The sequence below is a fragment of the Convolutriloba macropyga genome, chromosome 2, assembly GCF_964194025.1.
Source record: "Convolutriloba macropyga chromosome 2, txConMacr16.3, whole genome shotgun sequence".
Lineage (NCBI taxonomy): Eukaryota > Metazoa > Xenacoelomorpha > Acoela > Convolutidae > Convolutriloba > Convolutriloba macropyga.
Genome location: NC_134469.1, coordinates 16,595,806 through 16,884,163, shown reverse-complemented (window position 1 = coordinate 16,884,163; position 288,358 = coordinate 16,595,806). Strand labels below are relative to the sequence as shown.

General features: G+C 36.3%; 7 protein-coding genes across 9 annotated transcripts in view; 5 read left to right on the top strand and 2 right to left on the bottom strand.

Moving 5' to 3' along the window:
• The window catches only part of LOC142335160 (uncharacterized), a 31,123-nt gene extending 18,700 nt beyond the window's left edge, over window positions 1-12,423 (bottom strand). Inside the window, exons 1-2 of the mRNA XM_075383525.1 lie at window positions 12,385-12,423; window positions 11,588-12,028 (exon numbers count right to left, since the gene is read on the bottom strand). Of these exons, the coding sequence (XP_075239640.1) occupies window positions 11,588-11,879 (292 nt within the window). The 5' untranslated portion in view covers window positions 11,880-12,028; window positions 12,385-12,423. The remainder of the gene's footprint in view (window positions 1-11,587; window positions 12,029-12,384) is intronic.
• Window positions 12,424-92,123: 79,700 nt separating this feature from the next.
• On the bottom strand, window positions 92,124-114,861 carry LOC142335159 (neo-calmodulin-like). The gene is made up of 4 exons (XM_075383524.1): window positions 114,734-114,861; window positions 94,313-94,526; window positions 92,906-93,088; window positions 92,124-92,512 (listed from the first exon to the last, which is right to left on the bottom strand). The coding sequence occupies exons 1-4, from the start codon at window positions 114,766-114,768 to the stop codon at window positions 92,276-92,278; spliced, it is 669 nt and encodes a 222-aa protein (XP_075239639.1). The 5' UTR covers window positions 114,769-114,861; the 3' UTR covers window positions 92,124-92,275.
• Window positions 114,862-143,551: 28,690 nt separating this feature from the next.
• Window positions 143,552-218,414, top strand: LOC142357285 (mediator of RNA polymerase II transcription subunit 23-like). The gene is made up of 3 exons (XM_075408939.1): window positions 143,552-143,604; window positions 199,049-199,900; window positions 215,011-218,414. The coding sequence occupies exons 2-3, from the start codon at window positions 199,076-199,078 to the stop codon at window positions 218,359-218,361; spliced, it is 4,176 nt and encodes a 1,391-aa protein (XP_075265054.1). The 5' UTR covers window positions 143,552-143,604; window positions 199,049-199,075; the 3' UTR covers window positions 218,362-218,414.
• Window positions 183,198-228,466, top strand: LOC142357298 (la protein homolog). Its single transcript, XM_075408943.1, has 6 exons — window positions 183,198-183,207; window positions 225,420-225,546; window positions 226,012-226,221; window positions 226,658-227,201; window positions 227,512-227,733; window positions 227,906-228,466. Exons 2-6 carry the CDS (start codon window positions 225,433-225,435, stop codon window positions 228,220-228,222), a joined length of 1,407 nt encoding a protein of 468 aa, XP_075265058.1. The 5' UTR covers window positions 183,198-183,207; window positions 225,420-225,432; the 3' UTR covers window positions 228,223-228,466.
• A 3,454-nt stretch (window positions 228,467-231,920) lies between these two features.
• On the top strand, window positions 231,921-244,245 carry LOC142357275 (serine hydroxymethyltransferase-like). Its single transcript, XM_075408930.1, has 5 exons — window positions 231,921-232,868; window positions 240,517-240,928; window positions 242,323-242,567; window positions 242,882-243,086; window positions 243,589-244,245. Exons 1-5 carry the CDS (start codon window positions 232,416-232,418, stop codon window positions 243,981-243,983), a joined length of 1,710 nt encoding a protein of 569 aa, XP_075265045.1. The 5' UTR covers window positions 231,921-232,415; the 3' UTR covers window positions 243,984-244,245.
• A 4,657-nt stretch (window positions 244,246-248,902) lies between these two features.
• On the top strand, window positions 248,903-259,582 carry LOC142335158 (uncharacterized). 2 transcript variants are annotated; one of them, XM_075383523.1, is made up of 3 exons: window positions 248,903-249,168; window positions 252,416-252,819; window positions 259,138-259,582. In XM_075383523.1, exons 1-3 carry the CDS (start codon window positions 249,046-249,048, stop codon window positions 259,370-259,372), a joined length of 762 nt encoding a protein of 253 aa, XP_075239638.1. In that variant the 5' UTR covers window positions 248,903-249,045; the 3' UTR covers window positions 259,373-259,582. The 2 variants fall into 2 exon arrangements, with proteins under 2 accessions (XP_075239638.1, XP_075239637.1); XM_075383522.1 differs by having other exon boundaries at window positions 248,903-249,444.
• Window positions 259,583-276,034: 16,452 nt separating this feature from the next.
• On the top strand, window positions 276,035-287,929 carry LOC142335157 (uncharacterized). 2 transcript variants are annotated; one of them, XM_075383520.1, is made up of 7 exons: window positions 276,035-276,760; window positions 280,684-280,756; window positions 282,144-282,327; window positions 284,388-284,698; window positions 284,951-285,273; window positions 286,552-286,975; window positions 287,297-287,929. In XM_075383520.1, the coding sequence occupies exons 1-7, from the start codon at window positions 276,383-276,385 to the stop codon at window positions 287,692-287,694; spliced, it is 2,091 nt and encodes a 696-aa protein (XP_075239635.1). In that variant the 5' UTR covers window positions 276,035-276,382; the 3' UTR covers window positions 287,695-287,929. The 2 variants fall into 2 exon arrangements, with proteins under 2 accessions (XP_075239635.1, XP_075239636.1); XM_075383521.1 differs by lacking the exon at window positions 276,035-276,760 and adding an exon at window positions 279,854-280,274.
• Window positions 287,930-288,358: the final 429 nt, after the last annotated feature.

Sequence of the window (288,358 nt, the reverse complement as noted above, 5' to 3'; positions counted from 1 at the left end):
GCAGAAAGAGATGTATGTAGGGTTTTAATTTGTTTGAGTAATGCCGCGGTCTTCATAGAAATACAACCACGGACTTCCTTCAAAACCGCATCTTTAGTGGTTTACATTGCCTGCAAAAAATGCTTGGTCAGCAATAATAATATCATTTTTGTCAATGGCCAGTGCCGCCTACCATCATTGTTGTGTTGCCACATCCCATGTTCGTAATTTGACATCTGTTTTCCTGTCCTCACGAATAACTAGAGTGCTAGGAGTTTGTCTGGTGACTGTTTTTCTTGGGGAAAGTACAGCACATAGGTCTTTTAGATTGTTTCTGGATATTCAAATTGCTAACGCTCTGCAATTACTATTGGTCTACCCACTCCTGCCGTTCTGATGGATAGCGATTCAGAATCTTTATTTGCATTGATTCGACTCTTGAGATGCTGTCGTCATTCATTTCTGCAGCTCGTTATCACTTTGCGCTCTTTCTTTACACGCAATTTCCGGAAGAAGTTTTTCACTTAGACTGTATCATTGTTTAATACAAGTGTATATCGTTTTGATAGGAGAACGGGGTTTTCTCCTAACGTTTTCCTCAACGGACAAAATCTTGGTATTACGTTGCTTAGAAAAAAGCAGATATGCTTGACTTTACATTTGTCTTTATTTTTGTATTTTTTCTAAATTTTGTGCAAGCGAGATTTTTTTTACAGTTTAAATCAATCCATCAACAAAGCCAGAAAATTTTTGAGCATTTGTTTGGGCTTCTATAATTTCGATATTTGCTACCCAAATGTTTTTTACCTTTCTGACCTAAGCCTTTTTTGACTGCTTGATCTGATCTTATTAGTCTAGGAACACCACGAGTTTCAATATACTCTTCAGGAATTTTAATTTTTTGTTGGCTTTATCAAAAAAATCCAGCTAATGTATCTTTGGAGAAACGATCAATGCTTGCTAGAAAAAAAAGTCTGTTTTGTTTTTATACAAAAATTCACCAACTCCAAGTTGAAGTTTTTTATTCGTGCAACACAATTGACAAAATCTTTAAAAGTTGAGCGACGCCAGAGGCTCATGTTTAATACTCCTACCAATTGACGTGCAATTGGGTATTCAAGAAAGTGTACAGGGATGTGGCAATGCATATACGGCCATCAGGTTTTGTGTGACAAACACAATTTTCCCTTAATTCCCAAATGAGCACTCTGGATTTTGTCATTGAATGATGCTTCGGATGTCAAGTAGAGGCATTCGTTTGTATAAGCAGAGGCATAGAGTCTTCATATTTAGTTTTCCGCAGAAAGAGATGTATGTAGGGTTTTAATTTGTTTGAGTAATGCCGCGGTCTTCATAGAAATACAACCACGGACTTCCTTCAAAACCGCATCTTTAATGGTTTACATTGCCTACAAAAACTACTTGGTCAACAATAATAATATCATTTCTATCAATGGCCAGTGCCGCCTACTAGCATTGTTGTATTGCAACATCCCACGTTCGTAATTTGACATCTGTTTTCTTGTCCTCACGAATAACTAGAGTGCTAGGAGATTGTCTGGTGACTGTTTTTCATGGAGAAAATACAGCATATAGGTCTTTTAGATTGTTTCTGGATATTCAAATTGCTAACACTCTGCAATTACTATTGGTCTACCCACTCCTGCCGTTCTGATGGATAGCGATTCAGAATCTTTATTTGCATTGATTCGACTCTTGAGATGCTGTCGTCATTCATTTCTGCAGCTCGTTATCACTTTGCGCTCTTTCTTTACACGCAATTTCCGGAAGAAGTTTTTCACTTGGACTGTATCATTGTTTAATACAAGTGTATATCGTTTTGATAGGAGAACGGGGTTTTCTCCTAACTTTTTCCTCAACGGACAAAATGTTGGTATTACGTTGCTTAAAAAAAGCAGATATGCTTGACTTCTCATTTGTCTTTATTTTTGTCTTTTTTCTAAATTTTGTACAAGCGAGATTTTTTTACAGTTTAAATCAATCCATCAACAAAGCCAGAAAATTTATGAGCATTTGTTTGGGCTTCTATAATGTCGATATTTGCTACTCAAAACGTTTTTACCGTTCTGACCTGAGCCTTTTTTGACTGCTTGATCTGATCTTATTAGTCTAGGAACACCACCAGTTTCAATATACTCTTCGGGAAATTTAATTTTTTGTTGGCTTTATCAAAAAAATCCAGCTAAAGTTTTTTTTGGAGAAACGATCAATGCTTTCTAGAAAAAAAACTCTGTTTTGTTTTTGTATACAAAAATTCACCAACACCAAGTTGAAGTTTTTTATTCGTGCAACACAATTGACAAAATCTTTAAAAGTTGAGCGACGCCAGAGGCTCATGTTTAATACTCCTACCAATTGACGTGCAAGTGGGAATTCAAGAAAGTGTACAGTGATGTGGCAATGCATAAACGGCCATCAGGTTTTGTTTGACAAAGACAATTTTCCCCTAATTCCCAAATGAGCGCTCTGGATTTTGTCATGGAATGATGCTTCGGATGTCAAGTAGAGGCATTCGTTTGTATAAGCAGAGGTATAGAGTCTTCATATTGAGTTTTCCGCAGAAAGATGTAGAGTTTTAATTTGTTTGAGTAAGGCTGCGTTCTTCATAGAAATACAACCACGGACTTCCTTCAAAACCGCATCTTTAATGGTTTACACTGCCTGCAGAAAAATGCTTGGTCAACAATAATAATATCATTTTTGTCAATTGCCAGTGCCACCTAGCATCATTGTTGTGTTGCAACATCCCACGTTCGTAATTTGACATCTGTTTTCCTGTCCTTACGAATAACTAGAGTGCTAGAAGATTGTCTGGTGACTGTTTTTCTCGGAGAAAGTTAAGCATATAGGTTTTTTAGATTGTTTCTGGATATTCGAACTGCTAACGCTCTGCAATTACTATTGGTCTAACCACTCCTGCCGTTCTGATGGATAGCGATTCAGAATCTTTATTTGCATTGATTCGACTCTTGAGATGCTGTCGTCATTCATTTCTGCAGCTCGTTATCACTTTGCGCTCTTTCTTTACACGCAATTTCCGGAAGAAGTTTTTCACTTGGACTGTATCATTGTTTAATACAAGTGTATATCGTTTTGATAGGAGAACGGGGTTTTCTCCTAACTTTTTCCTCAACGGACAAAATGTTGGTATTACGTTGCTTAAAAAAAGCAGATATGCTTGACTTCTCATTTGTCTTTATTTTTGTCTTTTTTCTAAATTTTGTACAAGCGAGATTTTTTTACAGTTTAAATCAATCCATCAACAAAGCCAGAAAATTTATGAGCATTTGTTTGGGCTTCTATAATGTCGATATTTGCTACTCAAAATGTTTTTACCTTTCTGACCTGAGCCTTTTTTGACTGCTTGATCTGATCTTGTTAGTCTAGGAACACCACCAGTTTCAATATACTCTTCGGGAAATTTAATTTTTTGTTGGCTTTATCAAAAAAATCCAGCTAAAGTTTTTTTTGGAGAAACGATCAATGCTTTCTAGAAAAAAAACTCTGTTTTGTTTTTTTATACAAAAATTCACCAACACCAAGTTGAAGTTTTTTATTCGTGCAACACAATTGACAAAATCTTTAAAAGTTGAGCGACGCCAGAGGCTCATGTTTAATACTCCTACCAATTGACGTGCAAGTGGGAATTCAAGAAAGTGTACAGGGATGTGGCAATGCATAAACGGCCATCAGGTTTTGTTTGACAAAGACAATTTTCCCCTAATTCCCAAATGAGCGCTCTGGATTTTGTCATGGAATGATGCTTCGGATGTCAAGTAGAGGCATTCGTTTGTATAAGCAGAGGTATAGAGTCTTCATATTGAGTTTTCCGCAGAAAGATGTAGAGTTTTAATTTGTTTGAGTAAGGCTGCGTTCTTCATAGAAATACAACCACGGACTTCCTTCAAAACCGCATCTTTAATGGTTTACACTGCCTGCAGAAAAATGCTTGGTCAACAATAATAATATCATTTTTGTCAATTGCCAGTGCCACCTAGCATCATTGTTGTGTTGCAACATCCCACGTTCGTAATTTGACATCTGTTTTCCTGTCCTTACGAATAACTAGAGTGCTAGAAGATTGTCTGGTGACTGTTTTTCTCGGAGAAAGTTAAGCATATAGGTTTTTTAGATTGTTTCTGGATATTCGAACTGCTAACGCTCTGCAATTACTATTGGTCTAACCACTCCTGCCGTTCTGATGGATAGCGATTCAGAATCTTTATTTGCATTGATTCGACTCTTGAGATGCTGTCGTCATTCATTTCTGCAGCTCGTTATCACTTTGCGCTCTTTCTTTACACGCAATTTCCGGAAGAAGTTTTTCACTTGGACTGTATCATTGTTTAATACAATTGTATATCGTTTTGATAGGAGAATGGGGTTTTCTCCTAACGTTTTCCTCAACGGACAAAATTTTGGTATTACGTTGCTTACAAAAAAAGCAGATATGCTTGACTTTATATTTGTCTTTTTTTTGTCTTTTTTCTAATTTTTGTACAATTGAGTGAGTGTTCTTTACTGTTTAAATCAATCTATCAACGAAGCCAGAAAATATATGAGCATTGTTCGGGCTTCTATATTTTCAGTTTTTGCTACCCAAGTTTTTTTTACTTTTCTGACCTGATCCTTTTTTGACTGCTTGATCTGATCTTATTAGTCTAGGAACACCACGAGTTTCAATAAACTCTTCGGGAAATTTATTTTTTTCGTTGGTTTTATCAAAAAATCCAGCTGAAGTATTTTTGGAGAAACGATAAATGCTTGCTCGAAAAAAAACTCTGTTTCGTTTTTCTTTATACAACAACTAAACAAAACCAAGTTGAAGTTTTTGATTCGTGCAACAAAATTGACAAAATCTTTAAAAATTGAGCGACGCCAGAGGCTCATGTTTAATACTCCTACCAATTGCCGTGCAATTGGGTATTCAAGAAAGTGTACAGTGATGTGGCAATGCATATACGGCCATCAGGTTTAGTGTGACAAACACAATTTTCCCTTAAATCCCAGATGAGCGTTCTGGATTTTGTCATTGAATGATGCTTTCGATTTCAAGTAGAGCCATTCGTTTGTATAGGCAGAGGTATAGAGTCTTCATATTGAGTTTTCCGCACAAAGAATTGTATGTAGGAGTTTAATTTGTTTGTGACATGCCGCGTTCTTCATAGAAACACAATCACGGACTTCCTTCAAAACGGCATCTTTAAAGGTTAACATTGCCTGCGAAAAAATTCTTGGTCAACAATAATAATATCATTTCTATCAACGGCCAGTGCCGCTTACTAGCATTGTTGTATTGCAACATCCCACGTTCGTAAATTGACATCTGTTTTCCTGTCCTCACGGATAACTAAAGTGCTAGGAGATTGTCTGGTGACTGTTTTTCTCGGAGAAAATACAGCATAGAATCTTTTTAGATTGCTTCTTCATATTCGATTTGCTATCGCTCTGCAATTGCTATTGGTCTAACCACTCATGACGTTCTGGTGATAAATGATTCAAAATCTTTTTCTTCTTCTTTGCATTGAATGGACTCTTGTGATGCTTTCGCCATTCATTTCTGCAGCTCGTTATAACTTTGCGCTCTTTCTTTTTGCGCAATTTCCGGAAGAAATTTTCTACTTGGACTGTTTCAGGGTTTAATAAAAAGGTATACCGTTTTAATAGGAGTATGGCGTTTTCTCATAACGTTTTTCTCAACGGAGAAAATCTTGGTATTATGTTGCTTACAAAAAAAAGCAGATATGCTTGACTTTATATTTATCTTTATTTTTGTCTTTTTTCTAATTTTTATACAAGTAAGTGTTCTTTACAGTTTAAATCAATCCATCAACGAAGCTAGAAAATGGATGAGCATTGTTCGGGCTTCTATAACTTCAGTTTTTGCTACCCAAGTTTTTGTTACTTTTCTGACCTGATCCCTTTTGACAGCTTGATCTAATCTTATTAGTCTAGGAACACCACGAGTTTAAATAAACTCTTCGGGAAATTTATTTTTTTCTTTGGTTTTATCAAAAAATCCAGCTGGAGTATTTTTGGAGAAACGATCAATGCTTGCTCGAAAAAAAACTCTGTTTCGTTTTACTTTATACAACAACTAAACAAAACCAAGTTGAAGAGTTTGATTCGAGCAACACAATTGACAAAATCTTTAAAATTTGAGCGACGCCAGAGGCTCATGTTTAATACTCCTACCAATTGCCGTGCAAGGGGGTACTCAGGGAAGTGTACAGTGATGTGGCAATGCATATACGGCCATCAGGTTTATTGTGACAAACACAATTTTCCCCTAATTCCCAGACGAGCGTTCTGGATTTTGTCATTGAATGATGCTTTGGATGTCAAGTAGAGCCATTCGTTTGTATAAGCAGAGGTATAGAGTCTTCATATTGAGTTTTCCGCACAAAGAATTGTATGTAGGAGTTTAATTTGTTTGTGACATGCCGCGTTCTTCATAGAAACACAATTACGGACTTCCTTCAAAACGGCATCTTTAATGGTTAACATTGCCTGCGAAAAAATTCTTGGTCAACAATAATAATATCATTTCTATCAACGGCCAGTGCCGCTTACTAGCATTGTTGTATTGCAACATCCCACGTTCGTAAATTGACATCTGTTTTCCTGTCCTCACGAATAACTAAAGTGCTAGGAGATTGTCTGGTGACTGTTTTTCTCGGAGGAAGTACAGCATAGAATCTTTTTAGATTGTTTCTTCATATTCGATTTGCTATCGCTCTGCAATTGCTATTGGTCTAACCACTCATGACGTTCTGGTGATAAGTGATTCAAAATCTTTATTTTCTGCTTTGCATGGATTCGACTCTTGAGATGCTTTCGTCATTCATTTCTGCAGCTCGTTATAACTTTGCGTTCTTTCTTTATACGAATTTTCCGGAAGAAGTTTTTCGCTCGGACTGTATCATTGTTTAATAAAAGTGTATATCGTTTTGATGGGAGTATGGAGTTTTCTGCTAACGTTTTTCTCAACGGACAAAATATTGGTATTACGTTGCTTACAAATAAAAGCAGGTTCGATTGACTTTTTTACATTTGTCTTTGTTTTTGGCTTTTTTCTGATTTTTATACAAGCGAGTTATCTTTACAGTTTAAATCAATCCACCAACAAAGCCAGAAATAATATGAGCATTTGTTCGGGCTTCTAGGGTTTCAAATTTTGCTACCCAAGTTTTCATTTTTCCGACCTGATCCTTTTCCGACTGCTTGATCTGATCTTATCGTTCTATGAACACCACGAGTTTCAATATACTTTTCATGAAATTTATTTGCATTTCGTCTGTTGGTTTTATCAAAAACTTCACCGGATGCATGTTTCGAGAAACGATCAATGCTTGCTAGAAAGTATACTCTTTCTCGTTTTTCTTTATACGACAACCCACCAAAACCAATTTGAAGTTTTTGATTCGAGCAACACAATTGACAAAAATTTTAAACTTCGATCGACGCTAGAGACTCAAGCTTAAGACTCTTACCAATTGCCGTGCAAGGGGCATTCAAAATTTACAGGGATGTGGCAAAGCATATACGGCCATCAGGTTTAGTGTGACAAACACAATTTCCCTCTAACTCTTAAATGAGTGCTCTGGATTTTGTCATTGAATGATGCGTAGGGTGGCAAGTAGAGCGATTCGTTTGTATAAGCAGAGGTATCCAGTCTTGATATTGAATTCCCTGTAGAAAGATGTATGTAGGGTTTTAATTTGTTTGAGTCATGCCGCGTTCTTCATAGAAACACAATCACGGACGTCCTTAAAAACGGCATCTTTAATGGTCAAAACTGCCTGCGAAAGATTTCTTGGTCAACAATAATAATATCATTTCTATCAACGGCCAGTGCCGCCTACTAGCATTGTTGTGTTGCAACATCCCACGTTCGTAATTTGACATCTGTTTTCCAATAATAATCATTTCCGTCAATGGCCAGTGCTGCCTAGAAGCATTGTTGTGTTGTAGGCGTTGAGAGTGATTAGCCGGACGAAAGCAGTTCGATTGGGGTAGACGTTGTTGTTTCCGTATCCGGATATTCAAATTTAGTGTGGGTAGTATGTGTGGCGCAACTTTTGCATTGAATTTAAAGTTTTTAGTATTAGAATACAAAAGTTTGCGAGGATGTACTTGCGGGAGAGTGCAATTGATTTTCAGAGCTGTTTTGGAGGAAAAGTAAACTGATTATCTAGTCGAGGAATGTCGCGTTGCGATATGCGCCTTCAAATTTGTCAGAATCACATTGCTTAAATTCATTGGAGCATGGAATTAGCATGGTGAGCATAGGCGTAAAATTTCTTCTTGTGTGTGGATGACTACTATTAACTTTAAGGTGGTGGTATTCGGGAAACGTGTTGGTATTCGGGATACGTGTTGACATTGAAATAATTTGAGACTGATTCGAATTATGATGTTTTTATAGCTTTGAAGGATATAGTAAGTGTGGTTGCAGCTTCTTGCTCTCATTAAGAATATGCTTTTGAACAGAATAACACAATTTTGAGAGTGTAGCTACTACAATTCCTTCACCATAAGAAAATATATGCTTCAGTTCTTGATTTTGATGTCCAGAAATAAAATAAAATAAACCAAAAGACGACAAAAGACGGTCGATTCAGCGGATTGGACGACTATTGCAAAACTTCTTGGGACGATGTTCTTTGAAATCAGTGCTCGATGATCCGTCGAAAGTTTTAATAATTATGCGTGATGCTAGTATTCGCCCATACCACACCTATTTATTGAAAACCCTTAATACATGATTGCACTTCTGAATTAAAAAATCGCGACGGGAATTGCTCCTGAACGAATGTGAGGCATCACAATTAACTCGCGTAGCAATTAAAGGCTTAAAATGACAATTTTCTGTTGCGTGTGCAATCTTGGTTTTAATCGCGCTGAGATGAAGTCCGTCCAGACATGATCTTCCGTCCAGACAAATTTAACTTTTTTTCGTTAACAGAGGTCTTAATTGATGACACAATTGTGCAATCTTTGAAATAAGGTTACTTAAACGATGGACAGACCCAAGTGAACGTAGCTTTTGAGCAATTATTATGCAGGAATTGTCAATATTGAAGCTGTTTTAGATTCGAGGGGCAAAATCCAAAATTAAACTCTGTGATTTCTAGCCACTCAAGTTCAGATTTTGCAAAGTGGCATTGAAAGAAAAATATTTAAAAAATACCTTGGTTCAGTTTATTCGGGCAATCGTGCACAATTTTTAGATATTCGTCTACGATATTCTGGCTTACAATCAAGATGTCGTCAAGAAAACAGTTGTTATTTTGAGGACTCATGAGTGCTAAATCCATGGTTTTTGGAACTCCTGCTGGAAATCCATGGTTCCTGCTGTGTTGCCGCAAATAACATTGAAATTACTATGCTGTCTTGGTGTCTAGTTTGAGTTTGCCAGGAGAATACTTATGGTATAGAGTGGTGAAATATACTGTATTTGGTGATGCACAACTTTTTAGGATCTGCGAAATTTAGTCGACGAGGGTTTCTAAATTGCGTATCGGATTTTTTGTCTTTTTGAATGGTTTTGTTCATGAATTTAAAATCTATTGCTAATTTTACTAATTGATTAGGTTTCACCGTTAGTGCAATGACTGGGATAAGTTTATGTCATAGCAGGTTGAAAGTTTTTCAGTATAACCTTCTTGAATTAAACTTTTAATTTCACACTTCACTTTTTCTTGTAAACTTATCGGTACACTTCTTCCTTCTTGATGCTTTGGATCGAAAATTTAAAGAAATGGTAATTTACCACATGCGTCTTGAATTTACCGATACAACTAACAGGTTTAAGGAAATCCTTTATGGCCTGTTTTTTGATAGAGCAAATTGTGATATGGTTTATTGAACTACGTTTCAATGGTAAGAGTTTCTGTTTGATTACCTTTCTGTTTGAGGGAAGGTCCCAGGGCTTGAAACAAATAGGCGATTTTATCCACACAACTTTTGACAGTCATTCGCTACAGCGGAGGTCAATGAATAATTTACAATTGAGAACACGCTACCGGAGTACACCACCATTAAAAATTTTATGTTGCCCGTACAGATTTTCAAATTGTGTGGTCCATCTTCAGCAACTGATGAAACCCAAAATTTAGCGATATAGATGTCTTTTGAACTGGAATAACTGAAGTGGCGTTCTTAATCATAATTGAGTAGCGTATTAACATGCCCTGGCTATTATGATAGACGGTAAAACCGATTAAATTTCTCAAGCATTTGGGAACCCTCTCTTTCGTTTTTTCTCATTGACCTATCCAACTCTTTCCCGAAACTAGAAACGTTTTCATTTGCTGAAGACATCTATCGTGCGAGAACGATAGGCGTTATTTGTAGAAATCTTGTGATATCTCGCAGGATAAGCGTCATTTGCAAGAACCTTGCAAGATAAGCGTCGGGGTTGGATTAGGGTACCTTGCTACAGCCCCATGCGCTGCTCACTTTTTGCGATTAAACTCACCTAATCAGAGGGGAGGTTTTGATTGATATAATTTTGTGCAATGAGAAGGTTAACTAACTGGCGATATTCCATTATGATCTCACTCAATGCGAGGAGCGACCATTCGAGAGATAATCAAAGAGCCGTTTGTACGAGTCGTGAAAATCTCCCCACTTTGTTCTGGCTCCACACGAGAGATGCCTCTCATTTGCCCAAATGCGGGAAGAGTTGTTGTTTGAAAAGATTGAAACTGAGTACATTCGTGTGATTAATCACGGTTATGTTGATAGTTCAAGGAACTTAAATTATCTACCTTTAAAAAGATAATTTTGCGAAACCACACTGTTTTGGCCGTACAGTCTGTAGTTATGATGTATCATACTTGTTTTGTTCTTTTTCGAGAAAGTGGTTTTTCGAATTTGTTACGACTTCGCATTTGCAATTTCAAAGTAAAATGTATGGGTGCTGTGGGTATTGAGTTATGGCTCTAGTTAGGTCAAGTTATATTGGTTCTGCTATGTCTAAAAAATTCCCAAAACGATTATGAGGGTTATGATTATGGTGCTTAGAGTACGAAAGGAAAAAAAGTTGGGGTTGGGGAAACTCGAATCCGTACAAAATTGATGGAGGTCAAATGAGGTGGCAAATGTAAAAATTAGCAAAGTATTCCTCCTCCAAAAAAACGGATGTTTAAATTTTTGGAGAATTGTGCCCTAATTACCCACCTCATCTCCCGTAAAACTTTGACAAGGAAACTTTTTGTCAGTATTTTGAGTCATTTCTGTGCTGAACCAGCGTCAATTTGTCAGTTTTTCATTTGAGCCATATAACACTAGAGTTTCGGGGATACGTGAGTACACTTGGTAACCAGGATGAAGTCCTCGACCCAAGACAGGTATGGGCCAGATGGACCTGGGTCGCGAACAGGGGGGTCCGGTGCGACCGAGCTCATAGTCTGGACAATTTTTTGGTCGCGCCGCTCCGTCTGACCCATACCTAAATTGTGTCTGTTTTGTCTGGCCCATACCCAATGGTCGGTCTGGCCCATACACAATCTTCAGTCTGTTTCTTCTGGCCCATACACAATCGAGATGTAACTTGTTAAAAAATGGCCAAAAATCTTACCTACAACCTCAGACCAATTGATAGCCAGCTGCAGAAAACAGCCTCCCAGGATAGACGCCTCCCCAATCAGCACAAACTCATTGCACACTTCGCGTGAATCAATTTGACTGAAGGACTCATAGATCGTGGATATGCACAATGCGTCAAAAATAACAAAAATTGGCAAATAGTAAACATCAAAATCTTTGGCTCTCTCGCCTTCCATTTTGCTAATAAGAGCGAAAAAGTTTCTCGTACTTCGGTAAAAACAAATTGCGCAGGATACCATGGTTAGGAAAAGAAGAAAAAGCATTTTGAAAATATATGTTGCTTGATTGTGATTCAAAATTGATAGATTTTTATAAATATCTCAGGTTAATTTTTAAATATTACTGATAAACGTAATGCTAAAATAAGTAAATTTGGTGGTAAATATTGTCTCTGGAAATATAACAAATATATCTTTAACGATAAAATAAACAAAAATGTTATAACTGCTTCCTTCCCCTCTCCCGCGTGAAAAAAATTGATTTCATTGACCACTGCCAAACGAAGGATTGTTTTCGCTCGCTTTTTGCACTGATAGCAGTTTATCGTTCACCATATTTTTTGGAGGGGGGGGGGGAGTGGGGAGGAGAGCAAGGAAAACAGTAGTTCTTTGTGAAAAGTATAAAGAATGCATAGCGCAAAAATGCACTTTTATTCTAATTGAATTGCACTATTATAACTACTCAGTAACTTCGTTACAGTTTTTAATTGCAACACTGAAAACGTGAACTGGAATGTTCTTTCAGTTTTGAATACGTTAATGAAAATACCTACGGAATAAATACATCAATAATTACTGAATATGTTTATTTTAACTCACTAACTGAGGAAATAATATTACCTACACTAAAGTGAGAATAGTTTTGTTTACTTTTGAATCGAGTAACAATTTTGCTTCGACTTCCAACTGACGTAATAGCTCCCCTTTTCGCAATTTGAGCCTTTTAAGGAAAAGGGTATAAAAGCTAACACGCAAATTTTGGTCGCTTCCTGAAATTTCATCGGTAACTTAAGTTTAGCGGTAACCAAGCGGGAAAGGAGTAGACCTAAAATTCCTCAGTCAAAAAAGCGGAAACTAGACATATATGCTAACGGCACACTTACGCATGACAAGCATTCTACGTAGAAATTGTGGAGAGAGGCGGGCTTAAACATCGCTAATTTACCAGAAAAAAAACGACAAAATGTTTTCCACAATAACGGCAAATAATAATAAAAATTGATTAAAGTCAAAACATAGATATTAATTGCTTATTTTAGCGTTTTACCTTTGCAGTAGGAGCCATTATCGACTGCGTTTTAGAATTCGAGAATAGCTTAAAAGATTTTTATCCTTGTGCGAAAGTGGTAAATTGAGGCAAAAAGCTCAAGAAGTATGCTCAAATATTTTTTTCTTTGTAAATAACAGTCACTTATACAGCCGCCTCTGTGGTGACAATTTGTGCTTGTCAAATATGTGCTTGATAGAGGCTTTTTATTCATGCTTGTCTTTTCGGTTAGCTGTTTTAGTCTAAATTTCTGAAACTGAAATAATTGTGCTTAGATTTGAGATCCTAGTTCGAATGATACGTTAGAAATGTTTATAAAGTATAATGCATTTTGTAATATAATCAGACAGATATTTATGTCAATTTTAGTCAAATACCTATCTGTAACTACGGATCGGAAGGTTTCTGACTACATCTGACAACATAAAAATTATAACCATGATAGAATGGTTGTCAAATTTAACGAACTATTACAACAAGGAGGACGGTTAATGTGCGTTCGCTCATAAGTTCCGACTCCCTTCAACCACATTTTTGACTTAATTGTCCATCAAATGAGAAAAAGATAGAAACAATTCAAAAATTTCAAAATAATACTCGAAAACAATTTGTTTATCCATTTAAAAAGTCGCTTTTAACTCAAACCACGATTGAAAATCATAACTGCCCTTAAAGAAACTAAGAGAAAAAACAGACAAAAAAATCAAATGAAAACAACTAGTCTGAAATACGACCAAAACCAATGTCTATCTATTTTTTTAAAGCTTAATAACAAAGTCAAATTAGCGTTCGTGATAAACAGAAATTAATAAACGAGCTCATTTAAACCTCCATAGTTAACCATTCAGCCCATTAATTATCCAGATTGTCTTATGAATACAAAAAAAACAAATACAGGCGGAAATTGAAACACCAATTATTGCGAAAAAATGTGGCGAAATGAAAATACCAATTATTGCAAAATCATAATCTTTTGCCTAAAAAATTGAAACAATCGATTGCTCCTTCTATAGACATCAATAATGTGACAAGTGCATTTCATTTATGACTTAGTCAGACAAGACAGCAAAAAGGACCAAAAATTGGAAAAAGTCGAAAGTAGCTTCAAAGTCATGAAACCTTTATTTAAATGATGAATCAAAAATTATCTCACCTGAAAGAGGAAGCGACCTCTCGGTGTGCCGAATAAAAGCTACAAGGTGATAGAAATGAGATTAAAATTGAGAATTTGATAAACATTATATTTTTTTATGCTTTGAACACAAACACAGTAATAGGTCTACTTGTTACTACATATTGGACTCCTCATTACTGAGGCTAGGTCAAAAGACGGAAAAACAATAACGAATACAGGCACAACTAAAAATTTAACATATTCTTTTACGCAAACAGTGTTGAAGACGAGAAAACCATAAGCTTCTTGCTGAAAATTTAAAATAAGCTCTTGGGCTGCATTTGCACGTAAATTTGATTCGACAATATTTTAGCTTAGATTTGAAAAATTTTTGGTCCGTAATGAACATTAAAAAACAAAAAAGCGATAAACTTTTTTATTAAAAACTGCGCATCATTACAGTCCGAATTTTTCTGAACCGTAAAAATCCATAAAACAACCTTAAAAAACTTTTGCTAATGCTGCTCGTTCAACAAAACAAACAATTCTTTCACAGTTAACTGAAAGAGCTAAAAAGAAAAGAAAGACAGTATAAAGAAAAATGTTGATTTTTGGATAATTGTCAAGCTATCGTAGCCGAAAAAATAATGGGTTTCAATTGAAAGCATTAGACAGTAGCTCTACTAAACTTATTAGCTCTATAGCTAGCAATTTTTTTTGAATTTTTAGACACGGTCATAAGACTATAAAAATAACAAATAGAGAAACTCAAGATTTGAACAAAAACTTACGAGAACAATTTTGGCAGCAATAAAAACAACTCAGACAACGCAAAATCTATCCTTTTAACGTCGCTTTAACATTAATGGGACATCCCATTAGTTTACCTTCACTAAATGAAAACACAATTGTCTGTAATTGGTACAAAGAAAGTCTCGAAGAATATAAAACGGACAGAGGCAAAAGACATTCCACTTTTTTTGTTACAAGAGTTGACATTGAAACCAAAACTAGCCATGTTATCACTGTGGGGATGTTAAAAAATTCATTGTTCGTTGAAAAATTGTTTAAAAAATTGCGTATTGAATGCTTTGGTGAAAAAATTCATTTTTCGTTTAAAAAATTGATAAAAATTAGCAACAGGCCGCCAAAATTGTTAGTTCCAGAATACTTTCATAGGAACCAAACGTAAAAATCGCCCTCATCTGTGTATACAATCATCGTTTCAGCAACTTTTAATTCTGCAATACGGGTCAATTTTGACATCGAGGGCTAACGAATTATTTGGTGCGATTTTTCATAAAAAATCTTTTCAGGCAGAATCTTAGCTTAAACAGTTGACTCAAACAATAATGAGACGAATGAAACGAATGAGAACGCTTTTAAAATTTTTATAATATTTTAAGGAAACAGATCAAAATTAAGATCGCAAAAATTACGAAAAATATGAACAAAATTGAAGTGCGCCTAGCGTTTACAAAACATTGAACTTCCATAACTCCTCCTTAAAACGGCAGTTTAATAAAAAAAATCCTTCAATGTGATATTCGACGCTTGAATAACCTTCTCATGTTAACACTCACAGCTTTGCACGATTAATAAATCAACCGCCCAAATTGACTGAAAAAAAAAGCCAGATGCATATATCGTTCCTCTTCCAATAAAGTGGTTTGGAACAAATAGGTTTAGGAAACTTGAACTGTTGATGACTCGAAGCAGGTGTTTATCTAAATTTCAACTTTACCGTGATCAATCTGTTGATTTAATCTGTTTCCGACAAATTACACAAAACAAATAAGTAATTCCATTGTTTGATGTATGTACATTTTTTGGTTGATAAATTTCTTAGTGCAATGTTTATAATTTTTGAAATAAATTGTCACGAGATAACTTATACACTTCGTGGTTAGGTTACTATTAGTTTTTTCAACGAGTAATGTGTTGTTTTGTCAATTCAAACACAATTCTGTTTAAATGAAATAACATCAGTGCACGCATGCCAAAGACGCTGAGGTAGTAGAACAGAACTATGAAACATGTAGTCCAAACTAAAATAATTTATGGCCAGAAAATCAGGGGGAAAATCTGACCATGATTCAAACTAAATAGACAAAGCGCGTTCATGTTTCGACTCTTTAGGACCATGCAAAGATTCCCGATTACCACTGAAAATTGCACAGTCAAATACTGTGCGACTATGACCAAACAGAAGCAGATGAGGTAGTGATTATGAACAATTTCATATCGACAAATAATTGTCGCGATAAGATAGACAGATGCTCAGAAAAGAAATTAATAGCATTCAAAAATGTGCGCTGAAGATCTGAATTTAATATATTCATTGATTTAAGAAAGCAATTTAATTATTGAAATAAAGACGATCATGATTGAGAAAACCATTTAATTTTTGAATTGAAGACTGAAAGATGACGGTCCAGAACCGAGCAACTACAATTCCACGCTGTTCAATGGTTTAATCCCTGCCAGCTAGTGGGGAAGAGCGCGGAACGATGTGCGAGCAAAAACCCAGCCACAGGTGGAATAATGAGGTCCGGCAGTGGGTTTTGCCTAGGCTTCACTGTCGGGCAGTCTTTCACCCACAACAATACATGGGGAATTGCCGACCTCATGTGCAATTCGAGGGCGATTAAACTCTTGTCGAGGGGCGACAGAGTGGGGCTGCTTCTAGCAAAAAGAAGTGTAATTCACGACGTGGAACCCAACCCAGGACCCCAGAAACTCCCATGCACAAAATGCAGTCAACCCATAAGAAGATCCAAGTGGTCAGTGAAATGTAAAGGGTGCATACATGGATCCACTGAGACTGCACAGATCTGGGTGAAAAGGGGAGATGGAATGCGATGTTTTGAGGAAAATTCTGTGAGTCTCCTCCTAATAATGCAAACAGAATAACCACACCGATGTACCCAATGGAGGGTCGACAGGGGGAAGAAACAGCAGTACAACTTCCAAACGCAGACGAGGCAACAACCCCCTCAGATAGGAAGCGAGAGAAGAGGCGACGGCACAAGCGTGAGAGGAAAAGAAAGCGACAACAGCAAAGATACATAGAGCGAAAACATTCGGATCGCATATGCCAGGAGAAAGTCACACCCATATGGCACGTCCAAAGTGCGAGAGCAAGTCTTCCGTGGAAGAATCGGTTCATGGAGATCTTGAAAGTAATCTGGGAAAACCAAGTTGAGGTAGTGATGGTCTCAGAAATGATGGAAGAACAGCCCGGAATCAAGTGGATAAAAGCAAAAGAACTGTTCGGAGCACTAGTACACGGAACAAGAAGTGGAGTTTTCCTCAGAGGAGAGTGGGCCATGAACTGGAAGCAGCAAGGCTCTAAGAGGATCCTCGGCCGCAGAAACAGCTGTCGTTGTCGACGGAAATCGGTTTGTCTCTAACTACAATCCTTTGAGGATGGAGATTGAGGACCTCAATGATAACAAGGAGGAACTACATGACATGCTGAGCTGGAAAAGCAAATTAATAGTCGGGGGCGGCTTTAATCCCAGCGTCGGTAATGCCCAGAAAAGAGGAGTCATCAATGTGGCCGGTGTTTATGGCTTAGCCACAATGAACACAGCTGGTGTTAACCTGATAAACTGTTGCAACGAAACATATCTGTGCTGGGCAAGCTCATTTTTCCGGCACTCGAAACCAGGAACCTGGCGACATCCAAGAACCAGGAAGAGGTATGAGATTGATGGATTCCGTGTAAGACAAGAAGACCGTTGCAGATGGATCAAGAAAGTGACAACAATCCGACAACATAATCGACTGTCGCAGCAGGGCTCTAAGTTTGTGCTGGCAAATTTGTCGCTCTCAATAAAGAGGGAACAAATTAGCAAAAAACCCAACAGAACTATCATAGACTCAAAATTCCTGAGGTTGCCATAAAGTTTAGATAGGAAGTCCACAAAACCACAGACAGTTCCTTGGAGTCACTAGACTGAGCGCAACTCATGAGAACGATAAAAGAGGCCGAGCAAGTCACCGTGTAAAGAAAAAAAACAGCTCTAAACCCATGGCTAGACCTACACCAAGAAGAGAATGAAGCTTTTCAGAGGGAAATGTCCAGACTCACGGAAAAGCCAAAATCTGATGACAACCCGGAAAAAGAACGGGCACAGGATGAGCGACAAAAGCTGCCAAAAGAAAAATTATGTGAAGGCGTTTTGGGAAGAAAAATGGTGGCTAGAGATGGTGGAAGAAGCCAAGACAGCAGCAGTCAAAAGCGATGTCCGTGTACTCTAAGACATTGAGAAGAATCGGAGTGAAGAACTGCATCAGCATCGAGGCGGAGTTCTTCACACCCGAGAAGTTCAGATCACATTTCATGAGGGTATCCGAGGATCGTTTTGAGAGAACTGTATCAGAAATCATGGAAACGGCCACAACAACAACGGAGATTGGACCAAACAGCTATGGATGCGTCAAACCTCCTACGTGTGGATGAAGAAACCCGACGATTAATGGGTAGAGAACACTGTGGAAAATGACCGGGAGCCGTGCTTTTAGACATCACGAAGGCATACCCCCTCGTCAACCGCTGTTATGAAAGCTCCTCCATCGGCTTGTCATGCCAGAAACGACTCTAAGGATACTTAAAAACCTTCATGACAATAAAATGTACAGAGTAAAGAAAAAAAAACTAAGCCAAGAATGGGTCCCCCAAAGAGGACTGAGAGAAGGATGTGCCACCTCTCCCGTTATTTTCAATATCTGTCACGCCGAATCGATGCGCCTTGCCCCATAATCGACGACGAACACCAGCCGAAAGTGCTGACATGGAGTGCGGGCTATCATGATCCTGGTCCGGCAGAGATAGACTGCCACATCTCGAGCACTGAGGATTGCAGATCGTGTTTACCATCACACAGAGCCTCTTCGCAGACTACTCAATCCTTAATGGCTGAAACGACGAGCTCCCGACGGGGAAAGAAGTAAAGAGGGCAATGTCGGAGTGCGAAAAAAATGCCAAGATGCGAAAGAGGAGTTCATTGTTTTTTGTACAGAATCAGCACACAAGACGCAAATGCTGCTGTTAAAGATTGGGAAAAGCAAGATATGGCGGCCAGAATCAGTAGAGGCCACGAAACTTGGACCAAGAACAGGAAAAGGTTCTGGAAGACCAATCTAAGCAAAAGAACGAGAGCAATCATTCCCCAAGCGACATTTGAAGCAACTGTTCTCTTCGACTGCACCGCATCTCCGTGGAGTAAGTCAGAAATCCAGAATTTACAGAAAGTAGCCGACAAAGCATGCCGTTAGATTTGGAACAAAGGACTAAGGCTGAGCACGCTGAGAGAGCAAAAGAAGGGAGTAAACGCTTTTGGAATCCGTGAACAGCTGAAAATCTCCTTCTTGCGGTGCAAAATTGAAACGTTGTCTTTACAAAGGATCTTACTCGTACTCGGGATGCCGGACGAAAGAATTAATAAAAAGGTAATCTTGTGGCAATGGGAGAGCCAGGGACACGGCAAAAAACTGAGAGGCGGAACAATACCCTGCTGGAGAAGGCTTTTGGGCGAAGCAAACATCAACTGGACCCATGCTGGCACCATGGCTCAAGACAGAAAACGTTAGAAGATGACAATAAAGACCCGCATAGATCACCGAGACAATTGGGAGAAGCTTTTTAGTCAGTGGAAGAGAGGCACAGCCCTGCCAAACAACATATCAGAGAAGAGCATGTAGATATCTAACCTTAGGGTTATAGTCTGAGTAATTTACATGTTTCAAAAAAAAAGAGAGGACGGATCAGGTCTCTACATTTTCAGGCGTGAAGGGTGCAACACTCAATACCGAACCAAGACAGTTCTGTCGCAACACGAGCAAATGCACGAAAAGAAAACTCCAACCATGAACTTCAACCGTTGCCACAAAATGTTTGCGCGTCAGTGCAATCTGGCGAACCATGCAAAGTACTGCAATGGAATGGGCATTAACACTTGTCAATTGGAAGAACCATCACTTCGGGAAACATGGCACTTCTTGAGAAAACTGCCCTTTAAAGCGCCAAGGAAACCGTTTAAGAGACTGGACAGCATGTCCGGACTACAGTGCGCTAATCATCAGCAGCAATGTTTCTCGCCACAGAAAGAACCGACACAAAAGATTTTAACCTGTTTCTTTGGGAAAGAGAGGGAGGCGTGAATGTACTCAATAGAGGGTCAACACACTCCAGTCTTTTCAAGTTTTGATGAATCGACAAAACGCGAGCCGGAAAATGAAACAGGTGAGATTCAATCTCCTCGAAACGAGAAGAGACAGACTAACACGAGCTCCGTTTAACAAACGAATGACGAGACACAGCAAGGAACCCGTTCAGAACCATCGTGAGAACGGAGGTACAGCTGAAATACAGTATGGCCGTCCTGGGCGACTCGACTGTGTTAGCATGTTCAAACGCAATGCAGTTGTTATCAGCTGCCCCAGCGCTACCCTTGCAAGAATGTCAGAACCGGAAGTTAGAGGCTACATCAAAGGCCTAGGCGTCAAGAGGATCGCAATCCTAGGCGACACAAACGACCTCGTGGCAAGAGATAGGACTGTCACTCCTGTGGAGCCGATCCAAGAGACGTTGGAAAGGCTCATCGCGGCTCTCAAGGATGACAGGATGAAAATAGCGTAGCGGTCATGCAGGTCCCGGTAAGACGAGGTTGCAAGGCCAAAATCAGGTCACTCCATAAGGCTTTGAAACAGTGCGCCAAGAAGGACAGTGCAATCTTTCACGAAATTACGAAGTTCATATACTTAGTAGTGTGCGGCCACTGAATTCAACCATCACCCAGTCAACTTAAAGATCTCAGGAAAGACGTGTTCTGAGGTCTGGAGAAACTCTGCTGAAGTACCCAATATAGGGTCAGAGTCACCACAAAACCCAAAATGAGTCGCTCGTAACCAAGCAGCAACCACGCATAAACCACATATGAACCAAGCCCCACTAAATAACCAAGCATCCCTAACCTGTCGCAACCCGGTGCAACGATTCCTACTAATCTCACTAGGACTCCTGATTACCTTACTAAATCCGTAATTTCCTGATCGAAAAAAAAATTTTCATCCGCTTTTCCGTAATTTCCGGCTCGGAATAAATTTTTTACCCGCTTTTCCGCAATTTCCTGCCCGGAAAAAAAAACTTTCGCCTGCTTTTCTCGCAAATCCTAGTAGCAAATCTTACAATTTCTTTTTTTCCTGAATTTCCTGCTAGGAAAGTTTTCTCGCTTGTTTTCCTTCATTTTTTAATAGGATATGGGATATTTCCGAGTGGGAATTTTACCTCAACCAAGATAAAACTTGTACCGTTAATAAAAAATTAGTTAAAGTTGAAAAAAGAGTGGGTTGCAAGTACCACGGAAAACAAGTTTCAATATTCTATTGAGACTGATAAAAAACAAAGTTTCAGTAAAAATGTCGATCAAACGTTTTGACTTGCGATAACATAACCTTTCTCACTGATTAAAGCTGTACCTGGCCAAAATCGTAAATGGTCAAATATCTCAACCTTCTAATCCGTTCTAAAGTTAACCTAGATCAGAATGGCACTCCCACGGAAGTTTTCACACAGTTTAAAGACAAAAAAAGGGTTCCAGTATTTTTTGCCTCAAGAAAACTTTTCTCTCAGGCCTTTACGGAAAGTTTCATATGAACTTTGCCGTGGATAACATATTTGAAAAACTCGTTTCCACAAAAATAATTCAATGATCAGTTCAATCGTTTATTGTCTTCACACCAAGCGTGAATGACGTGGTAAGCAATAAAAGGGTTCATACAAAAGCATCCAGTACGTTCCACCGTACTATGTATAATGATTTAATCCAATTTTTTCTCTGTAAATGAGACTTCTCTGTGAGTCCATTCACTTTGAATCATTATTATGTTGCAAGTACCACAAAAAACAATTCGCAGTACTACTTTGAGACTGATAAAACAACAAAGTTCCAGTAAAAGTGTTGATCAAACGTTTTGACTTGCGATAACATAACATTTTTACTGATTCAAGCTGTACCTGGCGAAAATCGTAAATGGTCAGATATCTGAACCTTCTAATCCGTTCTAAAGTCAACTTATAGCAGAACGGCACTCCCACGGAAGTTTTTACACAGTTTATAGACAAAAAAGGTGTTCCAATATTTTTTGCCTGTGGAAAATTTTTCTCTCAGGCCTTTAAGGAAAGTTTCATATGAACTTTGCCGAGGATAACATATTTGAAATACTCGTTTCCACAAAAATGTGTCAATGATACATTCAATGATTTATTCTGCTCACACCAAGAGTGGTGGCACCAAGCGTAAAGGACGTGGTAAGCACTAAAAAGATCATAAAAAAGAATCCACTACGTTCCAGCTTATGATATATAATGAGTTAATCCAATTTTTTCTATGAAAAACCCTAGCTTCTATGGCGACGTAGGAATGTTTTCTCACTTCGCGGTAGAGGTTTCCGGTGTCTAGTGGCTACCAATTGAACTTATATTGCTCCCAAAATTACGTTCGATCTCCAGATTTTAGTAGTTTTCTAAGAATTTGCGAAAAAGTTAGGTATATCAGGAACCCAAAAAATGGTGTATGGCGCAAATGTTTGATCATTTCTTCCAAAGTACTGTACCAAATTGAACAATCAAGAGCGCGTTTGATTGCTGCTGATCCGTTCTTGCTTGCCAAGGGAGTGGTCTTTATTACCGGGACGGTAAAAAATCATTCAAAGTCAACTAAAAAAAGAAACGTCGAAACATGAGGTCATGTTGGTATCACCTAAAATTCGAAACCCAAAATAACAAAGTAACCCTACATATCTGAGTTCCTTAGATTCTTTGGATAGTGGAAAGTGTCCCTATAAATATTTCTGTATAGTTTTATCGCGTTGAAACGGCCTTTTTTGTCCTGTAGGATTCGAACCGCGCGGAAAAACAAAAAATTTCTCAAATTTAATGGCTGAGTGGTGTTTTGCCCAATTGAACAACTTTTCTGGTGTGCTTTTTGTGTTTTCTAGGCACTATTTAAGTTTTTGAAGCTAATTGTATGTTTTAATGGGGTTAACTCAACGATTTTTCTTTTTTCATGATTTCGGCAAATTTCGGTGAGTGTTGTTTTGTGTCAAAACACACAAACTATCATAGCCTTCATGGCGAGGTGGGAAATTTTTTCCCACTTCCCCATGACGGTTTTCTGTGACCCAGAAGGTTGAAGTTGACCAGAATCACACCAACAAATACTCCGGCAACGCTCTTTCACGTTGTTTTACGTCAGTTCCGGAGATTTTGCGCTTCAATTTTGGCCCAAAAAACGGAGTACAGAACAGTATTCTGTTAATATCTGCTAAAGTACTGGACCAAATTAAACGGGAGTGGTTGCATTTTGTTAGCAGCACTGAACCACTCATGCTTGCAATGTTTGGTTGGTTTCCCAAATCGGCCTAATCAAAAAGTTATTAATATTCAAATTTAAAATGGGTCGAACTTTGGGACTATTCTGCGTGACCCAAATTTTCGGTACCACAAAACAGCTGATTTAAGTTATAAAATATAGTTCATTAGCTTCTTCAGAATGAGGGGAATGCTCCCATATATATTTCTCATACCATTTTAGCAAGTGCAGATGCCGAATTTTGGCTCTGCAGCCGGAGTACTCTGCTTTTTTGGTCATTTGGTACGGTACCTTTACTATGGAATAACTCGTTGTAGAGTGAATCAATTCTGATGATTTTTTTGTTAGACCCAGCTTGATCTAAGCGTTGTTTTCATATAGGTCTCGTTCCGTTTCGATCAGCCGTTTTCGAGAAATTGGCCAGGACAGGTTCCCCAATTTTGACACGATGAAGCAGGGTACCTCTACGGTACATGTACAGGGTACAACTTGAAGCTTTGAAGTTTGTTACTAAATTGGTGTTTTGTATTGCTCGTCTAACGTAGATTCAGAATATGCATACTTTATATACCGTTTTGTGATGTTTAGTTGTTCAATTTTAGCTCTGAAGGTGGTGTATCTCTCCTCCAAAGTCATTTGGTACGGTACCTTCATTTTGCCATAACTTCTTGAAGAGTGCACCGATTGGGCTCATTTTTAATATGATGCGTATCTTGAGCAGTGCTACAAACTGTACTAAGGACGTTTGTTTTTGTTCAGCCGTTTTCGAGAAATTGGCCTGGACAGGTACCCCATTTTTAACCTGCTTGATCAGGGTACCAGTACATCAGAGCTCTGTCACATCGCCTATAATGCGATTTAAAGATTGTTTATTGGTGCTTTAGATTTGCCTGATACTGGGGATTGTTCCCATATATATTTTGTATGTCATTTTATGAAGTTCTGAAGGTCAATTTTAGCTCTGAATGTGGTGGATCTCTCCTCTAGGGTCATTTGGTACGGTACATTTATTTTACTATAACTCCTTGAAGAGTGCACTGATTGGGCTCACTTTTTGATATAGTGCGTATCTTGAGCAGTGCTAAAGGCGTTTGTTTTTATTTTGCCGTTTTAGAGAAATTGTCCAGTCAACTTGCTCTCGATTTTAGCCCCAGAAGCGGTTGACACCAGCGGTTTTGACACCGTTGACACCGTTGACACCTTGACAATAACCTGGGCCAGATAACCTGGGCTCTTTTAACTGGTTGCTTTAGTCCATGACGTTGTTATTTTTGTTATTATTGTTATTGTTATAGTTATAATTATATATTACTATTAATTTAAGGTGAGGGCTTCTAGCCCCATGAGGTGCACCCTGGCCCCTTGTCCCGTTGAGACGCCCGTTAGTCGGTTTCCCCACCGCGGGGCTTTGGTGCACCCAATGTTGGGGATGTTGGTGCGCTGAGGGCTTTCTTCGCGTCTTTCTTTGTTTCTGTGTGTTTCTGTGTTTGTTCTTCATGTCCTAAGGCACTGATTTTTCAGAACTTTTCTTTGTTTGCCTGTTGGCTCTTCCGGATCGGGACTTTAGACTTCGCTACTGCCCTTGGTGAGTAACCGTTTACTGCTCTTGATGTGTCTGTAATATAGTTTATAACAATATTCAACAATTGATATTCAATAATAAGACTGTTCAATAATAGACTGTATAAAATATAATAAGCGAAAAAGTCTAAATTTCCAAGTGAAATGAGAACTTTTTTCCGGCAGACTTAGATCAACCAATCATTTTGTGTTACAATCTACATACTACTGGTAGTCTGGGATATCAATATGGTGCATTTTAAACAACTCCGTGACCCGATAAACTCGAGTTTTTTTTTTTTGAGAATACAAAAAGCAAAAAAGCGAAAATTTACTTGTGTCATACATACTTTTTTTCGAGGAACTTTAGTTCAACCAATTCTTTTTTTTTCTGTCTACATACTCGTGGCAGTGTGGGACATCAATTTGGTTCACTTTAAACAACTCTTTGACCCGATAGAATTTCACTACTTTTTAAATTAAAAAAAATAAAAGTCAGTTAAAAAAAATAGTGAAATTCTATCGGGTCAAAGAGTTGTTTAAAGTAAACCAAATTGATGTCCCACACTGCCACAAGTATGTAGACTCTAAAACAAAAAAATTGGTTCAGCTAACGTTCCTCGAAAAAAAGTATGTACGACCCAAGTAAATTTTTGCTTTTCTGCTTTTTGTATTTTCAAAAAAAGTTTGATTTTATCGGGTCACGGAGTTGTTTAAAAAGCACCTTATTGATATACCAGACTACCAGTAGTATGTAGATTGTAAAACAAAAGGATTGGTCGATCTAAGGTTGCTTGAAAAAAAGTTCTCATTTCTTTTGCAAATTTCGACATTTTCGCTTATTTTTTTTTCAAAAACAGTGGAATTTTAGTGGGTTAGGGAGTTGTTCAAATGGCACAATATTGTAATTGTGTAATACCAGGCTCAGGGGCTAAAACTGAGTTTTCATTCGCCCCTCTGATTCAGTTTTTCTTTTTTCGGTGATATCAGATTTAGAAGAGTTTGGTCTACTTTTTCTTCCGAAAAATACGTCCTTTTTTTCAAAATATCTCTTTGAATTCTTTTTTTGGACTTCTGACGGTCAAGATTGGTTAGTAAGCACTAATAGACGTCTCCAATAATAAAAATAATCAGAGTTCTGGTCTAGTCGGGTCCAGTAGGAGATAACTTCTCTTTATGTGTCAAAAAAAATTCTTGCAAAAGTCTTCTTTATTTCTGGGTGTTGTAGATGTGCGATAATTTCGTTTTTTGAGTAATTTTTATACTTTCCTGGAAAGAGCCAACTGTACCATTAACAATTTATCTAAAATTTTTGTCAGAATATGAAAATTGCAAAAAGGTTGTCTTTTTTTGAAGAAATCCTTTATTTGCGAAATTTCAATTTTGTTTTAATTTTTTGACTATCTAACGAGTAATAAGTTGATATCTGAGTTTTCATTGGTATTTCCCATGTGAAAAATGTATATAGACGCGATTATTCTTTGTATAAAAGAATGCTTGCTTCTTTTTCATGATATCATATATAGAAGAGTTAGGTCTACTTTTTCTTCCAAAATATACGTCCTTTTTTTCAAAATATCTCTTTGAATTCTTTTTTTTGGACTTCTGACGGTCAGCATTGGTTAGTTAGCACTAGTAGACGTCTCCAATTGTAAAGAGAACCAGAGTTCTGGTCTAGTCGGGTCCAGGAGGAGATAACTTCTCTTTATGTGTCAAAAGAAATTCTTGCAAAAGTCTTCTTTATTTCTGGGTGTTGTAGATGTGCGATAAATTCGTTTTTTGAGTAATTTTTATACTTTCCTGGAAAATACCAAGTGTACCATTAACAATTTATCTAAAAATTTTGTCAGAATGTGAAAATTGCAAAAAGGTTGTCTTTTTTTGAAGAAATTCTTTATTTGCGAAGTTTCAATTTTGTTTCAGTTTTTTGACTATCTAACGAGAAATAAGTTAATATTTGAGTTTTCATTGGTATTTTCCATGTGAAAAACGTATATAGACGCTATTATTCTTGGTATAAAAGAATGCTTGCTTCTTTTTCATGATATCATATATAGAAGAGTTAGGTCTACTTTTTCTTCCAAAATATACGTCCTTTTCTTCAAAATATATCTTTGAATTTTTTTTGGACTTCTGACGGTCAGCATTGGTTAGTTAGCACTAGTAGACGTCTCCAATAATAAAAATAATCAGAGTTCTGGTTTTATTCGGGTCCAGTAGGAGATAACTTCTCTTTATGTGTCAAAAAAAATTCTTGCAAAAGTCTTCTTTATTTCTGGGTGTTGTAGATGTGCGATAATTTTGTTTTTTGAGTAATTTTTATACTTTCCTGGAAAGTACCAACTGTACCATTAACAATTTATCTAAAAATTTTGTCAGAATGTGAAAATTGCAAAAAGGTTGTCTTTTTTTGAAGAAATCCTTTATTTGCGAAATTTCAATTTTGTTTTAATTTTTTGACTATCTAACGAGTAATAAGTTGATATCTGAGTTTTCATTGGTATTTCCCATGTGAAAAATGTATATAGACGCGATTATTCTTTGTATAAAAGAATGCTTGCTTCTTTTTCATGATATCATATATAGAAGAGTTAGGTCTACTTTTTCTTCCAAAATACACGTCCTTTTTTTTTCAAAATATATCTTTGAATTTTTTTTGGACTTCTGACGGTCAGGATTAGTTAGTTAGCACTAATACACGCCTCCAGTAGTAAAAAGAAGCAGAGTTCTGGTCTAGTCGGGTCCAGGAGGAGATAACTTCTCTTTATGTGTCAAAAAAAGTTCTTGCAAAAGTCTTCTTTATTTCTGGGTGTTGTAGATGTGCGATAATTTCATTTTTTGAGTAATTTTTATACTTTCCTGGAAAGAGCCAACTGTACCATTAACAATTTATCTAAAATTTTTGTCAGAATATGAAAATTGCAAAAAGGTTGTCTTTTTTTGAAGAAATCCTTTATTTGCGAAATTTCAATTTTGTTTTAATTTTTTGACTATCTAACGAGTAATAAGTTGATATCTGAGTTTTCATTGGTATTTCCCATGTGAAAAATGTATATAGACGCGATTGTTCTGGGTATAAAAGAATGCTTGCTTCTTTTTCATGATATCATATATAGAAGAGTTAGGTCTACTTTTTCTTCCAAAATATACGTCCTTTTTTTCAAAATATCTCTTTGAATTCTTTTTGTGGACTTCTGACGGTCAGGATTGGTTAGTTAGCACTAGTAGACGTCTCCAATTGTAAAGAGAACCAGAGTTCTGGTCTAGTCGGGTCCAGGAGGAGATAACTTCTCTTTATGTGTCAAAAAAAATTCTTGCAAAAGTCTTCTTTATTTCTGGGTGTTGTAGATGTGCGATAAATTCGTTTTTTGAGTAATTTTTATATTTTCCTGGAAAGTACCAAGTGTACCATTAACAATTTATCTAAAAATTTTGTCAGAATGTGAAAATTGCAAAAAGGTTGTCTTTTTTTGAAGATATCCTTTATTTGCGAAGTTTCAATTTTGTTTCAATTTTTTGACTATCTAACGAGAAATAAGTTAATATCTAAGTTTTCATTGGTATTTCCCATGTGAAAAATGTATATAGACGCTATTATTCTTGGTATAAAAGAATGCTTGCTTCTTTTTCATGATATCATGTATAGAAGAGTTAGGTCTACTTTTTCTTCCAAAATATACGTCCTTTTTTTTTTCAAAATATATCTTTGAATTTTTTTTGGACTTCTGACGGTCAGGATTAGTTAGTTAGCACTAATACACGCCTCCAGTAGTAAAAAGAAGCAGAGTTCTGGTCTAGTCGGGTCCGGGAGGAGATAACTTCTCTTTATGTGTCAAAAAAAAATTCTTGCAAAAGTCTTCTTTTTTTCTAGGCGTTTAAGATATGCGATAATTTTGTTTTTTGAGTAATTTTCATTGTTTCCCGGAAAGTACCAACTGAACCATTAACAATTTATCTAAAAACTCCGTCAGAATAGGAAAATTGCAAAAAAGTTGTCTATTTTGAGGAAATTCGTTATATGCGAAATTTCAATCTTTGTTTTACTTTTTTTTTGACAATCTAACGAGAAATAGGTTGATATCTGAGTTTTCATTGGTATTTCCCATGTGAAAAATTTGCATAGACGCCAGTGTTCTTGGTATAAAAGAATGCTTGCTTCCTTTTCATGATATCATATATAGAAGAGTTAGGTCTACTTTTTCTTCCAAAATTTACGTCCTTTTTTTTCAAAATATATCTTTGAATTTTTTTTGGACTTCTGACGGTCAGGATTAGTTAGTTAGCACTAATACACGCCTCCAGTAGTAAAAAGAAGCAGAGTTCTGGTCTAGTCGGGTCCGGGAGGAGATAACTTCTCTTTATGTGTCAAAAAAAAAATTCTTGCAAAAGTCTTCTTTTCTTTCTAGGCGTTTAAGATATGCGATAATTTTGTTTTATGAGTAATTTTCATAATTTCCCGGAAAGTAGCAACTGAACCATTAACAATTTATCTAAAAATTCCGTCAGTATGGGAAAATTGCAAAAAAGTTGTCTATTTTGAGGAAATTCGTTATATGCGAAATTTCAATCTTTGTTTTACTTTTTTTTTTGACAATCTAACGAGAAATAGGTTGATATCTGAGTTTTCAATGGTATTTCCCATGTGAAAAATTTGCATAGACGCCAGTGTTCTTGGTATAAAAGAATGCTTGCTTCCTTTTCATGATATCATATATAGAAGAGTTAGGTCTACTTTTTCTTCCAAAATATACTTCATTTTTTTTTCAAAATATCTCTTTGAATTACTTTTTTGGACATCTGACGGTCAAATTTAGTTAGTTAGCACTAGTAGACGTCTCCAATTGTAAAGAGCACCAGAGTTCTGGTCTAGTCGGGTCCAGTAGGAGATAACTTCTCTTTATGTGTCAAAAAAAATTCTTGCAAAAGTCTTCTTTATTTCTGGGTGTTGTAGATGTGCGATAAATTCGTTTTTTGAGTAATTTTTATACTTGCCTGGAAAGTAACAACTTGACCAGTAACAATTTATCTAAAAATTCTGTCAGAATGGGAAAATTGCAAAAAAAGTTGTCTTTTTTTGAAGAAATTCGTTATATGCGAAATTTCAATCTTTTTTTTTTACTTTTGTTCGGCAATCTAACAAGAAATAAGTTGATATTTGAGTTTTCATTGGTGTTTTTACCATGTTAAAAATGTGTGTATACGCAATCACTTTTGGTATGAATGAATGCTTGCTTCCTTGTCGTGATATCACATGTAGAAGTGTTAGGTCTACTTTTTCTTCCAAAACATACGTCCTTTTTTTTCAAAATATCTCTATGAATTATTTTTTTTGGACATCTGACGGTCATGATTAGTTAGTTAGCACTAGTGGACGCTTCCAATAGTAAAAACAACCAGAGTTCTCTTCTAGTTGGGTCCAGGAGGAGATGACTTCTCTTTATGTGTAAAAACAAAATTCTTGCAAAAGCCTTCTTTTTTTCTAGGCGTTGAAGATGTGCGATTATTTCGTTTTTTTGAGTAATTTTCATAATTTCCTGGAAATTACCAACTGTACCATTAACAATTTATCTAAAAATTCCGTCAGAATGGGAAAATTGCAAAAAAGTTGTCTATTTTGAAGAAATTCGTTATATGCGAAATTTCAATCTTTGTTTTACTTTTTTTTGACAATCTAACGAGAAATAGGTTGATATCTGAGTTTTCATTGATATTTCCCATGTGAAAAATGTATATAGACGCTATTATTCTTGGTATAAAAGAATGCTTGCTTCTTTTTCATGATATCATGTATAGAAGGGTTAGGTCTACTTTTTCTTCCAAATTATACGTCCTTTTTTTCAAAATATATCTTTGAATTTTTTTTTTGGACTTCTGACGGTCAGGATTAGTTAGTTAGCACTAATACACGCCTCCAGTAGTAAAAAGAAGCAGAGTTCTGGTCTAGTCGGGTCCGGGAGGAGATAACTTCTCTTTATGAGTCAAAAAAAATTCTTGCAAAAGTCTTCTTTTTTTTCTAGGCGTTTAAGATATGCGATAATTTTGTTTTTTGAGTAATTTTCATAATTTCCCGGAAAGTACCAACTGAACCATTAACAATTTATCTAAAAATTCCGTCAGAATGGGAAAATTGCAAAAAAGTTGTCTATTTTGAGGAAATTCGTTATATGCGAAATTTCAATCTTTGTTTTACTTTTTTTTTGACAATCTAACGAGAAATAGGTTGATATCTGAGTTTTCATTGGTATTTCCCATGTGAAAAATTTGCATAGACGCCAGTGTTCTTGGTATAAAAGAATGCTTGCTTCCTTTTCATAATATCATATATAGAAGAGTTAGGTCTACTTTTTCTTCCAAAATAGACGTCATTTTTTTTTCAAAATATCTCTTTGAATTACTTTTTTGGACATCTGACGGTCAAATTTAGTTAGTTAGCACTAGTAGACGTCTCCAATGGTAAAGAGAACCAGAGTTCTGGTCTAGTCGGGTTCAGGAGGAGATAACTTCTCTTTATGTGTCAAAAAAAAATCTTGCAAAAGTCTTCTTTATTTCTGGGTGTTGTAGATGTGCGATAAATTCGTTTTTTGAGTAATTTTTATACTTGCCTGGAAAGTACCAACTTGACCAGTAACAATTTATCTAAAAATTCCGTCAGAATGGGAAAATTGCAAAGAAAGTTGTCTTTTTTTGAAGAAAGTCGTTATATGCGAAATTTCAATCTTTGTTTTACTTTCTTTTGACAATCTAACGAGAAATAGGTTGATATCTGAGTTTTCATTGATATTTCCCATGTGAAAAAACTATATAGACGCGAGTATTCGTGGTATAAAAGAATGCTTGCTTCTTTTTCATGATATCATATATAGAAGAGTTAGGTCTACTTTTTCTTCCAAAATATACGTCATTTTTTTTTCAAGATATCTCTTTGAATTAATTTTTTGGACTTCTGACGGTCAAGATTAGTTAGTTTGCACTAGTAGACGTCTCCAATAGTAAAAAGAACCAGAGTTTTGGTGTAGTCGGGTCCAGGAGTAGACAACTACTCTTTATGTGTCAAAAAAAATTCTTGCAAAAGTCTTTTTTTTTCTAGGCGTTGAAGATGTGCGATAATTTTTTTGTTTTTTGAGTAATTTTCATAATTTCCTGGAAATTACCAACTGTACCATTAACAATTTATCTAAAAATTCCGTCAGAATGGGAAAATTGCAAAAAAGTTGTCTATTTTAAGGAAATTCGTTATATGCGAAATTTCAATCTTTGTTTTACATTTTTTTGACAATCTAACGAGAAATAGGTTTGATATCTGAGTTTTCATTGGTATTTCCCATGTGAAAAATGTATATAAACGCCAGTGTTCTTCGTATAAAAGAATGGTTGCTTCTTTTTCATAATATCATATATAGAAGAGTTAGGTCTACTTTTTCTTCCAAAATATACGTCATTTTTTTTCAAAATATCTCTTTGAATTATTTTTTTGGATTTCTGACGGTCAGGATTAGTTAGTTAGCACTAGTAGACGATTCCAATAGTAAAAACAACCCGAGTTCTGGTCTAGTCGGGTCCAGGAGGAGATAACTTCTCTTCATGTGTCAAAAAAAATTCTTGCAAAAGTCTTCTTTTTTTCTAGGCGTTGAAGATGTGCAATAATTTTGTTTTTTGAGTAATTTTCATGATTTCTTGGAAATTATCAACTGTACCATTAACAATTTATCTAAAAAATCCGTCAGAATGGGAAAATTGCAAAAAAGTTGTCTATTTTGAGGAAATTCGTTATATGCGAAATTTCAATTTTTTTTTTTACTTTTGTTCGGCAATCTAGCAAGAAATAAGTTGATATTTGAGTTTTCATTGGTGTTTTTACCATGTTAAAAATGTGTATAGACGCGATCACTTTTGGTATGAAAGAATGCTTGCTTCTTTGTCATGATATCATATGTAGAAGAGTTAGGTCTACTTTTTCTTCCAAAATATACGTCCTTTTTTTCAAAATATCTCTCTGAATTATTTTTTTGGACATCCGACGGCCATGATTAGTGAGTTAGATAGTAGACGCTTCCAATAGTAAAAACAACCAGAGTTCTGGTCTAGTCGGGTCCAGGAGGAGATGACTTCTCTTTATGTGTCAAAACGAAAATTCTTGCAAAAGTCTTCTTTTTTTCTAGGCGTTGAAGATGTGCGATAATTTCGTTTTTTGAGTAATTTTCATAATTTCCTGGAACGTACCAACTGTACCATTAACAATTTATCTAAAAATTCCGTCAGAATGGGAAAATTGCAAAAAAGTTGTCTATTTTGAAGAAATTCGTTATATGCGAAATTTCAATCTTTGTTTTACTTTTTTTGACAATCTAACGAGAAATAGGTTGATATCTGAGTTTTCATTGGTATTTCCCATGTAAAAAATGTGTATAGACGCGAGTATTCTTGGTATAAAAGAATGCTTGCTTTTTTTTCATGATATCATATATAGAAGAGTTGGGTCTACTTTTTCTTCCAAAATATACGTCCTTTTTTTTCAAAATATCTCTTTGAATTATTTTTTTTGACTTCTGACGGTCAGGATTAGTTAGTTAGCACTAGTAGACGATTCCAATAGTAAAAACAACCAGAGTTCTGGTCTAGTCGGGTCCAGTAGGAGATAACTTCTCTTCATGTGTCAAAAAAAATTCTTGCAAAAGTCTTCTTTTTTTCTAGGCGTTGAAGATGTGCAATAATTTTGTTTTTTGAGTAATTTTCATGATTTCTTGGAAATTATCAACTGTACCATTAACAATTTATCTAAAAAATCCGTCAAAATGGGAAAATTGCGAAAAAAGTTGTCTATTTTGAGGAAATTCGTTATATGCGAAATTTCAATCTTTTTTTTTACTTTTGTTCGGCAATCTAGCAAGAAATAAGTTGATATTTGAGTTTTCATTGGTGTTTTTACCATGTTAAAAATGTGTATAGACGCGATCACTTTTGGTATGAAATAATGCTTGCTTCTTTGTCATGATATCATATGTAGAAGAGTTAGGTCTACTTTTTCTTCCAAAATATACGTCCTTTTTTTTCAAAATATCTCTCTGAATTATTTTTTTGGACATCTGACGGCCATGATTAGTGATTTAGATAGTAGACGCTTCCAATAGTAAAAACAACCAGAGTTCTGGTCTAGTCGGGTCCAGGAGGAGATGACTTCTCTTTATGTGTCAAAATAAAAATTCTTGCAAAAGTCTTCTTTTTTTCTAGGCGTTGAAGATGTGCGATAATTTCGTTTTTTGAGTAATTTTCATAATTTCCTGGAACGTACCAACTGTACCATTAACAATTTATCTAAAAATTCCGTCAGAATGGGAAAATTGCAAAAAAAGTTGTCTATTTTGAAGAAATTCGTTATATGCAAAATTTCAATCTTTGTTTTACTTTTTTTTGACAATCTAACGAGAAATAGGTTGATATCTGAGTTTTCATTGGCATTTCCCATGTGAAAAATGTATATAGACGCGAGTATTCTTGGTATAAAAGAATGCTTGCTTCTTTTTCATGATATCATATATAGAAGAGTTAGGTCTACTTTTTCTTCCAAAATATACGTCCTTTTTTTTCAAAATATCTCTTTGAATTATATTTTTGGACTTCTGACGGTCAGGATTAGTTAGTTTGCACTAGTAGACGTCTCCAATTGTAAAAAGAACCAGAGTTCTGGTCTAGTCGGGTCAATGAGGAGATAGCTTCTCTTTATGTGTCAAAAAAATTCTTTCAAAAGTCTTCTTTTTTTCTGAGTGTTGCAGATGTGGGATAATTTCGTGTTTCGAGTAATTTTTATACTTTTCTGGAAAGTACCAACTGTACCATTAACAGTTTATCTAAAATTCCGTCAGAATGGGAAAATTGCAAAAAAGTCTGTTTTGAAGAAATTCGTTATATGCGAAATTTCAAACTTGGTTTTACTTTTTTTGACAATCTAACGAGAAATAGGTTGATATCTGAGTTTTCATTGATATTTACCATGTGAAAAATTTATATAGACGTGAGTATTCGTGGTATGAAAGAATGCTTGCTTCTTTTTCATGATATCATATATAGAAGAGTTAGGTCTACTTTTTCTTCCAAATTACACGTCATTTTTTTTCAAAATATCTCTTTGAATTATTTTTTCTGGACTTCTGACGGTCAGGATTAATTAGTTAACACTAACAGACGTCTCCAATAGTAAAAACAACCAGAGTTTTGGTGTAGTCGGGTCCAGGAGTAGATAACTTCTCTTTATGTGTCAAAAAAAATTCTTGCAAAAGTCTTCTTTTTTTCTGAGTGTTGTAGATGTGCGATATTTTCGTGTTTCGAGTAATTTTTAAACTTTCCTGGAAAGTACCAACTGTACCATTAACAAATTATCTAAAATTCCGTCAGAATGGGAAAATTGAAAAAAGTCTATTTAGAAGAAATTCGTTATATGCCAAATTTCAATCTTGGTTTTACTTTTTTTTGACAATCCAAGGAGAAATAGGTTGATATCTGAGTTTTCATTGGAATTTCCCATGTGAAAAATGTATATAGACGCCAGTATTCTTGGTATAAAAGAATGCTTGCGTCTTTTTCATGATATCATATATAGAAGAGTTAGGTCTACTTTTTCTTCCAAAATATACGTCATTTTTTTTCAAAATATCTCTTTGAATTATTTTTTTGGACTTCTGACGATTAGGATTAGTTAGTTAGCACTAGTAGACGTCTCCAATTGTAAAAAGAGCCAGAATTCTGGTCTAGTCGGGTCCAGGAGGAGATAACTCCTCTTTATGTGCCAAAAAAATTTCTTGCAAAAGTCTTCTTTTTTTCTGGGTGTTGTAGATGTGCGATAATTTCGTTTTTTGGGTAATTTTTATACTTGCCTGGAATCTACCAACTTTACCAGTAACAACTTATCTAAAAATTCCGTCAGAATGGGAAAATTGCAAAAAAAGTTGTCTTTTTTTGAAGAAAGTCGTTATATGCGAAATTTCAATCTTTTTTTTTACTTTTGTTCGGCAATCTAACAAGAAATAAGTTGATATTTGAGTTTTCATTGGTGTTTCCCATGTTAAAAATGTGTATAGACGCGATCAATTTTGGTATGAAAGAACGCTTGCTTCTTTGTCATGATATCATATGTAGAAGAGTTAGGTCTACTTTTTCTTCCAAAAAATACGTCCTTTTTTTCAAATTATCTCTTTGAATTATTTTTTTGGACCTCTGACGGTCATGATTAGTTAGCTAGTACTAGTAGACGCTTCCAATAGTAAAAACAACCAGAGTTCTGGTCTAGTCGGGTCCAGAAGGAGATGACTTCTCTTTATGTGTCAAAACAAAAATTCTTGCAAAAGTCTTCTTTTTTTTCTAGGCGTTGAAGATGTGTGATAATTTTGTTTTTTGAGTAATTTTCATAATTTCCTGGAAAGTACCAACTGTACCATTAACAATTTATCTAAAAATTCCGTCAGAATGGGAAAATTGCAAAAAAGTTGTCTATTTTGAAGAAATTCGTTATATGCGAAATTTCAATCTTTGTTTTACTTTTTTTTGACAATCTAACGAGAAATAGGTTGATATCTGAGTTTTCATTGGCATTTCCCATGTGAAAAATGTATATAGACGCCAGTATTCTTGGTATAAAAGGATGCTTGATTCTTTTTCATAATATCATATATAGAAGAGTTAGGTCTACTTTTTCTTCCAAAATATACGTCCTTTTTTTCAAAATATCTCTCTGAATTATTTTTTTGGACATCTGACGGCCATGATTAGTGATTTAGATAGTAGACGCTTCCAATAGTAAAAACAACCAGAGTTCTGGTCTAGTCGGGTCCAGGAGGAGATGACTTCTCTTTATGTGTCAAAACAAAAATTCTTGCAAAAGTCTTCTTTTTTTCTAGGCGTTGAAGATGTGCGATAATTTCGTTTTTTGAGTAATTTTCATAATTTCCTGGAAAGTACCAACTGTACCATTAACAATTTATCTAAAAATTCCGTCAGAATGGGAAAATTGCAAAAAAGTTGTCTATTTTGAAGAAATTCGTTATATGCGAAATTTCAATCTTTGTTTTACTTTTTTTGACAATCTAACGAGAAATAGGTTGATATCTGAGTTTTCATTGGTATTTCCCATGTGAAAAATGTATAAAGACGCGAGTATTCTTGCTATAAAAGAATGCTTGCGTCTTTTTCATGATATCATATATAGAAGAGTTAGGTCTACTTTTTCTTCCAAAATATACGTCATTTTTTTCAAAATATCTCTTTGAATATTTTTTGAACTTCTGACGGTCAGGATTAGTTGGTTAGCACTAGTAGACGTCTCCAATTGTAAAAAGAACCAGAGTTCTGGTCTAGTCGGGTCCAGTAGGAGATAACTTCTCTTTATCTGTCAATAAAAAATTTTTCGAAAAGTCTTCTTTTCTTCTAGATGCTGTAGATGTGCGATACTTCCGTTTTTTGTGTGATTTTTATACTTGCCTGGAAAGTATTATTTTGTTTCAGTAACAATTTATCTAAAAATTTCGTCAGAATGGGAGAATTGCAAAAAAGTTGTCTATTTTGAAGAAATTCGTTATATGCGAAATTTCAATCTTTGTTTTACTTTTTTTTGACAATCTAACGAGAAATAGGTTGATATCTGAGTTTTCATTGGCATTTCCCATGTGAAAAATGTATATAGACGCCAGTATTCTTGGTATAAAAGGATGCTTGATTCTTTTTCATAATATCATATATAGAAGAGTTAGGTCTACTTTTTCTTCCAAAATATACGTCCTTTTTTTCAAAATATCTCTCTGAATTATTTTTTTGGACATCTGACGGCCATGATTAGTGATTTAGATAGTAGACGCTTCCAATAGTAAAAACAACCAGAGTTCTGGTCTAGTCGGGTCCAGGAGGAGATGACTTCTCTTTATGTGTCAAAACAAAAATTCTTGCAAAAGTCTTCTTTTTTTCTAGGCGTTGAAGATGTGCGATAATTTCGTTTTTTGAGTAATTTTCATAATTTCCTGGAAAGTACCAACTGTACCATTAACAATTTATCTAAAAATTCCGTCAGAATGGGAAAATTGCAAAAAAGTTGTCTATTTTGAAGAAATTCGTTATATGCGAAATTTCAATCTTTGTTTTACTTTTTTGACAATCTAACGAGAAATAGGTTGATATCTGAGTTTTCATTGGTATTTCCCATGTGAAAAATGTATAAAGACGCGAGTATTCTTGGTATAAAAGAATGCTTGCGTCTTTTTCATGATATCATATATAGAAGAGTTAGGTCTACTTTTTCTTCCAAAATAAACGTCATTTTTTTCAAAATATCTCTTTGAATATTTTTTGAACTTCTGACAGTCAGGAATAGTTGGTTAGCACTAGTAGACGTCTCCAATTGTAAAAAGAACCAGAGTTCTGGTCTAGTCGGGTCCAGTAGGAGATAACTTCTCTTTATCTGTCAATAAAAAATTTTTCGAAAAGTCTTCTTTTCTTCTAGATGCTGTAGATGTGCGATACTTCCGTTTTTTGTGTGATTTTTATACTTGCCTGGAAAGTATTAACTGTTTCAGTAACAATTTATCTAAAAATTTCGTCAGAATGGGAGAATTGCAAAAAAGTTGTCTTTTTTTGAAGAAATTCGTTATATGCGAAATTTCAAATTTTTTACTTTTGTTTGGCAATCTAACGAGAAATAAGTTGATTTTTGAGTTTTCATTGGTGTTTCCCATGTTTAAAAAATATATTTAGGGGCGATTGTTTTTAGTATGAAAGGAAGCTTGCTTCTTTTTCATGATATCATATATAGAAGAGTTTGGTCAACTTTTTCTTCCAAAATATAGGTTATTTTTTTCAAAATATCTCTTTGAGTTAATTTTTTTGGACTTCTGACGGTCAGGATTAATTAGTTAGCACTAGTAGACGTCTACAATAGTAAAAAGAACCAGAGTTCTGGTCTAGTCGGGTCCAGGAGGAGATAACTTCTCTTTATGTGTCAAAAAAAATTTTTTGCAAAAGTCTTCTTTTATTCCAGGTGTTGTAGATGTGCAATACTTTCGTTTTTTGATTGATTTTTATACTTGCCTGGAAAGTACCAACTGTATTATGAACGATTTATGCAAAAAGTCCGCCAGAATGTAAAAATTGCAAAAAGAAGTTGTCTTTAATTGACGAAATTCATTATTTGCGAAAGTTCAATTTTTTTTTTACATCTTTTTGACAATCTGACGAGAATTAAGTTGATGTTTGAGTTTTCATTGGTGTTTCCCATTTTAAAAATGTATATAGACTCGATTGTTTTTTGTATGAAAGAATGCTTGCTTCTTTTTCATGATATCATATATAGAAGGGTTTGGTCTACTTTTTTCCAAAATATAAATTCTTTTTTTTTCAAAACATCTCTTCGAGTTATTTTTTCTGGACTTCTGACGGTCAGGATCAATTAGTTAGCAATAGTAGACGTCTCCAATAGTAAAAACAACCAGAGTTTTGGTGTAGTCGGGTCCAGGAGTAGATAACTTTTCTTTATGTGTCAAAAAAAATTCTTGCAAAAGTCTTCTTTTTTTTCTGAGTGTTGTAGATGTGCGATAATTTCGTGTTTTGAGTAATTTTTATACTTTCCTGGAATATACCAACTGTACCATTAACAATTTATCTAAAAATTCCGTCAGAATGGGAAAATTGCAAAAAAAAGTTGTCTTTTTTGAAGAAATTTTTTATTTGCGAAATTTCAATCTTTTTAAATTTGTTTGGCAATCTAACGAGAAATAAGTTGATATTTGAGTTTTCATTGGTGTTTCCCATGTTTAAAATATATATAGAGGCGATTGTTTTTAGTATGAAAGAAAGTTTGCTTCTTTTTCATGATATCATATATAGAAGAATTTGGTCAACTTTTTCTTCCAAAATATAGGTTATTTTTTTTCAAAATATCTCTTTGAGTTGATTTTTTGGACTTCTGACGGCCAAGATTAATTAGTTAGCACTAGTAGACGTCTACAATAGTAAAAAGAACCAGAGTTCTGGTCTAGTCGGGTCCAGGAGATAACTTCTCTTTATGTGTCAAAAAAAAATTTTGCAAAAACCTTATTTTCTTCCAGGTGTTGTAGATCTGCAATACTTTCGTTTTTTGATTGATTTTTATACTTGCCTGGAAAGTACCAACTGTATTATGAACGATTTATGCAAAAAGTCCGTCAGAATGTAACTATTGCAAAAAGAAGTTGTCTTTAATTAACGAAATTCATTATTTGCGAAATTTCAATCTTTTTTTACATCTTTTTGACAATCTGACGAGAATTAAGTTGATGTTTGAGTTTTCATTGGTGTTTCCCATGTTAAAAATGTATATAGACGCGATTGTTTTTTGTATGAAAGAATGCTTGCTTCTTTTTCATGATTTCATATATAGAAGAGTTTGGTCTACTTTTTTCCAAAATATACGTTCTTTTTTTTTTCAAAACATCTCTTCGAGTTATTTTTTCTGGACTTCTGACGGTCAGGATTAATTAGTTAGCAATAGTAGACGTCTCCAATAGTAAAAACAACCAGAGTTTTGGTGTAGTCGTGTCCAGGAGTAGATAACTAGTTTGCTTCTTTTTCATGATATCATATATAGAAGAGTTTGGTCAACTTTTTCTTCCAAAATATAGGTTATTTTTTTTTCAAAATATCTCTTTGAGTTGATTCTTTTGGACTTCTGACGGTCAAGATTAATTAGTTAGCACTAGTAGACGTCTCCAATAGTAAAAAGAACCTGAGTTTTGGTGTAGTTGGGTCCAGGAGGAGATAACTTCTCTTTATGTGTCAAAAAAAATTTTTGCAAAAACCTTATTTTCTTCCAGGTGTTGTAGATCTGCAATACTTTCGTTTTTTGATTGATTTTTATACTTGCCTGGAAAGTACCAACTGTATTATGAACGATTTATGCAAAAAGTTCGTCAGAATGTAAATATTGCAAAAAGAAGTTGTCTTTAATTGACGAAATTCATTATTTGAGAAATTTCAATCTTTTTTTACATCTTTTTGACAATCTGACGAGAAATAAATTGATGTTTGAGTTTTCATTGGTGTTTCCCATGTTAAAAATGTATATAGACGCGATTGTTTTTTGTATGAAAGAATGCTTGTTTCTTTTTCTTGATATCATATATAGAAGAGTTTGGTCTACTTTTTTTCCAAAATATACGTTCTTTTTTTTCAAAACATCTCTTCGAGTTATTTTTTCTAAACTTCTGACGGTCAAGATTAATTAGTTAGCACTAGTAGACGTCTCCAATAGTAAAAAGAACCAGAGTTTTGGTGTAGTCGGGTCCAGGAGTAGATAACTAGTTTGCTTCTTTTTCATGATATCATATATAGAAGACTTTGGTCAACTTTTTCTTCCAAAATATAGGTTTTTTTTTTTCAAAATATCTCTTTGAGTTGATTTTTTTGGACTTCTGACGGTCAAGATTAATTAGTTAGCACTAGTAGACGTCTCCAATAGTAAAAAGAACCTGAGTTTTGGTGTAGTCGGGTCCAGGAGGAGATAACTTCTCTTTATGTGTCAAAAAAAATTTTGCAAAAACCTTATTTTCTTCCAGGTGTTGTAGATCTGCAATACTTTCGTTTTTTGATTGATTTTTATACTTGCCTGGAAAGTACCAACTGTATTATGAACGATTTATGCAAAAAGTCCGTCAGAATGTAACTATTGCAAAAAGAAGTTGTCTTTAATTAACGAAATTCATTATTTGCGAAATTTCAATCTTTTTTTACATCTTTTTGACAATCTGACGAGAATTAAGTTGATGTTTGAGTTTTCATTGGTGTTTCCCATGTTAAAAATGTATATAGACGCGATTGTTTTTTGTATGAAAGAATGCTTGCTTCTTTTTCATGATATCATATATAGAAGAGTTTGGTCTACTTTTTTCCAAAATATACGTTCTTTTTTTTCAAAACATCTCTTCGAGTTATTTTTTCTGGACTTCTGACGGTCAGGATTAATTAGTTAGCAATAGTAGACGTCTCCAATAGTAAAAACAACCAGAGTTTTGGTGTAGTCGGGTCCAGGAGTAGATAACTAGTTTGCTTCTTTTTCATGATATCATATATAGAAGAGTTTGGTCAACTTTTTCTTCCAAAATATAGGTTATTTTTTTTCAAAATATCTCTTTGAGTTAATTTTTTTTGGACTTCTGACGGTCAAGATTAATTAGTTAGCACTAGTAGACGTCTCCAATAGTAAAGAGAACCTGAGTTTTGGTGTAGTCGGGTCCAGGAGGAGATAACTTCTCTTTATGTGTCAAAAAAAATTTTTGCAAAAACCTTATTTTCTTCCAGGTGTTGTAGATCTGCAATACTTTCGTTTTTTGATTGATTTTTATACTTGCCTGGAAAGTACCAACTGTATTATGAACGATTTATGCAAAAAGTTTGTCAGAATGTAAATATTGCAAAAAGAAGTTGTCTTTAATTGACGAAATTCATTATTTGCGAAATTTCAATCTTTTTTTTTACATCTTTTTGACAATCTGACGAGAAATAAATTGATGTTTGAGTTTTCATTGGTGTTTCCCATGTTAAAAATGTATATAGACGCGATTGTTTTTTGTATGAAAGAATGCTTGTTTCTTTTTCTTGATATCATATATAGAAGAGTTTGGTCTACTTTTTTTCCAAAATATACGTTCTTTTTTTTCAAAACATCTCTTCGAGTTAATTTTTCTAAACTTCTGACGGTCAGGATTAATTAGTTAGCACTAGTAGACGTCTCCAATAGTAAAAACAACCAGAGTTTTGGTGTAGTCAGGTCCAGGAGTAGACAACTTCTCTTTATGTGTCAAAAAAATATCGCAAAAGTCTTCTTTTCTTCTAGATGTTGTAGATGTGCGATACTTTCGTTTTTTGAGTGATTTTTATACTTGCCTGGAAAGTAACAACTGTACCATGAACGATTTATGCAAAAATTCCATCAAAAGGTAAAAATTGCAAAAAAAAGTTGTCTTTATTTGACGAAATTCGTTATTTGCGAAATTTCAATCTTTTTTTACATTTTTTTGACAATCTGACGAGAAATAAGTTGATGTTTGAGTTTTCATTGGTGTTTCCCATGTTAAAAATGTATATAGACGCGATTGTTTTTTGTATGAAAGAATGCTTGCTTCTTTTTCATGATATCATATATAGAAGAGTTAGGTCTACTTTTTCTTCCAAAATATACGTCCTTTTTTTTCAAAATGTCTCTTTGATTTTTTTTGGACTTCTGACGGTCAGGATTAATTAGTTAGCACTAGTAGACGTCTCCATTAGTAAAAAGAACCAGAGTTTTGGTGTAGTCGGGTCCAGGAGTAGATAGCTTCTCTTTATGTGTCAAAAAAAAATTTGCAAAAGTCTTCTTTTCTTCTAGGTGTTGTAGATGTGCGATACTTTCTTTTTTTGCGTGATTTTTACACTTGCCTGGAAAGTAACAACTGTACCATGAACGGTTTATGCAAAAGTTCCGTCAAAATGTAAAAATTGCAAAAAAAAGTTGTCTTTATTTGACGAAATTCGTTATTTGCGAAATTTCAATCTTTTTTTACATCTTTTTGACAATCTGACGAGAAATAAGTTGATGTTCGAGTTTTCATTGGTGTTTCCCATGTTAAAAATGTATATAGACGCAATTATTCTTGGTATAAAAGAATGCTTGCTTCTTTTTCATGATATCATATATAGAAGAGTTAGGTCTACTTTTTCCAAAATATACGTCCTTTTTTTCAAAATATCTCTTTGAATTATTTTTTTTGGACTTCTGACGGTCAGGATTAATTAGTTAGCAATAGTAGACGTCTCCAATAGTAAAAACAACCAGAGTTTTGGTGTAGTCGGGTCCAGGAGTAGATAACTAGTTTGCTTCTTTTTCATGATATCATATATAGAAGAGTTTGGTCAACTTTTTCTTCCAAAATATAGGTTATTTTTTTTCAAAATATCTCTTTGAGTTAATTTTTTTGGACTTCTGACGGTCAAGATTAATTAGTTAGCACTAGTAGACGTCTCCAATAGTAAAAAGAACCTGAGTTTTGGTGTAGTCGGGTCCAGGAGGAGATAACTTCTCTTTATGTGTCAAAAAAAATTTTGCAAAAACCTTATTTTCTTCCAGGTGTTGTAGATCTGCAATACTTTCGTTTTTTGATTGATTTTTAAACTTGCCTGGAAAGTACCAACTGTATTATGAACGATTTATGCAAAAAGTTTGTCAGAATGTAAATATTGCAAAAAGAAGTTGTCTTTAATTGACGAAATTCATTATTTGCGAAATTTCAATCTTTTTTTTACATCTTTTTGACAATCTGACGAGAAATAAATTGATGTTTGAGTTTTCATTGGTGTTTCCCATGTTAAAAATGTATATAGACGCGATTGTTTTTTGTATGAAAGAATGCTTGTTTCTTTTTCTTGATATCATATATAGAAGAGTTTGGTCTACTTTTTTTCCAAAATATAAGTTCTTTTTTTTCAAAACATCTCTTCGAGTTAATTTTTCTAAACTTCTGACGGTCAGGATTAATTAGTTAGCACTAGTAGACGTCTCCAATAGTAAAAACAACCAGAGTTTTGGTGTAGTCGGGTCCAGGAGTAGACAACTTCTCTTTATGTGTCAAAAAAATATCGCAAAAGTCTTCTTTTTTTTAGGTGTTGTAGATGTGCGATACTTTCGTTTTTGAGTGATTTTTATACTTGCCTGGCAAGTAACAACTGTACCATGAACGGTGTATGCAAAAGTTCCGTCAAAATGTAAAAATTGCAAAAAAAAGTTGTCTTTATTTGACGAAATTCGTTATTTGCGAAATTTCAATCTTTTTTTACATCTTTTTGACAATCTGACGAGAAATAAGTTGATGTTCGAGTTTTCATTGGTGTTTCCCATGTTAAAAATGTATATAGATGCGATTGTTTTTTGTATGAAAGAATGCTTGCTTCTTTTTCATGATATCATATATAGAAGAGTTAGGTCTACTTTTTCTTCCAAAATATACGTCCTTTTTTCAAAATATCTCTTTGAATTATATTTTTGGACTTCTGACGTTGAGGACTAGTTAGTTAGCACTAGTAGACGTCTCCAATAGTTAAAAGAACCAGAGTTTTGGCGTAGTCGGGTTCAGGAGGAGATAATTTCTATTTATGTGTCAATAAAAAATTTTTCGAAAAGTCTTCTTTTCTTCTAGATGTTGTAGATGTGCGATACTTCCGTTTTTTGCGTGATCTTTATTCTTGCCTGGAAAGTATTAACTGTTTCAGTTACAATTTATCTAAAAATTCCGTCAGAATGGGAAAATTGCAAAAAAAGTTGTCTTTTTTTGAAGAAATTCGTTATATGCGAAATTTCAATCTTTTTACTTTTGTTTGGCAATCTAACGAGAAATAAGTTGATGTTTGAGTTTTCATTGGCGTTTCCCATGTTAAAAATATATATAGGGGCAATTGTTTTTAGTATGAAAAAATGCTTGCTTCTTTTTCATGATATCATATATAGAAGAGTTTGGTCTACCTTTTTTTCCAAAGTATACGTTCTTTTTTCTCAAAATATCTCCTTGAGTTATTTTTTTGGACTTCTGACGGTCAGGAATAATTAGTTAGCACTAATAGACGTCTCCAATAGTAAAAAGAGCCAGAGTTTTGGTGTAGTCGGGTCCAGGAGTAGATATCGTCTCTTTATGTGTCAAAAAAAACTTGCAAAAGTCTTCTTTACTTCTAGGTGTGTGTTGTAGATGTGCAATATTTTCGTTTTTTGAGTGATTTTTTATGCTTGCCTGGAATGCACCAACTGTATTATGAACGATTTATGCAAAAATTCCCTCAGAATGTAAAAATTGCAAAAAAAAGTTGTCTTTATTTGTCGAAATTCGTTATTTGCGAAATTTCAATCTTTTTTACATCTTTTTGACAATCTGACGAGAAATAAGTTGATGTTTCAGTTTTCAGTGGTGTTTCCCATTTTAAAAATGTGTATAGACGCGTTTGTTTTTTCTTTGTATGAAAGAATGCTTGCTTCTTTTTCATGATATCATATTAAGAAAGGTTAGGTCTACTTTTTCTTCCAAAATATACGTCCTATTTTTCAAAATATCTCTTTGAATTATTTTTTTGAACTTCTGTCGGTCAGGATTAATTAGTAGCACTAATAGACATCTCCAATAGTAAAAAGAACCAGAGTTTTGGTGTAGTCGGGTCCAGGAGGAGATAACTTCTCTTTATGTGTCAATAAAAAAATTTTTCGAAAAGTCTTCTTTTCTTCTAGATGTTGTAGATGTGCGATACTTTCGTTTTTTATGTGATTTTTATACTTGCCTGGAAAGTATTAACTGTTTCAGTAACAATTTATCTAAAATTCCGTCAGAATGGGAAAAGTGCAAAAAAGTTGTCTTTTTTTGGAGAAATTCGTTATATGCGAAATTTCAATCTTTTTTTTTTTACTTTTGTTTGGCAATATAACGAGAAATAAGTTGATATTTGAGTTTTCATTGGTGTTTCCCATGTTGAAAATGTATTTAGACGCGATTGTTTTTTGTATGAAAGAATGCTTGCTTCTTTTTCATGATATCATATATAGAAGAGTTAGTTCTACTTTTTCTTCCAAAATATACGTCCTTTTTTTTCAAAATATCTCTTTGAATTTTTTTTTGGACTTCTGACGGTCAGGATTGGTTGGTTAGCACTATTAGACGTCTCCAATAGTAAAAAAAAACCCAGAGTTTTGGTGTAGTCGGGTCCAGGAGGAAATAACTTCTCTTTATGTGTCAAAAAAAATTGCAAAAGTCTTCTTTTCTTCTAGGTGTTGTAGATGTGCGATACTTTCGTTTTTTATGTGATTTTTATACTTGCCTGGAAAGTATTAACTGTTTCAGTAACAATTTATCTAAAATTCCGTCAGAATGGGAAAAGTGCAAAAAAGTTGTCTTTTTTTGGAGAAATTCGTTATATGCGAAATTTCAATCTTTTTTTTTTTACTTTTGTTTGGCAATATAACGAGAAATAAGTTGATATTTGAGTTTTCATTGGTGTTTCCCATGTTAAAAATATATATAGGGGCGATTGTTTTTAGTATGAAAGAAAGTTTGTTTCTTTTTCATGATATCATATATAGAAGAGTTTGGTCAACTTTTTCTTCCAAAATATCAGTTTTTTTTTCAAAATATCTCTTTGAGTTAATTTTTTCGGACTTCTGACGTTCAGGATTAGTTAGTTAGCACTAGTAGACGTCTACAATAGTAAAAAGAACCAGAAATTTGGTGTAGTCGGGTCCAGGAGGAGATAACCTCTCTTTATGTGTCAAAAAAAATTGCAAAAGTCTTCTTTTCTCCTAGGTGTTGTAGATGTGCGATACTTCCGTTTTTTGAGTGATTTTTATACTTGCCTGGAAAGTACCAACTGTATTATGAACGATTTAGGCAAAAATTCTGTCAGAAGGTAAAAATTGCAAAAAAGTTGTCTTTATTTGACGAAATTTGTTATTTGCGAAACTTCAATTTTTTTTTACATCTTTTTGACAATCTGACGAGAAATAAGTTGTTGTTTGAGTTTTCATTGGTGTTTCCCATGTTAAAAAGGTGTATAGACGCGATTGTTTTTTGTATGAAAGAATAATTGCTTCTTTTTCATGATATCATATATAGAAGTGTTTGGTCTACTTTTTTTCCAAAATAAACGTTATTTTTTTTTTCAAAAAATCTCTTTGAGTGTTTTTTAGACTTCTGACGGTCAGAATTAATTAGTTAGCACTAGTAGACGTCTCCAATAGTAAAAAGAACTACAGTGTTGGTGTAGTCGGAGTCAGGAATAGATAACTTATCTAAAAATTCCGTCAGATTGTGAAAATTGCAAAAAATTGTCTTTTTCGAAGAAATTCTTTATTTGCGAAATAAAATTTCAATCTTCGTTTTACTTTTTTTTGACAATCTAACGAGAAAAAAGTTGATATCTGAGTTTTCATTGGTATTTCCCATGTGAAAAATGTATATAGACGCATTTATTCTTGGTATAAAAGAATGCTTGCTTCTTTTTCATGATATCATATATAGAAGAGTTAGGTCTACTTTTTCCAAAATATACGTCCATTTTTTTCAAAATATCTCTTTGAATTATTCTTTTGGACTTCTGACGGTCACGATTAGTTAGTTAGCACTAGTAGACGACTCCATTAGTAAAAAGAACCAGAGCTTTGGTGTAGTCGGGTCCAGGAGGAGATAACCTCTCTTTATGTGTCAAAAAAAATTGCAAAAGTCTTCTTTTCTCCTAGGTGTTGTAGATGTGCGATACTTCCGTTTTTTGAGTGATTTTTATACTTGCCTGGAAAGTACCAACTGTATTATGAACGATTTAGGCAAAAATTCCGTCAGAAGGTAAAAATTGCAAAAAAGTTGTCTTTATTTGACGAAATTTGTTATTTGCGAAACTTCAATTCTTTTTACATCTTTTCGACAATCTGACGAGAAATAAGTTGTTGTTTGAGTTTTCATTGGTGTTTCCCATGTTAAAATTGTGTATAGAGGCGATTGTTTTTTGTATGAAAGAATGCTTGCTTCTTTTTCATGATATCATATATAGAAGTGTTTGGTCTACTTTTTTTCCAAAATAAACGTTATTTTTTTTAGACTTCTGACGGTCAGGATTAATTAGTTAGCACTAGTAGACGTCTCCAATAGTAAAAAGAACTACAGTGTTGGTGTAGTCGGAGTCAGGAGTAGATAACTTATCTGAAAATTCCGTCAGATTGTGAAAATTGCAAAAAAATTGTCTTTTTCGAAGAAATTCTTTATATGCTAAATAAAATTTCAATCTTCGTTTTACTTTTTTTGACAATCTAACGAGAATTAAGTTGATATCTGAGTTTTCATTGGTATTTCCCATGCGAAAAATGTATATAGACGCAATTATTCTTGGTATAAAAGAATGCTTGCTTCTTTTTCATGATATCATATATAGAAGAGTTAGGTCTACTTTTTCCAAAATATACGTCCTTTTTTTCAAAATATCTCTTTGAATTATTTTTTTTGGACTTCTGATGGTCAGGATTAATTAGTTGGCACTAGTAGATGTCTCCAATAGTAAAAAGAACCAGAGTTTTGGTGTAGTCGGGTCCAGGAGGAGATAACTTCTCTTTATGTGTCAAAAAAAATGGCAAAAGTCTTCTTTTCTTCTAGGTGTTGAAGATGTGCGATACTTCCGTTTTTTGAGTGATTTTTATCCTTTCCTGGAAAGTATTAACTGTTTCAGTAACAATTTATCTAAAAATTCCGTCAGAATGGGAAAATTGCAAAAAAGTTGTCTTTTGGAGAAATTCGTTATATGCGAAATTTCAATCTTTTTTTTACATTTGTTTGGCAATCTGACGAGAAATAGGTTGATGCTTGAGTTTTCATTGGTGTTTCCCATGTTAAAATTGTATGTTGACGCGATTGTTTTTAGTATGAAAGAATGCTTGCCTCTTTTTCATGGTATTATATATAGAAGTGTTTGGTCTACTTTTTTTCCAAAATAAACGTTATTTTTTTTCCAAAATATCTTTTTGAGTTTTTTTTTTGGACTTCTGACGGTCAGGATTAATTAGTTAGCACTAGTAGACGTCTCCAATAGTAAAAAGAACCCCAGTTTTGGTGTAGTCGGATCCAGGAGTAGATAACTTCTCTTTATGTGTCAAAAAAAAATTTTGCAAAAGTCTTCTTTTCTTCTCGGTGTTGTAGATGTGCGATACTTTTGTTTTTTGAGTGATTTTTATACTTTCCTGGAAAGTATTAACTGTTTCAATAAGAATTTATCTAAAAATTCTGTCAGAATGGGAAAATTGCAAAAAAGTTGTCTTTTGGAGAAATTCGTTATATGCGAAATTTCAATCTTTTTTTTTACTTTTGTTTGGCAATCTGACGAGAAATAAATTGACGTTTGAGTTTTCATTGGTGTTTCCCATGTTAAAAATGTATATAGACGCGATTGTTTTTTGTATGAAAGAATGCTTGCTTCTTTTTCATGATATCATATATAGAAGAGTTTGGTCTACTTTTTCTTCCAAAATATACGTCTTTTTTTTTTCAAAATCTCTTTGAACTATTTTTTTGGACTTCTGACGGCTAGGATTAGTTAGTTAGCACTAGTAGACGTCTCCAATTGCAAAAAGAACCAGAGTTCTAATCTAGTCGGTTCCAGGAGGAGATAACTTCTCTTTATGTGTCAAAAAAAAATTTTTGCAAAAGTCTTCTCTTTTTCAGTGTTGTAGATGTGCGATAATTTCGTTGTTTGAGTAATTTTTATACTTTCCTGGAAAGTACCAACTGTACCATTAACAATTTATCTAAGAATTCCGCCAGAATGTGAAAATTGCAAAAAAAATGTCTTTTTTGAAGAAATTCTTTATTTGCGAAATTTCAATCTTAATTTTACTTTTTTTTGACAATCTAACGAGAAATAAGTTGATATCTGAGTTTTCATTGGTATTTCCCATGTGAAAAATGTATATAGACGCAATTATTCTTGGTGTAAAAGAATGCTTGCTTCTTTTTCTTGATGTCATATATAGAAGAGTTAGGTCTACTTTTTCCAAAATATACGTCCATTTTTTTCAAAATATCTCTTTGAATTATTTTTTTGGACTTCTGACGGTCACGATTAGTTAGTTAGCACTAGTAGACGACTCCATTAGTAAAAAGAACCAGAGCTTTGGTGTAGTCGGGTCCAGGAGGAGATAACTTCTCTTTATGTGTCAAAAAAAATTGCAAAAGTCTTCTTTTCTTCTAGGTGTTGTAGATGTGCGATACTTTCGTTTTTTGAGTGATTTTTATACTTTCCTGGAAAGTATTAACTGTTTCAGTAACAATTTATCTAAAAACTCCGTCAGAATGGGAAAATTGCAAAAAAAATGTCTTTTGGAGAAATTCGTTATATGCGAAATTTCAATTTTTTTTTACTTTTGTTTGGCAATCTGACGAGAAAAAAGTTGACGTTTGAGTTTTCATTGGTGTTTCCCATGTTAAAAATGTATATAGACGCAATTGTTTTTTGTATGAAAGAATGCTTGCTTCTTTTTCATGATATCATATATAGAAGAGTTTGGTCTACTTTTTCTTCCAAAATATACGTCCTTTTTTTCAAAATCTCTTTGAACTATTTTTTTGGACTTCTGACGGCGAGGATTAGTTAGTTAGCACTAGTAGACGTCTCCACTGGTAAAAAGAACCAGAGTTCTAATCTAGTCGGTTCCAGGAGGAGATGACTTCTCTTTATGTGTCAAAAAAAATTTTTGCAAAAGTCTTCTCTTTTTCAGTGTTGTAGATGTGCGATAATTTCGTTGTTTGAGTAATTTTTATACTTTCCTGGAAAGTACCAACTGTACCATTAACAATTTATCGAAGAATTCCGCCAGATTGTGAAAATTGCAAGAAAAAATGTCTTTTTTGAAGAAATTCTTTATTTGCGAAATTTCAATCTTAATTTTACTTTTTTTTTGACAATCTAACGAGAAATAAGTTGATATCTGAGTTTTCATTGGTATTTCCCATGTGAAAAATGTATATAGACGCAATTATTCTTGGTGTAAAAGAATGCTTGCTTTTTTTTCTTGATGTCATATATAGAAGAGTTAGGTCTACTTTTTCCAAAATATACGTCCGTTTTTTTTCAAAATATCTCTTTGAATTATTTTTTTGGACTTCTGACGGTCACGATTAGTTAATTAGCACTAGTAGACGACTCCATTAGTAAAAAGAACCAGAGCTTTGGTGTAGTCGGGTCCAGGAGGAGATAACTTCTCTTTATGTGTCAAAAAAAATTGCAAAAGTCTTCTTTTCTTCTAGGTGTTGTAGATGTGCGATACTTTCGTTTTTTGAGTGAGTTTTATACTTTCCTGGAAAGTATTAACTGTTTCAGTAACAATTTATCTAAAAATTCCGTCAGAATGGGAAAATTGCAAAAAAGTTGTCTTTTGGAGAAATTCGTTATATGCGAAATTTCAATTTTTTTTTTTTTACTTTTGTTTGGCAATCTGACGAGAAATAAGTTGATGCTTGAGTTTTCATTGGTGTTTCCCATGTTACAATTGTATGTAGACGCGATTGTTTTTTGTATGAAAGAATGCTTGCTTCTTTTTCATGATATCATATATAGAAGTGTTTGGTCTACTTTTTTCCAAAATAAACGTTATTTTTTTTCCAAAATATCTCTTTGAGTTTTTTTTTGGACTTCTGACGGTCAAGATTAATTAGTTGGCACTAGTAGACGTCTCCAATAGTAAAAAGAACCCCAGTTTTGGTGTAGTCGGATCCAGGAGTAGATAACTTCTCTTTATGTGTCAAAAAAAAATTTTGCAAAAGTCTTCTTTTCTTCTCTGTGTTGTAAATGTGCGATACTTTCGTTTTTGAGTGATTTTTATACTTTCCTGGAAAGTATTAACTGTTTCAGTAACAATTTATCTAAAAATTCTGTCAGAATTGGAAAATTGCAAAAAAGTTGTCTTTTGGAGAAATTCGTTATATGCGAAATTTCAATCTTTTTTTTACTTTTGTTTGGCAATCTGACGAGAAATAAGTTGACGTTTGAGTTTTCATTGGTGTTTCCCATGTTAGAATGTATATAGACGCGATTGTTTTTTGTATGAAAGAATGCTTGCTTCTTTTTCATGATATCATATATAGAAGAGTTTGGTCTACTTTTTCTTCCAAAATATACGTCCTTTTTTTTCAAAATCTCTTTGAACTATTTTTTCTTGCTTCTTTTTCATGATATCATATATAGAAGAGTTTGGTCTACTTTTTCTTCCAAAATATACGTCCTTTTTTTTCAAAATCTCTTTGAACTATTTTTTAGGACTTCTGACGGCGAGGATTAGTTAGTTAGCACTAGTAGACGTCTCCAATAGTAAAAAGAACCAGAGTTCTGATCTAGTCGGTTCCAAGAGGAGATAACTTCTCTTTATGTGTCAAAAAAAATTTTTGCAAAAGTCTTCTCTTTTTCAGTGTTGTAGATGTGCGATAATTTCGTTGTTTGAGTAATTTTTATACTTTCCTGGAAAGTACCAACTGCACCATTAACAATTTATCTAAGAATTCCGCCAGAATGTGAAAAAAATGTCTTTTTTGAAGAAATTCTTTATTTGCGAAATTTCAATCTTAATTTTACTTTTTTTTGACAATCTAACGAGAAGTAAGTTGATATCTGAGTTTTCATTGGTATTTCTCATGTGAAAATGTATATAGACGCAAATATTCTTGGTGTAAAAGAATGCTTGCTTCTTTTCCTTGATGTCATATATAGAACAGTTAGGTCTACTTTTTCCAAAATATACGTCCGTTTTTTTCAAAATATCTCTTTGAACTATTTTTTTGGACTTCTGACGGTCACGATTAGTTAATTAGCACTAGTAGACGTCTCCATTAGTAAAAAGAACCAGAGTTTTGGTGTAGTCGGGTCCAGGAGGAGATAACTTCTCTTTATGTGTCAAAAAAATTGCCAAAGTCTTCTTTTCTTCTAGGTGTTGTAGATGTGCGATACTTCCGTTTTTTGAGTGATTTTTATACTTGCCTGGAAAGTACCAACTGTATTATGAACGATTTAGGCAAAAATTCCGTCAGAAGGTAAAAATTGCAACAAAGTTGTCTTTATTTGACGAAATTTGTTATTTGCGGAACTTCAATTTTTTTTACATCTTTTTGACAATCTGACGAGAAATAAGTTGTTGTTTGAGTTTTCATTGGTGTTTCTCATGTTAAAATTGTATGTAGACGCGATTGTTTTTTGTATGAAAGAATGCTTGCTTCTTTTTCATGATATCATATTTAGAAGTGTTTGGTCTACTTTTTTTCCAAAATAAACGTTATTTTTTTTCCAAAATATCTCTTTGAGTTTTTTTTTGGACTTCTGACGGTCAAGATTAATTAGTTGGCACTAGTGTACGTCTCCAATAGTAAAAAGAACCACAGTGTTGGTGTAGTTGGAGCCAGGAGTAGATAACTTATCTAAAAATTCCGTCAGAATGTGAAAATTGCAAAAAAATAAACTTTTTTGAAGAAATTCTTTATTTGCGAAATTTCAATATTCGTTTTACTTTTTTGACAATCTAACGAGAAAAAAGTTGATATCTGAGTTTTCATTGCTATTTCGCATGTGAAAAATGTATATAGACGCAATTATTCTTGGTAAAAAAGAATGCTTGCTTCATTTTCGTGATATCATATATAGAAGAGTTAGGTCTACTTTTTCCAAAATATACGTCCTTTTTTTTCAAACTATCTCTTTGAATTATTTTTTTGGACTTCTGACGGTCAGGATTAATTAGTTAGCACTAGTAGACGTCTCCAATAGTAAAAAACCAGAGTTTTGGGGTAGTCGGGTCCAGGAGTAGATAACTTCTCTTTATGTGTCAAAAAAAAATTTACAAAAGTCTTCTTTTCTTCTAGGTGTTGTAGATGTGCTATACTTTCATTTTTTGAGTGATTTTTATACCCGCCTGCAAATTAACAAATTGTACCATTAACAATATATTCAAAAATACCGTCAGAATGTAAAAATTGCAGAAGAAAGTTGTCTTCATTTAACGAAATTCGTTATTTGCGAAATTTCATTTATTTTTAAATCTTTTTGACAATCTGACGAGAAATAAGTTGATGTTTGAGTTTTCATTGGTGTTTCCCGTGTTAAAGATGTATATAGACGCGATTGTTTTTTGTATGAAAGAATGCTTGCTTCTTTTTCATGATATCATACATAGAAGTGTTTGGTCTACTTTTTTTCCAAAATAAACGTTATTTTTTTTTCAAAATATCTCTTTGAGTTTTTTTTGGACTTCTGACGGTCAGGATTAATTAGTTAGCACTAGTAGACGTCTCCAATAGTAAAAAGAACCACAGTGTTGGTGTAGTCGGAGCCAGGAGTAGATAACTTATCTAAAAATTCCGTCAGAATGTGAAAATTGCAAAAAAAATTGTCTTTTTTAAAGAAATTCTTTTTTTGCGAAATTTCAATATTCGTTTTACTTTTTCTGACAATCTAACGAGAAAAAAGTTGGTATCTGAGTTTTCATTGCTATTTCCCATGTGAAAAATGTATATAGACGCAATTATTCTTGGAATAAAAGAATGCTTGCTTCTTTTCCATGATATCATATATAGAAGAGTTAGGTCTTCTTTTTCCAAAATATACGTCCTTTTTTTCAAAATATCTCTTTGAATTATTTTTTGGACTTCTGACGGTCAGGATTAGTTAGTTAGCACTAGTAGACGTCTCCATTAGTAAAAAGAACCAGAGTTTTGGTGTAGTCGGGTCCAGGAGGAGATAACTTCTCTTTATGTGTCAAAAAAAATTGCAAAAGTCTTCTTTTCTTCTAGGTGTTGTAGATGTGCGATACTTCCGTTTTTGAGTGATTTTTATACTTGCCTGGAAAAAACCAACTGTATTATGAACGATTTAGGCAAAAATTCTGTCAGAATGTAAAAATTGCAAAAAAAGTTGTCTTTATTTGACGAAATTCGTTATTTGCGAAGCTTCAATTTTTTTTACATCTTTTTGACAATCTGACGAGAAATAAGTTGTTGTTTGAGTTTTCATTGGTGTTTACCATCTTAAAAATGTGTATAGACGCGATTGTTTTTTGTATGAAAGAATGCTTGCTTCTTTTTCATGATATCACATATAGAAGTGTTTGGTCTACTTTTTTTCCAAAATAAACGTTATTTTTTTTCCAAAATATCTCTTTGAATTATTTTTTGGACTGCTGACGGTCACGATTAGTTAGTTAGCACTAGTAGACGACTCCATTAGTAAAAAGAACCAGAGCTTTGGTGTAGTCGGGTCCAGGAGGAGATAACTTCTCTTTATGTGTCAAAAAAAATTGCAAAAGTCTTTTTTTCTTCTAGGTGTTGTAGATGTGCGATACTTTCGTTTTTTGAGTGATTTTTATACTTTCCTGGAAAGTATTAACTGTTTCAGTAACAATTTATCTAAAAATTCCGTCAGAATGGGAAAATTGCAAAAAAGTTGGCTTTTGGAGAAATTCGTTATATGCGAAGTTTCAATCTTTTTTTTTTACTTTTGTTTGGCAATCTGACGAGAAATAAGTTGATGTTTGAGTTTTCATTGGTGTTTCCCATCTTAAAAATGTATATAGATGCGATTGTTTTTTGTATGAAAGAATGCTTGCTTCTTTTTCATGATATCATATATAGAAGAGTTTGGTCTACTTTTTTTTCCAAAATATACGTCCTTTTTTTCAAAATATCTCTTTGAGTTTTTTTTTGGACTTCTGACGGTCAGGATTAATTAGTTAGCACTAGTAGACGTCTCTAATAGAAAAAACAACCAGAGTTTTGGGGTAGTCGGGTCCAGGAGTAGATAACTTCTCATAATGTGTCAAAAAAAAAATTACAAAAGTCTTCTTTTCTTCTAGGTGTTGTGGATTTGCGATACTTTCATTTTTGAGTGATTTTTATGCCCGCCTGCAAATTAACAAATTGTACCATTAACAATTTATGCAAAAATACCATCAGAATGTAAAAATTGCAAAAGAAAGTTTTCTTCATTTAACGAAATTCGTTATTTGCGAAATTTCAATTTTTTTACATCTTTTTGACAATCTGACGAGAAATAAGTTGTTGTTTGAGTTTTCATTGGTGTTTCCCATCTTAAAAATGTATATAGACGCTATTGTTTTTTGTATAAAAGAATGCTTGCTTCTTTTTCATGATATCATATATAGAAGTAATTGATCTACTTTTTTTCCAAAATATACGTTATTTTTTTTTCAAAATATCTCTTTGAGTTATTTTTTTGGACTTCTGACGGTCAGGATTAATTAGTTAGCAATAGTAGACGTCTCCAATAGTAAAAAGAACCAGAGTTTTGGTGTAGTCGGGTCCAGGAGTAGATAGCTTCTCTTTTTGTGTCAAAAAAAAATTTTGCAAAAGTCTTCTTTTCTTCTAGGTATTGTAGATGTGCGATACTTCCGTTTTTTGAGTGATTTTTATACTTGCCTGGAAAGTATCAACTGTTCCATGAACGATTTATGCAAAACTTCCGTCAGAATGTAAAAATTGCAAAAAAAAATGTCTTTTTTTTGACGAATTTCGTTATTTGCGAAATTTCAATCTTTTTTCTTACATCCTTTTGATAATCTGACGAGAAGTAAGTCGATGTTTGAGTTTTCATTGGTGTTTCCCATGTTAAAAATGTATATAGATGCGATTGTTTTTTGTATGAAAGAATGCTTGCTTCTTTTTCATGATATCATACATAGAAGAGTTTGGTCTACTTTTTTTTTCCAAAATATACGTTCTTTTTTTTTCAAAATATCTCTTTGAGCAATTTTTTTGGACTTCTGACGGTCAGGATTAATTAGTAGCACTAGTAGACATCTCCAATAGTAAAAAGAACCAGAGTTTTGGTGTAGTCGGGTCCAGGAGTAGATAACTTCTCTTTATGTGTCAAAAAAAAATTTACAAAAGTCTTCTTTTCTTCTAGGTGTTGTAGATGTGCGATACTTCCGTTTTTTGAGTGATTTTTATACTTGCCTGGAAAGTACCAACTGTTTCATGAACGATTTGTGCAAAACTTCCGTCAGAATGTGAAAATTCCAAAAAAAAGTTGTCTTTTTTTTGACGAATTTCGTTATTTGCGAAATTTCAATCTTTTTTCTTACATCTTTTTGATAATCTGACGAGAAGTAAGTTGATGTTTGAGTTTTCATTGGTGTTTCCCATGTTAAAAATGTATATAGACGCGATTGTTTTTTGTATGAAAGAATGCTTGCTTCTTTTTCATGATATCATACATAGAAGAGTTTGGTCTACTTTTTTTTCCAAAATTTACGTTATTTTTTTTCAAAATATCTCTTTGAGTTATTTTTTTTGGACTTCTGACGGTCAGGATTAATTAGTTAGCAATAGTAGACGTCTCCAATAGTAAAAAGAACCAGAGTTTTGGTGTAGTCGGGTCCAGGATTAGATAACTTCACTTTATGTGTCAAAAAAAATTTTGCAAAAGTCTTCTTTTCTTCTAGGTGTTGTAGATGTGCTATACTTTCATTTTTTGAGTGATTTTTATACCCGCCTGCAAATTAACAAATTGTACCATTAACAATATATGCAAAAATACCGTCAGAATGTAAAAATTGCAGAAGAAAGTTGTCTTCATTTAACGAAATTCGTTATTTGCGAAATTTCATTTATTTTTACATCTTTTTGACAATCTGACGAGAAATAAGTTGATGTTTGAGTTTTCATTGGTGCTTCCCATGTTAAAAATGTATATAGACGCGATAATTTTTTGGTATGAAAGAATGCTTTTTTTATGATATTGCATATAGAAGAGTTTGGCCTACTTTTTTTCCAAAAAATACGTACTTTTTTTTTCAAATTATCTCTTTAAGTTAATTTTTTGGACTTCTGACGGTCAGGATTAATTAGTAGCACTAGTAGACGTCTCCAATAGTAAAAAGAACCAGAGTTTTGGTGTAGTCGGGTCCAGGAGTAGATAATTTCTCTTTATGTGTCAAAAAAAAATTTTGCAAAAGTCTTCTTTTCTTCTAGGTGTTGTAGATGTGCGATACTTTCATTTTTGAGTGCTTTTTATACCTGCCTGCAAAGTAACAATTGTACCATTAACAATTTAAGCAAAAATTTCGTCAGAATGTAAAAATTGCAAAAGAAAGTTGTCTTCATTTAACGAAATTCGTTATTTGCGAAATTTCAATTTTTTTACATCTTTTTGACAATCTGACGAGAAATAAGTTGATGTTTGAGTTTTCATTGGTGCTTCCCATGTTAAAAATGTATATAGACGCGATAATTTTTTGGTATGAAAGAATGCTTTTTTTATGATATTGCATATAGAAGAGTTTGGCCTACTTTTTTTCCAAAAAATACGTACTTTTTTTTCAAATTATCTCTTTAAGTTAATTTTTTGGACTTCTGACGGTCAGGATTAATTAGTAGCACTAGTAGACGTCTCCAATAGTGAAAAGAACCAGAGTTTTGGTGTAGTCGGGTCCAGGAGTAGATAACTTTTCTTTATGTGTCAAAAAAAATTTTTGCAAAAGTCTTCTTTTCTTCCACGTGTTGTAGATGTGCGATACTTTCGTTTTTTGAGTAATTTTTATACTTGCCTGGAAATTAACTGTAACATTGAAATATTTTTCGTGTGATCGCGTTCAATTTTGGTTTTTTCATACCTAGTACTGAATAAAGCTCGGTATCCACATTGTGAATCGCTTGTTGCGCTTAGTCCGTACCATCGGTAAAGATGGGACCACCCATACCCGGGTATCAGGGGACGCCACCATTTGTGAACTGGGACCACCACCACGGGTCAATGTGGGACCACTCAGCCCCGGGTATCAGGGGTACTAATCTATAGGGGTTAATTTATGCTGTAATTTTTTTAGGGCCGGTCGGTGAGGTTTCTATGTGCCATACCTGTTTTAGTGCATATAAAGTCAAAATTTATGGTACATTAGATCTGTGTTGATCCACTCTATTAATCATGTTTGACTTCCATTAAACCACGCCTAGTCGTGTTTTGTCACTACATGTAGTACTAGTAGTATTTTGTGTCATGTTCACTGTTTTACCAAATTCACTTTGTGCTTCTTTTGTTTCGAGTTGGATATGAACTTGAGTCATTTATCTATCGCTGTATTTGGTGACTCTCATGTTACAAAACTCATCGTACCTTCAAACGTAGTGATTATTGGCAGAGGAGGTGAAAAATTGGCGAATTGGAAGTCTTATGAAAGTGATCTCGTCGGATACGACGTTCTCGGTATTATGATGGGGGAAATGATATCTCGTCAAAGAACCCTCTTGTGACCACCCCGTCTGACCTAAAAGGGCTTATGAAAACCATGGGTGAAGTGGAAGCTAACAATGGACTTTGTCTCATTGCTGACATTATTCCGAGACTGTCAAATGGACATGGAACACATTATGCTAATTCGAGACTCGCCAAAAAGTACAAACAGCGCCATATTCAGCTGGCAGGTAGCATCAAGCAGGACAATTTATGCGATGGAGTTCACCTTAAGTGTTACAAGAATTTAAGCAGGTTGTTCCTTAAGAAAATTTCAACGCTGTCATCGAAAAAAATTTAGACCTTTAACTTGATAGAACTCTTACTGTTAAGTTTATTTCATAACTTCATTTCTTCATTTAGTATCCAGACCATTGCCATTGTTTCTAGATTGGAGTTTTTGCTAGCATTGAACCTACTTGTTATTTTTAAGCTTTGTTAATCTTTGTGATTTGACCGAGGAGCTAAAAAGATTTCCAGTGTTTCCGTCTTTAAGACCCCGCTAAGAGGTACAAGTTATTTTAGGCAGGTATTTTTTCTCTTAGGCTGATTTTTGATCGCCCTCGCCTACGGACGTGCTTTTTATTGGTGCTGTTTTTCTCAAAAAAGTAGGCTTTGCTTCAATCGGGATTTTGAAATTATTGAACAGCCAATTTGAGGCTGAATGAAGAGCCAATTGTGTGGCTCATTGAACAGCCAATTGCGTGGCTGACTGAAATGCTTAGTTTTTTATTGAACAGCCAAGTTGTGGCTGAAATAAGAGCCGCTTGTGTGGCTCATTGAACAGCCAATTGAGTGGCTGACTGAAATGCTTAATATGTTTATTGAACAGCCAAGTTGTGGCTGAAGGAAGAGCCGAATGTTTAATTATTGAACAACCAATTTGAGGCTGAATGAAGAGCCAATGGCGTGGCTCATTGAACAGCCAATTGCGTAGCTGACTGAAATGCTTAGTTTTTTATTGAACAGCCAAGTTGTGGCTGAAGGAAGAGCCGATTGTGTGGCTCACTGAACAGCCAATTGCGTGGCTGACTGAAATGCTTAATATGTTTATTGAACAGCCAAATTGTGGCTGAAGGAAGAGCTGATTGTGTGGCTCCTTGAACAGCCAATTGTGCGGCTGAATGAAATGTCTAATGTTTAATTATTGAACAGCCAATTTGAGGCTGAATGAAGAGCCAATGGCGTGGCTCATTGAACAGCCAATTGCGTGGCTGGCTGAAATGCTTAGTTTTTTATTGAAAAGCCAAGTTGTGGCTGAAGGAAGAGCCGATTGTGTGGCTCAATGAACAGCCAATTGCGTGGCTGACTCAAATGCTTAATATGTTTATTGAACAGCCAAGTTGTGGCTGAAGGAAGAGCCGATTTTGTGGCTTCTTGAACAGCCAATTGTGTGGCTGAATGAAATACTTAATGTGTAATTATTGACCATCCAATTTTTGGCCGAATGAGGAGCCAATAGTGTGGCTCATTGAACAGCCAATTGCGTGGTTGACTGAAATGCTTAATTTGCTTATTAAACAGCCAATTGTGTGGCTGAATAAAATGCCTAATGTGTAATTATTGACCAGCCAATTTGTGGCTGAAGGAAGAGCTGATTGTGTGGCTCATTGAACAGCCAATTGCGTGACTGACTGAAATGCTTAATGTATAATTATTGAACAGCCAATTTGAGGCTGATTGAAGAGACAATTGTGTGGCTCATTGAACAGCCAATTGCGTGGCTGACTGAGATGCTTAATAAGTTTATTGAACAGCCAATTTGAGGCTGAATGAGGAGCCCATTGTGTGGCTAAATGAAATGCATTTTATGTAGTTTATTGAAAATCCGATTTGTGGCTGAATGAAGAGCCAATTGTGCGGCTTATTGAACAGCCAATTGTGTGGCTAAACTGGAAAGCCTAGTTTGTTAACTGAACAGCAAATATTGTGGTTGAAAGAGGAGCTGGATATATTTCGGGTTGAAAACTTTTAGTCGTCCAGGATTTTTCAAGGGTATTCTTTTTTTTGAAAAATTTCTGACAAAACTGCTCTGCAGATGGATATTTTTATGCTATTATACTCTTTTGTCTGTTGCTCCATTTATCTTCCTCTGTACCTTTTTAGTTGTAAAATGTCAAAACTATTCTCAAAAGTTGTTTCTAAACTCCCAGCTGAGGCGAATTTGCAATCGAGAAGAAAAACTGATGAAAAAATTCCAGAGAACAATAAAACGAAGACCTTTCATTTCTACTTCCCTACCACTGGGAAACATCCTTCCATAGGACTGAAGGACAGGTGCTGGCCAGAAGACTTAAGCTATGCAGATCGGTTGAAATTTGCGGCTTCAGGGGGAGTCAAACAAGAAAATGCCTTTGCGATTTGGTGAGGGGACATTTGAAGCTAAATTTAAGCTAAGTTACGGAAAATGAAGATGCAGAAATTAGGGTTCTGAAACTAATTGAGAAGAAAATTGATGCCGCCTCAGGTTCTCAAATTGTGAATTTAACGTTCTCGGAGTTTCAAGTGAGCACTCCTGATAAGTTTAACAGACAAAAATCAATTTCCCAATCAGCGTCAAGTAGACATAAGGATATTGAATCTTTTTTCACATCAAAGAGAAAGCGAACGGCTTCAAGTCAACCGGCGCCAAAAGTGGTGCGGTTGGAGAGTGATGAATCTTTTAATCTATCAGACAACAATGAACCGGGTCTGTCTGAGAAAGAAAAAGAAGATGAACCGCAGGAATATGAACCGCAGGACGATGAACCGAAGGAAGATGAACAGCAGGAAGATGAACTGAATGATAAGGAAAATGAGCCAACTGTTGAATGCCACCAGGGCCAGTCTAGCGCTACGGATAATGACGGTAGTTTAGTGGTGACGCTTCGAAATGTCTGCGAGACTCTAAAGTTAGTTACCGAAGCTTTAAGCATTCACAGGCGGGACTCCAGAAACATTAGAAAGCTCCTCAGTTCGGGAGCTCCAAAAGGGTCGGCCTCTGACACTCCTTGTGCGACTGACTGCGAAAAGATTGTGGTTGATGGTGTGATTCTCAACCCGCTACCTGTTAGTAAATCCGGAAAGTACGGCATAAATTTGTTCAAACATTTGTTCACACTAGATGAGCGAATCAAGGGTATTGCTCAACCCAAAAAAGCCACGAAAGCTGCCCTAGATCCTCAAAAAATGGCACAAATTCAGCAAATGGTGGAAAACAAGTTTCTTGATCAGTGGTCTCTGGCAAGAAAATCTATAAACGATTGCGCCCGCGACTCCAAAAAGGTGAAAAAACGAATATTAGCAAACGAATGAAAAACGAGATTCGCAAACTGCTAATGCTGATCTGACTGCAAATGAAATGGATGAAACTCTCCCTAACCTGGAAGTGTCGGAAGCGACATCTGAGAACAATACGAATGATGATTAAGTATCGGTCATTGTTTCGGAAAGTTGTACTAATAACGTTTTTGTAGCTGAATTGTTCTTTTTTTCCAACGATACTCAGCTTCTTTCCCGGCATAATTGTAAAACAAAAACTTTTGTTCTATATCGATAATTGTTCACGTGTTGCTTTCTGCTCTATCTCTCAACCCTATCTTTAGTTTCTTGATTGTCTATAATATGAAGTAACCTTTCCACAAGACGTTTCAACTGACATTATCATTAATCTGTTTTGTAACTTCTCGCCGACTGTTAAAAATCGTCAAATCTATCCCCCAGTTGAAATGTGTTCTTACGTATTTGCTTTCCATATTTTATGCTGGTATCAATTTGGATAGGTGCCGTAAAATTAATTTAAAACTTTGTTTTGTTGCCAATGAAACAACCTTTAGCTAAAACTTTTGTGCTTTCTTGTTCATTAATATATTTGCATAATGGTGACTTATGTTTTTCGTTTCTTTCTTTATCGCACAACCCTATCTTTAGTTTCCTGGTGGTCTTTTTTCTGCAATCATTATTATTGAATAATCATTCGACGAGATTTCAATTAACAGTAACTTTTGTCTGTTGCATTTTTTCAGCGGAACGTTGAATTTATTATTACTTTCTGGAATTCATTTACTGATCAAGATATGGGAAAGGCATAACTTTTTGCGCTATATTCTAGAGCTGAAAATGAGTCAAAGTCTTGAAAAAGTTTGTAAAGATCTGGAAATTGCATCCAAAGAGCTAAAGCTTTCCCTGCAGAAAACCAGAGCTGAAAGTAAGAGACTCCAAGAAATTGTCAGGAGGTACAACGATAAAGTCGCCCGTGGCAACAATTTAAATGTTGAGAAGCAGGACACCTCAACTCCAGGGAAAGATTTGAAATTGACGGCTAAAGGCGACAATGGGTTAAAGTTTAAAACTGGTTCAACTCCTGGGGCGTACGTAGTCAGGTTGGCGTGCGAATTCTTCACCGAAGAAGAGTTAGGAGACGGTATTATCAGTCCGCAAAAAGTTTCAAATCGAGCGCCGTTTAGCAGCAACAAAGCGATAGTGATCAAAAACTTAGTTGAAGAAAGGTTCAGCGGAAAATGGGAGGAGGCGAGCAGGGCCATTCATCAAAAGGGAAGAGATCTGAAAAAATTACCAAACGTCGAAGGACTACAATGTGTGGAAAACGGAAATACCGAGTAACCGATAGTTCTTTAGTTATTCCGTGTCTCTGATTTTTGGTCCGACAAACAGTTTCGAATCCTCCAATAAAATATGCAGTGCGTATTGATGACATGTAAAAGCTTCGACAGTTTCGGTCATTGCTTTGTTCTATGATAGTTATGAATTTTTGATTCCTTAATTATTTACTCTCTGAGTTTCGTCAATTGAAACATTTTCAAAAGCGTTTTCAGCTCAGGAGCCTGCTTCATTTTTTTGCAATAAACTAATTATTTTTTTAAACTCTTGATATATATATATATATATATATATATATATATATATATATATATATTAAAATTTGATAGTTTCATTTCAAGGATTCTCCATTAGTAGTATCTTGCTTTTTCAGACCTATATCTGCAAAATATATGATTTTTGTATTCAACATTTCTCAGACTCTGATGTTTTATCGTTTTCGATTTTCAGTTGTCTTCAAAAAAATTGTTTTTTGCAGGTTTTTCCTATTTCAACTTTTACAACGTACCTCAAATTTTTCTCTGAGTTTCATGTTCAGCAACTGTTTACTTCATGAATTCATTTTCCTCGTTTTAAGATTCAACATGCCGAAATCCAATATACGAAAGATCACCACCCGTTCATACAATGACAGCGATATTGAGATGGCATTATTCTTAGTCAATAAGGGTGGCTATGGCGCAAGGTGTAGCGCTCGATCTACTGGTGTTCCGCTGAGTACTTTGAAACGGAAATTGAAGAACGATGGTTGTCTGAAGAAGGTGTTCTCCGATGCCCAAGAAAAATCCATGGCTGAAGAAATAAGGGGTTGGTGCTCTCAACGCAAGAGGGCTCTCAAGCAGATTCTGTGATATGCATTTTAAAAAGCCACAATTTCTGAACTGAAGTTTTCGACGTCTTGGGCGAAAAGTCGTGAATTGGGAGTTGAATGGTGGAGAGGCTTCAAAGAGAGAAACTTAAAATCAGAACTTCAAACTTTTGAGCCGTTGAGGTGCTCTGTTTGTAATGTTAGCATCAAGTCATCAAGAGCTGATTGTGTAGAGCGCTTAAAGTGCGGTCAATTTGTTTGTGCTAGCTGCCTTTTGCTTCCAGACAATACTATGTGCAAAAAATGTTAGCGACTTTAAATACTTAGAATGTTTTTCTGGTGTTAATTGTTCATGATACAATTTTCTGGGGAAAATAATATTGCCTCAAACTTTTGAAGATTTTAAAGGCCCTTGAGACCATAGCAGGAGCTCTAAAAAAATTAGTAGTTTTTCTGGAAACGGTTCTCCGATTATCTTCTCTCATCTATACTCATTTTGATTTTTAATTATGATTTTCAGTTCCAAACATGAGTCGTTCAATTTTTTGGCATGACCTAACGCTTGCCGACGCCGAACTAACGTCCAAATATATCGGCTTAGAAGTTCAAATTTTGCATAAATTTACATGAGGCATGCCTCTAAGGAATACAACTATATACGAGGCGTTGAAAAGAGACATGGAGGATGCGTACCTCTTGTCGCTCAAAAATGTAGAGTTCCGACCGCTCATTTCTAAGTATACAAGGGATACCGGTTTCAACAGCTTTGGTGTTTACGCTAGGAAAAGTTTCAAGAAAGGCGATTTCATTTCTGGCTTGGTTGGCTTTCTAGTGCCTATCAAGGAAAAAGAAATTATTGATGGCAAGAATGATGTTTCTGTAATTCGCCATCACACGGGTTCAACAGTTATGTTAGGTGGATTTTTTTGTAAATTCGAGCTGCCGCGAAATTGCTGCCTATGTTGCAAACACAAAGCAAGCACAATTGAGACTTCGGGTAACTTCAAGCATTTCTCCGGCATTTCTACAGGTGAGGAAATAACGGTACTTTATATTTGTTTTGGCTGCTCAAGAATCTCAGCGGAACCGATATATCACAGCCTGGTTCTCTGGTTTTACGCCGGCCTGGTTCTTTACTGGGTTCGATTGACTAACGATCTCGCAGAAATAATTAGTCGCTCGGACGTATTTAAAGGACTGTAACTTTAGTTTTGTTGATTGAATTGAGAAAATCCTTAGTGATAGTCTATGTTCAATCTCGTACTGAAGTTTGTAAGGCTTCAACCAGTGTTAGTAATGTTGCTAACTTCTCGTTAAGTAAGCTCAACTAACTTAGAACTCGCAAGATCTTAAGATCTAGCAAAACTTAGCAAAAAAGACTAAAGTTGTTAAAGAATCAAATTTTAGTCTATCTGAGAGCCAACTGCTCTTGGTAACAGTTTCTAATGGTTCTAAATACAATACGATTTCACTAATCAAACAATTAGGTTAAAGTAAATAATCAAAAATTTATCATTTATAACATCATCGCTATGATTTAGGTCATCGTTCACATAGTAAATGTCAAATTACTGCAATATTTACTTTTGTTGACATAAGCACGGATGATTATTACGTGGCTCTAAATGCCTCAATTGTACGGTATTTCACCTTTAATGATCATCTAAAGTATCATAAAATAAACAACTTGAGAAATTTAACAATAAATAACAAAATATCGAAAAATGCCAATTTTGCACCATATAAGTGCTAATAACCACACTTGTGGGTCTGATGCAAAAACGTTCGTTGGGTCCATAAGTAGCTTAGAGGTAACCCTAACCGTCTGCCATAACCTCGGGTTACTCGGGTTTTGCCTTCCCAAAATCGGGGGGGGGTGTACAGATTTTCGGTGCCAACTTGTAAAATTTTTCATTTTTGACCATTTTTGAGTTTTGACCAATTCTAAGTTCTTTCAGTTTCAAAAGTTATTTCTTGCTGTCTGATGGCTTTTCTAGCTGATCTGAAGTGGCGCCAACATCGCCGGCTCTGTTTTCGATCTCGGAAACACCATCGTAGAATACTGGCGCTAACTTCACGACTGGCCGTTTTAGCTCTCCATGTGCCTTTTTGACTCTCGCTGATCTCACAAGTGCTGCAAGTGAAGATCTCAATGATTCGTCCAAGATTGTAGTCACAGCGTTTCACAGAGTCATCTACTAGCCACACTAACTCGCCTTCTTTCAGGTTTCGCACATGTTCTTTTGACCACTTCGATCTCTGTTTCCATTGTGGAAGATATTCACGGGTCCATCTTTTCCAGATCATGCCGGCATGTGCTTGAGCCGCTTTGAAAGATTTTCTCAGGTCATGGTAGCGTTCACTGGATGGCATGAATGGTGCACTCGCGTTCTCTTGTCCTAGCAAGAAATGATTAGGTGTGAGTGCTGTTAAATCTTCAGGGTCGTCACTTACTGCTGTCAGGGGTCTTGCGTTGAGAGTCTGCTCTACAAGACACATTGTTGTGTTGAGTACCTCGTCGGTGAGGCTTTTGTTGTCCAAGATTGCAATCATGACCTTCTTGCAACTTTGAACCAGTCTTTCCCAGATTCCACCAAAGTGAGGTGCTCCGGGAGGATTGAATTTCCAAACAATCTTTTTCTGTGCTAAGTCACTCTCAATCTTTGCTTTGTCCCACTCGTTTATGAATGATTTCAGCTCATTGGCTGCTCCAACAAAATTTGTTCCGTTGTCACTGATGATGGTACTTGGGTAGCCACGTCTTGCAATGAATCTTGTCACTGCAGCTAGACATGACTCGGTGTCCAATGAAGGTGCGACTTCGATGTGTACTGCTCTGGTTGTCAGGCAAGTGAAAAGGCAGCACCATCTCTTCAAGGTACGTCGTAGGAACTTAATTTCAAAGGGTCCGAAGTAGTCGACTGCGGTATGGGTGAAAGAGAACACATGTTCATCAAGTCGTTCTCGGGATAGATCCGCCATCGGTGGGTGAATTGGGTTGGCGTTCCTGTGTCTGCATTTGATGCATCTCGACTTGATTTTTCTTAATGCAATTCTCAGCCCGATGATCCAGTATTCTTGTTGGAGCATGTTTCTCACGTACTCTATGCCCTCATGTAGGTTGCCTCGATGTGCTTTCTTCAACAGAAGTTGTACAACTCGATGTTTTGCTGTTAACAATAATGGATGTTTTGCATTGTAATCATGGTTTGAATGCTGCAGTCGGCCTTTCACTCTAATTGTTCCATCTTCCTCTATGAAGGGTGACAATTTGGCAATGTTTAAAGTTTTGGAGATTTCTTTGCATTTTGCTATAGACTTCGAAACATTCGGGAAGCTTTCGTTTTGAACAAATCGAAACAGTATTTGCTCTGCTTGATAAATTTTGTCTGCTTTGAGGGTACCCTTCTTCTTTGTCTTGAACCTCATGCAGTAGGCAATGAAGTTTCTAATTCGGTTGAAGGTACTGTATCGTCTCCAGTCAAATAGTAGTTCTAGCTTCCTCGGGTTCCTCGGGTTCCAATGTCGGCAGGGTTTTCGACCCCTTTGACGTGTCTCCATTGATCCATCGATGAGTTTTCCAGTATTTCCGCTGCTCTGTTCGCAACGAACACTTGTTGTTTCTTGTGCGCTGCCTGTAGCCACTGTAGCACTGTTGATGAGTCGGTTCGATGATAGATTTTGTCATTTCTGACATCAACTTCATTGAGTATCTGCTTTCTGAGACGAACTCCGTAGACTGCGGCTTGAAGTTCTAGTTTTGGTATCGTCATATGTCTGATGGGTGCCACACGGCATTTCCCTACCACATAGGTGAGTTTCAACGTTGCTATGTCTTGCAGATATGCCACGATGCACATCGCTTCCTCTGATGCATCTTTAAAGATGGGAAGTCTCAGGTTTGTGCATCCGTTTTCAAAATAAAGTCGATTCATTGACATCGTTCTTATTTCCCTCAACTCAGAGCACCAATCACTGAACAGTTTTGACTGTTCTGCTGACAACTCTTTGTCCCATGCTTGTCCCATTGATGCCCAAATGTTTTTGAGTAGGAACCGCATATCCCAAGTGGGTCGAACACTGCTGAGACAAAGGATAGGACAATTCTCTGAGTTATTTTTGCTTGAACTTCTTGCTCAGTTCCACGACAGACTATGAGACTATCTGTGTTTACATTCCAGTTGAGTCCTAGGATTGAAGATGATTGTGGTTCTGCTTCGAAAGTTTTCACAACTTTCGTTGACCTCTCTGTCTCCGGGATCTGTGAATTGACTTCATCGTCACTTGTTATCCATTTCGTCAATTTAAATCCACATTTGTTAAGGATCTCTCTGACTTTCTGGTAGATTTCAATCGCTTCTTGAGGGGTTCTGACTGACTTGAGGAAGTCGTCCATGTAGAAGTTTCGCTGAACCGCTTTGACAAGATTTTCGTCTTCTTTCGCGTTATCTTTCGCCACTTGGTGCAAAGCGTAATTTGCACAAGTCGGCAAGCTCTTCGCCCAAAAAACGTGTCTTGTGTACTCATAGAGTTCTATTCTCTGCTCTGGATCTTCTCACCAGAGAAATCGTAAACATCGGCTGTCATCGCTCGGGACAGCAACTTGAAGAAACATTGCTTCTATGTCGGCTGATAAAGCTATTTGGTGTTCTATCTGATAAAGCTATTTGGAAGCGAAAAATAATTCCGATCAGACTCTGCAGCAGGTCTGGCCCAATTAGAAGTTTGTCGTTTAGGGCTACACCTTGATACTTTGCTGCTGCGTTGCACACTCTTGACTTTTTCGGGTTTGTGCGGGTTTATGACGGAATGATGTGGTAAATACCATTGCAGTTTGTCTTTGGTTTCATTCAGTTCAGCTTGATCTACTTTCCGAACGTATCCAGCGTTGACGTCCGTGTCAATGGTTTTCTGATACCGCTTTCGTAGCGTCTCGTCTTTCTGTAGGCGTCGCTCTAGGGACTTGAGTTGCCCCATTGCAGAGAAAAAGTTGTTCGGTATTTTCACTTCGTCCTCTCGCCACAGAAGTCCTACTTCATATCTTTTACCATTGAATCGGGCTGTTTGCTCAAATGTCTTGATTGCTCGTTGCTCTTTCTTTGAATGTCCGGTGACATCGCAGTTTGAAGCGTAGGACTCGATATCCCACCACTTACTCAACTGGTTTGCTAGTTTGTCATCTGCAAAAGATGTTGCTGTTGTGGCAAGAGTTGCTGCCTGCTTCGCTGGTAGCGGACCACTTAAGGCCCAGCCAATTTTTGATTTCACTGCCCATGGTGCAGCTTTGTCTTCTGACTTCTTGAATTCAAAAGGGTGATGAATATCGTAACAATCTTGTCCAAGATTCACTTGAACATCGTTTAGATTGTAGCTCTGACTTGGCATGTTCCTCAGATGTGGGTAGCGGTCTTTTAACTCTTGCAGCTCTACAATCTGGTCACCCAATTTCAGTTTTTCGTGAACGTAAAATTGCACTGTTGTCAATGGTCGAGACTTCTCATGCGCTGAAACAGCTATCGGCACTATTTCCGTCTTGACATCTTGTTATCCGTGGATCCCTACTACTGATAAGGACGCTTTTCGGCCTTGAAATTGAAGATCCGACACCACTGATTTGTCCACAAATGAGATTGAGGATCCCGAATCACACATTGCTAGTACATTTAGGCTTAACTCTTTGTTTGTCAGCTTGATTCGTACCACTGGAAGTCCTCCTTGGGTGATGTTAGTTGCTACTGCAGTTGTAGCATCTGAGACATTCTTTGTAGTTTCTTTCTTCGGTAGTTCGCTGTGCAAAAGCCTATTGTGATGCCTTCCACAGCTGGGTACACTGCATGTCCTGCTTCTGCAGTCCATCCACATGTGACCTGGTTTCAAACAATTGAAACACAGTCGGAGCTTCTGGACATGCTCTCGTCGCTCATTTACTTTCATTGATTTGAATTTTTCACATGTCCAAATGGGGTGTTGTCCGTCTTTGAAGGGACATTCGAAATTCTTGGGTTTGCTTGACTCTTCAGCGTTTGAAGCAAAAGTACTCGTCTTCAGTTTATCACGGCTTTGAAATTTGTTTCTGTCAAACGACGAGTTCGTCTGTGCTAACAAGTTCTCATGAATTACAGCTTTGGAGGCAAGTCACTCTTTGAAAACAATCAGGTTGCCTCTCAGTAGTCGACGATCGTGCATATACTGCAACCACTGTTCTCTCAGTTGAGGAGAAAGTTTTCTCGTTGTTGAACTTAGCCCTGCTTCTGCTTCTAGGTCTGATGTGTATCCAAGTTTAGTCAAGGTGTTCACTACATTTGTAACCACATTTGCAAATCTGACGATGCTCGTAGAATCGTCGTGTCGAATTGTAGGATGAGTATAAATTTTCTTGAATTGAGCGTTGACTATGGCATCTGATCTGCCATACTTCTCACAGAGTATATCCCAAGCATGATAGTTTGATTGCGAGCTGAATCCCATTCCCGATATTGCTTCTTTTGCTTGACCCGTGAGACTGGTCTTGAGGTATTGCATCTTTTCTGTATCCCTGATTGGCTTTTGATGAACAACAACATCAAAGAGACCTGATCACTCTGGCCACTCCAGAGGATCTCCTGAAAACTCAGTCAGTTTTAGTTTTGGCAAGCCACTGGCACCACTGCTTGGTACTGGTTGGTAGATGACTTGAGGAGTGGTGTGATTCATTGTGCTCCTGTTTCTGCTCTCGGCAGACATGTTTCGGGAGTTGTTAATGGGACTCTGACTCCTGTTTATAGTTTGAACTGCTGACGTTCCCTGCTGCTGAAACGTCGTCCTTGTCAACGGCGGCTCTGGTGGGTCCGTTACACTAATTGGTTTACGGACTTCTGTTTTCTTGAGAATGCTCGGTTCTGTCAGTTGCGTTGAGAAAAGTCTTTCGTCTGGTTGGAACAGCGGGGTAGTTTTCGGGTAAGTGCTGAAACGTTTGTCAGTTCTGTCCTTGATGACATTCGTTGGAGGGTCGATAACAACATTTGGAGATAGTGGCCGTCTGGGGACAGAATGTTGAGCCACTGATTCTGCCCACCCAGCTGTTCTTTCGTGATTTCGTTTTGATCCAACACTTTCTATCTCATCTGCCTCTGATCCAGATGCTCTTGAGCTTCCTTTGGTCAGCTCAAGTTTCATACGTCTTTCTTCTTCTTCTTCCTCTGCTTTCTTTCTTTCGTTTTCAAGTGTTCGTCCATGCTGTCGAAGACGCAGTTCATCTTCTTGTTGTTGCATCTTTAGACGTAACTCTTGTTCTTGTTGTTGTTGTTGTAAACGTAACTCTTCTTGCTGGCAACGAAGTTCTGTTTCTTCACGCTCCTGCTCTAACTCCAACTGGAGCTCTCGCAGTCGTTTCTCTGTTTCTTTCTTTGCTTTCAGGTTTTTGAGCTCTATTTCTTCGATCTGTCGCCTCTTTGATGATCGCGAGTTGGCGATACTGGGTTGTTTTCGGCTTCCATGTGTAGCAGAATGCTTGGAAGAGACCTCCGCGTTCTCCTCAGCGTTTTCTATTGCTCCATTTCTTGTATTAATTACAGCTTCATCGTTTGGGTCTTTGTCACCAGTCGATGTAGTTGACACTAACGATGTTTGGTTTCCATAATCCTTGTTGTTAAAGTAAATAATCAATTATTTATCATTTATAACATCATCGCTATGATTTAGGTCATCGTTTACATAGTAAATGTCAAATTACTCCAATATTTACTTTTGTCGATATAAGCACAGATGGTTAGTACGTGGCTCTAAGTGCCTCGAATGTGCGGTATTTCACCTTTAATGATCATCTAAAGTATCATAAAATAAAAAAATTGAGAAATTTAACAATAAATAACAAAATATCGAAAAATGCCAATTTTGCACCATATAAGTGCTAATAACCACACTTGTGGGTCTGATGCAAAAACGTTCGTTGGGTCCATAAGTAGCTTAGAGGTAACCCTAACCGTCTGCCATAACCTCGGGTTACTCGGGTTTTGCCTTCCCAAAATCGGGGGGGTGTACAGATTTTCGGTGCCAACTTGTAAAATTTTTCATTTTTGACCATTTTTGAGTTTTGACCAATTCTAAGTTCTTTCAGTTTCAAAAGTTATTTCTTGCTGTCTGATCGCTTTTCTAGCTGATCTGAAGTGGCGCCATTATTAGTGGTGATTATTTTGGCCCTGAGAGGAAGTTCTGTGAGTGCCCGCACAACGAAATGCACGGAAAAAGTCACTGTATTCAAAGTTGGACCCGATCAGGAAGAATTAGAACCTTACGGTTTTCGAACTCACGGTTAGCAAAAAAAGAATCTGAAAAAAAGCCCTTCAAAAACTTCGCAGACGTCATCGTGATATTGGTCTGACTTACCAATCGCGAGTAACCAAATATCACGATACCGAGTAAGATTGCTTTTGTGCTCGGATTCTTCTGCCTCCGGAGCATCATCATCTGATACTTCTGACAACGATATTCCGCACGAATCATCTTTAAATTTTGAAGATTTCATTGAAGAAGTCGCTGTCAATCTGTGCTCTACACCTGTAAAAATTGATTGCCTAACAGATAATGACGGAGAGGAGCCGCAAGTTTGTACGCATATTCCCAACGCGAATAACGATGAAAGTCAACAGTCTGAGTTTCATGGCGGAAGTAGTTCGGCTGCTGAAATGATCTGCACCGGCTCAAAACTTTCCACTCAATCTTTTATGAAATATGAAATTATGGATCTTGCTGATACTCACGCTCTTTCTGAGCGTGCCGTAGCCGGAATTCTGTGCCTCTTTAGTAAAGCCATGCCTTCCGCTAACAATTTACCAACAATGTACTCTCTGAGACAGCAAGAAAATAGTTTGTTGTCAAGTATTGTTGAACAAAAGATTCCTGAGGGCATTATATTTGATCTAAATTTTGAAAGACAACTGAGTCACATGCTAAGCGAAAAAAACGACCTTATTACAGCCGAAAATTTCCAACTGCAAACTGATCTGAGTTTACCAAAGCCAGATAAAAATTGTTTGTTCTTCGCTTTGTGCACGGATGGTGTGTCTCCATTCAATTCCGCAAAATTTAATTTGTATCCCGTCAGGGTCATGCTTTTTAATTTACCATCGAAGAGACGTGTAAGCTACAAAAATTTGCTGCTTTTATCGTTATTCGGCGGAGATAGAAAATCAAAGGTTGATGATCTGATGAACCACACTGTCAAAAATTTCGTGAATTCCAATGCAGTAAGAAGGTTGAACGTAAAAGGCTCAACAATCGAATTTAATGCGAAGATTCACTATGTTATAGTGGACATGGTAATGAAAGCTCCTCTACTGAACCAAACACAGTTTAATGGGCGTTGTGGTTGCAGTAACTGTTTGGCTATCGGACGTAGAGCTCTAACGAAAGATGTTTGGATTTATCCTTTCAACGAAGAAAATGTTTCTGAGAGGACCTCAAAGGATCGCATGGTAGTGCTTGGCTGCCTAAAGCCCGGACAAAAATCCCTATTTGTTCTGCGAGGTAAACAAAAAGTTTCAAAATTTTTAAAGTAAATATTTGGTATTTTTCTCTTATTTAGAATATGTTTCCTTAGGTCCATCAGCTATAGAGGACATTGTAACGCTTCCCGATGACATGCTTATTGATTATATGCATCAAGTACTCCTAGGCGTTGTAAAGACAATTCTGACCAGGATAACCAGCTCAAAGAAGTTCTTGGGTTGCAGAAGTGCCGATGTATCTGCCTATTTGATTAAAAGCAGAGTACCTGAAGCGAGAACAAAAGACAACTGAGACGTCTGGAAACGTAAAAAAATATTGGAAAGCTGCCAATTTTAAGTTGTTTCTTTTTTACGGCTTCACATCCTTATATGGAACTCTCTCTTTTTCTGTGTTTACACATTTTTTAGAGTTCTGCAGTCAGGTATTTAGTTGAGCCGCTTGATAAATCGTTAATAGATTTAGCAGAACGTCTTATAAAGATATTCCGTAAGTTGGTTCCAAGTTTCTACGGTGAGGCAGCGCAAACTTTTAATATCCATTCTCTTGGTCACTTGGCTGATCAGGTGAAGATGTGAGGACCCTAGGCTTTCTTGTCCTGCATGCCTTTCGAAGCTGCACCCTATCATCTGAAACGTGCCATTGGGCCAATTACAAGTGCATCCTTAGCAACAAAATTGGCAGTCAAGAGGAATCAACAACGGTTCTTCAGGCGAAAATTTAGTTGGAATTGTGCTGCAACAGTAATTGGATCTCTAAAGTTGTTCCGTCCCACTGAATGTTTAATCGAAATTGAAGCTGCACAAGAGATCTTTGTCACAAGCAGTACATTTGAAATCGACTCAAAAACGTTTTCTGTCATGGTGGTAAGTGTTCCTGGCATTCAGACAAAACTTGCGTGCATTTTGTTGAGTTTGACAAAAATGGCACCAAACGTTTTGGCCAATTAATGGCTATCTTTGCCGATAGCGAGGCGAAAACTGCTGCCATTCGTATTAAGGAATTTCGGGCTCCGAAATCACTTTCGAGCTTTCTGAGCCAACTTTTTGAGGAGGCAGCTACCCCAATCAACGATTATCGCACGGCTCTAGATTTAGAGGAAGGCTTAGAGTTGATCGACGGCTGTTACGACCACAATTATTTAATCCAGCGGATGAATTCAGATGTTACTTTAGTTGACGTAAAAAACCTGACCTGGCCTTGTATTGGTCGAGATGTAGCTGGAAACATGATTTTGTCCAAAGTCTCTGGAGCCTTTGAGCGTGATTAAATTGCAACATGAATTCTTTTATAACCGCTCTTGTTTCGATTGTCAGACAAAAACCCTGAAGAGTAAACAAGTAATTTCCATTAGTTTGTCATTTGTTCATGTTCAGAAATAATTTGTTCTACAATGTTCTCTTCCCTCAAACTCTTCATTTTTTTATAATTGCGGAATATGTAGCAATAAATCATTGGGATTATACTTTTGGTATCAAGATCATTTGCTTTTGACATCAATCTTTTATTTTTTTTGAAAAGCTGCATCATACTACCTTCGTTTCAATTTGCTGCTCTTGGGCAGCTTTCGTTATTAATTTAATGAAGTCAAGACAACAGGTGCGTGTTCAGGATGTGTTGACAGCTTTGACTTGTTTAAACTATAGTTTTTGGGGCGAACTGGACCCAAAAATTTTTTTCTGAAAAGAAATCTCAGTTCTCATTGCTTGAAAATGGCCGAACTCATAGCACGTAGACAAATTAGGCATTTTTGGTAGCAAGTAAATTTAGTTGGCGTCATTTTCACTTTTTGATCTCGAGATTTGGTTTTCTGAGACTTATATTTAACAATCTTTATTTTTCGAAAAGCTACATCATACACCCCTCCTTTTTTTGCTGCCCTTGGTCTGCTTTTGGTTACAGCTCTACTAAAATCAAGACATCAGGTGCTGGTTCAGGCTTATATTTGAACCACTGTTGACACTTTTGACTTGTCCAAACTTTAGTTTTTAGGGTGAAATGAACCCAAAAATTTTCTTTTTCTCTGTTTCAGTAAAGTTCTGAAATGAAATCTCAGTTCTCATCCCTTGAGATCCGCTGAGACAAATTAAGCAATTTTGGTAGCAAGAGAGTTTATTCGGCGTCAAATTCACATTTTGATCTCAAGATTTGGTTTTCTGAGATCAAGATTTGACAATCTTTATTTTTCGAAAAGCTACATCATACATACCTCCTTTCTTTTTGCTGCCCTTGGTCTGCTTTCGTTATAACTCTACTAAAGTCATGGAACCAGATGCTTGTTAAGGCTTATATTTGAACCACTGTTGACACCTTTGACATGTTCAAGCTATAGTTTTTGGGGTGAAACGGACCCAAAAATTTTCTTTCTCTGTTTCATTAAAGTTCTGAAAACAAATCTCAGTTCTCATCGCTTGAGAATGGACCAACTCATAGCGCCGAGACAAGTTAAGCAATTTTGGTAGCAAGTGAATTTATTCAGCGTTAGATTCACATTTTGATCTGAAGATTTGATTTTCTGAGTTCAAGATTTGGCAATCTCTTTTTTTCGAAAAGCTACATCATACACCGCTCCTTTCATTTTGCTGCCCTTCGGTAGCTTTCATTATAAGGTTAATGAAGCCAAGACAACAAGTGCGTGTTCAGGCTTGTATTTGAACCACTTTTGATAGCTATGACTTGTTCAAACTATAGGTTTTGGGCTGAAATGGACCCAAAAATCTTCTTTTTCTCTTTTTCATTGTAGTTTTCAAAAGAAACCTCTGTTCTCACCGCTTGAGAATGGGCGAAATCATAACACCTAGACAAGGGAGGCAATTTTGCTAGCAAGTGAGTTCAATCAGCGCCAGGTTCACAATTTGATCTTGAGATTTGACTTTCTGAGATCAAGATTTAACAATCTTTATTTTTCGAAAAGCTACATCATGCACTCAGCCTTTCATTTTGCTGCCCTTGCGCAGATTTGGTTATAACTTTAATGAAATCAAGACAACATATGCGTGGTTAGGCTGGCGTCTGAATCACTGTTGACAGCTTTGACTTGCTTAAAATACAGTTTTGGGGTGAAATGGACCCAAAAATTTCCTTTTTCTCTGTTTCATTAAAGCTCTGAAACGAAATCTCAGCTCTCATCGCTTGAGAATGGCCGAATGCATAGAAACTAGACAAATAAGCAATTGCGGTAGCAAGTGAATTTATTCGGCGTCTAATTCACATTTTGAATTTAAGAATTGATTTTCTTAGATCAAGTTTTGACAATCCTTATTTTTCGAAAAGCTACGTCATACACCACTCTTTTCATTTTGCTACCCATGGGTAGCGTTCGTTATGACTTCACTGAAGCCAAGGCAACAGGTGCGGGTTCAGTTTTGTATCTGAACCACTGTTGTTAGCTATGACTTGTTCAAAAAATATGTTTTGGGGTGAAATGGACCCAAAAACCTTCTTTTTCTCCTTTTCATTGAAGTTTTGAAAAGAAACCTCTGTTCTCATCGCTTGAGAATGGGCGAACTGATAGCAACTAGACAAATTGGGCATTTTTGCTAGCAAGTGAATTCAATTGGCGCCAATTTCACACTTTGACTTTGAGATTTGGTTTTCTGAGATCAAGATTTACCAATCTTTGTTTTTCGAAAAGCTACTTCATACAATCCACCTTTCATTTCGCTGGCCTTGCGCAGCTTTGGTTATAACTTTACTGAAGTCAAGACAACATATGCGAGTTCAGGCTTGTGTCTGAGTCACTTTTGACAGCTTTGACTTGTTCAAACTACAGTTTTTGGGGGTGAAGTGGACCCAAAAATTTTCTTTTTCTCTGTTTCAATAAAGCTCTGAAATGAAATCTCAGTTCTCATCGCTTGAGAATGGGCTAATGCATAGCACCCTGACAAGTAAGCAATTGCGGTAGCAAGTGAATTTATTCGGCGTCTAATTCACATTTTGAATTTAAGATTTGATTTTCTTAGATCAAGTTTTGACAATCCTTTTTTTTCGAAAAGCTATGTCATACACCACTCTTTTCATTTTGCTACCCATGGGTAGCGTTCGTTACAACTTCACTGAAGCCAAGACAACTGGTGCGGGTTCAGGCTTGTATCTGAACCACTGTTGTTAGCTATGACTTGTTCAAAAAATATGTTTTGGGGTGAAATGGACCCAAAAACCTTCTTTTTCTCATTTTCATTGAAGTTTTGAAAAGAAACCTCTATTCTCATCGCTTGAGAATGGGCGAACTGATAGCAACTAGACAAATTGGTCAATTTTGCTAGCAAGTGAATTCAATTGGCGCCAATTTCACACTTTGATCTTGAGATTTGGTTTTCTGAGATCAAGATTTACCAATCTTTGTTTTTCGAAAAGCTACATACACTCCACCTTTCATTTCGCTGGCCTTGCGCAGCTTTGGTTATAACTTTACTGAAGTCAAGACAACATATGCGTGTTCAGGCTTGTGTCTGAATCATTTTTGACAGCTTTGACTTGTTCAAACTACAGTTTTTGGGGTGAAGTGGACCCAAAAATTTTCTTTTTCTCTGTTTCAAGAAAGCTCTGAAATGAAATCTCAGTTCTCATCGCTTGAGAATGGGCTAATGCATAGCACCTTGACAAGTAAGCAATTGCGGTAGCAAGTGAAATTATTCGGCGTCAAATTCACATTTTGAATTTAAGATTTGATTTTCTTAGATCAAGTTTTGACAATCCTTATTTTTCGAAAAGCTACGTCATACACCCCTCTTTTCATTTTGCTACCCATGGGTAGCTTTCGTTATGACTTCACTGAAGCCAAGGCAACAGGTGCGGGTTCAGCCTTGTATCTGAACCACTGTTTTTAGCTATGACTTGTTCAAAAATAGGTTTTGGGGTGAAATGGACCCAAAAGTCGTCTTTTTCTCCTTTTCATTGAAGTTTTGAAAATAAACTTGTGTTCCCATCACTTAAAAATGAACGAACCGATAGCACCTAGACAAGTTGGGCAATTTTGCTAGCAAGTGAAATCAATTGGCGACAATTTCACACTTTGATCTTGAGATTTGATTTGCTGAGATCAAAATTTAACAATCTTTGTTTTTCGAAAAGCTACTTCATACACTCCACCTTTCATTTCGCTTCCCCTGGCGCACTGGCGCAGCTTTGGTTACAACTTAACTCAAATCAAGACAATATATTCGTGTTCAGGCTTGTGTCTGAATCACTTTGCAGCTTTGACTTGTTCAAACTACAGTTTTTGGGGTGAAGTGGACCCAAAAACTTTCTTTCTCTGTTTCATTAAAGCTCTGAAATGAAATCTCAGTTCTCGTCACTTGAGAATGGCCGAACGCATAGCACCTAGACAAGTAAGCAATTGCAATAGCAATTGAATTTATTTGGCGTCAAATTCAAATTTTCATCTTAAGATTTGATTTTCTAAGATCAAGTTTTGACAATCTTTATTTTTCAAAAAGCTACGTCATACACCCCTCCTTTCATTTTCCTGCCCTTGGTTAGCTTTGGCTGTGGCATCACTGAAGGCGAGACAATAGGTGCGTGTTCAGGCTTGTATCTGAACCACTGTTGAAAGCTATGAATTGTTCAAACTATAGGTTTTGCGTTGAAGTGGAACCGAAAATCTTCTTTTTCTCTTTTTCATTGAAGTTTTGAAAAAAAACCTCTGTTCTCATCACTTAAAAATGGGCGGACTGATAGCACCTAGACAAGTTGGGCAATTTTTTTAGCAAGTGAATTCAATTGGCGACAATTTCACACTTTGATCTTAGATTTGATTTTCTGAGATCAAAATTTAACAATCTTTGTTTTTCGAAAAGCTACTTCATACACTCGACCTTTCATTTCGCTTCCCCTGGCGCACTGGCGCAGCTTTGGTTACAACTTTACTCAAGTCAAGACAATATATTCGTGTTCAGGCTTGTGTCTGAATCACTTTGGCAGCTTTGACTTGTTCAAACTACAGTTTTTGGGGTGAAGTGGACCCAAAAATATTCCTTCTCTGTTTCATTAAAGCTCTGAAATGAAATCTCAGATCTCGTCACTTGAGAATGGCCGAACGCAAAGCACCTAGACAAGTAAGCAATTGCAGTAGCAAGTGAATTTATTCGGCGTCAAAATCAAATTTTCATCTTAAGATTTGATTTTCTAAGATCAAGTTTTGACAATCTTTATTTTTCAAAAAGCTACGTCATACACCCCTCCTTTCATTTTCCTGCCCTTGGTTAGCTTTGGCTGTGGCATCACTGAAGGCGAGACAATAGGTGCGTGTTCAGGCTTGTATCTGAACCACTGTTGAAAGCTATGAATTGTTCAAACTATAGGTTTTGCGGTGAAGTGGAACCGAAAATCTTCTTTTTCTCTTTTTCATTGAAGTTTTGAAAAGAAACCTCTGTTCTCATCACTTAAAAATGGGCGGACTGATAGCACCTAGACAAGTTGGGCAATTTTTTTAGCAAGTGAATTCAATTGGCGACAATTTCACACTTTGATCTTAGATTTGATTTTCTGAGATCAAAATTTAACAATCTTTGTTTTTCGAAAAGCTACTTCATACACTCGACCTTTCATTTCGCTTCCCCTGGCGCACTGGCGCAGCTTTGGTTACAACTTTACTCAAGTCAAGACAATATATTCGTGTTCAGGCTTGTGTCTGAATCACTTTGGCAGCTTTGACTTGTTCAAACTACAGTTTTTGGGGTGAAGTTGACCCAAAAATATTCTTTCTCTGTTTCATTAAAGCTCTGAAATGAAATCTCAGATCTCGTCACTTGAGAATGGCCGAACGCAAAGCACCTAGACAAGTAAGCAATTGCAGTAGCAAGTGAATTTATTCGGCGTCAAAATCAAATTTTCATCTTAAGATTTGATTTTCTAAGATCAAGTTTTGACAATCTTTATTTTTCAAAAAGCTACGTCATACACCCCTCCTTCCATTTTGCTGCCCTTGGGTAGCTTTGGTTGTGGCATCACTGAAGGCGAGACAACAGGTGCGTGTTCAGGCTTGTATCTGAACCACTGTTGATAGCTATGAATTGTTCAAACTATAGGTTTTGCGGTGAAGTGGACCCGAAAATCTTCTTTTTCTCCTTTTCATTGAAGTTTTGAAAAGAAACCTCTGTTCTCATCACTTAAAAATGGGCACACTGATAGCACCTAGACAAGTTGGGCAATTTTGCTAGCAAGTGAATTCAATTGGCGACAATTTCACACTTTGATCTTGAGATTTGATTTTCTGAGATCAAAATTTAACAATCTTTGTTTTTCGAAAAGCTACTTCATACACTCCAGCTTTCATTTCGCTTCCCCTGGCGCACTGGCGCAGCTTTGGTTACAACTTTACTCAAGTCAAGACAATGTATTCGTGTTCAGGCTTGTGTCTGAATCACTTTGGCAGCTTTGACTTGTTCAAACTACAGTTTTTGGGGTGAAGTGGACCCAAAAATTTTCTTTCTCTGTTTCACTAAAGCTCTGAAATGAAATCTCAGTTCTCGTCACTTGAGAATGGCTGAACGCATAGCACCTAGACAAGTAAGCAATTGCAATAGCAAGTGAATTTATTCGGCGTCAAAATCAAATTTTCATCTTAAGATTTGATTTTCTATGATCAAGTTTTGACAATCTTTATTTTTCAAAAAGCTACGTCATACACCCCTCCTTTCATTTTGCTGCCCTTGGGTAGCTTTGGCTGTGGCATCACTGAAGTCGAGACAACATGTGCGTGTTCAGGCTTGTATCTGAACCACTGTTGATAGCTATGAATTGTTCAAACTATAGGTTTTGCGGTGAAGTGGACCCGAAAATCTTCTTTTTCTCCTTTTCATTGAAGCTTTGAAAAAAAACCTCTGTTCTCATCACTTAAAAAAGGGCGGACTGATAGCACCTTGACAAGTTTGGCAACTTTGCTAGCAAGTGAATTCAATTGGCGACAATTTCACACTTTGATCTTGAGATTTGATTTTCTGAGATCAAGATTTAACAATCTTTATTTTTTGAAAAGCTACATCATACATTCCACCTTTTATTTTGCTGCCCTTGCAAAGCTTTGGTTATAACTTTACTGAAGTCAAGACAACATATGCCTTTTCAGGCTTGCCTCTGAATCACTGTTGACCGCCTTGACTTGTTCAAACTACATTTTTTGGGGTGAAATGGACCCAAAAATTTTTTTTTCTCTGTTTCATTAAAGGTCTGAAAGGGAATCTCAGTTCCCAACGCTTGAGAATAGCCGAACGCATAGCACTTAGACAAATCAGCAATTTCGGTAGCGAGTGAAATTATTCGGCGTCAAATTCACATTTTGATCTTAAGATTTGGTTTTCTGTGATCAAGTTTTGACAATCTTAACTGGTCCCGGCCTAACTGGAACCCACACCTGTTTTTCTGAGATGCATGTTCTTGGGTGATTTCGGTGTCCCGATAGCCAGCAGCTGCTATCGTTGCATCGAAATCACCCATCTATTGCATCTCATGTGTCCCTTTTTTGTAATGTTCTTGAGTCCCGGCTTAACTGAGACTCACCCACCCCCTCTTTCTCTGCTCTCATGTGCTCTTTCTTTTTGTTTTAGTCCCGGATTAACTGACCCACCCCACCCTCTTCTTTCTCTGCTCTCATGTGCTCTTTCTGTTTGTTTTGGTCCCGGCTTAACTGGGACCCACCCCACCCTCTTCTGTCTCTGCTCTCATGTCCTCTTTCTTTTTGTTTTGGTCCCGGCTTAAATGGGACCCACCCCACCCTCTTCCTTCTCTGCTCTCATGTGATCTCGTTCTTTTTGTTTTGGTCCCTGCTTAACTGGACCCAACCCATCCTCTTCTGTCTCTGCTCTCATGTCCTCTTTCTTTTTGTTTTGGTCCCGGCTTAAATGGGATCCACCCCACCCTCTTCTTTCTCTGCTCTCATGTGTTCTCTCTCTTGTTGTTTTGGTCCCGGCCTAACTGGGACCCACCCCTGTTTTTCTGAGATGCATGATCTTGCGTGATTTCGTTGTCACGATAGCCAGAAGCTGCTATTGTTTCATCGAAATCACCCATCTATTGCATCTCATGTGTCCCTTGTTTGTAATGTTTGAGTCCCGGCTTAACTGGGACTCACCCACCCCCCTCTTTCTCTGCTCTCATGTGATCTTTCTTTTTGTTTTAGTCCCGGCTTAACTGACCCACCGCACCCTCTTCTTTCTCTGCTTTCATGTGCTCTTTCGTTTTGTTTTGTTCCCGGCTTAACTGGAACCCACCCCACCCTCTTCTTTCTCTGCTCTCATGTGTTCTCTCCTGTTTTTCTGGTCCCGGCTTAATTGGGACTCACCCCTGTTTTTCTGAGATGCATGTTCTTGGGTGATTTCGGTGTCCCGATAGCCAGCAGCTGCTATCGTTGCATCGAAATCAACCATCTATTGCATCTCATGTTTCCCTTGTTTGTAATGTTTGAGTCCCGGCTTAACTGGGACTCACCCACCCCCTTCTTTCTCTGCTCTCATGTGCTCTTTCTTTTTGTTTTGGTCCCGGCTTAACTGGGACCCACCCCACCCTCTTCTTTCTCTGCTCTCATGTGCTCTCCTTCTTTTTGTTTTGGTCCCGGCTTAATTGGGAACCCCACCCCCCTCTTCTTTTTCTGCTCTCATGCGCTCTCTTTCTGTTTTGGTCCCGGCTTAACTGGGACCCACCCCATCATCTTCCTTCTCTTCTCTCATGTGCTCTCCTTCTTTTTGTTTTTGTCCCGGTTTAACTGCGACCCCCACCCCACCCTCTTCTTTTTCTGCTCTCATGTGATCTCGTTCTTTTTGTTTTGGTCCCAGCTTAACTGGGACCCACCCCTCTTTTTCTGAGGTGCACATTCTTGAGTGATTTCGGTGTCCCGATAGCCAGCAGCTGCTATCGTTGCATCGAAATCACCCATCTATTGCATCTCATGCGTCCCTTGTTTGTAATGTTTGAGTCCCGGCTTAACTGAGACTCACCCACCCCCCTCTTTCTCTGCTCTCATGTGCTCTTTCTTTTTGTTTTAGTCCCGGCTTAACTGACCCACCCCACCCTCTTCTTTCTCTGCTCTCATGTGCTCTTTCGTTTTGTTTTGTTCCCGGCTTAACTGGAACCCACCCCAACCTCTTCTTTCTCTGCTCTCATGTGTTCTCTCTCCTGTTTTTCTGGTCCCGGCTTAATTGGGACTCCCCCCTGTTTTTCTGAGATGCATGTTCTCGGGTGATTTCGGTGTCCCGATAGCCAGCAGCTGCTATCGTTGCATCGAAATCAACCATCTATTGCATCTCATGTTTCCCTTGTTTGTAATGTTTGAGTCCCGGCTTAGCTGGGACTCACCCACCCCCTTCTTTCTCTGCTCTCATGTGCTCTCTTTCTTTTTGTTTTGGTCCCGGCTTAACTGGGACCCACCCCACCCTCTTCTTTCTCTGCTCTCATGTGCTCTCCTTCTTTTTGTTTTGGTCCCGGCTTAATTGGGAACCCCACCCCCCCCCCCCCTCTTCTTTTTCTGCTCTCATGCGCTCTCTTTCTTTTTGTTTTGGTCCCGGCTTAACTGGGACCCACCCCAACATCTTCTTTCTTTTCTCTCATGTGCTCTCCTTCTTTTTGTTTTTGTCCCGGCTTAACTGGGACCCCCACCCCACCCTCTTCTTTCTCTGCTCTCATGTGTTCACTCTCTTGTTGTTTTGGTCCCGGTCTAACTGGGACCCACCCCTGTTTTTCAGAGATGCATGTTCTTGGGTGATTTCGGTGTCCCGATAGCCAGCAGCTGCTATCGTTGCATCGAAAACACCCATCTATTGCATCTCATGTGTCCCTTGTTTGTAATGTTTGAGTCCCGGCTTAACTGGGACTCACCCACCCCCTTCTTTCTCTGCTGTCATTTTCTCTCCTTCTTTTTGTTTTGGTCCCGGCTTAACTGGGACCCACCCCACCCTCTTCCTTCTCTGCTCTCATGTGATCTCGTTCTTTTTGTTTTGGTCCCTGCTTAACTGGACCCAACCCATCCTCTTCTTTCTCTGCTCTCATGTCCTCTTTCTTTTTGTTTTGGTCCCGGCTTAAATGGGATCCACCCCACCCTCTTCTTTCTCTGCTCTCATGTGTTCTCTCTCTTGTTGTTTTGGTCCCGGCCTGACTGGGACCCACCCCTGTTTTTCTGAGATGCATGATCTTGCGTGATTTCGGTGTCACGATAGCCAGAAGCTGCTATTGTTTCATCGAAATCACCCATCTATTGCATCTCATGTGTCCCTTGTTTGTAATGTTTGAGTCCCGGCTTAACTGGGACTCACCCAACCCCTTCTTTCTCTGCTCTCATGTGCTCTCTTTCTTTTTGTTTTGGTCCCGGCTTAACTGGGACCCACCCCACCCTCTTCTTTCTCTGCTCTCATGTGCTCTCCTTCTTTTTGTTTTGGTCCCGGCTTAATTGGGAACCCCACCCCCCCCCCTCTTCTTTTTCTGCTCTCATGCGCTCTCTTTCTTTTTGTTTTGGTCCCGGCTTAACTGGGACCCACCCCAACATCTTCTTTCTTTTCTCTCATGTGCTCTCCTTCTTTTTGTTTTTGTCCCGGCTTAACTGAGACCCCCACCCCACCCTCTTCTTTCTCTGCTCTCATGTGTTCACTCTCTTGTTGTTTTGGTCCCGGCTTAACTGGGACCCGAACCTGTTTTCCTGAGATGCATTTTCTTGGGTGATTTCGGTGTCCCGATAGCCAGCAGCTGCTATCGTTGCATCGAAAACACCCATCTATTGCATCTCATGTGTCCCTTGTTTGTAATGTTTGAGTCCCGGCTTAACTGGGACTCACCCACCCCCTTCTTTCTCTGCTGTCATTTTCTCTCCTTCTTTTTGTTTTGGTCCCGGCTTAACTGGGACCCACCCCACCCTCTTCCTTCTCTGCTCTCATGTGATCTCGTTCTTTTTGTTTTGGTCCCTGCTTAACTGGACCCAACCCATCCTCTTCTTTCTCTGCTCTCATGTCCTCTTTCCTTTTGTTTTGGTCCCGGCTTAAATGGGATCCACCCCACCCTCTTCTTTCTCTGCTCTCATGTGTTCTCTCTCTTGTTGTTTTGGTCCCGGCCTAACTGGGACCCACCCCTGTTTTTCTGAGATGCATGATCTTGCGTGATTTCGGTGTCACGATAGCCAGAAGCTGCTATTGTTTCATCGAAATCACCCATCTATTGCATCTCATGTGTCCCTTGTTTGTAATGTTTGAGTCCCGGCTTAACTGGGACTCACCCACCCCCTCTTTCTCTGCTCTCATGTGATCTTTCTTTTTGTTTTAGTCCCGGCTTAACTGACCCACCGCACCCTTTTCTTTCTCTGCTTTCATGTGCTCTTTCGTTTTGTTTTGGTCCCGGCTTAACTGGGACCCACCCCACCCTCTTCTTTCTCTGCTCTCATGTGCTCTCCTTCTTTTTGTTTTGGTCCCGGCTTAATTGGGAACCCCACCCCCCTCTTCTTTTTCTGCTCTCATGCGCTCTCTTTCTTTTTGTTTTGGTCCCGGCTTAACTGGGACCCACCCAACCCCTTCTTTCTCTGCTCTCATGTGCTCTCTTTCTTTTTGTTTTGGTCCCGGCTTAACTGGGACCCACCCCACCCTCTTCTTTCTCTGCTCTCATGTGCTCTCCTTCTTTTTGTTTTGGTCCCGGCTTAATTGGGAACCCCACCCCCCCCCCTCTTCTTTTTCTGCTCTCATGCGCTCTCTTTCTTTTTGTTTTGGTCCCGGCTTAACTGGGACCCACCCCAACATCTTCTTTCTTTTCTCTCATGTGCTCTCCTTCTTTTTGTTTTTGTCCCGGCTTAACTGGGACCCCCACCCCACCCTCTTCTTTCTCTGCTCTCATGTGTTCACTCTCTTGTTGTTTTGGTCCCGGCTTAACTGGGACCCGAACCTGTTTTCCTGAGATGCATGTTCTTGGGTGATTTCGGTGTCCCGATAGCCAGCAGCTGCTATCGTTGCATCGAAAACACCCATCTATTGCATCTCATGTGTCCCTTGTTTGTAATGTTTGAGTCCCGGCTTAACTGGGACTCACCCACCCCCTTCTTTCTCTGCTGTCATTTTCTCTCCTTCTTTTTGTTTTGGTCCCGGCTTAACTGGGACCCACCCCACCCTCTTCCTTCTCTGCTCTCATGTGATCTCGTTCTTTTTGTTTTGGTCCCTGCTTAACTGGACCCAACCCATCCTCTTCTTTCTCTGCTCTCATGTCCTCTTTCTTTTTGTTTTGGTCCCGGCTTAAATGGGATCCACCCCACCCTCTTCTTTCTCTGCTCTCATGTGTTCTCTCTCTTGTTGTTTTGGTCCCGGCCTAAATGGGACCCACCCCTGTTTTTCTGAGATGCATGATCTTGCGTGATTTCGGTGTCACGATAGCCAGAAGCTGCTATTGTTTCATCGAAATCACCCAACTATTGCATCTCATGTGTCCCTTGTTTGTAATGTTTGAGTCCCGGCTTAACTGGGACTCACCCACCCCCTCTTTCTCTGCTCTCATGTGATCTTTCTTTTTGTTTTAGTCCCGGCTTAACTGACCCACCGCACCCTTTTCTTTCTCTGCTTTCATGTGCTCTTTCGTTTTGTTTTGTTCCCGGCTTAACTGGAACCCACCCCACCCTCTTCTTTCTCTGCTCTCATGTGTTCTCTCCTGTTTTTCTGGTCCCGGCTTAATTGGGACTCACCCCCTGTTTTTCTGAGATGCATGTTCTTGGGTGATTTCGGTGTCCCGATAGCCAGCAGCTGCTATCGTTGCATCGAAATCAACCATCTATTGCATCTCATGTTTCCCTTGTTTGTAATGTTTGAGTCCCGGCTTAACTGGGACTCACCCACCCCCTTCTTTCTCTGCTCTCATGTGCTCTTTCTTTTTGTTTTGGTCCCGGCTTAACTGGGACCCACCCCACCCTCTTCTTTCTCTGCTCTCATCTGCTCTCCTTCTTTTTGTTTTGGTCCCGGCTTAACTGGGAACCCCACCCCCCTCTTCTTTTTCTGCTCTCATGCGCTCTCTTTCTGTTTTGGTCCCGGCTTAACTGGGACCCACCCCATCATCTTCCTTCTCTTTTCTCATGTGCTCTCCTTCTTTTTGTTTTTGTCCCGGTTTAACTGCGGCCCCCACCCCACCCTCTTCTTTTTCTGCTCTCATGTGATCTCGTTCTTTTTGTTTTGGTCCCAGCTTAACTGGGACCCACCCCTCTTTTTCTGAGGTGCACATTCTTGAGTGATTTCGGTGTCCCGATAGCCAGCAGCTGCTATCGTTGCATCGAAATCACCCATCTATTGCATCTCATGCGTCCCTTGTTTGTAATGTTTGAGTCCCGGCTTAACTGAGACTCACCCACCCCCCTCTTTCTCTGCTCTCATGTGCTCTTTCTTTTTGTTTTAGTCCCGGCTTAACTGACCAACCCCACCCTCTTCTTTCTCTGCTCTCATGTGCTCTTTCGTTTTGTTTTGTTCCCGGCTTAACTGGAACCCACCCCACCCTCTTCTTTCTCTGCTCTCATGTGTTCTCTCTCCTGTTTTTCTGGTCCCGGCTTAATTGGGACTCCCCCTGTTTTTCTGAGATGCATGTTCTCGGGTGATTTCGGTGTCCCGATAGCCAGCAGCTGCTATCGTTGCATCGAAATCAACCATCTATTGCATCTCATGTTTCCCTTGTTTGTAATGTTTGAGTCCCGGCTTAGCTGGGACTCACCCACCCCCTTCTTTCTCTAATCTCATGTGCTCTCTTTCTTTTTGTTTTGGTCCCGGCTTAACTGGGACCCACCCCACCCTCTTCTTTCTCTGCTCTCATGTGCTCTCCTTCTTTTTGCTTTGGTCCCGGCTTAATTGGGAACCCCACCCCCCCCCCCTCTTCTTTTTCTGCTCTCATGCGCTCTCTTTCTTTTTGTTTTGGTCCCGGCTTAACTGGGACCCACCCCAACATCTTCTTTCTTTTCTCTCATGTGCTCTCCTTCTTTTTGTTTTTGTCACGGCTTAACTGGGACCCCCACCCCACCCTCTTCTTTCTCTGCTCTCATGTGTTCACTCTCTTGTTGTTTTGGTCCCGGCTTAACTGGGACCCGACCCTGTTTTCCTGAGATGCATGTTCTTGGGTGATTTCGGTGTCCCGATAGCCAGCAGCTGCTATCGTTGCATCGAAAACACCCATCTATTGCATATCATGTGTCCCTTGTTTGTAATGTTTGAGTCCCGGCTTAACTGGGACTCACCCACCCCCTTCTTTCTCTGCTGTCATTTGCTCTCCTTCTTTTTGTTTTGGTCCCGGCTTAACTGGGACCCACCCCACCCTCTTCCTTCTCTGCTCTCATGTGATCTCGTTCTTTTTGTTTTGGTCCCTGCTTAACTGGGACCCAACCCACCCTCTTCTTTCTCTGCTCTCATGTGTTCTCTCTCTTGTTGTTTTGGTCCCGGTCTAACTGGGACCCACCCCTGTTTTTCAGAGATGCATGATCTTGCGTGATTTCGGTGTCACGATAGCCAGCAGCTGCTATCTTTTCATCGAAATCACCCATCTATTGCATCTCATGTGTCCCTTGTTTGTAATGTTTGAGTCCCGGCTTAACTGGGACTCACCCACCCCCTCTTTCTCTGCTCTCATGTGCTCTTTCTTTTTGTTTTAATCCCGGCTTAACTGACCCACCCCACCCTCTTCTTTCTCTGCTCTCATGTGCTCTTTCGTTTTGTTTTGTTCCCGGCTTAACTGGGACACACCCCACCCACTTCTTTCTCTGCTCTCATGTGTTCTCTCTCCTGTTTTTCTGGTCCCGGCTTAATTGTGACTCACCCCTGTTTTTCTGAGATGCATGTTCTTGGGTGATTTCGGTGTCCCGAGAGCCAGCAGCTGCTATCGTTGCATCGAAATCAACCATCTATTGCATCTCATGTGTCCCTTGTTTGTAATGCTTGAGTCCCGGCTTAACTGGGACTCACCCACCCCCTTCTTTCTCTGCTCTCATGTGCTCTCTTTCTTTTTGTTTTGGTCCCGGCTTAACTGGGACCAACCCCACCCTCTTCTTTCTCTGCTCTCATGTGCTCTCCTTCTTTTAGTTTTGGTCCCGGCTTAATTGGGAACCCCACCCCCCCTCTTCTTTTTCTGCTCTCATGCGCTCTCTTTCTTTTTGTTTTGGTCCCGGCTTAACTGGGACCCACCCCACCCTCTTCTTTCTCTTCTCTCATGTGCTCTCCTTTTTTATTTTTGTCCCGGCTTAACTGGGACCCCCACCCCACCCTCTTCTTTTTCTGCTCTCATGTGATCTCGTTCTTTTTGTTTTCGTCCCAGCTTAACTGGGACCCACCCCTCTTTTTCTGAGGTGCACATTCTTGAAAAATTTCGGTGTCCCGATAGCCAGCAGCTGCTATCGTTGCATCGAAATCACCTATCTATTGCATCTCATGTGTCCCTTGTTTGTAATCTTTGAGTCCCGGCTTAACTGGGACTCACCCACCCCCTTCTTTCTCTGCTTTCATGTGCTCTCTTTCTTTTTGTTTTGGTCCCGGCTTGACTGGGACCCACCTCACCCTCTTCTTTCTCAGCTCTCACGTGCTCTCTTTCTTTTTGTTTTGGTCACGGTCCATCTGGGACCCTGCCCAACCGCTTTTTCGATGCTACAACAGCTGCTAATTTCCTATTTTTCCTACAGAGAATCCCGTTTGTCTTGCTACGAAACCTATTAACTTCCTGTTTTTCTTACAGAGATTCCTGTTTTTCCTATTAGGAATCTGCTCATTCCTGCTAAGAACCCAGTTAATTTTTGAACTTTCCTACTGAGATCTTGTTTTCGCCCATATTTCTTATTAGGCATCTGACATTTCTCAATTTTCCTAGTGGGAAAACTGAGAATTTGCACATACTTACCACCACCTACATTTCCTGATAAGTTTCCTAATAGGATCCTGGTAAGATTTCTTCTATTCTTGCCGGGAACAAAACAGGAACTTGTCAAGAATTTTGGGATTCGTTTCACCGGGAACCCACAAGGATTCCATACCCCCTGTGGGGGGGGGGGGTAACGGAACACAGAGAGAGAGAGAGGGAGAGAGAGAGAGAGAGAGAGAGAGAGAGAGAGAGAGAGAGAGAGAGAGAGACTACAATTCAACAAGATTTTAAAACACTTTCTGTATAAATTATCTATCTAGGACCGACTCTATTGCACTAAGATTCTTTGTGACTAACCTGATTGTTAGCAGTGTTGCTTGTGATAATGTGTAGCTTGTTCTGAGGAGAAATCTAAGATAATTGTCTCAGTTGGTTCATTGGACTAAAGTGAAAAATTGTGTAAAACTTTAATTGTCGTTCAAAAAATTTTCAAATTTACAGATTTATGATTCGACGCAGTGGTACTACGATGCATAAATGGGCAGACTATGAATCAAATTCTTCGAATCTAAATAACGAAGTGGGGGACTTGTGATTATATAAAAAGTTGGTTTATGAATAGAATTTGTGGGACAAGAAATTGTGTTCCAGACGGTCTACCCAACAGCTGGGAGGTTCCCCCAGAGAATAATATTCCAGTCAAATTTCTACCACCTCTACACGGGAAGCCACTCCGACTTTTACAAAAGCACAGCAGATGGCAAGAACTCTTTTGGAAACAAATTATATTCATTATTGAAGCGTGCAAACAATACTAGACAAAAAACTACGTCACTAGACGGAAAGCTACACTGCTTCACGTCCTAATCCCAGTTTAGGCATCCAGTTTCTGTTCCAATTATCGCCTTAATCCTCCGCTGTGTCATCTGTGAAGTCAGTGTTGACGTCATTGTCTTCAGCTTCATTTATCATTGAGTGGAACTGTTCGAATGACACTAAGCGGGTTGAGTCTTCTGGAGCAACTGACTCAAATATCTGGAGGAGTTCGTCATTTTTGAGATGTTTGTTGAACTCGACCAGCATTCGACGTACGTTTTCTACACTTATGAGGCCGTCTTTGTCCGCGTCCAGAACATTGAAAGCCTGAAAAGATACTAACATCAGCACCACTAATATCAAGAAACGTAGAAAGGGTCTTCTTTCTGTGATGTTAAAAACGAGATGACTCCCCTCCCCAAATTATAGCCTCTTAGTTTAATTTTTCAGTCCGCTTGCGCACGTGCCATATTTTTACAATGATTTTCTATGGAATGACACGTGCTATGTAACTGTTGGGGGGGGGGGGGATTTTAGCCTATTCTGTTATAGACCCCCGTTACGCAGTTGCCTATGCTCAATGGTGATTTATTTAATAGAGGAGGGTAGAATAGGAAATAACCAAATATTTGGGTACTGAATACTGTAAAAAGAGTAATTGAGTAGGGAGCCACCCACCACTGCTAATGACTCCGTTTCTTTCAACAAAAATTTCCTTACCTTCCTCAGCTCGTCATTGTTAACAGGGTCACGAAACTCATTCAGGAGATCTTGAATGAATCTGGGGAAGTCGATAAGGGAGGACTCACGAATGTTATTTTTGTCGTCGTACACTGCCAGAGTCTGTTTGTTCTTTTCCATTATTTCCTGGCACTTTTCGCGAGACTTGGTAAAGCCGAGGTCCTGTATAATAAAACGTAAAACTGACATACAAAATCGGCAAAATCGTCGGCGTAAAATTCATATAGTGAGCTCTATCCCTTAAATTAGCATTTTTACGCACATATCATTGTTTAATAATCACGTACAAATTATGCCGAAAACTATCAAATTTCCATAGTTATTGCAAATTTTTCAAAAACCATTTTTAACAACTGGAATGAAATGCAGTTTTTTAAAACTGGAGTAAAAATGTTTCAAACGTTACTCAGAGGATTTTAGTTGCAGATCTCAGACAGAACTAGAGAATACAACTTAAAGTTTGCGCTCGACGCAATTTATCTATGACTTTTTCTGTCACAATTTTCATTCATAAGGTCGTTAAAAAGTCTACATAATGTATTTTATATCATCAGCTTCAAACCTAACAGAGAGCGTTAATTAGAATTCATTAAGAACTAATTATTTAACCGCTGAGAGCATACGGTTGTTGATTTAGATACTGGCAATCTGTTAGAAAAAAAACGGGATAACTTTTAAAATTTGGATTCTCTGAAGCTAAAATAACTTAAATAAAATGAAAACAACAGCTTGGATGCATGAATTGGAGATAAGCGGGTTGAAATTTTCTGGCTTTCATTTTCTGACAGTCAAAACTAGAGTCCAGAGACAGACTACTAACCCAAATTCCTATTTCTCTGAAACTATGGGGTATTTAATCAGAAATATCAATCCAGGTCACGTAAGAAACAAATGTAGTTTTATCTTTGCAAATTTTAGGTTTCACAGTTTGAGAATTCCTGTGAATTCCAAATACATTCAGCCTAATTCGTGTCACATTTTCTTGTTCTCTGTAAACAAATGTAGTTTAAGGTCCTGTTTACTGAAGTGCTCACAAATTAGAGGGAAGTCAACTAAGATTTAGACATTCACAAATGAAAACATTCAAAAAAATCTAGCTGGAGGTCATTCTTTTTGCAAAATAGTCAAAGTAGAGTGAAACTCTATTAATAAAAACGCAAAAAGCAAAATCATTGGGCAAGTATAAGTTGAGGACCTTGTATGAGTAGAGCAAATGTCTTTCATATTCAATTTGTTTCGAGAATGGTACTTTAGAATTATTCCAATTTTGGTGTAGCAAACTTTTCAGTCAACGTCTAAATCAAGGATATATCAATGTGTCGACTTTAGCTCGCTGTCCTCGCCCGTGTATTTGTGCACGCACCCCCCCCCCACCGCCCCTCTTACCCTGAATGCTTCCCAGAGGTCATTATGGGTCAAGTCCCCATCTGTCATCTCTTTTGTAGCTCCATTCATTTTGGAAGTTTTGCTCTTCATGTTCTGCTTGCCCTCTGGGTATGCCTGATGATCTGCGAAGTCATTTTCAAACAAATCGAGAGCATCTCGAATGTCAATAAGGTCTTCAATTTTCTGAACTCTTGATTCTTGTGGTTCTATCATACTAAAATAGGTAATTGCATGTCTTTTTAAAGAACGCATTCAAAATTCTCTAACGTTAACAAAAGGTTCAATTTCACATTCGACGACAATTTTTTCATGCATTTTGATAGTCTAAAGTCTGGTATCGGAAGTATAAGACAATATTAAAAAGCTGGGATTATTTTTGGCTTTTGGGATTAAGAAATCAAGTGATGGATACCAAATATAACGTCACTTCAGACGAAACGCAACTTAGCAAAGTCCTACAGTCTTCTCAGTATTTCACTGATCAAATATTTGATTCACCACTAATGTACATTTTAGAAAATTAGAAAACCTACAGCGAGCTTGTGTGTTACGGGTCTGATCAACAGTAAAACAAACTGATATAGAGTACGTCGATAATTTGCAAAAAAATGCAATTAACTTCACGCCGAATTTTTTTTTAAATGATACACCTGAAAAATATCTCAAAAATCATACACCAATGCGATCTAACGACTTTTCGGAGATCAAAAGTTGTAACCGTAAAACACGACTCAGGGCAAAAGTTTTTGTCACGCCCCTATTTCGTCCCTCATAGTTACGTGATGATATTCCTTAAAATATCCATAATTAAGTGCTTTATATTAATTAATATTCCGTTAGTTTCAAGGCCATATATAGCCAGTATTTCCGTCTAGACCTGTAACCTCTAATTTGTTTATGTTTACGAGAAACAACCGCAGATTGACAGTTTTACTAGCAAACACTTCAAGTGCCTAAAAGCCTCAATATTTACTTTTTTGAGTTTCTTGATGATAAATTCACATAATCAGTAAATAACTTCATGAGAGATTATGTACTTGGTGAAGTAACTATTCTGATAAAGTAGGTGCTAATACGGAATTGTATATGTACTGAACAAACACCAAGAGACGTACAAAAGCCGGAAATCGCCCTACTTGAAAATCAGTAAATATTTGCGAAGGACCAATACAACTAAAGGCACAACCCTGCGGACCCAACTATCAGCAGAGCACCGGAGAACCAGCCTGACAATCAGTTGCCTATCATCTTATTAAAACTTGATAAAACTTGAGAAACTTCTTGTTGAAATTATTAAAAAATTCTTGCTAAAGATAATTAAAGATTCAACTGGAAATTCTCTTGAAAACCTCCAAGTTCGATAAACTTAGTTACAGAAGAAATAGCGGCTAACTTAACACTAAAATGCAAGGCAAACTAGTGGATATATCACGCATCCGAACCGCTCAATAAAAGGCTATTACTAGCTAATTTTATTCAAAATATATCTGCTAAAAATCGTACTGTGAAACATCAAAATAAGTCCTTGTAAAATGGCAATTATCCAAGCCAATTACTCCTCATATAAACCTCAATAACCTCACGAGGAACACTATTAAAAATCAGTGCGTAACATGGTGACAGGAGTTATTAACTGTTTCCCAGTTTAACGGACCGAAATTCCAAATAATTCTTTGATAAATTCGACATTTTCTTTCTTCTCTTCGACATTTCCTTCTTTCGCTTTTCCTTCATTACCTTAAGAGCCTCCAATCATCCTGATCAGCATCCAGCACAGCCTTTCCGAGCAAGACGATAATGCAGAAAGCAGTAACAAAGGAAAGAATAGGTGGAAACTGTGTTTGTGTCTCTGTGGACTAAGTGTAACAGTAATACAAAAGTGTTTGAGTGGACAATAACTGGAACAAACTCAACCACAGCCACCACAACGGACAAAAACAACACAGGGTATTTGCAAACGAGGATTTTGTGAGTAAATGAATTTGTAAAATTAATTTTGGTGCTTTATTTTTGTCAATTTATAAAGAACAAATTCTCCCCGCTATTAATAATTGCCGAGCTTCCCCCAATTTTGTTGAACATATTGAAGGAAATAACATCAATTATACCCATAACAGCAATAAAACACAAGCTCAGATAGTAAGCTTTTTCTCCTTTTCAGCTTATAAGTCCATCGTTATTTATGTGCTAGATAAAGATGATAAACGTGTAGCAATTTATTGGACAGCAAAAAGTTTAAATCAGAAATCTCGCAAATTTGGCCTTATTCGTAACAAACTTCAATCTGATAGAGATATTAACCTTGACAACATCATTACTGATTATCAGATAACATCAGAATAAGCCAAATTACTGAAACCATCACTTAAACATTAATTAAAAGAGGGCAAAACAAAAGTTTAAACAAAAATAAAAAACAATTACATTCAATTTCCCCACACAGCTCCGGAGGTTAATGAATCAAACAGTGACTTCGGTCAATTATGCTGTTACCTATCTGAGTGCAGCTTCCACAAGGCCTGTGCGGTCATGGTCCCCACGATTTTTCCTAGACTAAGGGGCACTCTTTTGAGGTGAGACTTCGGCGGCCCATACGGCTTCAACGATATAAGTCTGACGATTCGACCGGAGCTTTAGAAATAGGCTTATAAGCAGCCCTTCATTATTACATTCTGAACGATTGTTTTCAGTAGTTTCTTTTCTGATATTCTTGTGCTATTCATTTAACTGTTTTCATCTCTTAAAACCCCTTAATCTCTCCATTAAGTTAAGTTAAGTGTGCTATTTAATACTTTAGAACGAAAATAAGACTGATTGAACAAAAAGTATATAATCTAATCGGGTAAAAAGCAAAATGGCACACGCGCAGATTAACATCACACCTTTTTCCGGATCAGAAACGGACAATTTTAACGAGTTTGAACAACTAATAACAGGTGCAATCGGAGTTGCAGCAATCGCAAACGCGCAACAAGCGAATTTTCTGCAATTACATTTAAAAGGAGACGCTTTACGATACTTCTTAACCCTACCAGAGGCTTCCAGACTAGTCTTCGAAGACAGTATAACAGCTCTAAGAAACAGATTCACGCAGGATGACTTGAGAGAGATCAGAATTATAAAGTTAGAGAATCAAAAGTTTAATCCAAAAACAGACACTGTTAAAAAATTTCTTAGTAAAGTTAAGAACTGAAGCCAGTAAAGCATATCCAGCACCTGAAATAGTAGCAGCGGCAGCAGGAGGAGGTGATGCTGAAGCTCTTAGATTCGAAAGAGAGACAGCAGCAAGAGATTCTGCCCTTCAGATGTCAGAAAGTCGAAAAAATGAGCAAATAAAGCGCTTCTTTATTAAGTCCATGCCAAACTGGCTTAAGCCTAAGCTTTTAGAAAGGCCAGATACAGATACCATTGATCAATTATGCACCTTAGCTAGCCAACAGATTGCAATAAGGGAGATGTGTAACAGAGAAGAGTACTTCGACGACGGATTTAATGAAATAACTGAATCAAATACTGATAAAATGTCAAAAGCAATAGCTACTATTTCAAATAATCAAAAAGAACTTGAGTAGAAACTTGAGCAGAGAACAGCATCTAAAAATGAGCCATCAGAATAAGGCTCAGTATACACATTCACACCAAATTACCCTCAACAAGTCTACAGACAAAGTTATAGACAAAATTTCCGCCCCCAATACCAAAATTATCGACCAAATTACCCTCAATATCAGTCTAATTACCGTCCAGTTCAGCAAAACTATCGGCCCCAGCAACAGTATGCCCCTCGTGCTAATAATTACCGAGAGTTTAGACCGCAATTTAATACACCCTAGACCGTTTTATTATAACGAACAGCCACAAACTCGTAATTATTGGACCGAACCTTCAGATAGTCCCCCATTTGTACATCCAGCTTATGCTAATAGACCAGTTTACCGGTTCCCAACAAAAAATACCCCTCAAAACCTTCTTAGACAGGTATAGTTTACGATAGTCTAGTACACAACCGATATAGCACTCAACAATCAAATCAGTTTAATCGTGCAAGTAACCCTCAAAATAGAAATATGAGAGGTATGAATTTCCCATTTAATCAACAAAAAAACTAATAAAGCCGCCCAACTTTAAAAAACAAAATAAAAATTATAAAAACTCAGTTAACTATTATAACGAAAGCACGTCTAGTCCTAGTTTAGATAAAGTATTAGAGCCAGTTTATAACAAAAGTAACAAAAAGCGTAGAAAACGCAAATGTAATAATAATAAAAGTAAAGTTAATAATTCTGTGCAACTCCCAACACAAGTACCTCAATCCGCACCAAAGCCAACACCACATGTTCAGCAATTATTCAGCATTGTCCCACTTTTAGGCAGAACATTGTCCTATGTTAAAGTTAAATTTAATGGAGAATTAGAAAGACGTGCACTAATCGATACAGGAGCATTCGCCAACGTGATAAGTCGTGAGTTTTACAAGGAGCTAATTAATACAAATATCAGTTCAATAACAGAAATAGAAAAGCCTGATCTAGATAAAGTTAAAATGGCAAACGGAAATATAGTTAAAATTGACAAAGCAATTAAAGTTACATTTAAATTGGGCACACAAACATTTACAGAAGATTTCCTTGTTTTAATTGTCACAACTCCTGTAATATTAGGCAACCCATTCTTCGTTAAACACAAAGTTAGCATCTGCCCAGGACAAAGTTACATTAAATTCCCTGATCAAACTCTGCAAATAAATGAAATAAAGCCAGAAAAGCAACCCAGAAGAGTTGTAAAACGTAAAAAATTCGGAGTTTATACACAGAAAAAGCAAGTCTTACAGCCAAGTCAACAAGCAGTATTAGAATGCAAGCTTTATAATAAACTAGAATCATTCACTGACCTCTGTGGGATAATAATTCCAAACGAAATATTTGAAAAAGACAGTGAAGTAATATTAACATCCTCTTTAAGTAAAGTTGCTGAAAATAACATTCTGTACATCTATGTCCTGAACATTACCGATCACCCAATTACCATAAATAAAGGCGAAGAAATAGCCAAATTCTCGTTATTAACGTCTGATCAAGCTGAAAAGTTGTTAGAAGTAGATCCTCAATTAATTAATGTGGCAAAAATGAGCGAAAATTACTTAACAGAAATAAATCAATTAATTCAAGTTACAGACACCCCAAAAAGAAAAGCTCAACCAGCGAAACCAGCACCAGAATATGAAAAACTATGGTTCCCAACGCCTGAAACGTGCCCAGATCCGACAAACTTGTCGCCCTTGCAGAGAGATATCTATGAGCAACTGCTAAAACTGCAAGAAATGGAGAAATTAGATCCAAAGGGTAATAATCAGGATAAAATAACATTTTTGAGCAAGTTTCCGTGGCAAAAATCAGCCCTCAATGATGAGCAAAAAGCAGTAGTAGGTGAACTACTAGTTGAATTTAGTGATATCTTTGCGAAACACAGATTTGACGTCGGATATAATACAGATTTAAAAAAAAAGTTAACTCCAGAAAGAAGTATACCAATTTATGAACAAGGTCCTCCAACACCTGTGCATTTGAGAAATGAGTTACAAGTAGAACTAGCACTAATGCATTACTATGGTCTGATAACAACTTTGTCTCAATCAAGATATAGTAGTCCACTTTTCGCTCAAAGAAAAAATTCAGGAAGACTTAGACTATTAATTGACTTGAGAAAAGTAAACCACTTGATGAAAAATGACTACGTGAATACGAATTTCCCGATTTCAAACATGAGTGATGCAATAAACTACTTTGCCGGAAAAAAATTGTTTACGAAACTTGACTGTTCTCAAGCATACCACTGTGTGCAAATGGCAGACGATGTATCAGTGCAACTGCTAGCATTTAACTTTGCTTCGAGAACTTATGCTTATAAATGTCTTGCACAAGGATTGAATAAGTCAGTAACAGGATTCAGTTCCTTTATTAGACATTACTTGGACCCATGTTTAGCATCAGGAAACTGTACCCAGTTTATGGATGATATTGGAAATGCAGTAACAAACTTTGAACAATTGGTACCCTCTTTACGAGAAATCTTTACGTGTATACGTCAATCCGGACTGAAACTGTCGCCCGAAAAGTGTGAAATAGCAACTGACACAATAAAATTCCTTGGAAATAACATCAGTGCAGAAGGAATATCACCAGAAAAATCAAAAATAACGAAATTTCTTGATAAATTTAAAATGCCGAAAACAACAAAACAAGTAAAACGATTAATCAGCTTCACGCAATTCTTCCGAAATTACATTCCTAACTTAGGTGAAAAACTAATGTCATTTTACAAGCTCCTGAAGAAGGATGCAGTAATAGAAACCACAGAAGAACATGTAAAAGCATTAGAAGTAATAAAGAAGGATCTAATGGAAGCAACAAATGTAACATTGCGATTGCCAAAACCAGGCCTACAGTATGTAATTCTTTGCGATGCTAGTTACCACGGTGCAGTTTTTGTACTAATGGTGGAAGACTACGTAAACGAAACAGGAAAGAAAGAAAAGAAAACATACGCTCCCGTATCGTTTGGATCGCATTTGTTTAATGCTACGCAATTAAAGTTCTCAATTTACTACAAAGAGTTCCTAGCCTTGTACTATGCGCTGGACTACTTTTCACACTACATCTGGGGATCAAGTAAACAAGTAATTATACTCACTGACAATAAAAGCCTTACACAATTCTTTCAATCAAAAGTAATACCGCCATCACTTTGGAACTGTTTAGACAGAATACTTGCGTTTAACATAGTAATTGCTCACATACCAGGACGCGCTAATTACGCAGCAGATTTCCTCTCCCGAATGGAGAATGATAAAACAGCAACCATGTCTTTGAAATTAACAGATAGAATTCCAGTCAGAGAAATAGAAATTGATACAGAGGCACAAAATCCTGATGTTGAACTAAACGTACTTCTAGACACTGAAATTAACGACGACGAACTAATTGGAGATGCATTGAATGCTCTCAAAAAGATTGGACTTCACGAAGAATACAAGAAACGCCAAAGTAACTTACCAGTAACAGAAATACAAGGGCTATTTAAACTAAAAAGAAAAACAGAAATAAATTCAATTGAGTATCCAAATCCATTAGATGAGTTCCCAGACCTTACAGATAACTTAATTAGCCTGAATTTAGCAGAAGAGCAGCAAAAAGATGCAGACATTAGAACAGTAATAAGCTGGATTCAACAAAATAATCAACAACCTGACTTAAAGTATGCTACAACAAGCTTAAAAAAGTATCACAAGCACTTAAACAGATTACTTCTTGAAGGGAATGTCTTATACCGGAATTTTTATGATGATACTGGAAAAGTACTTCATAAACAATTCTGTGTTCCTAAGCATTTGTGGAAAGAGACTATATATCGGCTCCATAATTCACAAACAGCAGGTCACTTAGGCATCAAAGCAACAATTCAGGAATTTAGAAAGCGATTTTATTATCCAGGCTTCACTGAACATTTCATTAGCTTCATCAAAAACTGCCTCACTTGTCTTCAATTGAACAGAGTACCGAAAAGCCACATCACACCGACGTTACAACCAGTCAGTTCACTACAATCATATCCAGGAGATATGCTCCAAATTGATTTAGTAGGCCCCCTAAAGTCATCGCAGTATAAGTATGTTTTGAGTGCAATAGATGTCTTCACAAAGTACCTATTCGCAGTTCCATTAACAAAGAATATGCCGACACAGTAGCCCGAGAACTAGTAAAGGTGTTCTTCCAACACAGCTACATTCCTCAAACAATACTTTGACTTAGGAACCAACTTTACTTCTGAATTAATGTCAGAACTAGCAAGTTTACTAGAAGTAAAGTTAAAACATGCCTCACTAAAGCACCCTCAGACTATTGGAGCAGTAGAACGATCTCACGGACCACTCAAACGAATTCTGAAACTTAATACAGAAGAACAATGGAAAGACTGGCATAAATATGTTCCTCTTGCAACCTTTATTCATAATACTTCATATCATTCAGCGACAAATTGTTGTCCTTCAACTTTATTCCATGGCAGAGAACCCATAAAACCCCTTGACATACGGTTCTCCAGAAAAGTAATGGATGCAGTAGCAGTAAATTCCGATTTTGTAAATGAACTGCAAGATGCCATGATGCAAAAGTTTGGAGAAAACAAAGAAAAACTAACAACTGCATACTTGAAGTACAAAAAGTATTATGATCAAAAAGCATCAGCAAAACCGATTCCAGAGAAATCATTCTGTTTACTTTTAAACCCTAAGCTACTAGAACAATCAACAGTAATAGCTTCCCAAGTTCAGAAATGGCTACCGCTATATAAAGTAGAAAAAATCCTTACTGATTCTAATTACATCATTCGAAAAGTAAATACGAATTACACACAATGTGTTCATCGCATCAGACTGAAGCCAATTAAACCAAGTGAAACTCCTGAAGACCTCGAAGTCATCAATCCTGTAAACTTTCAACCTGATCCGTCGACAAGACAACACATGGAACCTGACCTATTTGATAAACATATCCCAGAATTAATCAATGAGCAAGAAACAGAGATACAACAATCCAAGAAAGTGAAACAAGATCCAGTCAGAGTGACCATAAATGCTCCTCTAGGTGGACCATTAGCAGGACCAGCAGTAGCAGCACCTCCAGCAGCCCCACCGGCCCCACCAAGGGTAGTAGCACCAGCAGTTAGACCACGAATTGCCCCAGTCCATCTTCCAGTATTTGATTCCTCAAGTTCAGTTGAAGCAATCCCAAATCTATTTGATAAAAATAGCAGTTCAGATGAAAATTTAGCTGACCTAAACCTGAACGCAGAACAAGTTGCCCGAATACCAGTTAATCCGTTAATTGCTGACGAAATTAGACAGCAAGAACCAGAAGTTCGTGTTCCTCTTGTATCATCCTCATCAGACGATGAAATGTTTCTACCATCTCAACAGCCACAACCATCAATAGTACCATTCGATATTGAATCGCCTCCAGAAACACACGAAGAACAATTTGCTTTAACTGATAGAAAAATAAGAGCCAGACCTTATAACCCAAAACGAAAACCAGAGAAAAGTTCATTCAAATCAACAGACTACCAAGAGCGGAAAAATGTACGCGGATTTAAACGTGATAGAGAAATAATGTTGCATAAAGAAGATAGAACAAACCCTTACCTAACCAACCAAGTTAGAAGATCAGGCAGTCCTAGACCAAAAAATGCACGTGCCGGACTGGAACAAGAAGAAAAACTCGAAGCAATAAAAGCATCAGCACAAGCAGCACAACAGTCAACTATCCCAAGTAGAGAGACAAAATTAGATCAAGTAAGAGCTAGCATAGCAAAATATTCAGGGAAAAAGCCCAGCAGTTCAGCAAACAAACCAGTAACCAGATCTCAAACAAAAAACTCTTCACCAGGCTCTTCAAATCAAAACTTAAATCACTTTAGTCAAGAAATAAATGCAACTTATCTAAGTTCACCAACGGATATCTTATACTCTCCACACTCTTTTGCACATTGTATATCAGTAGACCTTGCAATGGCAAAGGGATTAGCCAGACAAGTCAAAAGCTGGTACCCAGCAGCCCCAAGTGCAATTAGACTTAGATATCCACCTGATATCGGCTCAGTTTTAATTTACTTCGACCCCATTTCTGAACCTTACATCTTCAGTTTAGTTACAAAATTCAGATACTACCACAAACCCACTTATGAATCTGTAATAGCAAGTCTTTATGAACTGAGAGAAATAGTAATAGATGCAGAAATTACACACTTAAGTCTTCCAAAACTCGCCAGTGGCTATGATAAATTAGATTTTAACATCATCTTTGAGCTTATACGCCAAGTCTTCGACCCTCTAACCATAACCATCTATATCCATTAGCATGTACAGACCAAGTACAGTCTAGTATTACCCTCCACTAGCCCCAAAAGCCCAACAAGCCTGAGCAACTTAGCCTTAAAGCCCAAAAATCGCCAAAAATTCGAAAATTTTCGACCTCAAATTCTAGTTATTTTGATATATCTCAAGAATTACTTGTCTGAACCTGGATTAACCTATTGTTCTGAAGAGCCCTCATCCAGTAAAAGCGATTCCAGCCATTATTGACCCCATTCATCCCGTTCTAAGTACCAAAAACTTAGTCTAAAATTGACCCTTCCGAAAATCCTAGGTTCAACTAAGAAAAACAGTCATAAAATTGTGAAAAATGCCCCGATCATTCCAAGTTTTTGCGCTGCAGCTTTTTCTAAGCCGAGGAACCGACAAGCAAATTTTGAAGCGATTTGGAGAACTTAAAAAATCGAGTGACGCTGGAGCCCTCAATTTTTGACACTTTTCGAATCCGCTCGAATTCAATGATATCTCCCACAAAAAACACCCAATTGACCCATTTTATAGCCCTAGACCATCTTACTGCTCACGTTTGACATTCCAGTACCCAAAAATCCCGTCAAAAATTAATAAAAGTTGAGTTATGACAAAAATACCGAACCCTACCAAAGTGCGTTAAAATTGATTAAAATGTAGTGTAAATTATATCCCAAAAACATGCCAAAAACTGTCCCAAATGCCTCCAGCAGCTACCCCCAGCTGCCACCCACATTGTACAACCTCAAACAACCGTTAAAACCCAATATTTCTAAGTATATGTTGAAAAATGACGAAAAAACGAAAATTGCGCTTCTGCTTCAATCCTCCGCTTCAAAAATTTTGTCATTTTATTCTCCACCTGACCCGATAAAAGCCACTTATACCCCCTACAGCCCTAGTGCAACCCCCCACTAGCTTTGTAGTACCATAGAAAACAGTCCCAGCTCGTCCCAGTATCATCCCTGAAGACTTAAACCCAAATAAGCTCTCAAAACGCCACATTTTTGTCAGGAAAAATCCAGTTATTTCCCACTAGAGTAAAAAATATTAACTTCTGACAAAAATTAACCATACCATCAGCACTCCCACATCTATATCTCTCAGAATATGCACTCCCAGCCTCCTAGTGCCAATACAAGCTGAGAAAAGACTCCAAAAGTAACGAAAATCACAAAAAATCGAGTGTAATTTCAAAAAAAAGTGATCAAAAATGCATTTTAATACCCGAATATGCCCAATTTTATTGTTAATTCAGTTAGCCCTACTCATGAGCAGTCCAACCATAGCATTATCAATCATTTTGAACAAGTTTTTCATAGCCTCATAGCCAATAACCTATCCCCTATCTGGGCCTTTCCAAAAAACCCAGGTTCACTGCAGCAAAAACGTTTTAACTCGTGAAAAAATTGTTAAAACTGCCCAAATTTTTGCGCTGCAGGGTTTTTTGAGCCGATAAAGCGATTCACCAATTTTGAGTTCAATCGAAGCGTTTTAAAAATTGAGTGACGCTGGGCCCCTCAATTTTGGAGACTTTTTGAAAATTCACGCACATGTTCATAAAATCCAAAATATTGATTGAAAACCTGATATTATTCGCTTAAGACATTTGTATGCTCAAGCTCTACACGCCCATATCAAAAATATTGAAAATTGTTAAGTAAAATGTTGAAATAAAAGCAAAAAACTGAAGCCTACCAAACTCTTCTCAAATTCGTCAAAACAGAGCCAAATTTAGAACATAAAAATAGTATCAAATAGCCGAATTATGAGCCCATATCCAATATTCAGTCTCCCTAGTAATTACCCAAGCCCAATAAACCCATACAATTGCACAGAAATTCATAAATGTTGGAAAAAATGAAAAAAAATCGAAAATTGCAGATATTTCACAAAATTTGGTCCGAAATTCTAAAGTGAAATACTCAAAATATTATAGTCAAATAATGCATTAAACCACACCAATAGCTTCCACCAATATAGTACTCACTAGCATGACCCACAATTACTGTCAAAAATCAATTATCTTCAATCTATGTCAACTTATGCACCAAACATGACGCTTCACAAGTAAAAATTCAGTACATTTGACAGAAAAACTGGTATAAAACCTATATTAGTCAACTCCAAACCTACCATAATGCTACCCCTGATAGCCACCGATATCAGTAACAACAGTTAGCACCTGATTTAGGCCACTAGAGAATCACCAGACTGATACATGTCTCGACGAAGCTCAATTAGTGGAAAAATCATGCCTGAAAATTAGCATTTTGGACGCAAAAATCAATGTTCTGAGCCGATAAATAGTTTCAAACCCTATAATTCACTAATATACATTAGTACCAAGCACAGACAGTACCATTTTAACCATTCAATACCGATAATGTATGAACAGTGACGACTTATTCAGACCGAAATTTCATGATTCAAAAATAGCCAGGTTCAGATCACGAAAACAATCATAACTTTGCGAAAAATGCCTAAATTGCGCCAAATTTTTGCGCTGCAGGGTTTTTTAAGCCACTGAAACGAGCTACCAATTTTGAGCCCGATCGGAGCAATTTAAAAATTGAGTGACGCTGGAGCCCTCAATTTTTCGCATTTTTCGTTTTTTCAGACATCAGTAAAAAAAGTTGACCCAAAAGTGTCCAAAAACCTGAATTTATTGCATAGTTATTCCCCAGCGATCTCTACTGAGTGGGCCAAGCCAAAAAATTTGCCCAAAGTTCAATAAAAATTGAAAAATTCACATATTTGCCACACCAGCCCTGATGCGGAAAAATCACCAAAATTACGAAAAAATTACATGTGAAAATTAGTACCAAATACTCTTCCAAACCAGTTCAAATTACACACAAGTGCTGCTAACAACCAGATTAAGTATCTAGAACCATTAGAACCAGTCTATGATCAATAATTGACAAGTAAATTAAAATTAATGCCCAAAAATCAAAAAAGTCGTGATGTCACCAAAATTTCACTTTCACAAACATGTCATTATAAAGTCACACACTGCAATTAAAATGTTACCACATGCTCACATACTTCACAGCTGCTAGTTCCAACATTCTAAACCACTTAACAAAGCTACAACTGACAAATAATAAGTAAAAACTCACCTATAAATGAAAATAATCTACATGATGAATATAATTGCACCGACACTAGTCATTTCTCATCGGCGCTATCCTCAGCCACGGTACCACCAACACTAGTACTCTGACCGCCCTGACCCCTTGCCCTAGTGGAACGAGTCAAGTACCGCTCAGCATCATCCAAACTGAATAAATGCTATCAAAATAAATAAACTGCCTCAAAATAGCACTAAAATTCGATTAATTCGGCACAACAACAGTTTAAATACCATGCTATAATGACCACTAATAGTTAATAACACATGCCGCAAAACACACAACAACGCTTTGAACACACAATTCCAACCCTGCACTAGCATTCACTTATTTACTACGCCTTTCTAATTTTTCCTTTTGTCCCCTACTTATATCCTCAACCCCCCCCCACAAAACAAGTCTTGATATATTAATTACTACCATATTACTAGCACCATGTACGAAGTATATTAGTAGCACCAGTCAATATTACATGTAAAACTACAATATTACAGTCAGTCCCAATAGTCCTTACACAGTCATATTAATATTACTATTACACAATATTACAACTATTAATATAGTTAAGTAAAATAAAAATAATTAATAAGTCACACTGAATCTTCCTCGACAGCCTCCCCTGATCTTCCCACTTCCCTCCTCCTCCTCCTTCGATTTGCCCACACTCCCAACAATCCAGACACTAATGATAATAATAAAAAGAATACTAATATAATAATAATCCACCACTCAGTCCCACCACCACTCCCATTATCAATAACTATATCATCTACTGCTGTCGTATTGCACTTTGGATGTTTCAATCTTGACCAGTGAACAGCGTTCCTTCCAACAAACCTGGTCCCATTCACACAGCACCCAATAATTATGGCAGAAACAGTGATATTAAAGCACATGGTGCAATACTGTGGGCAAAATAATCTGAAAAACTCGAAAAAAAACATGTAAAGACTGCATAATTCGAGCCACCCAACCACTACCCCCATCATCACACACCCATCATTCAACCAAATAACCATACTTCAACATGTTTAAACACCATATTCAGTAGTAATATCAATAAATACACACATCAGCACACATCACCTAAAAGTAAAGTACACCTGAAATAAACAAACATCACATAAACAAGTGCCATATTGAGAAAACTAAATCTAGAAGCCCGAGTAAAGTAACTAAATGAGCAAATAAACACCGAAAGACCAAATAGAGCCAGTTGAAACACTCAGAAGAGCCACATCAGTAGAAGATTGTCCTGAAACATAGTCGATATTATTGAAATATGAAAATGTTACTCACAATTGTGTTAAATCTCTTCCTTTTCGGCCCCACTTCTGAAACCCCGATTAATACAGAAGCAGCTCTGGATAAAAGCATCATCTTCCATAAAGAAGGAAAGATTCTGATTACCGAAAAGTTCATAAATGTGGAATTTTTAGTACCGTTTCCTCGCTATAATTTCACTATCAGACAACAAGTAGAGACTCTACTTAATGAACTCTCGAAAAAATGGATCACGCAATCGGAATTTTGCAACCTTACCCATAGCACTACTTACCGGAACCAAACAGCTGCCTTCAATGTTGATTGGCTTTACACAAAAATACTCAATGAAACCATAGAAGCCGAAATTGAAGTCCTCAAATTGTGCAACGAGACCGAAAAACTCCTTACCAGAGTCGAAGAAGACCCTCACACTCGACAAAAACGAGCCGCCCCGCTTGCAATAGCAACCGCAGTTGCTGGAATTGGACTTTTTGGTCCAGGAATCGCAATGAGTAGCGGAGGATGCGGTGGAATTACAGGAATCTTCGGATCTTGTCAGCGAACGTCCCAAAATGCTGAGAACATCGACAGATTAGCCAGCAGTTTCAACAGCCTCAATGACTATGTAATGGAAATCGGCGCACAAACCGATGAGAAATTCTTCCTAGTTGCTGACGAACTTGCAAAGGTTTACAAAGTTCAAAACGAAATGCAAGAAAACCAGAACAGAAACTGGAAACTAGTAGAGGAACAATTTGCAATTGTAGACCATAATCTGAATGCACTAGCCACCTGTATGGAAATTCAATTATCACAGCAACAATTGAACTTTAACTTTGATACAGCAGCCTCATTACTTCTCACTCTTTATGCAGATATTAAAAGTTACAGAGCAGCCTTATATTCTTTCTGAATTAATGTTATAAATGCCATTCCTACTTTACTTGACAAACGTCTTCCAATCTCTTTAGTGCCTCGTAAATCTTTGATAAAGATCCTTGATTCAGTCCATGATAGCCAAAAGAACGCCCCAGATCGTCTAACTTTGGCAATACCCATGACTGACATACTTTCGTACTACGATGCGAAATTAGTACAAGAGATTTCGACAGTTGAAGACGGACTTGTACTGACACTAGCCATTCCTCTAGCCTCTAGCCAGACAGTGTTCGAAGTTTATCGTGCAATAGTAATCCCTATGCCTCAGAAGGACTCCGTAGACGCTTAAGATATGTAATAGAGGGAGAGTACTTAGCAATCTCCGAAGGACAGATGGAAACCACAGTACTGACGAAAGCTCAGTATGACAACTGTCTTGGATCGCCACGATACCGAATCTGCCATGAGACAATGGAAACCCACCTTGGATTCTCCTCGCGTCTAGCAACTCTCAAGTTTCACCACACAATCTCAGCATTGAAAGTATGTGATACAGAGAAGGTTGTGTTACCCAACCCAGAACGAGCACAGAACCTCGGATATGGGATTTGGCTCCTCACATCAGCTTCAAGTGATTATACCCTTAGTGAGATTGGCATGGACAAAAATGGCCAACACATCAATGTTCCTCACAAAGGTTGTAACATCTGTTTAATCACATTAAAATGTGGACATACAATGTTCAGTGACAACATTAAGATTCGAGCTGATTTACAAAGTTGTCAGTACCTTCCAGCAACCAGAATTAATGTTAAATTACCAGATCCACTTGCCCAATTAATTGATTCAATGCCTAACATACATGAACTTCCGAAATATGACTCTCCCACCGAAGCAAATCTCGATTTATTGAAGAAAGTTAAAACGGAATTTATTTACTCGAACAGAAAATTATCAACAGAGTCACTAGATGCCATAGCAAAGCCAATTACCACTGAAATGAAGATATTCAAGCCAGCACTAATTGATAAACTTGAATCTTACGTACCGATCAAGCTTTCCCTTTCATTAACCATTATTGTTTTTATCGGAAATCTAGCGTTACATATTCTCTTCAAGTTCTTATACCATAAAGTAGCCTTTGTACGAAGAATGGTACCAAATTTCATGAAGCTCAACGGAACCAATGTACCGCTAAACCCAGTAGTTTCCGTGCCCAAACATCTAAAAGCAGATGTAGTCACAACTCTTGCCAAACAACTCAAGCAACCGCCAACAGTCATCTCTCCAGAAGAACTTGGAACCCTCAAACGACAACGACGAAATTCCATGCCTGCAACTTCTACCATATCACTCAACACCATGGACCGATTTAACACAGACGACGAACTGGACCATCAAGCTCAATCCCGAGAGGAGAGTATGCTTTAAGCTCTTGAAAGTCTTATATAGTTCGACAAGTATTATTCTTTTAACAGTTAAAATATCCCTTTATTCATTAAGTTCTATAAATCAGTGTTTTATAAGTTCAAACCAGTTCTCCAATCCACACCATAAACCAGTGCTTTAAATCATCCATTCAGTTCGACCATATGTATTTTCCCAACATCAAATTTAGTGCCATTATTCAAAGAAATACCCATGATTATTTCCAGTGCTAATTCAATGTCTCCTCTTAATCTCAACTTTAAACTTATGCCTTCACTCTTTATTCAAAATTAGCGCACTTTCACATTCTTAATGTTCCTTTAAAGCTCTTAATCTTGTCTTAACTTTCCTCACTTTAACCTTCATTTCCCTTTGTCTTAACTTAAACTTTATTTCTTTAAACTTCTTTAATTGTCTTTAACTTTAATGCTTTCGTTCCAAAAACTCTTTTCTAAGAAAACATAAATCGGGTGACTCCAATAAAAATATGCCTATATCCTTATACTCGTGCAGATTATACGTTTTATAGAAAAATTGTAAAAACCCAGTTCCTTCTCAAAATTTTCATGGAAAATTTTCATAAAGTCGGGTAGTGTCACGCCCCTATTTCGTCCCTCATAGTTACGTGATGATATTCCTTAAAAATTCCATAGTTAAGTGCTTTATATTAATTAATATTCCGTTAGTTTCAAGGCCATATATAGCCAGTATTTCCATCTAGGCCTGTAACCTCTAATTTGTTTATGTTTACGAGAAACAATCGCAGATTGATAGTTTTACTGGCAAACACTTCAAGTGCCTAAAAGCCTCAATATTTACTTGATGATAAATTCACATAATCAGTAAATAACTTCATGAGAGATTTTGTACTTGGTGAAGTAATTATTCTGATAAAGTAGGTGCTAATATGGAATTGTATATGTACTGAACAAACACCAAGAGACGTACAAAAGCCGGAAATCGCCCTACTTGAAAATCAGTAAATATTTGCGAAGGACCAAAACAACTAAAGGCACAACCCTGCGGACCCAACTATCAGCAGAGCACCGGAGAACCAGCCTGACAATCAGTTGCCTATCATCTTATTAAAACTTGATAAAACTTGAGAAACTTCTTGTTAAAATTATTAAATAATTCTTGCTAAAGATAATTAAAGATTGAACTGGAAATTCTCTTGAAAACCTCCAAGTTTGATAAACTTAGTTACAGAAGAAATAGCGACTAACTTAACACTAAAATGCAAGGCAAACTAGTGGATATATCCCGCATCCGAACCGCTCAATAAAAGGCTATTACTAGCTAATTTTATTCAAAATATATCTGCTAAAAATCGTACTGTGAAACATCAAAATAAGTCCTTGTAAAATGGCAATTATCCAAGCTAATTACTCCTCATATAAACCTCAATAACACCACGAGGAACACTATTAAAAATCAGTGCGTAACAGTTTTCCATGATAAAATCAAGATTTCACCGAGCCGATTTCGACAAAAAAATTCCACGGAAAAAATCACATAATAGGTAGAGGAAATAAACCCCCACTTGACGATTAAAGAGATGCTCATTTAGCGCGTTTGGTCATTCCGCGCGGTCCATGGCAATGCCTTGGCGACCCGTGGGGCTTGATATGGAACATCACAGCGGAACAAATTATTACGACCGAAATCCAATTGTAAAATGGGGGTCTATTTCCGTGGGTTTTTCTTTGGGGTTTATTTCCTAGATTAATATTATTAGGTTTTCTTTCCGTGGGGTTTTAATTCCCAGACCTGCAAAATTTCGGTAAGACCTAACTTTCTAAGAATCCCTCTCAAACAAAATTTGTTGCCACAATTTCCGTCCACTTGCAATTGCCGTTTCATTGTTACTTTGGTCTGACCAGTTTGCCTTTTTGTCCTGAGAAGCGAAATAAGATTGAATGCGGTAACTAAATATTGTCGCACGATATTACCTTTTAATGTTCAGTATACGATTAAAAAGAGAAAAGACAATTAATATCAGTAATTTTTATTAATCTTCAAGGAAGCGCTCCAGTTTATTACTGGCCTTCAGTGGCTACAAAATGACAGTTTTTGTTGTGAAAATTCCTTATAATTTTGTTCATTTTCAAATATATTACGTGAAGTGTTTTGACATGCAGGCCAATAAAAGAAATCTACAGTAAACTGACAAAATCGCTGCCCAAATCTTCTGATTTCCAAAATAACTTTTAGTAAACAGTAGCAGAAATAGAAACCTTGAACCTGGGATCAAAATTATAGTTGAGCTATTGGCTGGCGGAACAGAAATGCGGCAGTGAGGGTTTTTCAATTCTTCCAGCGTTTTTGGTGTTTCAGTCCCTCCATCTTTAAACCAAGTGGACGGACGACCAGTTTTTGTTTCTGTCAGTAAGCAGAGCAAGTATTAACTGTTTGAATTAGAATTAGGGTTCCGCGAATTTGTGTTGCAAGTAAACATAATTTTTCTTTTGAAAATCAGCCAATAATCTCTAAACGTTAAGCATTACCTTAAAAGTCCCAGTTAGTGGTGAACAAACAAAAAAAAAACAGAATACATTGTGTTCAGCACCAGGAAGAGGTTAACAAATACTGTTCCGAATGTCGACAATGAAAAAATAGCAGAATCAAATAGTGTGAAGTATCTTGGCGTAATTATTGATAGCAAACTAAAATTTGATGGAGAAGTGAAAAAGATTCTTCAGAGAATGGCTTGTGGAAAAAAAGTTTTGAATACACTTAGTAAACGTTTACCAGAGAAAACGAAAATCTTATTACTTAATGCAATAGTCATAAGTCATCTACATTATTCCGCTTGAATTTTGATGGGGCTGCAAAAGTCATCACACACAACTTTAGAAAAAAAATTGAATTGGGGAATAAAAACCATTTTTAATAGGAGAAAATACGATCGGTCTACAGATCTAAAATTTCGCAACAAAATATTACCAGTCTCTCTTCTCTTGAAAAATCATTGCTCAAAATATTTTTCGATTACTCACCAACGATCTTCCAGCATATAAAAATGAACCTCTCTCTACCATGAGAATAAAACATGACAGGTCAAAAAAAATAACGTTCGATATAAAAAAGAACAATAAGTTTTTAACCGATTCTTTTATTGCACAGGCCATTCCAATTTATAATAGTCTGCCTTCTAATATTAGACTGAAAACAACATCGAAAGCTTCCTTAAAAAAAAAAGAAGTGAAAGAACATTTTCGGAAAGAATTTTTGACCCGAAAGTAACTGATATGAAAGATGACATTGAGAGCATTAGATTTTCTTTTTATTTTTAATCTTCAGGATGTACATATAAAATTGTGAGAACATTTTATGCTCGCATTATAGGTCATTTCTTACTAATGTAAGGTCAAGTTTTTAGTTAAGTAATTTAATGATTTTATAATTTTACAATGTTATATTCTTAACTTTACATTGCCTCTTTTAACCATTTGCATTTTATTCTTATGCGTATCAGAGGAAATTAACAATGTTCTTTATATATAGTTACTGAAGGCTATGACAACTTATCAAAACCATTCATTACTTGGAAAATGTTAGTTTGGTTTACATTTGATTTAGTGTTGAGACTGCTCGACCGATGAGGAACATTTGGCGATTTGTATACTGAGGAAACCCACATAACTAATTTCTTTAAGCTTTCAGTTTTCAAAGACTTGGAGTGTTTATGCCGAACAGGATTAACATTCCATGTTTTCACTGTTAGAATAAACAAATTGTGTTTTCATACTTTCGGTTTATTATTAGTTGAGTTCACAAATTAACTCAGATTTGAATCAAAACTTGAATACTTACGATTTTGTCATTGATACGAAGACATAGGACGCCATTGTTCCAATCGAATCAGTAGCAGTATTAATTTATGCTCTTTTTTGCGGTTAATACAAGACCTAATGGACGGATTCAGATGTCAACAAAAGGCAGGAAGCAGCGAAGCTTAAATGGAAAATAAAGAGCGTCAACAATTCGATTTAATCGGTTAAAACATTCATGAATGGTCAATTTAGCACCCCGCTAAGTCAAGGAAATATGTTCACGGAAAGAATGCGGAGGAAATTTGTGAAATGGTTTTGGTTGGAATGCCCTTTCAACGTAATAGAAAAAGCCGATTAACAAAAGATTAGTTAGTTTTACGGTCATTAAGAGTATTTAGTGCTTTTGGGTAAATAGGTTTTGGTCATTTGGGTGTGGTGCTGAGGATTTGCTAATTTTTTTTCAGGCTACACCAGACAAAAGTTACAAACCCACTGTCAATCGGATCTTTCATCATACAAAACTCTTGAGTACGCTGATGGTATGCAATTTTAGAAGGCGACATCGAAAGATGTCTTTCAAGACATCAGCGCACAATTATATTGTTTTCTTTATAGATCCTTTATAGTTTCAACATCCTTTATAGATGTAAAAATCATGGAAAATTTTACAACGAGAATCTCATGACACGCTTTTTTTTGAGGACCGAGTTGTTCAATTTGTGATTGCACAATACAATCAATAATCAAAGACAAAATTTTTAATTGTGAGTTTTAGAAAATTGGATTTGAGCGTCGCAAAAAAACTATCAAAAACTCTTCTAAGATAACATAACTTACATTGACAAATATTGGCTGCAGCTCTCTAAACAATGTATGAGAGATACAGGGGTAGTAGTGTGCATAACAAAGAATCGAAAACTGCCCAAATGCCCTGTCGAGAAAACTGAAAAACAGCAAGCAGAGGTTCAAAAACCATTATTTTAGACCAAATTCAAAGTATTTCAAGAGCTTCACTCGTTCCTCAAGAGTTTTAAGCGCTTTGATAGAAACACCACAGAAAACTTACTTGAATCTCAAACAGTGCAAGTAATTTTCTCCAATGCATATAAGTTGCTTTCAGATACTCCCAACGGTTTATCTGTAAGAATTTAAAAGTCGTTGCACCCTTGAGAGTTATTTTGGAACATACTGTTGGAACATCAAATTTTCAAAAAAGACCCTCTGCATTGTGAAATTGTAGCTTTGCAACAACAAATTTGGTGAATCCTGCTCATTTTAAACTAGTGCAATACCACAAACGACACTGTGACAAGTTTTGTTAGTTTTTCTTCTTGAAGTGCGACGGAAAACGTTTAACCAAGAGAAAGGTCAGCCTAGAAACCAACCATTAAAAAATAAAAAGCTGCTTCATAAAAAAAACACTTAGGAAATGTAACCTAATTTTCCAATCTGGTCTGTCCACATCTCACCCTTAATTTTTCATATCAAGTCCACCGGGGCACTGAGAAATGACACTGGCCCGGGTGGCATCTCCAAACGCAGTAAATTTTTGCATCTAGAGATAAGTTATGTCGACGAATATATGTTATTTGAACGCATAAGGTTAGAGTACCTTCAATTTAACGTTTCTCGGCCAATTAGATTTGTTAAAATTCTATATTTTGTTAGAGATGTCTTCGCTTCCCTCGACAATTCACACAAATTAGGTACTAATATATTGATCGCAATTTACTCATCCTTACAATACTGCTAAATAATCAGTCGTACTTGGTTAAGCCCCAATTATGCGAAGACTACTAAATTTGCAAACTACTAAATCAAATCAAGCTAGACAAACTGCAGGTAGTTGTAATGTATTGAAGACCAGGATAAACAACAATATATCTTAATGGTGAGAAATGACACAAATTCTGCACAGTATTTGAAATATCCGCTTGTGATTTGAGACTAACAACGTACTATAGAAACAGTAAAATTATTTGAAAATGTCCAGAGATCAGGTCATTAGAATAAATTATTATTGTTCCAACAATTTTTGAAAAATGCTAAGACTTTATGCTAACATCCTTTTTTGGTTCAGAAAATTTTTTCTACTTTGAGAGCTTCCCAGGATAGCTTATGAGGTAAGAATTTGAAGCTGTATGCGTCTAGAATTTCACTCAAAGACAACTTTCCGGATTTTTTTTTGATAAAAGATCACTTTGACCTAATTTTTGATCAAATTAGCTAAAATTTTGGTCAAAATTCAATCATTTACGACAACTAGCGTTTTTATCAAAGGTATCTATGAAGAACAAGTGTCTTATGTATCGCCTAATTCTCTATATAGCACAAATTTAAAAAATTGTCATTTTGTTTCTCGAAGTGAGAAGTAAAAATTTGGGACGAAATTTAAGGTAAATTTTAGACATTTTTATCAGTTATTAACCCGTCCCTCACCTGTGTTCCTAACTTAACATTTCATCCAATGTTTACTTCGTTTTAAATCATTGATTCAGTCTTCATAAACAGGGAAAAACCCATTTAGAGTTCTGTCCATTAATACTAGTTAATTAACATTTGAAAAATTAAAAAAATAAAGATATTTCATATCGAATCTATAAAAATAACAGAAATTTTAGTGGTAACATCAGTCAGCTATCATTGCTTTTCAATTTCATATAAGTTAGATAGCTTTTTTAAAGGACCAATTATCGATGATTTTGAGGTCAAGGGGGCACATCAAGTTCCAGAACGGGTAGTCACACCAAGGCGGCAAAGTCAACAAAAAACATTAATCTTTAAGGCGCGACCAGCTATTTCTGAGATCAGAGAGAAATCAAATTTTCTGACTTTTTGTTGACTTGCCGTGCTTTGACAGCTGCTTATAGTGCTATCACCTTTTCAATATGATTTCTTCACGACTGTTATTAAAGAGTGGCAACCTAATTCCGTTAGAACTTAGCTTCAACTGTGTGATTCATCTTATAAGGTTACTGATAGCTTCTTCGACTCAAAAAAAATTATTTTGAAAAAATTCTTGATTTTATTTAATTCTAGTTACCCTATTCAGTGATGACAATTTATATTAAAAAGAGGAAGTTTTTTGTGCATTCAGTTTCTTTTGTACTCATGGAGATCACCTGCTTAGAAAGACAGTTTTGTGAAAACAGAATATTTAACTGTGATACCCCATATATGGGTATCTTGACCTAAACCCACAATCTCGTTGACCCTACTTTATTTCCGCCCAAAATCTAGCCCGAACAAATTTATTATTTAAAGTACCTTCTAAAAGTATATATATCTATAGACCATACAAGGATGTTCACACGAATGTACCTGTTATTGTTTATTATGTATACAAGGATGTGCACGCGGATATACCTGTTTATGCTTATTATGTGCACTCTTTTGTTTTCTGATTTACTATATCTGAAGTTACTATATTCACTCCAATCAGAACACTGGTAGAAAAAAGACCTCAGAAAATTCAACTAGAAATCTCTTCTTCTTTTCTTATTGGCTCAGAAAAGTAACAAATGAGAATCGTCGACCCTGCTCCGAAGTGAAAAGACCGCTAAAACACAAAACTAGAAATACCAAGGAAATCACGACTAAACAAGAGCACAGGAGTGGAGTATTACATGGTGACAGTCGCGGAGACGATTTAATGAATACCACTTATCAAACCTTACTTCACAACTGCCGAAATTCTGACCAAATTGTGGAATTAGCTAAAACGCTTCACATTCTTTGCTTCCCTTACGACGTTTATGTAGAAGAACATCACAAACACGAGCATTCCCTAAGCTCCTCCTACGAGATCCTGGATATTTTCGTACACTTTGAAAATTTGTTATTCTTCGTTAATTGTGTTGATGTTCTCTCTTCTGACATTGGTAGAAAAATTCTCGTGATTATCACATTTTCTAATACCACTGAGTTTACTGAAAGCGTTAACCAAGCTGAAGTTGAGGCGATGTTGGAAATTAAAGACAACCACTTCTTCTGCTACTTCGATAATGATGATTCCGACGACGACTCAACTAACTAGACGACACACCAGAAGGGCCTGACAACCAGAAGATAACCACAAGACGGGGAGAACTTCACCAGCTGCAGAACACAGGACAAGATTGCTGTGCCGAACAAGAGACTACTCAGTAAAACAGTAAGACAAAATCTGTCACGGTGCTTATTTTAATTACACGGTGCTTTTTAATTCTCTTACTCAGTGCTCTCCCTTAAACTCATTAAGTTAATCGGTGCTCACATTAAGACTAGACTAGAACTAAGTAGCTCTAAACTATGGCTGCACAAGCACAAATCACTGTAGATCCATACAGCGGTGAAGAAACGGAAAATTTTTGGCAATTCGAACAACTGTTCAGAGGATTCGTTGGCGTAGCAGGCATTGCAGCAAACCAACAGGCAAATTTTCTCCAACTACACCTGAGAAGGCCAGCCCTCCGATTTTTTCAAACTCTGCCAGAAGTGACACGAAATGATGTGAACTTAAGTTTCACTGCCCTACGCGACCATTTCTGTAATGTCCAACTCCAAGAAGTCCATGTTCTAAATTTAGAGAAGCTAAGATTTGACCCAAAAACTGACACGCCAGAAAATTTCCTGGTTACCATACAAACAAAGGCAATACGAGCATACCCGACGCCAGTGCTCCCTGCAGTAGACCCAATAGACGCAGCAGCCGCTGATCCAGTGGTAGAACGTACACGATTCGATACGGAGACAGCACAGAGAGCCGAAAGACTGCAAGCGGCAGAAGATTTCAAGAACGCTCAAGTGAAACGGATCTTCCAAAAAGCCATGCCTGGATGGCTACGATCAAAGTTGATGGAGCAACCACCACATGCCACGGTACAAGAACTCTGTACTTTGGCTCGACAGCAGATGACCATCAGGGACCTGTGCAGAAAAGAGGACTATCCAGAGGATGGATTTAACGAGGTTAGCACCACGGTATCAGATAATCTTGTAAATGCGCTATCAAGATTGTCAACTCAGCAGGAATCAATGGACCGCAGACTACAACCAATGGATGATTGAATCAAAAACACAGAAAATGAGACCGTAGCACAAAACGCAGTCCCGGCCAACCAGAACTTCAACTCTCGTCAACAGCAAATGCCCCAACCGTACAGATTCCAGCAGCCATTTGGAGAAACCAGACCCTCAACTTATCCGCAGTACCAGAATAGACCGCAGAGAGGAAACTGGCAACCGCGTTTCAGGGGGGGGTTACCAACAACGTGGGGTTCAGCCACGCTACCAATCTGACCTAGGTAGACCCAGGACGCCATACTTCACCTTTCAAGCAAGACAACCTGTTAGAATGCCAAGAGGACCGTACATGCCAGTAACACGAGCTAGCCGAGTGTTCTGTTACACTTGTGGTTACCCCAACCACACTTCCAGTCAACGTTCATCGTACAATCGACCGAACAGCCGTGGAACCTCGTTCCCCTTCCAACGTCAGCCAAAAAACTAGAAGCACCACCCAATAAAAACAAGTCGCACACAAAACAATCATCATAATCAAACAGAAAAACAAAAAAATAACAATCATCTTAATACACTTTATTTAAACAATGTAACCCCAACAAAAGGTAATATTCTATCTTATGTAAAGCTAAACTTTTCACCACTTATTTCACGCAGAGCGTTAATCGATACTGGCGCTTGTGCAAATGTAATCGGCAAAAGCCTCTTTGGAGAACTACAAAAAGACAAACAACTTTACAATCATATTCAATATGAGCAACCTAATTGGAAACATGTAAAAATGGCAGGAGGCCAATTAGTTGAAGTAACAGCACAAGTCTCACTAACATTCAAACTAGCCCATGTCACTTTCACTGAATCTTTTATTGTGCTACCAAAATCAAACTCCATAATACTCGGAAATGATTTCTTTATTAAACATGATATTACAATCAACCCCAAACGTTCGTTGATAGAGTTCCCTGATCTAACGGTTTCAATCAATGAAATTAAGCCACATAACGAACCAAGACGAGCAGTCAGAGCAAAAAAGCTTCCAATTTACACAACCAAGAAACATGTGATACAGCCAAACAAACAGTCGATAGTCGAGTGTACTCTTTCAAAACACACTGAGGACCTTAAGTTTAGAAGTGGTTTAGTACTCCCTTGTGAAACATTAGAACGAGAAACTGATCTAGCACTTACGTCATCACTTAGCACAATCGGAGAAAATAACACAATTTTCATTGCAGCTCTTAACATTACAGACCACCCCGTAACACTGACAAAAGGAACAGAACTAGCCCGTTTTCAAATTTTAACATCAGAACAAGCAGACAAGTTGATCCAAGTAGACCCAGAGTTAATAGCACTTGCCAAATTTCGAAATAGCAAAAACTTTATTCCCGAAATTAATCAACTAATCCAAGATCCAGACAGAAAAGGTAGGAATCAACCACCTAGACCAAAACCTGACTATGACTCACTTTGGTTCCCAACTCCTGAAACGTGTGAAAATCCATCGTCTCTCCCACCTCTTCAAAAACAAATCCATGACCAGATAGAGATGCTCCAACAAAAAGAATCAATTGACCCAAAACACAATTACGATGATCGAGAGAAATTCCTTTCACAGTTCACATGGACAAGATCTCTGCTAACCAGTGACCAGAAACAGCAAGTGGAAAACCTCTTAGTTGAATACAATGATATTTTTGCAAAGCATCGTTTTGACGTTGGATACAACACAGAAATGAAAATAAAGTTGACACCAGAGCACTCAATGCCAATGTACGTTCAAGGTCCACCAACGCCAATTCACTTGCGTGACGAACTTCACGTAGAGCTTGCACTAATGCATTACTACGGTTTAATAACAACATTGCCACAGTCAAAATACAGTAGCCCCTTGTTTGCACACAGAAAAGAGTCAGGACGTCTCCGATTTCTGATTGATCTCAGAAGAGTTAATCACTTGCTCATGAACGATTACCTGAATGCTAACTTTCCAATTTCAAACATGACTGACGCAACGAACCACTTTGCAGGAAAGACGTATTTCACTAAACTAGATTGCTCACAAGCTTACCACTGCGTCCAAATGGCAGATGACATATCTGTATAATTACTTGCATTCAACTTCTCGTCAAGAACCTACGCCTACAAATGCTTAGCTCAAGGACTTAGTAAGTCAGTAACTGGGTTCAGTTCATTCATCAGGCTTTACCTGGATCCATGTCTTGCAGCAGACATGTGCACTCAGTTCATGGACGACATTGGATGTGGAGTTAAATCTTTTGAAGACCTGATACCAACACTGAAGCAAGTGTTTGATTGCATCCGTAGATGTGGACTTAAATTGTCACCGCAGAAATGCGAAATTGCCACTGACTCAATGAAGTTCCTGGGGAATGTAATCACTAAAGAGGGAATTTCTCCAGAGTCACTGAAGATTAAGAAGTTTCTCAACAATGTACGGCTCCCGAAATCCACAAAGAAAGTTAAACGGTTGATAGGCTTTGTGCAATTCTTCCGGAACTACATACCTAAATTGGGAGAGAAAACAACCAGGACATTACGACTCGCAAAACCTGGTCAGAAGTACATCCTACTTTGTGACGCCAGCTACTACGCCGCAGGATTTGTACTGATGGTAGAAGACTACTTGGACGAGAATAACACAAAGGAAACCAAGAAGTATGCACCAGTTTCTTTTGGAAGTCAAGCCTTCACGACCCCACAACTCGAGTACTCAATCTACTACAAAGAATTTCTCGCACTTTATTTTGCACTCGAGCACTTTGCACATTTCATTTGGGAATCCACTCATCCGGTTGTAGTACTTACAGACAACAGAAGTCTAACTCAATTCTTCCAGTCAAAAACGATACCCCCATCACTTTGGAACTGCTTGGACCGTGTGCTCTCTTTCAATCTAGTAATTGCTCATATACCGGGAAAAGCGAACTATGCAGCAGATTTTCTTTCGCGAGTGGAAGTAGATAGAGCCGCAACTGTGTCTCTAAAACTAAATGAAAAGATACCAGTGAGAGACATTGAAATCAACACGGAAGCCCAAATACCGAATGCAGAACTAAATTCAATTGTGTGGATGATTTTTTCGAGTCCCGAACCGAAACTGAAGCATTCATTAATCAATTGAAGCAGTGTGGCCTATACGACTCATATCAAGAGAAAATGAAGACCATTGAAGATGAAATCAAGGGATTCGTGAAGTTGTACAAGCCTGAAGTAAATGCAGTTGAATACATCAACCCAGCTGACACCCTAAACGATATTTTTGACAGAAGTCAACCAATCGATCAAAAAGCAGAGCAGATGAAAGACCATGAAAAACGGAAGATTGTTGAATGGAAAGAAAACAACACAGTAGTTGATCTAACGTATGCATCAAGAAACATGAGGAAGTATTACAAACACATACAAAGACTAATTTTAGAAGATGGAGCTTTATACAGACTCTTCTACGACGATGCAGGAAAAGTGATTCATCAACAGTATTGCGTGCCAGAACACTTGCGGAAAGAAGTCCTCTATAGGATCCACAACTCAAGAACAGCAGGACACAATGGAATAACAAGAACAATTCGCGAGTTCAGAAAAAGGTTTTTTTTCCCAGGATTCACGGAACATGTTCACTTGACATGTTTACAACTGAAAACAGCAAAAGAAGGCACGCTGAAGCCGCCATTGCAGCCTATATCATCTCTGCAATCTTTCCCCGGAGACCAACTTCAAATTGATCTGGTTGGAACTTTTAACTCTCCAGTCTACAAATATGTCTTAAGTGGAATAGATGTGTTCAGCAAATATTTATTCGCAGTTCCATTGACGAATGGAAGCGCAGATACAGTAGCAAGAGAGTTAGTGAAGTTCTTCTTCAATCATAGCTATGTGCCAGAAACAATTGTCTCAGACCTAGGAACGTCTTTTACCTCATCTCTCATGGATGAATTGACGAAACTTCTAGAAGTCAAATTGAAGCATGCATCTCTGGAACACCCACAGACAATTGGAGCAGTTGAACGCTCACAAGGACCATTGAAAAGGATCTTGAAGTTGAACACAGACAAGCAATGGAAAGATTGGCACAAGTATGTACCGTTAGCACCCTTCATACACAATACATCTTATCATACATCAATTGGATGTTGCCCTACAGCACTCTTCCATGGACGAGAACCTGTCAAACCACTGGATTTGCGATTTGCAAAAAAGCAATGGAAGCAGTCGCAGTGAACTCAGACTATGTGGTTGCATTACAAGACGCAATGATGACCAAGTTCGAAGAGAACAAACTTCAGCTAATTGAATCCTATCAGAGATATCGCAGCTACTATGACAAGAAAGCAGAAGCAAAGCCTTTGAAGTTACACAGCTACTGCCTACTTTTGAATCCAAAGCTAACATCACAGAAAACACAAATCAGCAAGGCTACACAAGTATGGATTCCACTTTACAGAGTTGAAAAAGTTCTGACAGACTCCAATTACATTATCAGAAAGATTGGAACAAATTTCACACAGTGCGTTCACAGGATACGACTACGACCTGTCAAACAACCACCAGACATGAAAAGTTGCGAGCTTATACCCGCCAAGCGCATCAATGTCCGCCTTCCAGAACCACTACAGATGTTAGTGTCGGCCACACCGGACATCACAACTCTTCCTTACTTCGATTCCAAATCCGATGCAAACATCGCAGTGATCAAACAAGTAAAACGGAAGATTGTGATGCACCAAAGAATCACGGGATCAAACCAACTCGTCGAGATCGCGAAACCGATTGCAGTACAAATGCAGATGCTGAAGCCCACGCTAGTCAACAAGCTTGATAGCTACGTCCCAATGAAGCTGTCTCTCATGTTGACGGTGATAGTTTTCATCGGCAATTTAGGTCTGCACATCCTGGTGATGTACATCTATCATCGGTTCGCGATCGTGCGAAAGTACACCCCGCAATTTGTCAAAAACTTTTTGCCAAATCCGCCTTCGGACGAACACGACGGACCCTCAGCCCCACCTGCTGAAGGTATGGTCGCCACTGTGGCCGAAACAGCAGCCACCGCGGGAAAACGGGCAGCTCATGTCCTGCTGCCAGGGACAATAGCTGCAATCGACGCAGTAGATGCAGCTATTGCACAGGACCCCCAGTTTCTGAACACCATTCAACGACACCCCGAGAAGCCCTACATCAATTGCCTCAAGCAGGCGAAATTCGTGTCACAGAGAGGACGAAATCGACGAGTCAACCACTTAGAGCTACTAAATTCTAGCCGAACCGACCATTACCTATTTGAGCAGTAAATAAAATGATCGCTTCATCATATTTTATAGAAAATCAAGTGCGCAAAAAAAATAGTGACCTGTATCTTTCATTTCCTTGGGTGGTGCTCTCATAATTTTTCTTAGCTTTCAAAAATTTCCTACGAAAATTTTTATCTAAGTGCGGAAGTGTGATACCCCATATATGGGTATCTTGACCTAAACCCACAATCTCGTTGACTCTACTTTATTTCCGCCCAAAATCTAGCCCGAACAAATTTATTATTTAAAGTACCTTCTAAAAGTATATATATCTATAGACCATACAAGGATGTTCACACGAATGTACCTGTTATTGTTTATTATGTATACAAAGATGTGCACACGGATATACCTGTTTATGCTTATTATGTACACTCTTTTGTTTTCTGATTTACTATATCTGAAGTTACTATATTCACTCCAATCAGAACACTGGTAGAAACAAGACCTCAGAAAATTCAACTATAAATCTCTTCTTCTTTTCTTATTGGCTTAGAAAAGTAACAAATGAGAATCGTCGACCCTGCTCCGAAGTGAAAAGACCGCTAAAACACAAAACTAGAAAAACCAAGGAAATCACGACTAAACAAGAGCACAGGAGTGGAGTATTACATTAACTTTTTAAATTCTTTTATGATATGTTTTCTCTCTATTTTGCTGTTTAACTTCTTGTTGTTGACAGCCTCTTCCGTTTTAATTTAAAGCAATTTCAAAAAACGCGGACTCTGATTGTTCCATCTCTGTTTTCTAAATTTAAACGTCCGCTTTTAAGGAAACAAAATCTGCAATTATTTAAAAAACGCAATCTTAATTCACTATTGATAAATGTTTCGTTATTCTGTCCGAAACAAAAACAAATCAAAGGTCTGAAATGCTGTCTAGTAAGTATATGTGTTCTTTCCGATCCTTCCTGTAGGTACTTTACGGCCATATGCCCGTATTTTGGATTTTATGCTCATATTGACAAAAAATTCATTTTTGGATTGTTTTAACCCTAAAACTACAACAGAAAACTTACTTTTTAAGGTGTCTCAAAGAGGTTTTTATTTAACTTCGCAGTTAAATAAGCAACCAAAACTTTTGTTATATTTTCAAATGCAAATGTGGGAACACTCGGCGCCACGCACAGAAAGACCGAGCCTGTATATCTACTCTAAAACAAAATGAAGGGAAAACAGATCATCTTAAGTCGTTTGAATTTCTCTCGATCGACAGGGGCGGGTCAATAGAGCCTTACTTCAACCTCGGAGCTGATACAATTTAATTAAGGGGCTTATAATGATGGCATTGACAACAGAATACCAAAACCTGTGGGAGTGATGACAAAAAAGGCAAAAGGAGGCAAAACCAAAGAAATGTTAAAAATCAAATTGTCAAAAAACAAAATTCAGTGGTCTCAAAGCACAAAAATCAGATAACTAAATACCACAATCCTTAACCCCAGCGTACAAATCCTTAAAAGACATAATATACCTTTTAGCAGTTTTAATGGCAGAAAAAGAGACAATATAACAACAAAACAAGGCATGAAGGCCAAGGAGATCTTTTATTTTCGAAACAAAGCAATGAGACCATGAGAAAAACATGTAAACTACATCAATTTTCATTTTTTGGAAAGAGCACAAATCACAGAAATCAACAGCTAAGGTTTGAAACAACTATTTCTATTAATTCAATAGTCATCAGCAACCATTAGATCTGTCATTGATGAGACCAAAAGATAAGTCAACAAAGTGACCAATAAAATATTGCAAAAATTCGATTAAATTTATTGAAAATTATTGCCAGTCATAAAAATCACCCTTTGAAAACCCTCTCCAATGAGATCAAATGATAGGACAAAAAAACGCACAACAGATAGTAGCAGAACTCAAAAAATAAATGAAAGATTTTGAGAAGTAGTGTTTAAGTCATAAAAACCGGTAGCAGTTAACTCAAACCATTGATTATGTTCATTAACAATCAATCAGACCTGTCGTCAACGATACTAGGTAATAAAACGAAAATAATAAAAGACGGCGCAAAAAAGTCAAATTTCAAAACCTACTTGACTTTTCGCTCCCTTTACTACTTCAGCATGACTAAAATCAACACTGACGTGAAGAAAAAAGTATTAACAGATCTTAAAAGAACGCGATTTAAATTTTAAATTACAGTTCCTTATATCATGCAGAAATCAAGAGTGAAGTCAACCGACGACTTGAATAATTGAAGAAAATCCATCGTACGAACGTTGCATAAAAAAGACCATTGCGACTGAAATAATTGCTGCAAGCTTCATTTGCAAAGGAACGAAATAATCGAAACTTTTCTAGCGCAAAGAGCTCCTCTTCACTCACATTCTTTGCTGATTTCTCACTCTATCAATCCTCATATGGATTAACGATCCTAGGATTATTGTTCCGACCCTCTTGAGGGGGGAGGAACTATATACTCAACTGTGTTTTTTTTTGTTCCGTGAATTTTCGCCGCTCGATATATTCATCGTAGAGAGTTGAGACTGGTATCATTAGAAAGCTCGTCCAGCGTAGAATATGGAATTAAAAAGATTTTTTAATTTTCGTTTTCTACAGGGAGTTATCGAGGCTTAAACTTCTGAGAAAAGAAGAGTGAATTCAGGTTGTTTTTATTCACATTTTCCGGAATTTTTGCCTAAATTTTCGTCAATTTTGCTAAAATTTGTTATAATTTTTAAGAATAGTGTCGTTGATTTTATTTTTGAAGACGAACAAGCATTGTTGATTGTTTTGATTTAATTTTTTGGTCAAAAAATCTGGATAAACATTTCAAAATTTAGCCTTTTTCATCAACAACAGCACGAAATAAGCTACTTTAGTCCACTTTGATTAAATTTGCCTACAGTACACCCCCAAACAACACTCATACAATCTTTGTAGACTCAGAGGGGGGCTATTTCTACTTCAGAGTCCGCAGAGAGTGCCTTGTAGTTAAAACTTTGCCGTTTTTTGCTAACTTTACTCGTTGATAATCAAAAATGCAAAATTTAGTTTGAGTTTCAACTCAGAAATTATCTATATCTACAACATTCGAAAAATCAATTGTTCTTAACGGACAATAAGTATTAACAGGGGTAGTTTTGGGCCATTCTTGGACTGTTACAATCCAAAAAAAATCGGGTTGTAATCAGTCGGTCTTTTTTTTTTAAAAAAAAAACTTTTTTTTAATAATAAAGAACAGAACATATCAAATCAAAGCTCAGGAGTGATAGGTCCAACCAATTCGCTTGCTAAACAGCTCCAGGCTAATGCATTTAGTTCTTTAATTGAAAGTTTATGGTCGTTTCTTTTTTAAAAGTAATTGACTTTTCAATAAATAATGGCTTAATTAACTTTTCCTCTATTTTTTTCTTAATTTGTTCAACTTCCAGCTTAGTGTCAGCAAAAAAAGACTGCTTCTTCTTTCTACTGAGTTAACATTTATTCTCGGTTGCAGTTTTAAGCCTGAAATTATTGTTTTCTGGCTTTGATACTACAAGATTTTAGATTTTTGTTTGTTTTGATATTTGCCAGTTTTTCACGTTTTCTAATTTTGTCACATTATCACATCATTGACAGTTCTCATGTCACCTTATTAGCATTCAAATTAAAGCACAATTGAACATATTAAAATCCTGAAAGATATAAATCATCGTTTTAATGGCCTCGACGCCTCTTTCTTGAAGAAATCAATTGAATTTTTTAATTTTGTCTTAACTGTCATTTAAACTTTGTGGTTTCGGTCGTATGAAATTTCCTGTATAGTGATAGCTTTCATTGGATTTTCATGGAAGAATAGAAAAACCGATATTCTGATATTAGCAGATAGCTGATGGCTTTTATGACTTTCAAACCCATCGTTTTCCAAAATTAAAAAAAAAACTTTTTAACTTCGCAAATTTGTTCTTTTTATGTTTCTTTTTGTTACCTAATCTCGTTAGTTGATTACAGGTCAAATATGACATTATGGGTGTCAAGGGAATAAAAGGGATTGGTGTCCCAAAATCTTTTTTTTAAAGATTTTGTTATGACCTTACTGGCTTCGACACCGCTTTTTCACAAAAAAAAATTAAATTAATTTGATTTTTGTCATATTTGACGTTCTTTTTGTAGATGCAAGAAATATTCTGGATAATTACAGGTCTCGAGGGTTTCCTTTTCATGAAAAAACGACGATATTTAAATAGCTCTTTTTGTAATTAATGCCTTTCATGACATTGAATGTAATTTTGTTTCGAAAAAAAAATTAAAAGTATTACATAATTTAGCACTTCGCTTTTTTGTCTACTTGTTACCTAGTCTTACTAATGAATGGCCACGTACTACATTATAGCTGTTTGAAGAAGGCGCAATCAAATATATTTTGAGTGCCAAAATTTGGCTTGACGGTTTTGACAGCGTTTTCTGGCAAGTTTCAATTGAAATTTTGTTTGTTCTTTGTTGTTCTTTTTAGCCGCTCTAAAAAATGAATAAGGTCAGGTGCTAATGCCCTTCTATAGAAGCAGTGGTAATCGCAAATTTGTGGTAATATTAATTTATTCCTAATTGTATTTATTACTTTGAAGTTAATTGTTTCAAAAAAATAAGTTAATTTTTTTTACTTTTCTGTTTTTGTTCTTTTTTGTATAATTGTTACCAAACCTTTTTATGGACTGGTCGCATATGTTTTCTGGTGATTTATAAGTTATTTTTGTTTAGTTTCAGGTTTATCTGACGGTATGTTCACTTTGTTATTAAATTTAGTTTTTAAGAGGGACATAAATTTTTTGATGTAATTAATGTTTGTTGTTGTTGTTGTTTGATTTTGCTGTTCGTTTTAACTCGCTTTCTTAATATTGACATATTACAGCAATCTAATGCATCAATTTTTACTCCACTGAGTTATTTGTTTTGGAGGTTATCTTATCGTTCATGCAGAATTTTTTGAAAAAGACTTGGGCTTTTTTGGGATTCGCAAAAAATAATTTTTGGGTTTTTCTATCTGTTCCTCATTTGGTAGACAATTATGCCAAAATTGTGGATGGGCGGGGTCGGAACCTTATTTGCCATTGCACATTACCGAGCCGCCTTGTTTATCTCAAAAAATGTTAGCATGTCCTATCAAAGTGCCCGGTTTATGGTGCCTAATTTACAGATGTGCGGGATTATTGTATAACATAACTCTTCGGTGACAAAGTCTATTAATACCGCTGGCTGTTACGTCAATTGTCCAATAATACTAGTTACTACGCCCACTCATCGTAAATATGTAATTCCAATGCATAGGTAATCTTATCTGCAGTATGAATGAAGTTATATTTAGAGGACAGCTAAACTAACGCACGCAAAAGAACTCATTTGCACACCAAGCATATTAGACGAATACTTTCGATTTTCCTTATTATGTACCTGTAGTAATTCGACTTATCAACAACTCGATTGGTCAGAAAGGTGTAGTCTACACGATCGGCGGTGACAGCTGTGAGGCCAGAGTGATATTTACGTGTGCAAAACATTCATCCATCTCTCTTGTACTATTCAAAAAGATCAAACTTTAGTTGTCTGAACAATTTACGCCAATAAATCGGGACTGTTAATCTTATGTCCTGGTCGCCATCGGAACGTCATCGAAGAAAACAGTAATTTTTCATACGAGAGTAGTCCTAACAGTTTTTGCACCTACGTTACAGGCAAAAAACTTGCAGCAGACTTCTGAATGGAAGCAAATCTCTATCGAGCAACTTTTCCCCGCTTGAGCTCTTTCTAACCAACTAAAAACTCTTAGCTTGCTACATTTGCGCTGATTTCCATGGATATCTGCAACCCATGTTTTGTTAGACGCGATCTTTTTGTTTCCAAAAAGAGATTGCAAAAATTCAATTTTTCTTTTAATACAGATCACTTCATAGAACGAAACAAATTCACACCAGAGAAACCCACTCCTGCTCTTGCCATGTACTTTTCATGATTACATTTAACGAGAATGTGAACGTTTCCTTGAATTTGCATTGGCAAGAGGAAAGAATTTTATAAACTAGATGGCCACAATTTGAAAGACTGAGTATGACTGAGACTATAAACCAAATTAATTAATTTAATATTTAATATCGACATATTTCTAATCTACAGCATCAGTTATAATAAATTCAGACAATGGAATAGAGGACAAGTAGTTAACAGTACTTATGAAACAAAAGATAGACAATAAACTAAAACCAGCAGAATTATGTAACTGCACCTCCGATCTTTCTCTTCCGCAACTCTGTCCCCCGGTCATAAAAATGCCCTTTAAACGTCAGTCATTTCCCCCATAATTTATTTCAACAATCCAATAATTTTTTCCCGACGTTTCAAAATATTCTACAATATTTTTCTTCGTTTTTTGTTAAAGCTTTCGGTTATATATTTTTCAGTGCTCCAAAAAAGCAAATTATAGGGAATTGATTCTCTCCCATTATAACCACAGCTCCACTAGTAGTTTGTTTTAAAAAAAATCATTTACACTGTTAGTGCTTTCATACAACACTTCAAATTACTTCCAAAATCCTCCTTTTTAATCCTACTTAATTAAAAAAAAATCCTCCATGTTTTATAAATGGCTGACTGTGCCTGAACACAATTTCCACGTGAAGCTTTACGTGATATATTGACCGAATCAGAATGATAGGGGATTGTTTACGTCATGAGGAAAGAAAGGCGGTACGGTGACATAATCGTGGTACTCAGCGAGTTACCTGACAATCATTACACATGATCTAATGAAGAGAACTCTTTTGGAAAACAATTATGGCAAAGTGAAAAAAAACGTTATTAGGACTCGAGAAATTACAACAAATACATCAACTATATATTGGCTATCCAACAGCAAACAAAACGCGTCGTGAAATGAAATTAAAAATCAAACGCTGTACGCACTAGCTTCAAATTTATACCGAAAAACACGTGCGTTTTACTACCTTTTTGGAGACATTAATTGGATCTTTCTCGTTCAACTAAGAATCCAATTAAGGACCTGTGACGTATAGGTTACGTGATTCCATTTGAAGTCACTGCAAACTTCTGGCGCTCTTCGAGAACCGGTAGCCGGAACTCGCAAGTGACTTCTGCAGAACTACGTAACCTTGCTGGAAGCTCATGAAAGCCAACTTCTGGCTATGTATAAAGAAATTTCTGGCACTGCAAATTTTCTGCTTTTCAAAACGTGCACGTGCCTGTTTCCAGGAAAAAATTGCGTTGCTTTAATTAATTCAAGGAAGGCTTAATAATTTCCAAAAAGTAAATTAGCGCGTGTGCATTGATTGCACCTAATATTTTTATGGGTTGGAAAGTGAACTGTTATATCCAGTTAATGACAATTCCTCCACTACATATTAATAACAATACCCAATTTTTAAGCTAATGAATTCTCGGATCTATTCTGTTTCCACCCACCCCCCCCCCCCCCTTCCCAGTGTTTTTTACGCCCCCAGTTACAAATTATGTTGTTGTATATCACGTTACTATGAAAACAAATAGCACGTGCGCCTGGGGGCGCAAAAATATAAGCCCACTAAGGTAGGGGGTGGGGAGCAGAATAGATCCCAATTCTCCCTGCAACAGGACATCATCATGTAGCAAAAACTCAGGATCTATTCTGTTTTAGCGCCCTCTCGTGTTTTCTATTCCCTCACTTACAAATGATGTGTTGTTACATATCACGTTACTATGTAAAAATAGCAAGTGCGGTTGGTGGCGTAAAAGTAATATGCCCACTAAGGTGGGTGGCCGAAACAGAATAGATAAAAACTTACTTCCGTTAATACTACAATCTTTGCAACCCTGCAAACTTGATCAAAACTCACAAGACTAAGCATGAAAAACTACCAAAAAACACCTGAGAAAATCATGAACACTTCAGAACAAATTTACATCTAGTCAAATTAAATGTTACACGAAATTAGCTACTTTCACAAGTTCGAATTCATTGAAAAATAATTGAAATCAGTGAACAAAACTAAAAAATATGTTTAAGCCATAAAGTATATTGGTGCAAAGCAATGCCGAGAAACCGCCCGCTTCAGAGTTTTTAAAGCTACAATAGTCCGTCTATAATTTTGCTGATTCCATTCCAATTTTAGAGCCATTTCCCTGGGGCAACTGTGTTCAACTCTACGCGTCATTTCGTCCAATATCGTTCGTTGTATCGTAGATTTAAATATAACAGAGTAACTTTTCCGTCACAAACAGTAACGGCGACAAACATGATACTCATGAGCTGTGGTAATTTTTGCTTCGAAGTGAAAGGCTGGGACTGAAATAAAAGTTAAACTGGATAAATTCAAAAAAAACTAAGGCAATAACTTCGAATTTGGTTTGAAAAATTGTAAGCTGTATCAAAGTAGTGACAAATCTACTTGAGTAATGGAAAGAAAGAAGAGTAATACGAATAAAACTGCCGCTTTTTGGTTACAGAAGCTAAGAAATAAAATCCTACTCGGGGTTAAATAAAATGAAGTACCTCATAGCTAAATTACTACTTAAGAATGTAGTTTATAACAACAGTCGATGTTATGATAACATTTCGGAATACTGTGAACTATAAACATTAATAAAACTTCTGCTTTTGAAAGCTGGGCTTGAGTGCTGTGGTGATGTTTTCAATTGGATAAGGTAGAATTGTAGAAGGCATGTCAACGCAATCATCCGAATTTGCACTTGGGAGAAAATTGAGCTTAGAAGCTGCTTGTGAAAATAAGTCAAGTTCGAATAAGACTGCACACATAGGCATAGAGTTGAGAACTCGTTATTCGTCAAACCAAAATTAGTTTGGAATTGTTCAGATTTATTCCGTAAATTTACAGGACTGTCAGTGTCCTGAATAACAGAGTCGAGATCATTGGTCCAGTATTTGAGAGGTTCTATTTCGTTTATGAAATCTATGGTAGAAATCATAGAAATTGTGTCGCTATTTTTCGTTTGGAAGCCATTCGCAATTTCATACAATTCGTATGAGGCAAAAAGAGGTCGGCAGGTATTTAATACACTGTAGTCGCTTTTCTTCCTAGGAGACGATCTGCGCGCCGACTTCGAGTTATCATCTTTCTTACCACTCCTATTTCTAGGTGATTTTCCACCTTGTGAACTACCAGTCGACGGTCCTGCGGATCCCGCAGCTCCCCGACTGCCTCTTGCTGGACCTGCACTCCCACTGGAACCGCCACTTTGACTTTCGTCATCATCTGGTGGTCGTTTTCTTCTGCTTTTTGAATCTTTAACTGACGATTTGTCTTCCAGTTCCGGGTCATTTTCCTCCTTTTTCTCATCACTTTTGTTATCACCCTTGTCAATGCCCAAAGCCGCTTTCATCTGCATTAACTGCTTATTCAATAAGCTCTTGTTCTTTATTAAAGTAGCTTTGAGCAAAGCCCGCTTCTTGGTTTTGTTAATTCCTCCTGGCTGTAGCTTAATTGCATTTTCGACAGATGTTGATGGTTTTGGCACTGGCTTCTCCTCAACTGACTTTGGCTCTGGAGTTGCGGATATATCAGCTTCCGGAGCATCTATTTTCGAAGAACGTCTAAGAATTCGTTTTTCAGAAGATGGCGAATCAGTTTCACTATCAGTTTTAGACTCTTCTTGACCTGAAGCTTCAGAACCACTCTTAATTTCTTTACGAGGCACAGCACCTTTCTTGGGATTTCCTTTCTTCAGACTGCCTTTCCGTTTTGCTCCTATTGCTTCTAACTGTTTAGGCGCTGCCTTTGTTTCTTCTTGTTTATTGGTCGTTGTTATTGATTCCTCTTGCGTTTTCAGGTCTTCCGCTTTAGTGACCGTTTCTTTTGATTCCATAACATTGACCAAAGTTTCCTTGACATCGACGCCTGTTTTTGAATCGTTCTCTTTTTCAGGCTTTCTGTCTTCAGCCTGCGATCTAGTAGTTCGCCTAATTGGGGTTTCATCGCTAGAGCTTTCGGGTTGTTCCTCCTTTTTAACTGCGGGTCTGGGTGCAGACTTTGGTGCCACTTTCTTCTTCACAGGAACTGTTGATGACCTTCTGGACACTTTTAAAAGCGTAACATTGTTCTTCGCCTTTTCCAACTTCTTCCTCTTGAGAAGCATGGCAAAGCTGTCCTTCTTTTCATCGCCACCCAAATTTACCTCAGAGGGTTTCGTAACTTTAGTTTCGGCTTTACGGGTAATAACGACTTTCCTAGCAGGTAAACCAATGTCGAACAATCCCATTTTTGAAAATGCCGAACGACTTTTAACAGTAGATTGAGTTTGTTTTGAAACATTGGAGTCAAGATTTGTACTCTTCCCAGGCGTTTTGTCGGGAAGCTTTACAGGTTGCATCTCTTCAGATTTCTTGACAGAAATATTGGCCTTCGCAGGTTGCACTTTAGGCGCTTTTGGTTTACATTTTGGACATATGTACTCGGCTCCTGATTTAGCCATCAATTTACCTTCAGCTAAACTTACTTTGACACATGAGCCGTGAAACCATTCGTTGCATTTGTCACAGCAGATCATGAAACGACCTCCGTGCGGTTTTCGGCAAATGCACCAAACATCTGAGCTCTTCTTCTTCTTAGATAGCTGCAAACGTTTCTTAACAGCAGCAATTGCTTTGCTTTGTTGAGTTGTCAATTTCTTGGCAGAAACCTTCACTCCTTTTCTGTTGAGACCCTTGGCAGTTTTAGGGGACGGTTTTCCAAACTTACCAGACTTCTTTGCCTTCAGCTTTTGATCGGTCTTCTTTTTGTCCGGTTTCACAGGCGAATGCTTGACCGGCCCACTCTTGAACAATGCTCTTACCGCCCCTTTAGCCGGCGAACTAAGGTCGAAAGAGACCGGAGTTTTGGACTTCTTTGGAGTTCTTTTCGAAAGATCAATAGTCTTTGCGTTGGGATTAAAGCCCAATTCTGCAAGATCGCGAAACGATCCTCCTTTTTTGAAATAGGATGGTATAACTTTGCGATCTGATCCTATCATTGTCTTGAATCCTCCAATAGTGGAAGTATCTATTCCTTCTTCAGCAGAAGGGTCCGGTTTCTCATCGCTGAAAAACTCAATGCGCTCATCATTCGCCATTCGAGACGGCACCACAGCTGTTAGGAAGTCGTTATCTTCTGATGATACGCCGCCACCCACATTTCCATTTGTTAGATTAGCATAGCCATTTCGAATAGCATTGGGCAGAGATCTTGGAGAATCGCTACTACTTGAAGAGTTAAACCCTTCATCCTGAGGTTCATTTACTACAACTGCTTCTTCAGCAAACGGCGTGAAAGGCGGGAAAATTTGATTTATTTCAACCTGAGCCGTATCATTTGTCAACAGTCCGCCAAATTTGGTACGTTTTCGCCGCGAGCCGGAAATCAGAAAATCTCCGCCGGTACTCTGATCACCTGAGTCAGTATCCGAAACATTAGCCGCAATTCGAGTATTTATACTATTGTTGGATTTCATTACACTGTGCGACGGCATTTGAATTGCATTGTCTGAATTAAAGGCGAAACGATTGAACTTTTTACCAGGAAACAAAGAATATCCATGCTCCGAAATTATTCTGCTTTGCTCAAATACTTGAAAATCGTGCTCGGCAGCAGCAGACTGAGCTGCATACAGCTCGGCTTCAGGCAGTTCAGGTGCCATGTCGTTGATATCGTGAGAGCTATCTTGATCATTGAACACTACACTATCTTGCTCATTCATAATCATTGCTGATATTAACCTGAAAGTTATCATATTTCCAAAAAAGACAAGAGCACTTTGAACGTGAAGCGAAGGTCACAATAACTTACAACAGACTGAAACAAATTTTAAAATTTCTTGAAACCCCCAGCGTCATATGACCACATTTGGTAAGGTATAAACAATTTAAACAATTTTTAAACTATGTTTAAACCATTTTTTACTCCTATTGTTTTGAAAAAGTGCCAGGAGCTAATATCGAAACTTCGAGTCTGCTAGCAAGACAAAAACTTGTAACTCTTGCGCTTGAGGCGAATGAGCAAATAGTATCATTAGATGTTAAAAGTTCATTTTCCCGTCTGGTAAGCCATCGAAGTTGCTCGCCGGTGTCCTTAAGAAAACAGAAAAGCACTAAAAACACAGCAATTTTGGAAATTCTTCGAAAACTTCAACGAAGCCAATCTATGTACCTGGAGGATACTCTGCCAATGCACGAACTGTAACCAACATTCCAAACTTACTCACTAATGACAAAGGGTGAAAACCCATGGTATATCCCTAAAGACTTCGCTACTACTACTACTATTAAAACTATTTGAAAGATATGCAGACAACTTTATTTGTACAGTAAAAGGCTACCCCAAAAGGTTGCGTCAATCAGGAAGTAGTTTGCTTTAAAATTTAGAGTTCACAATGGAAAAAATAAATGAAAACCCACAAGTAGCTTTCCTAGATATGACAGTCTACATTGGCGAACAGAGAAAAGTCTCTTGTAAATGCTGCCAGAAGCCAAAGAAACAGGAACAATTCTAAATTTGCCCAGTGCGCGCCACTACTGCGAAAAATATCATAGAGTGTACTATCCAAAGGCTCATTCGATCTACAAGCAACTGGCATTGCTTTGATGAAGCCCTTAAAGTTTGACGAAGACAAAAAATCAATATCCGGAAAATTGGTTGTCAAGCAATGCAGAACATTAAAGAAACACGCTTGTAGAAACATGCTTGAGAAACATTAAAGTAACTCTAAGAAGAGCGAAAAAACTATGACAGAAAACAAGTCGGAAATTAATCCCTGAAGAGGAAGGAGACGACCATCTTTTTCCTGCAAAGTAGTGGTCAATTAGACATTGGATTAAAAGAAAAATTGCAAAAAAAAATTGAGATCTACACAAGTAAACCAAAAACCTGCTTAGAGTCTCTAAGTTCTAGTTTTGGTCAGCATCTAAAATTGCACGTGGTATATGAAACCACTTGTAGTGGATTAAATTCCATCTATGTTGAGCAATCCTGCAGACATATATCCACGCGAATGACAGATCATCAAAAACAGAACCGCCGGTATGTCAGCACGTAAGCGTGTAATTGGCGTGTAATCGATCAGTAACTCCGTCACAAAAACAAATGCTTCTCAAAACAAAAAGTATGGCGCAACGGAAGCCATTGCTGAACAGGCGAGATAAGTACAGAAGCCAGGAGCTTTCAATAAGATGCTAGTTTAAATTGGCCATGAAACTTTATTCGAAAACTACGACTTAGAGACTCAAAATAAGGAAAGGTTCCGAACACCTTCCTAAACGGTTGACACTTATGATACGTATTGGTTCTGTACTATTATTACTACTACTCATGGAAAATGTTTCAAAATTTGATGAAGATCATAAATCCAAAATTAATTTCTAATCGAAAAAAAAATTTAATTTTTTTGCCAAAAAATAATCTACGTAGAATCTCTCAATTTACTGCTTTGGTTTATAATTGAATCGGTCCCGAAACCTCGACCTCCTGATCTTCCGGGGGAGCCATTCCAAGGGCAACAATCTTGTTGGAAGCAATGCTTTGCTAATGGTCTAACAATCAAAAGAAGTACCGAAGACTCTAAGAAGTTGGCATTTCTCGGATCATTCGCAGGGGCAAAACTCCTTTCAATTCCCTCACAACCTACTACGTTCGATGACGCAACTGGTACTCTGGATGCTCAATTCAAGGAGCCGTTGAGATTTATACACGTCATACAACATTTCTTTTTGTGTGAGCAGCGAGATGATGAGTGCATAACAGCGTTTTTGTAGCGACTACAAACTCTGGTTGAGCTCTGAGAATGTACAGACCTAACCGTGCAGCAAGGACATACTACTCCGTGTTTACTTTATTTCTAATCCTAAAATGGATGCAACACATGTTCGGAATCGGAAGCTTCGTTTGAGAAATGCATTTAACTTGCTAACGAAATCGAATTATGAGCCATTTTCTCATTCTCATTCAATTCCAGCTCAGACATTCCGCAATCTGCATCTAGTGAACCCGTCGGAAAGATCGCTTCTGTCATTAAAAAACAGCTCGATTCTATACGTTTTCGTATCGTAAATGTTGGTTTTGTGGTCGGAAGGCACATCTACGGCCAAAATGCCCAGTGCGCCGAGGTACATGTTTCAAATGCGGCAAACAAGGAGATTGAGCAGCAGCATGTAAACCAACTTTCGTTTCGGATGATGACTAACAAGTAGCTATTGTACTTTGCAGTGTGAACACAACGAAAGAAGAGACAAAATCTCCCAATGGATTCTACGAAAATATCTTTATTGGCAAAGAGCTTACTGATACTGGCACCACACATTCGTTTACAACGGTTGATGTGTGTGACTATTTAAAATTACCAATCCGGTCATGTAAGTCAAATTCTTGTTCCGAGAACTGAGAAGTATTTCCAGTTCTTTGAGTTTTTAGTGCTTTAGTGAGCTTGAATAATTTTTATTATACTGTTTTCTTCTCTGTAGTTAGTCACTTAATTGGTAGCGCAATCATTAACCTGGATTTTCTCACAACATGAAACCGTCTTATAGAAATTTGGTGAATTTGGACTCAGTTGGACTATTCTAATTTATCTGCTATTGCTGAAAGTAACGAGCTTAGACCAGTGGTTAATCACCCGACCGAAGATATTTTCCGACAAATTTTATAAAACTAAGCCCTTCCCAACGAAATCAATGCACTCAAACAATAAAGATTTTGAATTTATACAGAATCAAATTTTCGATCTGATAAGAGGAGGAATAGTTCGTTGCTCAATATCTCCAAGGCGAGCTCAAACGTTTGATGTAAAAGGCCAAAAACGACGTATGGTAATCGACTACTCCGTGGCACACAATTTGTTTAACAGTCTTGGTGCGTTCCTGTTTCCGAATATTGAAGCACTGCCAAAAAACGCTTCTGAGATTCATTTTTTCTCGAAGATTTAAATAAAGAGCGCCTAACATCAGGTAGGCCACATCGTCTCAGCAAGTTCTGAGCGGCCGGACCCAGGGAGACTGAGGGCCTTGAAGGAGTACCCGGTTCCTAACATTTTGAAATTGTTGCAATGTTTAATTTGGTTTTTTCGCGTCTGGGTCTTGCATTACTCAAGGAGAATTGAACCGCTCATAGAAGCTCAAAATCAAGGAGCTTTTCCGTCAAGATTCACTGTCATTTCTCGTATCAGCGACATCAAGTCTCAGATCGCTGACGCTTGTTAAACCTTGCCCCGCGCAGATGCTGGTCATTTGCTTCTGGAAACAGACTCCTCTGGGTACGCGATTGTTTCATCATTATCCAAAAAAGTATACCAATAGCGTTTTTTGGCAAACAATAATGCAGTATGAGTGTGAACGGAATCATTCTGCCGCGGAAAAGGAAGCTTTAGCCAATTTTGAATCTTTCAGAAAATTTTCCACTTTACTGAAGACCTTTTCGATACCGTGAAGACGGATTAAAAGAGCATCCCATTTATATTTTCGCAGCAAAAATCAATAATAAAGAACGAGAAGCTCTTCTGCTGACAAAGCTAACTTGCTGAATATTGCGATAGTATTGTATACAGACCTGAAAGCGAAAACAAGGAGCTGATTGCCTCTCCAGGATTTCTCATGTAAAGACGGAGAACAGATCAACGGTATTTTGTCTGCACAATAAACCAGCACAAACTGGAGTGACTAGATTTTGAAACTACATCAATTCTAAGAACCTACTGCACACTCTTGAGGACGTTGAGCTAGTTATCACCACGAGCGACATCTGTGGGCAATTAAAACTCAAATTTTACAAGCCGAGCCGGCCTTGTCTTATTATTAAGCCCCAAAAGCCATTTGACAATATATCCCTTGTTCTAGTTGGTCCCAAGATTCCCTCCCTCAAGTTAAGTATGGACTTTTTGCGCACCGTTATAGACGAATTCAGTCGATTTCCCTCACCCTTCCGCATTAAAAATTTTACAGCAAAGGCTCTTATTTGGTGCCTCTTGCATTTATTTGTTATTTTTAGCAATCCAGGTTTTGTACAATCAGACTCTGGAAGAAAAACTAGAGTGATAAGAGTTCAAAGTTTTCTGCTCAGAACGAGGAATTGCCAAGTCCAGTATATGACCAAACCATCTTAAAGATAACGGTCAAAACAAACGTTACAATGGAATTGTCTGTAAGGTATTGGGGAGGTTTTTTCTCCAATTAGAAGTTTTTTGTACCAGCACAAATGAAAGCCCTCTCTAGCGATTTTTGCAATTCACGTGAAAGCGGAAAGGCAATGGAAATTTCAGTTTCCCAGATTGTTTGTTTAAAGGCATAACAGCGTACCTGTGAAATTTTATAAGAAGAAAATCTAGTCCTCTCGTAGAAACTTTGGAAATAACAGACGTTATTAGCGACAATGTTGTCAAAGTCCAATATGCTATTGGACGGGAAAGCACAGTCTCTGCTCGCGACTTATTTTTTGTCGCACAACCGGGAAAGATCCGACGTTGCTATTTTTTTGTCAAACCAGCCGCAAAATTGAAGCCGTTGCAGACGTCATTAGCGAGATTATTGTCTTTGTCCAGTATCCTAGTGGACGGGAAAGCACTGTCTCCACTCGAGGCTTAGGTCCGTCTTCAGAATGTTTTTAAGAAACTTCACTAATTGAGCAGCAAGCTGTTGTTGCGAAAGAAACAAGGAACGCATCGAACTAACAGAACGAAACCATTACAGTGCAATGGTTTGTGAATGTCAATGTTTCTACCGGCGAAGCGCCCGAAGTGCCCAAAAAAGCGCCCGATGTGCTCTAGAGAGCACCAAAAAGCTTATAATCCGATGGCACAGCATTTAGTGGAATATAGACGAACTGGACCGTTGAGAAACAGACCGACGTATTCAGATGAACACGTTGAAATTTAAAATGCGAGGGATGAATGTATTGATAATTGAGTACCTTCTGTTCGTTATCGAACATTCCATATAATGATTCTTATATGTGTTTGTGTTTCAGATATTGAGCGTAAGCTTGCAATAAGCGGTGTTTCATATGAGCAACACGACAGTATACAGTGTTTTGATAAGTATATTTATGGTATAATTCAAAACTTTAAAACATGGTTGACTAAGGTTTGGCAAAATGGTCTCAAATTACAGGCGAGAGTGCTTTGCTTCAGGATGTCCAATGCGCTGGTTTGTGGGTGCAACGATGTGCAGGGGGCGAGATTGGGCGTTGCAGTGGAAGATTTGAGGTGGGGGCAAGAATCAGGTGGGGTGGCTGGGAGGCGGAAAGGAAAAGAAGCGGAGGAAGTGGTCAATTTCTAAGAATTACAATTTGAAATTACGTCTCCAAAGCAGACTCCTAATCGCATGATTAGATTTTCGTAAATTGATAGGCTGTAAACAAAATTAAGGCCCTAAGGGCATTATCTTTCCATCCGTTTTTGAGTAAGAAAAGACAAACTGGTCAGACAAAAATGTCCAGGCAAAAAACACATAAAAAACACCGCAGGATTAAACTGAATGCTACAAAATCACAATCTCTTTTCGAAGCAACTAATTTAAAAAATCCAATGCCGGAGAAGAACTGTAGAAAAAACGGAAACAACTCAACGAGTCTTCTCCGATAGTATAGACCTCAAAAAATTTTTTATTGGAGAAGCATCTACAAAAGATCACTGAAGCCAATCTGCAGCCAAAACTAAATAAATATATACCAACAAATTCTTCCTCTGGACACAATTTCTTGATGGATTTCTCAAACTATCATAAAGGTGTTGCCAAATAACTACTTCTTCTCTGAAACAAAACTCCACTCCAGTTAATTGAGATAAAAGAGAATACGTGAAAATCAATAAGCGCATATACCTTCAAAGTTTTCTGTGAACAACAAGAGAAGATTAACAACAGATTAAGAAGATGAACAACAGCAGAGAGCTGCGATGTCAGTTGTTTCATTGGTTTTGAAGCTTATTGGTAAACTCCACCTATTCATCAAATACCTGTCTGATGCTCAACAACTTGCCATATGCAAAGAGAAGATAAGTTGGTGCCATGGTTACGTTCGCTGTCTACGAGTAAAAAAGAAGAAAAAAACGTAGTGTTTTTTCGTTACAAAAATTGAACATATCCAAAAAACACATTAGAAACTGCTCAGTCATACTTTTTTAACAAGGACACTTGACAAAATTTCCAGCGCTTTCTTTTTTTAATAACAACTGACACCCACAGAGGCAAAGGAAGTATCTGCAATGAAAATCAAAACAGATCTTCCCTCAAATAACGGAATTGGCGAACGGTTTCTTGCATCTTTCGCTGATCTTATTAGCAATCTATGCTTAGAGCCCTCGTAGCTGCAGATATTGACCCTAGTTGGTTGGTCAAATGGGCTTTAATCTACTCCAATCACGCGTTATTCGCTTCTCGCTTTCTAAGGGACTCATGGTACTCATGTACTATACTTGTCTGACAAGATTTTGCCAGGAGGTTGAAGATCTTAACATCAAATTATTTTTGGACAAAGTAGTTCCCTCATTGATCTGTGAATTTGACGTCAAGACTTCCATAATCTTTGACAGTAAATGCGTTACTTAGATCTGCCTTTCAGAAGATGATGATGCGGCTCGATATGAAAATTGTGGCATACTTTGTCCGGAGAACTGGAAAACAGGGTCGAGGATATGATTGTTAAGTAAGTGTGTAAGGCGAACTTTCACGCAGAAAACGGGATGTAAAATTTACCATAGGCACAGCTGCAGGGTACATTTTTTATTTTCCATCTATAACTCATACATAGAAGATCCTTGAACTCTTGTTTGCTTAGATCAAAATGACAGTTTGAAAGCGGAAGCGCGTTTAACCAATGCGATGAATTTTTTCCAGAGCTAGCGTAAAAAATAAATTTTGACATTGGGATGATTTTTCTAGTATTTTTCTCCCGGTTTTTAGATGGCTGAATTTCTTTTCGATTTTGCCTTTTCTATGATTTATTGCTGTTTGCTTTAGTTTCACTCAGATCTTCCTTGTTCAGGTAGTCTGACATGGGAAATGTTGCGGGGCAGTTGAACATTCAAACCGCGCAAGCGCAGTGGTAACACAATATGTTCTCTCTTTGGCGATCAATTGATTTTCAGTATTTGATGTCAAAATTGTCTCGGATATATGAGATTTTACATTATCAAGAAAAGGCAATTTTTCTGTTTTGGTTCTACATAGGAAAGATAATTTGTTTTGAAATGCTTTGGTGAAACAAGAAAATGAGGTCTTGGGGCCGGTTTTGTAAATTATTCTGTTAATTTTTTTTTAGGTATTTTGGTGATTTGCGGATACAATTTGCTTTGTTGATACAAATTGCGCAAGCTTCATGTGTGCCAAGAACCAAGTCTAAAACTCATGTGCAAATTGTTGATTGAACTTTAGTGTCCTAAAACACTTCTTCTGCTCTTTTTTCAGAGGTGATTTTGTAATCAGCGTTAATTGTGGAGAGCCTACAATGTAGTCAAATGATTGAAGATTATCCCACAATGCACAAAACGATTAGTAGGAAACTCCGGTACTACCATTTTCTGTATATCATTTTTGCATAACGATGTGATAGCAATGCTATTAATGACAAAGTGTCAATTTCATACATCTCCATTGCCAGCGGGTTGCCTTGAGGAGTGCCTTCCTTTGACAGCATTGTTGTTCCATTTACGTACAGGTATCTATGATTGATATTTTGTTCTTAATTTTTTATAATATTTGTTAGTGTTCGTTGTTGTTGATGACGATGTGGATTTTTGAGAGTAGTAATTGCAACGTTATCCCAAGAGGCGTTTTAAAAGAACGATATTTCGTCGACGTTCTTCCACATTAGCTTTAATAATTTTTGATTTTCGTTTATTGAGGCTTCAATCATCAAGAAGATTACATCACAATTTTTTTCGCTATTCTGCATTTTGAGAAGATATTTTCTCTCCTCATTTTCTCGAGTCTGGTTTTCTGCAGTTTGACAATTTCGATCTTATGTGCTGGTCGTTTGTTCAATTATGTATACAATATTCTCGTCCAATATCTTGGAAAGAGTCAAAAGATTATTCATTTGACGGTATTTTGTTAGAGGCAGGACTTTCAATGCCTATGTTGGCTTTTGTAGGAGTCCTGTTCTCCTGATAACCACTTGACAGTCTTCCGTTTGAAGTTTTCCTGGTTCATCAATATCTGTTTTCGAAGGGCTGTGCCGGTTAATTACGTATAGCAGCACTGGCGGAGAATGCATTTGTATAATTTATTTCGGACGAACGCTTTCACTTCCTAGGCAACATTCATTTTGATCCCGTTTACAACGTTTTTTGCCTTATGGAGCTGATTACTTTTGTGCGTTACCCAGGTTAAGTTTTTAATTATGATAATTTTACGTTCTTTCACTTCAGTGGTGGTCTGCAGATTATTGTCAGACAGCGTGTGAGCTAATTCAAGCCCGCGACTTTTCAAGGTTGAGCATTTGCCCCCTTCTAGTTTTGTCTTGTTTCCATAGAGTTGTGCTTGAATCGATATGATGTCCCCTGGATTTGGCGCTGGGTCATACCTGCCGAAAGTTTCTTCAATTTGTCTGCAAATTGGAAGGGCTAAGTGGATCGATGAAATTTCGGCCGATTGTTTATGAAAACGCAGAAGAGAAGGGTACTTAGTGAACAATCCGTAGGGACGCCGCTGGTGACCTCTAGTACTCTCGAGCTTAAAATGTCTCCTGCTACCTGCTGCTTCCTACTTTTATATAGCGGAGGAGTTTTTTATGAAGATAGTCACCAACTTGGAGTTGGCTGACTTTTTATGAAGCGCTTTAAGTTGGGACTCGGTGGAAGAGTAAGGAGAAATCTGTGTAAAAAATGTTGTGTCATCTGTCATGTTTTGATCCATGGCTTCCCATATCTTTTTCAGAAATGACAACCTGTTCTTGAGTTCTGATCGTTCTGCTATGCAGCCATGTTGCTGCTGAGTCAGGAACTTCAGTAAGGGCACAAAAAGTATTTTGTATGCACCTTTATCAAAAAATGCCCTGAATGACTCCCAAAGCTACTTGAGGGTAGTTTTAGAAATTTTTTGTCCCTTTTTTATGTATGAGTGTGATTTCTGCAAATCTCTATAATTTTGTTTTTTTTCAAAAAAACACTTAGTGTTCTTCATGGCTTTGTGCAGGAATAGGCTCTTCTTTTGGCCATCCTCGGAAAAAAAGGTGGGTGGATAACCGTTTGGGCATTGTGATATTGTGAGGTTCAGTTCAAACCAAACCTGGTAAATTTTATCCCTGGAGACGGTAATATTTATCGATCGTGGATTCTTGAGGGTGTACGTCCTTTACATCGAAATACTACTTTGTTGAAAACACAGATTAGAAGGAATTGTTTAGAAGCTTCACTGCTTCTGTTGTAAGCTGTAATCGATGCAGACTGTAGAATTACGACTGAGACTTTTGGCAGGATTGGAATATAATCAAGTGTTTCACGTGCTGAAAAAACATTTTTGACTCCTGTGGACATCAGTTTTACCTCCTAATGTGATTTTTTTTATTTCAGATGTTAATACTATTAATTTCTGCAGTTTGGCAATAGCTGCTTTTCGTTAGCTCTTGTGTTTTTGCATCAAAAGTTGTTTCTGAGTTTAAAATTGATTCAAAATCTTTGACCTGTGGGGCTTGATCCAGGGAGTAATTGCTAATTCCTTGTTTGTCTAGGGACAGTAGTGTCGATCAGATTGTCAAAGACTTCGTGTAACTCCTTGTATTTTTTTCTTAATATTGACTTGGCTCTCTTGTTTCATTTAAAAATTTTCAATAAACTTCTTGGTTTGCTTACGATCAGCTCTTCTGAAGCTGTGTGAATTTTAAATGGTCGATATACACTCGACGTTATGGCATTCAAGTAGAAGTCAGAGCTCCTTGTGAAGTGAAGAATTATAAGAGTTTGTAAATTTCTTGTCAAAGCTCGAAAATAGTGGATTTCAGGGGAAAACTCCTTCAAAGTGTTGCCTCTACAAATCCAGAAGTTTACTGCTTGTTGCTTTTGTTCATATTTGAAGAAATAGGGAGTGTCATGATGTTTACTTCTATAGTTTTAAAACTTTGCTTCCTGAAAAAGCAATTCACCACAAATTATTTTGGTTCTGCTCTTTAAAATTGAACATTAATTTTTCTTGAAGTCTTTTGCAGTGTATTCACTTCTTTGTGTGGTATTGTAGAGTCCAAAACATTTGATCATTGTTATTTGTTTTTAAATCTACATATCACTGCGCATTCAAGTTGATCAGATTGTCGAAGAATTCGTGTAAGTCCTTGTATTTTATTTTTGACTTGGCTCTCTTGTTTCATTTAAAATATTTTCAATAAACTTCTTAATTTGCTTATTATTAGCTCTTCTGAAGCTGTGTGATTTTTCTATGGCCGATATATACTCAACGTTATGGCATTCAAGTAGAAGTCGGAGCTCTTTGTGAATTGAAGAATTATAAGACTTTGTAAATTTCTTGGCAAAGCTCGAAAATAGGGGATTTCCAGGAAAAACTCCTTCAAAGTGTTGTCTCTACAAATCAAGAAGTTTACTGCTTGTTGTTATAGTTCATTTTTGAAGAAGTAGAGATTGTCATGATGTTTACATCTCTAGTTTTTAAACTTTGCTTCCTGAAAAAGCAGGTCACTACAAATAATTTTGGTTCTGCTCTTTAAAATTGAACATTAAATTTTTGTGAAGTCTTGTGCTGTGTATTCATTTCTTTAAGTGGGGTTTTAGAGTCCAAATTATTTGATCGTTGTTTTTTGTTTTCAAATCTACATATCAGTGCGCATTAAAGTTGATCAGATTTCAGTCGTTCAGATTTGATGTTTTTCATTGCTAATAGAATAAAACCACGGGCGTTTTTTCTGCTTTCCAGCACCTGGTCGGTTGACTTTTGCGGACATCAGTGTTATCTCTTAAAGTATTTTTTTTTCAACAGTTTATGCAAAAAATACTGCAGTTTGGCAATAGCTGCCTTTCGTTAGCTTGTGTGCGTTTGCATCAGAAATCTGTTCTGAGTCTGCAATTGACTCAAGGTCTTTGACTTGTGGGGCATGATCCAGGGAGTGATTGCTAACTCCTTGTTTGCCTAGGGACAGTAGTGTCGATCAGATTGTCAGAGATTTTGTGTAAGTCCTTGTATTTTTTCTTATTTTTGACTTGGCTCTCTTGTTTCATTTAAAAAATTTTCAATAAACTTTTAACTTCCTTATAATCAGCTCTTCTGAAGCTGTGTGATTTTTCTACGGCCGATTTATACTCAACGTTATGGCATTCAAGTAGAAGTCGGAGCTCTTTGTGAACTGAAGAATTATAAGACTTTGTAAATTTCTTGTCAAAGCTAGAAAAAAGGGGATTTCCAGGAAAAACTCCTTCAAAGTGTTGCTTCTACAAATCCAGAAGTTTACTGCTTGTTGTTTTAGTTCATTTTTGAAGAATTAGAGAGTGTCATGATGTTTACTTCTATAGTTTTAAAACTTTGCTTCCTGAAAAAGCAATTCACCACAAATGATTTTGGTTCTGCTCTTTAAAATTGAGCATTAATTTTTCTTCAAGTCTTGTGCTGTGTATTCACTTCTTTGTGTGGGGTTGTAGAGTCCAAAATTTTGATTGTTGTTTTTTGTTTTCAAATCTACATATCACTGCGCATTCAAGTTGATCAGATTTCAGTCGTTCAGATTTGATGTTTTTCATTGCTAATAGAAAAAAAACCACGGGCGTTTTTTCTGCTTTCCAGCACCTGGTCGGTTGACTTTTGCGGACATCAGTGTTATCTCTTAAAGTATTTTTTTTTCAACAGTTTATGCAAATAATACTGCAGTTTGGCAATAGCTGCCTTTCGTTAGCTTGCGTGCGTTTGCATCAGAAGTCTGTTCTGAGTCTGCAATTGATTCAAGGTCTTTGACTTGTGGGGCATGATCCAGGGAGTGATTGCTAACTCCTTGTTTGCCTAGGGACAGTAGTGTTCATCAGATTGTCAGAGATTTTGTGTAAGTCCTTGTATTTTTTCTTATTTTTGACTTGGCTCTCTTGTTTCATTTAAAATATTTTCAATAAACTTTTAACTTGCTTATAATCAGCTCTTCTGAAGCTGTGTGATTTTTCTACGGCCGATTTATACTCAACGTTATGGCATTCAAGTAGAAGTCGGAGCTCTTTGTGAACTGAAGAATTATAAGACTTTGTAAATTTCTTGTCAAAGCTAGAAAATAGGGAATTTCCAGGAAAAACTCCTTCAAAGTGTTGCTTCTACAAATCCAGAAGTTTACTGCTTGTTGTTTTAGTTCATTTTTGAAGAAGTAGAGAGTGTCATGATGTTTACTTCTATAGTTTTAAAACTTTGCTTCCTGAAGAAGCAATTGACCACAAATGATTTTGTTTCTGCTCTTTAAAATTGAGCATTAATTTTTCTTCAAGTCTTGTGCTGTGTATTCACTTCTTTGTGTGGGGTTGTAGAGTCCAAAACATTTGATTGTTGTTTTTTGTTTTCAAATCTACATATCACTGCGCATTCAAAACGATCAGATTTCAGTCGTTCAGATTTGATGTTTTTCATTGCTAATAGAATAAATCCACGGGCGTTTTTTCCGCTTTCCAGCACCTGGTCGGCTGACTTTTGCGAACATCAATGTTATCTCTTAAAGTAGTTTATTTTTTTCAGCTGTTTATGCTATTAATTCTGCAGTTTGGCAATAGCTGGCTTTCGTTAGCTTGTGTGTTTTTGCATCAGAAGTCTGTTCTGAGTCCGCAATCGATTCAAGGTCTTTGACTTGTGGGGCATGATCCAGGGAGTGATTGCTAACTCCTTGTTTGTCTAGGGACAGTAGTGTTGATCAGATTGTCAGAGATTTTGAGTAAATCCTTGTATTTTTTCTTAATTTTGATTTGGCTCTCTTGTTTCATTTAAAAAATTTTCAATAAACTTCTTAATTTGCTTATAACCAGCTCTTCTGAAGCTGTGCTAACTTTCTATGGCCGATATATACTCAACGTTATGGCATTCAAGTAGAAGTTGAAGCTCTTTGTGAAGTGAAGAACTATAAAACTTTGAATATTTCTTGTCAAAACTCGAAAATAGGGGATTTCCGGGAAAAACTCCTTCAAAGTGTTGCTTCTACAAATCCAGAAGTTTACTGCTTGTTGTTTTAGTTCATTTTTGAAGAATTAGAGAGTGTCATGATGTTTACTTCTATAGTTTTAAAACTTTGCTTCCTGAAGAAGCCAGTCACCACAAATAATTTTGGTTCTGCTCTTTAAAATTGAACATTAATTTTTCTTGAAGTCTTGTGCAGTGTATTCAATTCATTGTGTGGGGTTGTAGAGTCCAAAACATTTGATCGTTGTTTTTTGTTTTCAAATCTACATATCACTGCGCATTCAAGATGACCAGATTTCAGTCGTTCAGATTTGATGTTTTTCATTGCTAATAGAATAAAACCACGGGCCTTTTGCTGCTTTCCAGCACCTGGTCGGTTGACTTTTGCGGACATCAGTGTTATCTCTTAAAGTATTTTTTTTTCAACAGTTTATGCAAATAATACTGCAGTTTGGCAATAGCTGCCTTTCGTTAGCTTGCGTGCGTTTGCATCAGAAGTCTGTTCTGAGTCTGCAATTGATTCAAGGTCTTTGACTTGTGGGGCATGATCCAGGGAGTGATTGCTAACTCCTTGTTTGTCTAGGGACAGTAGTGTTGATCAGATTGTCAGAGATTTTGAGTAAGTCCTTGTATTTTTTCTTAATTTTGATTTGGCTCTCTTGTTTCATTTAAAAAATTTTCAATAAACTTCTTAATTTGCTTATAACCAGCTCTTCTGAAGCTGTGCTAACTTTCTATGGCCGATATATACTCAACGTTATGGCATTCAAGTAGAAGTTGAAGCTCTTTGTGAAGTGAAGAACTATAAAACTTTGAATATTTCTTGTCAAAACTCGAAAATAGGGGATTTCCGGGAAAAACTCCTTCAAAGTGTTGCCTCTACAAATCCGGAAGTTTACTGCGTGTTGTTATCGTTCATTTTTGAAGAAGTAGAGATTGTCATGATGTTTACATCTATAGTTTTTAAACTTTGCTTCCTGAAGAAGCCAGTCACCACAAATAATTTTGGTTCTGCTCTTTAAAATTGAACATTAATTTTTCTTGAAGTCTTGTGCAGTGTATTCAATTCATTGTGTGGGGTTGTAGAGTCCAAAACATTTGATCGTTGTTTTTTGTTTTCAAATCTACATATCACTGCGCATTCAAGATGACCAGATTTCAGTCGTTCAGATTTGATGTTTTTCATTGCTAATAGAATAAAACCACGGGCCTTTTGCTGCTTTCCAGCACCTGGTCGGTTGACTTTTGCGGACATCAGTGTTATCTCTTAAAGTATTTTTTTTTCAACAGTTTATGCAAATAATACTGCAGTTTGGCAATAGCTGCCTTTCGTTAGCTTGCGTGCGTTTGCATCAGAAGTCTGTTCTGAGTCTGCAATTGATTCAAGGTCTTTGACTTGTGGGGCATGATCCAGGGAGTGATTGCTAACTCCTTGTTTGCCTAGGGACAGTAGTGTTGATCAGATTGTCAGAGATTTCGTGTAAGTCCTTGTATTTTTTCTTATTTTTGACTTGGCTCTCTTGTTTCATTTAAAATATTTTCAATAAACTTTTAACTTGCTTATAATCAGCTCTTCTGAAGCTGTGTGATTTTTCTACGGCCGATTTATACTCAACGTTATGGCATTCAAGTAGAAGTCGGAGCTCTTTGTGAACTGAAGAATTATAAGACTTTGTAAATTTCTTGTCAAAGCTAGAAAATAGGGAATTTCCAGGAAAAACTCCTTCAAAGTGTTGCTTCTACAAATCCAGAAGTTTACTGCTTGTTGTTTTAGTTCATTTTTGAAGAAGTAGAGAGTGTCATGATGTTTACTTCTATAGTTTTAAAACTTTGCTTCCTGAAAAAGCAATTGACCACAAATGATTTTGGTTCTGCTCTTTAAAATTGAGCATTAATTTTTCTTCAAGTCTTGTGCTGTGTATTCACTTCTTTGTGTGGGGTTGTAGAGTCCAAAACATTTGATTGTTGTTTTTTGTTTTCAAATCTACATATCACTGCGCATTCAAAACGATCAGATTTCAGTCGTTCAGATTTGATGTTTTTCATTGCTAATAGAATAAATCCACGGGCGTTTTTTCCGCTTTCCAGCACCTGGTCGGCTGACTTTTGCGAACATCAATGTTATCTCTTAAAGTAGTTTATTTTTTTCAGCTGTTTATGCTATTAATTCTGCAGTTTGGCAATAGCTGGCTTTCGTTAGCTTGTGTGTTTTTGCATCAGAAGTCTGTTCTGAGTCCGCAATCGATTCAAGGTCTTTGACTTGTGGGGCATGATCCAGGGAGTGATTGCTAACTCCTTGTTTGTCTAGGGACAGTAGTGTTGATCAGATTGTCAGAGATTTTGAGTAAGTCCTTGTATTTTTTCTTAATTTTGATTTGGCTCTCTTGTTTCATTTAAAAAATTTTCAATAAACTTCTTAATTTGCTTATAACCAGCTCTTCTGAAGCTGTGCTAACTTTCTATGGCCGATATATACTCAACGTTATGGCATTCAAGTAGAAGTTGAAGCTCTTTGTGAAGTGAAGAACTATAAAACTTTGAATATTTCTTGTCAAAACTCGAAAATAGGGGATTTCCGGGAAAAACTCCTTCAAAGTGTTGCCTCTACAAATCCGGAAGTTTACTGCGTGTTGTTATCGTTCGTTTTTGAAGAAGTAGAGATTGTCATGATGTTTACATCTATAGTTTTTAAACTTTGCTTCCTGAAGAAGCCAGTCACCACAAATAATTTTGGTTCTGCTCTTTAAAATTGAACATTAATTTTTCTTGAAGTCTTGTGCAGTGTATTCAATTCATTGTGTGGGGTTGTAGAGTCCAAAACATTTGATCGTTGTTTTTTGTTTTCAAATCTACATATCACTGCGCATTCAAGATGACCAGATTTCAGTCGTTCAGATTTGATGTTTTTCATTGCTAATAGAATAAAACCACGGGCCTTTTGCTGCTTTCCAGCACCTGGTCGGTTGACTTTTGCGGACATCAGTGTTATCTCTTAAAGTATTTTTTTTTCAACAGTTTATGCAAATAATACTGCAGTTTGGCAATAGCTGCCTTTCGTTAGCTTGCGTGCGTTTGCATCAGAAGTCTGTTCTGAGTCTGCAATTGATTCAAGGTCTTTGACTTGTGGGGCATGATCCAGGGAGTGATTGCTAACTCCTTGTTTGCCTAGGGACAGTAGTGTTGATCAGATTGTCAGAGATTTTGTGTAAGTCCTTGTATTTTTTCTTATTTTTGACTTGGCTCTCTTGTTTCATTTAAAATATTTTCAATAAACTTTTAACTTGCTTATAATCAGCTCTTCTGAAGCTGTGTGATTTTTCTACGGCCGATTTATACTCAACGTTATGGCATTCAAGTAGAAGTCGGAGCTCTTTGTGAACTGAAGAATTATAAGACTTTGTAAATTTCTTGTCAAAGCTAGAAAGTAGGGAATTTCCAGGAAAAACACCTTCAAAGTGTTGCTTCTACAAATCCAGAAGTTTACTGCTTGTTGTTTTAGTTCATTTTTGAAGAAGTAGAGAGTGTCATGATGTTTACTTCTATAGTTTTAAAACTTTGCTTCCTGAAAAAGCAATTGACCACAAATGATTTTGGTTCTGCTCTTTAAAATTGAGCATTAATTTTTCTTCAAGTCTTGTGCTGTGTATTCACTTCTTTGTGTGGGGTTGTAGAGTCCAAAACATTTGATTGTTGTTTTTTGTTTTCAAATCTACATATCACTGCGCATTCAAAACGATCAGATTTCAGTCGTTCAGATTTGATGTTTTTCATTGCTAATAGAATAAATCCACGGGCGTTTTTTCCGCTTTCCAGCACCTGGTCGGCTGACTTTTGCGAACATCAATGTTATCTCTTAAAGTAGTTTATTTTTTTCAGCTGTTTATGCTATTAATTCTGCAGTTTGGCAATAGCTGGCTTTCGTTAGCTTGTGTGTTTTTGCATCAGAAGTCTGTTCTGAGTCCGCAATCGATTCAAGGTCTTTGACTTGTGGGGCATGATCCAGGGAGTGATTGCTAACTCCTTGTTTGTCTAGGGACAGTAGTGTTGATCAGATTGTCAGAGATTTTGAGTAAGTCCTTGTATTTTTTCTTAATTTTGATTTGGCTCTCTTGTTTCATTTAAAAAATTTTCAATAAACTTCTTAATTTGCTTATAACCAGCTCTTCTGAAGCTGTGCTAACTTTCTATGGCCGATATATACTCAACGTTATGGCATTCAAGTAGAAGTTGAAGCTCTTTGTGAAGTGAAGAACTATAAAACTTTGAATATTTCTTGTCAAAACTCGAAAATAGGGGATTTCCGGGAAAAACTCCTTCAAAGTGTTGCCTCTACAAATCCGGAAGTTTACTGCGTGTTGTTATCGTTCATTTTTGAAGAAGTAGAGATTGTCATGATGTTTACATCTATAGTTTTTAAACTTTGCTTCCTGAAGAAGCCAGTCACCACAAATAATTTTGGTTCTGCTCTTTAAAATTGAACATTAATTTTTCTTGAAGTCTTGTGCAGTGTATTCAATTCATTGTGTGGGGTTGTAGAGTCCAAAACATTTGATCGTTGTTTTTTGTTTTCAAATCTACATATCACTGCGCATTCAAGATGACCAGATTTCAGTCGTTCAGATTTGATGTTTTTCATTGCTAATAGAATAAAACCACGGGCCTTTTGCTGCTTTCTATCGCCTGGTCGGCTGACTCTTGTGGACATCAGTTTTACCTCTTAATGTAGTTTATTTATTTCAGCTGTCTATGCTACTAATCCTGCAGTTTGGCAATAGCTGCATTTCGTTAGCTTGTGTATTTTTGCATCAGAAGTCGTTTCTGGGTCTGCAATTGATTCAACGGCTTTGACTTGTGGGGCATGATCCAGAGCGGTTGCTAATTCCTTGTTTGTCTAGGGACATAAGTGTCAATCAGGTTGTCAATGAGTTTGTGTAACGCTTCGTTCATTTGCTTTATTTTGATTTGGTTCTCTTGTTTTCGTTCCAACTTTTAAACAAACTCGATAATTTTCTCATAATTAGCTGTGAAAATTTTCTATGATCAGTATGTACTCGAGTTTTGGGCAATCAGGTAGAAATCTGAGCTCATAGTTAGGTGATAAATTATAAGGGTTTGTATTTTTTTCAGGGATTGCAAGTAGTGGATTTCTGAAACTCCATCCAACGTATTGCCTTTAAAATCCCAAAATATACTGCTGGTTGTTGTAGTTCGTTTCTGAACAAGTCGAGATTGTCATGAGGTTGGCTTTTATAGTTTTTCAATATTGCGTCCGGAAAAGTCAAGTATCCACAAATATTTTATTTCTGCTGTTTGGAATTGAAGCTTATATGGTCTGAAAGACTTCTGCTGTTTAGCGTATTTTCTCACTTGTGGGGATTAAGCCATGTTGGTGCTTATTCAGGAATTTCAAGAATGGCACAAAAAGTTTTTTGTATCCACATTTAGCATAAAATGATATCAACAATTATGAAAACTACTTGAGGGTAGTTTTAGAACAGCTTTTGTCCTTTTTTGTAGATTAGTGTGGTTTCCGCAATATTTTATTATTTTGGTTGTTTTTTAATGACATTTGATGGTTTTCATGACATTGCCCAGGATTAGGCTGATTTTTTGGCTGTGCTCAGGAAAAAGTTGGGTTGGTAACCGTTAAAAACTCGTGATTATGTGATGTGTATCTCAAGCCGAATCCGCTATTTTTTTCAACGGAGACAACGCTGTATATCAAGTTTACGGAAGAGAATCTAAATATTATAGGATTCGCAAATTTCCCGTCAGAGCCCGCTAAAAGGGGCAATTTCCAAGAAAAACTCCATCCAAATTTTTGCCTCTACAAATCAAGAAATCTACAGCTTGTTGTTTTTGTTCAATTCTAATTAACTGCAGGTTGTCTTGGTGTTCACTTTTAAAGTTTTCAAGTTTGATTCCGGAAAAAAAGTGACCACAAATGATTTTGGTTCAGCTCTCTAAAACTGAACATTAAATTTTCTTGAAGTCTTGTGCTGTGTATTCACTTCTTTGTCTGGGGTTGTAGAGTCCATAACATTTGAACGTTGTTTTTTGTTTTCAAATCTACATATCACTGCGCATTCAAGTTGATCAGATTTCAGTCGTTCAGATTTGATGTTTTTCGTTGCTAATAGAATAAAACCACGGGCGTTTTTACTGTTTTCTAGCACCTGGTCGGCTGACTCTTGTGGACATCAGTTTTACCTCTTAATGTAGTTTATTTATTTCAGCTGTCTATGCTACTAATCCTGCAGTTTGGCAATAGCTGCATTTCGTTAGCTTGTGTATTTTTGCATCAGAAGTCGTTTCTGGGTCTGCAATTGATTCAACGGCTTTGACTTGTGGGGCATGATCCAGAGCGGTTGCTAATTCCTTGTTTGTCTAGGGACATAAGTGTCAATCAGGTTGTCAATGAGTTTGTGTAACGCTTCGTTCATTTGCTTTATTTTGATTTGGTTCTCTTGTTTTCGTTCCAACTTTTAAACAAACTCGATAATTTTCTCATAATTAGCTGTGAAAATTTTCTATGATCAGTATGTACTCGAGTTTTGGGCAATCAGGTAGAAATCTGAGCTCATAGTTAGGTGATAAATTATAAGGGTTTGTATTTTTTTCAGGGATTGCAAGTAGTGGATTTCTGAAACTCCATCCAACGTATTGCCTTTAAAATCCCAAAATTTACTGCTGGTTGTTGTAGTTCGTTTCTGAACAAGTCGAGATTGTCATGAGGTTGGCTTTTATAGTTTTTCAATATTGCGTCCGGAAAAGTCAAGTATCCACAAATATTTTATTTCTGCTGTTTGGAATTGAAGCTTATATGGTCTGAAAGACTTCTGCTGTTTAGCGTATTTTCTCACTTGTGGGGATTAAGCCATGTTGATGCTTATTCAGGAATTTCAAGAATGGCACAAAAAGTTTTTTGTATCCACATTTAGCATAAAATGATATCAACAATTATGAAAACTACTTGAGGGTAGTTTTAGAACAGCTTTTGTCCTTTTTTGTAGATTAGTGTGGTTTCCGCAATATTCTATTATTTTGGTTGTTTTTTAAAGACATTTGATGGTTTTCATGACATTGTCCAGGATTAGGCTGATTTTTTGGCTGTGCTCAGGAAAAAGTTGGGTTGGTAACCGTTAAAAACTCGTGATTATGTGATGTGTATCTCAAGCCGAATCCGCTATTTTTTTCAACGGAGACAACGCTGTATATCAAGTTTACGGAAGAGAATCTAAATATTATAGGATTCGCAAATTTCCCGTCAGAGCTCGCTAAAAGGGGCAATTTCCAAGAAAAACTCCATCCAAATTTTTGCCTCTACAAATCAAGAAATCTACAGCTTGTTGTTTTTGTTCAATTCTAATTAACTGCAGGTTGTCTTGGTGTTCACTTTTAAAGTTTTCAAGTTTGATTCCGGAAAAAAAGTGACCACAAATGATTTTGGTTCAGCTCTCTCAAACTGAACATTAAATTTTCTTGAAGTCTTGTGCTGTGTATTCACTTCTTTGTCTGGGGTTGTGGAGTCCATAACATTTGAACGTTGTTTTTTGTTTTCAAATCTACATATCACTGCGCATTCAAGTTGATCAGATTTCAGTCGTTCAGATTTGATGTTTTTCGTTGCTAATAGAATAAAACCACGGGCGTTTTTACTGTTTTCTAGCACCTGGTCGGCTGACTCTTGTGGACATCAGTTTTACCTCTTAAAGTTGTTTATTTTTTTCCAGCTGTTCATGCTATTAATTCTGCAGTTTGGCAATAGCTGCCTTTCGTTAGCTCGTGTGTTTTTGCTTCAGAAGTTGTTTTTGAGTCTGCAATTGATTCAACGTCCTTGACTTGTGGGGCATGATCCAGGGAGTGATTGCTAATCGCTTGTTTGTCCAGGGGCAGTAGTGTCGATCAGATTGTCAAAGACTTCGTGTAACTCCTTGTATTTTTTCTTAATATTGACTTGGCTCTCTTGTTTCATTTAAAAAATTTTCATTAAACTTCTTGGTTTGCTTACAATCAGTTGTTCTGAAGCTGTGTGAATTTTAAATGATCGATATACACTCGAGGTTATGGCATTCAAGTATAGGTCAGAGCTCCTTGTAAAGTGAAGAATTATAAGACTTTGTAAATATCTTTTCAAAGCTCAAAAATAGGGGATTTCCAGGAAAAACTCCTTCAAAGTGTTGCCTCTACAGATCCAGAAATTTACTGCTTGTTGTTATAGTTCATTTTTGAAGAAGTAGTGAGTGTCATGATGTTTACTTCTATAGTTTTAAAACTTTGCTTCCTGAAAAAAAGCAATTCACCACAAATGATTTGGGTTCTGCTCCTTAAAATTGAACAATAAATTTTCTTGAAGTCTTGTACCGTGTATTCACTTCTTTGTGTGGGGTTGTAGAGTCCAAAAATTTGATTGGTTTAATTTGTTTTCAAATCTACATGTCACTGCTTATTCAAGTTGATCAGATTTCAGTCGTTCAGATTTTCTGTTTTTCATTGCTAAAAGAATGAAACCATGAGTGTTTTTTCTGCTTTCTTGGATTCGGTCGGCACTGTAGATCGTGCAGTTGTCGGAAAACAATTCAAACGACTCATAGATTTCATTCAGTATTATATCACTTACGCATATTACAATTTGTTGGTGAGCGTTAATGCGTAAGTAAATTTCAATGCAATTTTTTGACTGACTAAACTACGGGCATCTACGTAAAAACTTTAGTCAAAATTCTAGTTTTTCTCTTGGCTTTCCGCTTCTTCTTATTGGGTTTTTCCCTTTTTGTGCAAAAATCATTGGGGCTGGAAAACGTGACTGAGAACAATTTTGAGAGAATATAATTCAACTTATTGCCCTGGTGGATTTCTTAAGAGTCTTGGTTGCAACCGCGATTAACCACAATTTCAAGAAAAAGCAATTCAGAGTATTGTCTTGTTAGATTTTTTGGCAGTTAGCGACGTATTGAAGGTTGTTTTTCTCTTTGCACATGGTCTTTCAAAACGTGAACAACTGGGATGTGTAGTGTTTTCAGATCATTGTTATTGCCGCGTGCAACGTCACGTTTGCAGTACACGATGCGAACTAGTTGTAGGGAAACCCCACGCTCTTTTAAAAGCTCTGCTGTTGATTGGGTGTTAGCTTGTTGGTGGAGTGTTTGTTGATTGTGTTTTTGATAAGTCTTGCCTAACAATCACTTCTCCGATATGATAGAAATTCTGTAGTAACTCCTAGAAGCCTTTTTTAAGAGATTTCGCGTGGGGAAGGATGAGAATTCACCCATTGCTGTAGACGTGTTTTGTCAGTTCTTGCACAAACTTGATCAACTTAGTATTGTGAGATGAGGGCGTGCGAAGTCTTAGAGCTTATTGAATTGAACAATTATAGGAATTCGTAAACTCTTGTCAAAGCTGACAAAAAGGATTCAATTCTGAGAAAAAATTCTTTCAAATTCTATATCACCGCAATTGATTTCAGTTGAGCTTTTAAGATTTGCAGCATACATGTTTTTGATGTCTGCTGTTGTGTACATGTAACCACTTCCATGCGGGAGATTGTACCACACAGATCTTGATCATTGGTTGAAGAATTTGAACTTGCCATATCACTGCTCATTCAGATTGATAAGTTTTCAGTCGTTAAGAGCTGATAATAATTTTGATTGAAGTTAGAACACCACCATGGACGTTCCTTCTGTTTTCTAGCACCTGGTAGATTTTGCAGTTTTCCAATAAAAATTCAAACGACTGATTGTTATCATACAGCCATAGCTCACTTCGCATGCTACTTTTTGTTCGATGAGTGTCAAAGCATTAGTAAACGTTATTCTGCGTTCTTGACTGACTACACAACGGACAATTAAGTGAGAAACAATCAAGAAGTCTAGAAAAATTCTATTTCCGCTTTCCGTTGCATCTGGTTCGGTTGCATTTTTTTAATGCAAAACTCCGCGGCAGTTGCAACTGTGATTGAGAACAGTTTCAAGAAAATGCAATTCAGTCTAGTGTCTTGTTGGATTTCTTGACAGTCAGCGACGTACTGAAAGTCCTTTGTCTTGAAGTTTGCAAAAGGTCTTTCACAGCTTAGACAACTGGTATGTAAATTTCTTTCAGACCACAGTGATTGCCACATGTACAGTCCCAGTTGCAGTATACGAAGCCAGCCAGTTGGAGAAGAAAGCTTTGCAATTGATGGTGGGTTCGCTTCTCGGCGGATTGTCTTGTGATAGTGTTTTTGATCACATCAAGGGTTGCTGCATCAGAAGTTGCTTCTCAGCCTTCAATTTACTCAATATGTTTGACTTGTGGGTCTTGATCCCCTGGAGTGATTGCCATTTTTCTTTTTCTTTTCTACGGACAGCAGCGTAGATCAGATTGTTTTTGTTATTTTATTTTTTTAATAGTATGATTATAGGCTATGGTACCATTTAAATACTCAAAATTGCTTCAATATAAATCAATCAGAACTAAAAAGTTTTCAGTTTCCTACTATCAGTAAGCTCATCTGGTTTTAGCTTCAATTCAAATGGCAGTCTGTTCCATTCATGCGGAATTGCATGGCTGAAAGACCTTTTTCAAGAGTTGGTTTCAAATATCAAAATTTGAAGGTTGTTTACATACTGGCTTCTTGTAATTCTAACATTGCGAGACACCAAAGAGCTAAAATGCCTTGGAATTTGAAGATGATAGGTTAAGTGGTGGCCAAAAAGCATTCTGAACACCACACGTTTTTGCAGAGGTAACCAGTGTAGCTGCTTGATGAATCCTGAAGTAGGTGTTCAGGGTGAGAGTCGAAACATTGGCCGGCATGCTCAATTCGTTATCCGTCGTAAATTTCCATGTAGTACAGCAAATAATACATAAAAAAGTGAGTTGTAGTAATCAGGACGCAAAATGGTTTTAAATCTGTCCAAATCTATTACGACGTCCCTGTAATCTGTGTCTCTGATTGAATGAAGCTTCCGTTGCATACAATAGCAGGCAGAAGTAACTGACTGAACTGATTTGCAATGAAAACAAAAAATTGTCGTCCAGAATCAAGCAGAAATTTCACTTGATTCAAAGATTTGGAATCTGTTGAGAGACTTAGATCGGCGTTGAAAGAATTCTTTGTCATTATTTTCATAAATTCTTTTTTTCTGGTATTTAATTTCAATTTGGAGCCGCAAAACCGTTTTTGTAAGGTTCTAATAATCAAATCAAACTTCTTCTGATTTAGCGTTTCTTCATAGACAAAATAAATAACGGTTTCATCCGCATAGAAATGGTAGTTTTTTGCAGCCATTTAAATATGAGCTCTAATGTAAGCAATTAATGTAAGAAAATCAGGTGACCTAATACCGATCCTTGTGGTAACCCAGTTTTTTTTCTTGCCAGAAAGACAACACGTCCTCTGTTAAAACTTTCTGAGACCAACCACTGAGATAACTTTTTAGAAGCAGAGAACAAAACCTCAAAATCCAAAGCCAAAGTATATCATTTTCGGGTGTATCAAGGGTTACCGACAAATCGATTCCAATGTAAAAAGTGCTCATTTTAAGCTCTAAACTAAGTAACATGTCGTTTTGAAAGGGCGCATTCTGTTGTGTAAATTTTTTTATGGGCACATTCAAAAGTACAAAACAAGGCATTGGTCTCTAAGTGATCGGTATGTCCTCAGGATCAAGATCCTCAGGATCAAGATCAACTTTTTCAATGTGAGGTTAAACAAGTGCTTTATTGAGAGCCTGTGTGAAAATTCCTTTTTTCGAAGAAAAATTGACGAGGCTCAATAATACAGAAGACAATTCATCAGCAAAAACAGTTTACAGTTTTCGTCAGAATCTTGTCCAGCATTTACTTTTTTGTCGTTTGAGCCTTAAGTAGCTTCTTCAAATCTCTCGAGAATGACAGAATGAAGGCGAACATCTTTCTATTTGTCAACAACAGAATCTCTGGATACTCACCTGCCCAAATTGATCTTATAAAATTCTCACTTTTGGTAATAGAAAAATTTGAAATCTGTGGCAAAATCGTTTTTTTTCTTAAATTTCGTAGTATCTTATTTTTTTATCAAGTAGGCATTTCAATAACGCATACTTTTGACGCTTATTTTGCGCACAAGACATTGTTTATAAACAACACTTTTTTCCAGAAATTGTTTCAAAAGATCTGTTATTTAAGCGAAAAATCGCTTTCAAATCAACGCTTCGGGTCTTTCGGTATTATCGCTCACTTTTTCTTTTCCCTTTTTTCTAGAATAAAATTTCATTGTCAAACAACTAGCAATTATGTTCAAATAAGGTTTCAACCTTCAAGGGTAGGTGATCATTCAATACATTTCCTCTGCGGCCAATTAGTCATTCTAGGCTTTATCAACGCCCGATGTTGATTCTTTGCTGAAACCACTCAACAGCGAATTAAGTTAAAAGTCAGGCCTAAATTATTTTCAATTCCGGTGAATCTTTTTAAGCTGAGATTTTTTAAAATTTCCAATTACTTATAGAGAAAAATTTAAGGAATGATCTGATTAAGTCAGAAAAATGTTCAATTTTACTGGAAGATATGGTTTTGCAGTACGATATAGCGTGATCCAGAAGGCCACCGGATTCGGGAGTTTGGCTTTTGACGTGCTGGATTAGACCAAATCCTTCTATAAAAAGAATCCATAGCCGTGATGCACCATTGTTGCTATTCAAAGAAACGTTGAAATCACCTAAGGGAAGAACTCTCAAAATGTAACCTTTTATCTTCCAAAAATTTAGTTAAATTATCAAAAAACAAGTTGACACTTCCTCCAGGCACTCACTGGTGATTAGTGAAAAAAATGTTGCTTGAACTTTCAAGGTTGCGCAAGAGCATTCGAAAAGCTCTTGCGATAGACTTTCGAATATCTGTAACTGAAAGTTTGATTTCTAATGTCAACAAATCCGTCGTGGTCCACTGAAAAACTTTAAACCAGACGGACAAAATGTTGCAAAAGGAAATTATCATGCATATTATCACTATTTTATGAGCCGGCATATATTCATATTCCAATATCTGTCTCATTGATTTGCAAAAATGCCTTCATTTCTTTTGTCTTGTTTTTCACAGAATGATAATTATGTAAGACGCAGTTAAACATTCAAATTTCATAGATGTCAAAAATGCTAAACTTTAGTCATCATTCAACGCTTTTCAACTATTCACCAGTTGGCTCGTTCATATGGAATCATGATACGGTTAAAAACAAAATGAGATGACTTAAACTATGATTCTGTTTTTTAAATTTGACAAACAGAGGGAGTTCAATGCAGTTTCTTTAACATTTTTTCCCGTTTTTGTGACATGTTGACATGAGATATGTTGGCTATGTAGTCTGACATAGAATTGATGGCGTTTGGGAGTTATTTTTTGCCCTATATTATCAATGTAATTGTATTGTTAACAGTCTTTAATTCTATAGACGGTCTCAGCCTTCCTTGTGCTATTTTAATAGCAAAACGTCGGCTTTTCGTTTTTTGGTACCTAATGGACTTTGAAACTCGAAGTGCTGTCATTTCCGGTTCTCAGGAGTCCCGTATTTGACGCCTATAGAAACGAAAATCCGGCGTTTTCATCGTAGCTTTTTTATTTCCAAGTAAATAAAACCTCTCGGACGATAGCATCAATGCAATCTAGTTACTGCTTCATCGCGGAATTTCGATCAATGGCCAACAGATCTGTAACAAATGTTGGCGAACACTTAGTGCACCAAAAAATCACTCCACTAATATTTTAACTGTTCTAAATTCCTAGACACACAGGGTTGACATAAACGGTCAGACATTTAACACAACTGGTACAAACCTGGACACTTCATTATACAAAACTTTTAAATAGCCATTTAGAGTGTACTGGCTGTGGTGGGGATGCCATTACCTTGGGAGTAAACATAAATGGGGATTAAAAGAGTTCTCCCACAAAGGTCTTGAAATTAGCAAGCTACAAAGGGTTTGATGTTCACAAAATAACTTGATAAATGACCTACAAAATTAATTAAAATCGTTTGAATTTTCATACAAACAGATCAAAGAGATTGTCAAAGAGTTTGTCGAACTCCCGTTCATTTTATAAATATCGATATGGCAGTTTGATTTCAACCCTTTCAAGAGTTCGGTTAAATTGGGCATTATCAGCTTTTCTCAAGCTGCGGAAAGTTTCTATGTTTGGCACATACTCGATGCTCAAGCATTCAAGTAAAAGTCTTAGATTAGACAAGTGAAAAACTTAAATAGAGTTTTTAGGGGATTCAGCAATAATAGGACTTCGTAAATTCCTCGCCAGAGCTCGCAAAAAGGGGAAAATTTTATAAAAATCTCAAAAAGTATTGCAACCACACGGCAAGAAATCTACCGTTTGTCATAGTTCATTTTTGAACAAGTCGAGATATTCTTTACTTCTATAGCTTTCCAAGTTTTCGTCCGGAAAGTTCATATCAGCAGAAATGATTGTAGTTCTGCTTTTCAGAATTGCGGCTCAGAACTTCTTGAAGTCTTCTGTTGTGTACCTTTATTCACTTTTCTGTGGAGGGCGGGGGGTGCTGTTGAATACAGATATTGATCGGTTGTTGGTTGATTTCAAGTCTACATGTCACTTCTCATTCAGGTTGATCAGTTTACAGTGGATTTGGGGAGTACATAGATTAGAAAAATTGTTTATTATGATCACCGTTCCTGCTGTGGTCGATGGATGCAGGCTGTTGATGTACGACTAAGATTTCCGGCAGGCTTGGAAAATAATCAAAATTTTCACGTGCTGAACAAATACATTTTTGACTCTTGTGGATATCAGTTTTAACTCCCAATGTGATTTATTTAGATCAGCTGTTTATGCTGTTAAGTTCTGTATTTTGGCAAAAGCTGCTTTTCGTTAGCTCGTGTTTTTGCATCAGAAGTCGTTTCGGAGTCTGCAATTGGTTCAACGTCTTTGACTTGTGGGGCATGATCCAGTGAGTGATTGCTGATTTCTTGTTTGTCTAGGGACATAAGTGTCAATCAGATTGTCAAAGACTTGGTTCAACTCCTGGTACTTTTTCTTAATATTGATTTGGATTTCTTGTTTCATTTCAAAATTTTCACTAAATTTGTTAATTTGCTTAAAATCAGCTCTTCTGAAGCTGTGGAAGGTTCCTATGGTCGGCATATCCTCGATGTTTGGGAAATCAAGTATAAGTCTGAGCTCTTAGAGAATTGAAAAATTACAGGATTTTTATATTTCTCATCAGAGCTCGCAAAAGAGGACAATTTCCAAGAAAAACTCCATCCAAAGTATTGCCTTTACACATGAAGAAATCTACAACTTGTTGTTACAGTTCATTTTTGAATAAGTACAGATTGTCATGGTGTTCACTTTTATAGTTTTTAAGTTTGCTTCCGGAAATATAAAGTCACCCCAAATGATTGTAGTTCTGCTTTTTAGAATTAAATCTCACATTTTCGGCTGTGAATTCACTTCCTTGTATGGAATTGTAGAATCCACAATTTTGATCGTTGTTAACTGATTTCAAATCTACATGTCAATCTGCATTCAGGCTGATCAGATTTCAATCATTCAGGTTTGAATTTTTCATTGCTAAAAGAATGCAACCATGGGTGTTTTTTCTGCTTTTTAGCGACCATTCGGCACAGTAGATTGCAATTGTCCAATAGCAATTCAAACAACTCATTGTTTTTATTCAGTCCTGTCTCACATACGCATATTACATTGTAGTCGGTGAGTGCTAATGCGTAAGCAAACTTCAGTGTTAGCTCTATTTTGACTAAACTAAGGGCATCTACGAGAAGAACGTTCAGGAAGTCTAGTAAAAAATACGACAATGGGTATTTGTCTGATTTTCTTGTATCCAAGGTTGGCACGGGAGATTGTGCAGATGTTTTCATTTAATCATATCTCACGCATTTTACATTGTAGTCCGTGAGTGTTAATAAAGTCAGTAAATTTCCTTGTGTTTTCAAGACTGACAAAACTACGGCCTCTTAAGGGAAAATGTAAAGGGATTCTGGTCAAATTTCTATTCTTTTCCTTCGCTTTCAGCTTCTTCTTGTTCGGTTTTTCCTATTTCTTCAAAATTGGAAGTTGGAACCGTGATTGACAACAATTTCAAGATAATGCGGTCTCAGGTCTTGGCCCTGGTGGAATTCTTGAAAGTCGGCCACGTATTGAAGGTTCTTTCTCTTCAAGTTTGCACAAGATCTAACAGAACGCGGAAACCTGGGATGTGCAGCGTTTTCAGATCGCTTTGATGGCTGCGTGTACACAAAAAAAAGTTCAGGTAAATTTACTTGAAACAAGTTCAGGTAACTAGAAGTTCAGGTGAAGTTCAGGTGTAAAAGCACATGAAATACACCTGAACTGTATTTCAGGTAAATTTTCACCTGAGCAAGTTCAGGTGTGGTTTATCTGAAAATACTTTTTTTGTCATTCAGCAGTGAAACAACAAAAAAACAGTGATCTAAAACACAATTGAATTACAAACTTTAGGAGAAACTTTAGGAGAAACTTTAGGAGAAACTTCAGCACATTTATTAGGCATTGTCCAGCTTTTTATAAAGTTATGGATAAATTTAGCATCAAGTTTTCCCACTCTTCAGCCGTACTGATGTTTCTAGTTCGAAAAAATATTTATGGAGCAATTAAAGGCTTCTGAAATGAACAACACTAGCGAAGTTTCAAAGTAACGGTTTAAAGAAAATTTAAAAATTTTTAATCATATAACAGGAATCGCAGTGGTTTTAAAGTGGATCAATTTTAATCCAATCATTCTCCCATATGTTTTCAATCAAAAACAGTCATTCCTGCATAAAATAGATCTCCAGAGAAATGGTTACAGTATTTCAGTAACGGTAACGCACTGTCCCGATCTCAGTTCACGTCGTTGTCAGCAGTTTAGGAGAGCTGGATGCTTGTGTAGAAGCTCTGCAGATGATAGGGGTTGGCCTCTAGTAGGGGTGTTTGGTGATAGTGAGGTTGATTACGTTTTATCCCCCAATCACTTCCTTGGTACTGTCGAAATTCTGGTGCAAATATTACAGGTCTTTTTGGGATTTTTGCATGTGGATTGATGCAGACTCTTTCCTCGCTGTAGCCGTGTTCAGTCAAGGCCCAGATTGATCAATTCTGGATTCTGTGCGTGCATTCCGGTTTCTATGCGCTCTTTTAACTAAGTTTCCTCCAACGCCCTTCAATCCAAAGTCCCTGTGGGTTCGCAGTGGTCGATTTGTCTGTTGGTTAAGAAAAAGATTTTGAGTAATTTTTTAACTCATTTTTGGATTGTAGTTCAGAATATAATCTTCTGATTTTGAATATTTTTCCCTGCAAGTCACAAAGGTTACATCTGTCTCGTATAACTCAATTTCCTACTGAATGGGTTTTAGAAGGCTTTCATTAAAATTGCAGAAAACATTAGAAAACTTTAATTTTTTAGGTTATCTATTCAAATCTATTTTTCTTATTTATTGTTTTTTGATAATTATGCTTATTTTCATTGAACTAACTATCATTTTCGCACAGCCGAAAATAATTTTCAGCCTTTGTATTGTCCCGTTTCTACTGAAAGAACATTTTGCTTTTATTAGTCTTTAACCTTATATAGCTAATGACCATTTCAAGAAGTTGTAACCATTTATCAACCAAGTTGTTTATTTGATTTCTATATATGGTTTATATCTTAAATAGAGAAATACATCCGCTTTAAAAATACACGGAATGGAAACTGTTTAAATTGTTAAATTTGGTGTAAACAAATTAATGTAAATATTTATACAGAGAAAACCTCGAACAGAGTAGAGAGGAGAAAATTAGTGATGATATGAACGAGTTGATTTACTAATTTAACATTTCAGCCTGATCAATTCTTTAAGTCTGAGCTGTCGACCATGCACACCAAAGACTAGCCGCAAAACGCCATTCCTGGCTATAACAATTAAGCCAGTTAATTGGGAAAAAAGAAAAACACTGTGATCGCAATAGTTAATCCTAACATTACACCAAAAAATTTACCAAGCGCCAAATAAATATCAAAAAAGATATATAACATGGTGACAGGAGTAATGACCGCCTGTTACAAATTTCTCATACCCCATGTTAATACGTCATGTTAGTAATCTTGTGACAAAATTCTATTCAATTTTCCTATTGTGATGTCAAAACCATTCCAGCAGATACTAACACATATTCAGTCATCAAATGAATTACAAAAATTTGAAAAATCTGTAAATCCTGTTACGTATGGCAGTCCGAACCTAACAAACACTTCCGCAGAAGTAACGTTGGCATACTTCCAAGAACAATTAGCTCTTATTTTCTTTATTGGTTGGACTGAGGAATAATAAAAACAGAATCATTGCCATTACTTCATTCGAGAATCATTAAGAATATGATTTAGCAAAAGAAAAAATGGAGAGAAAAATGCACTTTGACTTGACAAAAACCAATTTTGAATGAGTCTTTGAAAATTGAAACACAGCCAACACCAAATTATTATTCCTTGTTCAGAAACAATAACCTCAATTATCTTCAAGTCTATCCCATCAGGACTGAACGTACGATCGATTTCGGCATTAATCTAAGTAAAATCAAAATTTCTGGATAAATCACTTATATAAAAAACTTTTGATTCGAAATAATAAAAAGAGTGCTTTAATAATTCTAAATAAATACCAATGTCAATTGCAGATTTTTACAACAAAATACCCCTCGTTATTGTTCCCATTTTTTGCATTTATCTATTCTTCGTCAGTCTTCTTTACCTTTACCTTTTAATCTCTGGTGATGTGATAAGATTTGGTCTTCAAACATGAGTTGTGAAAGGGACTCGCAACAATTAACGGAACTTACAACCACAAAGTAACTACAAACCCCAAATAGTGATTAACTGGAGACTCCGATAGATGCAACATTGTGCCTTAGTGACACGACAACAAAGAACACAGGGAAAGTGGGATAAACATACAGGAAACAAGCAAGAGATAAGAAAAGAAAAGAGTGTAAGTTCCAAATAAACTCATCCTGAGGCGCTAATTTAACTATTGTGGTGCTAATTAATCCAAAATCTGTGCAGTAACATAATAACCAAAACCCTTACACCAAATGGCTGCGAATGCACCTTTTACAATCAAACATTTTTGTGGTGCGGAAAATGAATTCGAGCAGCTTTTCCGAGGCATAATTGGAGTAGCAGCAGTTCCAGCCGGTCAACAAGTAAATTTTTACAACTACATTTACGGGATACAGCATTGCGATTTTTTCAAACGCTAGACGCAGCATTACGAGCGAACGTCGCTCTAACGTTGGCAGCGCTGATTTTGTAATGTGCAGTTGCCAGAAGTCCACATCATGAAGCTCCAGAAATTCGATTCTAAAAGAGATACTCCAGAAAATTTTCTTGTTACCTTTAAAACAAAAGCGCAACGAGCATACACTGCGCCAGATCTTGCAGAAGTAGCCCCATTATCATTGGCGAGACCTGATCCAGCACCTGCAGCATCTGGACAATTACGTTTTGACAGTGAAACGGCAACACGAGCGCACTGCTTACAAGCAGATGAAGACCATAAAAATGTACAAGTAAAAGGGATATTCATAAAAGCAGTGCCAGGTTGGTTGATGTCAAAGATAATGGAACATCTTCCCAGAACACCAGTGCACAATTTATGTACGTTTGCCAGACAACAAATGACAATCCGAGAAATGCGTCAAAAAGAGGATTACCAAGAAAATGCATTTAATGAAGTGAGCCCTTGTCTATCAGAAAACCTCATTAAGGCCCTCTCCAAACTAACAGCAAACCAGGAAAACATGGAGCGACAAATCAAGAACATGGACAAAAATATTCAAGCCAAAAGCTCTTCAATAGACACAAATAAAATTGAAAATAACAATCAACTCCAGAACATAAACCAGCCCAGACCATTCACTTATAACTCACAGTTCCTCAGTACAACGCCATTCAACGGCAGTTGCAGAACAAGCTTCCCGAATAGGGGTAAACTTATTAGACCAATTTTCTCACCCAGAGGCTCAAGCTCTTGACATTTGCGACCACTGTTCAATCAACCGTATCAATCTGGGGACTACCAGTATCGACAGAAACTTCAAATAGGAACAAGAATGCCTGCAACGCCGTATATTCCAGTTAAGTAAAGGCAAGTAAAGCCTTTTACTATATTTGTGGGTACGCAAACCACACCGCGAGCCAATGATACCGCGGAGGCAGAGGCAATTCACGAAAAACCTCATTTCCATTCCAAAGAAAACCAAAAGAATTTTCAAGCCAACCAATTGAAAACAAATGAGCCAAATAAACAGTCACAGTATAATCATTCATCCTCATTAAAAAAAATGTAACGGAAACGAATAAATCAGTACTTTCATACATTTAATAACAATTTTCCGCAACTATTAGCCGCCGCGCCTTTATCAACACAGGCGCATGCGCAAATGTCATTAGCAAGAAAAAATATGACGACCAGAAAACTGAGCCAAACACAAAAGTACTAAAGATAAAAGAGGCACCGCAATGGTAAAAAGTAACAAATGGCTGAAGGCCAGACCATTGACTTAAGCTGTCAGGTCGAGATATCTTTTCAATTAGCGCACCAAAATTTTACTGAAATCTTTCTTGCACTACCCTTTGCAAATTCAATAATACTGGGCATCCCTTTTTTCAAAAAACGCAAAATAACTATTCTTTCACCTCAGAATCTGTTTCAGTTTAACGATCTAACAGTACAACTGAATGAAATTAAGCCAAAAAGTGAACCCAAAAGACTGCTTCGACAAAAGAAAATTCCATTTTTCAGGAATAAGAATACTACAATTATGTCTAATGAGCATTCGATTCTAGAATACCAATAACTAAGATCAACTGACAAAATTGACGACCAAAGCGTAAAAATAATCCCTAATGAAGTGCTGGAAAAGGAAATAGAATTAGCTTTCACATCATCGCAAAGCACAATGGGTAAAAATAACACCTAACAAATTGCTGCACTCAGCATTACAGATCACTCAATAACAATATCAAGCAAAGTTGGAGTCACCAGATTCTCTATTATCACTGGTGAACAAGCTCAAAACCTAACTGTCATCGACCCTCAGTTGAATGCGCTTGCCAAACAAAAATCCTTAGAAAACGCAAACGCAGAAATTAACCAATTAATACAAGATTTTAGCAGACAAGGGAAGCACCAGCCAGAGCGACCGAAACCTTAATATGAGAAACTTTGGTTTCCAACAACAGAAACCTGTAGCAATCCGGATCATTTATTTCCCCTTCAAAAGAGATCTTCGGTCAAATTAGAAGGCTTTAATGTGCAGAAAAATTAAATCCAATCGAGTGTGCAGTTGATAGAAACCAGTTTCTATAAAAATTTCACTGGAAAAACACAACACTAGATAGGGAACAGCGACAACAAATAGAGCAGTTACTAGTAAAATACCATGATATATTCGCTAAACACCGGTTTGACGTCGGGTAAAACACAGACTTGAAGATTAAACTAACGCCAGAGCATGACTTGCCCGTCTACACTCAAATTCCTCCAACGCCAATACACCTCCGCGATGAGCTGCAGATCAAATTGGCTCTCATGCATTATTCGTGATTCATAAACACTCTACCGCAATCTAAGTATAGCAGTCCACTCTCCGCTCATAGAAAAGAATCGGGGAAGCTTCGACTTCTAATCGACCTGCGCAGAGTCAATCATTTGCCGGGGTGGGATTACCTTAACGCAAATTTTCCAATTTCTAACATGCAAAACGCAACAAACCACTTTGCGGTCAGAACTCTGTTTACTAAATTGGATTGCTCGCAAGCTTATCATTGCGTGCAAATGGCCGACGACCTTCCAGTTGAGTTACTTGCTTTAAATTTAGCCTCAAGAAACTTTTAATTAGCGCACCAAAATTTTATTGAAATCTTTCTTGCACTACCCTTTGCAAATTCAATAAAACTGGGCATCCCTTTTTTCAAAAAACTCAAATAACTATTCCTTCAGCTCAGAATCTGCTACAGTTTAACGATCTAACAGTACAATTGAATGAACTTAAGCCAAAAAGTGAACCCAGAAGACGGCTTCGACAAAAGAAAATTCCAGTTTTCACGACTAAGAATACTACAGTTTTACCTAATCAGCATTCAATTCTAGAATGACAATAACTAAGATCAGCTGACAAAAATGACGACCAAAGCGTAATAATAATCCCTAACGAAGTGCTGGAAAAGGAAACAGAATTAGCTTTTCATCATTGCTGAGCACAGTGGGTAAAAATAACACCTTACAAATTGCTGCAGTCAGCTTTACAGATCACCCAATAACAATAGCAAGCAAAATTCAAAGTACCAGATTCTCTATTATGACTGGTGGAAAAACTCAAAACCTAACTGTGATCGACCCTCAGTTGGTTGTGCTTGCCAAACAAAAATCCCCAGAAACCGAACGCAATAGCAGAAATTAAACAATTGATACAAGATTTTTGCAGACATGTTAAGCACCAGCCACAGCGACCAACACCTGAATATGAGAAACTTTGGTTTCCAATACCAGAAACCTGTAGCAATCCGGATCAGTTACTTCCCATTCAAAAAGAGATCTTCGGTCAAATTAGAAGGCTTTAATGTGCAGAAAAATTAAGTTCAATCGAGTGTGCAGATGATAGAAACCAGTTTCTACAAAAATTTCACTGGAAAAACACAGCAATAGATAGGGAACAGCGACAACAAATAGAGCAGTTACTAGTTGAATACCATGGTATATTCGCTAAACACCGGTTTGACGTCGGGTAAAACACAGACTTGAAGATCAAACTAACGCCAGAGCATGACTTGCCCGTCTACACTCAAATTCCTCCAACGCCAATACACCTCCGCGATGAGCTGCACATCAAATAGGCTCTCATGCATTATTCGGGATTCATAACCACGCTACCGCAATCTAAGTATAGCAGTCCACTCTCCGCTCAAAGAAAAGAATCGGAGAAGCTTCGACTTCTATTCGACCTGCGCAGAGTCAATCATTTGCTGGGAAGGGACTACCTTAACGCAAATTTTCCAATTTCAAACCTGCAAGACGCAGCAAACCACTTTGCGGGCAGAACTCTATTTACTAAATTGAATTGCTCACACGCTTATCATAGCGTGCAAATGGCCGACGACCTTTCAGTTGAGTTACTTGCTTTCAATTTAGCCTCCAGAATTTTTCAATTAGGAAAATTCAACGGCAGTTGCAGAACAAGCTTCCCGAATAGGGGTAAACTTATTAGACCAATTTTCTCACCCAGAGACTCAAGCTCTTGACATTTGCGACCACTGTTCAATCAACCGTATCAATCTGGGGACTACCAGTATCGACAGAAACTTCAAATAGGAACAAGAATGCCTGCAACGCCGTATATTCCAGTTAAGTAAAGGCAAGTAAAGCCTTTTACTATATTTGTGGGTACGCAAACCACACCGCGAGCCAATGATACCGCGGAGGCAGAGGCAATTCACGAAAAACCTCATTTCCATTCCAAAGAAAACCAAAAAAAAATTTTCAAGCCAACCAATTGAAAACAAATGAGCCAAATAAACAGTCACAGTATAATCATTCATCCTCATTAAAAAAAAATGTAACGGAAACGAATAAATCAGTACTTTCATACATTTAATAACAATTTTCCGCAACTATTAGCCGCCGCGCCTTAATCAACACAGGCGCATGCGCAAATGTCATTAGCAAGAAAAAATATGACGACCAGAAAACTGAGCCAAACACAAAAGTACTAAAGATAAAAGAGGCACCGCAATGGTAAAAAGTAACAAATGGCTGAAGGCCAGACCATTGACTTAAGCTGTCAGGTCGAGATATCTTTTCAATTAGCGCACCATAATTTTACTGAAATCTTTCTTGCCTTATCCTTTGCAAATTCAATAATTCTGGGCATCCCCTTCTTCAAAAAACCCAGAGGGTTAGGCAAATTCGTGACTGGCTTCAGCTCATTCATAGGGTACTACTTGGACCCATGTTTAGCAGCAAATATACGCACCCAGTTCAAGGATGATATAGGCTGCGCTGTAAGTCAATTCCAAGACTTATTACCAGCTTTGAGGAAAATTTTTTGATTGTCTCAGACGATCTAGCTTAAAGCTTTTGCCTGTAAAGCAGGAAATAGCAACTCAGTCCATGAAGTTCCTTTGTAACGTCAAATGTTATATTAGCAAAAAGCATCTCACCTGAGTCGGAAAAAATAACCAAATTTTTGAACAAAATCAAAAGGCCAGAAACAACTAAACATATCAAAAGGTTAATAGGCTTCATCCAATTCTTCAAAAATTTTCTTCCCAATGTCGGTGAGAAGCTTATACCATTTCAAAAGATACTTCGAAAAGATGTAAAAATCCAACCTGAAAACATTATGAACACCTCGAAATATAAAAAAAGATCTTCTTGAGGCGACAAAAATGACGCTACGATTGTCAAAACTAGGCTTACAATATGTGCTGTTGTGTGATGCTAGTTACTACGAAGCAGGTTTTGTTTTGTTGGTTGAGGATTATGTGGATGAAGCGAATTCAAAAACTAAGTAAAACTTTGCACCTGTAGCATTTGGTTCACACATTTTCAATTCAGCCCAAATAAAGTTCTCAATATATTACAAAGAATTTCTAGCCCTCTATTATGCCCTTGACCATTTTGCACATTTTTCATGGCGTTCCAGTCATCCCATAATTGTGCTAACAGACAATAAAAGTCTTACATATTTCTTCCAATCAAAATCAATAACCCCAACACTGTGGAATTTTCTCGACAGAGTACTCTAGTTTATTCTGGTAATCGCATACATATCCGTAAGAGCCAATTATGCAGCAGATTTCTTATCCAGAATGCAAACAGATCGGTCAGCAAAAATGTCGCTGAAAATGAGTGACAAAATCCCAATTAAAGAACTACATATCGGCACGACAGCCCAAATTCCAGATGCAACGATGAGCTCATTAGATTCAGAAGGAGCGTTCTTAGATTCAACTGACGAACGTTTTATTGAACAACTTAAAGCATGTGGTCTTTATTACCAATATGTTCGGCTTAATCGCCCGTCAAAAACGGAAATTAAAGGATTAACACAAATGAAAAACATGAAATCAATCAAATGCAATATGCTAATCCATTAGATGTACTTAACGATATTAATGACAGAGGTAAAATAATCAATCTCCGGGCTGAACAAGAGAGATGAAGATAATAGAAAAGTAATCAGATGGAAACAGACTAATGTTAATCCAGACCTATCATACGAGCGCAGGGCGATTCGATAATTTTGTAAAGAATTTGAAAGGCTCAGACGAGAGAATTGCGTGCTATACAGACTGTTTTATGACGACATTGAAAACATTCATTTTTAGCAATAATGACTGCCAAAACACCTGTGAGAGAATTTTTTTATAGACTTCATAATTCAAGAACAGCAGGACAGGTAGGATTTCTTAAAGTCATTCGTGAGTTCCGTCACAGGTTTTATTTCCCAGCTTCTCAGAATACCTCATCGACTTTATAAAGAACTGCCTAACATGTGTGCAATTAAAACAAGTCAAGGAGAAGCACCTCAAATAACCCCTGCAGCCAGTATCGTCCTTGCAATCATTTCCAGGTGACATGCTTTAGATTGACTTAGTCGGAACCTTCATCTCCCCCGTCTATAAAATTGTCCTTAGTGGCATCCAGTGTTCTCGAAATACACATTTGCGGTGCCCTTGACAAGCGGGAGCGCTGATACAGTTGCGCGAGAATTGGTGAAAATTTTCTTCAATCACAGTTATTTGCCACGAACAATTGTAAGCGTTTTGGCATCTACTTTTGTGTCAGAACGTTTGTATGAGTTAACACGACTGTTGGAAGTAGAGTTGAAACATTCGTCATTAAACCATCCATAAACTATTGGAGTTGTTGAGAGATTTTACGGACTACTTAAACGAATACTCAAATCAACTCAAAAGAACATTGGAACAACTGGCAGAAATACGTTCCACTTGCTACTTTCATGCACAATACTTCTTACCATAATTCAATCGGATGTTGTCCAACAACACTTTTCCATGGCCGCCAACCAGTTAAACCAATTTATCTACGCTTTTAGAACAAAGCCTTCGAGACAGTAGATGTAAACTCAGACTTTGTTACGGCGTTACAAGATGCAATTTTGAAAAAATTTTCTGAAAACAAATTAAAATTTTTGGAATCCTACCAACGGTACGGCAGTTATTACGATCAGAAGGCGTTAGCCCAACCACTTGAAAAGCACTTTTTTTGTTTTTTGTTGAACCCAAAGCTAACATCACAGAGGCAGTTTCAATCTAAATCAATACAGATATGGCTACCAAACTATCGAGTTGAAAAGAAATTAACGAAATCAAATTACATAATTAGAAAAGTAAGAACAAATTTCACATAATGTGTTCACCGAATAAGATTGAAGCAAGTGAAGCCCCTTTCTGGCATGGAGGACATTGAAAACATTGATCCCAAAAACTTTATACGAGACCCATCTCGCAAAGACGACAAAAGAGAGCCAGAATTGTTTGACAATTATTTGGCAGTAATGCTAATACAACAATCACTGCCAGCAACCAATAAGCAAAAACCAAGCAGAACAAGAATGTTAAAAGCCGTATCAGTTCACGGCGGCGCGATAGGACCCTCAATTACACCTGCGCTAGCAATACCAGAACCACCACCATTACCAGAATCTATTTTTATTCCCCGAGTACTAAGACAATCTCTTCCAGGAACGCCAGTACCAAACCCTCTAAGTAGCGATAACGAAAGCCAAGAGAGAGAATCGGCAGGCTTGTTTTCTGAAAACCAAGGAAACGAGAAGGTTTCAGTACCAAACCGAGAGATTACAACATCGGAATCAATATATCAAACAAGCAAATAAAGATACCCGAAACAAGTTAATTTTGATAATGTTATCCAAGCGCGTATCTTCACAGCAAGACTCCGTGATAGCAACGACAGTTTTAATGTGGCAGCCGATCGGTCACCTCAGTACATGCAAAGTACATCATCCATCTGCAATAAACAAAACAAGAGACAGAGTTTTTTCGATTCCTGTAAACGGAAAAAACTTAGCTGTACCAACAAGAGAAACAAAATTTGACCAAGTCAAGTGGATCTTTTTGAAAAACCAAAAAAAACCCAGCAGTCAAGCAGGCCAGAACTTCCAACCCAAAACAAAAGAATGTTGGCTCTGGAGCCCTGAAAACACTTTTGCAAAAAGACCGACCAAAATATCTGCACATTTTTGATGATATCGATAAATCCCGATTATGCATGGCAAATTGCGTGTCTGCAGGTTTCCGCATGTGGAAACGTCTTGACAGAACAGTGTCGATGTACTACCCTGCTATTCAACACATAGAAAGAAATCAATCTAGATTACCAAAACGCTCAGTACTTACATATTATGATGGCATTGATTACAGATTTATTTTCGATTAAGTGAAGAAAGCACGGTATTTCCACAAACCAACCTTGAAAGCTCTTTCAAAAGCTTTCAACAATTTTAAATAAATGATTAAAAAGTATAATATTGAAAGCCCATTGCTGCCAAGACTCTAATGTGGCCTAGATATTCTAAATCCGCAAACCGTGTTTCATTTAATTCGAAAAGCTTTTGAGATACCGAAATTACACTCTACCACCATTTTGACCTCCAGAGCATTTATGAAATTTTTTGACAAAAATCGCACCTACGAAAACGGTTTCGGAACGAAGATTATGATCCATTAACTTCTAAAATACCCAAAAAAAACCCAGAATTTCAACGGAAACAGAGCCATTACATTCTAGTCATATGTTCTATCACCACCGAGCAGTAACAATCTACTCTCGTTAGAGTAAACCAAGCACCCTAGATGATTACACTAATTTGTGAGACAAAACGGTAAACTTATTGCCCTTTTATCACTAAAAACAACCAGAAATCGACTTGAGTCAATAGGCCGACCATACATTCGAAAAAAGCAATGTAATGAGCAAAATTCAACTTCTGGAACGGAATTTGTCAATGCAATCAACAAGCTACAACCCATAGCGAGTTTCTAATCAATTATTTTTGCCAAAAGAGCAATAGTACAGTCATGGTAAGAGCCCAACATCGGCTAACATTTCTCCCAAGAAAACGCGGAATTTTGGCCGTTTTTCGAAGTTCTTAAACCGCTGGCCCCTTGACAATAAATTAACTAAATCACAATGAAATCCGACATCTTGTTTTTCAGATAAACTACCATCTAACACAGATTAAAAGCTAAGGAATTGAACATACAACTTTCGCGGTCATGTTGAAAAATTAATTTCAACAAAATCCACCATCTCCAAAACCAGGCACACAATTATCTCAAAACAGTACCCAGATGACCACTGATATATGTAGAGACATGCTGCCATAGAACAAGCTCGTGGCTCAAGTTATTATCAAGAGGTGCTATTTATAAAACAATTATAAAGAAAACTTAAAAACCAACTTCTGAATAAAAAAAGGCGAAAAAAGTAAAAAAAGAAAAATAGCCTAAAAAAATTCACTATACAAAGCATCAACAAACAAGATAAGCTTGCTGTTACTGTACTATACTGGATAAAAATCTGACAACAAGTCTTGCTAGGCTGAGAGTGCCAGTAAAACGACAGAACCACAAAATGCTAAACTCCGAAATCCGGGTAATTTTCAACAACGAATCACAAGTTGAGTATCAAGGAGCGCTCCAAACCCCACCAAACTTTGTACAGAGTACCACCAAAATATGTTCTTTAATATAAAAGAATCATAAAATTGAAAAAAAAATATACAACACCACCTTTTGATTTCTGGATTACCACTCATCATAGACTGAAGATCACGAAATTCGGAAAAAAATGCAATTTATCCGATCATAGATCGAAATTTTAAAAACCCTCATGCTTAAATGTTTATATGATACCCACAAACATATAGTTTGAAAAATTTCTGCTCTACCTTACTCCAAAGTCTTGGGCCATAAATTCAAATTTTTAAAAGTAAATCACATAAATGAGATTATAAGGACTAAATTTTCTGAGAGCAACTTGGACCTATAGAACCAAGCTAATTATTACAGTACGTGTCCAATTGTTTATGGGCTTTATTTATGTACGCTATGTTTAACTTATTTATCTAAAGTGGCCAAATAAACAACAAAAATTTGAACCTTATTAATTGCTGCCTAAATGCATCATCCGAATCATCTCTAACTGTCGTTGATGTAGACGCCTCAGAAGGTTTATACCGCTTTCTCATGCTCACCAGACGGGCTGAAACAGAGAACTGCAATGAGCATACCTCCTTTTACTAAGAAGCTCGAATGAAGCAAACACAAGTGACTCAAATTGAAGAAAAATTTAGACAAAAATGCGCATAAAAAAGCAATAATCACATTGTTTCTTCTGTCTGTTCCATCTTTTGAAGTGACATCTGGAGTGACGAAGTGACAAAGATGTCTCCAGGGCTTTCTGTTTCCCCGCCTTGGCTGCCAGTTCTTTATTAGTCCAGTTACAGCCTTCTCTCGCCTCAACTCTGTCCCGCAATCACCATGAATTTGAGTCAGATGTAAATCCTGTCCTTCAGAACTCAAAGTACAGAAAAGTCGCTGCTCTTTAGTTCCAACACCAAACGGATATCTGCTACTAACAGTAACCAAACGTTATGAATCCGAAGCAAATGCAGCCTCCCATCCAACGATAAAAGAAGGACCTTCAATCGTCAACACAGCGTGTCTAACTAAAGCATGCTGAACAAATAGACTGTTTTTCCTCATTAGATAGAAGTATATTCGATCTCTCCATTCGATAGGAGTCCTTTTCACAGCCAAGTCAATAAAACTGACTGCAGATGTCAAAGACACCACAAGCCAATCAATTGGTTGCCCTCTTTCTGCATATATGAAAATTTTCTTTCCAAACATCGTTACAGCAAATGAATCATCGCCACATGACTATATATGACCTTCAGTAAACCATTTTCGACTTCCAAAAATTTCAGCTACAGCACTTTCTTGAAGCTCGGAGGGTGGTGAGAACTGACATAAGTTATCAATATGAAACGATTATGCTTTACTTTGCCTGAACTTTACATCGTCGTGCTCGATTTCGCGGACATTTCCCCTAATTTCCCGGCCATTAATGAATACTTTCATTATCCTTCCGCACTTCATCGACAACACCTTTCCAAGTCTTCAAACCTCTTCAGTTAACCGTGTATAGACGCTTCAATCCAGCCGATTTCCAACTCTCTTTATTTGCAAACTGTTTGCCAAAGGCAGTAAAAACTCATAGAACAAGACATCTGAAACAAATTATAAAAACACAATAACTGACACTCTAATTTCATATAACAGACCAGCAACGCTTATTACAAAACAAATATGCTGAGTAACATAAATTGAACAGCAATTAGGACTGCAAACTCATTAAACAATAAAATTACCCCAATGCTAACAGATCAAATTGGTAAACTGAATGTATAAAGCCATTAAAACGCAACAAACTCTGTCCAGAAATTGCCAACTGCTAAAATTATCTAGTGTTGTTTTCAGTTAAGATGCTCAAAAGTATGAAGTCAGTATAATTTCAAACTATAGTTTCTAATTCTTCATATTTTTTTACTTCTCACAATCTGGCAAGATGGTCAGCTATCGCTCTATGCCAATCTCAACGATGAAAAAGTTCGGCAGCAACAAAAAAAACCTCTACAAAATCGTGAACTAAATTTTAACGATAACAAATAACAAAACACTTATGATAATCATCAATAGCGTCACAAGCGTTGGAATAAGAACTTGAGATAATGAATCTTGGTCATTGGCATTGTAGTCTGTGGGCACTGCGGTGCAATATTCCGGGACCAAATTCCAAGCGCAGGATAATAAGTACCATTCTTGCATTAAGTTATCAAAAATGGACCCACCGTCAGATTGACACATATGATCTCTATAAACGTGATTTACATTTAACATAACGAACTCAACACGTTTGCAAACAAACAATTATGAACAAAGAAAGTCACCAACCTCTCACTTTCATTTGCTTAAATTACTACTGTCATCAAACAGTCGATGGCAAACACAATGAGAGTCTATTTAAAAATATAGTTAATCAAATTTTACCATGTTCAGCCAACCTCAAGCTCACAAAGTCTTGAATATTTATCAAGAGGAACTATGTTAAATTATGAATCCAAACTTCTGCTAGCTGAGAAATTCATAAATGTGGAATTCCTTTTACCATTCTCCCAATACAACTTTACTTCCCGCAATGAACTCAAAGAACTGCTGGAAGTATTAAAGTCTAAGTGAGAAAACCCCTCCATTAGGTGACCACTGAATTCATTGACCTAATTCAACTCAACAACAGGAGAATTCAACCTCAATTGGCTCCTCATAAAAATTGACGAAGAAATCGAAAAAACAAAAACAATAAGATGAGCACATCAGAAGAGAAAGCGCAGCCTTCCTCGAGGCTCAAAGACCAACTAGAACTTGTAGGGGAGCCCCCGTAGCGGCTACTATTTGGCAGGCTTGAAACTTTTTGGCGGGGGTTCTATTAGGAGGAGGAGATTGCGGCATTACAGGAATTACCGGTATGTGCCAAAACTACGGGCGCCAAAACGCCGAAAGCATTGAACTCTTCAATCAATACACGTCTGCTTTAACAGACCATGTCCAACAAGTTGAAGGCCGGGCAAATGAACAATTCATCATTATCTCCAACGAACTTAGCAAAATACAAAAGGCGCAGATGGAAATGAATGAAAATCAAAATCTAACTTGGAAGATTATAGAAAAACAATTTGTTGTCTTGGAGAAGAATATTCATATCATGCGAGATTGTAACCAATTATCTTTCTCAAATCAACAATTAAATTTTAATTTTGAAACTGTGGCCTCGCTTCTAAATGTTTTTTTTGCAGATGCCAAAAGCTACCGCTCAGCATTATATGATTTTCGAATAAACCTTCTGAAATCAATACCCATATTACTAAATAAAAGACTACCAATGTCACTAGTGCCCCAAAACTCATAACTAGTGATACTTGACTCGGAATACGAAAGCCAAAAAAATGCTGCTGGTTGTCTAAATTAGGCTATTCCTATGACTGATTTGTTGTCATATTATGATGCCCAACTTTTACGTGAAGTATCTACTGTATATGAAGGCTTACTTTTTACAATAGCGATTCCGCTTGCCTCTAACTAAACCACATTTAATGTGTACCACGCTCAATTAGTGCCAATGCTTCAAACAGAACCTTCAAGAGCTCTACAATGGGTCATTCAAGGCCCATATTTAGCTATATCTGAAGACTCAATGGTAACGACAGTTCTTACCAAGGATCAATAAAATAGTTGTCTAGGATCAGCTCGCTACAAAATTTGTCATCAAACCCTGGCTACACATCTGGGTCAATAATCCTGCTTGACAACACTATACTTTCATAGCCCGATAACAGCACTCACAGTGTGTGACACGAGACGACTAACGTTACCTTCACCAGAAAAAGCAACCAATTTAGGATATGGGATCTGGCTCATAACATCTGCATCCAAATCCTTTTCTCTGAGAGAATATAGCATCAACAGTGACACTATACCTCAAAACAGGGAACACAAAGAATGTCATGTATGCATCAAAACCCTCGACAGCGGAACTCAACTTGAAAGTGAACACATAAAAATCAGACCAGATCTCCAACATTGCAGTTCTCAGCTACCATTAAAGTTCGCTTAGCACACCCGCTCAAGCAATTGATGTCATTGCTGCGCAATATAACGGAATTACCTTACTTCAAAACCAAAACTGACACTAGCTTTGTGCTCATTAAGCGAATAAAAGAAAAACTAACAAAAAACAATCGATGAAAGTTTGAACCGATGAAAAACATCAATTACAACCAATGAAAGTAATCTTGATCAACTGGCAGTATCAACTGTACACGACATGACTCTCTTAAAACTTACGTTATTCATGAAATTACACAATTACGTACCTCTGAAGCTTTTGTTGACACTAACCCTAACAGTTTTCATCGACAACTTGTTACTCCATATACTAGCAATGTTTTTATACCATCGTTTCAGCATCTTTTAACACCTCACATCTAGTTTTCTCAATTTAGCTTATTAAATTAACTTTTCAGCCTGATGAGTTCTTTAAGTTTGAGCTGTCGACCATGCACACCGAAGACTAGCCGCAAAATGCCATTCCTGGCTATTCAACAACTCAGCCAGTTAATTGGGAAAAAAGAAAATCACTGTGATCACTTAATAGTTAATCCTAACATTACAGCACAAAAATTACCAAGCGCCAAATATATATCAAAATAGGTATATAACAACCTTAATTTGTTCATAAAAACGCATTTGAACCTTCTAAGGATTCATTTGACCACTCCGAAAGCTATACACCATATCGTTTAATTGCCTTGATTGGGGGCTATACGTTAAATTGGTGGGTATATACGTTAAATAAGTGATAGTTCAAATTATTCATCCGAATATGAAATTTTTATTTGGCCAAATTTTTTTTTGCATTTTTGTCTCCTAAACAAGAATGAGATATGGCGTACTTTAATCTGATACTATCGGTAAGGCTAAAGCTATTTTATCTGATGTTCCTTGCAGTGTCAAAGCTATTTTTGATATGTTATTCTTAATCAATTTAAAAGATTTCTAATGTTTGTTGTTGCTATTGTTGCTGTTGATGTGGATGTTCAACAGCTGTCGATTGAAAGTTAAGCCATGAGCGATCTTGAAAACTGGTCCATATATTTCTTCACTTCGGCTTATGACAGCAGAGATGCCAATTGCAGCTACTCAATTCGTGGAATCTATTGTCCACGTACTTCCTCATTAGCTTTAAAAACCAATTTTTGAGGCCGTTGATCACCAAGAAGTTTACTTCATAATCAATTCTCTTTGCTATTCTGCAATTTTCAAAGATAAGATATTCTGTCAGCTTCTTGAGTCTGATTTTCTGCAGAATGATCAATTTGGTATTAAGTCCAAATATTCCGTCTGTTTCTGGCATGTATTTACTGTCCTCGCCCACTGCCCTAGAAAGAGTAGGGAAGTCATTCATTTGAACGTATATTGGTGGATGCGGGACATTCAAAAGCCTATGTGGCTTCTTTAGGGTTCCTGTTTCCTGAAAGCCACTTGCTGCTTCCCGCTGGAACTTCACCGGTTTAATAAATTCTGTTTTCAAAGGCCTGAACCAGTTACTTATGTATAGCAGTACTCAGAGAACAAGGTATTTTTTCTTTCATATTTCGACGGTTGTTTTCACTTCGTAGGCCATATTCATTCTGATACTGAAAAGAAATTTTTTTCTGTTTTGAATCTAGTACTCATAAGTGCTGCCCAGCTATAGATTTGCTGATGAAAATTGCAAGAGCGTTCATTGCATTGGCGGATAGGTTTGAGCTGGTTTAGACTGATTATAATCAGGGACCGGTTTGACTGATTTTTTTCAACGAATCATCAAGGTTGAGCACTTGTTGCTTTTGCTAGTTCCATCTTGTTTCTTTAGAGCCATTCTTTAATCTATATGATATCCCCTGAACCTCGCGTTAGGTCTTTACTAGCACCAGCTTCTTCAAGTTGTCTTTAAATTGGAAGGGCTCACTGAGTCGAAAAAAATTGAGCTGATCGTTCATGAAAATGCAGAAGAGAAGGGCGCTAAGTAAAAATTCGTGAGCAACACCGTTGGTGACCTCCAGTCCTCTCGATCTTAAACTGTCTGCTCTTAGATAGTTGTACAGTATCTAATGAGGACAGTCGCCGACTGCAAGTTAGCTGACTTTTTGTAGGAGAGTTTTGAGGGGGGAGATGGGGGAAGACTTAGGAGAAATCTGAGTAGATGTTATGTCATCTGTTATCTTTTGATCGATGGCCTCATATATCCACTTCACACTTGACAGCCTATTTTTGAATTCTGATCATTTTCTTATGAAGTCAGGTTGAAGGTTGGTCATGACTTTCACAAAGTGCTGAAAAAGTACTTTGTATACACATCTTGAAAATTGCGGTCAATATGTCGCAAAGAGACTAGCCGGTTGCTTCTGACAAGTCATTTGTCCCTTTTGTACGCTTTGATAGAAACCTTCATTTTCGGTATGGTACTTCGACTTGAGTTCAAACTTTCCAATGATTTTGTTGATCTTCGCTTAATCAGCTCTTCTGAAGCTGCGGAAATTTTCTATCGACGGCTTATGCTCACTGTCCGGTCATTAGAATAATAGTTGGACAGTTTAGTGATTTGAACAATTATAAAATTTTGTTTATTCCTCGTCAGAGCTGGCAAAAAGGGAGCAAATTTAAAAACTCCTACCAAAGTGTTGCTTGCAGGAGTTGAGAGTTTTTCCGCTTGATGATACACTTCACTTTCAAATAAGTCGAGAACAAATTGTTCATCATTGCTTGCACTTGTATAACCAAAATAATTATTGCACAACAAAAGAGTATTTCTAACTTAGGAAGTTAGAAGATTTCGAGGGGGGCCTTTGTAGAAGACTTCGGATTTAAAGATGTTATGTCGTTTATCATGTTTTGATCCATGACCCCGTATATCTTCATCAAAAATGACATCATGTTTTCGCGTTTTGATCGTTTTTTTTGGTTACTTTGTTGAACGAAGCTTTGTAGAAATTTCGTCAGGACTTTCATAAAGTGCTGAAAAAAAACTTCGTATACAAAATTCTAGAAAGCTTTGCTACCAATTTTTAGCAGAGCCGGTTTTTTTGCGACCAGTCTTTTGTCCCTTTTGGAAGATAAGTGTGACTGCTGCAATCATCCGACATCTTGCTGATGTATTGAGACGTCTGATGTTTTTATGGCCGTGTGCAGTTATAAGCTCATATTTTGCCGTCCTCGTGAACAAGATGGTTGAATAGCCGTTTGGGCGTTATGATCTTGTGCCGTCAACCTCTTCTGGAATCTGTAAGATTTCTTTCCTGGAGACGTTGCAATTTGTCAACGTTGGGTTCTGGGTTTTTATGTCTTATACTTCAAAGTACCCCCTGATTAAGTACATAGATTGGAAAAAACTCGTTCAGTAGCATCAATTTTTCTACTGTGTTCCATGCTGACCGTTGACCTATGACTAATTTTTTGCAATCCTTAAATTTTTTTATGCTTTTCAAGTGCTTAATTATCACATCTGTGTCTCTGGTGGACAACAGTTTTTCCTATTATTGATTTATTTGAATCAACAATTTATGTTCCTGTGTTCTGCAGCTTGCCAGCAGCTGTTTTTTGATCAATTGTGGGTTGTTACATCAAATCGTTTCTGAGTTTTTAGCTTATTCAACATGGTTGACGTGTTGGGCGTTATCCACGGAAGCAGTGATTGCAAATCCCTTGTTCGTCTAGGGACAGTAGTGTTGATCAGAGAGTCGAAGAGGTCGTATAACTTTGTACAGTTTGTATTTGTTGGTATGGCCTTTTGATTTGAATTCAAACTTTCAAAAAATTTTGTTGATCTTCGCATAATGAGTTTTTTTGAAGCTGCGGAAGTTTTCTGTCGTCGGCTTATACTCAATGTGCAGGTATCCGAAAAAAAATCTGACAGTTTAATGAATTGAACACTTTTAGGACTTCGTTTGTCCCTCGTCAGTGCTGGCAATGATGGAGCATTTTTGAAAACGCATCCAAAGTGTTGCCTGCAGAAATTGAGATCTCTATCGCTGGCTGATGCATTTCATTGTCAAATAAGTCGAGAACAGCCTGTTCTTCATTATCTTCACTTGTATAACTGAAAATTCATGTCACCACAAATGATTGTCTTTTCTTTTTTTCGGAATTGCTGCTTACAGTTTTTTGAAGTCTTCTGTTTTGTACCCATATTCATTGCAATTTGGATTTTTGTAGAATGCACATATATTGATTGTTTTTTGGTTGATTTTGAGTCACTAAAACACTTAGCATTCAGTTTGACATGATTTCAGTGGTTCAGAGTTGATTCCTTATATTGCAATTACAGCATCACCATGGGTTTTTGTGTTGCTTTCTAGCGTACTTTCAGGACGATAGATGGTGCAGTTATCCAATAACAATTCAAATGACTCAATGTTTTCAATCCGTCATAACTTAAGTTAAGATATTACATTGTGGTCGTTGAGGATTAAAGTTGAAGTGAACCTAATTCTGCGTTCTGGCGACTGACTAAAATACAGAATTTTACGTGAAAAACTTAATCAAACTTCATGGACTGTGTTCTTTATTTCAAATTTTCACATCATTGTTAAAAATCCAGGTTGAGAGTTGCAGTAAACCGTGTTCGTCTCCATGTTGAAACCAGTTCTTCTCTTCATGAAACACAACTCTTCTTTCTTTTTCTTAACATGATGTTTCGATGGTGCTGTTAGAACAAATACCTCTTTGCGGATCAGTTTGGTTCATTTTTCTACTATTTTAGTTCGAACCAATCTGGTTTTAAGTTCAGCAGACAGAGTGAACGTGAGTGCTCTCAAATTTCCTCTCGTTGTGTCAAGTTTTCCATGTGTTCTCAGTTTCATTAATTATCTGGGATGGCACACCAATGACTTCCAGTAATTTTACTGCTTCAGTTGTTGGTACCACTTTGTTCATCTAAGCAGATCAAAATTGACGTGACGCAGTTAACGAGAGGTGGTGGAGTAGGAATATGGGTACCAAATACATTCAAACATAAAATACGGAATGATCTCAACTCTATTAAAAGAAGTTTTTTTTGAATCATTATGGCTTGAAATACAAGCACCGTTTAAGGAAAAACTTCTAGTAAACGTTTCTTATTGTTCCAACAAAAACTTGGGCAATTTTTTTTCTAGGAGAGTTGACATCAGAAATTTCAGGCGCATATTCAATAACAGATAATGTAATTCTATTCGGAGACAATAACACCAATTTTTTCAATCAAAGAGAAAGAGAGTTACTGACAGAATTTGCTTCCAACAATGGGCTTGATATAGTAAAAAAAATTCTCCAACCTGGACCAATGGAAATCAGGAAACACTGATTGATCACTGCTTAACAACAAAACACCAAACTTTTGATACAACTGTTATCGAGCAGTTATTTGGAAGTGATCATTTTGCACAAATTTTCCTTTCGTCACTGGATACCGATTATGAAAACAACAAAACGCAGTTTTTTTACAGGGATAATAGACAATTTGGTAGAGCTAATCTTGACAAAAGAATTGCATCAGCAGATTGGGGTCCCATGTATCAACAAAACAATGCAAACTCAATTTTTGAAAAATTTTCAAATATGTTTGAAAATATTCTGAATAATGTATTTCCCATTAAAATAGGAGAGCCATCGTCAAAGTCAACAAAAAAGGAATGGTTTCCAGAGAAATAGTGAATCTCATCAACTAAAAGCACAGGTTTTTCATTATTTGGAAGGAAGAAAGAGACGTTGACACATATAACTCATACAAAAAGAATAAGAAAACATACAAAGAGACTACTTAGAAGAGCGAGTCACAATTATTCACAGAAATTGTTCGAAAGTCTTCCCAATTTAAAACAACAGCGGAAATTCATTAAAACAAAGATAAAACGAGAGGATAAAAATAGCGAAATTTCTAGAATTCGGTTGAAACAACATACTTTAAAAGACAGAAAAGAAATCGCTAACACAATTAATATTTGTTTTTCTAAATTAGGTTTATACGAAGGCGAGACAAAAAAAGTTGAGCTACCGGACTATGATTTTGACAAAACTGAGTTTTCCTTCAGACATATAACGAGAAAAGAACTGTTCACTGTAATTGATCAATTACCACAAAACAAAGCAGCGGGTCCTGGATTACTTACTACATGGTCCTTCAAGTGTAGCAAAATGTCTATTGAAACACATCTACAGTTTGCAATAAACGAATGCATATCAAAAAATGTTTTTCCCGATGTACTTAAAAAAGCATATGTAACTCCTTTTTACAAAAAAGGTGATCCACTGGAAGCAGAAAACTACCGACCAATTTCAGTTACACCGACTCTTGCAAAAATTTTTAAAAGACTTTTGCTCCAACAAATGCTAGAACATGTTGAAAAGTATGAAATAATAAAAAAAAATGGTTTGGGTTTCTGAAAAGAAAATCTTCGAATGATACAGTAATATCGTTGACAAAATCAGTGAACAGTTTGTTAGAAGAAAACGAAACCGTTGTTAGTATATTCTTGGATTTGGCCAGAGCTTTTAACTCAATATCTCACAAAATTTTTTTCGAAAAAAATGCAAAATTTTAGTACGGAATCAATTGCAATGCAAGAATCGTTTTTATCTAACAGAAAACAGTGCGTAAAGAACGGCATTGAATATTGGATCTGGGTGACAATCAATCACGGAGTACCTCAAGGAACAGTTATCGGACCTTTAATTTTTATAATATATATCAACGATTTCCCAGACAAAATGAAAAAAAAGAGGACGTTTTACAGTTTGCAGATGACACATGCATTATTTGTCATTCCAAATCCGATGAAAATCTTTTATGCGAAATTAACAGTGTATTTGAATATACTGACAGTTATATTAGGCAAAATATGCTAACTTTAAACCGAGATAAAAACAGAAATTGTGAAAAAAAAATTGAACAGTTTCATTATAATGGAATTTTCATAGAGCCAAAAACAATTTGTCGTTATTTAGGTATAATGATTGATAACAATCTAAATTTTGATATTCAGCTAAATAAAACGTTAACAAAAATGGCAAATGCTATTAGGTCAATTTACTTAGTAAGACATTTTCTACCATTAAAAGCAAGAATCGGGCTTTTTAAATCACTTGTTTTGTCCCATCTCAATTTCAGTGACATTTTTTTCAATCGTTGTTGGTTATGTAACTTCAGAGAGTTAATAGACAAATAAATTGGGGAATAAAGGTTTGCCACCTGCGCAAAAAATTTTGACAGTGCAGGAGATCTATTATTGAAAGACCAGCAGAGTTCTTCATTAAAAACCTTTGTCTTAAATTTTTTGACCTCCGCTCACAGTATAAAGAGAGCAGTCGAGAAACCAAAAACTCCTCAATCAGGATTTTTGTAAAGTACGAATTGACCAAAAACTCCAGAACTCTCCAGTACTTTCCAAAGAATAAGTGCCATTCCAAATGCAGTGACAGGTCACTGATTAGAAATTTTTCTAGGAAGTGGAATAATTTGCCAATTGAAATCCGAAAAGAGAAAACTAAAAATTTATTTAAGGAAAAACTAAGCAGCGAAATGGTCAAACTGCATGAACGTGTTCCAATAGATAGACAAGTAAGAGGCTTTAGAAATTTGTTCTACTGAAGTATAAAGACCAAACTATTCATATATTTGCGAGGCGATTTTGAAAATGTAAATATTTAACCAAACGTTTTTGTTGTAGTTATAACTTTAAATTTACATTTTTGAAGATTAAAAAAAAATTACTGCTCCAAAATTTGTTTTCTCAAGGTCATCTTTGACCCCTAAATATGTGTACTTTCCTGATGAGACCCATTTCACTCTTCATCCTGTTGTTCACCCCAGATGAGGCGGACCCTGCATTTTTTGGCTGAAGGACTATAGCATATTTTTTTTGTTAACGTTTTCGCACGATCATTTGATGGCGTCATCTACATTCGTATCCACACAATTCGCGAAACAACTTTCCATATTCCTCAGGCGATCAGTCCTCTCCCTTGTTTCGGTTTCAATTTTTTGTTCTTCTTTTGGATGATGAAAAGAACTCGTCATGATGAAAAAAATCATCAGACGCATTGCTTCCCCCATAGCCCAAAAATCAAACGAACGATACCCAGAAGTCATTAAATTTATCCGCACCCGTGTCAGCTTCAGTCTTCTAAAGAGCACTATTTTGTGCATTCGTGGATGTAGAGGTCAAAAGTCCAAAACGGCAGATGACATCAGCATAGAAACTTTCAACGTAGAAGTCAGATCCTAATTATCTCAAATTTTTAAATAATTGCAACCATATGACCTCAAATGACAATCACAGTCTTCGCATTCAATGCCAACACAACCTCTAAATGACCTCATGTTGACCTCCAAAGACTAAAGCCAAGCTGCATGTTCCAAAACCATTTAGATAATTTATTCTTTTCATGGCTTGTGCTGCTGCGCGCACATAAAAATTCTTTTCATTTGCTTTCGCTCTTCGCCTCAACCGTCTCGCATTCATTGCCATTCAGTTTGCCCGTTCTGTTTCTGTTGTTATTTTGAAATTTGTTAGCCATACGACATTTATAATTCAAGTCTTTTCTCCCTTCTTTTGGATGATGAGGCGTCTTATCAAATTGGCGCGTTCGTTGTTGTTCAAACAATTGTTCAATTGCTGCAGAGAATCATTCGAAGCTGCCCAACTCTTCAATGCCATTTAATTCTATTTTGGAAGTCATGTTAAGCGTGGTTTGAGATGCATATGAACTTTAAATGACACAAATAATATTGTGTCACTTTTATCGCTTTTTATCTTGCTGGTTGCTTTCTTGCAGGTAGAGCACTCTTTAGCGCACTTTGGAATGATGGCGGCAGGAAAAAAAACAAAGATAAAAAGCGGCTCTTTGCTAAGTGTCTGGACAACTAATTCTCTCACAAAGTAGATAGGAAGCAGTTTGTGTTTTTAACCCCAAACAAGAGTCTGAACAAGAAAATTCCTTGTCCTACTACATTGTTACTACACAACAAATAAATTCACTCTATTCGGAATCAGCATCTTGATCGTCCGTTCCTTTTCTCTTCGCTCTTCGTTGCTTCCTTTTCGGTTCTTTTTCTGCAATTAATCGGAGATTGAAACCTTGATTGACAATAGTTTTAAAAAATGCAATGCTGGATCGTGGCTATGGTCGATTTTTTGATAATTGGCCCCATATTTAGGTTCTTCAAGTTTGACACAAGTTCTTTCACATTTTGGACATCTGGGATGTATAGCGTTTTCAAATTGTGGTGATTGCCGCGTGCACCGTGCCGTTGGCAGCCCGAAATTCCAGCAATTGGGGGATAAACAGCGCTGCTGTAGAAGCCTTGGCTTTGAATGGTGGATCGTTTCTTCTAGGGTTGATGGGTGATCGTGAACTTGCTTCAACGACCACAAACATAGCAAGGGGCCACCACGGCTGCCCGAAATATCAATTAACCTATAAAGCTATTTGTCTGTTGGTTTATTTGATTTTAATGGTCAATTGTTTCTTGCTGGATTGTAGTTCCAAATTTGTTCTCTTATGTTTTTGAAACTGTTTTCACTTCTCTCACAAAGTAGATAGGAAGCAGTTTGTGTTTTTAACCCCAAACAAGAGTCTGAACAAGAAAATTCATTGTCCTACTACATTGTTACTACACAACAAATAAATTCACTCTATTCGGAATCAGCATCTTGATCGTCCGTTCCTTTTCTCTTCGCTCTTCGTTGCTTCCTTTTCGGTTCTTTTTCTGCAATTAATGGGAGATTGAAACCTTGATTGACAATAGTTTTAAAAAATGCAATGCGGGATCGTGGCTATGGTCGATTTTTTGATAATTGGCCCCATATTTAGGTTCTTCAAGTTTGACACAAGTTCTTTCACATTTTGGACATCTGGGTTGTATAGCGTTTTCAGACTGTGGTGATTGCCAAGTGCACCGTGCCGTTGACAGCCCGAAATTCCAGCAATTGGGGGAAAAACGGCGCTGCTGTAGAAGCCTTGGCTTTGAATGGTTGATCGTCTCTTCTAGGGTTGATGGGTGATCGTGAACTTGCTTCAACGACCACAACCATAGCAAGGGGCCACCACGGCTGCCCGAAATATCAATTAACCTATAGCAGCAGAGTTCTTCATTAAAAACCTTTGTCTTAAATTTTTTGACCTCCGCTCACAGTATAAAGAGAGCAGTCGAGAAACCAAAAACTCCTCAATCAGGATTTTTGTAAAGTACGAATTGACCAAAAACTCCAGAACTCTCCAGTACTTTCCAAAGAATAAGTGCCATTCCAAATGCAGTGACAGGTCACTGATTAGAAATTTTTCTAGGAAGTGGAATAATTTGCCAATTGAAATCCGAAAAGAGAAAACTAAAAATTTATTTAAGGAAAAACTAAGCAGCGAAATGGTCAAACTGCATGAACGTGTTCCAATAGATAGACAAGTAAGAGGCTTTAGAAATTTGTTCTACTGAAGTATAAAGACCAAACTATTCATATATTTGCGAGGCGATTTTGAAAATGTAAATATTTAACCAAACGTTTTTGTTGTAGTTATAACTTTAAATTTACATTTTTGAAGATTAAAAAAAAATTACTGCTCCAAAATTTGTTTTCTCAAGGTCATCTTTGACCCCTAAATATGTGTACTTTCCTGATGAGACCCATTTCACTCTTCATCCTGTTGTTCACCCCAGATGAGGCGGACCCTGCATTTTTGGCTGAAGGACTATAGCATCAATATTTTTTTCGTTAACGTTTTCGCACGATCATTTGATGGCGTCATCTACATTCGTATCCACACAATTCGCGAAACAACTTTCCATATTCCTCAGGCGATCAATCATTTCCCTTGTTTCGGTTTCAAATTTTTGTTCTTCTTTTGGATGATGAAAAGAACTCGTCATGATGAAAAGAATCATCAGACGCATTGCTTCCCCCATAGCCCAAAAATCAAACGAACGATACCCAGAAGTCATTAAATTTATCCGCACCCGTGTCAGCTTCTAAAGAGCACTATTTTATGCATTCGTGGATGTAGAGGTCAAAAGTCCAAAACGGCAGATGACATCAGCATAGAAACTTTCAACGTAGAAGTCAGATCCTAATTATCTCAAATTTTTAAATAATTGCAACCATATGACCTCAAATGACAGTCACAGTCTTCGCATTCAATGCCAACACAACCTCTAAATGACCTCATGTTGACCTCCAAAGACTAAAACCAAGCTGCATGTTCCAAAACCATATAGATAACTTATTCTTTTCATGGCTTGTGCTGCTGCGCGCACATAAAAATTCTTTTCATTTGCTTTCGCTCTTCGCCTCAACCGTCTCGCATTCATTGTCATTCAGTTTGCCCTTTCTGTTTCTGTTGTTATTTTGAAATTTGTTAGCTATACGACATTTATAATTCAAGTCTTTTCTCCCTTCTTTTGGATGATGAGGCGTCTTATCAAATTGGCGCGTTCGTTGTTGTTCAAACAATTGTTCAATTGCTGCAGAGAATCATTCGAAGCTGCCCAACTCTTCAATGCCATTTAATTCTATTTTGGAAGTCATGTTAAGCGTGGTTTGAGATGCATATGAACTTTAAATGACACAAATAATATTGTGTCGCTTTTATCGCTTTTTATCTTGCTGGTTGCTTTCTTGCAGGTAGAGCACTTTTTAGCGCACTTTGGAATGATGGCGGCAGGAAAAAAAAACAAAGATAAAAGGCGGCTCTTTGCTAAGTGTCTGGACAACTAATTCTCTCACAAAGTAGATAGGAAGCAGTTTGTGTTTTTAACCCCAAACAAGAGTCTGAACAAGAAAATTCATTGTCCTACTACATTGTTACTACACAACAAATAAATTCACTCTATTCGGAATCAGCATCTTGATCGTCCGTTCCTTTTCTCTTCGCTCTTCGTTGCTTCCTTTTCGGTTCTTTTTCTGCAATTAATCGGAGATTGAAACCTTGATTGACAATAGTTTTAAAAAAATGCAATGCGGGATCGTGGCTATGGTCGATTTTTTGATAATTGGCCCCATATTTAGGTTCTTTAAGTTTGACACAAGTTCTTTCACATTTTGGACATCTGGGTTGTATAGCGTTTTCAGATTGTGGTGATTGCCGCGTGCACCGTGCCGTTGGCAGCCCGAAATTCCAGCAATTGGGGGGGAAAAACAGCGCTGCTGTAGAAGCCTTGGCTTTGAATGGTGGATCGTTTCTTCTAGGGTTGATGGGTGATCGTGAACTTGCTTCAACGACCACAACCATAGCAAGGGGCCACCACGGCTGCCAGAAATATCAGTTAACCTATAAAGCTATTTGTCTGTTGGTTTATTTGATCTTAATGGTCAATTGTTTCTTGCTGGATTGTTGTTCCAAATTTGTTCTCTTATGTTTTTGAAACTGTTTTCACTTATAAAACATCACAGTTACTTTCAACATGCATCACTGTTTTTTTATTTGGCTTTAGAATGCATTCAATAAACTAGAAAATTTCTGTGGAACTTGTAATTTTGTAGGTGAACCAATTTACAACAAATGGATTTTATTGCTGCTCTGTCTTTTTATAGTAAGATGAAAGAGATTTGGAATTTGAGCTTTGAAAACGAGATGAAAGGTAAAACTCATCAAGTTTCAGTTGAAACCCTTAACGGCTATTACTAGTCTCGAGTGCTCACAGTAGTGAGACTTCTGGAAAGGCCGTAACTTAAGGCTAAAAGATCATTTTTAGTAGCTTTGAGCCGAAAATGTTAGAATTTTTCGTTAGAATATTTTTGAACCAATCTAAAATTGAGTTTTGTAAAAGATTTTACTTGTCTTTTGCAAGACATAATCACCTTTTATGACCATTTTAAGAGCTAAATGTTTTGGTACTCTAAACATAAACACGCAATATAATACTAATTTTTATTAGATTTTTTTTCAACTTTTTTGAAATATTTGTTTTTTCATTTTTTCAGCGTAGGTGTCAAGGAAACTCCTGTAGGGTTTGACAACAGATTACGGCATGCTTTGTGGTGTTAAAAGAAAAATTTTCATTGTTTTCACGTCACGAATTTTACCAATTTTTTAAAAAATAAAACTTGCATTACCTTCAAATTTTGGAGTTTCTTCTAAGTTTTTAGGTTTCTCAAGACTGAAGGGCGAATGAACTTGTTCCAGGATTTGATAAGAGGTTACTTCATAGCTTGTACTGGCAATGAAATAGTTTTCATTGTTTTATATTTAGAACTCTAGCACCTTTTTTTGTAGAACTTGCATTTTTTTGAGATTATTTGAAAGTTTTTCACCAGTGAGTTTTCACGGCACCTCCTCTACGGTTTGATAATAAGTTACTTCAGAGTTGCTTGAGATAATTTATTGGTTATCAATATTTAAACACGATGAGTTTTAGCAATTTTTTGGAGAAACAATGGAGTTCTTGGTCTGTCATCTTTGTAGTATAAAATTCTTCATGAGTAATGCTTGTGCTGTTGTGAGCACTTTTAATGTGTACATGATTGTCTACAAAATAGAATTTTGTTCCAAAAAATTGGATCGATTCTATTTTTTCTTCAAAACCCCCACCCCCCCCCCCCCCCCCCCCCCCTCTGTGTTTTTATGATCCCCAGTTACAAATTATATGTTGTTATATAGCACGTTGCTATGTGAAAAAAGAGCTCGTGCACATGGGGTTCATAAATGATTTATGCTCACTAAGCTGGGTGGTGGGGGGGGGGGGGTTCAAAACAGAATAAAGCCAATTTTTTTTATCATTTTCCAAATTCATCGATCTTTGTTAGCCACTGAAACTATAAGGTTTGAAGTAAAATTCTGGATAGTCTCTGAAGAGGATGAAATGGTAGTGAAAAAACCAAGAGTTTAACAATCTTCACTAGCCAACAAAATTTTTTAAGTCTTGCAGGTTGGCGACATGAAAGAACTCCTGTGAAAAAAAACGTATCGAACGTTTTTTGCAAATTTGAGTTTCTTTAAATTTTTTGAATCATATGTCATATTTCTCGAGTTTATCTATCTTTAGTGGCAAGAAATCTCTTTCAATGCTTGTGCGTGTGTTAAATGGTATATTGAATTTTATCGCATGCGGCATTAAGGGTAAAAGCTTCAAGAGCTTTAGCAATGATTTTTTTGAGATTGTCTTTTTGGCTGGGCTTGTTTAGGTGGTCAGGTATATTATTTGTCAGTTTTTTTTCTTTCTTGGGATTATATTTCACGAGTTTTTCCTGTTATGTTTTCATTAAATTCATTTAACTTTAATAAAATGAATGACAAGGAATTAATTAGCATGTAATGAAATGTTTTGTTTTTATCGTTGGTAATAAAGGTTCGATTTTACAAGAACATAACTCGAAACTTCCCCCGCACAAAGTTATAGCCCATCATTATGATACAGTTAGCTTGAGGAGGCAATACGTTATATTGCGGGTGGTTTTGAAGTGAGAGATCTGAAATGGCTTCCAGTTGCGCTTGGACAATATCGAGCAGCATTTCTTCTTGTTGTGGAAACAGGTAAATTACTCAAAATATAACCCTAAGGTTAGATATCTACTTGCTTTAAAATGTTGAATAATTTAACCAGTATTGTTATTAATATAATCATATTAAAATTGTGACTATTTGTTCTCAGAGATACAATAGGTTTTGAAGGCTCCTATTTGTCTATTAGCAAGGACTTTCTTGTGCTGATCGAGCTAAAATTCGGTTAAAACATTTTAAAAGCAAGTTTTACTGTTAATATTTCTTATTGAAGTGATCAATTTGTTCTCTTGTTCTGTCTTGCGTTATGGTGACTAGTAACAATTTTAAAATTTTCGGATGTTACTTAGTGTCTTATATCTAATTGTAGCTTCATTAGGCTAACTTTTGAGATAAACAATTTGGCTGTCAGGATACTATCCTTAATGAGAAGCTCATTGGAGTGGCCAATATTTTGTCGAAAATAACATATATTTATTCCCTGTTTATTGCCTGTTTATTCGGTTAATTGCCTGTTTATTCCAGATAATTGCCTGTTTATTCGGTTTATGTTTTTCATTGTAAGAATTTGAAAGAATACTTCCTTGAAAGAAAGATGAGAGAGTACAACTGAATTGAAAACATCACTTCTTACTTTCAAAGGAATTTGATTTGTTTTAAGATACAAAGAACGATTTGCATTAGCAATTTTGCGTAAAACTGAATTCAGGTTATGTTCAAAGGTTCTGTTTGAATCAATTTGTACTCCTAGATAACGACAAGCATGAGCTGGTTTGATAAATTCGCATTTAAAATTAAACTCTGGATCCCAATTAGTATGAGTTGTACAGCATAACATTGTTTTTATTGGCAGTTAAATTGAGTTGATTCTCTGTCAGGTATTTGTCTGTTTGTTCTAACATGTTTTTTTTGTGGAATATTTTCATTGCTATCAAATTTGCATATAATACTAGTGTTATCCGCAAATTGAACAACTTCATTTTCAGCTTTCATTTGTTTAGAAAAATTGTTGACGTATAACAGAACAAAATAAGTGGTCCTAACACAGTCCTTGTGGGACACCACGATTAATAGTTCTTTATCTGATAACGCAATAACCAATTTTACGCATTGGGCTCGATTTGTGAGAAAAGATTTTAGAAGTAAAATTGTTGATTGAGAGATGGAAATTTTCAGCTTTGTTTAGAAAGATCTCATGTGAAATTGAGTTGAAAACTTTTACAAGATCCAAGAACACGACACCTCTGTCGTTGTTATTTTCCATATATCCTAAGTAAAGCGCAGCATCAGTAGACGACTTTCTAGATTGGAAACCGAATTGTTTTTTGCTCGCGCATATTTTGAAGATATTTTACTAACTGATTGAGTAAAAAACTTTCAAAAACTTTAGTTAAAGTTGGTGTTACGGAAATTGGACGATAATTAGTTAAGACAGAAACATCTCCTTTTTTGAAAATTGGTGTGATGTGTGCATCCTTAAGAATTGTTGGAAAATTTTTCTCTTGAATACAATCGTTAAATATAATCTGAAGATGTTCCAATAGCACATTTTCCGGATTTCAATGCCCAAGCATTGATGTATCCCGGCCCTGGTGCTTTATAAGAAGCATGAGAATAGTTGAATTGTTGAAACCAGAGGTATATTAGACCATTGTGTGCTACGCACACTCGAACGAGTCGTCTTTTTTTGTATTTTGGAGAAAAACCAACATTCTACTATAGCTACACTGATTAGAGAACAAGTTCTAAACCTTCGAACTGGCCTTATGAGAGAAAGCTGATGATGAAAGCTGTTCCTTTTTGGGAAGTAGGAAAAGTTAAACTTGAGACAACTTTCACATTTCAGAATTGTCAAATGGTGTAGTATTACTAAATGGATGCTTGTACTATCTTGCTCCAAAAGATAGAGCTTCTCTCAGAAACTGAGGATACATTTGCAGATATTGCTCAACTTGATGAAAATTACTACACTTCGCGGAATCTATCACTGCTATCAGAATTTGAAAATATAATTTGTGCAAAAGATGAGAGGCAGCTAGAGTCTACTCTGCACTGCTTGAAGGCTATTTATGAGGATGTTGTGTCTAACGAGTGTTCATCTGGGAAAAGAAAAATTCTATTTGAAATTCTGACATCTATCTTTAAGAACCAAGGCAATGATACCATAATAAACTCAATTGGATTTTATCTTTTTGACATAATGAAACGAAGTATTCTGCAAAAGGAGTGCAAAGATGCAGTTGTTGAAACTTTTGAATGGATAGAAAAGCTAGTTTGTTTATCAACGTACAAAAATTGCCAGGTGTTGCTGAGCAACATATTTCAATTAATTGACGCTTTTCCTAATGTGGATAAACCAGACAAAGTTTCAAGAGCCATTCTGAAAGTTATGAAAAAGCTTCTATCGCGCAATGAACCTGTTATGCCATCGTATCAAATTTATCGTTACATGTATGCTATCTTTGAAATGGTCAAGCAAAGCGAGCAGTGTCCATTAGAAGCGAAGTCAATTTTTTCACCTCTTATCTGGGGATTTCATTCAAGTTTTCGGAAGTTATCAAGAGTGTTGTCAATTCAGGGACGGAGGTATCTCTATCCCATCATTCAGCATTCGCAATGCATCAATAACAAACCCAGTTCTTGTTCATTCACGCCCCATCATTACAAGGTGGAGTCAACCAGCTTAATAATAAAAATGGTAAGTTTTTAGCACTACATTTCTGATTTGCACTTCTGTCGCGGAATCATAAGTAAATTAATATGTGCCCTCTTATAAGCCTCAATACTTCATATTGATCTTATTAATTGCTCTCGAACAAAGTTGGCAGCAATTATTTTAGTCCTGTGGTCTTTTTACGCCATTTTTTGCTTGAACGAATTTTCGTCTGACACTTTAGCTTCTCGTCCTCAAAAACGAGATGAACAGGTAACGCTCGGAGGGCATTAAGTGATTGTGCAGCTCTCTCAGAGCCTTACGCCTTACCAAGAAGAAACAGTTTTTTGAGTTCGTGTGACCTAGTCTTTCTTAATTTAAGTTTTAGTTGAGTCTTTCAGCACATTTCCTAGTTCTTAGTTTTAGTTATACTTTTAGTTGAGTCTTTCAGCACATTTCTAATCAAAAGAAGTGGTAGTTGCAAGATGTTTTCGAATGCAAACACATTAATTGACATGATTGTTGGATAAAAAAGTTTTAAAAAATGTCTTTTTAGCTCATGTTTAATTGCTCTCAAACGAAGTTTGTAGCAATTATATTAGTCCTGTTGTTCTTTTTATGCGATTTTTTGCTTGATCAATTTTTCGTCTGGCCCATTTGCGTTTTTGTCCTCAAAAACGGGATAAAAAGGTTGCGAACATTAAGTTCTCTTAGAGCCTTTGCGCTCACTATAATGATTCACAGAAACTGTTTTGAGACATACTTATGGCGTGACATGCGGTTCTTAAGAATTGACCACTCAACCCCCATCAGCCCCCGCCCACTCTCCCAATCCCCACCCCTGTACATCGTTCAGGCCGTAAGGGCCCCATGCAGCCAAAGATCCCCCTCCCACCGTTCCCCCACTGTTGAATCACCCCCGGTGCGCTCCCCTCAAGACCTTTCAATTAAGCTAAAGCTAGCCTCACTAAACCCTGGCTAGCTACTGACAAAGCGAACCGCTCGCCGTTGGCTTCAGAGCAATTGGCCCGACGCTAGTCAGTTATGTTTGTTTTTGCTGTTTTATTCATTGAACAGCTGCCAAAAGTTACTTTATATGGACGTAACTGCCGTTTTCATGATTTTGGTGCTGACATTGATGCTCAAATAATTTTTTAAAATTTTAAAAATGGCAAATCGGGGCCTCTATTTTTCTTCCATCAACTGAAACTAAAATTCATTTTTGAAGCTGGTATAAGTGGAAAGAAGGAAGATAATAAGTATCGACTTTCACTGACGTCAAATTAGAGGGGTGATTTTTAATTGCTCTTGAACGAAGTTCATTGCATTTATTGTAAACGCGTGTGTCTTTTTAATGCAAATTTTTTGCTTGACAGTTTTGCGCTTCTCTTCTAGAACATTCTGTGACTTCTCAAGTGACTTTTTCACGCTTTCGTTCTTCATTTTTGAGTGATCTCTATCGCTCCGAAGTAAAGCAAATATAAAATCGGTTGCAGAAAAGGAGTGTTAAGTGAGCTGTAGCGCAGTGGTTAAGGCTGTGGATTGGGAGGTCAGTGGTTTGAATCACGGCGGGGGACAAGTTTTTTGCACCCATGAAGAAAAATTGATCTAGGCTACAGCCCCTGAATTAAATTGCCTGTCGTTCAAGAGCAATTCTTCCGACATTTGTCGGTTTATGTTAATCACACTGGAGTAGCGAAGGGGCAAAAAGTCGAAGTAGATTTGAATCGTGATTTTTTCCAAATACCTATAAAGTGGAGTTTAATCGGTATTTGAACAAATTTTTTGTTTTAAGTGCAAATTTGTTTTGACGTGCGTCAATTTGAGTTCTGTTTGCAATGTTTCTGCTCTTGAGCAGTAATAGCATGATACCTCTTTGTTCTAATTGCGCTTATTTGCAATTTTTTGTTTTCATCAACCAGCAGCTAATGCTTTTTAAGAATTTGACACGATTTGATGTCTTAAAAAGTTGGTGAATTTTTGGTTTTGCCTTTTTTTTCAATTATTTTTTTACCTTGTTTGAATAATGACAGGTCTCACTGGTGGCTAATGAGGCATATTCGCACCTAGCTAGTGCTTCGAGCTATTACAAGTGGTTTTCATGACTTTGGCAGCATTTGTGCTCAAAAATTTTTAATAGATTTTCGAGTTTTAAGAGTAATTGCTGAACCTTTTATTAGGTTGCTAATAGGGACTATTTTGTCGCCTTTTTCAATTCAGAACGAATGCTTTCTATGACACAAATTGTTTTTAAGAAATCGAATTTTTTAGCCTTTGAGTTTTATTATTCAAGTTTTCTTGAAGTTTCACTAATGACAGTTCTCATCTGTTGCTGATGTTGAGTTTAATGAGTTTGATTAGTCGAATTAATCATTCAGTTTTCACGCTAAGTGAAGTGAGTTTTTTGTTCAATCTCGTGATTAATTTTGTGGTGAAACGACCTCAATCTCAAAAGTTGCTTATTTTCACTTTCAGATTTTTGTTAAAAATAATTTTGTTTTCTGAATTTTTTGATGGTAAAAAAAGGTCGATTAGAAAATCACTGGTTGTGCGACGTGAAATTGTTTCTTTTTAGTTGTTAGGTAAAGTGAGATAACGCTGTTTGAACAAAATTCGTTTGCTTTATTGTGGCTTTTACGTGCGGCAATTTGAATTCTGTTTTCGTGACTTTTTCTGAATGGTTTTCAAATCTTTTTCTAGTCCTTTCCAGGTCTAGTTGTTGTTTATTCGAACAGATTGGGTTGAATTCTAGGTCAGGTCTTGAGGACGTGTCCTACTGTTTCTTTTCAGGCAATATTTATTTTGTTTTGTTCATTCTGCTTAAATTCTGCTTAAAACGTTGTAAAACAAGTTTTTGAGCAGAGCAATCTAAAATTAATGGAATCACTATTGATACTTTAACTTAATCTTAGTTAACAACTTTGTTACTTGAATTTATTCCTCTTTTTAATTAGAAACTGCGGATCCATAAAGCTAGCGCGGCTATTTTGCGCAATCTACTAGCTATGTTTGTTTATTATAAAGCGTTGATCAAAAATATTTGTTATTATTTCATGAACTCATTTGTTGTTCTCATTGTAATTCTTTTTTAATTGCTTGAAACAAAGTTTATTTAGTTACTTCTACTATATGAAACAGTTGATTGATTTTTTTTTGATGTTTGAGGTTAACTTACATTTTAGACGACTTTTATTTGTTAATTGTGTAGAAATTGTTGTTTTTTCTGCTTTGAGCATTTTGCTTGGACATGATAGCTTCTTCAAATACTATTTTTTTGCGAAGACGAGTTGTAGTCTTCCCTGGAATTCTTCCAGCTATTTTCTATAATTGGGGATTTCTCTTTTTACAGATTATGAAGTCAAATGATGCATGTGAAAGCAAGTTTTTTCATGTGAAAACAAGGTCAAAAAGCGAGAAGTTTTAGAGTAATTTTTGGGCAATTATTGTTCTGAGCGAGAGTTAGCTTTACAATTTTTTTGCTTAGGGGCGTTATTTTCAAAACATCTTTTGAGCTTCCACTCTACTTGTATCTCTCAAAGTGGGTTTTCTCATTTATGTTAACCAGTAATTGTATGTTGCATCTTTGACCATATGTAGTTAATATTTGACTTTTTTTATAGCTGTGAAGCTGAGCGGAGCTATATTGCGGTGCTCTTGGATTCTTTTTGTTTTGTCGTCTTTTTAATAGCCGCACAGCTATAGCTGGGGCTATTGTTGGCCTTCTCTTGGTTTTTTTTAATTCGTCGTCATGATTTTCGTTACGACCATATGACGTCACAGCCACTTTTTGTTCATTCGTTCATCATGCAACTTCAACTGAATCGCATGCGTGACGTCATTTCTCGCTCTTAGTGGAGCGAGATTTTTTGTTCATTCGCGTGATTAAACTTTTGGTCACACTTGACTTACCTCACTCTCAAAAATGACTTCCTCACTTTGAAATTGACTTTTATTTACTTTGATTCAAAGAGATAAGGTCAAATGGGTGTGTGTCACTCTAAATGAAGGTTAATTGAGATCAGCTAATAGAGGCAGCAATAAATATACAGATTTTTAATCAAAATATAAGAGATCAGCCTTAAATGAAGAGACGCATTTTTTTGGTCTGTCTTTTTTACTGTTTTTTTTAGACTGCCAATCCACGAATCTATTGTGTCTATTTTCTGGCAATCTGCCAGCTATGTTTTTTTGTGTTACAGTTTGTTCTAGAACATTCTGTCGCTTCACGTTTTAATTCATTTTTTCACGCTTGATTTCTCGCTTTTCGCGTGACCTAAAATGCTCGCATTCAGAATTTATGTCTGTTGCTAAAACAAAGGTGCTGGTAATATAAGAGAGCATAAGGGACATGTAGCCTAGTGGTTAATGCAACCGGTTCTTACGCCGGGAGTTGGGGGTTGGAACCTTTGCTTCGTTAAAAATTTTGCATCCAAAATTGTTCTCAAATGTACACCCCTTTGAATAACAGTTGGCCGAGATAACTTTTTCCAATTCTGTTTCTCTGTATTTTACGGCACGCTAGTCAATTCCTTTGCAGCTATCCCGGCAATCTGCCGGCTGTTATACAATTTTGGGCTGTTTTCGTCATTTTGCCGTTTTATCCGATTTCCCAATTGTTTGACCTGATTTATAATTTGGTAAGACTATGTTAATGCCCTGGCTAAAGGCCGAATTTGATATTTTATAGTTACGTTTTTGGTTTATCGGTGTTAATTTTGACTGTTTTTAAAAGCGGAAAGAATTGAAGTTTAACCCTTTTCTTTGTGGTTTAATATTCGCCTATTTCTTGTTTTAGACTTTTGATATAGTTTATCTTATTCATTCTTTTAGATTTTTTCTAGAGAAAAGTTTTTTTTTCGAGATTTTTTTTACTATGAAGAAGCGCTTGATTGTTAGATGGGGCTGTTTTCACTGCTACATGAAACAATTTGAAATTTTTTTTAGGATTTTGCTTTTTGCCTATTTGAGTGGACTAGTGCGTGTTTATTGGGTTTTGAGTGGGTCATTGATGGAACAGTCAGTTTTTCAAGTCCTTATAGAACGATTGTTTGGACGTAGAATTTTGTAGAGATTATGTAAAATGTTAGCAGTTTTTGAATTATTTTCAACTCTTTTTCTCTTTATCAACTGCAGCTTTTTAATTTGTCTCATTTGTCTGTTGCTCAATTAACACTGTTACAACTGCTTTCCTAGGAATCGCAACTGGTGAAAAGTTTTTAAAGGTTGTCAGTCTTCTTCTCATGTTTTTTTTCGTAATGGTCAGCAGTTGATTTCGTTTGTATAATTGATTTGTTTCATTTAGTGAGACTAGAGTGAAATTCTAGTCATAGTTAATTTTCATAGTCTTGCGGCTATATTTTCTTATGCAACAGTTTACTGAAGTCAAATTGCGGTGATCACATTCAATTTGTATTGGTTATTTTCGTCGCTCCGACGTAATAAAAAGAGCGAAAAAGTGTGTAGTCTTAGGCGTTGATTTTTTTCTGCGTTTAACTTGGTGTGCAAATAAATTTTTAAGTTTCTGGTCTTGAAGATAGAAAAGTATTTTATCGTACTACTAATTTGACCACATTTTTTCATAAATGGTATATACCTTTTTGCCATTTTTAGGCTTTTTTGTTGTCCTGCTTCTTAGTCTAGGATATGAATGGTCTCCTTGGCTCTCTAAATAGGTATAATTGAAGATATTTAATTTTTTCTATTCATTTCTAATGTTTATAACTTGACTTTGTCTTTAAAAACTATCAGTGATTTTACAGTTTTGCCTGTTTTTGTAATTCTTTTTGTTATATACTTCTTTTTGTTATATACTTAGCTTCGTCAATTGCAGGTCTTTTTGCTGCAAATGAAGCATAATTGAAGCTTTTTAATAGTTCAATTTCTTCTTTAACGTTTGTGGCGACTCTGAAACGACTTCTGTCAGATAGTTTTACTGCTTTTTTGTTGTAATCGGTTGTTGTCTGGCCGCTGTTTCTCATTAAATGAAGTTCTCAAGCCTCTCTTAAGGCTTATTTGAAATTGTATACGGGTTTCTAGTTTTTATGAAAACGGTTTTAATGTCAACTATTTGTTCTCAAAAGTTGATATTTTGAGCTTTGCGTTCTTGTTTTGTTACTTTGTCTTCGTACTTACTTATGACATAGTGACATGGGCTTACCTCGTTTATGCAAAGTTGAAAAAAGTTCAGGATTTCAGTACGTAGCCTTTAGTTTTATATTGGACCGGTTGTACTTGTAAAAGTTGTTTTACGCATTGTTTTCATAGATAGTTTTGTTTTCTAACATTTTCAAGTGTTATTTGCTTAGATTTTTGTGTTTTTATAGTCTCTTTTGACTACCAAGGACTGCTTTTCTAGTGAAGCGATGGTCAGGTGGTCTCATTGTTCAATTCTTTGAATTGTATATCGGGACTTGTCTAATGGCGTTGTCTGTAAGTTCATTTCCTTTTTTCGACTTTCTGATCTCAGTGAGAAGTCAAATTAGAGTGTTGAAATCAGGCAAGCTGGCTTAATAAAAAAGCGAAAAAGATGTTAGTTTGAATATTTATTGCTACAAAAAAATTTTTCATTTTTGCTAGTGTTCATTTTGATGTTTTTTTACAATTTTTTTTGCTTAGGGGCGTTATTTTCAAAACATCTTTTGAGCTTCAACTCTACTTGTATCTCTCAAAGCGGGTTTTCTCATTTATGATATAGTTGATATAGTTTATCTTATTCGTTCTTTTAGATTTTTTCTAGAGAAAAGTTTTTTTTCGAGATTTTTTTTACTATGAAGAAGCGCTTGATTGTTAGATGGGGCTGTTTTCACTGCTACATGAAACAATTTGAAATTTTTTTTAGGATTTTGCTTTTTGCCTATTTGAGTGGACTAGTGCGTGTTTATTGGGTTTTGAGTGGGTCATTGATGGAACAGTCAGTTTTTCAAGTCCTTATAGAACGATTGTTTGGACGTAGAATTTTGTAGAGATTATGTAAAATGTTAGCAGTTTTTGAATTATTTTCAACTCTTTTTCTCTTTATCAACTGCAGCTTTTTAATTTGTCTCATTTGTCTGTTGCTCAATTAACACTGTTACAACTGCTTTCCTAGGAATCGCAACTGGTGAAAAGTTTTTAAAGGTTGTCAGTCTTCTTCTCATGTTTTTTTTCGTAATGGTCAGCAGTTGATTTCGTTTGTATAATTGATTTGTTTCATTTAGTGAGACTAGAGTGAAATTCTAGTCATAGTTAATTTTCATAGTCTTGCGGCTATATTTTCTTATGCAACAGTTTACTGAAGTCAAATTGCGGTGATCACATTCAATTTGTATTGGTTATTTTCGTCGCACCGACGTAATAAAAAGAGCGAAAAAGTGTGTAGTCTTAGGCGTTGATTTTTTTTCTGCGTTTAACTTGGTGTGCAAATAAATTTTTAAGTTTCTGGTCTTGAAGATAGAAAAGTATTTTATCGTACTACTAATTTGACCACATTTTTTCATAAATGGCATATACCTTTTTTGCCATTTTTAGGCTTTTTTGTTGTCCTGCTTCTTAGTCTAGGATATGAATGGTCTCCTTGGCTCTCTAAATAGGTATAATTGAAGATATTTAATTTTTTCTATTCATTTCTAATGTTTATAACTTGACTTTGTCTTTAAAAACTATCAGTTATTTTACAGTTTTGCCTGTTTTTGTAATTCTTTTTGTTATATACTTCTTTTTGTTATATACTTAGCTTCGTCAATTGCAGGTCTTTTTGCTGCAAATGAAGCATAATTGAAGCTTTTTAATAGTTCAATTTCTTCTTTAACGTTTGTGGCGACTCTGAAACGACTTCTGTCAGATAGTTTTACTGCTTTTTTGTTGTAATCGGTTGTTGTCTGGCCGCTGTTTCTCATTAAATGAAGTTCTCAAGCCTCTCTTAAGGCTTATTTGAAATTGTATACGGGTTTCTAGTTTTTATGAAAACGGTTTTAATGTCAACTATTTGTTCTCAAAAGTAGATATTTTGAGCTTTGCGTTCTTGTTTTGTTACTTTGTCTTCGTACTTACTTATGACATAGTGACATGGGCTTACCTCGTTTATGCAAAGTTGAAAAAAGTTCAGGATATCAGTACGTAGCCTTTAGTTTTATATTGGACCGCTTGTACTTGTAAAAGTTGTTTTACGCATTGTTTTCATAGATAGTTTTGTTTTCTAACATTTTCAAGTGTTATTTGCTTAGATTTTTGTGTTTTTATAGTCTCTTTTGACTACCAAGGACTGCTTTTCTAGTGAAGCGATGGTCAGGTGGTCTCATTGTTCAATTCTTTGAATTGTATATCGGGACTTGTCTAATGGCGTTGTCTGTAAGTTCATTTCCTTTTTTCGACTTTCTGATCTCAGTGAGAAGTCAAATTAGAGTGGTGAAATCAGGCAAGCTGGCTTAATAAAAAAGCGAAAAAGATGTTAGTTTGAATATTTATTGCTACAAAAAAATATTTCATTTTTGCTAGTGTTCATTTTGATGTTTTTTTACAATTTTTTTTGCTTAGGGGCGTTATTTTCAAAACATCTTTTGAGCTTCAACTCTACTTGTATCTCTCAAAGCGGGTTTTCTCATTTATGTTAACCAGTAATTGTATGTTGCATCTTTGACCATATGTAGTTAATATTTGACTTTTTTTATAGCTGTGAAGCTGAGCGGAGCTATATTGCGGTGCTCTTGGTTTCTTTTTGTTTTGTCGTCTTTTTAATAGCCGCACAGCTATAGCTGGGGCTATTGTTGGCCTTCTCTTGGTTTTTTTTAATTCGTCGTCATGATTTTCGTTACGACCATATGACGTCACAGCCACTTTTTGTTCATTCGTTCATCATGCAACTTCAACTGAATTGCATGCGTGACGTCATTTCTCGCTCTTAGTTGAGCAAGATTTTTTGTTGATTCGCGTGATTAAACATTGGTCACACTTGACTTACCTCACTCTCAAAAATGACTTCCTCACTTTGAAATTGACTTTTATTTACTTTGATTCAAAGAGATAAGGTCAAATGGGTGTGTGTCACTCTAAATGAAGGTTAATTGAGATCAGCTGATAAAGGCAGCAATAAATTATACAGATTTTTAATCAAAATATAAGAGATCAGCCTTAAATGAAGAGACGCATTTTTTTGGTCTGTCCTTTTTACTGTTTTTTTAGACTGCCGATCTACGAATCTATTGTGTCTATTTTCTGGCAATCTGCCAGCTATGTTTTTTTGTGTTACAGTTTGTTCTAGAACATTCTTTCGCTTCACGTTTTAAGTCATTTTTTCACGCTTGATTTCTCGCTTTTCGCGTGACCTAAAATGCTCGCATTCAGAATTTATGTCTGTTGCTAAAACAAAGGTGCTGGTAATAAAAGAGAGCATAAGGGACATGTAGCCTAGTGGTTAATGCAACCGGTTCTTACGCCGGGAGTTGGGGGTTGGAACCTTTGCTTCGTTAAAAATTTTGCATCCAAAATTGTTCTCAAATGTACACCCCTTTGAATAACAGTTGGCCGAGATAACTTTTTCCAATTCTGTTTCTCTGTATTTTACGGCACGCTAGTCAATTCCTTTGCAGCTATTCCGGCAATCTGCCGGCTGTTATACAATTTTGGGCTGTTTTCGTCATTTTGCCGTTTTATCCGATTTCCCAATTGTTTGACCTGATTTATAATTTGGTAAGACTATGTTAATGCCCTGGCTAAAGGCCGAATTTGATATTTTATAGTTACGTTTTTGGTTTATCGGTGTTAATTTTGACTGTTTTTAAAAGCGGAAAGAATTGAAGTTTAACCCTTTTCTTTGTGGTTTAATATTCGCCTATTTCTTGTTTTAGACTTTTGATATAGTTTATCTTATTCATTCTTTTAGATTTTTTCTAGAGAAAAGTTTTTTTTTCGAGATTTTTTTTACTATGAAGAAGCGCTTGATTGTTAGATGGGGCTGTTTTCACTGCTACATGAAACAATTTGAAATTTTTTTTAGGATTTTGCTTTTTGCCTATTTGAGTGGACTAGTGCGTGTTTATTGGGTTTTGAGTGGGTCATTGATGGAACAGTCAGTTTTTCAAGTCCTTATAGAACGATTGTTTGGACGTAGAATTTTGTAGAGATTATGTAAAATGTTAGCAGTTTTTGAATTATTTTCAACTCTTTTTCTCTTTATCAACTGCAGCTTTTTAATTTGTCTCATTTGTCTGTTGCTCAATTAACACTGTTACAACTGCTTTCCTAGGAATCGCAACTGGTGAAAAGTTTTTAAAGGTTGTCAGTCTTCTTCTCATGTTTTTTTTTCGTAATGGTCAGCAGTTGATTTCGTTTGTATAATTGATTTGTTTCATTTAATGAGACTAGAGTGAAATTCTAGTCATAGTTAATTTTCATAGTCTTGCGGCTATATTTTCTTATGCAACAGTTTACTGAAGTCAAATTGCGGTGATCAAATTCAATTTGTATTGGTTATTTTCGTCGCACCGACGTAATAAAAAGAGCGAAAAAGTGTGCAGTCTTAGGCGTTGATTTTTTTTCTGCGTTTAACTTGGTGTGCAAATAAATTTTTAAGTTTCTGGTCTTGAAGATAGAAAAGTATTTTATCGTACTACTAATTTGACCACATTTTTTCATAAATGGTATATACCTTTTTTGCCATTTTTAGGCTTTTTTGTTGTCCTGCTTCTTAGTCTAGGATATGAATGGTCTCCTTGGCTCTCTAAATAGGTATAATTGAAGATATTTAATTTTTTCTATTCATTTCTTATGTTTATAACTTGACTTTGTCTTCAAAAACTATCAGTGATTTTACAGTTTTGCCTGTTTTTGTAATTCTTTTTGTTATATACTTCTTTTTGTTATATACTTAGCTTCGTCAATTGCAGGTCTTTTTGCTGCAAATGAAGCATAATTGAAGCTTTTTAATAGTTCAATTTCTTCTTTAACGTTTGTGGCGACTCTGAAACGACTTCTGTCAGATAGTTTTACTGCTTTTTTGTTGTAATCGGTTGTTGTCCGGCCGCTGTTTCTCATTAAATGAAGTTCTCAAGCCTCTCTTAAGGCTTATTTGAAATTGTATACGGGTTTCTAGTTTTTATGAAAACGGTTTTAATGTCAACTATTTGTTCTCAAAAGTAGATATTTTGAGCTTTGCGTTCTTGTTTTGTTACTTTGTCTTCGTACTTACTTATGACATAGTGACATGGGCTTACCTCGTTTATGCAAAGTTGAAAAAAGTTCAGGATTTCAGTACGTAGCCTTTAGTTTTATATTGGACCGGTTGTACTTGTAAAAGTTGTTTTACGCATTGTTTTCATAGATAGTTTTGTTTTCTAACATTTTCAAGTGTTATTTGCTTAGATTTTTGTGTTTTTATAGTCTCTTTTGACTACCAAGGACTGCTTTTCTAGTGAAGCGATGGTCAGGTGGTCTCATTGTTCAATTCTTTGAATTGTATATCGGGACTTGTCTAATGGCGTTGTCTGTAAGTTCATTTCCTTTTTAATAGCCGCCTCATCTTCTCAGCCGGCTATTATAGCGCTCCTATTTTTTTTTTTACTTCGTCGAATAAAAAAATTTTTCGCTTTACCTCATTTTGCCGCTTTTTCAACATTTTGCGTGATATCTTTTTGACTTCTCTAGACTAGTTTCTCTCTTCTCTCATTCTGCTAAAAGTGATTTTGAACATCAGTTGCTCAGCAAAGCAATTCAAAATGAACAGAGTCAGTATAAAAAATTGAAGTCAGAAGTAGAAACGGGATAAACCCATAAAGCCCAATTTTAGATGCCCGCTATTTGAACGTCGTTCCTATAAGTCTTAGTTACCATCTCTAATGCTTATTGGTATTGATAGTAGCCCATGTAGCCTCTCTCTAAGAAACAGAAGTACGTTATCTTCAACTACGAAATGCCATCAAAATAAATCGGACTTAAAAAATGTTTTTGTACAAAAATCTTTTTTTTTCAATATCTTCTATTCTTTCAATCCCAATCATGCTTATTGGAATCAATGGCGGCTATTTTCCGGCAATCTGCCGGGTATGTTTTCGACTTTCTGATCTCAGTGAGAAGTCAAATTAGAGTGGTGAAATCAGGCAAGCTGGCTTAATAAAAAAGCGAAAAATATGTTAGTTTGAATATTTATTGCTACAAAAAAATATTTTATTTTTGCTAGTGTTCATTTTGATGTTTCATCCATTTTTCTCATTTAGGGACTGTCTCGTCGGTTGCTAATGAGGCTACATGAACTTAATAATTGGCTTGAGTTCAAATCGGAGGTTTTCATGGCTGTGGAACTTTTTTTTCAAAAATTGACGTAGGCTGGGTTTTTGGATGATGTACGCATACTGCGGATGCGTAGTGCCGATACATGAAGCGTTGTTTTTAAATGATTTTTGCAACACACTATTTCTCGTAAAATATTTAATTGTCTGTTTTTGAGCATTTAGAATCAGGTGCTTTGTTGACCGGTAGAGTTTGTTGTTTCTGGTAAAATGTTGACGTTCAGATCATTATTTAATTAATTCTTTGGATTGTAATTGAGGAGTTGCCCTGCTATGTTTTATTTGGTCGTGAAGATTTTTTAGGGCCATTTGACGTCACGCTCCCCCGAATCTGCTTTTTGTTCATTCATTTCATGATCTCCTACTGGAGCGATTTCTTGTGTTCCTGATCTAAAAATGACGCTTTTCACTCTCAAGGAGACTTTAATGCTTACTTTTATTGAAGGAGATAAAGTCAAGCGATTGTGTCACGCTATTTTTATGCAACTTTTTAGAAACCAAAATGGCATCTCAACATTTAGCAAAGAAACTGAATTTTCTGTTCTGTTTTATTAATGGCCACATAGCGATAGCTGGGGTTATTATTAGCCTTCTCTTGTTTTTTTACAATTCAAAGTCTTTGAATGGTATTGGGGCGCTGTATTTTTTTTGAAGATGTGTTCACACATTTTTCAATGACTTTGATCTTTCAAAACGGGATTAAACAGGTAAAGCCCAGCGGGCATTAAGTTACGTTAGAGGCCTTAAGTGGGCTTTATTAGTCCTTCAAGTGCTTAGACTGGTGCATCTGCTGAGATGGCCTTAATTTAAGGTTAAAAAGTCATTTTTAGGAGTTTTGGGGCTCAAAATGCTGCAATTTTTCAAATTTTGTGATTTTGAGTATTTGTTTGATTAGTCTTAGGTTGAAAATTTTAAAAGTTGGTAAAGGCCTTTTGCGAGACAAAATTACTTTTAATGTCCGTTTTATGTGCTATATGTTTTGGTACTACAAACACAAACACGCAAAATGATACGAATATTTGCAAGCTCTTTCAAGTTTTTTTTTGAAAATTTGTCATTTTTTGAGTTTTTCCAGCTTCAGGGGCCAGGGAATCTCCTTTAAGGTTTGATAATAGACACTGCATAGTTTCTAGTAACAATGGATTGGTTTTCATTTTAATATCTCGAATTTTAGCATTTTTTTTGTTAAAATTGCAATTTTTTCAAGGTTTTCTAAATTTTTCGTAAATTTTTGATATTTGTCCATTCTCAATTGCCACAATACCTATTCCACGGTCGGATGAAAGTTACTGCATGGCTGTTATATTCAATGGATTTGTTTTCAACAATTTAGCCTTTCGAATTTTAGATATTTTTTGATGAAAATTGCTGCAACTTTTTTCAAGTTTTAAAACATTTGCCTTTTATTAAGTTTTTCTTACCTCAGTAGCCAGGTAACCTCATCCATGTTTTGATAGTATGTTATTAATTAGTTGCCAGGGGCAGTTGAATGGTTTTCGACATATTAATAGAACAAATATTATTTTTTGAAATTTTAAAAATTTTTGCCTATCGGTCTTTGAGCCAATGAATTTTTTCAGGCTTGGAATTGGGTAACCGGATAGCCTCTAGAGACAAAGAATTGATTCTGAAGATATTTTGTTACGATTTCAGTAACATTTCATTAAAATTTGCAATTGACTTCATTTTTTTTGAATTTTCGGTCATTTTCGAGTTAATCGATCTTCAAGGACCAATAAATTTTTTTCAGTTATTGCAGATATAATACTGGACCGATTTAGCAAACAAAAATTAGTTTTGAATACATTTTTGAAATAGTTATATTTAAAGGGATCAAATTTTGCATTAGGGGTAAGTGCTTCAATAGTTTTAGCAATGAGTATCTTTTTGTTTAGTTTGTTTGATTGTTTTAGTTTCTCAATTTTATGATGTGATTTTGTTTGTGTTTTAGTTGGCATTGTTCAATTGATCTACTGGTCAGGTAGAGTACATCCAAGGTTTTCCTTCAATTCTTTGAATTGTATTTTAGGACTTGTCCTGCTATGTTTTTTTTATTTCGTCGCGATTTTTGTTAGACCATATGACGTCACAACCACTTTAAATCTGCTTTTTGTTCACTCGTTCATGCAATTTCAACTGAAATGCGTGCGTGACGTCTTTTTTCACTCTTTGTTGGGCGAGTTTCTTTGTTCGTTCGCGTGAATAAATTTTTGGTCACACTTGACTTACCTTACTCACAAAAATGACTTCCTCACTTTGAAATTGACTTTTATTTACTTTAATTCAGAGATAAGGTCAAATGGGTGTGTGCCACTCTAAATTTGAGAGCAAGCAGCTAATAGAGGCAGCAAAAACTTATGCAGATTTTTAATCAAAATGTAATATATCAGCCTTCAATGAAAAGACTATTTTTTTCGGTATGTCTTTTTTACTGTTTTTTTCGAGACTACAGATCTACCAAGCTATTGCGGCTATTTTTTGCCAATCTGCAAGCTATTTTTACATTTTTGAGACTGCACTTCTACGAAGCTATCGCGGCTATTTCCTGGCAATCTACCAGCTGTGTTGTTAAGTATGTCAATATTGTAGTAAACGAACAATGGAATGTCATCTGTTGATGAATATAAACTCTAGACGATTAGGTGGTCAATTCGGCAAGGAAAAAATGGTGTACAAGTATTATACAAAATGTTTTTCGGGCTTTTTCTTCTAACTGAGGTGCACCACGTGGTTAAGTCTTATCAAAACTTTAAATATGATATTGCTCGTTCTGGAGCTTGGTAGACAATTTTTTATAATGCTTAGAATCAGGCGTGGAGATGTTCATTTTTTTTTGAAATATTGATTGGACTGATTACTAGATTCCTGCAGAGTATAATTTGTGATTTCTTATTTTAGTCGGAATCAGCCATGTGCCTCGATCCCGATCTGCGAGAGCCAAGATACGATTTAATAGCCAACTGCCTGCTACAGCCATATTGTGTACACATTCTCGAGCGCGCTCTATTGCGACCAGAGAGTACTGCACAACCCGACGAGAGAAACGAAGATAAACAATCTCAAAGCTCTGCTGCTTCTACTCCTAATCTTTTACAATCAAAATCTTCTACGAATGGCTTAGAGATAGTTTTGACTAATTTGCTTGAAGAAATGATCTTAGACGACGATTCGTCCTCACGAAAATGGAGTAACTTGATCACTAACATACAGCTGTTGATACTCAAAAATCAAGCTATCAAAGTTCAAATTTTCATGAATGCAGTCGTAAACGCTTTGAAGCGAACCCAGCCTAAGATCAAGTTGGGCGTAAATGCTCGGAAATTGTACTTCATGCTAGTATCCTTTGTAACTATAGTGACTTTGAACCCTACTATACAAATTGGAGAAGAGACCTTGAATCGGCTGATTGAAATCGACGAAGCGCTTTCTGGTAGTTGTTCGATGAGTTGTTTTGACTTGGATTCTGCTAGTTTGGAAGACCTTTCACGTGCAATTTTGTGGTTCAAACTGAAAGCAAGAACCCTTGCTTTGAATCACAACGATGTCGATTTCCCTAGAGAGCTTCAGTTTGCCCAAAATGACGTTCAAGCTGCGTTTCAGAGTATGAACAAAGAAATGAAAGTTTCACTTTTCGTCAAACTACTGAATTTTTCAAATTATAATGATCCACAATCAAATCAAATGCAAAAGCGACTTATTGCAGAGTTTCTAAACTCGCCATCGCAAACTCACGTCAAGCTAATAGGCAATGTAATGGCTTGTGGACAAATGGAGCCGATTGATTTTAAGTCTTTGTCAAATTTGACCATGGCTTTGAGAATTGTTCTTTTTCAGCAATTTTCAACACATTGGAAACAGTTGATGCCTCAGTTTGAAAAGCCGGTTGTCCCAGGAGGTCCATTGGTTCTGTTTCCTTCGCCCGCTTTTGTCGAAACTTATGGGCGGCTCTTTATGGATACGTTTTTTGACACGTTTTATCAGCCAGCAATATCACTGGATTCAGTGATTCAAGCTGCTAATCAAAATAACGCTCATAGGACAATCTTGGTATGTGCAGAAATTTTTGTCAACTTGTTGCCGAGAGCTAACATGTCCTATTTTTTCGCCTTCTGCTCGCATTGTATTCATTTGACAAAAAACAGACTCAAGTATTCCGAATGTACTCAATTTCACCTCTCGTTGGAAAGTGCACTAATACAAATGATGTCCTGTTTCGGTGTCAAAAATTTTATCGCAATTGTCGAAAAATACAACTCCACAAATAACATTGCGAATCTGATATCACCCGATAATGAAGACTATAACAAACTGTTCATGTTAAATGTTGCAAGGTGTATGCACATTGCGGGTGTTGACTGCTTTGACAAAAGTTACAAAAGTTTCTTTGACTTGATTCAAGGCAAAACTCCACATATGTTGGCCCATCATATGTTGCACAACATGCCAGCGCAATTGATTGCTCTGTATCAAAATCAACCTTTCTTCCAACCTGAAGTTAATCAGAAGTTAAAGCAAGATGTTGAAAATGAGTACCACAATTTTCTCAAACTCCTCAACCGCCCAAATAATGAAGTGCTCGGTTACATTTCTCAAATGAAAGGCCATTATTTTCTCTGCTTCTTCTACAAACTTTTGTTATCGGAAGACAATCAGTTTAAACCTCCGCCGTTGATTTGTGCAGCAATTTTGGAACAGATAGGCCCCCGAAACTTGACAAAGCATATTCAAACTTTCTGTGATTTGGTCAACTATGAAATTTTAACCAATGGTCAAAAAGGGAGCTCAAAGTTTATTGATGTGATCAGCAAAATGATTTGGGAGTATAACGTCATGCCTATAGATCGATTTATTGTGGCATTCATGTTGCGACCATTTGGTCAAAAAGACGACCAAGTTGCGCTTTTTGCAGTTCATCTGTTACTGCAAGCGAGCCACGAACTGAAAGAGAGAATTACGTTCTTTTGTGATCTTGTTGATAAAACAAATATCAACGATCCGGAAATATCTGGAGGCTGGTTTGCAAACTGGCAGTATCCGTATATTCAAAAATACGAAGAGAAATTTCATTACGACGGAATTTACAGAGCGCATAACGTTGAAAACCAAAATAAGTTTTTCTTCCCGACGTACTTCAGTAATTTATGTGTCAGATTTGTTCCCGTTTTCGAACTTGTGGTTACGCGATTCTTGGAAATTCCCTTGGTATTCAAACATTTACCGTCATTGCTGGGAAATTATGGCAGGATTTTCAGACTTCATAAATTACCCATTACGTTTCTGTACAAAACAGTGGCTTATTACAAGAAGGTAATCGAACCCGAGGGCGCACGACTGTTAATAATGACAGTATTTGAGGCGTTTAAGTCGGTGAAACCCGCCGAATGGTTGGTCTCTGAAGAGTTCCTTGAAAATGCTAGATCCTCGGATACCTTCAAATTGTGGAACCCTGCAACATCCTACCTGAACTCATTGATTGAGAAATTGTCACAAGCTGTGTTCACACCCTCAAAATGCGAACCATTTTGCAGGTTCAACTGGGAAATGGAGGAGTTTACGAGTGTCGCCAGTCACGTGATCTATTCGGTATGTCTCGAGATTCTTTGTTTGCCTAATATGGTACCAGTGACTGTAGTGGGACATCTGTTTGAACTGGCCTTCAACATCGAATCTGACGCGTTCAACAAATTCCAGCGGTTGAACATTGTTTCTCTAATTTTGAATCATTTACCCCCGATTTATTACAGTTGTATCGAGACATCAGTCTTAGACGTTATGAATAGCAGTATGTTACGGCAGATTCCCCCCGACGAGGTCTTGGAATTGTGCGTATGCAAAGATATGAAGTTCAATGAAATCAGCAGTACGATTTTGAAAGCGCAATATTTGTATTACCATGCCAATACATCACATCTGAATTTAGCACGGCAGTTTCTAAGCGACCAAGTGAAGCCCATGGTCAAGACTGAGCAACAGTTACTACTCTATTGTCATTTACTAGCTCCCTTCTTTCTAATTTACTCGGACAACAAACCAGTTCAGAAGCAGCTTTACTCTGATGTGATTGAACTCATGCCAGTTGTTGCTGAAGGTAAACCGAATAATCAGAGAACACTTATTTGTGAAGATCTGTTTGTTGATTTACTTTATTTCGGAAAATACACATGTATTGGTGATGATCTGAAACCATTAGTTGACAAAAACTCTTTGTTATGTGGACAGCTTATGCCGAAGAAAATGAAGTTCTTCTGAACTCGCTTAATTATGTGAAAAACTTTGTTAATTTAAAAATGTTTGCCAACATAGTTTTTTTTAAACAAAAAAATGTGAATTTTGAGGAGCCTGGCGAATTTCTCATGCATTGTTGTTCATAGTTTTTTATTGCTGCACATGTTAATAGTGACGATTAAATTCGATCTGAGCTTTGAGAATTTTCATTTTCTTTTCTGGACTCATTTAAAAGGTTGTTTTATTCTTTGGAGGTTTTGTTATCAATTTACCTCTCAATTCACCGCTTCTTGTAAATTATTTGGTACTTTGCTGATTTAACATATAAACACCAAAACCAAGTTATGGGCAAATAGTCAGCAAAAATTTATCTGGATAACTATAATTCAATTTGATTTCTAATAGTGAAGAAATCGTTTTTTTTTTTTAAAATATTGACTGCTTTTATGAAGTTTGATGTCTAGAGAAATTATTGTAGAAAGATGACCGTGTTTAGATTCTTCACCAAATGTTGCAATGTTTGTAAATTGAAGATGGCTGCGAAAATGAGGTGAGTTCCGGAAAACATCAGATTCCCGATTCAAAAATTCATCAATATCAATTGTTGACTTTATGAACTTTATTTTTGGCTTATTAATAGCCGCCCTCATCTTCTCAGCCGGATATTATAGCGCTCCTAATTTTTTTAACAATTCAAAGAATTTGAATTGTATTGGGGCGCTGTCTTATAAGATCTGTTCACACGTTTTCATGATTTTTGAAGTCAAATTCGAGTAGTGATTTTGGTCACGCCGAATTAGGAAGTGGAGCAAAAAAGAGTGGCTTTGAGGCGTGAAATTTTTTTGCTCTAATTTTAAAGTAGAGTAAAAAAACGATATTTGAACAAAAATTCGCTTTCTCGCTGGTGGTTTTTTTGTTCACATGCGGCAATTTCACTTTGTTTTTTTTTTACTGTTTTTTCGATTTTTTTGGATTGGATTTTTTTCTAAACGGTTTTTCCAATCCATTAATAGTCCGTTCTAGGTCTAGTTTTTTGTTAAGTCAATAAAAATTCTTTGAATTGTACGTCAGGACTTGTCCTGCTATGTTTGTTTACTTCGTCGAATGAAATTAAAAAAATGTATCGCTTTACCTCATTTTGCCGCTTTTTCAACACTTTGCGTGAAATATTTTTGACTTCTCTAGACTAGTTTCTCTCTTCTTTCATTCTGGTAAAAGTGATTTTGAACATCAGTTGCTCAGCAAAGCAATTCAAAATGAACAGAGTCAGTATAAAAAAATGAAGTCAGAAATAGAAACGGGATAAAACCCATAAAGCCCAATTTTAGATGCCCGCTATTTGAACGTCGTTCCTTTAAGTCATAGTTAACATCTTTAATTCTTATTGGTTTTGACAGTAGCCCCTGTAGCCTCTCTCTAAGAAACAGAAGTATGTTCAACTACGAAATACCTTCAAAATAAATCTGACTTAAAAATATGTTTTTGTACAAAAATCTTCTTTTTTTCAATATCTATTCTTTCAATCCCAATCAGGCTTATTGGAATCAACGGCGGCTATTCTCCGGCAATCTGCCGGGTTTGTTTATCAAATTGGCTTGGTATCCGATTAACGGGAATAACTTAGTTTACTAACTCGAACGTGACCAATTTATCGGATATTGATAGTAATTAAAGTTGTTGATTTTGTTTTTTGAAGAGTGGTCAATTGTTCCTTGAATATTGTTTGCGACACTCAGAAGTAAAGAGATCATTAAGTCATTGAGAATTAGGTTAAGTTGGTTAGCTGTCAGTTTAGAAGCTGAATTAAGTATAGTTTTAGAATCTAACTGAAACTGCACGCCAAATTAACAGTTTTTGACACTGAAGAAAAAATTCAGTCAATTTGTGTCTTCTTTTTTCTTTTTCTGTTTAAATCCCGATGTGCATCAAGCGTGGCAACGTTGGCTATTTTCCGGCAATCTGCTGGCTATGTTTTTGTTTTAGTTTGGTGCAGAGATTCTTGTGTTTCTAAGCAAATTGCAATTACTTCGAAAATTTATTTTACATTAATTGCATATCGGACTCTTTTGCAGGTTAAGAAAATGTTAATGTAAACATTGTTTTAGGAATTAATGTCTACTTTTCAGATAGTTGAATTCTTGGCCAAAATAATGCAAATAGAGCACAAGTCCTATGTTGAGATTTAAAAAAAAAAGATGTGTAAAATTGTTGATTTTTTATTAGCCATCGTCAACCTCTCAACGGCTATTTTATAGGCGCTCTACTTTTCAAAGAATTTGAAATGTATTTGGGCGTTGTTTTTTTAAGATCTCTTCACACATCACGATATTTAAAGTCAAATTTAAGGGATGATTTTGGTGAAACATTGGAATGCTGAAATTGGAAAACAAAAGGAAGAAATTTTGAGGCAAGAGCTCCAATTTTAAGGTAATGAGAAAACGGATCTTGAACAAAATTGCGCTTTCTTGTTAGTGGTTTCTTGTTCACATGCGGCAAGTTCTTGTACTTTGATTAATAGCCGCCGTCAGCCTATCAACGGCTATTATTTAGGCCCTCTCCTTTTTATTTCGCTTTACCTTTTGATCATGTGTCTTATTTTATGTAAGTCACGATTTTCACGCTTGACGTCTGACTTACCTCACTCACTGTTTCAACGGAATGGATTTTAAGTTCTTTCGCACATTCAATTACGAAATGTGGCGAATACTGTCAAAGTCAAAAGAGCAAAACCAAAAGAAAAGGGATAAAGCCCGGTCTTTAATTCATTGAGAATTAGGTAATTAAAGTTCATTAGTTTTTGCTAGCTGACATTGGTATTAAGCTTATTAGCTCTCAGTTTAGAAGCTGAATTAAGTATACTTTGAGAATCTAACTGAAACTGCACGCAAAATTAAGACGACACTGAAAAAACCACAGAAATTAAAAATTCGGTCAATTTCGTTCTCCTTTTTTTTCTGCTGCTGGTTTCCGGCAATCTGCCGGCTGTTTTTTTAAATCGATTTTTTGATCAAATTTTGTTCTGAATGGGTTTCCCAATCCCTGCACAGTCTATCCTTGGTCTAGTTTTTTCTTTAGTCAACAAAAATTCTGCTATGACTTGTTCTGCTATGTTTGTTATTATTCGCTTTACCTTTCGATCGCGTTTATTGTTTTTACACAAGTTAAGATTTTCACGTTTAACTCCTGACTCATGTCACTCACTGTTTGCACTGACTGGATTTTAAGTTCGTTTTCTCATTGAATTACGGAATGCGAATTTGTTCAAAAGAACAATCAATATAAAGCCATTAAAGGTCAAAGTGCACTAGGTTACCAAAGAGCATTAGAGAGACTGCTAGTTGACATTGGTATTAAGCATATTACCCTTAGAAGCTGAGTGAAGTATAATTTAAGAATCTAACTGAATCTGCACCCCAAATTAAAACACTTTGACACTAAGATAAATTGTGTCAATTTTTCTCTTTCTGTTTCAATCGCGCTGTGCGTCGAACCGTCAACGGTGGCTATTTCCCTAAATTTGCAGGCTATATTTTATTGAAATGCTGATAAAAATAATCTTATGGTATTGTCTGAATCTCTGAGTACCAAAATTAGTTAAGCTGTTCAAATGAAAATATGCTTGATGTGATTGAAATATTCGTTTCGGACAATCTTTTCATTTTTAAAAAAATAAACTTTGACTCCTACTGGCAACCTTCGCTTATGCGCAGACAATTTCCTGGTCTTAACTTTCGTTTCGGTTGACTATCGCTCTTTTGCGATGTCTGTGATAACCTCAAATAAAGTCATTTGATTTTTGACCACCAACAAGCCACCTTTTCCGCCCTAGTGAGTAAAACTACAATTTTGGAACTATCGTGATTTTTTCTCTTGTAAAACTGGAAAAACCCGAGATAGACTGGTAAAGCCTGTGGACCTTAAGTCGCCGAGCAGCTGAGTCGTAATAGCATCCAAGTATGCAATTCAGCGCAGCCCTCGAGGAAACGAATTCGAGGAATTAGTCAGCGGCATCGTTCCAATTTTTTGCATCGGATAATGATAAATTGCTCGAAGAAATTTTGTAGCTGTTAATTGGGTCCTGTAGGTTATTTTAATGCGTTTTTTGCTTGATCAATTTTTTTTCTGAACTGACTTTTTTTAAAAATGGGATCAACTTGTAGAGCCCTAGCTCATTAAGGGGCTATTCAGTACTATTGTCTCCAAGTTTACGATTCGCCTAGACTTCGGAGGTTTAATTTGATTATTTGAAGATCAGTTTTGGTAAGTTTGAAGCCCCCCTCATTTTTTCTGCCCCCTTGTTCCTCAGTTTTCCTGCCCGTCAACGAGGTGAGGCTAATAGTCTTCTGAAGCACTAGCTGAATTGTACCAAAGCCAGCTGGACAGTCGATAGAGGGCAGTTGGTCAGGCGTCAGTCGATAATGTTTTAAAACTATCACCTGCTCTTAGGTTAAATAATATTTTCTGAAATTATTAATCGCTCTTAAACGAAGCTTGCAGCAATTATACTGGTGTTGTGGTCTTTTTATTGTGATTTTTTGCTTGACCGATTTTTCATTTGACCCTTGAAAACGGGATAAACATAACACCGGGAGGGCATTAAGTTCGCCCGGAGGACATTAAGTTCGCCCGGAGGACATTAAGTTCTCCTAGAGCCTTAACGTCTTCGCAGTCCCTTAGAATGCGATTCACGAAAACTGTTTTGAGGAGGCAATTTTATGGTGTGATGGGCGGTTCTTATTATTAAAAGTGTAACCCTCCCCCCTCCATGTCACCCCCTTCCCCTGAACTCTCCCCATCCACCTTCCAATACCTGGTTATTCGGACCCCCTCTCATCCAAAGCTCCCAATCCGACCCCACATTGCTTTACCCCTACTCCGCTCACCCCTCCCGCATGCTAGTATCTCTAAGGAACTACCGAAGCCGATCATTTGAGTGCAATTCGCTCGTTAGCCGGTTATGTTTCGTTTCTTTCACAATTTTAGTTATTCTAGTCTTTGCCTATTATTTTCTTTTACAGATTGGCATTCCTTGCACTTAATTCTATTTGTGTGGTGAGTAGGCTTAATTGAACGTCTGAAGTGAGGTGAATGTAAGGCTTTTATGTTTGAAAAACTTTAACACTGTTTTTTCAATGCTTTTATTGTTCACAAGATGTTTACATTTTTTGCCTAAAAGGCCTCCAAGTTTCTTTTGACAAAGAAGTGAAAGCGTATTGGTAATTTCTGGCGTTCAAACTCATTTTGAAACTTTTAAACGAAATTTCTGGATGAATGAAAGCTGCATCGCTGAAGCACAGTATCAAAACTTTTTTTAGCAATTTTTTTTACAAAGCTTGCAATTTTTTAAATTTTTTTTTGTAGTTTTTTGTCACTTTTAAGGCTTCTCTAGCATCAAGAGCCACGGAACTTTCTCTGGGGTTTGGTAATTTGTTACTGCATAGTTTACAATAGTAATTTTTTCAAGATCTTAATATCACGAATTTAAGCATTTTTTAATATCGGAATTTTTCAAGTTTTGATTTTTTTCCGGCATCAGAGGTCGTGGGAGCTCCTCCAAGGTTTGATAATAAGCTTTTGCATAGTTTTTAGAGTTAATGGGATTGTGATCGATTTTTTTTACTCCAGTTTTAGTAATTTTTGGAAAATTGTTATCATGTTCCAAGTGTATGGATCTTTATGAGCCAGTGAAACTATTTCAGGCTTGAATCGGGGATACTAGATAGTCTCTTGAGACAATGAAATGGTTCTTAAGATATTGAATCTTGAGTTTAACGACCAATACTGGCCAAAGAAACCTCGGAAATGGGTTACTTGACAGAACTTTCAAGACAAAAAATGGTTTTTAACTTTTTTTTACTGCAAAGCTGAAAACTTTTTAATTTTGCCTGTTTAGTTTTTGCTATTTGATTTATGTACTAATAAAACTAGAAAACTAGAAGTTGCAGATTCGAATCCCATCATGGAAAATATTTTTATCTCTTTCTCTGTTGGTTGCGTTTTCTTTCCTTCTCTTTCTCGTTAACGTTTTATCTCTCTCTCTCTCTCACTCCTTTTCTATCTCTTTGTTGATGCAGCACTTCAGCTGCTGTTATGTGGCGTAATTTCATCATCTCTGATCCTCATTAACAATGAGTCATAGTAGAAATGTTTTTTATCATAATTGTCTGAACTGGCCTTTTTAAGAAATCATTGTTAATTGCTCTCAAAAGCAATTTATAGCAAATATATTTATCTTGTTTGTCTCTTTTATGCAATTTTTCGCCTGGCCGATTTTTCGTCTGACCCATTTGACTTTGATCTTCAGAAACGGGATAAAGAGGTAGCGGCCAGTGTGCATTAAGTTCTCTTAGAACCGTTCAGCCCACTAGTCTTCAAGTATGCGATTAACAGAAACTGTTTTGGAGACTTATACTTATGGTGTGAAGGGCTGTTCTTGTTGATCCCACACCCCACCCACCCACCGCCTGCACAGTCCCCCAATCTACTTTTGCACCCCCGCTGCGGTGCACGCCCGCTGCGCTCAACTTAGCCCCTTAATTAATATAAAGCTAGCCTCACCAAACTGTGGCTAGCTACTGAAGAAGCCAACCGCTCGCCGGTCGTTTGAGATCAATTAGCCCGACGTTAGTCGGTTATGTTTGTTCATTGTGACGCATCTTTTGAAACAACTTAGTTTACAAGTGGGCCAATTAATTGTTGCTCTCTCAGTGAAGCAAATAAACATTTCAAATTTGCATCATAAATCCTGTTGAAGTAAAGGTAATTTGTTATGTAACCTGCCCTTTCATATGTATAACTTTCACTAGAATTGTAGCCATGTACAAGTTCAGACAGTCCTTTGATATTAATATTGTTAAATTCTTCTGTAGTCTCGTTTATCACATATTCTGGTAATCCTGCTTGGTTGTCTTTTCTAAATATTCATATTACTCTAGATAGGCAAATTCTTTCCATTTCAGCGAGGTCATTCCATATTTAGTTCTACTTCTAGCGCGATTGAGATTTGAAGTGCTTGATTGTTGAGTGCTCTTCTGTGCCTGTGGAACGTACTTGGTCATTGTTTTTTTCAATTGTTTGTTTTCAGAATAGTTGAGAATGGTTGAAACTGTTGAAAACGGATCTGCAGATGTTAAGGTTGAGCAGCCTGAAGTGCACTCGACTACAAATGAAAATGGCGAACAGCCAACTCCAGTCGAGCAACCTCCTGAGGTAAGCAGTTTTACTAATTTCTATAATTTCAACTATGTATCCGTCAATTTTGTGTGCAGTTGGTTGCTATAGGGTTTGCTAATGAGCCAATAAAAATGGTGACAGCTCATCGCGCTTGGTGATAACTAATTTTTCAATAAGAGGCATTTTTTTCCTAGGAAGGAAAAGATTCGAATCCGCATCATGGGAAAAGCTGCCTGTTTTAAAAGAATAGCTTCTATGGTCGTGAATTTAATAATTGAATGCAAGTCCTAAGAGCATCAATTCGTGAAAGAATTACGAAAAATTCAAGCATAAATATTTGAACGACTTATGCAAAAATTTTTTTTATCGGTGATTCAATTTGCTAAGAAGCCAAAGGATGCAATCATATTAGAACTCATCCTGGAAACATTGGATTTTTCTCTGGAATACGGTAAATCTTTTGTGATGCATTGGATCGTTCACAGCCGCAATTATCTGTAGGTCAAAGAGGAGGCCAAAGCTTCAGTTGGAACTGAATCTACTGAAGCTGAGAATGGAAGCGATGCTGTCGTGGAAGACGTTATCGAACCAAAAAGCGAACCAGCAGAACCACCCACAAAGCTAGAAACTGCTATCATCAAACAAATTGAGTATTACTTTGGAGATATCAACTTGCCCAGAGACAACTTCCTCAAGGAACAGATTCAAATTGTTAGTGCGCTTCGACTTGTATAGCGGTGATCTCACCAAAATTTATGGACGCTTTTTTTCGCTTGACAAATTTGCCCGTTCAACTTATCAATTCAAAGCAGTGTGGTCCTTGTGTAGCGGTGATCTCGTATTTTAACTGTTTTGCTATCCCATTTGCAGAAAATGGCTTTGACTGCACAAACTTGTACCAAAGTATAGTGAGAAGTTAAGAAGCAGATGTCAAATGTGTAACTAAAGAAAAAGCATTTATGATGATTAAGCCAAAATCTAAGTGGCAAGATTCTTCGTCATCCTTAATTCTCATTCTTTAGTTGTATATCTGCTTAAATTCTCACTATACTTTGGTACAAGTTAATGCAGTGAAAGCCGTTCATCTCTAACGAAAGTTAAGGCAAAAAATTTGATTTTTAAGTTGTCTGAATGCCTTGATCTTTAGGACGATGGCTGGGTTACGTTAAAGACGCTGCTGACGTTCAACCGATTGGCAAAACTCTCAGAAGATCCGAAAGTAATCATTACTGCCTTAAAGAAAACGAATGATAAACTTATCCAGGTTTCTGATGACAATCTTAAAGTGAGGAGGAATCCAGATAAAACCCTAAAGGTCGTCAATTTTAAAGAGCTAACTGCTCGTACATTGTATGTGAAAGGGTTTCCATTGGAACTCAAAGTTGAAGACGTTCTTACATTTTTTGAGGGCACAGATTTGGAATATGACAATGTTTTCTATCGTCGCGACAGAGGCCAGAAAAATAAAGGAGAGTTTAAAGGATCTGTTTACGTAACTTTCAAAAGTGATCGTGGAGCCATGGATTTTCTGTCCAGGATTAAAAACGGCGATAAATTTATGTACAATGATATTGAACTGGAAGTGTGTTCAAAAGAAGAACATATCGCACAGAAGAATGCAGATAGAACGAAGAATAAACATAGCAGTAATGACGAAAAGAAGGAAAGGAGGGAACAAGAGAAACCTAAAGGTAGGTCTTCCTTCTCTTCACCAAAAATTAAATGTTACAAGAATCTTGATAGGCATCACTTTCTGAAAAGGAATAAATATTAGGCTGAATTAAGGTAGAATTGGAGGCAGTTTGTTTGTTGTTCGTAGAACAGTTACCAATCTTGGTGAAGCGGAACTACTTTGATTTAGATATTTGAGACAATTAAAATTTCTAGATTTCCTATTCCTAAACTTCCTATTTGCAAAATAGTTTTTGGAAATTGAACTTTTCTGTTCGCCGATGTAAGGTTTTCCTAACAGCTACTTTATAACTTTCGAAATGATTTTAGCTTTTGATTATACCAATTGTGGCATTCTCAAACTGACAGATATCAAACCTCAGACATCTCGAGAAGATCTCAAGTCAGTTTTCAGACCATTTGCTAAAGAACTCTTCATAGCATTTGATATGGGATCCACGAATGCCTTCCTCCGTTTTGTCGACCTCGAGACAGCCGAAAAAGCTCTCAATGGAGCTACTGAGGGTGACAAGAAGCTCGAAACAACTCAGGGTGCGTATTGATCAGTGAAAATTATGCAAACTCTTATTTTTGCGATAACTCGACGATGATCGCAATAATGTAAAACGCTTATCTGACAGCATGTGACAGCCGTTTCATCTTGGTTATATCTGAACATAGTATGTGACATTGAAGCTGAAACATTTTTAACTTGCGGGTTTAGGTGAATTCAAAGCTGACTTGCTCAAAGAAGGCGAAGAAAAAGACAGCGCGATTGAGGCTCTCAAGAAAGACGAGGCCGATTACCTAGCTCGACAGAACAGCTTTGGAAGAGGAGGCGGACGCGGTGGATTCAAAGGTCGCGGTGGACGTGGAGGAGGCCGAGGTGGTGGACGAGGAGGTGGTGGTAACCGAAATCCCTTCTCCAAAAATAAAGGAGGGCAGAAACGAGATAACGCCGAAGTGTCCTCCAACCCATCAGAACCGCGAGATGAAGCTTCGTCGGCGAAGCACTCCAAGTTCGATTCTGACCAGGAGTGAAACAAATTGTTACTTCGATTTGCAGACCATCTAGTTCGGAAGCCGATCTATCTTGCAACAAATCAAATTTTGTTTCAAGTTGAACTTGAGCTATCGTACTAAATTTTGTTCTCAGCCAAATTGGTGTTTTATGTTGATTGTTCATTTTGTTTAAGCTGAAACCAGGTTTTGACGGAGACTCTGAGTAAAGAGTTTTCTTGTGAATATTCGATTGATATCATTATCAATTTAAAGTTCTATTTCACAGTTTTTCGGGTTTGCAGGTTTTGAAATTGAAGGATGAGAGGGCTCAATGAGGTTGAGCAAAGTTACTATTTTAGCTCATTTGCATGTTGTGAACGTGCAAGTTTTGAAGCTGAAGTACCTTTTTTTTGGGTCTGGTAGTTTTTAGAGAGACTTGATTAGAGAAACAAAAACTAGCGCTTAAAACTAACGATTTCCCCAGCTTTTCATAAATCTAAAGACGTCTTTTATAGTTGCTTGGTTTTTATTTGCTCTCGAACGAAGTTTGAATTATATTGTGAACGTGTTAGTCTTTTTAGGCAAAATTTTTGCTTGACCGTTTTGACTTCTCGAGTGACTTTTGCGCCATCGACTTTGCGTGATCTAAAAGATTCGAATTTGGTTTCGCCCCCAACTGAAGCCGGCTGTAATTGATTCGTGCTCTAACTAGTCGTTCGAGAGCAGTTCTTCCGATGTTATCTATTTTTTTTTCATCGTCAGCCTTCATGTTACGACGTGTGTGATGGCACGATAACTCTGTCTGAATTTTACTTTTGCTCTGTCTGAATTTTACTTTTGCTGCTTTTAATTACGAGAATTATATTCTTATGTCAATCTAATTGAAGGTGAAGGATATCTGAGGGCAGCGTTGCAGTAAATAAGTCCCAATCAATTGACACATTACAATTAAAGGCGAATCCTGTTTCTTTTCTCTAATTTCTTGGGTCGCATTTTGTTTATTGTTTTTTTAGACTAAATCGTCTGCAAAAGTTTTGCAACTATTTTTTTGTCAATCTGCCAGGTATGTATTTGAATAATTGACTGAAAACTGAAAGATCTGTTTTACATTTTTTTCGCCTTTAGATATTTCGAGAATGTTGCTGTTGTTTTTGACGGACTGTTTAGACGAGAAAAGATGCAATCCATTTTTGTGAAGTGAAAATCTACACTTAAGATTTTTTTCAGTATAGAGAAAAGTTTTATTCACTGCTTTTTATGTATAGAACAAAAGTATGATGAATCCTACAAATTGCTGTCATCTTTTTGAAATTTAGTCAGTTAATTTTGTACTACTAATATAACAATTATTAAATTTAAACCCGATGAAGTAACTCAGACCACTGTTTTGTTGATATTTTCCAGTGATGTCCTATTTTAGCAACATCGTGATACTCATGTAATAATCAATTTTAGGGTCAAAATGAATTAGGTGTGAAGCCATCAAGGATTATAAGATTCTTAATTGTCGTTTTATAAAAATGTTTCGAACCTATATCATAGTGATTTATATCTCATTATACAGTTAAAAACTAAGAAGTGGTAACTATTTTTTATATAATTTGGTTTTTAATTAGATTTTCAGGATTTGCTGTGAACATTTGTTGAAATAATTATACTCGTGTAACAATTATAATTATTATATTTAGTAGGTTTAGTACGTTTTGCCTTATAATTCTTAAGGTATTCGTACGCTTTATACAGTTGGTACGTTCACTTTTTTAATGGATTATACGAACAACAAAAAGGTAAACAGCAATGAAGTACGTGTCAGCCTGCGGTCAGTAATGAACGTCAAAACACTTGAAACAAAATGATTGCACATAAAAACACCATATTTAATCAAAGTTGTTAGGTACAGGCTGTTTTATAGATGAAAGTTTTGTGTTCTAAGATGTACAATTTCGAATGAACGTGCACTCTGTAAATTACCTTGTGAAAACTAAGAAGTCACATTGTTATAAAGTGTTACGACTACTTATATTTCCAATGCCGATACGGCTGGTACGCTATATTTTCTTTTGAAAAATTTAAAAATCTCGTCTCCAGTTTCCGATTGAAAAAAAAATTCCGTAGGAAGTAACTGCACAGAAAATATCTTCGTCATTGCCTAAGTTCAGTAAAGGAGCAACTTAGTATTGTTGATTCAGCTGCCATTCCTTAAGAAAACCAAAATTTGTCTACAAACGTGCTCCGTGTACGAGGTGTCTCCTGTTTAGATCAGCTCCAATTTTTGGTTGCTTGACAGACCTGGTTTTTGCTCTGTCTATAAAATACTTCAGGAAAGTTTACACCCCAAGCCAAATTGAGATATGAAATTTTTACGGATTGTCAAAATTGACCATTTGTTTCCAACCATTATTTAATAAAGCTATTTTTTAACAGATATATCAAGTAAGCTCCAATCTATTGAAGAAACCAAAATATTTCCGGTTTCCAAACGTAAACGTTCTAACAGGACTTTTTCTTGTTACTATGTTTGAACCAAATGATTGAGTTGGACCAGAAAGCTTACATTCTGTCGGCATGGAAAACCAAAAGATTGCATTCTCGTTCACAAACGTTGAGTTCAAATTGCACATAAACCTAATCGAGACGCTAAGTCGATATTTATGTTCCATAAAATGGTTCCATATTTATATTTATAAACATCTCTAGAGACAAGCATGACTCATTTTAAGCATAGCAAATAGCCAAACATTGTTGTAGAATAAGATTACTGTGACAAAAGGATGGTCGTAAGAACTGTATCTGACGGGATTGGCGTTTTTCGAATCTGCTTATAAAATTGAGCAGAACAGAAACAATAAACTTCAAATATTCAACATAAGAGCTATCCGTTTTGCTCTCTCTCATCCTTGGCAAACAACTAAAACTTTTTGATACTCAAATTCATGACTCATTAGACTTCGTTTTTGGCTGTACTGGATGTCTCTAATAGTTATTGAGTTAAAAAAATGCACGCTGAATGGAAAAAGTTTTTAATGGGCGCTAAGTCTTCCTTTTGGCATCCACTCAAAGGCTGAAATCAGACAAATTAACGATTCAAATTTTATCGGCGCTTTGATCGCAGAACCGAATGGTACCATAAAGTTTATTTCTGAGAGTGCATCTGGTACGGCCAAGTTTTGTTTTGCTTCGAAACGGCTATATAGCATAATTCTTATTGTAATAATTTTAACAAATTATAACTTTCTGGCAAAAAAATTGTAGATTTATTCTTTGCACAATGACGATCCTTTTTTTGTTTTGAATAGATCCCTGTTAAGACGTTTCATGCCGCTTACATGATCAATCTCGTTTGGTTTTTGATGGTGTTTCATTTGAGTATTTTCATAAATAAGTTATATGCCCTGAAATATTCAAGTATGTTAAACCATCATTTGGGTTTTTATCTGAATATATAGGGTTACTTCTCAAGCTAGTCCATAATTATAAGTTATCATAATTTTTATTTTTGTTTTGAAGTGGTCCAGATTGAGATAACAAATAGTAACTGAGGGCGCAGAGATTGAGGTTCTTGGAGTGTGTGAAAATTTTGTTCTGAAGCTTTTCAGTTTTTACCTTAACGCGTATGACTAATTAGATTTGCTATTCACATTACAAATTATACAAACAATATGGGTAGTTGCTCGTATATATGTGGTGAATATGGCTCACTTTTTTCAGAATTACAGCTAATGATATGCCTGAAAATGTTATATCTAAAAATTTTGTCTCAAAACAAAGAGTGTTTGACATCTGCTGTGAATCCTGATCTAGTTCTCGATAATTCATAAATGAAATCTGCTGTGTCAAGATGTGATGCTGACAATTTGAAGGTCAATAGAAACTGGTTTAAAGCGTAATGCATATATCAGTATAACAAGGGAGGGTGTTTGGGCAATATTATTTTGACTCAACATGGCCGCCACCTGAGATGGCTTCAATCGCTTTATAGTATTAAGAAGTGCCTACAATAGCAGATCTGTTATCAAAATGCACATGTAAAACTCACAGTAGTTGAATTTCCTGTATGTTTGATACAAATCTTAGCTCAGAAGCTCAACTGTGAACGCTTATTTGTTTCATGTCAGTGAATAAGGTGTACTTAGTTAAGAAGGGTTTTATCACAACATTCTCATTTGTAATCTGGCGAAATTAGTAGTTCAAAAGCGGTGTCCGACATAGCGCATCGCTTCTTTCAGAGCCAAATGATTCAAGCCACGCGAAGCTCTTTATCTAGAGCTGCTACTTCTACTCTAACACAATCTGTCAAAACTATATTATCTTTGTCTTATCTATCTGAAACTAACCCTCTTAGCCCTATTTTTAACATTTCACATTCTTTTCACAGGGCTGTTAAACCTTCATCTATTAATTTACACTTTAGCCGAAGTTATTGTCACTTCTATAGATCAGGAAATATGGTTAATACGTCATCCCCGCACGCGAGCAATGGAGTTCTTTCCAACGGGAAAGAAGAACTGAATGGGAACCATTCGAAAGTGTTGAACAGGTGGAAACACTCGTACTCAATCAGTGATAAAGAACTGAGTAATGATGATCCCGATGTGTACCAGATAATGTTGAATGAGAAAAAGCGCCAGAGGTACGAAATTGAGCTGATTGCATCCGAGAACTTCGCATCAAGGGCGGTTCTTCAGGTGAGATGGTAAAATTTATTCCTGTTAATTGTAGCCGACGAGCTGTTGACGGGGTTAAGATAGTATATTGCGGCGTGGTAAATCAAAAGTGAACGATTGGGAAAGAACCGAAAGCCTTTATTAATTGCATCTTTAACAGCCGCACAGCGATAGCTGGGGCTATTATTGGCCTTCTATGTGTTTTTTACGACTCGAAGAGGAGTATTGGTGGAGCGTCTTTTTTATGACTCGAAGAGGCTTTATGGTTTTCTGTTTTTTCGATAAGTGAGCGAGCAAGAAAACCGGAAGTTCAGGGAGTGAATAAAGATAAAAATTGTTTTAGTGAACAAATTCGAAGGGCGGAGAAAAGAGAGGGTGGTTCTTTTGTTCATGCCTTCTTTTGAAACAGAGCGAGAAATGTAGGTTTGAAAAAATTTTCGCTAGGCAAGCACATTTCTTTGTTCACGTGCGGTATTTTGAAGCGTTTTTCTTTGTTTTTTGAAACTTCTATGTTGTCTAAGAGTTTATTTCAGACTTAAGTTATAGTTTTAAGATTATTTTGATAGCGTTTCGAAGGTTTTTGGTAATTAAAGGGAGTTTTAAGCTAATTTTAAGGTTTTTCAACTAATTCTCGGGTTTTACGGCCCTTTTTTAGCAGTTTCTGGCCTATTATTGTATTGTATTGAATTTATTTTTCACTGAATGTAAGCTTAATGCTCGTGGGCAGTTTCTATTACAATTTAAATACAGGTTTTTGGTACCAAAAGATCTATTTTGAATTTTGACAAAAATTGCGAAAAACTGGAAATTTTCGATCTTTTGTATTTTTCAAAATTGGAAATGTTTTTTTGGCTCTTTTCCGAATTTGTGTGATCAAGTAAGTTGTTTCCCGTGTTTTTGCCTTTCTTGAAATATTGTTTTTACTTCGTATTTGTACATGTACAAATTACAAAATTTAATTGAATTTTTGTTTTTGGTTTAAATTACTTTTTAGTTAAATTTTGTCTTCTCTCGTCTTTGATGCTCACTACGATCCGAAACTAGTTATTCGACAGGTTACTTGTTGGCGGAAGTATCTTCGAGTATGTTCAGTAATTTTGTTGGAGTGTATTTGAAACAGGAAGTGAAAGGCGTGAAAATAAAGTGTATAGCTCAAATTGCTGAAAAGGGGAGAGATGAGAGAGTGGTTTTTTGTTTATTATATAATTTTGAGAGAGAGAGAGAGAGCGAGAAAAGTAGGTGTGGAAAAATTTTCGTTAAGCGAACATTTTTGTTCGCAATGTTTTGTATTTAACATATGGCACTGAGGTTTTGCTAGCTCGCTTTTATAAATTTTGAACAACACTTTTTCTGCACGTCTTCTTAGGGCTTGGTTTTGTTAACTTATGAATTTTTGCGTTTGAATATTGTTCTGTCTCTTTAGTCATTTTCTTGACTAATTTCGATTTGATTGTTTTCGGGTCGTTTTGGTTTTATCGCGTTCATTGTGATTCGGCTAATGTTTTTAGTTAAGGCGACAAAGTTTATGTAGTTACCAATTGAATACTGTTTTTTATATTTTAAAATGGTGTTTCGATTAAGAGAATTCATGGAAATTGATAATTTTTGTAATATTTTTTGGTCAATTCTTGTAGTATTCCAAAATAAAGTTTTGGGAGCCTAACTTAGCTTTAGTTTTGCTGCTCGCCTAATTCGGTATTTACCAATTCCGTCCAAAAAAATTTGGCTTGTTTTATAAATACGAGTACTGTTGTTTTTAGTTCAGTTGGTTTTATGGGCTATCTCCATTTTTGACTATTTTTTTTGTTTTTAGTAGTCAGAGTGCCAGTTGATTTAAAAGGTAACCTTTTCCCGAAGACAAACCTTTGAGTCGTTTCCGGAATTTGTGCGGCTGTTGTTTTTTGTCAAGATTTTTGTTACGACCATATGATGTCACAACCTCTGAAAATCTGCCTTTTGTTCAGTTTTGTTAATCATGCAATTCCAACTGCATTGCGTGCCTGACGTCATTTTCACTCTTAATACAGCGAGTTTTTTTGTTCATTCGCGTCAATGAGTTTTTTGTCAAATGGCTTCCTCAGTCTGAAATTGACTTTTAAATTTAATTCCGAAGTAAAAGGTCAAGTGAGTGTGTGTCACTTTAATTGCAGGTTATTTAAGAGAAGCTAATAGAAGCAGCAATAAGTGATACAGATTCATAATGAAAATTTAACATCTCAGCATTTAATGACAAATTTCTTTTGTCTTTTTCTTTGAATATTTTTTTGAGATTGCAGATCTACAAATCCTTTGCGGCTGTTTTCTGGCAATCTGCCAAATTTGTTTGTACTGGTTCCCTCAAATATTCAAAATAATTTTATTACCTTTTACGGATGTTGGTGGAAAAAAAACACTTTTTCCTTGTGAAGGGGGGTGACAGATCGTGTTGAATTTGAAGATAACAAACGGTTTGATTTATTTGACCAAAAGTTTCTAAAATGTTTCAACATTTCGTTAGAGAATACTTTCTTATCAGTCTGTTTTCTGCTGATTGAATTTTTATAAGAACCAATTTTTCTCTGTATTAAACAGGTTTTGAAAAAGAGTAGACCGGAAGCAATTTAAAGACCGAGCTCTCAAAATAGCAAATATCATTTTTCAAATTGTAAAACAAAGCGGAAAAATGTACTCCGCTCAAAATTCTAGAGTTGTTTTTGCAAACATTTCTTCTGATTTTGTCAAAACTAACCGTTTCATTGTTTTTTCAAAACCGCGGATATATATATAAACCTAACAATAAACAGGTTCCATGGAGTGAACATCACATCAACCAAATTCATTATTGAAAAGAAAAGATTGAAATCTTTTTCATTTTTTCTGTATATTGTCAGAGCAGATTGTTCGAACTAACCTCCTCTAGTATAATGCACCACAGAAAAATTTGAGATAGAATTTATGGTTTGCCAGGTTAAAAAAAGTAATACAAATGTTCATAATTCTTTTCGAAAATTAGGAAGAAATTTCTCACCAATGTGTTGAAATTGCTCATCGAATTCATGTTATCCAGCCGTAGGCATTTCTGTAAATCGAACAATTGATTGTGAAACAAATTTAGTTTTATTTGTGAGGGAACCTTTATAGTTTTCCTTTCCCCACTACTAATTGGCTATCTTTTATTCAAAACAAGTTAATCATTGGAACACGAACTTGTTTGACAACTAAATTTCCCGCTTGAGTCCCACGTAAATAAAGTGGTATGGGTATGAGAGCAATTCGTCATACAGCATTTGGTTGTGGTTATAGAATTTCAGTTTCTTTACAGTGACATTCAAGGAAATTGAAGACGTTTTGGAAAATTTGCCATTTGTTTCGTTCAAAATTTTGAGCCGTCTTCCGTGGTTTGAATTCAAGTCAAAGGTTGATTCTTTTGTGACATTTTGGCATCTGAATCATTTAAATGTGAGCTTAAATTCTATTCATTCTTAGAGTAAATCTGGGTTTTGCCTTAGAGCGATAAGCCATTTTCATCGCGCATGACATACATCACCCAAAAAGTCTGTCCTTAGTCCATCAGTCGTTAAACTCTAGTTTAATTGGGGTTGCAAAAAACTTGTTGAAGGTAAAATTTTAACTCTTGTGATCAAAGTGAAATTTTATATAGTATTTCTATTGTTTTTTTTATTATTTTATAGTATTTCTGTTGGAAATTTTTGTCAATTTTAAAGATCTTTTTCATTTTTTCAGGGTGTCTTAAAAGCAACTCTTCATCCTTTCGTATCTTTTTCGCAATTTGTCCGTCACGTTATTTCTGCTGTTTTTAAAGATTTTTTTTCTTTATTCGCGTGCTTTATTTTTCATCAACGGAAATCTAAGATGAAGTCTATAGACGTCATCTTAGATTTCAGTTTATCAAAAATTAGGCACGCGTATGAACAGAAAATATATATATTTACATTAAAAAAAAATGAGGTCTAATCTTGCTGCTATCTGTTACTTTAGAGTTTTCTCATGTCGCGTTTTCTCATTAGTCAGATCGACAGATATCCCGTGGAGTCGAGTGAAACAGTTGTACAGATATTGGAGTTTCTGGTCGATTAAATCTGATGAAATGTTACAGTGCATTGCGACATAGATGCAGTTCTATGTAGCGGGATGTAGCAGTGGGATATTATATTGAGGACTATTTAGGCGCTGGCATCTTGCATGCAGAACAGATACTCAGAAGGCTATCCTGGAACCAGATATTATGGAGGTCAGAAGTTCATTGACCAAATGGAACTTCTCTGCCAGAATGTTTGGTCTTTTTCATTTTTTCAGGGTGTCTGAAAGGTAACTCTTCATCCTTTGGTAGCTTTTTCTAAATATGTCCTTTTTTCTGCTTTTATTGAAAATATATTTTGTTCATTCGCATGGTTTTTTATCTAGGAGCTTTTGGAAATCTAAGTTGAAGTCTCTAGACGTCATCGTAGATTTCAGTTTGTCGAAAATTAGGCACGCGAATGAACAGAAAAGTTATATTTACAAAAAAATTTACATATGGCACTGAGGTTTTGCTAGCTTGTTTTCACAAACTTTTGACAACACGTTTTATGCACGTCTTCTTAGGGGGGCTTGGTTTTGGTGACTTCTGAATTTTTGCTTTTGAATGTTGTTCTTTCTTTTTTAGTCTTTCATGATTAGTTTTGATTTGATTATTTTTTGCTCATTGTTTATCTTTATCGCGTTCATTGTGATATAAACCGACGGCTAATTTTTTTGGTTAAGGCGACAAAGATTTTTTAGTTACCAATTGATTACTGTTTTTTTTGTAAAATTTTGAACAACACTTTTTCTGCACGTCTTCTTAGGGCTTGGTTTTGTTAACTTATGAATTTTTGCGTTTTAATATTGTTCTGTCTCTTTAGTCTTTTTCTTGACTAATTTCGATTTGATTGTTTTCGGGTCGTTTTGGTTTTATCGCGTTCATTGTGATTCGGCTAATGTTTTTAGTTAAGGCGACAAAATTTATGTAGTTACCAATTGAATACTGTTTTTTATATTTTAAAATGGTGTTTCGATTAAGAGAATTCATGGAAATTGATAATTTTTGTACTATTTTTTGGTCAATTCTTGTAGTATTCCAAAATAAAGTTTTGGGAGCCTAACTTAGCTTTAGTTTTGCTGCTCGCCTACTTCGATATTTACCAATTGCGTCCAAGAAATATCGCTTGTTTTATAAATACGAGTACTGATGTTTTTAGTTCAGTTCAGTTGGCTATCTCCATTTTTGACTGATTTTTTTTTGTTTTTAGTAGTCAGAGTGCCAGTTGATTTAAAAGGTGACCTTTCCCCGAAGACAAATCTTCGAGTCGTTTCCGGAATTTTTGCGGCTATTCTTTTTCGTGGTCAAGATTTTTGTTACGACCATATGACGTCAACAACTTCAAATCTGCCTTTTGTTCTGTTTTGCTCATCATGCAATTCCAACTGAATTGCGTGGATGACGTCATTTTTCACTCTTATTGGAGCAATTTGTTGTTCATTCGCGTGAATGAGTTTTGTGTCACACGTGTCTTACCTCACTCTCAAAAATGACTTCCTCACTCTGAAATTGACTTTAATTCGGAAATGAAATGTCAAGTGTGTGTCACTTAAATTGGCGGTTATTTAAGAGCTGCTAATAGAAGCAGCAATAAGTTATACAGATTTATAATGAAAATTTAACATCTCAGCATTTAATGACAAATTTCTTTTGAATATTTTTTTGAGATTGCAGATCTACAAATCTTTTGCGGCTGTTTTCTGGCAATCTGCCAAATTTGTTTGTACTGGTTCCCACAAATATTCAAAATAATTTTATTACCTTTTACGGATGTTGGTGGAAAAAAAACACTTTTTCCTTGTGGAGGGGGGTGACAGATCGCGTTGCAATTGAAGATAACGAACGGAGAAATTTGTTGTATATTTAGTTAGGTTTAATTGATTTTCATTGGTCACGGTTAATTCTTTATAGTTTCAAGCTTAAAATTTAACAGTTTGAACTATTTGACCAAAAATTTTGAAAATGTTATCAACCTTTCGTTAGAGAATACTTTCTTATCAGTCTCTGTCTCTGTATTGAACAGATTTTTGGAAAATAGTAGACCTGCACCAATTTAAAGACCGAGATCTCAAAATAATAAATATCATTTTTCAAAGTGTAAAACTAAAAGCGGAAAAATGTACTCCTTTTTAACTTCTAAGAGTTGTATTTGCGAACATTTCTAATTTTGTCAAAACTAATCATTTCAATTTTTTTTTCAAAACCGCGGAGATATATAAACCTAAAAATATACCGGTTCCGTCGAATTAACATCAAATCAACCAAATTCATTATTGAAAAGAAAAGATGGAAATCAGATTGTTCGAAATAACCTCCTCTGTTATAATCCACCACGGAAAAATTTGAGACTTAGAGAGTTTATGGTTTGTCAGGTTGAAGAATTCAATAGAAATGTTCATAATTTTTTTCGAAAATTAGGAACACAATTTTCACCTATGTATTTTGAAATTGCTAATCGAATTCATCTTATCCATGCGTAGGCTTTTCTGTAAATCGAACAATTGAATAGTTTTTTGATTGTGAAAGAATTTTGGTTTTATTTGTAAGGGAACCTTTATAGTTCCTTTCCTTTCGCCACTACTAATTTGCTATCATTTATTCAAACAAGATAATCATTGGAACAAGAACTTGTTTGACATCTAAATTTCCCACTTGAGTCCCACGTAAGTTAAGTGGTATGGGTATGAGAGCAATTCGTCATACAGCATTTGGTTGTGGTTATAGAATTTCAGTTTCTTTACAGTGACATTCAAGGAAATTGAAGATGTTTTGGAAAATTTGCCATTTGTTTGGTTCAAAATTTTGAGCCGTCTCCAATGGTTTGAATTCAAGTCAAAAGTTGATTCTTTTGGGACAGTTCGGCTTCTGAATCATTTAAATGTGAGCTTAAGTTCTATTCATTCTTAGAGTAAATCTGGGTTTTGCTTTAGAGCGATAAACCATTTTCATCGCGCATGACATACATCACCCAAAAAGTCTGTCCTTAGTCCATCAGTCGTTAAACCCTAGTTTAATTGGGGTTGCAAAAAACTTGTTGAAGGTAAAATTTTAACTCTTGTGATCAAAGTGAAATTTTATATAGTATTTCTATTGTTTTTTTTATTATTTTATAGTATTTCTGTTGGAAATTTTTGTCAATTTTAAAGATCTTTTTCATTTTTTCAGGGTGTCTTAAAAGCAACTCTTCATCCTTTCGTATCTTTTTCGCAATTTGTCCGTCACGTTATTTCTGCTGTTTTTAAAGATTTTTTTTCTTTATTCGCGTGCTTTATTTTTCATCAACGGAAATCTAAGATGAAGTCTATAGACGTCATCTTAGATTTCAGTTTATCAAAAATTAGGCACGCGTATGAACAGAAAATATATATATTTACATTAAAAAAAAATGAGGTCTAATCTTGCTGCTATCTGTTACTTTAGAGTTTTCTCATGTCGCGTTTTCTCATTAGTCAGATCGACAGATATCCCGTGGAGTCGAGTGAAACAGTTGTACAGATATTGGAGTTTCTGGTCGATTAAATCTGATGAAATGTTACAGTGCATTGCGACATAGATGCAGTTCTATGTAGCGGGATGTAGCAGTGGGATATTATATTGAGGACTATTTAGGCGCTGGCATCTTGCATGCAGAACAGATACTCAGAAGGCTATCCTGGAACCAGATATTATGGAGGTCAGAAGTTCATTGACCAAATGGAACTTCTCTGCCAGAAGAGGGCGCTGGAAGCGTATCGACTGGACTCCGACAGTTGGGGAGTCAATGTACAGCCATATTCTGGATCACCAGCTAACTTCGCTGTGTATACAGCTCTGGTAGGACCTCATGGTAGAATTATGGGTCTGGATCTTCCCGATGGTGGCCACTTGACACACGGGTTCTACACGGAGAAGAAAAAGATCTCAGCTACGTCTATCTATTTTGAGTCCCTGCCGTATAAAGTGGATCCAGAGAGTGGCCTGATTGACTATGACAAATTAGAGGAGCAGGCAAAGTTGTTCAAACCCAAAATCATCATTGCAGGTTGGTGGGATTGTGCAGTTCGGTTGCTGTGACTGCTTGTTTCAAATAGTTATGCCGTTCTTTCAGGCTTTGGAGTTTCAAGTCAATATAAAGTTTTGATGATGTCAACTTATATGTTATAGTTTCCAATCAAAAATCAAATTGGAGTAAAGCCAGAACAATGATAAGGTTTTGGAAATTGTCAACTCTTTCAATAAAAATTTTGTGTTTGATATTATTAATAGCCGCCTCATCTTCTCAGCCGGCTATTATAGCGCTCCTATTTTTTTTTTTAATAGCCGCCCTCATCTTCTCAGCCGGCTATTATTGCGCTCGTATTTTTTTTTTACTTCGTCAAACTTTTTTTCGCTTTACCATTTTGCCGCTTTTTCGACATTTTGCGTGAAATCTTTTTGACTTCTCTAGGCTAGTTTCTCTCTTCTCTCATTCTGCTAAAAGTGAATTTGAACATCAGTTGCTAAGCAAAGCAATTCAAAATGAACAGAGTCGGTATAAAAAATTGAAGTCAGAAATAGAAACGGGATAAACCCATAAAGCCCAATTTTAGATGCCCGCTATTTGAACGTCGTTCCTATAAGTCTTAGTTACCACCTCTAATGCTTATTGGTGTTGATAGTAGCCCCTGTAGCCTCTCTCGAAGAAACAGAAGTATGTTCAACTACGAAATGCCATCAAAATAAATCGGACTTAAAAAATATTTTTGTACAAAAATCTTTTTTTTTCAATATATTCTATTCGTTCAATCCCAATCATGCTTATTGGAATCAACGGCGGCTATTTTCCGGCAATCTGCCGTGTATGTTTTACTTCGTCGAATAAAAAAATTTTTCGCTTTACCTCATTTTGCCGCTTTTTCAACATTTTGCGTGATATCTTTTTGACTTCTCTAGACTAGTTTCTCTCTTCTCTCATTCTGCTAAAAGTGATTTTGAACATCAGTTGCTCAGCAAAGCAATTCAAAATGAACAGAGTCAGTATAAAAATTGAAGTCAGAAGTAGAAACGGGATAAACCCATAAAGCCCAATTTTAGATGCCCGCTATTTGAACGTCGTTCCTATAAGTCTTAGTTACCATCTCTAATGCTTATTGGTATTGATAGTAGCCCCTGTAGCCTCTCTCTAAGAAACAGAAGTACGTTATCTTCAACTACGAAATGCCATTAAAATAAATCGCACTTAAAAAATGTTTTTGTACAAAAATTTTTTTTTCAATATCTTCTCTTCTTTCAATCCCAATCATGCTTATTGGAATCAACGGCGGCTATTTTCCGGCAATCTGCCGGGTATGTTTATATCAGAAAAATTTCGATCTGTATTTTTGAAAATAGATGGAATTAAGTTAAAAGTTAAGGGTCTTCTTAGGAGTTATTAGGAAACGCCGTTATGTTTGATAGGCATCAGCTGTTACTCTCGTAACCTGGACTATGCCAGATTCCGCAAGATTGCAGACTCAGTGGGTGCATACTTGATGGCAGACATGGCCCATGTGAGTGGTCTGGTTGCAGCGGACGTAGTGGCCAACCCGTTTGAACTCTGTGACGTTGTAACGACCACAACCCACAAAAGTCTCAGGGGACCACGATCGGGCATGATATTTTTCAGGAAAGGAGTCAAAAGCACCAATGCTAAAGGCGAACAGGTTGGTCAAAATTGGAACTGATTGACTGTACTGATTGACCGAAAAAAAATACCTTTGGTCAAAAATGAGCCCGTGTTAGCAATTGGTTTAACTGATAAAGTGTATATAGTGTTGAGCAAATGTTGAAAAACCAAACTGGAAGTTTCAGTTTTTTGCAGCGGTTCAATTCTTAGAGATGCTAGTGATAAAGGAATAGATTTTAGAGAGGAAATTGAAACAGTTGATCAACGAACGAGTAAACCTGGGTAAAAGAAGCTAGGAGGGCATTGAATCAATAAATTGTTCGATGTTAACAGAAGGCGTGCTTTTAACAGATAATGTACAACTTGGAGAGACCAATAAACGAGGCAGTGTTCCCTGGTCTGCAAGGAGGTCCTCACAACAACACAATAGCCGCATTGGCAGTTGCTCTCAGACAGGCGAGTGAGCCACAGTTCATCCAGTACCAGAAGCAAGTGTGTGCCAATGCAAAGAAGATGGGCGAAGAGCTGATCAACAGGGGATACAAGATCACCTCAGGTTAAAAAAGCAACCCTAAAACTGATCCTTTCCGATGGAAGACGGCAACTGCAGGATAGAGTTAAAAGTCAAGCAGGAAAGGTCGACTCTGACCAAAAAATTCTTGAAAAACAGTTACCTCTGAAAGTGATTTAAAAACTCCAGCTAAAATTTTATTGATTATATCTAGACTCCTTGTTTTCAAAAACGTCCGCTCGAAGCTGTGAGTGCGTCTTCTCCTGTTTGATTTGAAGGCGACCGAAAATAAAGAATTCTGGAAACTGGCATCAATCAGATTTTTTTAGTGTCCTAGCGGGACTTGGGACAAGATCTACCTGCTCATCACTGGTAACTCTTCTTACCTCTTGAGATTTGTCAAGCACTTCACCTCCGTTTACGAAACAAAATTGTTAATTTTTTTGAGAAACAAATTTACCGTTTGTCAAAAAAATATTGCTTCAGCTTGAAGCTTGTATTTTATATTTCGAGCTTTTTTGAATTGCCTTCTTATATTTGTTTGCAGGTGGTACTGACAATCACTTGGTGCTACTGGATCTGAGACCGATTGGCCTGGACGGTGCCAGAGCGGAACGGGTTCTGGAACTCTCGGGCATCACATGCAATAAGAACACGTGCCCTGGTGACAAGAGTGCCCTAAGACCCAGCGGACTCCGGCTGGGATCTCCTGCCATGACTTCCAGAGATCTGGTTGAAGATGATTTTGCACAGATTGTAGATTTCATTGACCAAGGAATCAAGATCACTCAATCGGCCTTTTCGAAATGTGGTCCGACTGTTGCTGATTTCAAAAAGTTTGTGGAGAGCGACGCGGATACGGTGGCGCAGATTGGGTCACTGAAGGATAAGGTGCAAGCGTGGGCGGGAGAATTTCCATTGCCTGGATTGGATGACATATAACTCCGTATTTCTTCTGATCTAAATTTTAATCTATTTGAGCTTTGAACGTATTTAAAACTGTATGAAATGATTGATTCTGACCCAAGTAATTCAAAGGTTGTTTTGTGTAACTAAGTTTTTGATGTTGCGTTTTAATGTATGAGATAATGTTTGATGATAATGGTGCTACTTTGGATTGGTTTTTTGAGTGCCTTCGTATTTTAGTTGTGTTGATTGTGCGAGATCTGGACTCAAAATGCGAATTAATTTATTCCAAATAGTAGTTTTTAATTGCTCTCAACCGAAGTAGCAATTATATTAGTCCTGTGGTCAATTTTTTTGTCGTACTCATTTGACTTTTCGCCCTCAAAAACTGGATAAAGAGGGAGCGCTCGGAGGTCATTAAGTTCTCTTGGACCCTCAGTCACCCCCTTTCACCCCCCCCCCCCCCCCCCCCAACACTCCCCCAGTCCACCCAACACTCTCCCAGTCCACCCCCCTACACTTTGTGGTTTGGACCCCCTCTCGTCAAGACCTCCCAACCCTCCCCCCCCTCCACAGTGTCATCATCTCTCAGCCACAGCTGGGTACTACCGAAGCCAGCCGCTCGCCTGCGTAGCTATATTGCGGTACTCTTAAATAAAAAATGGTAATCTTTTTTTTTCAAATCGGCCGAGTGATTTTCAAAAAGGATGTAAACGTCAATGCCGCACGTTACAAAACATTTATTTCATACTATTATTTAACAGAAGTTAAGTTATGAGAGAAAAAACAACAGCGGTGTTTTTCATACTGGTTTCGAAAAAAGGGGCGAAAAAGTAGACGTGAATAAAATTTTTGCAGAGCGAGCGTTTTATAACGTGCAGCATTTAAGGAGTTTTTTTTAGTTTTCACTTTTTCGGTTGGGGAGAATGGTTTTTCGGAAAAACATTACAAAATAATTTCTTTTATTGGACTTTTTTGTGATTTCTAATCCTTCCCCCTCTGCGGTATAGCAATTTTAAGCTAGTCTCCGTACGCCCCACATAGATTTTGATAGAACCTATGATGACAAGTCTCTTGAAGGCAATTAATTTGACGTTAGATTTTGTGTTAACATACGGGGAAAATTTGACCCCCATGCACACGGTTTTGTGTTCGTTTTAAGTTCTTAAAATAAATTTCAAAGAAAATTGTTATAAAATTTGACGCGTTTTGGACAATCTTGAAGTGCTCTGCTTTGTTTGTGCTTTTCAGAGTAACTTTTCCTATTCAATTGTTTGCCTAGAACAATTCTCTTTATGTTTCTCCAACAGCAGATACTTGAAGATTTGATTTTCTTTAAGTTTAGTAGTTTTTTTGCAAGTTTTAAATTTTTTCCCTTATCATTTAGTTTTTTTTGGTGGTAACTAGGTGCATGGCCATTGCAATCGTTTTTGTTCATTTTTTCAATGAAAAATGACTGCACCGCATACATGGACGAGCATTTTTTGCAGTTGCTACAGCTGGTGAAGTTTTTCAATAAAATGTAGTCAGGTTCTGCTTTTTTCAGATGCCTTTTTTGTTAATCATTTCGTTTACTTAGTTAAATTGGGAGCTGTTGTGATGTGCCTAAGTTTAGTTCTGCGTGTTGACAGGATTTTTTTCCACTTTTTTATTCCCCAAATTCTATTAAGATTTGATCCCTTAGAAGCAATGCGTCTGCATTATTACACGAGACTTTAAGGGGGCAGCTTAAGATTTCTATGACTTTCACGCCTTTTGTTTTCAGAAAGTATTTGTCAATTTTTTAAAAACTTTGTCCGTAATTGCTCTTATTATTAAGGTCCTGCTGCTTTGTCTCAATCAAGACTGGCTTTGATGGCTTTCTAATTGAAAATTAAGTGAATCTGTGTTAACATTCAATTCATAGATAAAGTTTTAAATGAATTTGACACTTTATTGTTTTTTATGTCCTTTTGCTTAGGTTTAAAGATGATTTTTTGGCTTTATTGGTTTCCAAATGGGACGTAACAAAAACTGATGGGTGTTTCAGTTGATAGAAATCAGTTTAAATGATTTTAATGCTTTGCTTTTGTAACTTTTTTGAAAACAATTTTAGTTTGCTTCAAGAGTACAGATTCGATCGGTCTGTAATAAGGCGCAATTGACTTGAACTCTTGAACTGAAAGTGACAGTTGATAGCTAATGGTTTTTCAACTTGCGAACTTTTTGTTTTATTATTACATAACTTTTCCTGATTGTTTGTGTTTTTTTTCTGTCTTGTACCGTAACCTTTTTAAAGAGTCGTCGGTATTCTAATGTAATTCATAATTAATTGCTTCTATGATTGACATGATGTGTAATTCTCTTTGCTCTGACATTGTTCTGTGTTAATGTTCATTGTTCTGATCAATTTTAAATTTTTAGTGACCTTTGAATCGTGTCTGCATTTGTTGCTTTTGTCCCTTGTAAATATTACTGTTAAGGTTTTCATAAGTACCTGTTTTATTGACTTGGAGGACATTGATTTAAAATAGTTAACAAAAGTTTTTTCTTTTAATAGCCTTGAAGTGATAGTGGCTATTATTGGGGACAAAAATGGTGGTTTTTACTCATCAAAGAATTTGAATTGTATTGGGGTGCTGTGTTTTTTTAAAAGATGTTTTCACACATTTTTCAATGACTTTGATCTTTCAAAGCGGGATAAACAGGTCAAACCCAGCGGGAATTAAGTTTCATTAGAGGCCCAAAGTGAGCTTTTGTTGTCTTCAAGTGCTTAGAGTGGTGCAGCTGCTGAGATTGCCTTAATTTAAGGTTAAGAGGTAATATTTGGGAATTTTTGGGCTCAAAATAGTGGTTTTTTTTAAATGTTTTTTGTGATTTTTTTGAGTTTTTATTAATAAGTCTAAGGCTTAAATTTTTAAAGTTGATGAAGGTCTTTTGCGAGACAAAATTATTTGTTATGACCATTTTGAGCTATATGTTTTGGTACTACAAACACAAACACGCAAATTGATAATAATTTTTGCAGTTTTTCAAGTTTTGAAAATTTTTTCTTTTTTCAATTTTTCCAGAGTCAGGGGCAAGGGAATTTCATCTAAGGTTTAATAATAGGGCAATGCGCAGTTTCTAGTAACAATCGAATGGTTTTCAACATCTCAATGTCTCGAGTTTTAGCATTTTTTGTTCATTAAATCTGCAATTTTTAAGTTTTCCTGAAATTTGTGTCAGTTTTCAATATTTGTCCAGTCTCAAGGGCGAGAAAACCTGTTACATTGTCTGATAAAAAAAGTTGATGCATGGTTGTTAGTGTCAATGGAGTTGTTTTCAACAATTTAAGATTTCAAATTTTTCAAAACCTTTCTTTTTTTTCAATTTTTTTGCCTCAGTCGCCAGGTAACCTCCTTCTGGGTTTGATAGTATGTTATTACATAGTTGCTGGGGGCAATGGAATGGTTTTCAACATTTTAATAGAACGTATTTCTATATTTCGAAATTTATTCTAAAAACTATTGCTATCGGTCTTTGAGCCAATGAATTTTTTATGGTTTGGAATTGGGTTACTGGATAGCCTTTAGAGACACAGAAATGATTCTGATGATATTAGTATCACGATTTTCGGCAACATTTCGTTAAAATTCGATTTTTTTTTGAAAAATAGTCATTTTCTGAGTTAACGATCTTCAAGGGCCTATTCAGATATAATACACACGATTTCAGAGACAGAATTGGTTAAAGCCTCCGGGGTAAAAGCTTCAAGAGAGTTTTAGCATTGAGTATATTTTTGTTTATTTTGTTTGATTGTTTTAGTTTCTCAACTTTTTGAGATGATTTCGTGTTATTGCTGGTATTGTTCAATTGAGCTGCTGGTCAGGTAGAGTAATTCTAAGTTTTTCATTCAAATTCTTTGTATTGTTTCAGGACTTGTGCTGCTTCGTTTATTAATACGTCGTGTCCATCGATGATTCTTGCGAACATTGACTTTTTCAATTTAAGTGACTTTACTTCTTTTCAGTTAAATTTTGTGTGCGTGACGTGACGTCTTTTGTTCTGCTTTTAGATCAGTTGCGTGTCTTACTTCACTCAAAAAATGACTTCTGAACTCACCTTCTGGAACTTTATATTTTATGAACATTTACTAGTTAAAGATCAATAGTGTGCATCTAAGTAGCGCAAAACGTATATGCCCTAATTCTTGAGTATTAGAGTCTTGAGTTTTGATTTCAAATATTAATTTTGAAAAAGCTCTTTTAGGGTTTTTTCCTTATAGAGCGTATGTGTCTCATGAAATGAGAGTCCGATTCTAACCCAAAAAGTCTAGTGATCTATTAAACGGTTATACGATTTGTTAACTATTAAGAGCTGTTCTTTTATTGTTGCTGATTGGTAAGCCTTTATTTTTTCTTTTCTATTAGTTAGGACTTGACCTGCATTTTCCTTGTTTTGTCGTCTGACACTTTTTTCATGTTTGTTTTTTTCAACGCCGAACATCTGAAAAATTATAAATTTCAAGAAGCCTTCTTCCCATTATTGGTGTTTGTGCGCGTGACGTCATTTCTTTTCTCCCTCGCAAGTATATTGGTGTTTTTGATGCGTGGCTTTCCTCATTCAACGAAAGGACCTCACTTCGATTTCAATTGAAAGAGAAGTCTAAGAGCAGACAGTATCAGTATTTTGCTATGAGTAATGCTGCATAGTTATTTTACTCGGCATTGATAAGTTTATGTACTCCGTTATGTATCTGTTTCTATTTCAAAAATTCTATTACACTCAGCTGTATTGGGCAATCTGCGGGTTTGTTTCGGAAAAATTGTTAAGTTTTCCCCTCCTAATCGCAGTTGTTTGTCTTAATCGATATTTGTTTACTATAAAGCTTGAGTTGGGGAAGACTTTTCAGTCTTGTCCTGATCATTAATTCAAGTAGTGATAAATGATGAAGCACTAAATGTATTTGGCATATTTCAAATAGTCCAAGGCTTTGCATTCTTCTAAGTGTTTGCTCAAGTCTTATAACATTTATTTTGGAAGATTTGAAAAGGAAAGTTCTGTTTCTTGAAGCACAGAACAATCAAGTTTTCAGTTTGGATTTGATCTTGTTTGCATTGAATCTTCCACAACCGCAATGCCGCACTCAAAACCAACGGCCTTGTCAAGCAGCAGTAGCTGCAGTGACCCAATTGAGAAGGCTAACGACACGGCGGTCAGTTCGGAATCTGGCTGTGCCGAATATGTGGTGGAAAAAATTGTAAGTAAGCGTGTCCTCAGATCAGGTGAAATTCATTATAAACTCAAGTGGCGAGGATATCATGACAACGAGAACACCTGGGAACCTGCCAAAAATCTGAATTGTCCTGATTTGGTGGCCCAATTTGAGAAAGATCACCAAGGCCAGAGTTTTTCGTACAGCCCCTCAAAGTCAGCTAATGTTGAGAAACCCAAGAAGTCTCCTCTGAAAGTTGGGGTTAAGTTAGAAGCTCAAAAATCCCCTTCAAAAAGTCTGTTCGCGTCATCAATTCCATCCGTGAGTTGAAGCTCATGTTTTCTCTGTGAGAGTACGCTGCAAATTAAGGTCAGGAAACTATTTAGCTCATTCAGAGAGGAGTTAACGGGTTCTAGAGCAGCAATATCTTCAGTAACGGAGAAACTGAGGCTAAAAACGAATAAGGTAGTTGCTGGGAAGTCATCAATTTAGGTAGCTAACCCAATAGGCCCATGGCTCAAAATCATGTTACGGCTCTGTTGTTTTTAATAGCTGCGCTGATCGCTGTTTTTGCTCAATTCGGAGACCTTAATATATCGGGAACAGCAAGTTTTTTTTCTAACCAGCTTGGAGGGGATAGGAATTAAACTAGCTCTTTTCGGTCAATTGTGAGTATTATCAGTGAGAGTTGTAAGAGTTGTGAGTATTATTGTGAGAGTTGTGAGTATTATCATTACAAAGCGTGTCAATCGTTGAATATGTTATTAAAGAGCTTTTATCGATTGACATCTTTTTGGGAAGTTATCGCCGTTTACAGTTTTACTCAACATGGTGGCTTATTTTTTTTTTACTATTTTTGTAATTTCTGGAACATTTCTGGATTTTTTGCACAAATTCTGTTTCTCTGTTGCTAAAGTACATTAAAATGTGCCCAACGACAATAATGCTTTTTTTACGATGAGTCAGGGTTGTTGAATCTTTTTGTTTGATATTTTAAAAAATTTGGCCGATTTTTCTGTAATTTTACCGTCCATAAAAGTGGAATCAAATCAGTTATTTTAGCAACAACTAATGATTTTGAAAAGCACTGCTCAGGCAATTTTGCAAACTAAAACAAGGACAGGTTTTCGTCGAGCAAAACTTTTTGGAACAGCAGCTTTCACAGCACTTTGCTGATTTAAGTCGATTTAACTCAGTTTTTTGAAATTTTAAACGTGATTTTCAATCTTTTTTAGAAATTTTACGTTTTACGTTTTTAATTACGTTTATAGTAGCCGAATTAATTACGTTTTTATAGTAGCCGAGAAGTGATATGGAGGGTGTTATTGATCTCATTGGGGCTATCTAGGTTTTGATTTATATTGGGTGCTGTCTTTTATTAAAATCTATTTAAATTAATCGACTTTTTGATGACAGTAAAAGATAAAATTAGAGTGGAGAATTTAATCACGCAAGAACAGTAAATTGAGCAATGAAGTGATTAGTTCTGAAGTGAAGCAGAGATAAAAGTTTTAACACATTTTTGATTTTTAAATATTTTTTTTACGCGGCCATTTAACTTGTGTTCCTGCTGTTCTTTCTCTTGCTTTGCTTTAGAATCCTACTAAAATTGTTATATGTTTTCTAATAGTTTTTATCGGGACAACAAACTGGCTACGTTCTGTTTTATCGAAGATTTTCTAAGTTCGCTTATTAAATTTGTTGCTTCTTGGCTTTTTGTAGATGCCAGGTTTTGAGACGAATGTGTGTGTGGCTTGCACCAGCATACTTTTCGTTTTGTAAAGAAATGGCTTATGTAGTTGTGAAAAACTAAAGCATACCGAGGAAACAATGTTTGCAAAGACTGTCAAATTTTGAGGGCAATTTTTCTTTTCATGTCTTTTTTATATTTTTTGAATTATTGCTTTTCAATCGATTTCTAACATAGCGTTGTTAGGGAATCTTGGGTAAACTTTATTAACTAGGTCAAGTTTGATCATAGGTTTGATTGTTTTTCAGTACTACGCTTTCCGTATAGCCTAATTTAGCGTCTCAGATGTAAAAAGTGTTTTGTCAGTTCCCTTTGAGCCATGGCTTCCACGGTGAAATTTCAATTGGGCAACTTTCGTGAGACATTTTTTGGCTGTCGAAAATACTTATTTACAATGAAGATAACCACTGGTCTTTTCGGTGGCAATGTTGTGGGCACAAGCCCTACATTATTGTTTGCAGTCTACGTAAAAAAAATCAGGAAGCCATTGTTTACTCTTGTTTTTTTAAACAAGGAGTCACAATGAAACAAACTGAAAAGTTTTTTTAAGCCCAAGTGTTTGCAGAAGTATTTTATTTAGACTCAGGAGACTGCAGAAAAGATTTCGAGGCTAACAGAAAGATAAATTGAACATTCTAGTTCTGACTCTTTGAAAAATTTGGACAAAAATTACTGGAAAGTTTTGCATAAAGTTTACCCCTGAGGTGAAAATCCAGTTTCAGAAGGCCATAATAACTGCCATGATAACCAAAAAATTGATACTAATTAAAGAGACCAAAAATTTTGCTTTATTAGAAAATTCAAAATAACAATAAGCTTTTTTTCCTTGATTCCAATTGCTACTCTGATGCAATCATTATTACCTTGATTAAAACGGACCTAAAAATAACAAAAGGAAAAGAGTTTAAAAGTTTGAAAAGAGTAGAAAAAATCAAAAATTAATGTTGCCAAAAGCTTATCATGGAGTGGATCAATCAGAAAATTTGCTCTTTTTTTATTTATTCAGGGCGACTTGAAAAAAATGGCACGATTCTACTAAGTTTACTGCACTAAACGTGCCGGTTTAAGTACGCTCCTCCACCTACCCTTGCATCGCAATGACATTTTTTCGATTGCAATTCGATATTTGTCATCATTTGATGAGCTAAGTAAGTTACTGCTGTACTATTGTTCGTCAGATACGGTACATCACTAGCAAAGCTTCTTCGTTCATTTTAATATTAGAATTCAGCTCATCGGAGGACATTAAACTCAGTGGTGGGCGCAATTGTCAAGTCATGAATGCTTGAGAACTATTTAATAAAATTCGACTTTGATTAAAATAAGAAAAACAGTGGAAAATGTTCGTTTCTCAGAGACGTGTTTGTTTTTTTTGTGAGAATCTTGTATGTTTTCGGGCGGAGGGCTTTTCGGGTGTGCTTCAATCGGGGCTATGCAGATCTCGCGGTTCTAAGAGTTCAGCTATACACCGTCCGCTGGATGTGGTTAATATTTTATGTTCTTTCGTGTGATGCGAAAATTATTTGTAATTCTTTTATTTAGAAGGATCCAAGCAAGCAGATGAGCGCAAAAAATCTTCGAAAGATGCGTGAAAAAATGGAAACTGACATTTCGCAGCGACACGTTTTCTCGCCAATTAAGAAGCCCAGCAGACCAGGAACTCCCAACTCCCGAGAATCGAGTCCTAAAAAGAAGAGCCCAAGTCCGAAGCCGACAACAGTGAGTCCAGCTAAGGTTTTAAACCTTTCTAGGGTGTATAAGCCCAGCGACTCCAGTAGTGTAAGTGCGAGCTCAGACGAATTGCAGACAGCTGAGTCAAAGAGTGGTCCACGAGTTTCGTCTCCATCTAGGAAAGGAATCGACGTTTTCCAAGATTTATCAAAGGATCTTCCGCAGTCGTCAAATTCTGTTGCAGTCATTGAGCCTGAACCCATATCTATTCGGGGGTATGTAGTTATTTTTCAGTAATAGATGCACAGCGATAGCTGGGGTGTTATTTGCCTTCTCTTGATTAATAGCCGCGAAGCGATAGCGGCTATTATTGGGGACATCGTGTTTTTTACAGTTCAAAGAATTTGAATTGTATTGGTGTGCTGTCTTTTCAAGATCTTTCGCTTTTTTCAGTTTTTTCACGTCAGTGAGAAGTCAAATTAGAGTGGTGATTTTCGTCACACTGAAATAGTAAAGGGAGCAAAAAATCGAGTTGGTTTGAGGCGTGACTTTTTTCAAAATACCTTTAAAGTCGAGTGAGAAATTGGTGTTCGAACAATTTGGCGGTTTTTTAGACGGATTTTTTTTCAGGTGCGTCAGTTTGACTTCTGTTTTCAGAGTTTCGTCTCCTTCAGCGCTTTTAAGACGGTACATATGTGTTCTAATTGTGCCCATTTGCCTTTGCTTGAACTCAATATGGGGCAACTAAAACTTTTTCTTGCTATGCCACTATTTGATGTCATAAAATTTTAGTGAATTTTAGACTTTGCCCGATTTTTTGAAAATTATCTGTTGTCTTATCACTTAGTATCATCAGTGGCAGGTCTGATTGGTTGCTAATGAGGCATGAAATAACCTAATTAATGGTTTGAGTTAACAGCTAGTGGTTTTCATGACTTTGACACTACTTTTTTCAAAAATTTTGAGTGAATTTTTGAGTTCTACAACATTTATTAAAATTTTTGATGTCTTATCATTTAATCTATCTGGGGACAGGTCTCTGATTCTGCGTAGCGGGGTTAAGTATATCGACTTAATCGTTTCTGTTCAAAATTAGTGCTTTCTATGACACTAATTGCTCTCAATAATAATTATCGACTTTGTTAATTTTTGCAAGTTTTTTTTCGACTTTGTCGTTTTAACTTTGTCTCATTATCGACAGGTTTTATTGATTGCTTTAAACGCTTCAAGTACAGCAAGTTATTTCAGTTTGTTTTTTTCTGAATTATACGCTTGTTCCTTTTTTCAAAGAAAAATCGTACTGATTTTTTTTTAAATTAATAATATAATTTGTTGTACTTATTGATGTCTGATCACTTAATCCCATTGTTGACAAGTCTCAACTCTGGTCATTGGGGAATCAAATAATTGAGGTAATTGTATTCTTCAATAGAGGTTGCGTTCTGTGACTTTTATACTAAATGTTCAAAAAGTTTCAGCGACTTTTTTGCATTTTTTGGTTTTTTTGTCTTATTATTTATTATTATCAGTGAGAGGACTCATCGAAATTTAATGACAGTCTGCTAAGTAAAAATAGAGGAATTTAGCAGTTTGAGTTCATAGCAGTTGTTTTTGATGTTGATCTTGTCTTTTAAAATAAAAGTTGAATTTTTAATCTTGCTTGTCTTTGTTGTTCTGGTGTTGTTTTATTGCTTAATCTCATTACTAACAGCACAGCTCTCATTTGCTTTTTAAAGCGGAGTTAATGATTCTCATAAATTAACCCAATTGTTTGAATTGTAGTTCAGGACTTGTCCCGCTATGTTTTTTTTTAATTCGTCGTCTCCATCGATGATTCTTACTATTTGACTTCTTTGAATTTACTTTCTTCATTTATTCTGCTTTTAGGTCAACTGCATGACTTACCTCACTCAAAAATTTGACTTACATCTGATCTCGCGTTATGAAATTTAAATTTTATGAACATTTACTAGTTAAAGATTACTAATTTACTAATTAAAGAACTATGAACATTTACTAATTAAAGTCATGAATGCTTGAGAACTATTTAATAAAATTCGACTTTGATTAAAATAAGAAAAACAGTGGAAAATGTTCGTTTCTCAGAGACGTGTTTGTTTTTTTTTGTGAGAATTTTGTATGTTTTCGGGCGGAGGGCTTTTCGGGTGTGCTTCAATCGGGGCTATGCAGATCTCGCGGTTCTAAGAGTTCAGCTATACACCGTCCGCTGGATGTGGTTAATATTTTATGTTCTTTCGTGTGATGCGAAAATTATTTGTAATTCTTTTATTTAGAAGGATCCAAGCAAGCAGATGAGCGCAAAAAATCTTCGAAAGATGCGTGAAAAAATGGAAACTGACATTTCGCAGCGACACGTTTTCTCGCCAATTAAGAAGCCCAGCAGACCAGGAACTCCCAACTCCCGAGAATCGAGTCCTAAAAAGAAGAGCCCAAGTCCGAAGCCGACAACAGTGAGTCCAGCTAAGGTTTTAAACCTTTCTAGGGTGTATAAGCCCAGCGACTCCAGTAGTGTAAGTGCGAGCTCAGACGAATTGCAGACAGCTGAGTCAAAGAGTGGTCCACGAGTTTCGTCTCCATCTAGGAAAGGAATCGACGTTTTCCAAGATTTATCAAAGGATCTTCCGCAGTCGTCAAATTCTGTTGCAGTCATTGAGCCTGAACCCATATCTATTCGTGGGTATGTAGTTATTTTTCAGTAATAGATGCACAGCGATAGCTGGGGTGTTATTTGCCTTCTCTTGATTAATAGCCGCGAAGCGATAGCGGCTATTATTGGGGACATCGTGTTTTTTACAGTTCAAAGAATTTGAATTGTATTGGTGTGCTGTCTTTTCAAGATCTTTCGCTTTTTTCAGTTTTTTCACGTCAGTGAGAAGTCAAATTAGAGTGGTGATTTTCGTCACACTGAAATAGTAAAGGGAGCAAAAAATCGAGTTGGTTTGAGGCGTGACTTTTTTCAAAATACCTTTAAAGTCGAGTGAGAAATTGGTGTTCGAACAATTTGGCGGTTTTTTAGACGGATTTTTTTTCAGGTGCGTCAGTTTGACTTCTGTTTTCAGAGTTTCGTCTCCTTCAGCGCTTTTAAGACGGTACATATGTGTTCTAATTGTGCCCATTTGCCTTTGCTTGAACTCAATATGGGGCAACTAAAACTTTTTCTTGCTATGCCACTATTTGATGTCATAAAATTTTAGTGAATTTTAGACTTTGCCCGATTTTTTGAAAATTATCTGTTGTCTTATCACTTAGTATCATCAGTGGCAGGTCTGATTGGTTGCTAATGAGGCATGAAATAACCTAATTAATGGTTTGAGTTAACAGCTAGTGGTTTTCATGACTTTGACACTACTTTTTTCAAAAATTTTGAGTGAATTTTTGAGTTCTACAACATTTATTGAAATTTTTGATGTCTTATCATTTAATCTATCTGGGGACAGGTCTCTGATTCTGCGTAGCGGGGTTAAGTATATCGACTTAATCGTTTCTGTTCAAAATTAGTGCTTTCTATGACACTAATTGCTCTCAATAATAATTATCGACTTTGTTAATTTTTGCAAGTTTTTTTTCGACTTTGTCGTTTTAACTTTGTCTCATTATCGACAGGTTTTATTGATTGCTTTAAACGCTTCAAGTACAGCAAGTTATTTCAGTTTGTTTTTTTCTGAATTATACGCTTGTTCCTTTTTTCAAAGAAAAATCGTACTGATTTTTTTTTAAATTAATAATATAATTTGTTGTACTTATTGATGTCTGATCACTTAATCCCATTGTTGACAAGTCTCAACTCTGGTCATTGGGGAATCAAATAATTGAGGTAATTGTATTCTTCAATAGAGGTTGCGTTCTGTGACTTTTATACTAAATGTTCAAAAAGTTTCAGCGACTTTTTTGCATTTTTTGGTTTTTTTGTCTTATTATTTATTATTATCAGTGAGAGGACTCATCGAAATTTAATGACAGTCTGCTAAGTAAAAATAGAGGAATTTAGCAGTTTGAGTTCATAGCAGTTGTTTTTGATGTTGATCTTGTCTTTTAAAATAAAAGTTGAATTTTTAATCTTGCTTGTCTTTGTTGTTCTGGTGTTGTTTTATTGCTTAATCTCATTACTAACAGCACAGCTCTCATTTGCTTTTTAAAGCGGAGTTAATGATTCTCATAAATTAACCCAATTGTTTGAATTGTAGTTCAGGACTTGTCCCGCTATGTTTTTTTTAATTCGTCGTCTCCATCGATGATTCTTACTATTTGACTTCTTTGAATTTACTTTCTTCATTTATTCTGCTTTTAGGTCAATTGCATGACTTACCTCACTCAAAAATTTGACTTACATCTGATCTCGCGTTATGAAATTTAAATTTTATGAACATTTACTAGTTAAAGATCAATAGTGTGCATCTAAGTAGCGGAAAACGTATATGCCCTAATTCTTGAGTATTAGAGTCTTGAGTTTTTGATTTTAAATATTAATTTTGAAAAGTTCTATTAGGGTTTTTTCCTTATAGGGCGTATGTGTCTCATGAAATGAGAGTCTGAATCTAACCCAAAAAGTCTAGTGATCTATAAAAGGGTTGGTTGTCGATTTGTCTATCTTATTTCTTTAGTTGTTTCAAATCATGGAAGGCCACAAGCGTCTATCGCGGCTATTTTCCGGCAATCTGTCGGTTTTGTTTTTTTACGACTCGAAGAGGAATATTGGTTTTTTAAGGTTTTTTACAGGAAGTACTATCTGTTCAGGCGGCCTAATAGTGAAAGTGAGCAGAGATTCGTGTGAAGTAACTTTTTCTGAGCTAGACAAGTTTTTGTTCATGCGCTGCGTTCAGTGAATAACTTCGACTATAAGTTTTTGAGAGATTAGCGCATATAGATGACACTTTTCAGCCGTGTTTCTGCAAGCTTAATAACTCGTTTCAAGTGCAAAATTGGCCAATACTTTTTTTGTCAATTTTTGCGTTTGAATTTTGTTCTGTCTCTAGTCTTTTTCATGATAATATTTAATTTTATTTTTTGGCCATTGTTTAGTTTTATCGCGTTCATTGAGATTTAAAGCGACAAGTAATGTGCAAAGTTTATTTACTTACCAATTAACTACTTTTTAATGTTGTAAAATAGTTTTTCGATGGACAGAAATAACGCGAATTGATAGAGATTTGCGGAAATTTCGTGCAGTATTCAAATTTTTCTTCAAAAATAGAAAGTTTTGGGAGCTTAACATGGCTTGACTTTTTGCTGCGCGCGTATCTGATGTGTTCTTTTTTGTTCAAAAGCTGGCTCGTTTTATATATAGGACTAATGTAATTTTTAGTTCAGTTGGTTTTTTGGGCTTTTTTTCGTTTTTTTACTGATTTTTGTTTGGTTTATGTAGTCACTTTAGTAGGTACCAGTTGATTTAAAGGTAATTGTTTCACGAAGACGAGTCATTGGGTGGTTTCCGGATTTCTTCCGGCTATGTTTTTTTATTTCGTCAAGTTTTTTACTACGGGCATATGACGTCGCAGCTTATTCAAATTTGCATTTTGTTCATTCGTTCATGCTATTTCAACTGAATTGCGTGCGTGACGCCATTGCGTGCGTGGTTTCCGGATTTCTTCCGGCTATGTTTTTTTATTTCGTCAAGTTTTTTAGTACGGGCATATGACGTCGCAGCTTATTCAAATTTGCATTTTGTTCATTCGTTCATGCTATTTCAACTGAATTGCGTGCGTGACGCCATTGCGTGCGTGGTTTCCGGATTTCTTCCGGCTATGTTTTTTTATTTCGTCAAGTTTTTTAGTACGGCCATATGACGTCACAGCTTATTCAAATCTGCATTTTGTTCATTCGTTCATGCTATTTCAACTGAATTGCGTGCGTGACGCCAAGTTTTTGGTCACGCATGACTTTCCTCACTCTCAAAAATGACTTCCTCACTTTAAAATGGACTTTTCTTACTTTAATTCAAAGGTCAAGTGAGTTTGTGCCACTCTAATTGAAGCTTGTTTGAGAGCAGCAAATAGAAGCAGACAGATTCTTAATCAAATTGTATTATCTGAACGTTTAATAAAAAAGAATTTTTTGTCTGTTTCTTTTACTATTTTTTGGGACTGCTATTGCGGCTATTTTCTGGCAATCTGCCAGCTGTTTAAACATTAAGTTAAAATTCTCAAACGAAGCATTGTCGAATTGGATTTGGCCCCCAGCCTAGTTAGTATAGGATGTTTCGCCCCTTGCGAACTTGCTATCTTTACGCTGTAACGTGCTTTATTATATTTGATTGTCCCGCGGGCAGATATTGTCCCGCGCATTCATTTTAAGCATCTTTTAAATTTTCTTTTCCATCTCTACAACCCTCCTTTTCAGCATATGGACGAATCATTTCTCTTGGAGACAATTCTAAATCCACTTGAATTCTAAGTTGTCAGTTTTCATACTTTCTCCGTTTTTCTTTCTTATTAGGCTTGCGAACCTCTTTGTAAACTCCTGCTTTTTAATTATTGTTTAAAAAATGGAAAAAGAGTATCGTGCTGTTCGCAATATTGGACTGATTTAGATGATCGCTAGAGTCAGAGTATGTTAAGTGATTGTTTCCTGCGCAGGTTCGCGCGTGGACTTGAAGCTGAAGCAGTTCTGGGCGCATCAACAAGCGGACCAGGCGGCAGATTGGAACTGTTGATCAAATGGAAGGAATCTTGCTGGGCAGATTTCGTACCAGCAGAGGAGGCATATCACAAATGTCCGTTACTTGTTTGTAGATTCTACGAAAGTATGATTGAGTTCAGAGGAACCAAAGTGTCGGTGCATGATGTGGTTGGGCGCCTGAACTCTAAATGATTAAAAACTTTCAATTTCAAAATGGATTAAATGTTGAATTGACCAAAAGTAGAATTAGACTGAGATAGAAAATAGATTTCAACAAATAGTGAGAGCTGTGCTGTAACTAGTATTTATTGAGTTGTGCAATGAAAAATTTGTTCGATTTCAATTTTCAGGGTTTAGCTTTTGAAACGTACCTCAATTTTTGATATCGATTTTTATGTATCAATAGCGGGTAAATTTATATTTGATTCTTGTTTCTAAAAGAATGAAAATTTGTATCTCGCTTTTAAAAAATTCTATTGCAGAAAAGTTAGACAATTATCTCAGTAAGTCTCGCGCGAGGCTATCACCTCTCATGCATTTTGTAGCTCATCTGTAGAATGATTATAAATAATTAAACTTTGATAGAATCTAACCAATTGTTGCTCGGAAATGGTCCAGAAACATTTTTGCTTGTTTTCGAAACTGCTTTTAGAGAGAGAGAGAGAAACAGTGTTTTTTTAACTTGGATTTTTGGTACTAATTCGTATCTAATTTTTTTTCAGACTTTGACGCTATTTGTTTTCAAAAATTATCTGAAATCTTGAATTTTGCCCCTTTTGTGGTCCTTTTGGTTATCTTGTTGTTTGGTTTCACCAATGACAAGTCTTAGTTATCTGATAAGTCATAATTGAATCGATGTAAAGAATTCAATTGCTGAGCAGTTTTAACATCATTTGTTTTTTCCCAAAATTTAGTTTTTTTTTAGTTTTTGTCTATTTTTGTAGGTATTTGTTTTGTCGATTCAATGAAATCTCTCCTTGCCTCTGAAGTTACTTATATCCAATTAAATAAAAAGTGTCAACTCATATCTAAAGTTTACAAAGACTTTTACATTACCTGTCATCCTAAAATAGGGGAGATTTTAAAAGTTTTGTCCGTTTTTGTAGTTTTTTGGGCTTTCGTGTCATTAAGTCTCATTAATGGTAGTATTCTTGACCCTGTGATGAGGCATAATTGCCGTTAGTTAATTGTTGCAGTTCATAGCTATCTTTTGTTACGACTTTGACACCTGTTTATAAAAATGTCAGTTTTATTTTTTTAGTTTTGTGTGTGCCGTTTTTGTTGTTTGAAACATTGTCTTAATGTTTTTATGAACAGCTCTCGTTATCTTTCTTGCGAGCTTTAACTGAATCTGTTTATTTATTAATTGCTGCCTGCATTTGTTGTTATTTGTGTTATGTGGTCCTTTAATTTTATATATAAAAGTTGTATGCCTTCTATTGTTCGATAAGTTTGTCTGATTAGTTTAAGTTTTCATTACAAGTCTTATATTTGTCTCCAAGACATCAAGGAGTTTCGAGTTTTTTCTCCTTTTTGCTCACTTCTGTTCGCTAAGGGTGGCATTTGTTGTCAAGGGTCTTGCGGTGTGATTTTCTAATTGCACTTTTTGTGCGTGCAAAAGTTGTGGGAAAGAAAAGTCGTCTGAGGTTATTCATTATGTTCTTGTTTGCATTGTCATATGCCCTGCTAACAAGTGCAGACTATTATTTTATTGAGGCTTATATTCCAAATTTAGTTGTTTGCTTTCTTTGAATTGTATTTCAATTTTTCTGTTTCTGTATTACAATAAAAAGATTAGATTGTATTGGGGTGCTGAAGTTCTCCACACATTTTTGCAGCCAATTCTAAGCAGGGATTTCAAACAGTTTGCACCTTAAAAAGTTTTGTAGGTTTTGTGAGCTTTTACGGGGCGGCAACTTGACTCCTAATTTAAATTTTTTTATTGTTGACAAATAATGCTGAAGGCGTTGCACATGTTCGAGTGGCATTCCGTAGCATTTTATTGCAAGATCCCTCAATTGGCAGTTAGTGATTTTGATTGAAATGCTTTTCAACTAAAACTCCTCTCTGTTGTCTTTTTTTCTGTTGTCTCATCATTTAGTTGCTATTGCTTTTTGGCAGAGCTTATTGCTTTTTTTAAATGAGAGACTTTACTTTTTGTTTTTCTGCTGATACTTTGAGGCTTTCATGACTTCAGCAACATTTTTTAATAAAATTTTGTTTGATTTTTTTCAAATTCTGCCCGTTTCAGCTATTCTTTTGATTGTTCAGTCATTTATCCTCAATAAATACGTGCGAAATGAATTGTTTGTGATTTTAGTTGAACCTATTTAATATTCCAATTAAAAATCAATAATTTTTCTCCGACAATGTTTTTCATAAATTATTAAGTTTGCGAGTTTTTCTGGCATTTGTTTTTGTTTTTCTATTTCTTGGCATTTAATCACTTTAATTTAAGGGTACCAGTGGATTGCTCAATAAGAAAAAATTTCAGCCTATACAATCTATTCAGTTTATTGTGCCTTTTGTTAGTCTGGCGGTGTATTTGAAATAGATTTTTCAGTGATGCTCTTTTTTGTTTTTAAGTTCGATGTCACTAAATTGTCTTCAACCATTTGATTTCTTTAATTTGAGGCTAATATTGTGTTTGCCTACACACCATTTGTTTTCAAACAGCTGCTTTGAATTTCTTAATACTTCCTTCGTTTGTTGTTTTTGTGCCTCTTGGTACCTTAATAAAACTTTTGAAGTATTTTTTGTGCTTATTAACATAGAATAGTTTTATGTGTTTAAACTATTTAAGTATAAAGTTACGCGTTTTATTGAGTTTTTGGGTCATGGGATCTATTTGCCATAAGAGGTTAATTTTCAATTTTTAAGAAAATTTCATTCCCAGATTGTTGTTTTTTTTTGGATTATAGTCCAGGACATGAACTCTTGAATTCTGTGTTCACTTACTAAATCTAAATTGTGTATATAAACTTTCATTGCGAGTGAGAAGAGATAATCCAATTAGATTTTGTACAGCTTTTTTACGACATTGGCGTTCGAAATTTTTATACGTCAACCTGTCGGCTACTTTAAATAATATAGCTTATAAAGAACGGATTTATTCAGTTTCACTGTGCAGTTTCTTAAAACTTCTGGGTTGAAATATAGGTTCTGTTTTTCAAGCCATCACGCCTTAATTTAACTATTTTGCTGACCATTGACTGAAAAAGATTGTTTTAAGCTTCCTATTTATCAGTGTTCTAGAAAAAAAGATCTCTGTATAAAACGAAAGCTCGTAATCGTCAATTTTCGAAATGAATGTCAATTATTGTGCTTCCGAATTTTCTTTATTCGGCTAGAATCTACGATTAATAATGAAGTTTTCAAAAACAAAAACTTGTTTTTGGGCGTCAAGAGGAGTTGTGAGTTATTAAACACGTCATTTATTTAAAATTGCTCACCTCACACCATTTTTCTGTATTCAACTAGCCAAACAGAAAAGTTTTTCGAAAACCGAAATTTGGACACAGGAAGTTTTTAAAAATGCTTTTTCCTTCACTTGATGGCAAGAAAAGCTGACCTTCTGGCATCTTCAATAGGTATCGTTTTTATCTTCATGGCTACCTATTTTTTACTGTTTTTGGATTCATTAAGGTATATTTATCACTCATTGATATTTGTTTGCTTATTGTGTTGAAATTTCTGTGCAACGCACAGATGTACGCAAACCGCATTCCATAGTTATTTGAGGTGCGAAATAATCATATATGGAACCAGATTTGTCGCAATAATAGCTAAAAGGCGATAGCTTTTCAAATGCAAAAATAGGCATCTCTTGAACCCGATCTTTTGTTTTTTTCTTTTTCCGCTAAGCCTCATGTCTCTAGCCAAGTATGCGATGAACAAGTAGAGATTCTTGTCAAGCTGTGTCAAACTTATCTGACGCTCAATTATATTTGGTTGTTCTCTATAAAAACTTTTTTTACCGCAAATGGTCCCTCGTACATGTTATATGCTGACTTTCACATCAAATGATTTTTTAATTTCCTTATCTTTATTGCTTATTAAATTTTTGAAGCATCGAAAAAATTTGCTTGTTTGAAAATTCTTTATCTTTTTTTTTTGTAATATGTGCTATACAGTTACACCTATGGTGCCTAATTATATGCATATTTTGAATATTGAGGTTGCAAACGTAGGTTTTGATCTTCATCAATAACAGATATGAGTGTTGTCCAATTTGTTCACTCTTGCTCTCTCCGCTTGAGATTGGCGGCTGATATTCTGGGCTGTGGTTTTCAATTGATTGGACTAGATAGGGGTCTATGTGCAAACAGATGCCTACTTGTATATCATACAATGTCGTGTATCATATCTTGCAGAATGTTTGTGTAATTTGCAGCTGATTAACAGACACACCTGAGAGAAATCAAGAGAAAGAGAAGATCATGACATTTGTATTCTTTTCTATCTATCTCTTTGTTTCGTTTTCTCTGCAAACTAATTATGCTTTGTTTACCTTTTTGTACAATTGCAATATCTCTAACTTAAAACCAACTGAAGTTCATTAATGGAGCACCAATAAGCCGAAATGCTCGATTCATATACCCTGTCTGTTCATATGTTAACAACACATACAAGTAAAAGGCAATTTTTGGGATGTTTTAGGTCACCCCCACCCCCCTAGAAGCCTATCATAAATCGCTCTTCTCGACAATTTGAAAATTCTACCTACAAACTCTGAAGATGAATTGTTGAAACAATTCAGTTTCGTAATAATCCCGATTTTGTCGAATTTTTGTGAATTGAGTTGTCTAGGATCTTCTTAGACCACTAATCTTAGTGGTCTAAAATCTTCCAGAGAAAAATTGGCTTCTCGCTTTATTTTGTCATGATATCAATTGGCTAAGTGTGAACAAGTGACCGGTCAAGTTACAAAAAACCCGAAATTGAAGCAAACTTACTTTTTGAAATACTTTTTAAACCTAAACAGGTTCGGCCAAATGACGATGAGGTGATAATGCTGTGCGCAAACATTGATTTGACTTGTATGTATGCAAGACATACATGCATATAGTTGACAACTCAATTAACAAAATGAAGCCAAATGTGAGATTAAGACTAGAGAATTTATTTGAACTGATGAATTGTCCCATTGAGAAAACAAATGCGGCTAAAGTGTCCCGCTCTGCAAGCGCAAATTTGTATTGGAGGCCCCCTCGAATGAGTGACAGCTCTTATGTGATGTGAATTACAAAACATATAAATAGTGTGTCATTTTAGCATCTACTAAAACAACACACACTCATCGAACAGCAGTTTAAATACGGGATTATCTATCTATAATTTAACAATCCTAATCAAAACATCTCATTGTTTTGTTAGTAGACTTATAGGGTGTCTCTGATCGCAAGGACCCGGGATATAAAATTCAAGTTTGAGAACCCAAATCTCAATGTATACAATTTTCAATTCCTCAACAGAATGCTGAAGGTGTAGTCGAGAACTGTCAGTCTTATGAAAACTACGACTTTATTCACGGCTGGGAGGGGTTACGCTACAGATTCAAAAACTGGGAAAATGAAATCCTCAATAGTAAACGCTAATGGGGCGGAGTTAGCAGTGAGAAATACTTATCGCTAATTCCAGCTGGAATTACTCTTATTTAAGTCATCACAATTCAAGTTATCGGAATTTTTGCAAATTTTTCTTTCAAATAAGATACAATCCATACAATTTTTTTTTCGATCAATGTGCCGTTGTGGGCAAAAATTTGGGGTCTTTAATACAAAATTGGGGCGCTATTATAGATCTTGTCTTCCTTTACACAATGCGTTTTCCTCCTCCTCCCCCCCCCCCCCCCCCCCGTCCTTGAAGGTCTCAAACAAACAGAATGTGACAAAAAGTTAATTTAACTAAATCTAAGATTGTTCAGAGGATTGAATGCAAGTGGAAATTTCACACTGAGTTAATAAAGTTTATGAATCCTTGATCATGTAAATTATGAAGACGCCCAGACCAACACACGATATGAGTCCAAGCAGAAACATCATCAGACTTCGGAATATCCAGTCAGTTACCAGACTTTTCTTGGCAACCAGCGGCTGAGCAACTATTGTGGTCGAAATGCCGTTCTTCACCACTGCTAGTTCCGTTTTGTTCGGAGTCTTAGAATGCAGTACATTGTCAATGTCTACTTCTACTCGAACCGAGTCCGATTTTCCCATGCTTCGATTGTTTGTATCGCAATAACTTTTGTCCTTTTCGGTACAATTTTCGGGTATAGGCGCCAAATTCTCACAATTTCCACAAGGTTTGTTGTTTTGTTCGGCAGATATTTTGACGCAGCAATCTGTATGCTTCGTTGACGGCATCTCGCTTTTCTTAATTGTGGTTGTTTTAATTTTTTGAAAAGAAATTTCCAATCGTTCTTCTGATGTGCTGGTTTCTGTTATTTCTAAGTTGATAGCGTCGTTCTTGGACTCGGGTTTTGTCATGCTTTGACTTTTTTCGGCGTTAGCTGGGTCTTCCGTGTCTAATTCCTTGGACTTCTGCTTCTGCTGTTCATCTGTGATTTCTGTGTCGGGATGACTGTACAGGTTTTCGAACGTCTTATCGATGTCCTTTGGCGTGTCGAGGTAGTTTTTAGCTGATTCAGTTGTCATTTCGCTTGACATTTTGGCTGCAGTTTTCAAATTTGGAGAGATTGATTAAATTTGAATTTCTTCGCTGAGGCTTAGTAACCAAAATCGTTAATGAACCCTTTTGTTGCGACTTTGACTGTTTTCAAATTGCAATTTTTCGCTCAGCTCTTTTTTAAAGCGGTGTGATTTTTATGGTAAAACTTTTTTGAATGAACAATTTTTACTTCTAGTTAATAAATACCCGATGGAAATGTTCAGCATGGCATTAAACCTTTCAAATTTAAGCAATGCCGACAAAGTGCTTTCAATTTCTGATGTTACATTTTTATGACGACAAATTTATCATTTGATGAACAGTTTTGTTGCGCTTGGTTCAAAGTTTTGATATTCTACGCAGAGCATGTAATTAAAATCTTTTTGCCAGGGGCACAGGTTGAATTGCTACAATTTTGGAAGGTGAAAACTTTCACTGACATTTAAACTTATATTTTCAGTTAACTGAAGGGCATATACTGAGACTAATTTAACCTCTGAACAGTATATACGCGAATTTCTGGTTTTCAAAACCTCAAGAACGAAAATAGAGACAATTATAAAGGAGAGAATCTATAACTATAATAGAGAGAATAGGAAACTAAAAAAGTTGAGTATTATACTATTATCATTCCAAAGGAACAGAGAGTCATCAAAATTTTTAATTTTACTTCAAAACACATGAGAGTTCAAAGACGTGCTTCTGAGAAAAAGGAAAAGACTTACTTGTTGAAATATGGACATCGAGTGGAAAAGATGACAAAGAGCCATAAAAAATACAAAATTGCGCCTCATCGTGTTTTTTTGTGGATTTCAAATTTATTGTAGAAATTGTTGACAAACACTTTCTTTTGCACTTTGGCCTCTGTTGTCGGCCTAAGTTAGCAAGAATTGAATTTTAGGACGCCAGACAGCGCCGATTACAAACTCCTGGCATTAAAAAACAACGGCTGTGCTTCGCACAGCAAGTGTTCCAACTTCCATCCCACTCTTGTTAATAGCATCCACCAGCTATTCAAATAGTTATTATTTATTCGCTGACCTTTTTACGACTCAAAGAGGTATTGTATAACTGTTTTTAGTCAACTTCATTGACCCATTGCTTTATTTTATTTGGAAATGGAACTGACACCCATTTTTCTTAGTCTTTCTTAGTTTGTTAGTTTTTCTGAGTTTTTTCATGGCTCGACTTATTTTTGTGGGCAAGTTTATTTTTTATTCAATTACGTGAGAGAAAGTTCATGGTTGTCATGTGCACTTGTAATATATAATTGCTGATTTTACAGCTCGTGTTGTTCAACATAGTTCCTGGCTAGTTTGTTTCGGTAAAATTGGAGTTATTTTCAAATTGATCCGGTTATTCTCATTAGTCTTTTAAGTGTCAGTGAAAGAGTCAAAAATTCAATGCCGCAAGTGAAAACGAGTGTTTGGATCAATATGCTGAATCAAAAGAAGGCAAAACGAGACAGCAGTATCTGTCCACGCATTAATCTGAGAGTGGCAAGAAAATAGTAATGAACACCTTTTCGCTAGATTTTTGGAATGTTTCGAGACATATAGTATCGACTCAAAGTTTTTGACCCCAAATGTGTTCACCAATCATATTTGTATTCTTTCGTACACTTTAAGAACTTAAGAATTTGAAAACTTTTACTGGTAATTTTGTGCTTTTTCTGCACCATTTATCTGTTCTGAGAAATTTTTTTTAGCTGTTTCTGTATTTTTTTTTAAATTTTTCATCTTCGAGAATTTTTGGTTGGCAATTTGAAGCGTTTCATATAGGAAAATACAGTGTTTTGTTTTGTCTATACTTTTGGTTGCTGCTATTTTCAGCTCTTTAGTTCTCTTGTTTTTGTGCTTCGAGAAATTTGTGTCCTTAAGTGTTTTTGAATGGAAAAGTTCTATTTGTTTTTTAATCTGAGGAGATAGTTGCATTATTGATGAGTTTGTTTTTTTCTAAATTGATAGAAATTTTATAGTTCGTTTCGATAACTTTTTGCTTTTCTCTTTTTTGCTTTTCGGTTTTTTTAGCGCAGCACCTTTTGTATGGAATAAAATCAGTTGAACAGAAATGAACTTTTCTTGGAACAATTTCTGACACGTCGCAAATTTTATTTTCTTAAAATACTTCAAATTTCAAATTGGCTCTTTGTTTCTTTTTCCTGGGATTTCTTGTTGAGTTAAATGCGCATTCTAGGTATGAATAGGTTTGACCTATTTTGATTTCAACTGTTAATTGGACATATAAAGGGTCTAATTGTACGTTGTACTTGTGTACAATTATAATGAAAGATTAGTTTTATAGTGTTTGTTGTTCAATTTTTCTGAATTTTTTAAAATTTCAACGGCGTAAATAGTCTGTCTTCGCTTCGAATCGAATCCGGAATTTTTAGTGAATTTTTTTTTGTTCTTTCTTTTGATCATGTTTTTGATTTTACAAAAGTGATGATTTTTTTCATGTTTGACTTCTGGCTCAAATTACTCTCCAATTCAATTGAATGGGATCAGATTCAAAAGTTCAAAATCGATGAATTGGGACTTGATGTTGCTCACAGTTGCGAGATTATTTTCAATTACGTTATGAATGTTCATAAAAACGATTGCTAATGGTTTCAATGAATAATGGTTTTTTGACAAAAAATTGGCTCCGGGTATTTAATGTAGGTATTCCGGAAAAGGTTTTTCAAATTTTTTAATTGATTTTTGTTTCATTGGTTATAAAAAGGAAAAACTTGCAAATGAATTTGCCATTGTGTTGCTCAAATTTTTTGTTATTTATTAGCCTAACTTTCTGGATTTTGTAAAACTTTTAATCTGTTTTTTTTTAGTGAAAAACGACTCATAGCCTTTTCTCGGGATTATTAGTCGCGTTTCGAAAAATAAATCAAAGCTATAATTTGGCTATTAAGTGAATGAGATGTGTGAAGAGATGAAATGGTCAGAATTGTTCGATAAATTTTTAAATGTCAAGCCTCAATTTTTCCTCAAGAAACGGAATAATGTAAAAGTTTCTCAAAGATTGATTTTGTTTTCTAATAGCTTTTTTATGCCTCTCCGGAAAAATATTGACCGGTCAAAATTGACATAGAAAAAATTATGTTAGCGTATAGTTTATAACCCTCAAATAAGATTAACTTTTGGATTGAAAACTCTTCGAGAGCAAAAATGATTTTTATATTTGTTTCTGTACAGTGCCCAAAAAGTTGGAATTTTGCGTTTTTCTTATTCACGAAAGTGAAAATCATTCTGGAATTTTTGGCCTATTTGTTGACTGTTCGGTGAATTTGACAGCAAATTCTGCTATGCCAATTTTCTATTTTTGAAAAACATAACAATTTTTTTTAACAATTATATCAGGTACTTCTATTGATCTTTTGCTAGTAAAACCTCTAATGATCTTCAAAAATTGATCTCTATTGATCTTCAAAAACTTGATGCATCGGAACAACCGAAAGAATATTGCAATAACGGTAAAAAGATAAAATAACAAACAGTTTTCACCTAACTCAAAGATCAATAAAATGAGCTGCGTTCTCAAAATCTATTTGTGTTATCTGAAATTCTATGCGAAAGAATCTATTAGTTGAAATTTGTAATATGAAATACCCTCTTTGAGATCCTGTATTTTTGAGAGCACCGTTTTGTGAGGGCATTTATACACCTGGTTGGTAATTTGTCACCCGATAAAACTTCACAGAAAAGAAAGGCAGTAAAAAGAGCTCAAATGCTTTTTTTTTACCAAAAAACAAATTTGTTGGCAAGCAAATTATTACAACGTTTTTTACCGTTGTTGGTTATTTGAATAAAATTTTTTGCAGTAACTTGGTATATAATATTCTCACTTTCATACTTGTGCTGGTAGCTTTTTATTGAATTGCAAAATTTGAAAGAGCCAAATTTTTAACGCATGAGATGCCGGATATTTTATATTCCATTCTTCGTTGGTATAACTTTCTGTTAGTTTACCTTTTTTGGACTCAGAACACTTCAAATGTTTTGAGCATTTTTTGAGATTGTATTGACAAAACATCTTTCTCTAAATTATTTTTTCACATATTTGCATTGGAAAATTTTAATGAAATCGATCTTAATTTTTTAATGGCCGATTCAAGTATAATTTTATAGCCAATTTAAGTATGATACTCCATTGTTCATCAATTTTTCCTGTTTTTTTCAATGGTATTGATTTTCTTCATTGATACAGCATGTGCCCCTTTGAAAGGCAGTAAAAAGATATATCATTGATGTTATCAAGCTTTGTAACTAAATCCCCTCGGTAGTTTGGGGTTCTTTTTGCTATATTTAATTTGAAATCGCACCATAATTTTTTGGTTGTCTTTGGTTTGGTTGTTTTTTTTGCTTAAGATAGAGAAATTTTTTATTCTTCCAAAAACATAATTTTGTTAGACATCACTCTTCTGACTGTTGCGTTAGGAAAGAAAGACAGTTTAATTTTTCGATTTGATGAACGATTATTACAGCGTCAAAGATAGGGAATAAGATCATTTTATTGATAGGGGCTGCTGGAACTAATCTGCAACATTACTTTCCCAATTGAATTACGTTTCAGGTTAAACTTGCATTCAATTATAATAACAATAATAATGAATTTTTCCAAATACATATCGAGTGAATTACTCGATATGTATTTGGAAAAATTCATTATTATTGTTGCGACCCTCTTGAGGGGGGAGGAACTATATACTCAACTGGGTTTTTTTTTTTTGTTCCGTGAATTTTTGCCGCTCGATATATTCATCGTAGAGAGTTGAGACTGGTATCATTAGAAAGCTCGTCCAGCGTAGAATATGGAATTAAAAAGATTTTTTTAATTTTCGTTTTCTACAGGGAGTTATCGAGGTTTAAACTTCTGAGAAAAGAAGAGTGAATTCACGTTGTTTTTATTCACATTTTCCTGAATTTTTGCCTAAATTTTCGTCAATTTTGGTAAAATTTGTTATAATTTTTAAGAATAGTGTCGTTGATTTCATTTTTGAAGACGAACAAGCATTGTTGATTGTTTTGATTTAATTTTTTTGGTCAAAAAATCTGGATAAACATTTCAAAATTTAGCCTTTTTCATCAAAAACAGCACTAAATAAGCTACTTTAGTCCACTTTGATTAAATTTGCCAACAGTACACCCCCAAACAACACTCATACAATCTTTGTAGACTCAGAGGGGGGCTATTTTTACTTCAGAGTCCGCTGAGAGTGCACTGTAGTTAAAACTTTGCCGTTTTTTGCTAACTTTACTCGCTGATTATCAAAAATGCAGAATTTATTTTGAGTTTTCAACTAACAAATTATCTATATCTACAACATTCGAAAAATCAATTGTTCCTAACGGACAATAAATATTAGCAGGGTTAGTTTTGGGCCATTCTTGGACTGTTACAATCCAAAAGAAATCGGGTTATAATCAGTCGGTCTTTTTTTTAAAAAAAAAAAAAGACTTTTTTTTTAATAATAAAGAACAGAACATATCAAATCAAAGCTCAGGAGTGATAGGTCCAACCATTTCGCTTGCTAAGCACCTCCAAGCTAATGCATTTAGTTTTTTAATTGAAAGTTTATGGTCGTTTCTTTTTTTAAAAATAATTGACTTTTCAATAAGTAATGGCTTAATTAACTTTTCCTCTATTTTTTTTTTCAATTTGCTCAACTTCCAGCTTAGTGTCAGCAAAGAAAGACTGCTTCTTCTTTCTACTGAGTTAACATTTATTCTCGGTTGCAGTTTTAAGCCTGAAGTTATTGTTTTCTGGCTTTGATACTACAAGATTTCAGATTTTTGTTTGTTTTGATATTTGCCAGTTTTTCACGTTTTCTAATTTTGTCACATTATCACATTATTGACAGTTCCATGTCACCTTATTAGCATTGAGAATAAGACACAATTGAAGATATTAAAATCTTGAAAGATATACATCATCGTTTTAACGGCCTCGACGCCTCTTTCTTGAAGAAATCAATTGAATTTTTTAATTTTGTCTCTAACTGTCATTTATACTTTGTCGTTTCGGTCGTATGAAATTTCCTGTAGAGTGATAGCTTTCATTGGCTTTTCATGGAAGAATAGAAGAACCGATATTCTGATATTAGTTGATAGCTGATGGCTTTCATGACTTTGAAAACAATCGTTTTCCAAAATTAAAAAAAAACTTTTTAACTTCGCAATTTTGTTCTTTTTATGTTTCTTTTTGTTACCTAATCTCGTTAGTTAATTACTGGTCAAAAATGACATTATGGGTGTCAAGGGAACAAAACGGATTGGTGTCCCAAAATCTTTTTTTAAAGAATTTGTTATGACCTTACTGGCTTCGACACCGGTTTTTCACAAAAAAAGTAAATTAATTTGATTTTGTCATAATTGACGTTCTTTTTGTAGATGCAAGAAATATTCTGGATAATTACAGGTCTTGAGGGCTTCCTTTTTATGAATAAACGACCCTAATTAAATAGCTGTTTTTGTAATTAATGCCTTTGATGACATTGAATGTAATTTTGTTTCGAAAAAGAAATTAAAAGTATTACATACTTTAGCACTTCGCTTTTTTGTCTACTTGTTACCTAGTCTTACAATTGAATGGCCACGTACTACATTATAGCTGTTTGAAGAAGGCACAATCAAATATATTTTGAGTGCCAAAATCTGGCTTCACGGTTTTGACAGCGTTTTCTGGCAAGTTTCAATTGAAATTTTGTTTTTCTTTGTTGTTCTTTTTAGCCGCTTTAAAAAATGAACAAGGACAGGTCCTAATGCCCTTCTATAGGAGCAGTGTTAATCGTAAATTTGTGGTAATACTAATTGATTCCTGATGGTATTTATTACTTTGAAGTTAACTGTTTCAAAAAAATAAGTTAATTTTTTTACTTTACTGTTTTTGTTCTTTTTTGTATAATTGTTACCAAACCTTTTTATGGACTGGTCGCATATGTTTCCTGGTGATTTATATGTAATTTTTGTTTAGTTTTAATTTTATCTGACGGTATGTTGACTTTCTATTAAATTTAGTTTTTAAGAGGGACATAAATTTTTTGATGTAACTAATGTTTGTTGTTGTTTGATTTTGCTGTTCGTCTTGACTCGCTTTCTTAATATTGACATATAACAGCAATCTAATGCATCAATTTTTACTCCACTGAGTTATTTGCTTTGGAGTCTATCTTATCGTTCATACAGAATTTTTTGAAAAAGACGGGCTTTTTTGGGATTCGCAAAAAATAATTTTTGGGTTTTTCTATCTGTTCCTCATTTGGTAGACAATTATGCCAAAATTGTGGATTGGCGGGGTCGGAACCTTATGTGCCATCGCACATTACCGAGCCGCCTTGTTATTATTATTATTGAGTGCAAGTTTAACCTGAAACGTAATTTTCAAGACAAAAAAGATTTTCGCTCAAACTCCAATTGAGAATTGCAATAGCAGAACCAGTTCAATCAATAATACGTTTTATCTCACCACTGTTTAATTTCAGATGCCTAATTGATTCAGCTACAAAATTGTCTTGATAATGACCTGTTTGAAGAAGACCAGAAGAGACCACATAAACGTATTGAAATATTTTTTTGGTCTACATATTTTATATACAAATATGTGTGCGTGTGTGTACCCAGCAGTTAGATCTGTTTGTTGAATTGACTAAAACCATCAACCTTAATTGCACCAAAAGGTTGGTAAACTTGATATAAAAGACGTTCTATTTAGGCACGAGAGAAAATTGGCTTCTTTTCACGCAGAAAAATGTGTTGCACTTTTAACACCGTGTTCATCTCAGCTGAAAGCCGTTCTCTTAAAAAAAAAAGAATTTAGTTCGGTGTGGTGGGTTTACTAAATTGATCTTTTACTATTTCTTCACTAAATGTTTAATCTGTGAAAAACGTTAGGTTATCGCCACAGAAAATGTAAGCTCGGATTTTTAGCATTTGTGAATGGTTCAATTAATCTCAACTTACCACTATCACTTGGTTTTTGTCATTTGAACTCTAATACATTTTCAGTCTGAATAGTTACAGAAATTTTTTCATGAACAAGAAGTTATAGAGAATATTATGTAACCAGAAATTGTAGTCACTGAAGTTTTAAATTCGAGTTGTCGTTTTCTTCACTAATCTTGCCACAGCTAATACTCTAAGTTTGACTACAAACGATCACAAAAATCTTTTATCTTGACCACTATCTCGCCCGATCTGGGAAGTCTAGCAATATAAGCGTGATTTGCAATGATCTTCCAGATCTTAAATCTTGCAAGTTAAGCGTCCGAATTTGACTGGGGAATGCTATAAGGGGTCCGACTAACAATTAAACTCAATTCATACCCTGAGGAGAATGTAAAAAAATATATATGTGAAGTCTATATAAAAAAATGAAAAACTTCCACTGCAATTTACTTTTGACTAATAGTACAAGTTCTTTCTTGTTGTGTGTTAGATTTGATTAAAACATTTGTCATCTTCGGCCAGGCTTATTTTGATGTTCAGAACCTATATCAGTTTTGTATTTGTATACTCATGTAATAGGCATGTAATGTTTTGAGAGTATCTTTGCCTTCTAGAGTCTCTGTTTGTTCTAGCTACAGTTAGATAAAACACCTCTAGAAAATACAACTTCTCATTGGAAAACATTTGCTCATAAATGTAGTCTAGATCGTGTTCATGATCAGATTGTGACATTTGCATCTTCGTGGCTTGAAGTGGCGAAGATTGTTCTATGGAGTTGTTGGTATCTGCTTGGTTTCCCATGAGAACAAACCTTTTCTTTTCATTACCCTGTGTGAAGAAATAAACGCATGTTTTTGTGCCTATAAATTGAAATAGCACGAGAAGTGGAAAAACTCGTGTTAAATAGGTTAAATTATAATAGAGTAAAATTAAGAGTGTTTGACTAATTAAACATACCCATCAGAGGGGGGGGGGGGGGGGGGGGGGGTTGACAGATCGATCAAGTTAAGTACTTTTGAACTCATCTCTGACAGTTTTCTCATTCTATCCTATAAACCTGTCTTAAACTTTTTGGTTCTGTAATTGATAGTTTGATACTTCTGTTTAAGTTTTGGTATTTGCAATTTTTTAGGCCCTTTAAATCTACGACAGAGTTCTATGTTTACTGACATATTTCTGCGCTTTTTTAAAAAAACTGAACGGATTCTCTAGCGTTATATACTCTACTGCTTCACCAATTGTAGGTTTTGACAACGAATGGTGTGAATTCGTCAAATTACTTGGTAGGTAATTTTTATTGGTAGGTAGTTTTTTTATTTTAATGAAATTCCTCTCGATTAATATTTCCAGCTTCTTCCGACTAATGATTTTTTAAGCCAAATTAAAACAACTTTGAATGAAAATGTTGTAACTTGACGCTTCAAAAAAACTTCAACAATATTCAATGAATGGGTAAAATTGTCTCAGAAAAGCATTGATTGATTTTCCATCAGTTTGGTCAAAACTGGCCTCGATCAGGAATATTAAAATCTGTCTTTATTCAGAAAGAACTGTCATCTTCTACAGTAAAACTTCATCTTTGGAGCGGCATTTAATCTTTCAATCAATCTAAATTTTGGTTTGTTTTTCATCATTTAATGTACCTTCTGCTATGCATTACTCGCTTGCTTACGAAATACAATTGCAATATAATTGCTAATTGCATCATAAGCGATAATGAAAAATATTTCAAATCAATATTTGGGAGTGCTTTTTAATCAGAATTCAAACAAAATTCATTTTTCGCTCAATTTTCCGACGCAGCTGAACCGATCAGCGCTATCTTACTTCGCAAAAGTCAATTCTCTCAAACAAATGCATTTTAAACTCTTTACTAAACGGTGCGTTAGAGCGTGAATTAATTAGTGGGATAACTTTGCTACAGTATAAATAAAATCAATTTCATTTAATTTTTCTCAGTTTTCGTCAGCATATAGACGCTATTTTTGAAATTTATTATTTAAAAAGCCGAAGTAAATGGAAAATTATATCCATTTCATGCGCTCATACATCTGAAATAGAGCTACATACCTTTCTCAACCGACAACACACGTAGCCGAAAAAAATCTGCCTTCTTTGACAGAAAATTGTCAAATATTTTCAAATTGAATTGCTTTAGTACCTCGAAAAATCTATTGTTAAAAGAATTTTAAAGAAAATGATACTTTTTTAATTTAAAATGCTGAATTTTGCTGATTGATAAACTGTCGGTTAAAATGAACATCGTCTGATTTCATCTTTTCATAATTACAATTCTAAGTACCTATTTCCTGTCTTCTGCTTTCTATATTCACCCAAACGGTCGCTCTGTTGTGAATGCTCGAATCTCATTGGCTCATTGAGTTGACCAATCACAGCGCTAGGTTCTCTCTTTTATCCCTTTTCTCTCCGATTTGAGATGCTTCATTCTTTCAGTCTTTTGAAATATTCCGATTCGTTTCAGCCGCTTTTAACTAAATTAAATATAATTACAAACTCAATTTAAAATTAGGGAACCTTTCAAATATTGTAAATTCAGAATAATAACAAGATATCGATCAAAATATATTAGATCATGTTTCACCATCAAGATTTGAGCTCAGCTCTTAAACTTTCGCCGAATCATCAAAGCCATCAGCCCTTGAACTTGACCCATGTCACCAACGGATCTGGGTTCCTTCCTAAAAGCCCCGCAAAACCCATCAAATCCGAGCTCGGAAGCCCAAACGGGGAAGAAAGGACCTCGGGTTCAAACGTGAACAGGGTTTCTGCAGTGGGTAACAATCAGCATCTGCAACACCCACATGGTTTGAGAGTGTCTGGGGTTGAGAGTCCTGGTGTAGCTTCACTGGAACATGACGAGACCCCGGGGGTGTCGGATGACCAGACGGAATTCGATGACCTGAATGGAGAACAGTCAAGAATTTGGACTTTCGAGGAACAGTTCAGACAGGTATGTTGAAATGTCTCAATATTACGATCAATAATATCAACATTGTCTTTTTCCGCCACTTTCTATCTTATTAACTCCGATTACGTACACCTCAAAACGATTATTTTAATTGAACGGGAAACGTGATAAGAATCTTTTATGCTACCCTAGAAAGTCTATATTACATATTTCAGTTAAAACCGAAGTTAGCTGATCACATGATTGGATGTGATAGATTCATATCAAGTCCCGCGGGTGGCTGAGTCATGACCTTGGCTCGCAGTTATTATCGTTTTATTTATGCTAATCTCGCTTCAAAATTTTGCCTCTAAAAATATTCAAATTAAACCAACTGCTGAAACCAGTATTTTTTAGTGTTATCAGCAAAAAATATGCCGTTATTTCAATAGGATTGGCATTTATTGGGAAAAGAATTGAATTTATTTCTGTCATTTTTATAATTCGCACAGTATTCGGTTGGTTTGCATAGTTGTACGTCATACCAAAGTTGCTTGATTCCTGATTCTCAAATGTGACTGATTCTGGACAATTTGGGAGCTGATTTTGGGCCAAGAAATTCCGTGTCCAAAGTTTTGCTTCCATAAATGAAAGCATTTTACCTACTCTATCGTAAAAGATTTTTAGGTTGTTCGTACCCAATGTCATGGACTTTTGCCATTTAAAAAGTTAGCTGAGCCAAGGTCATGCTACTCACCTACTCTCGAGACTTAATATGAATCATTACATCTACTCATCTGATCAGCTAACTTAGGTGTTAATTGAAATATGTAATATGGATGTTCTTGGGCAGAGCGAAAGATTTTTATCACGTTCCCGGTTCAATTAAAATCATTGTTTCAGTTGCAAAACTGCGGGAGTTGACTTGGTTGACTAAAAACATTTCTTTTCCGTGAACATTTTTACTCCTAATACGGAACAGTACACTTCTGAATCTGAAGAAAGAAGTGTATAAACAAACGATGATGATGATGATGATGATGATTGGTATATAGAGTATGACTTTTTTTGTTGGAAAAAATTATAAGTTCGGTTGTGCTAAGAAAAAATTCGTTTTTTGAGAAGTTGGGTCCTTAGATACAGATGTTTCCTTGAAATATTATTTTATGGCGATTTGTGACTAGTGTCACATCTTGGTCGCAGCAGCGATGCGTCATTGGGTTTTTGTGAATAAACCCTCCCCTTGTAAATTTCTTTCAGTAGCTAGATTTTAAGGTGAACTGGAATATTTTGTGTAAATAATATATTTTTGATCATAATTGTTGTTACTTGTTTTAAAAATGAATTAGATTTGTTTTAACCATGAAAGTTAATGACTTTTATGTTTTATAATGCCAAATTATCATAAAGATGCTCTCCCATTTATTTCCTCTTTTAAAATGTGAGTACTAAAAACCTCTCTTGTTTTTGGTCAAGATTTCAATTCTGCCGAGCTTTTATAATTAATTTTTGCTATTAGGTTATCTGCAGACATGTTTTGCTTCTGCCTCATTTTTTGTGAATACCACAGATGAAATCACATTTCGACTAGATTTTGACTGTTTTTTTTTTGATGAACTCTTTTTTGATGAACTGTTTTTTGATAAACAGTTGATAAAGTTCCGAATGTTGAAGTTTGGGCTTATTGTCAATTGGAGTAGCACTGCCATGTCGGACACCGAAATTTTTTTTGCTGTCAGACCAATCAATTTTTTTTGTCTTGTAAAGTTTGTCTTTGTAAAGGTTGTCTTTGTAAAATGCGAGGTTTTGATGGTCAACTATTCCCGAATGTCACGTCACGTTCATTCAGGTACAAGTGCCAATCTTGTGTGTGATGGGTTGAACGATCTGTGGCAGCGTGTGCTACTCAATTAATCTGCAAAATAATCAACCCGTTTGATCAAATCACCCACTTCAAATTTAATGTACTCTTTCAATACCATCTCCGTGTCTCCAGATTACCCTATTGTGCTCTACACTGTAAACATGGCATTCGGGTGAAATTGCGTGGGTGTGTTGTTAATACTGCCTGGGTAGCCTCTTTTTCTAGACTGTATGTCTTGTCACTTTCACTTGATGACGTTTAATAAGTCTCCTGCCGTTCTGATCCGCCTGCAAAGAAAGATATCGCAACCGAGAGAGAAAGAGTTCTGAGTGAAGAGTTATACTGTATCTAACTTCATCACCTGATAAATGGGAGATGTGTGTCGAGTGGAATAATGTGCCAATTGACCGAAAAGAAGTGTCTGATATAATGGTCACTCCGGTTTATGCAAGCGAAATCATTTCAAGTGAATTTTTTGTAAAAATAAAGAATAATCGTTTCAAAATTTCTCTGAATTGTGGATTTTTCTCTCAAATCTGTCGGTTTTATTTTCATATTTTGCAAAACCACTACTCAAATGGCTACATGTTAATGTTAATGTTTGTTTTCAAAGTTTTTTGATTTTAAAAATTTAGGAAATTCAATAAAAAATATTTGTCAAATTTTGGTTTCATTATTATAAAAAAGCAAGCTTTTTGAACCTAGCTGCCACTCATAGTGACTATGCCTTTTGAAACCTATGAATTTTTCGCCAATGCTCGGATTGATAATTCTTTGGTACCATCAACTGTCATAATTAGGCCAATTGAGCATTCTTTGAATTGAACTGCGTTTAGTGTAAACTTGTAATGACGTTGTGATAGTTAATCTATAATTCATACTGTATTCATTTGTTTTAGGGTCTATTTGTTGACCCTCCCAAACAAAATCCATGTTAATTTTTATCACTCCAGCTATCGGGGCTGTGGCCCAAGTTTGAAAAGGTGTCAAAAATCAAATCAAAATAAACTTGAACCATTTATCCACTCAAAATTGAAGAGCTCAAGACACCATTCTTTTCTGTTGTTAGCTCAGTACATTTTTGAAGAATGTCACATTGAGATTAGTTATAATTCATAACTAAATCATAACTTGATGCCATTGTTTATCAAGCATATCATGTTTAATCCAACCTTTATCTCTTTAAACCATTTATCAGCATATTAACAATAAACTGTCGAAATTAGGGAAAGTGAATTATTAAATTTTGGAGAAAATTAGTTAATTTTAAGTAAAATTGTGGATTTTAATACTTAAATTTGTTTAAATTGTCTTTGAGTTTTGTGTTAAAAGCGTCCTTTTTGTCGCAAATTAGTTAACGACTCAAAATTTTTAATAATGGCTCGGATTAATTGAAATCCTCTGATATTCTTAATGAATTAGCCATTTTAATTAAAATAAATTGGATTTGACCCAGCATCCCGATTGTTTGAGATACCTCGAAATAAACTAACCACTGTCCCCCAAGGATGATAACCAACCCCAGTTAAGTAATCATTCTGATTTATTAACTTTTATTAGTTAGTTATACGGCTACCTAGTTAGCTAGCTTTGTTGTTATTTACCGACTGATACCTTTTCAATTGTGGTAACCTATAATCGAATTGCTGAAAGCTGATTTTTTGTTCGTTATTTTATCATCCAACAGAAAGAGCTGTAAAAATGATGCAAGAGGTATGTTTTAAGTTGCTTTTTTTTCGCCGTCAGTTTGAAATAAGTGTTCGTTCTTTTTCCAATTTAATCTAATTATGACATAATTTCAGCTGCCGAATGAAAGCTTATTTTTGAAAACAATTAGCTCCATCATTTTCCATTATTTATATATTAAGAATCTTGAGAATATATTAAAGTGCTGCCCAACTTTGGCGTCCGAAGGTTTTCACTCTTAAAGTTTAATAAAAATGCATTTCATTCATGCTACAAAGCGAAATTGCTGTTCATTTGGGCTTCTTTCTAGCCCGAAATATCTTTTTCACCTTGTATGCTTATATTATCATTACCTCAGTTTTGTCAAAGATAGAGTTTATTTTGTATGATTTGCACGTGTTTCATTATCTTTATCAATTGATTGAATGTTTTTCAGTTGTACGAGATCGATTCAGACCCCGAGAGAAAGAAGTTCCTGGACGAGTTGTTCGCCTTCATGCAAAAAAGAGGTTGGTCATCAAATTTGTTCATAAAAACCCTATAGTTAAAAAATTCCGGTGATATAATTTGCTCTTGTACGTTAATTGTTTTTGTGCTTAAAGTGATTATTGTTGTCTTTGTGTTACATATTCTTGTTACCTAAAGCATTTATAAAAATTGTGAATATCAGATGGAAATTGTTTTTTTCTACTTTGTGAAAACTTGGAGGAAACTTTTAAAAATGTGGACATCCACACTGGACAGCCAGCTAATGATTTTGATCATTTCTTAGTTGACTCGATGAACCCATTTGAGTGAGCAAATTATTAAAATCCCATTTATGAAATTAAATAATCAACTGCCCTGTTTCGGTCACACTTGACGTGATAAATAACCTAACTACCCACTACCAAATAAACATCATAATAATCATCATAATGATAATCACAATCAACAACAACAATAACTACAAGAGCGTGAACAAATAGAAGTGAGCAAGAGTGAAGGTGATAAATTGTTTTGTCTGCTTTGTTTTTATTTACATAATTGATGGGCTGAGGATAATGCGACGAAAATCCTCCTTTTGATTGGGAAAAGTAAGGAAACAATAATTTTGAGATTAGAAAAATGAGATTCAAGTCACAATTCAGTGAGGCTGCGAAGCGATTAGGAGATTTTAATTTTCAAATTGATTTAGATAAAGTGAAAAACTTACAAATAAAATGCAGTCTTTGTTCTGTCCTCATTCAAAATGCGCAAAATCCGTGAAAATTCCTCAAAAATTGAAATTTTTGCAATCATTTTATTCAAATGTTTTCACAAATTAAACAAATCTTTTTAATGTTTGCTTCAAATCTCACAGAATAATCCTATTTGCATTCGGATCCCCTCCTCCAAACAAACTAAAGAGACATTATTGGAGTTTTTTGGGGAGGTGGAGATTGTTGCCAGACGATTCTCTCATATAGTTTTTGGTGTCTGATATTGGAAAGTAAAAAAAGCTTGACAATCTAATAAATCGTTCGAACAACATGAAAATTGCAGATGTTACTTTCACTTTTTGTGAAAAAAAAGGATTTCAAAGCTGAAGTTAAATTTTTGTTTTGGGGTAACTTTTCCTGGTTGATAAATTTAGTTTGACATATTCTCCGTTATACTAGTTGAGGTTGTTGTCCCGAAGGACATTTCTGTTAATAAATTTAAACAATGGTTCAGACTTGTTTATTTTTCAATTGTAATCATTGCCTATAATTGACCTGTCTTGAGTAACCAAGACGATTGGTTTTTTTCTACATTTTTTTTTTTGGAAAAAGATAAACAGTAATATTGGTTCAGCTAATTGACACTTTCATGACTGAACAATCTTCCAAGATCTAGTCTCAAACATTATTTTGAAGACATGATTACTGTTGGCAGGTACTCCAGTGAACCGTATTCCGATCATGGCTAAGCAGACTCTGGACCTGCACCTGCTGTTCAAACTGGTCGTGTCCAAAGGGGGTCTGGTGGAAGTGATCAATCGCAAACTGTGGAGGGAGATCACGAAAGGACTCAACCTCCCCCATTCCATCACAAGTGCTGCATTCACTCTACGCACACAGTAAGTTGCTTTTTCTTCCGATAGTTTTAGTCCATTTTTTAATCGTTACTTATCACCCGTTATAGCTCCTCCAAACCTATACCATTTATATGTACAACTGTTCAAATTTGTCCAAAAAGTTTGATAGTGAGATGTAAAAGTGGTAGTAGAGGTTTGCTTTCCAATAAAAAACTTAATGCATAAACTAGGTAATGTTTTAAGTGATTTGAAGGAAAATGATGAAAACATTTCTGCCTATAATGAACTAAAATGACGAATTAAAACTTCCTCGATTGCTTCATTGTTTTGCAGCTTTATTCAATTTAAGTACAACCAATTTATAGGAGAGTATGAATTTAACCAACTGGTTACATTTTCTGAATTTATTTGTTCAGAATCCAGAAAGAAGAAATTTTTCATGTCCCCAAGTTTTTTTGCCGAAGTAACCAAGTAAGTCCAGCTCTGGTTGGGTGGGGTGGGGGAGAGGGGGGTCGAGGCGGAAAAAATGGGATATGTGTTGGATAGTGCTGCTGACCGTACACAATAAAGTTGTTCAAGAATTTTATCATCTTTTTATAAACCACCATTTGTTTTTTGTTTTAATTTGCTCATAACCAATCAACCCTAATTGGTAAAATTGGGTCTCTAATATTCTTTCAATTTGCTTCCCTAAGTTTAAATTGCCAATCAATTGCAGCTATCTCAGAAATCACTACATTATCACTTTTCAGTTGACGTCAGCTGACTAACATTATTGACATGGCTTCTCAAAACTCATCGACTGGGGAGCCACGTTTCAATTAGCTTGATTGGGGAAAGATTAAAAGTTATTTTGTCGAATTCAATTCGACACCAGAATACCCGAACTCCTAACATTTTCTGGGCTTTTCAAAATGATTAGAAGAAAGTTCCCCTTTTTAATGAGTCAACTTTCCCCCCACTTGGGTTGAAGAAAGTATTAGTGGATAATTATAATTACTTGGGTTTGGGTGTCAATTAAATATTGACTCCCGAAATTCAAGTTATTTTTCCATATACTTAGATCGTTAACTAGATGACGTGAGCAGGTCATTACAGCTACGAGCCTCTGTTCTAACAAACAATTATTAAATTAAGCTACCCATATACTTAACAATATCATTATCGGGCTAGCAATCCCTTGTTAAAATCAGAACAAGTCTTAATTGGCAAAAATGTACACTTAAGAGATTAAAAGAAAATTGAGAGGCTATTTACTCAAGTTGGGAAATAAACTGTTTTCCTGGAATAATTCAATCAGCGCTTAAAGGTGTATTTTTGATTGTTGGGGTGATATGAAACTGAAACAAAAGAGTGCTTCAAGGGCTATTGTTACAGCACCCAATGCCCTGTAGAGTTGTGAACAAAGGGAGGGATCCCTTATTAGCTTATCAAACTATCCTGGATTTCCTCACTTATCCTGTTTGTTAAAGTGAAACTGATTTTTTTTTCAATTTAAAGGTTTACTCTTTCATTGATGAAAAAAATATTGACATTTAGCAAGCGATTTTCAAGCGATTAAAGGGGGTTAAGTTCTTAAGCACTAATTTAGTTTTGCTTCATCAGCAAGTTTATGTTACCATAGTTAAAACAATAGAACAACTTTCCTCGGTGCAGATTTATGAAAGCTTTCTAAGTGAAGGAACTTTTTTAGAAAAAATTTTCAGGGTTTGTACAGCGGTGAACAAAAGCGTCAATTTCATCATCAAGCTACGGCAAATATTAGAAATGATAGCTTCTATAACATAATAATAGCTGGTACCCAAACAGTATATTCAAGCAGAATACGCTGAAAGGTTGCAACGATTTAAAGAGAAACAGTCCCGTTGTTTTTTTTTTAAATTAATTCACTCTAGATAAAATTTATCTTTTAATGAATTGCTCCCTTGTAGAATGCGACCCTATATAGCTGGTATTTGACACCTTAGTAATGGTAGCTGTAAGTTGTGATAGCCAATTCTGACTGTCATCCAGCTAAAACAAAAAGCCACTCCAAAAGTATTAGTTTGTTGATAGACTCATGGTTACTCTCAATCATTATTTATTTATATTTTGTTTTTCAGGTATATGAAGTACCTGTACCCTTTCGAATGTGAAAAGCACAATCTCAGCACAATGGAGGAACTGAACGCCGCAATTGACGGGAATCGTCGAGACTCTCGCAACATCCAGAGTCCCCCAACATCGCCAACATCCGCTGGAGCATTTGGCATGCCCTTCCACCCCGGTTTCTCCCGCCCACCTTACGGGTTCGATGCGGGAGTGAACAAGTATGGGGTGTTTGGGTTCCCTGGTATGCAGGGTGTTAACCCTCTCAACTTTTCGGCCAATCAGAATGGATTGCTACAAGCGGCTAAGAGTTTGCATTCAAATGGTTAGTTTGCGTTGCGTCTTACCTTCTCAGTTCCCTATGTTCCTTTAGAATTAATAGCATCCCCATTAATTTGTCTCGCGTTGACGGTATATAATGTGCTCTGAATTTGGATGGTAGTATATTCGTTTTCATGGTGTTAAAGTTAATGTTTTCATGGTGTTAACCTTAATATGTTCAAGTTTTGAGTATTTTTATAGGCAACAAAGTTTTAAAAAATCCGAAGAAATTAAACGTCTTTCTTTTATTTTTCAGAAGAACGCAGCAAGTTCGCCTTGGGCGTCAAACCAAACCCCGCTGACATTTTCAACCAATCAGCAATTGCAGCGCTGCGCGCCAAATTCCTCTCCTCAATCTCGGCCAACCAATACATGAGCAATCCAGCATCAGTAAGCCTTCACCCCTCAGCCGGACCTAATCTCCCCGGGGCTGCCCCTGGCGCAAGTGCCGCTTCACTTTTGGGCCAGAGTTCAGCGGGGGTGGCTTCATCTAACTACCCTTCGGCAGCGGCAACTGCAGCTGACATTTTGTCTCAACGTGTAGCGTTAGCACAGAGTCAACAGATGGCTGTTATGCAGGTAGGGTTTTTTTAAAACCCTAATTTGACATTTTTCCCCAGTTCTCCATTATCTATTGTATTTTAACTCGATCAGCTGAATTTAGAAGGGTCGTTTGTGACTTAGTTTGAAAATCGTTGTGGTTTAACTGTTTAGCCAGAACAGGCGAAATTTTTAAAGGAGAATATTGAAAAGTTTTTTAGTTTTTTAAACTAGAAATGTAGCAGGAATGAAGTTGAATGCTTTATTCAAAGCTCTTTCAGGATTATAGATTGTTTTTGTTGCTTTCAGAGTTTTCTTATGTCCTTGAATTTGACACAAAATTTATACCGCAACCATGAAGCTGTCAACTGCTATCTAAAGAAGGTTGTAGGGGTCTAGATGACAAACTTTGAACTAAGACATGTTTTTGATCGATCATTTCGAATAATTTTTATACCCAAATCTGACATTTTCAACCTGATAGTCAATATCTATTTTACTCTAAATTGATCAATTGTATTACAGAGGAAAATTGCTCTGGGCACAGTTAATATGAATTGACAATATTCCAAAATCAGTTCATTTTAGTGAAAAATTTTAGTTTTTATTCAAATAGAGTAATTAGCATGGAATAAATATTGGAGGAAATTGAGGAAATTGTTCATTGCATTTTACAAAAGCGACTCAGATTAAATTCCCCCTTTATATTCTACTTCTAAGGAATAATACATTCTTTCAGTTCAAAGATTTTCAATTGGGAAAAATAATTAACAAAATTTCAAATTAGCGAATATAGTAAATCGTGGGGTGATTATCTTTTAATCCTTAGCTACATGCGACATTATTCAATTAAATTAGAAATGCAAAATTGTCAAATCTACTCAACAAAATGCTAAAAAATTATGGCATGAATGAATGAATGGATAAATGAATCTAACGCATAGATATTTAATGCTACATTATTATAGTTTCATACATCAGTTTTCCAGAAATGTGAGCTGAAAAGTTATTGTTAATGTTTGCAAAAAAAATACAAAAATAGCCGTTTTAAAGATTTATACTAGAGAAAATTTTTGACTGGAGCAAGTCTCGAACCACCTTCAACCTGACATTCTCGAATTAAATTTGAAACCTCCAATAAAAACCCGTGATCTTCATTGGCAAAGTAAATTTATTTTTCCAAATTGCGCATTTTAATAGACTTGGATACTCCTCTTAGTGGAGAAGGTGATGTTTAATATAGCTAAGTGATATTCATAGTTATTGCAAGCGGTCAAAATTAATTTCCATTTTGAAATGTTTGTTCATAACATTTAGGCTTTGTATGAGCAACAACAACTATCAGCTATTGAAAACTTACAAAAAACGATGAACAACAATGCAAATGCTACCAACGAGCCAAAACTTCTCGAAAATTCTAATCCAACGACTGACAAAAAAGACGCTCAGCTAAAACAATCCGTCAGCAATGGTCAAAAATCTCCGAGCAACGATAACCGAGAGGTCTCGCCGAGTATTGAGTCGTCATCAGAACTCGCTCAAAGTTCCTCGGGCGAAGAAAAACCGAGAGCTAAGCGGACGATTGGTGGTGTAGAGTCGAGGGTGAACTCGCCTCCGACGAAACGACGACTCATTTTTGATCCCCCGACTCTGGGGTTGAAAATTGAACCCCCTTCGAATGGAGACGAAGAGATGAATGTGCCAAGCGGGAGAGACGATACGGCTAAAAAGGCTTCACCTGGTATTTAATTCATTTAGTTATTTTTTGTTAAGTGCGGCATCATTAGAGGTTAAATAGGGAAAAATTTGAGTGGAAACATTCAGTACGCCTGAACAAGTCATAGCACTGCTTTATTGCATATTTACTTTAACCTCATTGCTTCATTCACAATTTTGCTGAAGTTGTCGAAAAGTTTTCAATTTGAATTTAAATTTGGCAAATCATTTTCAATTTTCAGAAAATTTTTGAGAAGGTAGAAAAATGATGTCAATGAAAAATGAGTCAATGAACAAACTAATACTTTGATAAATTATTAAAGATAAAAACTGTTGATCGTTTTAGAAAATGTGCGCGTGCAATTTGTTCAACACTGTTCACCAACAGAGGTATCTTTAACCATCTCAGTTGATGGCAAACTATTCGAGGGCACTCTCAAAGTGCAAAATAACAACAATAATAACAACAACTCAAGCAACAACACTATGTCATCAACACCCTCATCATCATCCAGCAATAACCCATCCCCTTCCTTCACCCGTGAACAACCCGACACTACCCGAAACCACCCCCCGATTCCGGGGTCAGTCCCGATTCCAAGCCTTGCTGTTCCTGGGTTCCTGCCGATTCCCAGTACCTCTGGATCAATGCTGTCGACCAGCACCCCAATTGCGAAACCCTCGCCACCCAAAACTACAAATTTTCACAACTTGGTCAGCGAAATTGCAGCGCAAAGTGTGTGAAATCAGCGTTCTGAAACAAGCCAAATTTTTAATTATATTAAGAAACGATAAACTCGTTCATTGATTTCAGTTTTTTTGATCGGATACTTTATTTCTATTTGCAGACGATAATCTCCCTTTTCCATCCATGTAGTGTCATCATTCTTAAAAAATGCTTCATTTCCTTGTAATTTATGCCGCTTTTAATCTTTTAATAAATAGAATTTAGTTTTCGTATAATTGTTGTTTCAAGGGGCTTCGTATTTCAAAATACCAATGCATGTACTACTCATTACTGTTCACGTATAACGTATATTTTTAAAACTAAATCGTCTGGCGATCATGGTAAAAGAATGAAAACATTTCTGGATGATCAGTATAGATTTCTCCTGGCAAGCAAGAATCCTAGAGACATCTACGACCCCTACCAAATCTAATACGATCCCTACCGAGCACAGACGGATCTAATAGTTCGCACAATGCTATTAAAAAAATGTTTAACATAGATCCCTAGATTTTGCACTCGAAACCGGCTGACAAGAATGTCAACAATTCTCCGCCCATATTTTGGTGACATATAGAAATGATTTGAGATCTTAGCTCAAGAATGCATTCACTCAAAGAAGAATTAGATTTTCTCAATATTTACGCCTAAGAAAAGCCCAGAAAGACGCTGGTTGGATTT

What these genes read in the sequence shown, in the direction of transcription:
- LOC142335159 (XM_075383524.1), bottom strand. Translation starts at nt 114,768, where the DNA reads ATGGCGTCCTATGTCTTCGTATCAATGACAAAATC. An exon ending in TTCGTATCAATGACAAAATC is followed by an intron (nt 94,527 to 114,733) that starts GTAAGTATTCAA and finishes TACCTATTTTAG; the next exon opens with TATGATAGAACCACAAGAAT. An exon ending in ACAATGACGAGCTGAGGAAG is followed by an intron (nt 92,513 to 92,905) that starts GTAAGGAAATTT and finishes GTATCTTTTCAG; the next exon opens with GCTTTCAATGTTCTGGACGC.
- LOC142357285 (XM_075408939.1), top strand. Translation starts at nt 199,076, where the DNA reads ATGGATGCTTGTACTATCTTGCTCCAAAAGATAGAGCTTCTCTCAGAA. An exon ending in CCAGCTTAATAATAAAAATG is followed by an intron (nt 199,901 to 215,010) that starts GTAAGTTTTTAG and finishes TTCTTATTTTAG; the next exon opens with TCGGAATCAGCCATGTGCCT.
- LOC142357298 (XM_075408943.1), top strand. Translation starts at nt 225,433, where the DNA reads ATGGTTGAAACTGTTGAAAACGGATCTGCAGATGTTAAGGTTGAGCAG. An exon ending in TCAAGGAACAGATTCAAATT is followed by an intron (nt 226,222 to 226,657) that starts GTTAGTGCGCTT and finishes CTTGATCTTTAG; the next exon opens with GACGATGGCTGGGTTACGTT. An exon ending in GGAACAAGAGAAACCTAAAG is followed by an intron (nt 227,202 to 227,511) that starts GTAGGTCTTCCT and finishes AAATGATTTTAG; the next exon opens with CTTTTGATTATACCAATTGT.
- LOC142357275 (XM_075408930.1), top strand. Translation starts at nt 232,416, where the DNA reads ATGATTCAAGCCACGCGAAGCTCTTTATCTAGAGCTGCTACTTCTACT. An exon ending in CCAATGCTAAAGGCGAACAG is followed by an intron (nt 242,568 to 242,881) that starts GTTGGTCAAAAT and finishes TGCTTTTAACAG; the next exon opens with ATAATGTACAACTTGGAGAG. An exon ending in GGGATACAAGATCACCTCAG is followed by an intron (nt 243,087 to 243,588) that starts GTTAAAAAAGCA and finishes ATTTGTTTGCAG; the next exon opens with GTGGTACTGACAATCACTTG.
- LOC142335158 (XM_075383522.1), top strand. Translation starts at nt 249,046, where the DNA reads ATGCCGCACTCAAAACCAACGGCCTTGTCAAGCAGCAGTAGCTGCAGT. An exon ending in TCGCGTCATCAATTCCATCC is followed by an intron (nt 249,445 to 252,415) that starts GTGAGTTGAAGC and finishes TCTTTTATTTAG; the next exon opens with AAGGATCCAAGCAAGCAGAT. An exon ending in GAACCCATATCTATTCGGGG is followed by an intron (nt 252,820 to 259,137) that starts GTATGTAGTTAT and finishes TTTCCTGCGCAG; the next exon opens with GTTCGCGCGTGGACTTGAAG.
- LOC142335157 (XM_075383520.1), top strand. Translation starts at nt 276,383, where the DNA reads ATGTTTCACCATCAAGATTTGAGCTCAGCTCTTAAACTTTCGCCGAAT. An exon ending in CGCCTTCATGCAAAAAAGAG is followed by an intron (nt 280,757 to 282,143) that starts GTTGGTCATCAA and finishes TACTGTTGGCAG; the next exon opens with GTACTCCAGTGAACCGTATT. An exon ending in TAAGAGTTTGCATTCAAATG is followed by an intron (nt 284,699 to 284,950) that starts GTTAGTTTGCGT and finishes TTTATTTTTCAG; the next exon opens with AAGAACGCAGCAAGTTCGCC.